General features: G+C 44.9%; 2 protein-coding genes across 17 annotated transcripts; one reads left to right on the top strand and one right to left on the bottom strand.

Moving 5' to 3' along the window:
• Positions 1–6,892: 6,892 nt before the first annotated feature.
• On the top strand, positions 6,893–107,269 carry MAPK8 (mitogen-activated protein kinase 8). 9 transcript variants are annotated; one of them, XM_032837997.1, is made up of 14 exons: positions 6,893–7,042; positions 8,409–8,531; positions 9,688–9,785; positions 68,309–68,479; positions 72,418–72,547; positions 78,545–78,603; positions 78,693–78,831; positions 90,561–90,726; positions 94,614–94,685; positions 95,995–96,177; positions 96,509–96,633; positions 97,153–97,216; positions 100,356–100,433; positions 104,737–107,269. In XM_032837997.1, exons 4-14 carry the CDS (start codon positions 68,358–68,360, stop codon positions 104,880–104,882), a joined length of 1,284 nt encoding a protein of 427 aa, XP_032693888.1. In that variant the 5' UTR covers positions 6,893–7,042; positions 8,409–8,531; positions 9,688–9,785; positions 68,309–68,357; the 3' UTR covers positions 104,883–107,269. The 9 variants fall into 9 exon arrangements, with proteins under 9 accessions (XP_032693888.1, XP_032693904.1, XP_032693880.1 ...); XM_032838013.1 differs by lacking the exon at positions 9,688–9,785; XM_032838004.1 differs by lacking the exons at positions 6,893–7,042; positions 8,409–8,531; positions 9,688–9,785 and adding exons at positions 21,831–21,877; positions 22,929–23,007.
• Positions 107,270–116,872: 9,603 nt separating this feature from the next.
• On the bottom strand, positions 116,873–282,123 carry ARHGAP22 (Rho GTPase activating protein 22). 8 transcript variants are annotated; one of them, XM_032837913.1, is made up of 11 exons: positions 282,076–282,123; positions 278,521–278,685; positions 226,965–227,164; positions 202,705–202,792; positions 143,149–143,325; positions 128,614–128,821; positions 125,668–125,800; positions 124,697–124,770; positions 123,957–124,078; positions 121,208–122,117; positions 116,873–117,445 (listed from the first exon to the last, which is right to left on the bottom strand). In XM_032837913.1, exons 2-11 carry the CDS (start codon positions 278,570–278,572, stop codon positions 117,217–117,219), a joined length of 2,193 nt encoding a protein of 730 aa, XP_032693804.1. In that variant the 5' UTR covers positions 278,573–278,685; positions 282,076–282,123; the 3' UTR covers positions 116,873–117,216. The 8 variants fall into 8 exon arrangements, with proteins under 8 accessions (XP_032693804.1, XP_032693807.1, XP_032693828.1 ...); XM_032837916.1 differs by lacking the exon at positions 282,076–282,123 and adding an exon at positions 279,138–279,226; XM_032837937.1 differs by lacking the exon at positions 282,076–282,123 and having other exon boundaries at positions 143,197–143,325; positions 278,521–278,763.
• Positions 282,124–288,358: the final 6,235 nt, after the last annotated feature.

Here is a 288,358-nt window from a genome sequence, read left to right as displayed (position 1 = left end):
GCCAGTCTGGTGCAGGGAACTCTGACCATTGTGTGGGATTTGGAATGACTGACCTCAGTTAGTATTGCTACTATTCACTGAGATAAAATTTGGGCATTGCTTTTCTGCAAATCATAATTGAAAAGAAGGTGCATACTTCAATAAGATTTGCATGGCAAAGTTCTGCAGTCCAACTCTGTAAGTTACTGAAGATACCAAGCTCCCGTGTCCTTTCTTTCCATGGCAACATATTCCAGCTGCTGGCAAGATGCTAGGAAGAGACATAAACCTCTTGCGTGCCCAACTGAGAAAGGAATCACAAAATTCAGAAAAGGGGCCCATTCTTTGATGGTTTCTCTCCCACTAAGAAGGTGAGCTTGGCCAGGGCAGATCCTTTGTCATTTCTCCTTCTGCATCACAGGCAGACTCCATGGATTTGCTCTGTAATAAAGGGGCCAGGCACACTATGTTCTCACCACTTCTTGCCCAAAAGTTTTCCTTGATGAATGAGGCAGGCTTCATGCATAAAGTGCCCATACTGGCTTTGGCTCATACTCACTCATGATGGAAGTGCTGCTGTTGGGCCTTAAGATGGGAAGGTGGTACTTTATAACTTTGTCCTGCTGCCCCTGCACTCAGCTGAAGTCACAGCTATGCACCCCCATGCTGTGCTCCTTCCCACTCCCTCAACAGTCCACCCATCTGGGGAAGAGAGGTCTGCCTCTCCAGGTCTTCCCCCGGCTCCTGAGGCCAGGCTTGGAAAAGCATAAGAACAATGAAGCTTCTCCATCCTTCCATCTCTCACTCATTCATCAATCCCACCACTTGGTGACCATGGGAATTTGGATGAATTACTTTACCTCTCTGTTAAAATAGAATGATTGTGAGAATTAAATGAGCACAGACACAGATACAAGTTAATCATCATCATTTACTGAAATCAATCCTGCGGCAGGCACACTTCACAGCCTGCAAAAGAGAATGGTAAATGAGGTCTGTGTATAAACAGCTTAGTACTGGGGAGGCCTGCAACACTGCCACTCTGTGCCCCTATAGTCTATTATCTGTAGAAAAAAAAATATTTTTAAATAAAACAGTTCTTTTAGAAATCTAGGAATTCTTTATATTCTCTTGGGTCATGAGCTCAATGTTAATATGATTTTTTCCCATGGACTGAAGCGTTCATCCAAATGTTGGAAGGTGTTCATAAAGTAAGAAGGACTGGTATGCATTGTTCGGGATGTTTTTCTTTGCTCTTGTCAAGTTGCTGAAAAGAAAGGCTTTCAAAGAACAATGACAGAATAGTCCTATGTCCAACAACGCAGACTCAGCACACTGCAAGTGACCAGTGACCACGACACCTGCTGGCCACCTCTGGAACCACAGCCAATCTCCTAGATCAGGAAAAGCCAGGGTTCTTTGTCAGGATGACCTTGAGGATCCCTGGGTGAGCAGCACTGCCTAATCAAGGCAACCATTCCTTCAAAATTAAAGAAGAAACAACACATTCCTTGAGAGGCAGCAGTGGCAGGGACTAGAGCCAGCTCTGAGTTTTCAAACTCCAGACACTGCAGGTGAGGACCTTGACGACATTAGGCAAATGACCTAGCCTCTCTAAACTGATTTCCTTATCTGAACAAAAGTCTTGATACTACTTCTCATAGCGTCATATAAGGATGATATGAAATTCTGGACTTCAATTCACCTCCAAGGGGAACTTTGGCCTTGTACCAGATCATCTTCTCCAGGCACAAGGTCAAGATCCAGGGGCACAGTGTGAGTGGTTCTAAGACAATTAGGATATGCATCATTGGTACCAACACACCCAAACTGGGACAAAAACCTTTCTCAGAGGCTGTATACTTCCATAGGCCTGCTAACTTTATTCCAATGTTCTCTTTCTGATCCGTGCTCCTAAGATCCAAAAGGATTCCAAGCCTGGAAGAAGGGAGAACAGTACATCCTAGACAGGTATGGAAGACTGACCACCTCCAGCTGCTGAAGCGTAGTTCAGTCCACCAGCGGGAAGACGGAAGTGACTAGCTCAGCCACTCATCCAAACTATCTCTCACTCCACTTTCCTGGGATACCTTTCTCATGCTTTCTCCATCTCTTGACTCTGTAATAAGCCTGGAGAAGAGAGAGTTTAGCTATCCCAAAGCTGAATACTTAGCATGAAAGTCCTCTATCCATAACCATGACTTTAGAAGCTGGACTGTGGGTAGCTTCTGTCCTTGTGTTCAGGCTGAAGAGTTCCTATTTATGAAGATGCCCAAGGGAGGGTCTTTGGAGACCCATGGGAAGATGTCTCTTCCTGGAGTCTTAGCATGGCCCTCGTGTAACTCCCCTCCCCTGTCCTGGGTCGCGGGCACCACTGCTGGCTTCTATTACTGCCACTGCTGATAAATGCAATCATTTAAACCTGGGTACATTTGAAAGTTTGGGAAACACTATTAATCATTACACAGACGCAAAAGATATAATGTAGGCCCATCCTAGACAAACTGGGACATCTGGTCATCTACCTACCAAACACAAAAAGCTCACAGTTTCGCTATTACTTAGTTTGAGAGATCTGTACTTCTGCTTCAGACCAAGCATTCACAGTTATAAACATGCCTAGGGGCTGCTCCACATTGAAAACTTAAACTGCGTAGCTCATCCAAGTCCTATCGACCTCCCTCTTGCACTCCCTTATACACACTGACAACCATTCTCAGTCCTAAAGAACAGAAGCCCCTTGTTCCTTATGTGAATTTGGCCCCAATCCATGTGTCCTCTACAGACCTCACCAATCCCCCTGCTCAGCCTGGGTTCCAGGGTCCTTATTTGGACCTCCTTGCCCTTCCTCTTTCCATTCAACAAGCCCAGGACCGCCCCCCACCCCCCACCAGCTGCTGGATACACCTCATCAAGGGCTGTCTCTGTTTCTCCACCCAGGGTGACAAGGATTCTAGAGAAATGTCCACAGTTACATCATTTTGAATCCCTGGCTTTTGATCCCTATTGAGTACTATTCAAAACTCCTTGACTTCACGGTTTACTCAGCACTCTCAAGAATCTTCTCTCTGATCTATAAGCTGTAGGACCTGTTGGAGTAGGAGGAAATCTAGTGTGTTGGCTAGGCTTTTGGGGGGATTTCTTTTCTGTGTGTCTGTGTAGTTTTGTTTTGTTTTTATGATCACGATCTCTGCCCCTGAGACCAGCTCTTTGTATTGGTTTTCTCTTTGGCTTGCCTCTTTCGGTCCTGTCTGATCTCCCTCCTGGGGCTGTTGACCTCTGAAACAGTGGGAAAATTCTGCCTTCTGAAATCCCAACCTGCTGTGAGGGCAGACTGAACCAAGTACTTGAATCTGATGTCCTTTTGTGTGATTCTGTCTTCTCCAAGTACATGGGTATGTGTCCTCACAAGGTAATCCAAACAGCATGGTCCCTGTCTCTATACAGACATTCCTTCACATGGTAGACCTTGCTTGATTGCTTGGTGGTAGACAGAACCACATCACATGCCAAGGTCATACCTTTGAGAAGAAGGTATTAGTGACATCCCATTTTTCCTGCTGATTCCGAGGGAAGTCCTGTTCTCTGCTTGGCATAGGCTGACAGTTACCAACCACACCTTGACTCTACAAGGAAATAGAATACTGTGGGTGGTGTTGGGGGGTGGTGAGTAAGTTGGGGTCTGGGTTTGAGACCTTATCCAGTCATCATGACTTGGCATCCCCAGAAATAAATTTCTCCACTATTTACCTTGGACTGCTCATCCCTCAAGCATCAGTCAGAGCACAGACTGACTCAGATTCAGGAGAAATGCTTGCTTTCTCCTTTACGTAGCTGGTGTTCATTTCAAACCTCATACCTTAAAGGGTTATGGCCCCAGCCCCTGCCTTTTCTCCAGAGTAGAATCTCCCCTCTCCTCTGCCTTCTTAGTCCCACAACGAGCTCAGAGCTGGCCAGCCTGATACAGCTATGTTAACCCACAGCTGAGAGTTAATCTTGCTGGTTTTGACACAAGGAGCCCTGGAACCTACCCTCAGATACAAAATGGCAAAATTCCACCAGCTTAGAAGAAATTCTAGGCTAAATAATTGTAAATAAAGAAGAGCATCTTTGTCCAGAGGTCTAGTGGAAAGCCTTCTTCCTAAATATATGCTTATTTAAAATAACAAGGATTTTATTAGTTATAGGACTTCAACAATATATTCTTTTCCTCTCATTCATTTCCCTTTCTCTCTTTCTCCAGGGAATAAGTACTCAGTATCTTCAATATCTGGATGTGGACGGAAAGAGGAAAATATAGCAGAGGTACATCTAAGTTGTGGGAGATGGGTGGCAGAACATTTGAAAAAAGAGCCAATAATGAAAGTAAAGATTAAGAGAAAAATTGAAACACAAGCTAATGGAGAGGACAGGTTGTCCTGAGATTTTTAAAAAATATTTTTACTTATTTACTTGACAGAGAAAGAGTACAAGCAGGGGGAGCAACAGGTAAAGGGAGAAACAGGCTCCCCTCTGAGCCCTGGACCCAGGATCCTGGGACCATGACCTGAGCTGAAGCAGAGGCCCAACTGACTGAGCCACCCAGCTGCCCCTGCTCTGAGATCTTAAAGAACAGAAAATACGTTAAATTAAAGCACTCGGTCTCAATCTTGGCTGCATATCAAAATTATCGAGAAGTGAGTTGGGGGAAATCAGAGGGGGAGACTACCTGCTCTCACAGTCTTTCCATTCAAATTTCATTTTCTGCTAGGACAGCCATCTCAGTGAACCAGTATCTACCTTCGGCCACAAGCCAGAAACCTATGAGTTTTTCTTGTTGACTCCCTTTCCTTCGTTACACACCTAACTCATCACCAAAATATGTGCTTTGGATCTCCTAAATGGTCCTCAGATCCTTCCCCTAACTTGTTTCCGTTACCATCACCCTAGACCAAGCTTCTATCATCTAATATCTAGACTACTGCTATATCTACCTGGCCTCCTTGCAATAACAGATCTTTTTAAGATGCCATTCTGCCCATGCCACCCCTTTTGCTGAAGCATGTCAGGGTTTCCCATTGAACTTAGGATAAAGACATGGGTAGTATGATTGCAATATATCAGTTGTCTTCCCTACTTCATCTCATAGCTCCTTCTTGTTCTTCCAGCAGTGCCGACCTTTCCTCAATTTCTCCAACTCACTCTGCTCCTTCTCCTCACAGGACCCTTGCACACCAAGTTACCTCCATCTGAAACATTTTCTGCCTGGTTAAATCTATTCTTAGCTTAAGAGGCAGTTCCTCCAGGAAGACTTTCCTAGCCTTACTAACTTTATCAGTAAGTTTCATAATATTTTGTTTCCGTATCAGTTTGCATTATAATGCAGTAATCATTTTGCATTTCTTTACCATTATTAATTCCACATTATGTTGATTACATCTGTAAGCTCCATTATATTACCAGGGCTACCACAGTCCTGGCACAGAGTGGGCATGAAATAGATATTTATTGGAGAAATGAAGGAAGGAAGGAAATAAAGAAGCTTGAGAGGGAGAAAGGAAATGGGGAGAGAATGTATACATGATTGCTCATATATATATTTCATTTCAGAATCACTGGGAACAGGCCAGCCCAACAGGACATGGGGAGATAGTGTACCTGAATTTACTCATTTATTCCACAAATATTTATGTATTCATTATTTAAAGTAATGTACTTTTTTCTGATTATGAACATAATTGTTTCATTTAGAAACCATGGGAAAAAAATCCCCAAATATAGAAGAGAACCAATTTGCCTTTCATTCCAGAGTCCAATAATGAAGTACTGTTAAAATAACTTGGCAAATTTCTTTTCAGTTTTTTTTTTCCATGTATACATAATATGTAGGTAGGGTCATTATATACAGACCTGCTTCTTTCTCTTAATGATATACTGTCAGCATTTTCCTGTATTGTTAAGAATTCCTTGGGGCACCTGGGTGGCTCAGTGGGTTAAGCCTCTGCCTTCCGCTCAAGTCATGATCTCAGGGTCCTGGGATGGAGACCCACATTGGGCTCTCTGCTCAGCAGGGAGCCTGCTACCCCCGCCCCGCCAACACCCCCGCCTGCCTCTCTGCCTACTTGTGATCTCTCTCTGTCAAATAAATAAATAAAATCTTAAAAAAATTCCCTGAACACATGACATTTAAATTGCTAAGACATATTCTATTGCATGGATGCATGTAATTTAGACACCCATTGTTGGATATTTAAGGGCTCGCCAATTTGTCACTTCTATAATAAATACATGCTTTGTGGGGCTCAGAGATAAACAAGGTAATACATTCAATCTGGCACGAGGTGGGTTTTGGGAAAAGAGGAGACGGCTTTTTCCAGGTGGCTGAAAAGAAAAATTACTTGCTGTAGGTTGCTGGGCTCTGGACAGGTGTCCTCAGAATGTAATGTGTTATCGGTCAAGGTAAGGAGCATTTTGTCTCTCCGCTGTGTGCTCAGAGAGCATTTTGTTTCTCCGCTGTCTGCTCCCCGGGAGGGGGTGGGGAGGGTCTGGCCTAAGTGCACCTCACTTTCAAACCCGGAGGCGAGGAGCCCCTGAGGCTTTGGCTCCCACTAGTGGAATGCCCCCGAGCAAAAGCTTGGGAGTTCTGGCCACACGCCGCCACGTGCCTGGAACAGGGCCCCGCCCCGCCCCGCCCCGCCCCGCCCGGCTCCCTGACACGCCCCTCACACTTGGCTATCAGAAACTCTCCCAGCAGTTCCGCCTCCAGGCGACCTCCGCCAGTCCTCCCTGCACCTAGAGTAGCCCCGCCCCCAGACTGCGGGCCCCGCCCCCGCAATCCGGGCCCCGAGGCTGCCCCGCCCCGCGGACCATTTCCGAGGCGCGGGGGCGGGGCCCTGCGCGATGACGTGGGCGGGCGTGCGTGGTGACGGCCCGCGTCCCTGTTACTCAGCGGAGCGGCGGAGGCCGGACGACGCGGCCGGGAGCGGGGAACCGCGAGCAGCCCTGGGGTAACGGCCGTGGCGACCGCCCGGACGGCGCCAGTCCCGCCGGCGGGCTTTCCTGTCGCCGTTCTCTGCGTTGTGGGGTGAGTGCGGCGGGCGTCGCAGGGCTGGGGCGGCCGGCGGCCCCGCCGTGTTTATGTTATTGTGCCGCCGCCACCACCGCCGCCGCCGCCGCCTTCTCCTCAGCCGTGACCCCCTCCCGGGAGTGGGGGCGGGAGCGCGCGGCGGCGGGGGCGGCGCGGGAACAATAGAGGCCGGGGAGGCGGGGGCCGGTCAGGGGGCGTGGGGCTGCGGGACCCTGGTGCTCCCCGTCCGTCAGCCCCCGGCCCGCCGCCCATCTCCACCCGTCTGTCCTCGCGCGCCCTTCTCACGGGGGTCTCGCATCCTCGTCCAGAGGGGAAAATGGAGCGGAGGGTGGGTGGCAAGTTCTGAAACACTTCGGGGAAGGTCCGGACAGAGGCGCCTGAGCGGCCCGCCGCGCCCTGGCTGCCTCTCCCGGCAATGGGGAGTCGAGAGCGCTCCTCCGGTCGCCGGGTCCCGACGCCGACCGGCGCCCACGGGGTCTGTGTTTTGTTTCTCGGTGGTTTCTTTGTGCTAAGGTTCTGGCGAATGCAGGCAGCGGCGCCGAAAAGGGCTGTGGTGGCCTTCAGCTCTGGGCTGCGAGGGGGAGCCTGGGCCCTTGACTTGGCGCGGAAGGTGTCCATCAAGCTGGGAGCGAGCTTTAGTGGTCATCGGGCTTTTCTCTTGAGGGTCACTCGGTGGTGACCTTTTGACTTTTTCACCCCACCCTCTCCTCTCTTTGTCTTGCACTTCTGTTCCCAATCCTTAGATGGTAGAACCAAGTCCATTTTAGAGTATTGTGATGAACGCTTTTCATTTTAATTTCTGAGAGCTCGCCATCAGATGTTTACTGTGAACTTAATAACATGTTGACTGCATGGTATCAATGTTCAGTGGTTACTATTTTTACCTCTGAAATTCAGTAGTCTTTTCAATAGAATTCTGGTCTGTCAGTCCATTGTGTTTTGAGATAAGCACCCAGCAAATATCTTTGGCAATTAGAACATCTGTTTATTTCATTCATTGATTTAGCAACTGTTCAGTACTGTATTTAGATGGAGAGTTTGAAGGTAAAGAGAAGTATCTTTTAATGAAGGAGGATGCTTTGACGGAACTATGATAGATGTCCCTTTAAATGAGACAATTATGTAAGTGGTGTGTGTTAAAAAAGGGATAGTTGTACTCTGGGTCATTTTACTGTTGTGTTTTCGTTTTCGTTTTAGTACAATCTGGAACTTACAGTGTATTGGGAAGTTGATTAGGAGATTGGTCTAAATGTACAACGGCTTTCTTTATTTACAAATTTAACTTTTAAGTTTTAATAGCCTTACAATCTTATAGTCATTGGTAATGTTTATCTTAGATTACCCTGCTGTGGGTTAAACCTAGGTGGTCATATGCTGTCCGTGAACATGTTTAATGCTGTGCCTGACAAAAGCAAGCAATCAAAATGGGACTTCCTTGAGGACAGGCCTGTCTTGCATCTGTCTCCCACACCTAGCCTGAAATAGAGTAAGTGTTCAAAAAGAGTCAGATTGATGAAAAGCTCTTTACAATTAATAGTGTTTAAAATCCAGGCTTAAATACAGTCTTTGCAGGTCTCTGTAAAGCCTCTTGCAGACTGTCACTTTCAGATGTCTAAATGATTGGTTCATATGTATTATGTGGCACCACAGTAGGGGCTCTTGAATATTTTATTTATTTATTTATTTTTAAATATTTTATTTATTTGAGAGAGACAGCTTATAGGTGAGGGGCAGGGAGGAGCAGAGGGAGAGGGAGAAGTAGGCTCTGCACTGAACAGGGAGCCCGACACATCTATGATCATGACCTGAGCAGAAGGCAGACGCTTAACTGACTGAGCCACCCAGGCACCCCTGAATATTTTCTTACCTTTTTTACCCCGTCACTTCTAATTTGTTATCTTACAACAAAACCTTGTCTAAAAGTCTGTGTATCACACACAGGTGTAATGTTATTGCAATAGGGGTCCAAAATGACTGAGTTTGTGTTTTTGCAAATATTGCTTGAAAAATTTCTGATGACATTTATAAGTGGAAAAGCTAGACTATAGGAAATAAGCTACATAAAAAGTTTTATTAGAGATGTTTAATTTCTAATTGCATTTTTAGAAATGTTTAATTTAAAATTCTACCTTGGTGAAGCATTTGGGCCTAACTTAAGTTAATATTCTACTATTGGTGAAGCATATGTGCCTAAAAACCCAAATAATACTTATTTATCCAAGTTCTATCTTTTTTCCACTCATTACTTAATAAATTTTAGCATTTGTTTTGGATATGAGAGAATTTGAGGTGAGCTCATTATTGCCTGATGTAGAATACAAGTGAAAAGGAAATGATACTTTGTTAAGATAAGGAATGAAAATCTTGAGATACCAAACTTTTAGTACTTTACCTAGTTACAGTATGTCAAATTTCAGGAAGGGTTACTAATACAAATCCTTTGGCAGTAGCTCACTGTCAGGCTACATGTTAAACCAGTTTTTTGTTTTGTTTTGTTTTTTAATTTCTTTTGGTTTAAAAAAAATTAACAGCTTTATTGAGATATAATTCACATATCATAAAATTTACTCTTTTAGAGTGTGCATCAGTGGTTTTTAATATATTCACAAAGTTCTACATTGATCGTTACTATCTAATTCTAGAACATTTTCATCACCCAAGAAAAACTCTACCCATGAGCAGTTATTCCCTTTTCCACTCTAAATTATGTTTAAAGGAAGAGATAGCACTGATTCTTTCGGTGAGTATATTCCATTAATAAGTTTGAAATGGGCTTTTTGTCCTGGCAGAGTGGGAAACTATATCCCTGTACTCCTTTAGGTCCTCAGAGAAAAGCCACTTGGCGAGGAAATTAATTTAATAATAAATTCTACCCAAATTAATGAGGTTAGAATCTTAACTCAATGCCTAATGTTATGGAAATGACCTTGTGAAGATACTCAGTGCTCAGTGAAGCAACTGGAAATAATTTAAGTGACCAGTCAGTCACAAACTATCCTAGAGACAGTCGAGGAAGTTATTGAATAAAAGTCTGATTCAAGTTAGTCTGCTTTGTCTGTGAATTGAGTTTGGACATACTCGAGTCATCTAGATAGTTCAGCCACTGTGTGGCACATGTAGAAGTATGAAATAATATCTGACATTAAGATGCCAGCTCTATAGAGGTCTCTGGTCAAATCAGTGGTATGGAGAATAAGTCGTTTGGATTCATGTAGTGCAAGGAAGACATTGTAGCCACATAGTTCTAGATATGAATCATTTGCTTATTTCAGAGCTGTGATGCTTATTGTCTTAGTCATGAGCTCTTTACATGAACATTTAGAAAATTAGTTTTCTTACTCTAATGCAGATTAACTTGAACTTTGATTTCAAAAATGAGTTCTGAGTCAACAGACTTTATTACCTAAAAAGAGACAGGAGTACTGAAAGAAGAGCTGTCCTATCAGGGCAATAGGTGAAACTAGACCTGTCCAGTAATCAGACCTAGGTTCACTTTTCAGTTCTGTCTTCTAGACTTTGTCATCAACAAGTTCCTGAGCCATAGAAAAGTTGCTTAACCTTTTTGAATTTAGAATTGTAAGCTGAGGCTGTTGGAACTATTTTTTATAGAAACGTTCTTGGGATAGGTTTTTCTTCAGAAAACATACTGGGACAAAAAGTTTTTGGGTGATAATCAGAATCCTGGGTCAAGAACAGCAATGAAACTTAGACTTTTGTAATTTTCAGAAGCAGAAAAAATTAAGTATTTTGTGTAATCCATTCTTATAAGACAAATGAAAATTTCACTGTAAGCTTGAGTTTTTTGAATGATAGATTTTATTCATTCCACAGCACCATGCTTTACTAATGAGACTCTACTCTCAGAGAGTTGATGGAAGATGTGAAAATGAAGAGTTGCCTTAAGAAGCTTCTGATCAAGGATTGGAATAAAGGCATATCTAAACAGTGAATTTATATTCTCTTAAAAGATTTATGAGAGGGCTTCCCCCAAACAAACAAAAGCCTGCCCCCAAATATCTGGGCAGGCTAAATTTCATTGAAATCCGTTTTTTAAATTACATGTGAATATGTGTGTGTATAAGGTCTTTTAGAACACATATTAGCTGCCATTCTTCTTCAGAGTGGTGGGTTATATCAGAGATACAGCTAATACAGTACACTTATATGTCTGTCTCCTGTTACCCTTTGGAAGTATGTCAGTTTTGGTTAAAATCTGCCAGTCCTTTAGGAAGTTAAGGAGCCCAAATGTAATAGTGGTTGTTGCCATAAGTTTTAAGGTCAGCTCTGAGTTCAAATTCATGATCCAAATCTAACTAACTATATGGCCGGGTTGGTTAGTTCAGGTTATATACTGTCTTTGGGCCTGTTTTATTATTTGTCAAGTGAGAATAATAATAGCACATAATCTCATAGGGCTGTAAGGTTTAAGTAAGGTATTGCATGTAAAGTGCTTGGCACTAATACAGTATGTGGACCCCTAGATGTAAGTATTCAGGAAATTTTAGCTGTTATTATCACTTATTATTTTTAACTTGGAACAAATGGAAGATTCCAGGTAAATTAAAAACAAATTTCATGTATACATCTGAGTTCTCCAGAAAATGCCAGTTGTTTCCCTTTGCATCTTTGGGGGTTTATTTAAAATTGGATTGTCTCATCTAATCTGAATTGACTGGAATGATTTAACATTTGGACCAGTAATCCTCTCTGCTTTAAATTTAATTTAAAAGCAAATAATGAAAAAAAAAATTTTTGCCACATTTTCTGATACAAAGTTATTTTGCCGTGTTTACCTTTCCCACTGCAGAGAATTGTCTAAGCTTTCCTAGGTTGATTTTGACAGATTTCTAAAAGAATGATAATCTAGGAGCTGGGAGTAGCTGTATCCTATTTCTGTATTTGAAGAAAATGGAATGCTTTTCCATCTTTAGTCTTACTGGAATTTGTGACTTTGTGAAGATTGCAAACTTGTCAGAGACTAGGTAACCACAACAGTTCATTAAGCATTTTCTAGAGGCCTCTAGAAAAATGAGGGAAGTTATTTATAAGTAGTATCCGGAAATATTTTTCCTGTGTTTTTCTGAGTTTTCTGTGTAGTGTTTCTGTGGTTACATTGGTACATCACTCCTTGAGGACAGGAACTAAGAAATGACACTGGCTTATATATGTGGTGTTCATTAAGTGATGTGGGGGCAACAGGAAGTAGAAATTAGTCTCTACTTTTCATGAGTATAACCTGATGGGAAATAAGGACAAATGTAAATGCATTTATGTCCTGTTGCAAGAAACCAGATATTGATAGGCATTTTATTGGGAATTTCTTTAATCTTGAAACCTGAGTGCTGGATGTTGGAGCATTTGGGGACTTCAAAACCCTACATCTGTCACATTACCTTTTAAAATGTACTCACTAGATAAACCACAAAAAGGAAGATGTCTTCTTTCCTAATTTCTGGTTAAAGTTGAGAGTGTGGTACAGATAAGTCAAAATCTGTATGCTAAATAAAGATAAACCTTTTATCCTCAAATCCATTTTGGAACACAATAAAGTATTAAAGGAAGTATATGAAAAGCAGATAGAAAAGATGCTACTCAGATACTAATCAGAGTCCTCAAACTCCTGTATTGAAGCTTTGATGACTTACAGCTAGATTTATGGTAGGAGCATTTCTTAAGTTTTTCTAATATTGAGAAGTATGGGCTTCAGTGCTTCCTGTTGCTGAGGGTCCCAAGCCCCCCCAGCATATTTTTGGTGTCACTGGAAAAGAAAAACCTTTGGTTGGCATGAAGCTTCAAAACTTCAGCTAAAAGCTGTTACGAGGGATGGATACTCACCCTTCCCTGACTTGGTCCTTAGAGGATGACTCTCTGACTCTCAGCTGCCATATGGGTCAACCAAAAATGAAATAAAGGAAAGCCATCACAGATTTCTCTGTGACTCAAGAAACGGTTACTTTCTAGTCAAATGAAAACCAAAGCATATAGCTGAGAATTGAAAAGTTTTAGTAATTTTATTTACATCTTAGGTAATGTATTTACTTGATTCAGAATTTCAAAGATTTTAAAAGATGTACAGTATAGTCTCCTTCCCATTCTGCACAGCCACACAGTTCCTCCACATGGAAACACTGTTAAGTTTCCTGTGAATCCCTTCAAAAATAGTTTATGTATGTGTAAGTAAATAGAGATATATAATACCTTGTCCAAAAACCCTTGATCCAGTTGTATTTCAGAATTAAGTTTTGTTTGTGGGGGGGGTGCTGTGGAAAGGTAATATAGTGCATTTACTGCATTATTCAAAATCACTATTTGGAGGGGAATGTTGTAGCATCTTGTAATTAAATACATTAGTATTTCTGCAACAAAAGCATAAATAGTACAATAAAGGTAAAAATTATAAAGCCTCATGGAAATTATTGTCAGATTTTGACACCAAATAGGTTTGTACTAAACTTATAAGGAAATATTTTTTCAGAACTTTAAAGATTTTAGAATGGCCAGTGATGGATTGTATGTCTTGTATGTGTAATTTATGTTCTCTGCCTTCATCTTTTTCATTTAAGTTGTTGCATACTATGCACAGTATCCTTTAGCTTTTTTTTTTAACTTAACAGTATAGCTTAGGATGGTTTCCTGTTAGTCATATCAGGACATAAATATCATGCTTATTCTTTTTTTTTTTTTTTTTTTTTTTAAACACACTTCACTAAGACTATTTGTCTTAGTCAGCTTGGGCTGCTATAGCAAAATACCATAGACTGGGTGGTTTAAACAATAAACACTCCAGTTTTGGAGGCTGGGAAGTACAAGATCAAGGTGCTCAGAGATTGGTTCCTGTGAGGACTCTTCCTGGCTTGACATGTCCCCTCACATGTCCTCACATGGAGAGAGGGAGTATCTGCTCTCTCTTCTTCTTTTTATGACACTAAACCCATCATGGGATTCCATCTTCATGAGTTCCTATAGTCCTAATTACCTCCAGAATTCCCAAAGGGGACACACAAGTTCAGTCCGTAACACCATTATACAGGTATAGTATTGATTTAAGTACCCCCTTTTTGATGTACATTTAGATGGTTTTCAGCCTTTTGCTATGAAAAGATACGGTACAGTGGATTCCTTATATATACATTTTTTTAACACTTGTGTAGAAACGTGTAGTATACATATCCAGGAGTGGAATTCCTAGAATGTATGTGCTTTCTAAGTTTGATAGATATTGCCAAAATAACATTTGAAGAAACTGTTCCAACTTACATTCCATCAGCCCTGCTATTATGAGTAACATTAAACATCTTTTGTCTTTTAAGGGCTATTTATAGTTTCTTCATTGTGAACTGTCCATATTCTTTCCTATTTTTATGTCACTTTGTTACTTCTCAGATTTGTAGAATTTATTTTTATATTAGGAAATTTATTTTTATATTAGGAAAAATAGCTGTATGCTATTTTTTGGAAGTATTTTTCCTAATTTGTTCTTTACTTTTTAGTTTGTTTATGGTGGTTTTATCACGCTGAATTTTTTCCCCCAGCAGTTAAAGTGCTTACCAATCTTTACTGACTTCTAAATTGTATGTCATTGTTTGAAAATCTTTCCCTGACTCAGCATTATCCAGCAATTATCAAATGTTATCTTTCTAGTACTCTTATGGTTTTTTTGTTCATCTCTCTCTGCTTTTTGGTATTTTTAATTTTTTTACCTATTTGGAGTTTATTCTGGGGTAAGCTATTAATGTATAGGTTCAACCTTATTTTTGTCACCACTTGACCCTCCACTTGTCCCAACATCATTTATTAAATAATCCATTTTTGTCTTACAGATTTGAAATGCTACCTTAATAATTTACTGGATTGCTAAGTGTATTTGGGACCATTTCTGGCCCACTGATCTGTCTGCCTACTTGAGAATCAAACCGTCATGTTTTTATATTGTGTTTTCTCTTAGGACTAATTACGTCTCATTTCTTTTCCAGAATTTCTTCTGGCTTTCATCTTGTTTATTTTTCATTTTTAATTTTTTAAGAATTTATTTGAGAGAGAGCGCATGCATGTTCCATCAAGCATAAGCAGGGAGGAGGGGCAGAGGGACAGGGAGAGAGAAGCAGATGCCCTGCTAATAAGCAGGGAGTCAAATATGGGACTTGATCACAGGACCCCAAGATCTTAACTTGAGTTGAAGGCAGATGCTTAACCAACAGAGCCACTCAGGTGCTCTGCATCTTGTTTATTTTATATGAAATTTTACAGTCAATCCATTTAGTCTAGTTTCCATTTCTGTTGGGATAACTTAATTATTTATTTTATGGAGGTAAAGTTTGCATATAGTAAGATGCACAGCCTAATGAATTTTGCCTGTATATTACTTGTGCAATACCCAGATCAAAATATAGACCATTACCATTACCCAGAAAATTTACTCATGCCCTTTCCAAGTTAATATGTCCTTCTTTCCACCACATTTCCCACCCTGATTAACTTCTATCACATAGATTTAGTTTGTGTTTAGGATTTTTTTTTTTTGTATTTATTGGCAGTTTTATGGTGTTCTTTTTATCCAAGAATATGGGAAAACTTAACCTTTTCATTTTTTTCAAGTCCCTTTTTGAATTCCTAATAGCATTTTTAGGTTTTGCGCTATTCTTTCTTTTGCTGTTAGAAATGGCATCTTTTCTTCCATTTCAGCTACCTGGTTATATATAAGAAAACTGTTTTTTTTTGCTTATTGACTAGTTATATTAAATAATTTCCTTTTTAGAAATTCTGTTACTATTTGTAATAATTCTGTAGTTGAGTTTTTCTTTTTTTTTTTTTTTTAAGATTTTATTTATCTGAGAGAGACAGATTGTGACAGAGAGCACAGGCAGTGTGGGAAGGGAGAAACAGGTTCCCTGCTGAGCAGGTAGCCAGAGATGGGGCTCTGTCCCAGGATGCTGGGATCATGACCTGAGCCAGAGGCACTCAACTGACTGAGCCACCCAGGCACCCCAAATTTTTTATTTTCAAGTATAAATCATACATCCTTTTTTTACTTCCTCCAATTTTTTATCTCCCCTCTCCCAACTTTTATACTCCTAGTTTTTTCTTTTATTGCATTGGTAGCAATGATTTTTAAAACATAGTTTTCCTCCACAATGTATAAAATAAGGATCAAAATACCTGTACTTGCTGTATATTTAAAGGATATGAATAGTAATTGAAGTTGAGGGATTATGAGAGTAATTAAAGCAATGTGAAGTTTTTCAACATTAATATAAGAAAACTTGAATTGTAGTTTTTAAAATGTGAAAAAGACAAGGTAGTGATTATATGACAGTGAATGCAGAGTTGGTAATTAACTTTTTTGTCTGTTATTTGATAATACAAATAGATTGTTTTCTATGTGCATGGCACCCAGAGGCAATTTCCAGTAGTGTAACTTAGTCTGCTGGAAATTGCCTCTGGGTGCTTGCACATAGAAAACAATCTATTATCTAGATTCTTCTAGATAATAGATTATATAACTTCTATATAGCTTGACCCTTTAGAAGTGAGCAGTGAATGAGTGTGGACAGGAAGGATTTAGGCTTAGAAAAATGATACTGGCAAAAATCTGCAAGTCTAGAAAGCATGAAGGTAGAGGAGGGAGTTGAGGGAGTGACTTTGATTTGACTGTTGGGTTTGGGGTACCTATGTTGTAGGTGAAGATACTTGGCTGAAATTCAGTAGGGATCTAATTGTTTAATGGATATTTCGTAGTTTATTTTGTATCTTGCCACTTCTCCATCAATTCGGAGGTGGTTTACTCCTCCAGGACGCACACACTGTTGAATAAGCTAGAAATAAAAAATCAAAACCAAGGGAAAAGAAGAATCCAGAATATTCTAATAATGTTATAGCTGATAGGTATTTAGTACGTACCATTTATCATGCACTATTTTGAGACTTTACCTGTGTTAAAGTGTTTAAACATAACATAGCACCTCTATGAGATAGTCTCTGATTACTGTTATTCCTATATTATGGATGAGGAAGCAGGCAGAGAGAGATTACTGGGTAATTGTGATGTTGATGGATTTTATTAAAATGAAGAGAAAGAAAACAAATTGAAGTCACTTAAAAGACACTGAGTGAAGATTTTTTTGAATAAATGAGAAATGAACAAATGCAGGTAAGGTGTATGTAGACAACTTTTTAAAGATTAGCCATGAAGTGAAACAGAGATGGTAGATAAAGGAAAATGTAGGGCTTAGCGATGAAAAGGAGAATACTCAGGGAAGGGGGAAATGTGTGTTCTCATGGAGTAGTGCTCCCCATCACCACAGCCTACTTTTTAGAACATAGTTGTCACTCTAAAAATTCCATACCTATTAGCAGTCACTCTCCCCATTCCTGTGCAACCCCCCACTTTTCCCCAGCGCCAAGCAACCACTTATCTTCTACTTTTTGTCTCTGTAGATTTATTTTAGGCATTGTATGTAAATATAATCATGTAGCATATGGTCTTGTGGCTGGTTTATTTTACTTAGCATAATGTTTTCATGGTTCATCTTGTAGCACGTATCAGTACTTCATTCCTTTTTATGGCCTAGTAATAGTCTATTCTACAGGGGCACCACATTTTATTTATCCACTCTTTAGTTGGTGGACATTTAGCTGGCTGTAAGTCATGCTGTCATAGACATTTATGTACAAGTTTCTGTGTGACAGGTTTTCGGTTCCTTTGGATATATAACCACATTGGATTGGAATTGCTGGTCGTATGGATAATTCCATATTTAACATTTTGAAGAACTGCCATACTGGCTTTTCAAAGTGGCTGCACCATTTTACATTACCACCAGCAAGGTACAAAGGTTTCAGTTTCTCTGTGTCTTGTCAATGCCTGTGACTGTCTTTTGATATAGCCTTCCTAATGGATGGGAAGTGCTATTTCATTGTGTTTTTGATTTGCACTTCTCTGATGGCTAATGATGTTGATCATCTTTACATATGCTTATTGGTCATTTGTCTATCTTGGGAGAAATGTTTAGATTCTATGCCTGTTTTTAAGTTGGGTTACCTTTTTATTACTAAGCTGGGTTTTTTAGGTAATGTAGATACAATTCTTCATCAGACATGTGATTTGCAGATATTTTCTCCTGTTTTCAGTTTCTTCATAGTATTGTTTCAAGCACAAAAGATTTAGTTTTAATGAAATCCAGTTTCTGTTTCTTTTGTTGTTGCTTGTGCTTTTGGTGTTTTATGTATGAAACCATCACCCAGCTCAAGGTTATGAAGATAACTCTTGTGCTTTCTTCTAAAAGTTTTATAGTTTGAGCTCTTACATTTAGTCCTGTGATCTATTTTGAGTAAAATTTTTTGTGTATGGTGTGCAGAAGGGATTTGACTCCATTCTTTGGCATATGGACATGCAATTGTCCTACCACTATTTGTTGCAAATACTGTGCTTTCTTATCGAACTATCTTATCATCCTTGTTTTAAAAAAATTTTTTTTCCTGGACTATCAGTTCTATTTTATTAATCTATAATCTGCCAGTCATTATATCAGCCACCTGGTCTTGATTATTTTAGCTAAGAATGGTTTTTTTTGAAATTTGTGTTTCAATTAAGTTGAGTGTGCTTATATACAGATACACCTGGAGGTTGTCTATAATGCGTTATGATGTAAAATGCTTGGAAATCTCCGATTTGAGCTGTGTTGGTTCTCTATAACAGTTCATGCTCTTATGGCAAATGGATGGACTATATTCCCTCTCAAGGACTGGACCAATAAGGCAGGTTAAAGGGCCTTTTTGTGTAGAATTCCTTGTACTGAATGACACATTTTTCTTTAGTAGATACTTTTTTGGGGGGTGTGTGGACCTGAATAAGGAAGGTTTAGAACAGCTGTGGGAATTTTTAATCAGATATGAATCTAAGGAATAGGAAATGAGGTATGGTTTGAAATTTCAAAGTTAGCAAACTTTTGTCCTGGGCCAGTTTTTCATGACTCTCTTGTTATTTTTTGTCTTTTTAAAGTTTTTGCTTATTTGAGAGAGAGAAAGAGAGTGAGAAGGAGCTGGGCAGTACGGGGCCAGGGGGCTGGGGGTGGGGGGTGGGCGGCAGGTGCAGAGGGGGAGGGGAAGCACACTCCCTGCTGAGCAGGGTGCCCAACTCCGGGCTGGATCCCAGGCCCCTGAGATCATGACCTGAACCAAAGGCAGACCTTTAACCAACTGAGCCACCCAGGTACCTTCTCAGTTTAAAAAAAAAAAAAAAAATCTTTTGACAATGTTAAGCATGTCTGTGTAGGGTAACTTTATTATTTTGATCCTTTGTAGGTATTTTCCTGTAGGCTTTTGTATTATTCAATTTTTCATCATGCTGTCTTCGTCTTTTCTACCTGGATGTTTCTTATTAAGGCATTACACATGCAAAAACCTAGAGATAGTTTGAGGTTTAGGGATGATGTTACCTCCTTCCATGAAAGACTTGTGTTTGCTTTCAGTAGGAGACTATCTAGTGGAACTAGATAGGATAGTGAACTATCCTATATCATCTTAATCCAGTCAGAGACTAAAATGTTTCAAAGATGGGCTCCACACTTTGCAAAGACTGGCCTATTTTGTTTTGTTTGCTTTTAGGATATGATTCTTTGGGGTCCTAACATAAAACCACGGGTGTTATAAGTCTCCCCCAACCCCCATTTCCCTACTCCCATACTGCATTGGGCCCTTACCTCCCATATTTAACTCCTCCAGCCTTGTAGATCTGTGAAGCTTTCTCAGTTACCTTATGGAATTGACAGATGTAACCTAGGAAAAATAGCCCCAGATGCTTGGCCCACCTCTGAGAATTTCCTTACTGTCTCAAATCTTAGCCTCCTTACCTTTTTTACTGTTAGAATTCTGATACCTTCAAAGAGGTGTGGGGGTTTTTGTTTGTTTTTCTGATTTTACCTGGGGGAAGGAGGTATCCAGTTTTTCTTGTTCTCAGTAGGAGATTGGTTTGAATTACCTGGTTCACCAAAGTAATTTGTTAGCTTGATGAAGGTCTATATCTTAAGATTTCCAGTATATATAGTTTTAGTTTTTCTCTAGGTGAGATTTTGGGTACTAGTGTTATTATATATGTATTATGTATTATGTAGCCATATTATATATATTATAGCAATTATTAGAAAAGGGAAAAACAGGATTAGAAAAGGGAGGAAGCAAATGGCAGAGAGAATATTTTTGCAAAGTTTGGGAAAGATAAAGCTAAGGTAACATTTTCATGTCTATTAGGACTATCAGAGGACAGTTATGTGTAAAAGGAGCTGACATTTATTAGCATGAGATTGTTATAGTTGTGTGGCTGTAGAATCTCAGCTGTAGTGGAACAGGCACAGGGAAGTATTTATTCCGTTATCTTAAATAAAATTTTTAAATTTGTTCCACAAATTTAATTTTAATTTGTTCTAAGTCATTAAGGAGGGTTTGACTTTGGGGCCAATGGTTATGCTTTGTAGCAGTATGTATCTACAGCACAGCCTCTATTAAGGGATTAAGAAGAACTTACTTCTGTGAAATCCATTATTAATATAAGATATAGGAAATCATATAGCTTTTAATTTTAGTTAACTTATGCTCTTCTTGAGTTCATTTATATTCTTTCTTTCTTTCTTTTTCTTTTTTTTTTTTTTTTAAGATTTTTGTTTATTTACTTGACAGACAGGGATCACAAGCAGGCAGAGAGGCAGGCAGAGAGAGGAGGAAGCAGGTTCCCTGATAAGCAGAGAGCCCGATGCGGGGCTCGATCCCAGGACACTGGGACCATGACCCAAGCCGAAGGCAGAGGCTTTAACCCACTGAGCCACCCTGGCGCCCAAGTTCATTTATATTCTTGAGCCTCCAACTCATTTCCTGTATTACTGAAATTTCTAAGTTATAAAATTTTCTGTTACTCTTCAACTATTGTAATTGAACAATGAAAATGATACCTCTTTTGTAGTCACCTTTCTTCTGAGAAAATGAGAGACATTGGAGGTGTCCTGTCTGGGGTGATTTTATCAGCAGTGTTTTGGTTGATATTTTAAACTTTCGGAAGGTGGGAAGTGTTTCTTAAACTGATTCCCTCCATGCTCCACCTTCCTAATGTTTATGCAGTGTATGTGTTATAGGATGCTAGTTTAAAATGTGAAAGTTTGTTACATTTGTTTATAGAATCTGCTATTACTATATTTTGGTGCTTTACAGTTCATTCGGGCAGCCTTTTTTTTTTTTCCCCCATTCCCCCTCACCACCCCCAAACTACTTTAAGAATATTCAGGGGTGCCGGGGTGGCTCAGTTGGTTAAGCGTCTGTCTTTGACTCAGGTCCATGATCTCAGGGTCCTAGATCAAGCCCTCTGTTGGGCTCCCTACTCAGTGGGGAGTCTGCTTGTCCTTCTGCCCCTCCCTTGTTGATGCATGTGCTCCCATTTCTCTCTCTCCCTCTCAAATAAATAAAATCTTTAAAAAAATGTTCAAACATGCAAATTTAAAGAATTGTACAATGAGCACCCCAGACTACCATTTGGATATGGTTGTTAACATTTTGTCGTATTTGTTTACGTTTCTCTCAGTAGAGACTTCTTGTGTATGCACTTGACCCCTAAATGCTGCAGTGCATCTCCAAAAATTAAACACATTTTCCTACAGATGTCATTCTTTTAAAAAGAAGCTGTAAGTTTTAGTCTATATTCGGGTTTCTTTGGTTGTCCATTTGGTTTTCTCAAACTAGGGTTCAATCAGAGTTCATGCATAATATTTGTTATTGCTTTAGACACTTAATATGCCTCCCCATCTGTGGAATATACGTTCCAGGACCCCCAGTGGATGCCTGAAACTGCAGGTACCAAACCCTGTTTTTTTTTCCAATATATGTATGTTTATAATAGAGTTTATTTTCTAAATTAGGCAGAATAAGAGATTAATAAGGATATAAGATGATCATAATTATATAAAAGCTATGTGAATGTGGTCTATAAATATCTTATTGTACTGTACTTCTACCTTTTTTTGTGATGATGTGAGGTAATAAAATGCTTAAGTGATGAGATGAAGTGAGATAAATGACATAGGTATTGTGAATAGCATTAGGCTAGTATTAACATGCTGATGGTAGATCAGAAGGAGCTTCATCTGCTTTGTGAAAAGATAAGGGGAGATTGCTGTACTACAAGTCTCCCTACCTCCACTCCCCTTCCCCCCCACCACCAATATTGCCTTTTTTTTTTTTTTTAAGATTTTATTTATTTATTTGACAGACAGAGATCACAAGTAGGCAGAGAGGCAGGCAGAGAGAGAGAGGGGGAAGCAAGCTCCCCGCTGAGCAGAGAGCTTGATGTGGGGCTCAATCCCAGGACCCTGGGATCACAACCTGAGCCGAAGGCAGAAGCTTTAACCCACTGAGCCACCCAAGTGCCCCTCAATATTGCCTTCTTAAGATAAGACCCGTTGTCTGGCAGAACTTTCCACATTCTGTATTTGTATGATTGTTTCCTTGTGGTATTTAACTTGTATCTACAGCTACTGTGTTTCCTAAAAATAGAAAGTTTGGTCTAGAGGCTGGATTATATTTAGGTTTTTGGGCTTAGATGCTCCTGTGTACAATATATTCATTCATAACTCAAGACATATAACACCAGGTTGTCTGCCCAAATTATAGTCATTTGGTTAGGTAGTATTCATTAGATCTATCCATTATAAAGATGGGATTTTTTTCCCCTCCTTCTTTGTAATTAGCACCTGATCAGTGAGGCAATGATTTGGTTCCCTGAGAATATTCTGTTTCCCAGCAGCCTTTGCCTAATGTTTCTTAGCCTTTATTGATGAGCCTTGTCTAAACCAGTTATTTCACTTGAGCTCACGAAATGTTCTTTTCTAACCCTGTCATCCTTCAGGATCTATTAGCCAACTATCGACCATTAAAAAGACCTTTCCCTTGTCAAGTAGGATTGAACTATAGTTTTTCCTAAAAAGGTGAGGTAAATGCTTATTTTCTTTTGCTAAATCAACTTTTTTAAAAAAGATTTTATTTATTTATTTGACAGACAGAAATCACAAGTAGGCAAAGAGGCAGGCGGGGGTGGGGGATGCAGGCTCCCCACTGAGCAGAGAGCCTGAAGCGGGGCTTGATCCCAGGACCCTGGGATCATGACCTGAGCTGAAGGCAGAGGCTTTTAACCCACTGAGCCACCCAGGTGCCCCTGCTAACTCAACTTTTTAACTCTGAAAACTGAATTCTGAAACTCTGAACGTGATGTCTAACTCTGAAAATTAGTTAGCAGTCATCTCCAATGGTGGCAAACAACTTTATTTCTCTCTTCTCTCTCTTTCAGTATGACAGAAATTTGCGGGGTTTTTTTAGTGTTTTTATAATCATTCCAGTCATTATTCCTTTTTGTTTTTTAATTAAAATTCCATTAGCCATCACTAGTTTCAGATGTGGTGTTAAGTAATTCATCAGTTGCATATAACACCCAGTGTTCATCTCATCACATGCCTTCGTTAATGTCCATTACACAGTTACCCCATCCCCCGCCCCCAGCACCTCTCCTCCAGCAACCCTCAATTTGTTTTCTATAATTAAGAGTCTCTCATGGCTTTTTCTCCCTTTTTGATGACTTCCCATTCAGTTTTCTGTCCCTTCACCTATGGTCCTCTGCTGTTTCTTATATTCCACATATGAGTGAAGCCATATGATAATTGCCTTTCTCTGATTGACTTACTTCACTCAGCATAATACTCTCCAGCACCCATGTCAGTGTAAATGGTATTATTTCATTCTTTCTGATGGCTGAGTAATATTCCATTGGGTATTTCTACCTCATCTTTATCCATTCATCTGGTTGTGGACATCTGGGCCCTTTCCAGAGTTTGTCTATTGTGGACATTGCTGCTATGAGCATTGGGGTGCAGGTGCCCTTTCAGATCAGTACATTTGTACCTTTGGAGTAAGTAGTAGTACAGTTTCTGGGTCAAAGGGTAGCTCTATTTTTAACTTCTTGAGGACCCTCCATACTGTTTTCCAGAGTGGCTGTACCAGCTTGCATTCCCACCAACAGTATAAGAGGGTTCCCCTTTCTCCACATCTTCACCATTTGTTGTTTCCTCTCTTGTTAATTTTAGCCATTCCGACTGGTATGAGGTAATATCTCCTTATGGTTTTGTTGTATTTCCCTGATGCCCAGTGATGTGGATCATTTTTTTCATGTGTCTCTTGGTCATTTGAATATCTTCTTTGAAGAAATGTCTGTTCATGTCCTCTGCCCATTTCTTGGCTGGATTATTTGTTTTTGGGGTATTGAGTTTGATAAGTTCTTTACAGATCTTGGATACTAGCCCTTTATCTGATATGTCATTTGCAAATATCTTTCCCATTCTGTAGATTGCCTTTTCGTTTTGTTGACTGTTTCCTTTGCTGTGTGAAAGCTTTTTACCTTGATGAAGTCCTTAACAGTCCATTTTTGCTTTTGTTTCCCTTGCCTTTGGAGGTATGTCTAACAAGAAGTTACTGCAGCCAAGGTCAAAGAGGTTGCTGTCTGTGTTCTTAAATCTAGAGGTGACTTTAGGCCTAAAATGAGTCTCTTGTAAACAGCATCTATGGATGTGTCTTGCTTTTTTTTTTTAATGCAATCTGATATCCTGTGTGTTTTGATTGGAGCACTTAGCCCATTTACATTCAAGTAACTATTGAAAGATATGAATTTAGTGCCATTGTATTACCTCTAAAGTCCTTGTTTTTGAAGATTGCCTCTGTTTGTTTCTGGTCTGTTACTTTTGGGCTCTCTTTGCTTACAGGATTCCCTTTAATGTTTCTTGCAGGCTGGTTTAGTGATCACAAATTCTTTTAGTTTCTGTTTGTCCTGGACACCTTTTATCTCTCCTTCCATTCTGAATGACAGCCTGGCTGGATATTCTTGGCTTCATGTTTTTCTCATTTAGTACCCTGAATATATCATGCCAGCCTTTTCTGGCCTGCCAGGTCTCTGGATAGGTCTGCTTGCCAGTGTAATGTTCCTACCCCTGTAGGTTAAGGACTTCTTATCTTGAGCTGCTTTCAGGATTTTCTCTTTATCTCTGAAATTTGCAGGCTTCACTATTGTATGCTAGTGTGTTGATCTAGTTTTACTGATTTTGGGGGGGGCGGGGCAATCTCTGCCTGCTGGACTTGAATGTCTGTTTCCTTTGCCACGTTAGGGAAGTTCTAAGCTATGATTTGCTCAAATATACCTTTTGCTCCTCTCTCTCTTTCTTCTTCCTCTAGGATCCTAATAATTCTAATACTGTTCTTGCTTTATGGTGTCACTAATTTCTCAAAGCCTCCTCTCATGATCCATTCGTTTTTCTCTCTTTTCCTTAGCTTCCTTCCTCTCATCTTGTTTTCTGTGTCAACTCTTCTGCCTCATTTACCCTAGATGTTAGAGCATTCATTTTAGACTGCATCTCAGTTAAAACATTTTTTATTTCGGCCTGATTAGATTTTATTTTTGCACTGAGATTCTCTAGTGTCTTTAATGTTTTTTTCCAAGCCCAGCTAGTAACTTTATATTCACTATCCTGAATTCCAGCTCTGACATTTTGCTGACATCCATATAGATTAGGCCTGTGACAGTATTACCCCAGTTCTTTCCTTTGTTGTAAATTCCTCCTTCTAGTTATTTTGCCTAGAGGAGAACGGGTGAACAGGAGAACAAAATAAAAAATATTAACCATGACCCAAGCAAAATACACACTAGACAAATCCAAAGAGGTTGGAAACTTAAAAAAAAAAAAAGAGAGAGAGAGAGAGAGAGACAGAGACAGAGACAGAGAGAGAAAAGGGGAGGGGGGATATAATATAATCTTCCCAAGTGGACAAAACAGGGTGATCCACTTGGTCCTAGCTGTTTTTTGGTCTATTTGTTAGAAGACATTAAATCCCAAAATTGTAAAAGAAGCAAAACTTGCATATGTACAAAAATAAAGTTGAATACAGTGAAAAGTAAAAAATGAAGAATATATTTACAAAGTATAAATGTAAAAATAAAGGTTAAAAAAAGACATAAAAGTCGTTGATAAAATAAGAAACTCGTTGAAAAGGGAAAAATGGAAAAAAAAGAAAAGGAAAATTTGAAACTGAAATATAAAAGAATCATGAGAAAAAAAAAATCTCAAATTCTATATACTGTTTTCCCTGATGCTGGAGTTTTGCATTTCTGTGTGCTCAGTAAACTTAGTGTTTTCCTGATTTTTCCAGCTGGGCTTCTGGGGGAGGGTGCTGCTGAACTGATTCTCTGATGTCTTTGCCTGGGCAGAGTTGCACTGCCCCTTGCCTGGGACTGGGCTCAGTGTAAGCTGCTTGGGGTGATTCTGTGTGGCTTTTTGTTCCCTGAAGGTTTTCTGCAGCTATATCACTTTCCAGTAGCCAGCTTATGGAGTTTCCCCCTCCCACACACACACCGTTTATATTCTGATATATCCCCTCAGATTCACTTCTCCACACCCCCTACCTTGCAAAAAGTGGTCGGTTTTCTATTTGTGGAATTCCAGCAATTCTTTTTTTACATCTCAGATTGAATTTATAGGTGCTCAGAATGATTTGATAGTTACATAGCTAAATTCAAGGGACCAGATGAAATAAAGTCCCCTACTTTAATGCCATCTTGCCTCCTTCCCTTCCTTCCCCTCACTATTCCTTTTTTTAGTAGGCTTTTTTAGAAATTCTGGCTTTTCAGAAAAAATGAGAACATATTACAGAGATTTCCTTTATACCCTCACCCAGATTCTCTTATTATCAACAGCTTCCTATATTAGTCTTGTACATTTATGACAATTAGTAGACTAATATCAATACATACTTTTTTTAAAAGATTGTATTTGAGAGAGAGAGAGAGAGTGTGTGTGTGTGTGTGTGTGTGCGCGCACACAAGTGGAGGGGAGGGGCAGAGGGAGAAGGAGAAGCAGGCTCCCCACTGAGCAGGGAGCCCAGCACTGGGCTTAATCCCAGGACTGACCCACCCAGGCACCCCAATACATTATTATTAACCAAAGTACATAGTTTATTCAGTTTTCCATAGTTTTTACCTAATGTCCTTTTTCTGTTATTTTCTGTGTCAGGTATCCTATCCAGGATACCACATTATATTTAGTTGGCCTGTCTCCTTAGAATCTTCTTGTCATTGAGTTCTCAGACATTCCTTCATTGTTTTTGATGACCTTGACAGTTTTGAGGAGCACTGGTCAGGTATTTTGTAGGATTCCCCTTTGTTGGAATTTGTCTGAAGTTTTTCTAAGTTTTAGACTGAGATTATGAGTTTAGAGGACACAGATCATAGAGGTAAAGTGCCATTTTCATTACATCATATCAGAGGTACATATTGTTAACATAGTTTAGAGCTACTGATGTTGACCTTGATCACCTGGCTGAAATAGTGTTTGTCAGATTTTTCCACTATAAAGTGACTCCCTTTCTACTCCCCATTGTACCGTTTGGCAGAAGTCACTATGTGCAAGAAGTTATTATATGCAGTCACACTCAAAGAGTGAGGAGTTATGTTTGTCTCCTTAAGAGTACAGTGCATAAATTAGTGGGATCCTTCTGCAGAGAGTTTTAACTCTTCTCCCATTTATTAATTCAGTAATTTGTATCAGTTATAAGCTCATGATTATTTTATACTTTGAGTTATAACCCAGCTCTACTTTATTTTCTTGCTCAAATTATTCCAGCTTTGGCCAGTGAGAGGTCTTTCAGGTGGTACCTATGTTCCTTTAACATACCTCTATCAAAGCGGGTAATTTTTTTCTTTCTTCTTTTTTTTTTTTTTTAAAGGATTTCCTTACTTTCTGCCACTACAAAGTGTTTCCAGCCTATCTTATATATTTTCTGCCCCACTCTTAGAATCAACCACTTTTCCAAGGAACTCTATTTCCTTATATTGGAGAGTGGTACTAGAGAATTAGAAACCAAGATCTAGGTGCTAGGTGTGCTTATTGCTACTGGGATGTGGCTTTTCTTAGTCACTCTCAGCAGACAGAGCTAAGAAATGAATGTGTGTATGTATTAATAACACATATACATTTGTGTTTATACACATATCTATAAATATTTTATATAACCATCTGTGTCTATATTAAGCTAAACATGAGTGCTTACTGTCTTCAGTTCTAATCCATTACCACATGGATCTTTCTGGCATTCTCTCCTTAGTGATGGTAATTTCCTCTAACAGTGAGAAACCTGCCTCCTACCATACAGGATCCATTTACTTGTTTAATTTCAGTATGTATATGTTTAGAGCAGTATCATAATTAACTTATACCCAAAAGGAAACAACTTTATCAGCTAGGAGTTTTTTGTGTGTGAATCCTTTAGGAATTACTACATATGTAATCACATTGACAAACAAGAACAGCTTTATTTTCTTCTTTTACAATTTATATACTTCTTATTTTCTTTTGTTGTTTTACTGCAGTAGTCACAAATTTTTGTATGATACTAAATACGAGTGATGAGAGGGGACATCCTTGTCTTATTCTTGAACCTAGAGGGAAAGTATCCAGTTTCTCACCATTGAATTTATGTTAATTATAGGGTTTTGTTTTGCTAGAGAATTTCTTTATCATTGAAGAGAATGGTTTCTAGTCCTAATTTTCTGAGAGTTTTTATTATGAATGGGTGTTAGATTTTGTCAGTTGAGAAAAAAAAAAGATTTTGTCAAATGGCTTTTACTCTTCCAGTGATATGATCATATGACTTTTTTTCTTTAGCCTATGAATGTGGTGGGTTACATTAGTTTTTAGGACCAACTTTGTATACCTGGAATAAATACTCTTTGATCGTGATGTAGAATTCCTTTTATATATTTTTGGATTTTGTTGCTGATATTTTGTTGAGGATTTTTTTATCTATGTTCGTAAGAGATACTGTTCTCTAATTTTCTTTTCCTGTATTGTCTTTATCTGATTTTGGTATTAGGATAATGCTGTTGTCATTGAGTTAGAGGATGTTTCTTTTGCTTCTATTTCTGGAAGAGATTGTGGAGAATTCATAATTAATATCATTTTTTTCCTCTAAATATTTGGTAGAATTCACCAGTGAGACCAGCTGGACTTGGTGCTGACAGTTTGGGAAGGTTAATATTGATTCAGTTTCTTTAATTGATAAAGTCCTGTTCTGATTATCTGTTTCTGTTTGTGTGAACTTTGTTAGGTTTTATCTTTCTCAGAATGGGCCTATTTCATCTCAGTTAACATATTTGTGAGTATAGAATTTTTCATAATACTCTTTTACTGTCCTTCTAATGTACTTGCAATCTGTAGTGTTGACCTCCTGTTCATGTTTTATATTAGTAATTTGTCTCTCCCTCTTTTTTCTTTTTTTCTTAGTCTGGCTAGGAGTTTATCAATTTTATTTATATTTTCGAAAAACAGCTTTTGTTTTTGTTATTCTGTTTTTCTGTTTTCAGTTCCATTGATTTCTGCTCTGTTCCCCCACCCCCTTTTGCTTGTTTTATGTGTCTTTATTCTTTTTCATACTCACATGGCTCTAGATTTGGCCAGTGGGAATTTCTTGAAGTGATGGCTCTATCATTTTGATCTGACCTTGTTGGTCATTCAGTACGTCCTGGCAGAACAAGATGTCTGTGTTTCAACTTGTACTTACCCTGCTTCAGCCTAGAACACTCCATTTTTTAGGAAATTAGTTTTAGTCTCAGTTTTACATAATTATTCATTTCTTTCACTTAAACTTTGAACAGATTTGCCACAAGGGATTATGCTTTTTGCTTTTCTTCAGCAGTCTGCAGAGCAACAGAGGTATCCTGTCCATGCTTTTATTTTTTGCATCCTTCCTTATTTCAAAAACAAAATGTTTTCTTGTTCAGTATGTGTATAAAGGTATTCAAATACACTCAGATTCTTCTATTAAGTCCCCGAAGGTGACTTGAACTTTAGCAGTTTGGGCTTGTGCTGTGTTAAGAAATAATTGCATACCACATTGCATACCTTTTTAAGAAGTTAGAAAATTGAGTATGCAGTGTTCTGAATTATTTCATTTGGCTTTTTTGCATCTCTAAAATTATTTCATCATTTATATTTAAAGTGTTTGAGCTTTAAGGGTTTTGGTTTTGTTTTTTGTTTCTTGTTTTTTGAACAAATACTGTCTGCTAGCACTTAACAATTAACACATTTAGTCTTTCTGACAGTGTCCATTACTCTACTCTCTCCTCCATTTTATAGATGGGAAAACTCAGGCAGTGAAGTTAATTGCTCAGCGTGGTGGGGCCAGAATCTGAATCCAGATAATCTGCTCCAGAGTCTGAGCTTTAATCACTGCTATGTGTGGCCTCTCCTGTGATGGTTAAGTGGAAGAGTTGTATGTGATTTTGCATCAAGTTCTGCCCTTTCTTTCTTCTTAATTATGGTGCAGTGGGTGACACCATAGTCCTGTAATGCTTTGGTGTGGCATTGTAGGCATTAGTTATTTAAGCAATAGAATCTTGAGATCCCTAATTGGAAGAATTCAGAGCCTTGTATTTTATTGTTTTGCTCTATTGGCCCTTTGCTGCAATTCTTTTTCTCAAGAGACAAATATTTTCTTGAACAGTGATGATCTCCAAAAAGATCTTCTTAATAAAAACGTTCAGTAAACCAAATTAGAGAGTGAATTTTAAAGTATGATGATATAAAAGGAGAGTAAGTGAAAAGATTTCATATAAGGTACTGAGAGAGCTGAATAGTTATAACAAGTTTACTGGTGTACATAGTTATGCTGGTACTGTATAGGAAGTATTTTTATTTTAAGAGAATATTTTGCTGGAAATTCAAGATTCTTAGAATTCTAATTTCAGTGCTTTGGTATGTTAACATGGGATTTACTGCATCCTATTTCCTCGTGTAATTTTCTCTTTCTTCTCTGCCTCCCTTTGGTTATTAAGGCCTGTTGATGATTCTTTAAAGTTAGGGAACATTTCTTTTGAAAAGAATGTTATCTAGTGCTAATGAGAGGAAGAGTAGGGAAAGCTTGGAAAAATAGATTTTGCTCTAAAAGAAATGTGTCCTTAGTGAAGTAAGAAGTTTTGTAAAGTAAAGATTTGCAGTGTTGGTCTCCGTATCTCAGTCCGCTAAGGTTTGTTAACATCTCTAATCTTTAACAGTAGAAAATATAGGAAGGGGTTTCAAGGGTTCCATGAAGTCAGACTGTTTTTATAGCAATACTTAGTTGTTATTTGCCCTTTCTGTGCTTGTTCTCAAGTTTTCCAGAGGCCACATGACCTGACCTGTGATGTGGCAACAGAGCTCAGAAGGACATAAGAGAATCCAGCTGTCTGAAATTAAGCCAACAGGGAAAGGAATATGTAAAAATGTAAAACAGTGGCACTCTTCTCAAAAGTGTTTTAAAAAAAGTGTTTTCTACCAAAATACTAGTTATAGTAACATGTAATAGGTTTGTTATTATTGTATTTTAAGTATAACTGAAGTTTTAAACATTCAGTTTTTACTGTCTAACATAGTACATATTGATAGATACAATCAGTATAAATTATAAGTAAAAGTTCTTTGGGATCCTCAATAATTTTAAAGAGTATATGGGAGGGGCACCTGGGTGGCTCTGTCATTAAGCGTCTGCCTTTGGCTCAGGGTCATGATCTCAGGGTCCTGGGATCAAGCAGGGCTTCTCTTCCACTCCCCCTGCTTATGTTCCCTCTCTCGTTGTGTCCCTCTCTGTCAAATAAATAAATAAAACGTTTTTTGTTTTTTTTTTAAAGAATATATGGGATCCTGAGACCCAGAAATTTAGAGCGGCTGCATTATAGGATATCAAGAAATTATTTGTTCATATCACTGCTTATCTTATTAGAAATATCTTAGGAAGCTGCCAGGATTCACAAGGACAGGTTTAAATATTCCAGAATTTTAATTTTCACTTAAAAGTTTGAATTTTATCCTTAGTGTAAACTTTGTCATTTGTTTCCCTTGACCTAATAGGCTTAACTTTGTTCATTTTCAAGAAAATATCTTTCAGATACCCTACTCCAAATTAATAGTTTGTGTGTCATTCATTCTTTCAAATAAAAATGGTATTCCATGAAAAAGTAGCTCACAACTCTATTAGTTGCATAGGTGCCTTACATTTGAGACAACCATTATTTTTCAGTATACAGTTGCAGTGCTAATGTGAGCTTCCCATTTCATCATACAGATTATTTTAATATTCCTCTTTTATACTACATTAAAATTTGACAATATAACAGCCATGTGAAATCTGAAATTATATAAATAATTTTTTCATATTCAATTATATTAAAATCCATTGGTCTGTCTGGCATTTAAATGAATCCCATGCCAGTGCATTGATCATTTGGAAAATAGTGGTTTAGTGAGGTCTGCAGATCTTCTGAATGTTGAAATATTTCATTATATCATTATTGACATAGTATCTTATGAGGACTCACAGGGCCATCACCAAAAACCCTGTCTGGGTGAAGTACTTGAGGGCCAAGATTTATACAGTTAATAATTTCTGAGAAAAAAATTACCAAAATTGATATCTGAAGCCAGACTGGTTAGTTTAAGAAAAGAGAGTCCCCAAATTACCAATACCTAGAGTAAAAAAGGAATGTGGCAACATATCCTGCAGATGAAGGGAAATTTATAGACAAGTATATACTAATAACTAAACAACTTAGATGGAATGGAAAAACTCTTTTTAAAGATATGCATTACTCAGATTGACACCATAAGAAAGCTTTGTATTAGAAAAGTTGATTTTGTAATGAAAAAGTTTAGCATAGGCTCTTTGGCACCACAAGGGAATGACCAGTAATGTGATTCGCCCACTGCTTCTAAAGCTATGATTCCCACATTTTTTAGTCTTGAAATATTTTTATGTTGTTAAAAATAAGTGAGGATTTCAAAGGCATTTTCTTTATATGGGCTATAGCTCTCAAAATTTACCTTATTAGAAACTAAAATTAAGAACTTTAAGAAATACCAGTTTTTGTAAAATAATAAGCCAATTACAAGTTAACATGGATAACTTTTTTTCTTAACATGAACAACTTTTTTTGTGAAAAATAGCTTTTCAGAAAGAAAAAGTAATATCTGTTACGAAATAACAGATCTCTTAGGCTCTAGAAAGTTCTTGTACATTTGTGAATGAGAATGAAAAAAGCAAATGGTATGTATTTCTGGATTGACATTTTGTTTTTCAGTACTTTAAAGTTGTAGTTTCCTTGTCTGAAGTATGGTTATTTTTATGTTGTTTCTGAATGAGTTCTGGAAATTGTTCATCTTTGTAGCTCCCTGGCAGTTGTCCTGTTCCTCAGTCCTGGGGAATTTTGCCTTACTTTGTGTAGATTAGTATTCAGCCAAAGGTACAAGAGGACCCTGTGCTGATTTCTGGAGCTCTTTCTCCTCTGAGCAGCTCTCTTCTCTCTCTCCTCTGCCCTCAAGATTCCAGACACCTTTGTCTTCCTGATACGGCTTCTCAACTCTTTGAAGCTGCCATGCTGTTAAGTGTGGCAGTGTTCTCCACAGTGGTCTGGAGAGGGCCCCCAGGCAGAACTGCAGGGCAGTTACAGAGTTTACCTACTTTGTTTTCCTTTTTTCAGAGGTTGCAGACCTAATCTCTCTGTTGTCCAGTGTCTGATAATAGTGTTGAGTTTTCTCCGCTTTCTAGTTACTAAAAGAGGGTAAATCTGATCCTTGTCCTCCAACATGCCAGACAGAAAAATCAGCTTTATTAATTTTTATTTTTAGAGATGCTTCAAGAACTAGTCTTTTGAAGGAACTGAACCATATTTAATATATAATGGATAACATGGACAATGGATTTTTTTTTTTTTTAACTTTAGGAAAATCTTAATGTCTGGATTAGGGTTAAAACATATTACAGGTCCACTTTCCCCCATCTGAAAGTAGAGCATTCCTGTGATACCTTTGTATGCTAAAATGGCATAAAGCAAAGAAGCAGTCACCATTAATATATTTAAAAAGTTTTTGAGCATTCCCAGACCTAAAATAACCTTAGGCTTTTCTGATACCTCAGAACACACTTTGCTAACAAATGCACAAAATAAATTGAGATAATGCACAGATGCTCACAGACACAGTTCAAAGCTATTGTCGTTTGATGCTTAGATGCTGAGTGTAGTTGCTGGGAAGGAGCTTGGTGGTATATTGTTGTTGCTTGGGGTGTGTCCTGCCTTTAAATGCTAACTGCTATTTTTATTCTTTGCCTTTTTTTTTTTTAATAAAAATAGAAATTCTCTTTGAATTTCTTTTGATTAGCGAAAACAGCTACTTATACAAGTCTTTCCTAAAAGTGAATTGGCATAATGTAAACTTTTAAAAAGCAGTAGGTAACGTAATAACCCCAGTAATTAAATGTAAAGGGTATAGGTGACTTCCACTCATATCTAAAGCAATATATTTCAGTTTTCATTTGTTTACTTATCAAATATTATTTGGTGTTTCCCATATGCCAGGCAATATGCTTAGGCTTTCAGGATATAGAGTGAAGAAAGCATTCCCTGCCATCTTGGAGTTTATGGTTTATTGGAGAAGAGAATTAATCACAAAAATATGCGAGCAGTTAGAACTCTGGTAAATGATCTGAAGGAGAACTTGGTATCATGAAGGTGTATGAGGACACTCAATTTAGATTGCAGAGTGAGGGAGAGCTTTCCTGAGAAGTTGTCAGCTGAGCTGAAATTAGAGATTGAAAGAATGAGCAGGAGCTCCACAATAGTAAGGAGAGGACGTAGGTTGAGTAGAACTTGGAGAGAGTAATCTAGGCTGAGAGAATGCATATGCAGAAGCTATCAGGAGAGAGTCTTAACATATTCCAAGGACTGAGGGAAGGTTAATATGGTGACTGGAGGGCAGAATACCATTTGCTAAGACAAGGAACACTGGAAGAAGGACCAGGTTTGGTTTTTAGAGGTGTTGAATTAGAGGTGCTTTTGAAACATCTAAATGGAATAATCAAGTAGGCAAGTTGAGTTTGAAATCAGAGGAGAAGTCAGAGTTGAAAATACACATTTGGATATGTTCTGTTGGTGGTAACTGCTGTGGATGTGGGTGAAATGAATCAGTAAGGGAATAGAAGTCATAGCCTTTGAAGAATTTTTTCTTTCTTTTTTTTTTTTTTTTTCCAGTGTCTAGGTGGAGAATGATTAATTATTAAAAGCCCAAGAAGAACTGATTTCAGCATACTGGGACAGTATATAAAGAAGCCCCAGGGTATTGGTTTTCTCTGGCTGCTTTAACAAATTATCACAAATTTAGTGCCTTGAACCAATAGAAATTTATATTCTGTCATAGTTCTGGAGGTAACAAGTCTGAAATCAGTAATATTGGGTCAAAATCAAAGTGTTGGCATGGCCAGCTCCCTCTTGAGAGTCTTTCAGCTTCTGGTGGCTGCCAGTATTCCTTGAATTGTGGCCCCACCACTCCACTCACTGCCTCTGTGGTCACATAGCTTCCCCTTTTCTGTCTAATCATTCTCTGCCTTGTAAGGATATTTATGATGGCATTCAGGGTCCATCTGGATAATCTTATCTCAAGATCCTTAATGTAATCATATCTGCCAAAGCTTTACCCTGAGCTGTTTTTAGCTACACAGCACTTCTGACACCAAATGTCTGGGTTTTTTTCTCATAGCGACCAACTCTCCAATTTTCTGGACACTAGATGGGTGTTCTGCAATTCAGGACTGACACTATTAAAAGACCCCACAGGTGAAAGGCCTAATACCACAAGATTGCCCCAACTTCAGATGTCAGTTGTAAGTCTGGCTTCTCCTCACTAAATGGCTGTAAAGTCAAGGTTTGGGGAGTCCCACAACCCCTCACCTCAGTTTGATAATATGCAAGAAATGACTCACAGAGGCCAGAGAAGCACTTTTACCTATTATTGCTAGTTTATTGTAAAGGGTACAACTCAGGAATTGCCAGATGGAAGAAAAATCCATAGGACAAGGCATGGGGGAGGAATTTGAAGAGTTTCATGCCCTTTCTAAGCATGCCACTGTTCTAGCACCTTGAGGTGTATACCAGCCTGGAAGCTCTCCAAACCCCACTCTTTAGGAGTTTTTATAAAGAGTTTTACTGTGTAAGCAAGATTGACTAAATCAGGGGTGTCTAGGTGGTTCATTCAGGCTCAGTCGGTTAGGCCCAGTCTGTTAAAGGTCTGCCTTTGGCTCAGGTCATAATCCAGGGTTCTGGGATTGAGCCCCACATTCCTCCCTCTCCCTCTGCCTTCTGCTCCCCCTCCTTGTGCTGTCTCTCTCTCTCTCTCTCTCTCTCTCTCTGTGTGTGTCAAATAAATAAATACAATCTTAAAAAAAAAAAGATTGAGTAAATCACCAGTGTCTAGTGATGTAATCAATTTTCAGCCATTCTGCCCTCCTTGGAGGTCAGAGGATAGGGCTGGAGGTGCCAACCCTCTAATAATGCTTTGGACTAGTACATATCCTGAAGCTACTTATGGCCCCCAGCCCCCAGCCATCTAATTAGCATACAAAAGACACTCTCACCACTGCAGAAATTACAAAGATTTTCTCTTAGGAGCTGTGTGGCAAGACGCAGGGACTAAATCACATATACATTTCTTAGGACCTACTATTTTTGGGGAAGCATTTTTCAACTTAATAACACAAGGGAAGAGAATGCTTCAAAGATACAATTGCTCAGCTATCTCAGGTACTTTTGAAAGATCAGGTTAAATGTGGATTGACAAAGTATTTCATTGGTAATCTTCGAGACCTCTGATGGAAGCAGAAGCCAGATTAGAGGGTGTTAACAATGTATATAGGCTGCTTAGTAGCCAGAAGTTGCAAGACTTCTTGTTTGAGAGCTGCTCTTCTGTAAAGAGAAAGAAATGATGGGAATTGGGAGTTTGAAGAGATGGGAGAAATTTTTAAATAAATTTTGTAGAGAATGGAAAGTAATTTTAACAGAGAAAAGACATTATTGTGCACTCATTGAGGTTGGTCATGAAGTGAAAGTTGTATCTGTCCTTTTGTGTTACTTTTTCTACCTCCACTTGGGCGTGAGCATCACAAAAGCAGGTATCTTGAGTTCATCTGGACTTGGGATTTTGCAAAACAGGAATTTAAGGAGTTTAAGATATTCCTAAGAGTATTTTTAACAGGATGAACATGGAATTTAAATTGGCCAAAAAAAAAAAATTTAAAAAAAATATATATAGTAAAAGGAAGATAGATAGGGAGAAGGTAGAAAGTTCAGATACTAGAAGACTATCTGAGTTCAAAGAATGTTTATTGTGAGGGTGGTTATACGTAGGCTACCTGGAGAAGAGATTGTAGTTAGAATGGCATACCTGAACTGTTTTCTGTAAGTGGGTCAGTTTCAAATGATGACTCAATCCCAGATAGTGGGCAGGGGAAGAGGTAGCTAGGGTTAGATGGAGAGGTAGACTTATTGTAGATGAGGATGTCAAAAACTGAAAGATTATAGTTTTAGACAATTTGATCTCAAGGATGTTGATAATGTCTGCGGATGATAGGGTTTAGGGTAAAGGGGAAGACTTTAACTAAGCAGGAAAGTCCTTAGTGAATGAGGGAGGTAACAGGGAGACCTGTAGATCATAGCAGCAAAGAGGGGCATGAGTGTTATAGCTAAATAACATGAGCTTTAAAGGAGCAAGTTTTTGTGTATGTGTCTCATTAGAGAGTATGGGAATAATAGTAGTAATGGGGAGTAAGCAAGATACGTATACCACCATTTGAGGAGGCAGCATAAGTGGTGTTTTGAGATGACAAGGTTTTATTCAAAGCAAAGAAGCAAAGCAAATGTTTGGAAAAAAAGATTGAGAATATAGGGGAATTGGGAGCCGCAGATTTAGTGGCTCTATGTAAAGATAGGGAAGGTTGAGGAAGCCTTGGTCGCAGGTCAGAGAGGAATAGAATTCCATGGGGATGATGATGGGCATTTGGTTGGGCATTAAAAGTAATGTTTTTGATGAAATGATAGCCATTATGAATTGTATCACCCTTTTCTCTGAGGTGGTAGGTGCTAGGCCCAGTTCTCAAAATAATTGACTTCAGTTGACCTAACTGAAGGCTTCAGTTGATTGCAGTCTTGCTTCACAAGGCAAGCGCTGCAGCTTTTGTAGGTTTTTATTACTACTCTTTTCTTTCTTTTTTTTTTTTTAAGATTTTATTTATTTATTCAAGAGAGAAGGAGAGAGACAGAGCACTCACACACAAGCTGGGGGAGAGGCAGAAAGAGAGGGAAAAGCAGGCTCCCTGCTGAGCAGACAGCCGGACATGGGGCTCAATCCCAGGACCCTGAGATCATGACCTGAGCCAAAGGCAGGCACCTAACGGACGGAGCCACTCAGGTGCCCTATTTCTACTGTTTTCAAAAGAAGGCAGTAGAGGTCAGGGAGCCAGAAGTGATGGAGACAAAGAAAAGAAGGTGGTGACATACGTAAAAAAAAAAATATGGAAATACATGCTATAAACTTATTAGTTATAAACCTGCATTATTTGATATGTGGGTTTCTAGTATTTTAATTCTAGACAGATTACCCATTGAACATAGCATGTATGTATGTGCTGGTATGCCTCCAGTCTCTCTCATTTAGCCAGGATACATTTAAGGGAATGCAAGTTGAGTAGTTGGTAAAATAGAATAGAATCAGGGTAAACAAAGACCAGATGATATTTTGACTCTAATTATGGGTTTCCTCAGTGACCATAGATAATTTAAAGTCACCTATGGTTTGTCGTCTTTGAAAATTATTATAAGGGAGTATGGTCCAGATGAATTATAGAAAGTTTAGGGTAACAGATTTGCTTCTCTATATTCATTTTTTTATACTGCACAGATTTTTGTGAGCCACTTTTGTGTTTACAGATTCTGGTTCTATTTATAACTTCCTCTTCATCTTCATTCCTAAAGACCTACCCCCATTTAATGTTGTTGCCAGATTGGCCATCTGCTGTTGTTTCCCAGTAGTCATTAGTTTTTCATCATGTACTTAACCAAAGCAGTTCTTCTGTGCATTCCTGCTTTGGGGAGTTTCACATCAGGCCACTGTATAGAAGGTGACAGAGTATCTTGTTTGTGGCTATCCTCAGCATACATATCTAAACTGGCAGACTGCTTATTAGGATCCCATTATTGATAGATTTTTCTAGCATCTTAGTGCTATAAGACTAATCTTCCTGTCTAATATAAATTCAAAATATATCTTTTAAATATCTTATATAAATAAGGCAACGTGTTACATACTTCGGGAAATTATTTAAAAAGTAATAAAAAATTTTTTATCCTCCAAATGCCTCTGGTCCATGCAGAGATAGTAGGTATGTAAATATGACCAAATCGTATAGTTAAAATTGCTATGGGACAAAGTTAAAATGCTGCAGAAAGTCAGGAATTTTAGGTGATTTTAATATGATTGTGCATATTTCTCATTCTTTTTTCCTCTCTGCCCACTGAAATCCTGGTAGAGTCAGAAAAAAGGTAGGTAGATGCTTTCTAAAAGAAAATCATTTGAAAACCAAGTGATTCAGGATGGTTAAATGTTAAAAATAAATTCATGAACTTCTTTTAAAAAAAGATTATGAAAAGGATACTAAGAATACTACTAATATCAGATGTGTTGGAATTAAAGGGATAAAACATTAACAGAACAGAAAGTGTCTTTTTTATTGATAAATAATAGTGGGAGATTTTAACATTTTACTCTGAAATTAAAGTATGCAGAGAATAAATAAGACCATAGGAAATATTAAAGATTTAGACAAACTTATCAAGAATTCCCAGTTTTAGGACTTGATCCAATATTCCTGTGAATTCTCCACTTTATTCCCCACTTTATTTCCTTGTGGTTGACTTAACTCCCTTCACTACTCAGTCTGGCTTCTGAATCATCAAGTATATAAGCCTTGGGTTCTTTTGTTTTCTGCTAGAAAGCCAATTCTAAATATTTTGTAATAAGTAAAATTGCCAGGTATTTGTATGGCACAGGGAGGGGTATGAATGAAATAGGACCATCTCTTTGAGTCAAAGATCTGATTTTTTTAACACACATATACACCCCACACTCTCGCATACACACACACACACACAGCCTACCCCTCTTAACCAATCTGAACACTGAAGAAAATATAAATGTAAACTTTAAAGTGAAGCTTCCAAAGAGATGGCATAGATATACTTTCCCCTATTTCTCAAGTATAGCTAAAAACCCTGGACATTGTGGATAAAACAAATATAAGGGTCTGAAAAGTGGAGAAAAGGTAGGTTTGCTTGGGACCTTAGGACTCAACATGATGGTAAATCCTGGGTTTTCTTGTTGCTTCATATATTGGAGAGTGGGTGTGGAGAAGTTGGCAACCCTGAAATGTTGGGCTTAGATAAAATTCTGTGAAAATCTATCCTCTTTTTAGCCAAGGACCAAGAAGGGAATAGCCTAGTGGGAGAGAAAACTTTTAGGCAACAACCACTCTGCTCCAGCCAAATACATAGAAAAAATCACCTTGATTAGCAAAGGCTGTGTAGGGACCCAGACTTCCACTCTCCTAAGGCATGACAAGGCAACCCTTCCCCACATGGTGTCAGTGGAGGTGATGTGGGGAGTAGTCACTAGTACTATTTTCAGCCAGAGCAGTACTGATGAGGATCCTGAACTCCCACCTTAACCAAGAATAGCAGAGAGCTCCAACTTCTCTCCCAGCCCACTGTGGTCAACAAAAACCTGGGGAAGAATCTGTACTACCACCCATGCTAGGCAGTAATGAAGCTGTATACTTTCCTCACCAGAGCAAGGAAGCCTGCTATAACAGAATATTTAAATAAGATGCTGGGTCTTATAATACCTCAAATATCCAGGTTTCAATTGAAAATATATCAAGAACCAGAAGTGTCTCAACTAAAATTAGAAAAGACAGTTAATACATGCCAGCATCAAGATAACACATATGTCATAGTTAACTGACAGGATTTTTAAGCAGTATCAAGAAAATGTTTCAAACAAGCGATTGCAAACATAATTGAAATAAAGGAAAAAATAGAAATTCTCAACAAAGAACAAGTCTCAGCTGCTTTGATGAACCGATTTCTCAGAAAGCACAAGCTGCCACAACTCACACAGTATGATTTAATTTGAATAGCTCTGTAACTATTAAGAAAATAAAATTTGTAATTTTAGAATGAAAACTAAACCCAGATGGTTTCACTGGAGAATTCTACCAAATGCTTGCAGAATTCACACTTTTTCTACATAATCTCTGCCAGGAAGTACAAGATGAAGGAACCCTTCCTAATTCATTTTATGAAACTAGTATTAACCATGTCACAAAATCAGACAAAGACATTACAAAAAAAGAAAGCTACAGACCAGTTTTATCCCTCTTATAAATATAGATGCAAAAATTTTTTAACAAAATATAAACAAATATAATTTAGCAATATATAATAAAATATACACTGTGGCCAGGTGGACATTATTCCACGGATGCAAGGTTGGTTCAATATTTGAAAATCAGCCAGTGTAATCACCCATGTTAACAGAAAAATTTCATGGTCATATAAATTAGTGTAGAAAAAGCATTTGACAAAGTTGAACACTATTCATGACTAAAGCTTTCAGAAAACTAAGAATAGAGGGGAACTTTTTCAACTTGATAAAGATCATGTACAGAAAACATACAGTTAATGTTATACTTGATGAAAGAATGAATATTTTACCTTTATGATTGGGAACAAGGTGTCAAGGATGTCCATTTTCACTACTCTTATACAGCATAGTGTTGAAAGTCCCAGCCAGCACAAGAGGGGAAAAAAGGGCATACGTACAGATTGGAAAAGGAGAAATGAGACTGTTCCTGTTTTCCTAAGATATGATCATATGTGTAGAAAATTCCAGATAATCTACAAAAAAAGTGTAGAACTAACAAGTGAGTTCATCAAGATCACAAGATACAAGACCAACATACAAAAAGCAGTTTCTTATACTATAGCAATGAACATGTAGAAACTCCAATTAAAAATACCAGTACCATTTGTAATTGCTTTAAAAAAATGAGATACTTAGATATGAAACTAGAAAAGCATGTGTAGGACTTGTGAAAAATATAAGATGCTGAGGAAAGAAATCTAAGATCTGAATAAGTGGAGAGAAATATTTTGTTCATAGGTTCTAAGGCTCAATGAAGTGCAGAAGTCTTTTCCCAAAATGGATAAACAAGTTTAACAAAATCCCTATCAGAATCTCAGCAAGATATTTTTGTAGGTATAGACAAAATCATCCTAAAATTTATGTGAAAAGACAAAGGAAGTAATAGAATAGCTAAAATAATTTTGAAAAAGGAAGAAAAAGTGGGAAGAATTGCTCTACATGATTTCAAGGCTTATTATGTAACTAAAATAATTGTGACTGTATGTTACTGGTAGACAGACCTGTAGGTCACTGGGACAGATTAGAAACCCAGAAATGACTCCACATAAGTAAGGCCAGTTTATTTTTGGTAGAGGTGCAAAAGAGAATGGAGGAAGGATATGGTCTTTACAACAGATGATGCTGGCATAATGGGGTATATATAGACAGTCAAATGAACTGCAACCTAAACCTCATACATTACACAAAAATTAATTCAAAATAGATCATTGATTTCAGTGTAAATCATACAACCATAAAACTTAAAAGGAAACACAGGGGGAAAATCTCTGAGATTTAGGACTTGGTGAAGAGTTCCTAGACATGACCCAGAAGCACAATTCATGTAAGGAAAAAAAAAAAAAAATCAAATTGTCCTTCACCAAAACTAAAAACATTTGCTCCATTAAAGACCTATTAATAGGATGAAAAGACAAACTACATACTGGGAGAAAATGTTAGCAAACCGTATATCTGACAGAGCAGTCATAACTGAAATATGTAAAGAATTCTTAAAACCTAATTGTAGTAAAGCAGTCCAATTACAAAATGGGCAAAAGATGTGAAGAAACGTTTTACTGAAGAGGGTATAGGGATGACAAACATATAAAAAGTTGCTCAGTATCATCAGCCATCAGGGAAGTGCAAATTAAGATTATGAGATATATCTACCCAAGTATCAGAACCATTAAAGTAAAAAAGTGCCAATACCAAATGCTAGTAAGGATGGCAGAGAAACTGGGTCTCTCATACATTGCTGGTAAGAATGTAAAATGGTACAGCTACTCTGGAAAATAATTTGGTAGTCTTTTAAAGACTAGACATAGGCTTACCGTATGGCCCAGCAATCGCACTCCTAGGCATTTATCCCAGAAAAAGGAAAATTGTCCATACAAAAACCTGTATTTGATTTTTCATAGCAGCTTTATTTGTAACAGCCAGCAACAGTTAACTAAAATGTCCTACCATAGGTGAATGATTTCTCTGTGGTGTATCCATGCTGTAGAATGCTGTCTAGCAATAAAAAAGGAAAGTGATATATGCAACAACCTGAATAGATCTTAAAGACATTTCTGCAAGTGAAAAAAGTCAATCTCGAAGAATAGCTAATATGATTCCATTTATATAACACTCTTGAAATGACAAAACTATAGAAATGGAGAAGAGGTAAGAGGTTAGTTGCTGCCAGACATTAGGGAGAGGAGGGTGAGGAAAGAGAGAGAGGTGGATAGGACTATAAAGTCTTTGTGATGATAGAATAGTTCTGTATTCTGATTGTGTTGGTGGTAGTTACACAGATCTACAAATGTGATAAGATGATGTAGAACTATACGCACATGTTATACCAATGTCCATTCCTAGTTTTGATTTTATATGGTAGTCCAATAAGATACAACCTTTGGGAAAACTGGATGCAGGGTACATGGACCTCTTTGTACTACCTTTGCAACTTTCTATGAATCTATAGTTACTTCAAAATAAAAAGTTAAGAATTCTAGCTAAACCATCAAAAATTAACAGAAAAAAAATAGGTGAAGGCATGGGATCTATGAAAAGTTATGTGGCACTTAAACTGATTTTCATTCAGAGGGCATTTGTGATACTTTGTAAAATTGAATTTCCTCAGCCCCAGGAGGCATTGAGGAATTTGAAGAAATAATAAGGTCTTTGAGGTGTGGAGTCTACTAACTCATCCTTTTCCCCTTAAAGCTGAGTCTCAGTGGGCTAAACTGGAAACCTCCACCAACCCCATCAGCCGTCAAGACTGCAAGGAAAATTGATTTTCTCTGTGCTTCTCAGTTTTTAATATATATCAGAATCACCTGGAGGGCTTATTCAAACACATATTGCTAGGTGATATTGCCAGAGTTTATGATTCAGTAGATACGTGATAAGGCCTGAGAATTTACATTTCTAGTAAGTTTCCAGGTGATGCTGACTTTGCTGGTTGGGGATCACACTCTGAGAACCATTAATCTAGGTATGTTGGGGCAAGATTATTGCTAAGAATTTTGAGTAACCCAGCTGATGTTCATGTGATTCATGATTTGAATTTAACACCACCTAAGTAGTCTAAAAAACATTTTCCTAAGATAATTTGATTTGGAGTTATTACCAGATTGCAGTGTTCAAGCAGTGGCTGTGAGTATCTCTAGGCTCTTCGTAGAAGCAAATACAAATTCTCACTGGAGAAACTCATCTCTATCCCAGGGTGAAAGTTTTCCCAGAAATAAAATTCCAAATAAGTAGAACAACTGACAGTCAAAATAAAAACATAAAGAAGCTAAAAACTATAAACAGGAGTCAGCAGCAGACCTGCTGGAAAACAGGAATGGTCAGACACAGAATATAAAATAACTGATTAATAAGTAAAAGATGTTGAAAATATATTCCAAGGTTAAGATACTTTTTCTTTTTTAAGATTTTATTTAATTTGTTAGAGGGAGAGAGCACAAGCAAGGGGAGCAGCAGGCAGAGCAGGCAGAGAGAGAAGCAGGCTCCCCACAAAGGAAGGAGCCTGATGTGGAACTTGATCCTAGGACCGTGGGATCATGACCTGAGCCAAAGGCAGATGCTTAACTGACTGAGCCACCCAGGCATCTCAAGGTTAAGATACTTTAAAGAATATCCAAAAAGATTTTTTTTTCCCGAACCAGCTAGAATTTATAGAATTGAAAATTTTGCTAATTTAAATTCATTAAAAGCATCCTTAGCCAATGGATTTTGCCACAGGTTATTTAAACTTGGAAGAAGGAAATAATGAACTGAAAGATACCTCTGAGGAAACATCCAGCATATATTCAAAAGAAACAGATGAAAACTATATGTTTGTTGGGGGTAGGGGGCAGAGGGAAAAGGAGAGAGAGAATCCCAAGCAGGCTCCATGCTCAGCACCGTTGGGCTAGAGATCATGACTTGAACCAAAACCAAGACTCGGACACTCAACCAACTGAGCCACCCAGGCACCCCAGAAACAGATGAAAACTGTGAAAGAGCAGTTAGGAGACCTAAGGATGTCTAAACATTGACTTAAGTGGCCTTCCAGAAGGAAGAATAGACTGCAGTTGGAAAGATAATGGTTATGAATTTTCTACGGCTTATGAACACCTCTAACCTATGCATTCAACAATCATAGGAACCTAAGATGGTTAAATAAAAGGAAATCCTCACTTAGCTTCGTTACAGTCAAACAGCAGAACACCAAAGACAAAGAAAAGGTCTTAAAATTACCTCAAAAGGGAATGATTCCACAAACTTAAGGATAAATCGTTACCTCTTGGCGATGATAGAGCGTTGGAAGGGAATTTCAAGGGACTGGCAATAGGTGATAATCCACTGATGTTCGTTTCATTCTTTAAGTATGTATATATGTAAGACACTTTTGATATATGCAAAGTTTCACAAGATGAATTCTTTCTACATTTATGCACCAGTAAATCTATAATATTGATGAAATGGTTGATTTTTTTTCAAGAACATATAAATAACCAAAATAGGATCAAAAGAAGTGAAAGACTTGAATTGATCAATATTATGAAAATGATATTGGCTAGCTGCTCTTATGTGTGAAGTGGGAACCTGACCTACTTTTTAGAGCTCTGCTTTTGTATTTCCATAACTCTCAGACACCACCACCTGATCACATTACTAAGATCAAAATTGTCATTTCTAAAAACAGTTTTTTATCTTTCTGCTTTTCTAGTGTTCCCAGTCTCATTATTTATTCTGATTGACTCCCCTTTTTGACTTCTGATCACCACTGCACTTAATTTATAATGGCTTCATTTTCTTCATGTTCCTGGGTTCTCCTCCTCTACCTCCTATCTATTCTTATGCTCCCTGGAATCTTATGTTGTTTTCAGTGCCAAAACAGAAGCCACTGAACGTGAATCCTTTCAGCTTACCTTTCCTAGGCTTAAATGTTTCCATATCACATATGGAATAATGCTTACCCTTTTCAAAAAAGAAATGTATTATAGGTTTCACCACTTCCCTTTTTATCTCCTTTTCAGTTTTCAAGCCATTCCACACTATTGTCATTGCTCTCTCTTAAAATATACTTCTCTACGTATTCCCTCTTACACTGAGTGCTGTTGTCATTTTTTTTTCTTACTCCTTTCCACTTTCCCATTCTCTTACTTTCTTCCTTAACTTTTTCTTAAAAACAAAAACAAAAACAAACAGCAACAACCAACAACTTAAATATAGGTCTTTCTTAAGGTGTACTCCTTAGCATTCACCTTTAGCTTATCAGTTCATACATAAAATGATAATTTACATGGCATAATTGTGTTTTCTACTTGGGTTAATAACACCCCTACATTTCCTGGCACACACATTAGATTGCCTTCAATTCTAGTAGCTTCTTCCTTATTGCCTATATATTCAGCTGGTTAGCATATCCTGTTGATTCTCTTTCTAGTACTTTCAAGTCTTCCCTCATTTCCATTCATCTGGCCAGGTTCATTTGCCTTGCTTAGAGTTCTCAGGTGGTTCCGTGTGGTCTACAGTGCAAAAATAAATTCATCCCACCTTCCTACTCTTATTTCCAGCTATATAGATCCTTTATGAGGCTTGTATGCCCAACAAAATGGGCTATTTTTTACTCTTTCTTGACAGTTGCTAGTTTTGCCTCCTTTTAAGGGTAGGGCAGTTTGTGTCTTTCTTTCTGCCATTTATTCTTTTCACCCATATACCCATCCCTTCCACCTCCTTTCCCCTCCGTAAGTAAATCTCAGAAAGAATGATACATACTGATATTTAAGCAAAAGTTGGCTTTTTTTTTTCAGGCTAAATTCTTAGCTTCAAAGATTTCTGTAGTATTGTATTTGAATCTTTAGACCCTTGTTTTTCTGTCTTGCATATTAATACGAACTTGAGTTAGTGTCCTATTTCTGCTCACTGGTGTTTCTGCATTTTAGGGTCAGTAAGTCATCTTTATTTCCTCTTTGGAGGGGTGCCTGAGTGGCTCAGTGGGTTAAGCCTCTCCCTTTGGCCCAGGTCATGATCTCAAGGTTCTGAGATCGAGCCCTGCATCGGGGCTTTCTGCTCAGCGGGGAGCCTGCTCCCCCCCACCCCGCCTGCCTCTCTCTGTCAAATAAATAAATGGAATCTTATTTCCTCTTTGGAGCTTGAGACACAGTTTCTATTGATAATATGAGTTGATGAGAAAAAATTCAAACCAAAAAACCACATTTTCTTTTAGTTAACTTCTTTATTGGGGGAGGGTACTAAAAACCATTAAATTTTAGAATTAAAAGTGATCTTGCCTCTTATTTATTCCAAGACCATAATTCTACGGATAAGAAAAAAGTGCCCCCCCCCCAGATTTAAGCAAATTGCCCATATCACACTGTTTAATTAATTTGTGGCTTCTGAAGCTTTTAAATTTCATATTTGACTTTGAGAAGCAGTGCTGTTGATTTGAGTACCTGGAAGAGTACTCATCCTTCTTGGGGTCTGGAGTTTAAATCTTCTCCATTTTCCTAAGGCTTCCTGCTCTGTCGGAAGTTATGGGGGAGTTTTGGAGAAAAGGACGATATCCTAAGTGAGCTAGGGTCCTCTTAACCCTAATAGCATGGGAGTCCTCAGGCAGAAAGATGTCATCATCTATCACTCTATTCCCAGTTCCCTTTTCTTCTTTTTATCCAGAGGCTGCCACCTTGTTTCTACTGCCTGTAGCCCTTCCTCAGACCTTTGCCTCTGGAGGAAATCTTCCTTATTTTCTGTAATGTCTTTTACATAGTTACATGTATTTTGGTTATATGGTTTTAAGAAAAATGTAAAAACAAGTATTTGTATTATTCATCTTTAATTATCCGTAAAATCTGAATTCCATCCAGATAAATTTGTCACCACTTTAATCTTCATTTTTCCCCAATACCTGTTCTTAGTTCTCTACTATCTTTTGTAGATTATAATTTACTATTACCCAAAACATACACACTTTTTTCACAGAACACAATTGGGACAATAGGCATTTTCTTACAGAATTAAACTTTTTTCCTCATATCCACTAGATGGCTCAGGTGTACCACTTCAGCAGCACTTACTGCTATTTGCCTGCTATGAATGTGATTTTTGTTTCCTGAGTACTGCTTGCTTTTAAGGTGTCTGGATGAGCTCTTATCTGGACCACTTATTCCAGTGCCTTTATGTATTTGTGAATGCAAATCCCCCACATTTTCTGATTATTTACAAACATCTGAAAAGTAGCTGAAGTATTCTTCATATAAAAATAAAGAAGATAAAGTGTATTACAATGCTTAGAAGACTTTGTATTTTGCTTGTAAGAGCTGTTTTGAGCCTGGGTTCAGTTGCCAATAATCTATATATAGATTCCCTCAAACTGGGCACAAGGTTAATAACTCATCCTTTTCTTCCTGACTCATAGTCTCTTGAGTCATTTTGCAGAATGTGGTACTTTATGAGTTTTTGAGGCACATCAGGACTGTTTGCTGCAGTTCGGTAGTAATATTTATTGAGTGTTCATGTATTTGGCATTGTACTAAGCAGTGGGGAAAAACACCAGAAGAATAAACAGGACATGTTTATCAGTAAGGAGCCCACTCTATTAATTTTTTTCCTTGAGTTTTTGAAGCCAAGTGATAGGTAGAATGGAATGACTGATGGAGTTTAGATTTGTAATCAATCATGTGTATATCATGAGGAGAGTTTTATCTTGTTTTGACATTGTCCCTGTTGATATTGTATGAAAATAAGATTCTTTACAGCTGTATTTTTTAGGGTGCCTGGGTGGCTCAGTTGGTTAAGCGACTGCCTTCAGCTCAGTTCATGAGTCCTGTGATCGAGTTCTGCATCAGGCTCTCTGCTCTGCAGGGAGTCTGCTTCTCCCACTAACCTCTCTCCTCTCATGCTCTGTCTCTCTTATTCTCTTTCTCTCTCAAATAAATAAATAAAAATTTTTTTAAAGCTGTACTTTTTAGAAATATTTTATGTTATGGTTAGTTCTGAGTTTTTTAAGTGGAAAGGAAAGGGAAATAAGATTGGTTGAATGCTTGATCATGTTCCATTTTCTTAAGTGATGTACAGTATTTAATTGATTCTCCTAGGATCCTGAAAGATAAATAAAGGTATCTCCGTTTTACAGATGTAGAAACTGAGGAATCAATTGGGCTAAGTAAATTGCCCAGAATCAAACAGCTAGTAAGTGGAGAAGCAAAATTTGGATCCATGGTAAGACCTGCTTCAAGGCTTTTATTCTTTCTAGGCATCAGTGTTGTCTCCTGGGAAGATGGTCCTTGTGCCTCCAAAAAGGGAAAAAGGGATATCCTCTGGGATATCAAGGGTTGCTTTTATTGTTTTGACCAAGAGGAAATAATTATTTTCTGAAGCGTCTGAACCATTTTAAATGTTTATTTTAACTGTTTGAATGCTTCCGTGTTTTGGCAGAAAAGTCATATAATCCAAACAGTGAATTGATTGCCTCTGATAACTGATCTTTCAAACAGCTTTGATATTATAAAGAAGTTTTAGGAAACTAGAGTAGTCAGTCATACTGTCTTTGACATAACTTTAGAATGATAGTAATCTTTGTGTAAAAGTTGATTTATCCAGAGAAATTGTACCTAATCTTATTTTTTAAAGTATTGTATATGTATGTATTTAGTACCCATGGTGATGAAGACTAATTACTTCCATCAGTTTGACAATGTATTATATGGTTTAAAGTAAAAAGACAAGTCATTGACATAAAAATATACAAAATATTAACGGTATTATACTAGATAACAACAATTTATTTCTTTTCATAAAACTCCCTTTATTCATTATTGTTTAAGGATCATGTAGCTAAACTGTGTAAAACAGAATATGCACTTGTTATCCAAGGTTCTTAAGTAAACAAGACTGATACAAAGGAAAACAAATGTGTGTGTGTATTTATATATATATATATATATATTTATACAAATATAAATATATTTATATATCAGGTATTTAATTTCTCTATGGTTATAGTATCATTTTTCTTGGCTCTGTAGTCTTCTTCCTTTTTAAAGAGTCTTTAGGTACATAGCCTTCAAGGTTTTCAAAGTTGTTATTGTACCTTCACAACTGTGAAAACAAAAATAATCAGTACTGCTGACTTGAGCACATGGATGTCATTTTGTGTCATCAAATTGCAGTTAAACAATGTCATCTTCCCATGACCATGCATGAGTAATTTATACCTCTCCTGTCACCTTATAAATTATCCTACGTACTGCCTGGATGTACTGAGATTTTTATTCCTTTTTATGTATTATTGGGCACTGACACTATTATTACCATATTCATAAAATGTTACATTGTATGGAAAATCCAAAGCTTTGCCAACTCTTGATAACCTAGATAATGATAAACTAGGGAGATTCTTTTTCCATCTTTTGAGGGAAATGTAAAATTATCTGTCTATAAAGAAACTTTGGCAAAGGTGTTTTAAAAAGTATGTGGGGCGGGGTGCCTGGGTGGCTCAGTTGTTTGAGCGTTTGACTCTTGGTCTCAGTTCGGGTTTGATCTCAGAGTTGAGTTCAGACCCCACCCAAAAAAAAAAAAAAAAAGTATATGGTATTCCTAGCCATTTGTTATTGAAATGCTGTGTATCTGAATGATTTTTTTAAACAGAGGGAAAGAACTCTTAAGTGGTCAAGAAATGAGCATGTTCAGTAAATTACAATGGCAGTATGACAATTGAATACCAATTGTATCTTGCTGAATCAACTTAATCTAAATCTTAATTGCATATTTTATTGTTTAGTCACTTCCTGATTCAAGGAGATGTCACAATAAATAATAATTTAATAACTAGCACATTCTACTTCATAGCTTGTAGAATGTTCTTGGCAAGTGAAGTCCGTACAAAATAAAAAATAAATGAGAATTTGTATAGAATATAATTTATTTAATCTGTTTTCCATAATTTGAAGCAGTTATGAACGAATGCCCTATGTAATAAGAGAACCCTAGGTATATTCATATATTTAACCCACTGTAACTTACTGTTAGTTGGAAATGGAGGTTTTTTTAAAAAATGAATATTTCTTTAAATGAATATTTTTAATATATATTTTATGCCCCTGTGTCTTATAAATAAGATTTTATTTTATTTAATTGATGTGCATGAGCAGGGTTTGGGGAAGGGCCAGTAACAAACCAATGATAGTTACAAGACACACGGGCAAAAAGATTTTATTTATTTGAGAGCATGTGCATGAGCAGGGTTTGGGGGAGGGGCAGAGGGAGAGAATCTCAAGCAGACTCTGCACTGAACATGGAGCCAGAGGTGGGGCTCAATCTCACGACCCCAAGATCATGACCTGAATCAAAATCAAGAGTTGGACATTAACCGACTAGACCACCCACACACCCGTATTTTGACTTTTATGATTGTGGTCCATAACAAATATCTGGTCTACAAAAACATCACAAAAATACTGTTCTACAGTACACACTGTGTGTGTGTGAAAGTAAAAGTTTCACAAATACTTATTAACACATGAGCTGCTCTCTTTGATCTTCTTTATTCTTTTCTGTTTCATTAAAAAAATTTCTAATCCACTGAATTGAGTTCATGATCTGTCAGTGGGTTGGGATCATAGTTTGGAAAATGTGCCATATAGGATTGAAAACTGTTCACACTAAATACTGGCAACCATCTATTCTGAAGCAGTTGGATATTTGGAAAGATTTATTATTACACTTTAATAGCTGCCTTCAAAAAAAAAATCTTGCTTTCTTGAATCTTCTCTGCAGTGTAATCACAAACGTTATTTCACTTTGTCTTTTGGACTTGAATATTTAACTGAACAATTAGAAGGTGTTAAACCAAGAGCCATCTCAGATACAAAGACCACAAATGAAAATTTTAATATTCATTGAGATACGTTGGTTATTTCTTCACTTTTACAATTAAGACATTTTAGTTAATACAAAGTAAGTTTCAAGTTAATTGTTTAGGAATGCCGTTAACCAGCACAAAGCCAGCAACCCTTGGTAATAAAAACATTCTAAATATGAGCAGTCTGTGTTGTAGACAAATGCAGTTTTATTACTGTAATATAGTAGTCTTGATTATTACCATGTTTGGGGACATTTATAACTCAGTTACATCATTTACATTGAATTGTGTTATATGTTTTGTCTTTGCATAAAGAAGAAACTTGGCATATTTTGGTTGACATAAAATTTTACATTTAGATATATAGGTAACTTTTAGTACAGTATAAAAAATACTAAGTTTTTATAAATAGTATAGATAAAATTCAGATGAAAAGTACCATTTTCTGGCGTAATATGATGGCTTATATTTGAACACTTGGAAGAGATGGAGAGGGGCATTTCACAGAAGAGAACAGAGACTTAAAGGCAGAAAAGTTTGATATGTGTCAAGAAATAAAGGTAGTTCACTTGGATGGGCTTTATGCTCGAGTCAGTTTTTAAGCAGAGGAGAAACTTAACATCTCTTTTAGCATCTGCTTGTTAGAGGAAATAGGATGGATTTGAATGGGTTGAAATTAGGCAGAGAGATTAGTTACAAATTCTTTAAAAGAATTTAGGTAAGAAGAAATTAGATTGAATAGGATAGTGTCTATAGAAATTTATCAAGATCAGAGTGAAATCAACACAGTTTGGCAACTGATTCTATTCATTCATAAATATTTGGGTGTTTGCTGTGCATTTCTATGAGCACAACTGTGAACAAAACAATCACTGTTGGCCATAACAGAGTTTTTACTAGTCCAATGAGAAATTCAGACGTTTACAATTAGGGTAATGCATATGCTGCCATAGAGGAAAGCTAGTGTGCCATGGGAGTGACTGCACAGACCACTAAACTCAAAGCCTTGCTGATGAGTAGATCTTAACTAAGGAAAGGGAGTGGGGAGAAGTATGTTGCAGATAAAAAGAAACTGTCACCTTGGAGGTGAGAGAGATTGTGGTTGTAACCTGGATGAAGAGGAGGCCAGGGACAAGTCATCCATAGACCTGGAAACACTGATGAAATATTTGGGCTTTGTCCTACGAGCCAAAGGGTACCATGGTATGATTTTAAGCAAGGGAGAGTCAGGATCAAATTTGCATGTTAGAAGGATTATTTTTGTTAAGGATCTTTTAGTTTTAAGTAAGAAACTAAAGCAAAACACAATGAAAGTGATCCAAAGAAGTTCAGCATATGCAAGGATAGGAAGTGCAGCTGTACCTCACAAGGGTCTGGGACCAAAAATGGGTCCTGAATTAGTATCAAGACTCTCTCTGTCTCCGTATTCCTCACCTTCCCCACAAGGTATCTTGTCTCTAGCTTCTACTTCATTGTTTTTTCTCTACTGGCTTCTCTGTTTCCTTTGACTGCAAAGCTAACCCACAGCCTCTTAGTTTTTCTCCCAATTACACATCCCCTGGAGAAAGTCTAAGTGACTCATTAAGTCAGTCATCTCCCCTAAGTCTAATCAGCCCCTGGCCAGGAGAGCATATAGCAGAAACAATGGCTTCAGAGCCCACCCCTCTCATAATTAAGGGGGTGCAGTGAGTTGTGGGCTGGGTAAATTTCTGAGAATTAATCAGTTTCAGAACATCAGTCTGACATCAGAGTGAAGAATTGAGGGCAGGGGACTAGAGGCCTTTATAGGACAATACAGTGATTGAGGCAATAAATAATGTTGGTCAGAGTTAGAGTGGTGAATTAGAGAATGAGTTTGTGATAGATTAAAAATAGGATCTCCAGAATTGTATGGTAAATTGGATATGGAGGGATAGAGAATCAAGGATAATGTCTGTTTCTGGCTTGAATAACTGAGTTCATGATGATAGTACCCAGAGCTGAAAAGAACATAGAAGAAGGTTCAGTGGGCATTAGAAGACATGGAATGAATTCTTCATTTTTACACATGCAGAGTTTGAGGTAGCTTTGAGACATTTAAATGGAGATGCCTAATAGACCATTGAATGTATGCATCTAGGGCAGAGGAAAAAGCTCAAGAGTAGATAAATGTTCAAAAGCTAGTTTTAAGTGGTAACTGAAGTCATGAGAGTGGTAAGATGGCCCTGGAAGAGATAACAAGAGAAGAGCCAGGAGAGCCCTGGAGACAGTGCTGTTTGAGGGCTGGGAGGCAGGGAAAAGAAGCCTGCAGAGGAAGACTAAGAAAAAATGGAAGGTGAGAAAAATCAGAACATGCAATGCTTTTGGGAGCTCAGAGAAGGAGAATGTGGTGAACAGGGCCAGATTCTGCTGATCAGTGATAAGAAGTACAGTTCTGTTGACTTTCAGAGCAAGGCATTTGTTGAGCACCTTGGCAAATGAGTTTAATGGAAGTGAAAATTGAAGCAGAGGATTGAGGACTCTGTGAGGGGTAAAGAGGTCGGAATAACATGAGAATTTGAGAGGAAGGAGAGAGAGGGGCCTATGGTTAGAGATTGCTGTTGATAGTGAAATAGGGTTTTTAAGTGTGTATATGTATTTTTTTTTTTTTTTTGATAGCAGAGCTTTAGTCATTTTTGAGTGCTAGGAGAAAGAATGATGATTATTTGAGCAACAGGAGAGTTATCCAGAGCACTGTTACAGTATAATAGTGAAGCAAAAATAAATATATGGATATTGGTTTGGCAAGAGAAACTGAAGTATTTCCTGACTTTGGTTTTCTCTAGGAAGGGATCGCTTTTATCTCTAAGTAAGGTAGGGTTGAGATTTAAGAAACAGGGTGACTATTTGAGATAGATTCAGTTGAGCCTTGAACAATGCTGGGGTAGGGGCACCAGGCCTTGCACAGTGGAAAATCTGCATCTAACGTTTGATTTCCCCAAACTTCACTACTTATAGCCCTCTGTTCATTATAACCCTTACTGATAATATAGTTGATTAACTATATCATATATATATATATCATATATATATAATGTCATTATATATATGTATTATATACTGTATACTTAAAGTAAGCTAGGGAAAAGAAAATGTTACCTAGAAAATCATAAGGAAGAGAAAATATATTTATAGTAGTGTATTTATTGAAAAAAAATTCATGTATGCAATGACCTGCACAGTTCAAATCCTGTGCCATTCCTTGGTCAACTGTATTGTAGAAATTAAGGAAGATAGCTGACTAGGGAAATCTAGGGTTTTCTAGATTCAAGAGCAGGCCCGGATTTGGGAACTTGTAAGTGGCTCTTCAGAGGATTCAAGAGATAGTGGAGCATGAAGGGTGATTGTAAGGATTTGAGGAGTAATTGTGACTTTTGTTAACATGTTTACTGCCAGTTTATGATGTGTATTATGTGTGATTTTTGTCTCCCTATATACTAACATTTAAAAAATAATAGGCTTAGACTATGGGCCTTGAAAAGCAATACCAGTATGCACCATTGTGTTTTTTGTTCAGCAGCTTCTGTGTAGGCTCAAGAGGAGGAGCAGCCAGTTTGGTCCATACTGTGCTATTTCAGGTTGGTATATGAAGGAAAGAGCAGGGATGTTGGTAAAACAGACATCCCTGGAAAGATGTTGGAAAGAATAGAGCAGGGATGTTGGCTTAGTGGTGGTCTAACTAATACCACTGGAATGTAAGATGCAGGAAAAAAGTAAAAGCATGAGAGGACTAATGGGAAGGTAGAGTTGTTAAAAGCCTGGAGGTCCTTTTCTGCACAGAATAAATGAGAGTGACTCTAAAGGAAAATGAACGAGTAGTTTCTTTAGAGATTTCCAACCTTTGTTACTAGAAGAATGGTACTGCTGACAAAGGAAATAGATACGGAAGTAAGAACAAGTTTTAGAAAAAAGGTTTGATTTTATCTAGAGTTTGAATACCTATGGAACATACTCACATGACCAAGAGACCGTTGAATATATAGGAGAGAGGTCTGGGCCAGAAACAAAATTCAGAGATCATAATTGAAGTCGTGAATTTACCAAGGAAGAGGAATATATAGAAAGGTACAGTCTTCTTAGGTATGGTATGCATTTAAGGAGTGAGAAAAAGAAGTAGAGAAGAGTTGCTTGCAAGGTTTGAGCAGTTTGCAGAGTGGTTCGGGAGGAGTTGTTTGAGCAGGCCTGGATTTAGGAACTTGTAAGTGGCTCTTCAGAGGATTCAGGAGATAGTGGAGCATGAAGGGTGGTTGTAAGGATTTGAGGAGTAATTGTGACTTTTTGTAACATGTTTACTGCCAATTTATGATGTATATTATGTGTGATTTTTGTCTCCCTATATACTAACATTTAAAAAATAAAACTTTGATTAGCTTCTTTGTAAAAATTTATGAACCAGGTTCTGGCTTTCTGAAATGGAGTACACTGGTCATTTAATTTCTTAATGCCTCAGGAGTATCATAATTATTGATTATTCAGGGTTTTAGTCCTGCTGGGGCTTTTTGATCCTAAGATCACTTATTCTTGTACTTAGTCAGTCTAGCATACTTTGCTTTTCTAGGCTTTCTTCCTGTGTGCCTTTTGTTGCATCATATCATTAGACATTATTATTCAAGGATCTTTTTCCTTCAAAGTACTTCATTGTTTTATAGGTTAAAATTGTTAGTGTCCCCTTTAAGAACAAGTAAATACGGTAAGTTGGTTAGCACTGTTGTCTTTCATGAATCAAAAAATCCAAACCAAGGAAAAAGCCATTTTATCACTTCTGCCATTTAACATGTGGGACACCCATGTTATGTTTAAATTGCCTTCTCAGTGATTTCATGAGCTTTTTCCATATCTAGGTTATTGAATTATAACAGCAAGTCATAAATCTTCTTGGGAAGTGTGAGGGGAGGAGGATTAGAGGAGAAATATTTAGTATCTGCTATAAATTTATGCAGGAAAAAAATCTATGTTTTTAGTCTCTAGCTTTTGTTGCTGTTATTGTGTTGGTAGTGAAAAAAGAGATTTTTATGGTACAAGGTATAGGTCTTACTCAGTGAAGAGCACCCTGAAGTTGAGTTAGAGGTTAAAATTAAAGGTATTTTTGAGTTATTGATTATAGGTTTGTAACTAGACAATTAAACCTTTTTATTAATCTTGTAAATCTTCAGCTTAGATTTGTTATATCTGGTTATCACAGTTAGATGGAAATGCTGGTTTTCTTCCCCATCTTTCTGAGCTTTCAGATTTTGAAACAAAGTGTGATTTACTCTGAAATTCAGTGATTATTTTTTTCTCCTGGGAGCAGCATATTTAATTACAGAAAGTTCTTTGTAATGGAATCACTTTCTTCCAACACCTACCTAGCACTTTTTTTCAAAATTCTGATCATAATTACACTGCTGGCAAGATAAACTAGTGGTAATTATATGTGGAATTAACTAATATGAATAAAATTCCCTGTAAAATGCATCTGGGACACTTCTCATTTGCTATTCCTAATTTGTGGTTTTACGAAGTGTCTCTTGTGGTTAAATGTGATCGACATTTTCTTCTCTTGTGAGCCTGAGAATCTTATTACTAGAAGACTTGGCAAAAGTTATAATTAGAAAACGTCAGGCATTTGAATCTTTCTCAAGGAATGAGTTCTTTTGTATGATCAGTTTTTCCAATAGCAGAAGAGTTAACCCAAGGTACCATAGTGTGTAAAAATGCCTTAAAGCTATAGGTATTCTTTCTTGCCTAAGAACTCAAAAAAATGTTACAGGAATCTACAAGTATACATTTTTCTTAGCTTTAAAATGGAAGTATCTTTTGAGTACCTTGAGATATAGTATATTCTTACAAATTAGGTTACTTTTTTTTTTTTTTAAGGTTTTTATTTGCCAGAGAGAGAGAAAGCAAGCAAGCAGAGGGAGAAGCAGGCTCTCCACTGAGCAATGAGCCTGATGCAGGAATCGATCCCAGGATCATGGGATCATGACCTGAGCTGAATGCAGACACTTAACCGACTGAGCCACGTAGGCGTCCCTAGGTTACTTATTTTTATTAAATTGAATGTCACTGAGAAAATTCCCATTGCGTTTTAACCTCTAACATTAACAATCTAGATATAATTGAGCAGCCCAAAGCTAGCTTTCTAATATTTTGAGATTTTTGCCATTTTCAGGACAAAGTAATTTTAGAATCTTGGATACCAGCTAAGAAAAACGTGAATGGTAATAGAATATACATATTGGGTTGTTACTTTTGTTTCAAAAGTAGTCAGAAGCATGCCACTTACTGCCGAGGACATTGCTATAAAGTCCCGAGATCTTTAATAAATAATTTGAATGTCTAAAGTCTTAGAAACTGGTTCTGAAGCTTAGGGATTTCATGTGGCTGCTGCTATTTTAATTAAAGGGATCCACCTCAAAATACAGAAATTGTGAAGGGACACTGGTGTTAGCATTATTTTGTGGTTGTGATATAATAAACCTATTCAGGTAAGCTCAATTAAGAGATAAATCTATTTTATAAATAGATCTTATAAAAACCAGTTGCTGAAGTACAAACTGGGCCTTACTTCCTCCACTCCCTTTGTGGTGGGGGTTGAATTCTCCTAGAAAAGAGGGCATACTAGATATGATTGCTGCATAGTAGAAAGAATTGGTAGTGGCCCAGGTACCAGGTTATCTTTTGGCAGGAATACTTTCTCTCTGCACTCAGTGGATAACTAAAGAAGCATACTAATTATTCTAATGTTTAAAGGATTTGCCCTCTACCTTTTTTTTTTTTTTACAGAGGATCTGTGGGAATAGGTTCTAACCTCCTCTTTGTGAGTGAGTAGTGCAGAAAAGAAGGAGAATAAGGAAGAGTCTCAAATTTAGAGGGGCATTATTTCAGCCCTCATATAGGTCCATTTAGCTTCTTACTTTCATAAAGTCAGAATTTGGTGAATTAATTCTTCTAAGATTCTGACCTCTTCCTAGAAGCTTCATTATTTTAATGCTTCTGGTAGTGACATTTCATCTTACATGAGTTTAACTATAAATATCCAGCCATGCCTATCTTAATGGACACATAAAATTAAAGAAGTGACAGGAATCTGCTTGTGCCCTTCATATAGGAATCTGCTGTTCTGTTTTAATTAGTTCCTGTGTTTCCCATTGGGTGAAAATCTCATATTTAGTGTGGCCTTGAGAAGTTATTGTATATGATGATTTAAATAATTTTTAGGGTTGATTTTGACTGTGCAAGTTTTATGGATTATTTAGATTTGACTCTTATACACTGGAGTTAGAGTCTAAAGTCAGTATATAAAGCCAAAGTCAGAACCACTCTTGAAAGTTCACTAATTCATAAAAGACAACATAAAATTCTTTTGTGTACACACACACATTCCTGAAAATTAATTTTTATGAACACTTAAATTGGAAAAATCACTAAGCTAGAATGTAAAATATACTCTAGGAAAAAGAAACGTATAGTAGTGTCTGTATGTTCACATCATTGAGCTTTAGAGATGGTGGACACGTAGAGAATTCTGTTTCTTTTTTGTTGGTTTTACTTCATTCTGTTTTAATAATAAGCTTCTTAAGTCTTAATATTTACTTAAGTCTTAATAGCTTACTTGTTGCAAGGATTATAGGAGCTTGTTGAGTTTCACTTTTCTGTAGGGTAACTTCTGAAGTTAGTTGGCTAAATTCTAAGCTTAGCCATTAAATATATTTGTGATGCAACCCAAGTTATTTTCTATTGTCTGTAAGGCCTTTTAGTGTGCCTGCATTGAACTCACTCTTTTTTCCCCTAAATACTTTTAATATTACTGTTTTATTTAACTTGTTTGTCTCCACATTCAGGCTTACCAGACCAGCCATTTTATAGGTGGGCCAACCTGATAGTGGTGGAGTTTTGTTCCTTGTGTAGACATCACGGAAATAAACCTTGAGTCATAAAAAACTAATTCAATCTTTTTTTTCCTTCTAATGAAGGAAAACACTGATGAAAATAGAACAATTTATTACGTAATTTGTGACTTTAAAAAGATTTATATTCTTGGCGAACTTCTTTAAGCAGTTAGTATTAAATTATAACTGTTACAAAGAGCTGATATGTTGGAAATCTGAAGATGTAGAGAACAGTCCTTACCCTCAAAAAGATTACAGGCTGGGGATGCCTGGGTGGCTCAGTCGGTTAAGTGTCTGACTCTTGGTTGCAGCTCACGTCATGATCTCTGGGTTGTTGGATTGAGCCCTGCCTCGAATCCTTGTGGGCTCTGAGCTCAGCATGGAGTCTGCTTGGGATTTCTCTCTCTCCCCCTCTCCTTGCATGCTCTCTCTCTCTCTCTCTCTCAAATAAAGTCTTTAAAAAAGAGAGAGAGAGATATTGCTGTCTGATAGTAAAATCTGCATATTTAAATATGCAGAGTAGTTTGAATGAGAAATTAGGTTCATGCTGGTTTGAGTAGAAAAAGCTTCATGAGTATCATACTTATGCTAGTCTTGAGTAGATAGAATTGGGATAGGAAAAAAAAACGGTGAAAATATTTCACAAAAAGGAAAGAGAAATGAGGAAATTTTAGGTGCATGAGAGTTTTGGGGGATGATAATTTAGCCATGTTGACATTGAGTTTAGTGTTTTTGCTAGAGAACTAATAAGAGGTGAAATTTGAAGACTAGAGCTGAACCTCAACATTTCCACATTTGATTGTATGTTAGCCTTTTTGAGACTCAGTTTAGTCATCTGTTGAATAGGATAATAATGCTTATCTTTTCTCTTATTGCTATGAGCCCCCTAACCAGTCACATCTAAATTCTACAACTATAGTTCCTTTGTTTTTAATCCAAGAAGAGACCTTCCTGAATAGGGGCCATGAGAGTCATCAGTGACCAATACCATTTATTCCTCACATTCTTTGCTGTTCCGGTATCATCATGGAGAGAACAGGAGAACAAATGCATCCTCCGTAATGTCACTAGTATCCTTCATGTCCTCATCTTGGAAGTTGATCCTTCCATCTCAGTCTTGATGGTATTTTCTGGTGGCACAGCTACATCAATATCTCCATATGTATGGCCATGCATGTGTTCTGGATCCCATTCCTTTCTGCCTTTTCAGAGAGATGGTGCTATCTGAAACTTCATTTTTCTTTTTCATTCCCTATTCTCACTCTCTCTCTATATTGGATTCTTACTATAGTAGGTAAATATATTTATGTTGTCTTTGTGTTGTATATGCTATGCTATACTATGATATGTATTTATATAATTATTCTCCCTTGACCATTTACTTTCCTCTATCAGTTTCCTCTCTTTTTTGCTAAATGTCTCTTAAGAAATACTGATACCGCTTAACCTGTTTCTGAAATCATATCCTACCTATACCTCAGCTCATTCCAATCTAGCTTCTATGAACCCCATTACTCTACTCGTGGTTTCTTTGATATTTCTGCAGCATTCACTGCTATTGGCCACTGTTCTTTAAAACACCTCCTTTGGCTTCTCCAGTGTGTTCTCTCATTTTCTGTGTCTAGCTGTCTCTTCTCTGACTTCTTTGTTGGCTTATCATTTTTTTTAAAGATTTCATTTATTTATTTGACAGAGATCACAAGTAGGCAGAGAGGCAGGCAGAGAGAGAGGAGGAAACAGGCTTCCCACCTAGCAGAGAGCCCGATGTGGGACTCGATTCCTGGACCCTGAGATCATGACCTGAGCCGAAGGTAGAGGTTTTAACCCACTGAGCCACCCAGGCTCCCCCGTTGGCTTATCTTTTTTTAATTGCTCATTAAATGTGACTGTTCACAAAGCTGAATTTTGGGTCTCTCTCCCTTCTTCCTTCACTCTTCTTGAGTAACATCATTCTTATTGGTTCAACAACAACTCTTAAGTTCGTATCTTTTACCCACATTCCCCTCTGAGGTCCAGTTCTGTATCTGGCTATAGATACTTGATATGTACATCTGGATGTCTTAGAGATATCTCAGACTCAAAGTATTTATAACTGTTCCTCTCCCTTCAAACCCTTTTTCACCACGAAGAATTTTTTTAAAATTTTGGACTCAATATTAGTGTGTTGGTGAAGGACTCAAATCTTCACTCTGCCCCTTACTAATTCTGTAACCATAAGCAATTAACCTTTCTAAGACTTAATTTCATCATGTGAAAGATAGAAAAAGAGCAATTCCAATCTTAACATAAGGAAACATCACATAAAATGAGTACTTGGGATTTATGCTGCTAGCCAAGTAGTAGTAACAAGAACCGAATTTACCCTTTAGCCATAAACAACTGGAAAACCTTCATAGGCCTTTGTGAGGGTTAAAGAAAATTTATAAGGCACTTGAAATAAGAAAGACCTGGCATAAAGTAAAGCCTATATAAGTGTTTGTATTTATTTTATTATATGGATATGATAACAAATTGTGGGAAGGAGCTAAAATGATGAGTAAATTTTAGTATTAAATGGTTATATTAAAAAGTTTTCCAGCCAACACTTAAGCTTCCATTTTAAAAAAATAGAAGAGAATAGCAATCCCAAAACAAGCAAAAAGAAGGAAATTAAGACAAGAGCAGGAACCAGAGAAACAGAAAAGTGCAAAACAATAGAGAAAGTCAGAAATAAAATTTAACTTTTTAAAATGCTCAAAAATAGTGCTAAAGTTCTAGCCAGACTGATCAGGAAAAAAAAAAAAAAAAGGAAGAAAAGACAGGTTACAGTATAGGTTTGAAAGAGGATACACGATTAAAGATCCTAGATATTATATTGGACAACGTATATGGAATTAGCAAATTCCTTGAAAAACACAAAACTGCTAAACCTTATTTAAGAAGAAATAGATAACCTGAATAGTCCTATGTATATATATGTATATATAAAATTTTGATTTGCAGTGAAGACCTTACCTCAAAAAGACACTTATCCTAGAAGTTTTCATGGAGACAGACATTCAAGATGAAGTAATAGCACTTCTACACAAAGTCTTCCAGAAAATAAAGGAGGGAACACTTCCCAATTCATTTTATGAGGTTAGCATTATGCTACCGTGAAAGAAAACTGCAGACCAGCATTCCCCATAAAAATAAATGGAAAAGCCTTCAACAGAATTTTAGCCAAATGAATCAGTAATATAAAAAGGATACTTTTGACCAAGTGGGATTCATTACAGGAATACAAGGGTGGTTCAACATTTGAAAATCAGGGTACTTCATATGAACCAACTAAGAAAACAAAATTATATGATTGTCTTAGTAGATTCAGAAAAATCATTTGACAAAATTCATTGCTTATTAATACAAAAAACTGTTAGTGAAATAGGACTTAAAGGGAACTTTCTCATCTTGTTAATGTCCATTTAGTAAATGTTTGTTAAATGTTGTTTAACAATGTTTTACAGAAAATTGTTAAAGGCCATTTAGTAAAATCCTGTCATTTATATACTTAGTGGTGAAAGACTGAATGGCTTTCACCTCAGATCAGGAACCAAGGGAATGATGTTTGCTCTTACCACTTCTATTCAGGATTGTATGGAAATGGTAGTTAGTACAGTTGGGCAAGAAAAGTAATGCAGAGGCATCCAAGTTGAAAATGAAGAAATGAAACTGATTGTATATGTGGAAAATCCTCAAAGAATCCACAAAAAAAGGCTACTAAGACTTATAAATGAGCTTAGTACAAAGTTATTATGCAAAAAACTTTTTTTTATATAGACTAGCAATAAGTTAACATTAAGACATTTACAGTAGTACCCAGAATATCAATACTAAGGAGAAATTGAACAAAATTTTGCAAGGCCTATATATTGGAAACTGTGAAGGGTTACATATTATGTGATTTCACTTACATAACATTATTTAAATGAAAAAAAATTGTAGTGGTGGAAGCATCCTAGTTGTCAGGGGTAGGGTTGGCAAGAGTGTGTAATTATATAAAGGGCTAGCACAAAGGATTTTCTTTGATGAGATGAAATACTTCTGTATCCTGATTGTTATTACACTAATAGATGTATGTGATAAATTTACATACAAAGTACATGTAAAAACTGGTAAAATCTGAATAAAGTCTGTAGTTTGTTTAATAGTATTGTACCAGTGTCGGGTTTTCTTTTTCTTTCTTTCTTTCTTTTTTTTTTTTTTAAGATTTTATTTATTTGACAGAGATCACAAGTAGGCAGAGAGGCACGCAGAGAGAGAGGGAAGCAGGCTCCCTGCTGAGCAGAGAGCCCGATGTGGGGGCTCGATTCCAGGACCCCGGGACCATAACCTGAGCCGAAAGCAGAGGCTTTAACCCACTGAGCCACCCAGGTGCCCCCAGGTTTTCTTTTTCTAATAGTATGTAACAACGTCAACTTTCTCATTTTGATAATTGTGCTGTGGTTATGTCAGATGCTCTTATTTGAGTAAAGCTGGGTGAAGATAGCTAGGATCTTTGTACTATTTTTGTAACTTCTGTGTGGTTCTAAAATTATTTCAAAGTAAAATGTTAAAAAAAAAAGACACTTAAGAAAATGGAAATGGAAAGGCAGGCCACAGACTGGGGAAAAATACTTGCACAACATCTGATAAAGGATGTATCTCCAGAATATATAAGTAAGTATTAAAACAATTCTATTTAAATGGGCAAAAGTGTTAATTAGCTACTTCACCAAAAAATTGCATATAAGCCTATGAAAAAATGCTCAACACCATTAATCATTAGGAAACATAAATGTAAACTGCAGTGGAATTCCACTGTATACCACTAGCATACTTAAAGTTAAATGGCAATCTAAGAATGTGGAGCAGGTAAAAACTCTTATTTTGCTGCTGGGAATGAAGAATGGTATGGCCACTTTGGAAGACTGGCAGTTTCTTATAAAAGTTGAACATAGGACTCAGAATTCTACCCCTAAATATTTACCCAAGATGAATGGCAAAAAAAAAAAAAAAAAAAGTGTGAATGTTTCTACTAGCATTGTTTGTAAACCTCCAGACTGGCAACAATCCATATGTCCCAGTGGTATATCCACATGATGAAATAGCATTTGGTAGTAAAAAGGGAAGCAGCACAGGTGAATAGTAAATGCATTAGGGCAGGGGCACCTGGCTGGCTCTTTCGGTGGAACATGGAACTCCTGATCTTGGGTTTGTGAGTTTGAGCCCCATGTTGGATGTGGAGATAACTTTAAAACATAAAATCTTTAAAAAAAAAAAAAATTATGTCACGTTAAAGAGCCAGACACACAAATTACATAATGCTGTGTGATTTAACTTATATGAAGATCTAGGAAAGATACAACTAAGCAGTTCATCAGTTGCCAGAGGTTTGTGGGAAATAGAGGGCAGGGATTGACTCACACAGGGAACATTTTCTAGTAATGGAAATAATTTATATCATGGTTTGGGTTGTGGTTATAGGATTGTATACATTCATCAAACCTTGCATGTGCTGTTTGTTCTGCCTAGAAAGCTCCCTTCTCTCCATGCCTGGTTAGCTCATATTCAGTGTTCAGATCTTGCTCAAACATCACAGCATCAAGAGAATTTTTTCCTGACCCCAGACTAGTATAGTTTTGCTTTTGTTAGCATCCTGTCCTTTCCCTTCATACTGTCTTTGGAGCTATATTGATACACAGGCAGATACTAAGCAACATAAGGTCTATTTGTCTTAACTGCAAGCTCCATTAAGGGATAGACAGTTGCTGATTACTGTTGTGTTTACTGTACCCAGCATAGAATTTGACTCAGGTATTAAATATTGTGCAACTGAGAGCATAAGTGAGTAGTTTCCTATTTCTCGTTTGTGGGAATGGTAGCTATGGCATTTGTGGAGGGTACTACTGACTGGCCTACCTACTTAACCTGGGGTACTCTGCTGTGCCTGTTCCTGGGGAGTTGTATTACCTGTCATTGCTCAGCTGCTGCCATAGCTTAGTCTAGACTTCTGTTTATGTACCATGGGTACCCCTGCTTCCAGGCCATTCTGTTCTGGAAATAGAGAGAAGCCTTTCCTTGCTATTATGGAGGTTCTGTACTCCACCTCTGACCATATGTGCACATTACCAAAGACCATTATTACGGTCTCCGGGCCCTGGGCAGACCGAGTTTCCAGGATCAATATGTAGAATATTTGATGAGGGGCCTTACACCCCACATTTCCCTCTCTTCCCAAGTCTTTTCACTTTTCTTTCTCCCTATTTCCCTACGGTGGTAGACAGGAGGGAATTCAGGTTACATTAGGAAATTGGTCTGGGTACCTAATACCTGTATTTGATCATCCTATGAGCATATCTAAATGTTTAGATCATTACCAAACATTTTCTGTAAGCTTCTGGTCTTTCTTCTTAGGCACAATTAATGACATTTGTCATTTCAGGCACTTCTCTCTGTAGTGTTACATAACTAGTTTAGTTACTGATTTTGGAAATAGTTCTCTGGCCCCTCTTCAATGTGTCCAAATCATTTATCTGACTTCTCCATTGCTTTCAATTTACTTACCTTCTCTTTTAAAGCCACACTGTTTGGACTTTTTTGTTTAGTTTCATCACATCTGAGAATCCTCATTAATTTTAATTTTATCTCTTATCTGGATTAGTACAATATCCAGATGAGTACAGTAGTTTACTAATTTTTCCTCTTCCAGCTTTTGTTCCCCTCCTCTTGCAATATAATCTCCTAGCAGCAGCTAGGATGCTGGTCAAGGTGCTCTCACTCTTCACTTCCCAGTGCCTTCCATCCTGCTCTAAGAATTCAGTTGTGTTAAAATCCAGTTCATGAGCTTCTATGTAATCTGGCCTTAGGGCCCAATATAGTGTCTGGCACAGGTTAGGCATTTAGTATTTGTTAAATTGATTCTTTGCATTATAAATCTTATCAGGATTTTGTTTTTGTTAGCATTGTCTTAAAACCATACAAATACACACAACACACAAACACAGTAATACTTTAGACCTAATTGGTTTATTATGGGATGTGCGGAGCATTTTGGAATAGAGCACTTTCATCTAATAAGAATGGATAATCGGTTTGTAAATAAATGCAACTCAAATAGATGGAAAAAGACTTCCTTGGCTTGTAGTTGGGCATGTGGTAAAGAGCTGTGGTCAGAACTTAGGTCATGCTTTTGAGGCCCCACACAATTCAAAACAGTATTATTTTATTTCACATCCTAATAAACTAAATGCTTTTCTTTATATATTTTTCTTATATTTTCTTATTTTTAACTTTATTTTATATCTTCTTATTTTATCTTATATTTTCTGCCCTTCTTCTCATCCTTTCAACCATTATAACCTGCATGACACTTAATTGTTGGAAATCAGGGGGTTTGTTATGGTGACAGCACTATATTGCTCTGTATTTGTTATGTAGGGATCATACATGCTAACCAGCTTACTAGCCTACAGTTGGTTGTTTCTTCCATGTCACACTAAATGAGATTGTGAATTATTTTTGAATGGAAGTTTATCAGTTTCTCACAAAAATTAAGGTTTCCATATTTTATTATAAATATATAAAAAGGACTGGTTTTAAATTTTAAGCTATGGAAGTGACCTTAAAAGCATGTTTAGTTTAATTATTTGTTTTTTTTCATTTTACAGTTTTCCAATAAATTAAGACACATATGCATATTAATACTAGTGACCTATAGTAGAGAAGCTGTTAACCCTTGTAAACATTTTGTTGTAACTATCAATCATCTCCTTAAGTATAACAGAGGCTAACCAAGCTCTGTGGTATTTTTTTCTAATTGTGGTTTTTTTTTTTTAACCATTATTTCTCTGTGTGTGTGTGTGTATGTTTATGTTATGTTAGTCAGTCACCATGAAGTACATCGATTTTGATGTAGTGTTCCATGATTCATTGTTTGCATATAATATCTAGTGCTCCTTGCTATACTTGCCCTCCTTAATACCAATCACCTCCCATCCTCCACTCCCCTCCCCTCTAAAACCTTCAGTTTGTTTTAATGAAGCAGCTCTTTTAATATGGTATAGCAGTCTGTGTTACTATCAGTGAAGAGGGTGAGGACTTGAATTTTAAGATTAAATAAATTCGTTTTGTTAACATCACATTTTGTTCCATTTTGCAGCTTCTCGGTGAATATTTGGATGAAGCCATTAAATTAATTGTTTGCCATCATGAGCAGAAGCAAGCGTGACAGCAATTTTTATAGTGTAGAGATTGGAGATTCTACATTTACAGTCTTGAAACGATATCAGAATTTAAAACCTATAGGCTCAGGAGCTCAAGGAATAGTATGGTAAGTTTTTACTTTCAAAAATTAGGCAAAGAATCACTAACTGCCATCTTTTCTTATATATACCTTGGTAAATATTTAACTTGCCTCAAAAAATTAAAATAAAACTATGAAGTTTAAATTAAAGCTGTAACATGGCAAACTTTTTTATTCTTGGGTTGGTGGTCTTTATTATTCATTAAATGCAACTTTATAAATCAGCACTGCCATCTTTTAAGTATAAAGTATGATTACATACTTGGTCAAAAGCCATGTAAAGACAAATACCCATATCAGGAAACAATAAGTGGCATGCTTGTCAATTCCATATATACATCTATTCCCATAGCTAGTTGTTTAATAAGAAGCTTCACTTAATCTTCACTTTCATACTATAATGAAACTCTGGAATTTCAAAAATCTTACTTTTCACTGGGGAATGAAGTGAATTAATATCATCTCATTGTATGTGTTTCAAAACTCATATGTATCTTTAAAATTGATTTATTGGCTAATTTCTATGAAAGGCCTTGGGTTTATAGAGCACCATGATTTTTTTTTTTTTAGATTTGTTTATTTGTTTTAGAGAAAGAGCACTCATGGGGGTGGGGAGCAGGGGCTCGCAGAGGGATAGAATCTCAAGCCCACTTACAGATGAGCGCAAGCCCAATGCAGCCTGATTTCATGACCCGAGCTTAAACCAAAGTCAGACGCTCAACTGACTAAGCCACCCAGGTGCTGCCCGAACATAATTCTTTATAAAATGAAGGGTAGAACACTTTTTGGGACAGTTCTGCTAATGATTTTAGGTCACTAAGTTAGCATAATAAGCTAATGTTTGGGGGAATTCTAAGCCTCACTCCATTGTAATTGTGTATTACCTCTTTCTGAACCAGATTCATTTCAGAGTATTAAAAAAAAATCAGAAGTTTTTATGACCCTGCAGGTCTCCCAGGTTCTAGAAAAACTCTTGCACATGTACATAAAGAGACATACATAGGTTTGTTCTTTGCAACACCATTTATAATAGCAAAAATTTGTAACAGCAGCAAGTCTATCCATGAGAATAAAAAATTGTGATACGTCATATAGTGAAATACTATACAACATTTAAAATGAACTAGGTTTCAACAGGGACAATCTCAGAAATGAAGTGTTGAGTTTAAAAGGAAAATGCTGAATATATACGCATTATTGTACCATTTATAGTTTTAAAATATGCAAAATAGGACCATAAATTTATGGATGCATACATAGGTAGGAAAGTATAAAAATCATTAGTAAACACCAAAGTCAGAATAATGCTTACCTCTGAAAATAGAGACAAGGGAGGGGACTTTACCTGTGATAATATATTACTTTTTTAAAAATTCAGCCCTTGGGGCATCTGGGTGGCTCAGTCAGTTAAGTGTCCAATTCTTGATCTCATCCCAGGTCTTGATCTCAGGGTCCTGAGTTTGAGTCCCATGTTGGGCTCCATGCTGGGTATAGAGCCTACTTTAAAAAAAAAAAAATAGGAATTATGGTAAAATACTAAAATCGAACAGATTTCTCTAATGGGAACAGTAGCATTTACTCTCTTTCTTTACTCTTGAAGTAATTTATAATACCAGAAATTTCAGAATTTGGGTAATTTTATAAACTATTATTGGCTGGTTGGTTGTCATTTTAACCAACCACATTTAACAAACCACAAATTAAATTTAAAGAAAATAGTGTGCTGCAGTCAGTACAGGGAGGATTCTGAAAGCCAGCTCATGGTTCAGATTCTAGCTTTATGATGTATTTGTGACTCATAGCAAATTAACACTTCTAAGCCAGTTTTCTCACCAAATTTACATGGTTGTTGTAAGGAATGTAGTAGTGTTTATAAGCTTCTTAATAGTGTTTAAAATGTTTTTTGTTGGGTCCCTGGGTGGCTCAGTTGGTTAAGCCTCTACCTTCAGCTCAGATTGTGATTTTAGGATCTTAGCTATTGGGCTCCCTGCTCAGTGGGGAGTCTGCTTCACCCTCTCCTTCTGCCCCTCCCCATGCTCGTGCACATACACGCACACGCTCTCTCTCAAATAAATTTAAAAAATAAATAAAAATATGTTTCCTGGGGGCACTTGGGTGGCACAGTGGTTAAGTATCTGACTCTGTTTCAGCTCAGGTTGTGATCTCCAGGTCATAAATTCGAGCCCCACATGGGGTTCCACAACTCTATGTGGAGTCAGCTTAAATTTCTCTTTCCCTCTGCCCCTCCCCACTCTGTGCTTTCTCTCTTTCTCTCTTTCTCTCTCTCTCTCTCTTTCTCACTCTCTCTCTAAAATAAGTAAATAAATCTTTAAAAAAAATTTTTTTTAAACTCACTCTGTTACCATCAGAATCAATTGAAGAACTTAATTTTTTTTTTTTAAAGGTATTATTTTGGACCCATTGATAGATAGTAAGATTCATAGGGGCCTGGTTGGGATCTCTAGTTTGTGCACATTTAAGTATTAACTATTAGAAATCTAACTCTAAATCTAAATACAAAGTGATGCAGCCTACTCAGATACTTAAGAGTTGGAAATATTACTTTGATTTAACAGAATAAAATGTTAATAGGAATGAATTCAGTGCTTACAAATAAAACATACTTGATCTGAAACAGTCAAAACTTCTATTTTTTTATGACCCCTAATGTTTGCTTGTTTTTAAATTGGGGAGAACATATCTGTAAATATGACATTTTCTAACTTAAGGTTATAATATTTATGTCTGTTTTGCTATGTGTATCTGTTTTGTATATGCCATGTGTGTATGTATGTATATATATATGTATATATACATACACACACACACACTATAGTTAAGGCATATATATTATGTGTAGATGTGTCCATTTATGCCAGAGTACCAATGTCTTAATACATATTTCTTCACTACGTTTGATAGAGTGAGATAGAGAACAAACTCAAGTTTTCAGTTAGATGAGAGAATAATTTTAATTAGCAGTGTGTAAACTTTCCAAATATCACATAAACAGAAGTCCTACAGTATTTTAGGTAGTCCAGTATGAAAAGTAATAACCTCATGTCTTCATCTTTTGGTCTCAGCTTTGCTTTTAACTTTCTGATTAAACCTTGGGCAATTTAACCTCTAGATGTGGTGAATTCAAATGATTTTTAAAGTCTCTTTCAATCATAATATTCTATAATTTTAAGATAGTTCTCCTTATTTGTGCTTTACTTTCTCTGCTCTGTCATTTGCAAAACATGCTTTTTAGTCAGCATCACATGGTAGGAGATAGGAAGAGTAATGAGGATGGTGTTATGTCACAGAATTATAGGTGTTTCATTAACAGTTACAAAGCAGCTTCCAATGTCCTGAGATCCGGCATTTATATTTGTAAACTTGATTTTTTAATTCTTCCTTTAAAACAAATCTCAAGTACTTTTTATATTGTAAAATAACCTTTTATATACCTTTATATGTGTATTCTTTTCTCTTTCTGCATTCATTTTGTTGTGTCCATGGAAGATGTAAGTGATCTACTTATGTAGAATTCTTCAGCAAGTATTTGGGTAGAACTTATGACCATATGTATTCTTTAATCCTGTCTTTCCTTGATGTTGGTACAGGGTGAAGGATTCCCTTAGGCTTGAAGCTATGTATTGGACCTGAATACTCATTAAAAATTTGTGCATTGAGTGCCCATTGTATGCTAGGTGGATCTTGGAGGACACCCAATGAACAAGCACTGTGTCTGTCTTCACAGTCCATTGAATATATTAGCATTTTAAGAAACAGTTAACAATGCTATACATTGTTGGAATATGCTGTAATAGGTATAGAAGAAACATGTTGAATATCAAAGATTGGAAATTGATACAGTTGCATTTTATCTTTGGAGAAAGTAAGGAATCTGCATGAATGTTTCATAAATTCAGTTTTGTACATTTTAAAGGTTTCTGTTGGTTTTGAATTTCTTGTTACAGTGCAGCTTATGATGCCATTCTTGAAAGAAATGTTGCAATCAAGAAGCTAAGCCGGCCATTTCAGAACCAGACTCATGCTAAACGGGCCTACAGAGAGCTAGTTCTTATGAAATGTGTTAATCACAAAAATGTAAGTGAACATTTTAGAAAATTTCTTAAGTATAGATGAAATCAAGATTTGTTCATGAATACATAACAAAAACTTTAAAAAATATATTAGGTGCTTTAAATTCTTCTGGATTGAAACATTATTTAAAAGGGATGTATATCTACACTGTAAAATTTTTCTCAAATTATATCAAAAGAAGACAGCTTCTGAAATTTAGATTGTATAGTTTTCTGACATTTAATTTGCAAAGGGGGTTTTAAAAGAAGTAGGTGTTTTAGCAGAACTTTATTTAGGCTTGATCTCATTTTCTACTTTTTGTTTTCTGTCAGGTTGACATTTCAGAAAACTCCAGCCTTAGCACAGAGATGAAATTGTTCCCATTTTACTTTGACAGTGGAATTTTATTCAATAATATAAGATACAAAATTCAAATCATTTCTCCCTACCCTACTCACACTTTTTAAAGTGATACTGATACTCACTGGTCACTTTAGGTTGAAGATAGTCTGTGATTTTATAAAGCAGTTTAGCAGAAACTTGAAAAAATATTTAAATGAAATTAGGGAAATATCCTTAATTCCTTTTCCTTAATGATTATAATGACTTAAACATACAACTTTTATTTTGAGAAGACATAGTTACACTTTTTTAAACTTAATTAAGCATGCTTTTATGATTATTTTAATGGACTGATCTCTCTCAGCCCAGAGGAAATAAACTAGGAGTGAATTATACAAGGGAGAGTTTTATGAAGCACTAAACCAAAAGCATCTGACTGGAGAGGTCTTGTGGTATTTGTCCAAAGGAGTTTGTAAAATAAAATAAGCTCAGTGCTTTCTGATTGCAGATAACACAGTTTACAACATTTTGAGAGCTAACTTTGCAAGCCTCTATGTGCTGGAGTTACTAGACTAGTCACTGAGGGGGGAAATTCATGGAAGTTAAGGATGAGGCTTCTTATTTGGGATAACGTATAGTGTTACTTTGAAGAGGCTTCTTATTTGGGATAACGTATAGTGTTACTTTGAAGACAAATACATAATGAAATATCAAATATTATAAAGCAGTGGAAGTTTGTCAAATTGTGGTAGATGGAAAATAAGTGCTGAGATTTCAGGAGAGAGAAGATTGCATGAGCTTTCATGAAATGGGAAAGCTTTGAGAAAACATGGCTTTAGACTAATTCTTTAAAATGGGGTAAAAATTGGATTGTTGAAGGAAAAGGGCCTCCCAGAGAGAAAGAACAGCATTTAAAAAGAGGTATAGATTAAAGTCAGTGATAGAGAACAAGTCGTGTTAGCCATTCTTGTTCTAGATGGGAGCCAGCCATGTTGCTTGTCAGAGTTTTGCTGATGGCCTCCTGCCCTCAGATAGAGCTAGCTGCTCATGCCCCCTTGTAGTCTGTTTCATGGCAATGATGGTGGTGATATTGCTTAGTTTTGCATTGGGTACATGGCCAATGACTTCTATTTCCTGAGCCTCGGTGACTGCAAAACAACTTGGTTCCATCGACTAGATGGAGGGCATGGAAAGCCTGTTTCACATAGTTAACCCTCTGATGGGGATGGCAGGGTCCATGCAAGCAGTACCCTTGGCACCTACAAGAGTACTGATATAGAGTAGATGTTCAAAATATATTTGTTCAGAGAATGAATATAAAACTAAATATAGTTGACCCGTGAACAATGTGGGAGTTAGGAATGTCAACCCCATGTGCAGTTGAAATCTGCATATAACTTTTGACAACCCCAAACTTAACAACTGATAGCTTACTATTGACTGGAAGCCTTACTGATAACATAAGTAGTTAATTAACACATATTTTGTGTATTATATGTGTTCTTAAAGTAAGCTAGACGAAAAATGTTAACTAAAATCATAAGGAAAATTCTCGCACAGTACTGTACTATATTTACCCAAAAAAGTCCATGTATAAGTGTACCTACACAGTTTGAACCCATGTTGTTCAAGGGTCAGCAATATAGAGAAACCAGAAATAACAATGGAATTTTTATACTCCTAATGGATAGACGTTTTTGTAATGTTTTGCCTTTTCAGCAGTTTCATGTTTCACACAGATAATCTCTTCGCTGGTCTAAACATCTCTGTTTTTTCCCACCTCTTTTTTTTTTTTTTAATTGTGATAAAATAATATAAATATTTTATATAATATATATAATATTTATATATATATAATATAAAATTCACTATTCTTAGCCATTTTAAGCATATACTTCAGTGATACTAGATACATTCAAATCGTTGTGCATTTCCTACTGTTTTCATGGATGCTTTTGAGTTTGTTTTTCAACTTGGTCACTTATCTCCAGACATACTTTAGTATGTCACCTAGCACACAGTACTTCATGTCTGATTGAATTCTCCAAGATAACTGAGGCATGTTATCTCCTCTTAACCATGGACATTATAATCCTATTTAGAAATCAGGTCACCATTTGATTCACATTGTCTTAGCAAGTTATTCTTTGTCACAGGCCTGCTAATAGATCACATCTTTCCCGTCTTTTACTAAGATTTTATTTTTAAATAAGCTCCACGCCTGACTTGGGGCTTGAACTTATAACCTCAAAATCAGGAGTCACATGCTGTACTGACTGAGCAAGCCAGGTGCCCCCCATCTTTTACTTTTTGTCTTTTGGTTTTGGAAGTTAAGTATAGTACTTCCTGTTCCTCCCTCGAATTCCACATGTGAAATCTGGTTTCTCTGCCCAGACTGTTGGGGGTTGCTTTTTCCTTTGTTCTGACTTTTCACTTGCTAGTTTCGCATCCTAGTTCTGCTCAGGACGCCTTCGTAATTGCTGCATTAGTTCATTAGTGACCCTTGGGTATACCACAAAAACGACATGTGTAACTATAAAAATTACCCATCTCGCCTGAATTCTTCGTCTTATTCACATGGATATTATGATGCCTTGTTGAGATCCTCATATTTTCATGTTTCTGGTCTACTGCTGCTATTCTTTGTTGTCATCGTCGTTTTATTCACAGAAGGAAGTACAGTTTGTCAGTGGATTTTTACCTGCTCCTAGTAAGTGTTACTTCTCTCAGAGTACTTATATATCGACCACTTAATCAGTCCTTGACTTTTGTTTGACTGTCCAGTCTTTGACTGATATAATTTCCTTTACTTTCCTTTTTGAAAAGTAAGACAGGTGTCTTCATTTTTTATTTTATAACTACTTTATTGAGGTGCAATTCACATACTGTACAGTTTATTCATTTAATGTGTACAATTCAATGGTTTAGTATATTCACTGGTATATGTGACTTTCCATAGTTCTGGAACATTTTCATCACCTCAGAAAGACTCCATATTGTTTAGCTCTCATTTTCCTATCTCCCACCCCTCTTGGCTCTAAGCAACCACTAATCTCTTGTCTTTATACGCTCTTCCTCTTTTTTTTTTTTTTTTTTTTTAAAGATTTTATTTATTTATTTGACAGGCAGAGATCACAAGTAGGCAGAGAGGCAGGCAGAGAGAGGAAGGGAAGCAGGCTCCCCGCTGTGCAGAGAGCCCGATGCGGGGCTCGATCCCAGGACCCTGGGATCATGACCTGAGCTGAAGGCAGCGGCCTAACCCACTGAGCCACCCAGGCGCCCCATATACGCTCTTCCTCTTTAATACTTCTCTTCTACTATAGGATTTCTCAGATATGAAGAGTTTTACTATTTCTCTGAGTCTCTAGATGTGCATTCATCTATCTAGGAGTCAGGAATTAATTCATTTAGAGCAGCTAGATGCATTTTTATTATCACTTTCCCTATCTTAAACAAATTTGTTTGACCTTTTCTGATCTGGAAATTATTTTTCTGATTTTATTCACTGAAGAAATATTTGATTGCCTTCTGTAAGCAAAGCTTTATGCTTAGACGAATGACATAGATTATGTCCCATGAAGTTGGTCTAGAAAAACTTTCCTCTCCCTAATTGTCAACAAATGTTTTAAAAATGTGGGTCAGGTACCTCCCTATGGTGCCAGGGCTGAAAAAGTGAATAATTCTTTCTAACAAAGATCTTGGTGTGATAGGGATGAGGCTTGAAAACGAGACTACATGACACTGTGTTAAATGCCTTGATAACATGTAAGATATTGTGGGGACTAAGTAAAGAAAATATTCAGCAACCTGTCAAGGACTAGAGGTTGTCAGGCTGCATAATCAATTTTGAAGGTAACTGGATTCATTAGATAAATGTGACAAGGACAGGGAGGAGTATGTTTAAAGGCAATTGAAAATTTTTAAAAGATAACATTGTTTAAACTTATTTAGGATGGCTAAAGTGTCAAGTTTAATAGAGAGTTTAACAGGAGATGAACTGGGTTGATGTTCTGTCCTGGAAGGAAGGCTTTGAATGTATTGCAAGGGAGTTTTGGAATTTTTTTTTTTTTTTTTTCTGGCATTAAGTTTTTGAAGAGGTCAGTAATATGATCTGGTTTTTTTTTTTTTTTTTTTTTTTTTTTTACACCATATTGTAAGCAATACAATGGAAACCATTGTTTAGGGAACCTTAATGTTAGAAGTAATTATAGCATGAACAATCTAGATGAGATGTTAAAATCCTCTATCTATATAGTAGCACAGGGAATGGGAAGAAGAGGTTAAAGTTCAGCTGACAGAAGAATGGGATAGTATTCTTTTCAACATTTATTATGGTGCAAATACTGAAAAAGTAAAAAATCACTGTGAGCCTTCTCTTTTACTGAACCTTCTCTTATAAAAGAGGAGGCACTCTGGAAAAGTAAAGGGTTTGGATAGGAATGATAATGAGTTCAATTTTATATTTTTGAGATTTTCATGTGAAGTGGCAATATATAGGCAATATATATTTGAGACTTACAAACTAAGCAAGGACTTTTTTTTTTTAATAAAGATTTTTATTTATCTACCTGACAGAGAGAGATCACAAGTAGGCAGAGAGGCAGGCAGAGAGAGAGGAAGGGAAGCAGGCTCCCTGCTGAGCAGAGAGCTCGATGCGGGGCTCGATCCCAGGACCCCAGGATCATGACCCGAGCCGAAGGCAGAGGCCTAACCCACTGAGCCACCCAGGAGCCCCTGAGCAAGGACTTTTAATGTACATTTGGAAATTATCCACATAGAGATGTTTAAACAAAAAAAAAAAAAAAAAAAAAACCCAACAACAACATATATTGCCTGTGTAATATAGGTAATAAGGTACAGGTAGAGAAAAGAAAAGGATTAGAAAGACAGAATGCTGGGAAAGAGGGCATGTCTCTGGATGAACCAGTGAATAGTTTGGGAATGAAGAAAACTGGGTAAGTTCAGTACTATGAAAACTGAGGATGTTACAGGGAGGGTTGAGATTATATACAGGTATTAAATTAGATAAGAGCTGATAGAAGATATTTAAAATTTGCTTACAAATTTTATAGAGAATTGTATAATATAGATCCTTGATAATTGAGTATTCATAAATGGAATGGGTATGTGGAGCTCTTCTGTTGATAGGGTTTATTTATTTATTTATTTATTTATTTATTTATTTTAAGAGCATTTTTAGCTTCACAGCAAAAAGGAGAGGAAGGTGTAGAGATCTCCCATATACCCCCTGCCCCCTCACATGCATAGCCTCCCTCATTACTGTACCCCCCCACCAGACTGGTACATTCGTTATAATCACTCAATGCATCCTTATTATTCAGAGTCAATAGTTTATATTAGGGTTCACTCTTGATGTTATACATTCTTTGGGTGTGGACCTATGTGTAATGACATAATATCTACTATTATAGTACCATACAGAATATTTTCACCTCCCTAAAGATCCTGTGTGCTTTGGTTCCCTCCCTACCCCCAATCCCTGGATGTAAAGTTTTAATATGTAAAATAAGAGAGAGTACTTGGTCTTAGAACATAAGATTTCAAAATTTTTATACTGACGATGGATTTTTTTTTAACCCATGTATTTGTTGTTCCTAAATGAAAGTATTATTAGTAGTAGTGCTGTCTAATTTTTCTGTCTCTTTGCTTTTGCCACAGATAATTGGCCTTTTGAATGTTTTCACACCACAGAAATCCCTAGAAGAATTTCAAGATGTGTAAGTGTGATAATTAAAATTTTGTGTTTATACATTATTCTTAGACTGTTGCTGTACACTTTAGCTGTCATCTTTTTTCACCCATGAAGTTACATAGTCATGGAGCTCATGGATGCAAATCTTTGCCAAGTGATTCAGATGGAACTAGATCATGAGAGAATGTCCTACCTTCTCTATCAGATGCTGTGTGGAATCAAGCACCTTCACTCTGCTGGAATTATTCATCGGGTTAGTAGAAAAAACAATCATCATATTCTTTTTTTAAATTATTGAGGTGAAATTCACCTAACATAAAATTAACCATCTTAAAGGGTTCAATTCATTGACATTTACTATATCCACAACATTGCTCATCTACCACTGATACAAAATTTCAAAATATTTTCATTGCCCCCAGAATCCTCATACCCATTAAGCAATCAGTCCCCATCTCTCTCTCCCTAGCCCTTGGCCTCATCCCAGTTGGCTTTCTGTGACTGTGGATTTATCTCTTCTGGATATTTCATATAAATGGAATCATATGTAACCTTTTGTGTTTAGTTTCTTTAACTTAGCATAATGTTGCCAGTCTCATTCATGTTGTAGCATGTATCAATAGTTCATTCCTTTTTATGACTGAATGATATAATAATGTATATACGTACTGCATTTTGTTTATCCATTCATCCACTGATAGACGTTTGCATTATTTCTACCTTTTAGCTTTTGTGGATAGTGCTGCTGTAACATTCATATACAAGTATTTGTCTGAGTTCCTGTTTTCAATTCTTTTGAGTATCTTCCCAGGATTGGGGCCTATGGTAATTATATATTTAACTTTTAGAACAACTACCAAACTGTACTCAACAGTGGCTATACCGTTTTGCATTCCCCATAGCAATGTGTGAAGGTTCTGATTTCTCCAAATCTTTGCCAATACTTGCTGGCTTTTATTCTAACCATCCTAGTGAGTACAAAGTGGTATCTCCTTGTGATTTGCATTTCCCTAATGACTAAGGATGTTGAATGTTTTCATATGCTCGTTGGTCATTTGTATTTGTTTTTGGGAGAAGTGTCTGTTCAAGACCTTTGGCCATTTTTTTAAATTGGGTTGTTTTGTCTTCTCATTGTTGAGTTATAGAAGTTCTTTATATATTATATATGTAAGTTCTTTATATACTATATATATACATATATATAAGTTGAATTATAGAAACTCTTTATATATTATATAAGTATAATATATATAAGATACTAGACCCTGATCAGATATGTGATTTGTAAATATTTTCTCTCATTTTGTATATTGTCTTTTCACTTTCTTGATATCCTTTGTTGCACAAAAGTTTTTAGTTTTCATGAAATTCAAGTATCAGAATTATGTGGAACTGCTGTAAGGACACAGACATAGACTGGTTGAATAGAGAACTTCTAAGAGTCCAGAAATAAAATCACCTACCTATGGAATTTTCAACAAGGGTGTCAAAGACCATTCAGTTGGGAAAAAATAAGTATCTTTAATATGTGGGGCTAGGACAATTGGATTTTCACAAGCAAAGGAATGAATTTGGATCCTTACTTCACACCATACACAAAAATTAACTTAGAATGGGTCAGTGACCTAAACATAAAAGCTAAAGCTATAAAACTCTTAAAAGAAAATATAAGGGTAAACCTTAATGACTTGACAGTAAATTCTTACAAATGGTACCAAAAGCACAATCAGTGAAAGAAAAAAAATAGATAAAGTGATACTGTAGCCATCTAGTAAGTTTTGAAAAATGGGAAAGTATGAACCCTCCAACTTTATTCTTCTTTTTGAACATTGTTTTGACTATTCAGGGCTCCTTGTGACTCATGTGGATTTGAATATCAGCTTTTCCATTTCTGCAGAAAGGCCACTGGAATTTTAATAAAGATTTCATTTATTGACTCGGTAGATTGCTTGGGTTGTTTTGTCTTCTTAACCTATATTTAGTATTCCAATTCACGGACACCCATGAGTGTCTTCCTATTTACTTACGTTGTATTAGTTTTCTTGAGCCACCATAACAAAATAACACAGACTTATTAGCAGCTCATAACACAGCTATGAAATTGTCCTCTGAGCTTGCTTTTTCTGTATTCCCTTAATTTTTGTGTGTTGTGTTTTCATTTTCATTCATCTCAAAGTATTTTCTCATTTTCCTTATGAATTGTTCTTTGTCCTTTTGGTTGTTTGAGAGTATGTTGTTTAATTTCCACAAATTTGTGAATTTTCCAGTATTCCTTATTTCTTGATTTATAGCTTCATTCCATTGTGGTCAGAAAAGATACATTGTATAATTTCCATCTTTTAAAATTTGTTGAGACTTGTTAAGTCACCTAACATGTGGTCTGTTCTGGAGAATATTCCATGTGTGCTTAGAAAATACATATTCTCCTATCTTTGGAGGGAGTATTTCTTAAAAGCTACCATTGGGATTGTGATTAGTCTCTTTAACTTATAACAATTTATTTTGAATTATTACCACTTTATCGTCACAAAAACTCTACTCCCATATACAATCTGTTCTTCCCCCATTGTGTTGTAGCTTACATATTTATACACTGTGTGCCCAATAAGATAGAAATGTAATTATTGTTTAATGCATTTGTCTTTTAAATCATATTGGAAAAATATAGGAGTTAGAAGCCCTAAACATAGTAATACTGACCTTTGTGTATACCTATGTAATTACCTTTACTAGTATTTTTTATTTCTTCTTACAGCTTCAGTTTACTGTTTGTTGAGTGTCCTTTTGAAGGAGATATAGAATTTTTGTTTGGCATTGTTTTTCTTTCAGCAGTTTAGATGTATCTTTTCACTGCCTTTTGACCTGTATGATTTCTTCTGAGAAATCACTTGTTAATTTCATTGAGGATCTCTTACAAGTAACAAGTTGCTTCTCTTGATTCTTAAGATTTTCTTTTTGTGTTTGATTTTCAGCAGTTTAAAATGTGTCTCAGTGCATATCTCTTTTGCTTTTATCCTTGGAGTTCACTGAATAGCTTGAATGTGTAGATTTATGTCTTTCATAAATTTGTAAGTTTTCAGTCATTTTTTTCTGGGTTTTTTTTTTTTTTTTTTTTTTGCCTCTTATTTGGGACTTCCATTATGCATATTTTGCACACTTGATGGTATGCCATGTCATGTTTTCTTCAACTTTAATGTTTTGTCACAGGCATAATGGGTTATTTATTTGCCTCACAGTGTTTTTGAGAAACGCCCTCTGTCTAGCCCAATCTAGAGTCCCACAGTGAGAATGCAGGCTGCTTTCTTCAAGACCCTCCCACCCAACCAGGAAGATGGGTGGGACAAGGGCTAGTGAAAACACCACACATCTTTCCTCCTTTTTTTTTTTTTTAAAGATTTTTATTTATTTATTTGAGAGAGAGAGCATGAGAGGGGAGAAGGTCAGAGGGATAAGCAGACTCCCCATGGAGCTGGGAGCCCGATGCGGGACTTGATCCCGGGACTCCGGGATCATGACCTGAGCCGAAGGCAGTTGCTTAACCAACTGAGCCACCCAGGCGCCCCTTTCCTCTTGTTTTTAAGTTGCCTTTTTCTTGATTCTGCATTTACTTGGTTGTTGTGAACATTTGACTGTTTTCCAGATTTCTGAAAAAGTTTTTTCTGGTCCATTTTGCTCTTTTTGGTGTTTCTGTGGAGCAGTCTACTCTTCCATTTTCCATTTTCCTTTAATTGTATTTGGGAAAGTTGTATTTCACTGATTTATGTGAAGTGGTATAAACTTAGTTTTGCTCTGAAATGAAGTAGTATATAAAATATCCTACTGTCATTACCAATTACATAGAATTGAGTATCAGAGTTGTATTTATCATATATACAGAAACAGTTTATATTTTTGTAATCTGTGTTTTAACTGCTTTATTGACATGTAATTCACATACCATATAGTTCATAAAGTGTGCAATTATATTCAAAGGTTGTACAACTGTCACCACAATATAATTTTAGAGCATTTTCACCAATCTTAAAGAAATCATGTACTTGTTAGCCTTCAGTTCCTGTTACTCCCTTCACCCCTGGCCCTACACAACTACTAACCTACTTTCTATCTCCATATATTTGCCAATTCTGGATATTTCATATAAATGGAATTATTTATACATAATGTGGTCTTTTGTGTCTGGCTTCTTTTCCCTAGCATAGTGTTCTCAAGGTTCGTCCATCTATTTATCATGTATCAGTACTTCATTTCTTTTTATTGTCAAATAATAGTTTGCTTTATGGATGTATACCACATTTTGTATATCCATTCATTTGAGAGACATTTGGCTTGCTAACCATTTTTTGGCTATCATGAGCAATGCTGACATGAACGTGTGTGTGCAGGTTTTTGTGTGGACATGTATTTTTGTATTTTAGTTTTAGTTCTAGCTTATTCTTTGAAAAGAATAGCATCTAATTTGAGAGGAATTTCTTGAAAAATATGTAATTCAGTGAATTATATCTTTGAGCTATCTTGTGTCAAATAACCTAACTCAAAATGAATACAGAGATTTGTGCTCAAGTTATCTATTTTATAACAATTATGTATGTGAGATATTTAGGCTTATTCTTTTTTTTTAAGATTTTATTTATTTATTTGACAGAGATCACAAGTAGGCAGAGAAGCAGGCAGAGAGAGAGAGAGGAGGAAGCAGGATCCCTGCTGAGCAGAGATCCCGATGCGGGGCTCGATCCCAGGACCCTGAGATCATCCCCTGAGCCGAAGGCAGAGGCTTTAACCCACTGAGCCACCCAGGCGCCCCTATTTAGGCTTATTCTTAGTTATCATTCTAACTGAATTGCTGTATAGCCTATGCAACTGCTATAATGTTATGTTTAATGCCATCTTTAGGCAACATAAGAGAAATATATATATTCTCTTTACATGGAGAAGTATATTATCTTCCTCATCCCATTATATATTGTATGAAGCTAATGAGTTTCTTTTGCCCTGTGGGCCAGGACAGTAATCTGCTTCCATGGAAGTTAATTTGATTTTAGTAAGTAAAACCTTCCAAATAGAAAATTTTCAGATTAATGGGGCTAGCAGGTGGGTAAAACAGAAATCACAGACTACATGATAGAAGAGGAAACAAAAGAAATAGAAAGAAACTTAAAAAGGAAACATTAAATTACAGAAGACCAGTATATAACATAATGGGTAAGGGGGATTAACCCCTTAAGGAACAGAGTTCAAATTTGACACACAATACCAACAACAACTGTGCTTCTGTAATGCAAACAATTGTAGCTAGCTTCCAAAGACTGAAAGCAAAGTTATTGGCAAAGATGTACTGGGAAAATAAAACAAGAGAACAAGGATGATTCTATTTAATCAACTGCACTGAATATGGTGGGGCCAGAGACAAAGCATTTTTCAGTGACTTTATGAGGAAAAAGGATGTAATCTACTATGTGGATAAGTAACTGTCAAGAACATTATATATGCAGTGGAGTTGTAATACACAAACCTTAAACTGTGGAAAATAGAAGAATTATACAAACATGATACAATTGGGATATTTTAACATATTGCCTTAGTGTAGATGGATAAAGTGGTTAAAATACAGTACAACTATAGAAAACTTACATAATAAATTTGAGCTAGTAAGATATGCGAGGATTTGTTACCTATGAAGAGGAATGTGCCTTTATCTTAGGTCAGGATATCTGGGAAACAATCTCTAGGATGGAGAAGATATACACATAAGAAGTTTGTTGGGGAGTCCCCTCAGCATCGACATCTTTTAAGGGAGTAAAGGAAGTAATACTGGACAGAGGGAAAAATTGAATTAGATACAGTCATTCCAGAGTCCTCAGCTGGTGACTCAGTTGGACTTTGAGGAGCAGCATGACCTTGGAAAAGGTGGCTCTCTGTATCTGAAGACAATTCCAGGAGAGAGATTTGCTGAAAACTCAGCAACCAATACTGCTAGCAGCTGGAAGGGATCCTGAACCAAGGATCAGAACAGGCACCTCAGGACTCACTATAGGACATCTCTGGTGTCACTTGTTCCTATTTCCTTCATACAGTAAATTCTGGAGACTGCTCCTCCAGGGTTTTATTTGATGTTTGTTCCTTAAGTAACTTACAAGAAGTTTAATGGGTCACACCCACTCCTATAGGTGTCTTGAGGCCACAACTGATACTCATCTCTCTGGTCTACTGCTAAGTCTAAATACCCTTCACCCTAGCCTAATACCTCTGTGGTCTAAGATGGTTTGCCTGGTAAAATATCCCTTAGGGTTTTAGTACAAGTCAGGACTGGAATGGGGTTCCACACAGTAACTCAGAGACCCAGTCTCCACCATGTGCATAGTTCCTGGTCATTGTTTCAGGGGAGGAGAAAGCCAAGTGTATTGCCAATTCTGTGCTTTGGCCTGGAAGTGACACACATCACTTCTGCTCTGAGCCCATTGGCAGAACACGAGGACCTGCCTAATTATAAGGGACAGGAAAATGTGAAAGGCAGACTTCAGAGTGGTGGTGAGCATTAGTCTCTGTCACAGTCTTCCCTTCTGGTCATCAAACATTTCTTTGCTCCCTTGATTCTACACATAGTACACTCACCCCCTGGTTAGGGGAGATAACCCTAAATCCTAGTCTGTCAAGGTATTTATTTCCAAAGCGATGGAGCGTAATCTCTACTTCAGATCCAGTAAACAGTCCCATTTGGGAAATTGAAAAGTTTAGTCACTGGTCATTTGTAATTTGAATTTTGTTGGGCAGAGGTCCCTGGGTGGTACAGTCAGGTAAGCATCTGACTCCTGGTTTTGGCTCAGGTCATGATCTCAGCATCATGGGATTAAGCCCTGTATTGGGATCCGTGCTTGACCTAGACTCTCTGTCCCACCACACACGTTTTCTCTCAAATAAATACATCTTTAAAATTATTTTTAAAAAGACACTCTGTTGGGAAGACACTGTGTCATTTCCTTTGGGGAAAGTGGGGGTGAGGGTTGGTTAGTCCCTAAATCTCATTTCTGCAAGGAATGCTCTGTCCACTGTTCTCGTATAGTACCTGGCTCCACTCTGTGAAGAGTCTTTCTTTTCTACTGTCTTTTTGAGTATATCTAAAGTGGTTATTGGAAAATGTGTTCTCCTTGGGGTCTGCTCAGCTTTCTTAGCTTACTATCTGTACAAGATTGGGGGCCCAAGTGTCCTTTTAAGGCAGTCCTTTTCAGTCTTGACACTGTTGATGATTTGAATGAAGAGTTGTTTCTTTTGAGGAGCTATCCTGTGTACTGTAGAATGTTTAGCACATTCCTGGCCTCTACTCACTAGATGCCACCAGTACTCCCCAATTGTGACAAACAAAAATGTCTCCAGACCCTGCGAACTATCCCCTGGGGGCAGAATTGCCCTGAATTGAAAACCATTGTTTTCAGGCTAGAAAAGTCACAGCCTAATGGAGTTTTTGATAGTACAGCTCTCTCAGAAACTTAGAAACCTTCTTTTTAATTCAGTTATTTTCATAGCATATTTGTTAGTCCCTGGCTGTTTATCTTTGACTTCATGTCTGCCTTTAAACGTTCAGGCTTTTCTGTTGGCAAATCTGAGACATTTTCATCAACTGAAAGAATGCAGTTCTTTTTCCCTCAAGGGTTTTCAGATTTATTATGTGCAAATAATGCATGAAAAACAAATCCAAAGTATTGGTGGCTTGACATAACATTGCTTGCTCAGGGCTCTGCAGGTTGGTTGTGTGGCACTGCTCCAGATCATGGGGTCAGACAGGGTTTGTCCTTGTTCAGCTTTCAGCATCCAAGCTGAAGGAGTGGCTGGCTCCCTGAGGCACATGATTTTCTCATGGTGAAAGATAGCAGAGGAGAAACCAAGCTAAATCAAGTGTATTTAATCAATTCAAGTATATTTTTTAGATTTGGTGAACATCATATTCCCTCACATTTGATTGCCTCAACAATCTCTCAAGGCTCATTAATAAAATGGAAGAGTACAGGTGGTCATTTATGGTGGTTCAACCTAATTTTTTTACTTTACAATGGTGTGAAAAGTGATATGCATTTCATACTTTGAATTTTGATTTTTTTTTTCCCTGGGTTAGCAGTATGTAGTACACTAATCTCTCTTGATGCTGGGCAGCAACAGTGAGCCACAGCTCCCAGTTAGCTACACCTACAAGTATTCTGTATCCATAGAGTCATTCTGATTTTCACTTTCAGTACACTGCTCAATAAATTACATGAGATATTCCAATACTTTGTTATAAAATAGGGTTTGCATTAGATGATTTTGCCCAACATAGGCTAAGATAAGTGTTCAAAGCATGTTTAAGGTAGACTAGCCTAAGCTATGATGTTTGATAGGTTAGGTGTATTAAATGCATTTTTAACTTATGATATTTTCAACTTACAAGGGTTTATTGGGACATAACCCCATTATGAAGTCAAGGAATATCTATATCTTGAGTTTGGTGGGTAAGAGATTTACTGTACAATCTGCCCTTTTTTTTAAGGGTTTAGTAACATTTAATTTTTCTAGAATGGCAAGGTCCTAAAATTCTAGATTCTGATTCCCTTTCATTTCTGTTTTTAAACTGGCCAATTCTTTCAAATGCTGCCAGTAGCCACCAACACACTACTAAAGTTTTGCTTTCCAATCTCTTCTAGAGCAGGGATCAGCTACCTTTTTCTATAAAGTCTTGATAGTAAATATTTTGGGCTTTGCAGGTCATAGAGTCTCACAGCTATTCAACTCCTGCCATTGTAGCACAGAAGCAGCTGTATACAGTATGTGGTTAAATGGGCAGGACTGTGTTATAAAATTTTCTTCACAAAAACAGACAGGCCTTAATTTGTCAACCCTTGTTCTAGAGTTTCAGGTTAATTATGCAAGTGCTGTGCTTTCCAAGTTATTGCAAGGGGCAGTATCATGAAATGTATTGCTATTACATAACCTGAATCGCATGTCCAACCTCTGGTATTAGTTTCCCTGCTGCCTGCTGCTAAAGCTGCTAAGCTATGATCCTGTGTTCATAATAGTAACACCCCATTTCTGACACTAATTTCAGTGTTGGAATAGACAGGTTTTTTTTTTTTTATAATTTTATTTTTTTTAAACATATATATATATATATTTTTCCCCCAGGGGTACAGGTCTGTGAATCTCCACGTTTACAAACTTCACAGCACTCACCATAGCACATACCCTACCCAATGTCCATAACCCCCCCCCTCCCAGCCCCCCTCTGCCCAGCAACCCTCAGTTTGTTTTGTGAGATTAAGAGTCACTTATGGTTGGAATAGACAGGTTTAAAGGAGAAACATTTCTAGGTGTCTCCTTTACTCTTATATTATTACTTCTAATACCAAATGTGTGGTAGTTTTTCCCGCACAAGCAAGTCCAGGTTCTCTGGACACAAGCTGGGTGTCTTGTATTTTAACTCAATCCTGATATTACCTACCTGGAAATAGCATCAGATCCAACAGGTTAAGGGATCAGTCCTACAAGTGCTGGCTGTTCAGATGCCAATCTCAATCCCAGGTTGTTACCTGTGGTTCTGACCTACTGGCTGGAATTCAGAGGTTTGCAAAAACCCCCCCTCCTCAGGCTCAATTAATTTACTAGAGTGGTTCACAGAAATCAGGAAAACATTTTACTTACTAGATTACCAGTTTATTACAAAGGACATAACTCAAAAACAGCCAGATGGAGAGAGGTATTGGACAAGGTAAATGGGAAGGGGAACTGCTTCCATGCCCTCTCTGGGTGTACCTGTCTCCCAGCACTTTACATGTTCAGCAACCTACAAGTTCTCCTTACCAGTCCTTTTGTTTTTTTATGGAGACTTCATTACCTGGCATGATTGATTAAATCATTGGCCTTTGATGATGGAACTCAGGCTTTAGCCCTCTTTCTCCTTGGAGGTGTGGGCTAAGAAATGCTAGAAGTTCCAACCCTTTAATTAGTTTGTTGTCTTCCCCACCCCCCAACCCCACCCCCACCGCCCCCGCAACCAGCCCCCATCCTTTGGAACTTTCCAAAAGACCTCATATCATAAACTCCTGTATGGTCAAAAGGGACTTTTTTTTTTTTTTTTTTTTTTTTAAAGAGCAGGAGTACAGGGATGAGAGAGGGAGTGATGCAGAGGGAGAGGAAGTGAGAGAGAATCTTTTGGAGCCAGACATGTGGGGCTCAGTCTCACAACTCTGAGATCATCCATGACCTGAGCCAAAATCAAGAGTCCTAAAAAAAAAAAAAAAAAAAAGAGTCCTGTGTTCAACTGACTGAGCCACCCAGGTGCCTGGAAAGGGACTTCTTATGAATAACAAAAGGCCCTCCTTTCATCTGTTTTGCTCTTACCTTTTAGATAATTCTAAGGGTTTTAGGAGCTCTGTGTCAGTAGTTGGGACAAAGACCAAATATGTATTTCTTATTATAAATTACAGTGTTACCACTAGGCTATGCCAAGGTGACAAACCCTAAATTTACAGTAGCTTAACACAACTAAGGTTTATTTTCCATACTCTGTGTCCAGGGCAGATCATGGTGGGGAAAGGATTCTGCCTTACTTAGGTGCTCAACAACCTCAGCTGACGGAATGGTCCACCTGGTCCACCTGGAATGGCACTAATCAATAAAGCAGAGGAAGAGATGACAGGATGTTGTGCATGGCCCTTCTATTCTTTGCTCCCACTCCATCCTTTTGACTAGAACTAATCACGGTTAGGCCTTGCATGTAAAGGAAGCTGTATGTATGTATGTATGTATGGGGGAGAAGTTGGAATATTAAGTTAGTTCTATTTCCTCTGCCACAGATTTATACAAATTAACTTATTCTTCTCATATATAATTAGCAATGTTAGTAACATCTGTAGAAAGGTATAGATTGTTATACAAAGATGAATTTCAGGCAATATTTTTGAAGCATTTTTTTAACTGTTTTTTCTTGATAAAAATTATTTCTTAAAAAAATTGTATTGTGCTCTTAACCTTTCCAAAATAAAGTATTTAAGGTTGGAATCTTATTTCTAGGCTAGAATGCAGTAGTATAAAGAGCCATCAGTCTTTACCCATCACAGTCGACACTGAAGTGGTATCAAAGCTTGCCATATGTAATTCTTGAACAGGCTGTGTTACTTTGCTGAGATAATGTATTTTGTAAAAAATCTCATTTTTTAAAAGATTTTATTTATTTATTTGAGAGAGAACACACTAGCAGAGGGAAGGGCAGAGGGAGAGGGAGAATCTCAAGCAGACTCCCTGCTCGGTGCAGAGCCCGCAGGCTGGAACCCATGACCCTGAGATCATGACCTGAGCTGAAATTAATGAGTTGGGCACTCAACCAATTGAGCCACCTGGGCTGCCCTAAAAATGAGATTTTTTAAAAATCTGGTAATTTAGTACACAAGTGAGCATAAATGCTAGCTTAACGATTCTCTTTTTACTATAATAACTTCGAAATGCCTTACAAATTGCTTTTATTGCACTTCATTGATAATTTCTAGCTAATCACAATTTCTAGAAAAATAAAACATTACAAATTCTCTAATGTGTATGTATGTATTCATAAGTGAAAAATGCCATGAAGCTAGTTTTTCAGAATTGCCTGTTATGATGAATCTGAGTAGTAATGTTGATTATAATGAGAGAAATTATAGTAGTTATCAGGAATTGTTTTACAAGTGATCTAATAGTGGGACACCTGGGTGACTCAGTGGGTTAAGCGTCCAAGTCTTGATTTCAGTTCAGGTCATGATCTCAGGGTCATGATATGGAGCCCCATGTCAGGCTCCCCGCTCAGTAAGAAGTCTCCTTGAGATTTTCTCTCTCTCTCTGGCCCGTCCCATGCTCACTCACTCACTCCCTGTCTGTCAAATAAATAAATAAAATCTTTTTTTTGAAAAGTGATCTAATAACTTGTGAACTGTAAAATGTTTGTATATATCATAGCAGTCACTTTCTGTCTTTAATATTTTGAAGGACTTAAAGCCCAGTAATATCGTGGTAAAATCAGACTGCACTTTGAAGATTCTTGATTTTGGACTGGCCAGGACTGCAGGAACTAGTTTTATGATGACACCTTACGTAGTGACTCGCTACTACAGAGCACCTGAGGTCATCCTAGGGATGGGCTACAAAGAAAACGGTCAGCAAACACTATTTACTTGAAATACCGTTTTTTGCTTTTGTTTATCAGATTTCTTGTGTAAATATTTAAGCTGAAGTGCATAGAAGTTAAATGTATCACTGAAATGTTTATCAAAAGTTTGAAAGTAACTATAAATTTTGTTATAAATGTTTGGAAAAAGTTGGGGCCCCTGTTTATTTAAATATAAGTACATAACTATCAACACTACAACTGGATAAAGGATTTATTGCTATGGCTCCTAAAACATATATGCCGTTCACTTGCCTATAACTTGAAAATGAGTATTTCTAACAGGGGCTCAAGGAAGTATATGGTGTACTGACAGTTTATCTTTAGTATAATCCTACTTTGCATTAGTGATAATTTGAACATACTTCCAACCTTACGAAACTAAAGTTATAACACTTAGTATAAACTTTAAGAGCTACAGTGAGGCCAATCTGCAGAGCTGATGAGATAATTAATTAAGGTGATCTTTCAGAAGAAACAGTATTTCATCAAAGCCTTGTGTCCCACCTTACAAAGATGGCATTATTTTATGTGGGTATATTCAATTAAATATTTCAGCATTAGAATCAAGGTTGAAGAAAATTATCAGGCATGTATTCACGTATTTTTTAAAATGTTCTATATATGTGTGTACATACATGTAATTTAAGGAGTTTTGTTGAATCTCAGATATTTAGGATGTAAATAAACTGCACAGGATTATTATGGACTTAAACTATAACTTTTGAAATCTGGTAATTTCATCCAAAATACTCCCTAGAATAGGACCTTAGGTGTGTTTTTTAGCAAGGAATCTGAAACAGCGGTTCACTTTGAATCAAGAAACTATTACTTCAGTCTTCAAGATGTGTTTTTTATTTTTTTTATTTTTTTTAAAATTTTATTTATTTATTTGACAGACAGAAATCACAAGTAGGCAGAGAGGCAGGCAGAGAAAGAGAGGAGGAAGCAGGCTCCCCGCTGAGCAGAGAGCCCGATGTGGGGCTAGATCCCAGGACCCTGGGATCATGACCCAAGCCGAAAGGCAGAGGCTTTAACCCACTGAGCCACCCAGGCGCCCCTTCAAGATGTGTTTTTTAAAAGACAACATTGAACTGAGGATTTTAGCTTAATTTCCTTTGCTTTTCTGAATTAATTAAAAATAAATACTTTAAGTATTTATGATTATTCTTTTCTTTAACATGCTGTTATATTTTCTTACTTTCTAAAATTGTTTTATACCTTAGAATTCAGTGAGTCGGATTTAGTATTGGACTCTTTTCTTTTGAGAAATGAGACTTCCAGTCACAATCATGAAGATTGCTTTTGCATTTGCTATAAAGCTATCAATTTTCACAGATACTGTGTCACTCAGTGTCCTATAAATGTGATCTTGGAGATAGCTTCCTACCAGAAATTAGCACCAAGACAAACTATCGTATAAAGAAGTGACATGCTTTCCTGTCTTAGATGGGAATTGTATAGACCACTTAATTGCCCTTTTTTGCCTCAGGAAACAAAATCAAATATAATGCTTAATCATGATAGCATTAGCAGTAAGGTTAAACATTAGAACTTCCTTCTTTCAGTAACATCCCACCCCCACTTGTTTTAACAACTTTGTTTTGTCTTTTATTGCAAGCTACCATAAAGCTTTTTGCAAACTGTAATACAATGGAATATATTTAAACTAATAGAGTAAGCAGCTAGGCCATTTAAAGCTAGCTTTGTGTTTGAATCAGTTATACCATATTTTGAGAAAGTTTTCACTAACCCAGACAATATCTTCTCATGCTTGCAGCTTTTGAAATTTGTTTAAAAAAATGTTTTTCTTAAGGTTACCTACATAAATTTTGTCCTGGATATTTAAAGTTTGTCGTTCTCTGAAATCTATAGGGAAAATTTACTGTGGTAGATTTATTCCAAAAATCAAAACCCTGGAAGAGAATTGTTCTCTGAACTGGTTTATGAGTATTACCTTTTCCTCTAAAATTTTATTCTTAAAAGTTGAATCATGTAGATTCATATGAATTTTAATAAGAAATTTTAAAGAAACTTTAGTTCTACAGGATTTCCAAAATTTATTCCCACCTTTGTTACTAAAATTGTTTAATGGGCTGGCAGTCTCTGTATGCTAACTTTATTAGAAAATACAGACTTCTGATTTCATAAGTCCACCAGCATGGGCACCTCTCCCTAACACTTACTTCTTCCCCTTTCTTCTTTTGCTCTTAAAAAGGATCTTGAAACTTCAAAAACAAATGGAAGTTTCTAAGGCTTTCTTTTTAAATTGCTTATTCTTCCCCTCTTCTATTAAACTGCAACCACCTACTCTTTTTTTAAAATTGAAGTATATAATAAGCGTATAATGTTATTGTTAGTTTCAAGTGTACATCATAGTGATTCAAGTTATCATATACATTATGAAGTGATCACCACAATGAATCTAGCTACCTCCTCCTCTTTTTTTTAACCAAATTTTCAAACCAGAGATATAAAATGTCAGGGTGTATTAATGAACCAAGTGGAGATCTCCAAATTGCCTTTTTTTTTTTTTTTTTGGTCTAGCAGATTCTTTTCAGCATTGATTAGAGCTCCCATTAAAAGTTAATGAGGGTTAGTAGGTCAACGAGGAGACCTTTTTAGGTAATAAATCTGTGGAAAATATTAAATCCAATGAAAACTAACTTCTTAAACCAAAACAGTTTGGTTTTATGGGTTTAAAAACCTTTAGGTGGAAAACATAAAATATACTTTTTTACAAAGTTTTCTTCATTGATTATTTGTTCATTCTTTATGCACTTGTTCCTTTTGGGATAATAGGGTAAAAGTAGCATGACATTGCCAAGAAAACAATAACTTTTAATTCAGAATAAACATAGGACTTTTCAAATAAAATTATCCAGTTTGAAATCCAGTTTGAAAATTTCTGAAGAGCTTTTAATTAACTTTTTAACTATAATGACTCATAGAAACACATTTTTCTGTTAAATATTTTAATATACTAGATTATTTCTGCTCATGCTTTTTTTTAATTTGACTTAAAGAGAGAGTATAATGCACAGTTGAACTTCAAAATAGTATTTAAATAACTTTAAATTTTGCTGCCTCATGTTCATTTTCAGCCTTATTTGCAAAGATGTATTCAGTTGTTTCATATTTTATAAACAATTTTTAGAGACAGAATGTATAGATTTATCAATTATGTGATTTCTGTGCATAGCTCTCACTTTAAAATTAGATATGTAGTTAAAAGGCTATATACTTCACATTTGCTTTTGTGAGTCAAAGCCTTTTGAAAAATATTTTGTGTTTTAAATTATTCCATTAGCTAAAATTAAAATCACTTTTTTCTTTTTGTGATGTTTTGCAGTTTTTATATATGTAGTCATATTATGCTTCTTTGATTTTAACGACGTTTTGCTTTGCTTTTCCTTCTTTTGTGCTGCAAACATATAGTGGATTTATGGTCTGTGGGGTGCATTATGGGAGAAATGGTTTGCCACAAAATCCTCTTTCCAGGAAGGGACTGTATCCTTGTGCTGCTGCAGCAGTTAAATTAGTTAGGTGATAAACTTCTTTATGTTTTCTAATGAAAATAAATATAGTACATTCATACATACGGGTTTCTTTAAACAAATATAAAGTTTGTGGCTGTTATAGTTCAAAAATTGTTGAGACAAGAAGCCGAACTATCTGTAGGCTGCATCTGGCAGTAGGACATACAGTCTCTGCTGGTAGTTAGAGCACATTCTCTGTCATTCATTTTTATTTTATACTGCTTTCTATAATTTTAAAGTATACATGGTGTATGTGATTTTTTTTAATGTTTAAATTTTTTTTTTTTTAATTTTAACCAAAATCTTTATGTTAATGTCATTGCATTTTGTTTTCAGTTGACATTTGGTCAGTTGGGTGCATCATGGGAGAAATGATCAAAGGTGGTGTTTTGTTCCCAGGTACAGATCGTATCCTTATCTTTGGCCTAAAATGTAGTTTCTAAAGGTCAAATGTATGATAGCACTTCATCTTGGTCAGGTATAGTGTTTTGTCGCTCCCTAATAATAAAATATTGTTAAATTACTCTTTCAAAATACCACCTGCTATTTGACATAGACTTTCCTTTCCCTCATTTATTGTTTTATATGTTAATTCTGACAACTGCTCAAGTTAATTATCCACAATTACTTGCTGGCTTTGAGTTGTTTAACCTAAATCAAAAATCATGGCTTGCATTAAAATTTCTAATAATTATACACTTGAGTAAGTCTAGAAGTACTTAGGATTTAATATGAATTTTAGACTTGTCTTTTGCTTCTGTTCATCCTTTTGTTCCCCCAGCCACCTCCTCTTTTGTTAATGTCCTGTGTGTTTTGTGGCTTTTGGTTGTTGTCTCATTGCTCAACATAACATACTGATTTTTTTCATCTGAGAATTTTAGCAGTAATAGTTTTATATTGTGGTGAGTAGATTTGGAACCATTCTTTTTGTTCATCAGACTAGTTTTAGTATTTCTATTAACAGTGATCTGTTATGTGTTTATCAGTTAGTAACACTTAGAATTGTTGTAGGAGGAGGAATGGGAAAAGCCATACTTACTGGGTTATAATAAGAAAGTTTGAGTTAGTCTGCACGAAGGACTTGGACTATAAAGACTAGGATGAAAAAGACCAGAGAATCTTAACCTCACGACTTACCAAAATGCAGTCTCATTGTCTTAAATTTAGAGCTTTAAAAACATTTTAATTAACATAAGCTAAACAAAGAATGGTAAAAGAAAATGCCACTTTTGTTAAAGCCATCATTTTTATTGCTACTGGTTATTTTCTGTTAGTGCAGAAAACAAAAAAATGTAGGACAGATTATAATTTCTTATCCTCCAGGAAATGCATTCACATTTTCTGATAATCTGGAAAAAAAGATAGATTTGGTATTCTAGAATTGTGTACAGTTTAAATTTAGAGTCCTGTGGGTAGTAATTATCTTTATTCCTTGAGTCACTTATCATTTGTATTTAGAATTTGTGGGTTTAAGCTTCTCTTTTAATGGAAATCAGTATTAGTAGTTACACACATACAGTAAGGTTAACAAAGCTTATTAATTGATCCTATCTACAGTCATTGCCTTTTACAAAGTGGCTATAAGACAGAAGATTTATAACTGCCACATTCTTTCTTAGGATTTTTTAAATTGCCATTTTCTTGTTATTTTAATATAGCTATGGCTAATGTGTTGAACATTAGATACAGAATATTTTTCTTAGCTACTTGATATTAGATATTGATCAGTGGAATAAAGTTATTGAACAGCTTGGAACACCATGCCCTGAATTCATGAAGAAACTACAGCCAACAGTAAGGACTTATGTTGAAAACAGACCTAAGTATGCTGGATATAGCTTTGAGAAACTCTTCCCCGATGTACTTTTCCCAGCTGACTCGGAACACAACAAACTTAAAGGTACTTTTTATAAACATGTATATTTAGTCCCATTTGAGGTGTGTGTGTTTGTCGTGTGTGTGTGTGTGTGTGTGTGTGTGTGTATGTGTATGTATTTATGTTCTTAAGGGATATAACCCAGTGCTCTCTCTGGGTGGGGGAACAAAGTGGAAGGTTTTAGTTCATTTTTTCTGTTATTTTATTTTTATTTTTTTGATCATATGCACGATTTTGTAGTAAAATCTATTCTTTTTAAAACATACACTTTTTGATAAATGATAGTTTCAAGTTTCTAAAATTTATTTAAAAACTTTTATGAAAAACATGTACATTAACATCATTATTTTTACAGCCAGTCAGGCAAGGGATTTGTTATCCAAAATGCTGGTAATTGATGCATCTAAAAGGATTTCTGTAGATGAAGCTCTCCAGCACCCATATATCAATGTCTGGTATGATCCTTCTGAAGCAGAAGCTGTAAGTTCTTTTCTTAATGTTTGAAGAATATATTGAATTAAAGATAGGTTTGGAGGAGACTTTTTAATTTTAAAAATATACATAAATGGTTGTGGTGTTTTTCTGATTTTGCATGAATAGCATCTTAAGTTAATGAGCATTTCCAAGCACCCTACACACAAAGTTAGATCCCACTGTTTTTTGCCTTTTTGCTTTAGTACGTGATGCGCTAGAATGTTGAGCACTTTGGGAAAACTAGTTACAAAACGAACTTTTGTGTCCAAAGCATAACATGATTCTGTGATATAAACGTGACAATTTCAAAAACTAGAAGAAAAGAAAAAGACATTTAAAGATCTTTTTTCCTGCCATGAAATGTCCTCTAAAACTAGCTTTGTAAGAAGATTGTTGATGATTGGTCAGTGTTGGTCTAATGATGTATTTTTTAAAGTCTCTGTCTGGCTAATAATTCAAATAATTATAAAGAATTTATATACTCCTAATAAACTGACTCAGTTATCGTTGCCTTGTGTTTTTCAGCCACCACCAAAGATACCTGACAAGCAGTTAGATGAAAGGGAACATACAATAGAAGAATGGAAAGGTAACATTCACCAGATTCTCAGAGATGAAACTGAAAGAGCTTATGGATCTTTATATTGATTTATTCATGTTAAGGAAATTAAAAATACTTTCTATTATTCATAACTGATACTTGGTAAAAAGATTGTTAACATTTTTACAGAAGTAGAAAGTCTCCTCTGTCCCTGACTTAATCTGAATCTCTCAGGTTTCCCACCACGGCACATTTGATGCTTTCTAGAATATTTACATTCTTCCATAGTGTACAGATATACAAACTTGTGTTTGGTTTCTCCCTCTTTTCCTCTCCCACCCTGTGTTAATCACAAATGGCTGTATACTGTGCACACTTACTGTGTTGATATAATCATTTATCTTTGAGATTATTCCGTCTTGCCCCACATATCTGGCTCATTTGGTCTAATAGCTGGTTAGTATTCTGTTGATGGCTGTGTCATAATTTCTGTATTCACTCCCTCTTGAAGAGCTTTAAGTTCTGTCCAGTCTATTGTTGTTACAGACAACTCTGCAGTCTTCTTGTGCACATGTAATAAATAACATGCCTGTAAGAAAAATCCTACAAAGAGATTTGCTAAGCCAAAGGATTTTTTTCAAGTATTTTCAGATTACTCTCCAAAGAAATTATAGCAGTTTGTATTTCTGTCAGCATTGTGTAGGAATGTCTGTTTTACTCCCACCCTCACCAACAGAATGAGTTAATTTTTAATCTTTGTGGATCTAATATAGTAGTTCTACTTTGAGAATGTGGGTAAACATTAATAATGCACTGTTATAGAAATGTTAAAATATTTCTTTCTTTAGAAGATTCACTGGATCATTGAGGCAGACAATTTTTAGATCCTGTTTACTTTCTTTTGATTTGTTGTCATTTAGTAATTTGACCACTTTTAGCTATGTGACTTTGGACAGGTCGCTTGGTCCCTTCTTTACCTGATCTTAAAATGGAGACATGTTATTAAGAGCTTAAGTACCTAAATAGTTGGAAAGGCTAATGGTCGTGGGGAGGTATAAACCTGAACAAGTGTTCCATCTGTGAATCTGTTTGGGAAGAAGGATTTTGATCCTTTTTTCTTAGGAATAACCAAGATTAGTTTTCTCTGAGTTAACTTTTGGGAAACATATAGTTAGACTCTATAGACTTCACCAGAATGATAGAATTGAGTAGAACCTAGTACATCTGTATATGTAATAAGTAATGTACAAGGATATAATTGTGGACCAAAGTATATATTAAAGTATCTTACCTGATATTTTTATACATCATTATATTTACAATTGACATTTATGTGTTTCTTGTACTCTTAATAGGCCACCAGTCGTGAAACACATAATTATACCTCTAAAAGAAAACACTGGCAGTTGCACTGCATCATTGATTATAAGATACAACTCCATTTCATAGCTATTAAACTAGAAAAAGTGCATCTTAAAATTAGTGAAGCATAGTACAGTTGGCCCATCAACACAGGGGTTGGGGTGCTGACTCACACACAGTTGAAAAATCACATACAACTTTTGACTACCCCAAAACAACTGCTAATCTGCTGTTTTCTGGAAGCTTTATTAATAACATAGTTGATTAACACATATTTTTTACATTATTTATATTATATACTGCATTCTTATAATAAAGTAAGCTAGGGAAAAAAATTAAGAAAGTCAGAAGACAAAATACATTTACAGTACTGTATGTGTATTCATTGAAAAAAGAATCCACGTATCAGTGGACCCATGCATTTCAAACCTGTGTTGCTCAGCAGTCAGCTGTATTTTTGTGTGTAAAGATGTATCTGTGATTTTTGATTACTCTAAACATGTTTACCTTTATTTTCTATCTTTTTCTCCTAGTCCAAGTGAAGTTCAATTACCCACAAACTGCCTTTTAAGATCTGCTTAAGAGTTTTAGCATTATAACAAAAAGAAAAGCCCATTGCCAGAACCATTAACTTATGCTTTGCCTAGTTAGTACTCCTGATTAGCTTTGGTTCCTATGCCCTAATACCTTTTCACAAACAGGTGTTGTTTTCTCTTTAAAAAAAAAAAAAAAAAAATCCTCCTATTTGAAATACTTATCATTCCTTTTTGTTTCTTTCAAGAAAAGCATCTTCCATTCTTTCCTCTATCCAGACTTCCTATTTTTCTCCTTCTAAGACCAAAAAGATTACCATAGCAAATAAACTTAGCTGTCTTTAGCTCCTTTTCATACCTATATGTCCACTTATTTTACTTTATAATTAGATTCTTTATAAGTTTAATTTAAGAAGTTAAATGCCTTCAAATTCTTTGAACATGTTCTGCTTGTACATTTTTCTTAGAAGAGGGTTCATTGCTCTTACGCACTTCTCACAGGATTCCATGACCCAAAGAAGATGAATAATGGTGATGTAACATCCACTAGAAGGTTCTTCTGAAGTAGACATTCAGACTCACAAGGTGCATCATACTTGACATAGAAGAACACAGGGCAGGAGGCACATACGGCCTCAGGACAGCATCTGCTGTCTCTTCACTTGGAGCAGTAAGAAGTACAGAAGTCTAGTTTTAAAAAAAAAACAAGATTTCCATGGAGAAATCTTCTTGACTGTGATAGCATGTCATGCTTCAAATCAAAAGGATTTGGAGGGTAGCTACCTGCTTTTTTAAAAAATAAAATGTATTTATATTCCATTCTGATTGAAGAAACTTCAGTACATGCTCACATTTAAACCTTTTAACAGATATCTGGATAAGCACCTAATGTACTATGCCACAGCTCAGGAAATAGATGTGAATAAGACAAACATGATTCAAGGCCTCACTGAGACAGAATTGAGCATTTGTAGTATGATGTGTAGGATGATATGGTTTAGTACAAAATGCTGGTGGAGTAAAAAAAGATAAGGCTTCTCACTCCAGCGCTATCCTTAATCCAACTTTAGAAACATTAGTTATAGCAGAGATTTTGTTTCTTTTAGTATAGTTCATAGTTCTGGATCAGGAAATTATTACTAATACCTTTGAATCTTACACTGACACTTAAGGGACTCTTTGCCACTGAAAGAACACTGTTATAGTTAATGTGTGTAAAAATGTTTTACTTAAAACATAGGTATCTGAGGTTGGTGCTCAGACTTTGAAAAGTTTGTTCACTTCTTTTTCAGAGTTGATATACAAAGAAGTTATGGACTTGGAGGAGAGAACCAAGAATGGAGTTATAAGGGGACAGCCCTCTCCTTTAGGTTGGTTACAATATAAGCTTGGTTAAGGTTGCAGTTTACTACTTCTGTTGTAATCTTTAGTTGCATGAATCCTTCAGTTTTTCCCCATTTTTACCACTGTTCTTGTTCAAACTTTAAGAAGTAGAGGGAATACAATTTGGGTAGTTAAATTTGAAAGCACTGGTACTTAATACCAAGCACTGGTATATTATACCAATACATCATACTAACATATTGGTAACTGATTTCATAAAATGTACATCTTTTTCTATAATACTGACATTCCACTAAAGAAGAGAAATTTAAAACCTTTTTCTATTGGCATTGTTCTCTTTAAAGAAGAATTTTTTCACAATTCAGTATACTTACCAGGATTTTAATAGTCTTTACTTTGGATGAACTAAGGTTTCATTGAAGAATCTGGTACATGTGATACTAAGTTACCATCTTTCTCATTTTGGTATTTGTGATTTGCTAAATTAAGGCAGTAACAGTAAAACTGCCATTAGAAATCATTCCATAGGGTGCCTTGGTGGCTCAGTTGGTAAAGCAACTGCCTGTGGCTCAGATCGTGATCCTGGAATCCCAGGTGGAGTACCCTGCTGTTGGCTCCCAGCTCAGCAGGGAGTCTGCTTCTCCCTCTGACGTTCCCTCTTTGATGCTCTCTCTCTCTCAAATAAAATCTTGAAAAAAAAAAAAAAAGAAATCGTTCCATATCTAAGAAGAAAACGGGTTTGCAGGAGTTAAATATTCTCTTTTATCATAAGCTGTCTTATTTTAGCACTTATGAAAGCATAAAGCATTGGGGGAAAGTTAAATGGCAGGTAATTTGTATATATTAAGTGCATACTACACAACAGGCGCTGGTGGTTTCTATACTTTATTTCATTCAAACCTTACCTAAGGCCTCAGGGAAGAGATTATTGTGCACATTTTACAGATGAGGAAACTAAAGTTCAAAAGAAGTAAATGAATATAAAATTACCAATATGTAAAAAAGCTACTACTTGAAGCCATGTTTACCAGTAACTTCAGAAGGCATGGTTTTTCCAGCATCTCATACGGTCTTTGGTTGACAGCAGACCCTTGGCTACAGATGTTAGGGAAGCTTCAGAAAGAGATGAAATTTGAATTGAACCTTGAAGGCCAAGTAGTATTTGACAGATAGGTCTTGAATTTGAGTAAAACAATAACATTTTAATCATCCCTCTAAAACTCTTCTACATTAAAAAAAAAAAAAGGAGATCCTGGGGGTACAGTTTTTAACCATAGTTTCAAATGCCCATTCTTAACTTAAACATACTTAAACATATATTTAAATAATTTCTGTGGCTTTTTATAACATTTTTTGTTTTATTTATGGGTTTTTTAGTTATTTTTTAAGATCCTTGATCAGGAATGAGTTTTCCAAATTATAATAAAGATTCTATTGAAAATATAAATTGATTTTGACAGCTTTTACCTACAATATAGTTGTAACAAAAGCTATGTTATAAATGCTTTAATAGCAAAATTAATTGGCATTGTATTGATGTATAGTAGTAGCATAAGTAAATTATTCATGTTGGAGATTCAAGTGGGATTTGCAAAGTCCATTATTTGGAGACTTTTATACTTCAGAATCCTATCCCAATGAGTGGTATATCTGAAGTGTTGAATGTTTGAATAAACTTAATTTCATGAGTTAGAGCAGTTGTATCTGTTCTTAATTTATTTAAAGAAATTGGTTCTTAAAGGACACTTGATTGTGGTTATAAAATAAGTGGAAAAGACAGGACTATAGGTTTGGACAGGACTATAGGTTTCTAGACATTTTCTGTATTCTCAGTTACAGGGTGCAGAGAAAACTGTTAGTGAATCAATCTGTAATAAAAATATTCAGTTGATTATATGTAAAAACAGAAGAAAGTGTTCGATAAATTAGAATATCAAAGAATCACAATACCATTTCAACTTGATTTTTAAAAATGAGCAGTGCCTGGGTGGCTCAGTGGTTAAATGTCTGCCTTTGGCACGGGTCAGGATCCCAGGGTCCTGCCTGCGTCGGGCTCCCTGCTCATCAGGAAGCCTACTTCTCCCTCTCCCACTCCCCCTGCTTTTGATCCCTGTCTTGCTGTCTCTCTCTCTGTCAAATAAATAAAATCTTTAAAAATCAAATAAATAAATAAAATGAAATACATTATTTTTCCCACTTTACTGTTTTTATTTTGATTTGGGTAATATTACAGTGAGTTTGCTTGCCTTTGAGGGTGTAGAGACTTACTTGAGAGGGAAATGACCCAGCTATCTGAAATTAACCATTTTTCCTACTATTGCCATTCACATATTTAAGAATTTTACTTGATGGCTTTAAAGTTCGGGAAAAAAAAAAAACAAGTACTTTTCATAGGTATTTGATTTTCAGATTAAAAATTAACTACTTGGGGCGCCTGGGTGGCTCAGTGGGTTAAGCCGCTGCCTTCGGCTCAGGTCATGATCTCAGGGTCCTGGGATCGAGCCCCGCATTGGGCTCTCTGCTCAGCAGGGAGCCTGCTTCCTCCTCTCTCTCTGCCTGCTTGTGATCTCTCTCTGTCAAATAAATAAATTAAATCTTTTTAAAAAAAAAATAACTACTTAATGCATTTAGAAGTTAGTTTTTGGGGTGCCTAGCTGGCTCACTTTGGTAGGGCATGCGTCGTTTGATCTCAGGGTTGTAAATTTAAGCCCCACATTGGGGTTAGAGATTACTTTAAAAATAATTTTAAAAATAAAATAAATAAAAGTTAATTTTTATCAGATTAAGAAGTTTGAATAAAATGGAATTTGGATTAAAAATAGAGGCATGAAAATGTATATTTGGTGGAACTTTTTTACGATTTGAATATTTCACTACCAGTCTTTGAAGCTAGCCGTTGTATTGTGTACTCTTCAGTCAGAACAGGCATATTCTATAGTGTCCTATGGATGGAATTTGAAGTAGAGGGTCACGCCTGAAGTGTACTCAAGTGTGCTTTTTAGTTCATTTTACCTTGTGTCACCTGCTCTGTCCCTAATGTTTCCATTTTCTGTTTCCCAGCCTCCTCCCCAGCATCCTAAAGATTTGCCTATTCCTAAGCCCCTGTTTCCTTGTTGCATTTGAAGACAAGCTCTCAGAGAACCTTTTGTATTCTAAAGTATTCTGTTGTTCATCATTAAAATAGTAGTATAATTTCAAACACTGAAATGCTGGGTTCTGGAGCAGTGGTTTTCCACTGGCTTTGTTTTTAGCATCTTTGAGTTCCTCAAATGCAGCCCTAGAAATTCTTACTTCTCAATTTGGAAACCATTGCTTTTATTCCATAAACATGTTCTTAAGAACTACTGTATAACTTTCGTTATTTAATAAACTCGAATTTGCACTGACCCTTATTTAGTGATCCCATAGTTCAGAAGTACTTACCAAAAAAAAAAAAAAAAAAGTACTCACTTAGAACATAAATCGCTTTTAACATATTCCCCCCACCCCACATTCCCTCCTATTCCTAACCCAGCCCCCTTGAAAGGATATCTCTATTGGTTATATATGCGTGTTACTTTTTTTTTTATTTTTCTAATTCAGGAGATGCTTGTTAGCTATACTTTCAGTAAAGGAAACAGTCTTCTCCTACTTTATCTGTTTAAAAAATCCATATTTGCTTTTGTCAAGTACGTATTGGAGTAAAAGTAACAAGACTTGAGTTTACCTAAGGCATTTTAGTGATCCTGCCAAGTCATGTAACCTCACAGAAAATGGGACAGTTAAACTAAGGGGCCCTTTCTTTTAAAATGATTTTAGCCTTTGTCTTGACTTTTGCTTTAAAACAAGATGACCAGGGGGCACCTGGTTGATTCAGTAGGATTAGTGTCTTGACTTTTACTTCAGCTTGGGTTTTGACCTCAGGGTCCTGGGATGGAGCCCCAAGTTGGGCTCCCTGCTCAGCAGGGAGTCTACTTGTTCCTCTCCCTCTGGCCCCTCTCCCTCTCATGCTCTCTCTTACTTTCTCTCTCAAATAAATAAAACTTAAAAAAAAAAAAAAGTAACAGAATACTGTTTGAAGTTTACAATGAGAAGATAACATAAGTCATTTTTATTAGGGCACTAGTTTTTAACTTTTTGGGTCATGTATCTCTTTGAGATCTCTCTGACAAAATGCAGTACAGACACTTTTGCATGTATTATCAGTATTATTCACGCACAACCTGATGAGCCTTTTCAAAGCCAAGAGAAAAAAAGGTATTGACCACTAGAGGTAGCCAGTACAGTATAGGTAGCTTGGTGTACAACTCTGTCTGCAACTGATTTGCTGTTTTGTTTCTCATAGCACAGGTGCAGCAGTGATCAATGGCTCTCAGCATCCATCGTCATCATCGTCTGTCAATGATGTGTCTTCAATGTCAACAGATCCGACTTTGGCTTCAGATACAGACAGCAGTCTAGAAGCATCAGCTGGACCTCTGGGCTGCTGTAGATGACTACTTGGGCCTTTGGGGGGTGGGGGGATGGGGAGTCATTTAGTCATTGATAGAACTACTTTGAAAACAATTCAGTGGTCTTATTTTTGAGTGATTTTTTCAAAAATGTCGAATTCATTTTGTAGTAAAGTAGTTTATTTTTTTTAATTTCAAGTGATGTAATTTAAAACTTAAGTTGTGTTTTAAAACAGCAACAAAACTGTATTGTATTTTTGCTGTAATTAACTGTATAATGTAAACCTAATTATTTTATCATGGTTTAAAATTTTTGCATTTTTGCTTTATCTTATGCTGCTGATTTTTTTTTATTGAATTTGTAAAATTTTGTTTATCAAAACAACTATTATGTGGTGACTTGCCTATATCATGAATTATTTAAGATTTTTATAGGTTTTTTTATTAGAATTTTATTTCAAATGTTTTGTTCATGATGCTATCCTTCAGGGTTATGTGCTTATCAATGAAATAACCCCAGAGGAGTGAGGGAAAATAACCTGTAGCCAGTTGTATTCAGGAATAACTACTGTAAATGATGAACGCGTTAAAAAACCTCCAATATTTGCTACTTGCCAATCCTAATTTAATTACAACAATTGGTAGGTACCCTACATTGTTTTTTGGCAAAGGCCCCATCATCTAAATGGCAGTATAACTCAGAGCATGTCTTCGAAGATGCTGGGCGTCTGCTACCACCGTCTTATTCCCCAACCCCACACAACAAAAGTAAATTTAAAAGAATATGGTATTTTCTGCAAATTTGTGGCATGCTCAAAGCTTATGATCACATAAAGTCAAGAGGATACTTCATGAATAATACATTTCAATGCAAATAAACAGATGGTTCACTTCTACTAGCTATGAGCCTGTTTTTGTATACACTGAGTTAATCTACTCAGGCTGTAGGTCCCAGCAGTGGTCTAGAGTCTGGTCTTTCCCTTTCCTGCAGCCTCAGGCCCTCAGACCTTGGACCTTTCTGGTTTCCTATCACAGTGTCAGTCAGTTGACCACCAGTTCTCAAGGTGTTTTCTGGCCATTTGATTCTACCTGTAGCATAATCATATTTATACTAACTGTTGGGAGGTTCCAAAGCCTACTTCAATTCTGTAGGTGATGTATCAAATGAGCAATATACCTACCGTTCATCTGAAAATAGTAGCACACAGCCATATATAGGATATCATTTTCTAAGGACTGTTTCTTCACATTGAGCAGAGCAGGCATAAATGGTGGTTATTTAGTCTGAGTCTTTGTTTTTTTATACCTGATTTTCAATAAAACATGCAATGTGGATGTTGAGTAGTGTAAGAATGGCGCTGCTCCTGACAAGTGTATGTTAACTGTTTACATTTTATACCTGCAGAATTCTTTCTCCACAACTGAATTTTTCTTAAGGAAATGTCACTGAAGTTTCATTATCTCTGAAATACAAGTTCTCTGTATTGCCCCCAGGTACCTTTCGTTATTTTTGAAACAAGAAGGATTTCACATAATGAACTGGGAAATGGATACTTAAGTAAGTGTCAAGGTTCTAGGCAGAAAGCCCGTGGGAATTCATGACCAACAGGAGCCAGAACTGGCGCATCTCAATATGCAGTGTCTGAAAGTTCGCTTGGCATGTTGTTCATATATGTAGTGCAAGATTCCTTTTGAGTTAGGTATTTTAGGTTATTGTTAATGTGCAATATTTAGGATTAAAATACATGAGCCTTTTTCTATGCTTTGAAATAACAGGTTTGTTTTTGACAGTTTCAAGTCATGGTTTCTAGCTTCTTGAAGTTGTCAGCCTTTTTATCAATCCCTTTTCTACTCATACAACATGGTGCATTAATTTTATTAAGCAAATTAGAATTTTGAGACTATAACACCTCTTGAATTATAGAAACAGAATTGGATTTACGATTTTAGCAGAAATTTGAGCATGAGTGTGTTCTTAGTTTGTATTTGGCAGTTAATCAGCTTTATTTTCCCTAGGATAGATTATTTCACTGTTGCACTTTAACAATGGACATGCTTTCAGAAGTTTCCCATATTTTCTGTTTGATAGTAGTAAGCCATCTCTATTGTTAGAGAACTTGATTAAGAAAGGAAAACCAGGTGTTCTTGTAACATTTGTTGTAAATGCCAGCTCCTCCTTGCCAACCAGCATGTTTCAGTTGATTCAGAGAAAAGGAATTCTTAATGTAGAATTAATTCTTAATGTAAACTAAAATACTTAACAAATTCTATCCTGAAAGGAAAGTCTGTTTGTTAAGTGTTGCGTGCCCTAGGTTTTTAAAATGCAGTATCTAAATGCAACTTTCCCTTGTTTCTTAAATCTGTTAAGCTAAAGATGTACTGGTTCTTTTTATTTCACAAGCTTTTTGAACCTTTAAAACATCTTAAACATTTGTGTGTGATTTTTTTAAGAGAAATTATAAGTAAGATTTCTGTCAAGCAGTACTTATGTAAAGCCACCTTGCTTCTCTTACAACTTTGGTTTTTCAATTTTATATGTTATACCCATCATCTTACTGTCAGAAAATTATTTTGACTAAGATTTATTATTCAACTTTATATTATTTTATTATTCAGCTTTGTAGGAAAGAGACACTAATTCCTTCTACACAGTTCTTCCTGGTTACTACTCTGTTACTCTTTAATGTATACTGATCATTTGTAAAATGATTGTGTTGTTGGGATTGCTTAATTATAATATGCATAAATGGAGCATCTCAACTCTTTTCATACTGTTTGCTAAACAGTTCTCATTTTGTCACACACCCTTGGCTGCTGATTGTTCCTGGTATGCACTCTTCCAGGTTGGTTCAAGGCACAGTGCTTTACACCAGACTTGCTAAGAGAAATGCCAGCCTTTCAAATGAGGGGGCTACCACACAGCCCCCTTCATAGTACAGAGAAGCTTGATGATATGCAAAGCAGCAAACTTTCCTGTAAACCCTTTCATTATTCTCTTCCATGTTAATCCTGCTGTTTTGTCTAAAAAGATGAGGCTGAAGAGGACATCAGTGTCTAATAGATCAGCAGTGGGCAAATGAAACTGTTTTGGGGTTACAGATAAGACTTGGTTTATACTGTGGGCCAGTATGTGCTACATATGAAGACATACCTGTTCAGTGTTGCCTAGGCACAAGCCTGCACAACATTTTGAGGTAAAGACATAGTCTATTTTCAAAAATACTGTTGTAGTTTGTTTGTGAGTGTTCATTAGTCACACATTAGCTGTAGAGTGAATGCATGAAGCCCCATGACCCCAGTAAACTTCTCTTCTCAGTAGAAAAACCAAACACCACTGTTCTGTCATTAGCAGCCCTCTGAAATGTTGCCTCCAAATCCTTTACATGTTAGTGTACATTGTGTTTCTATGATCTCTCTTAGGTTTTTCCTGAATCAGAGGAAACTGATTTTTCCTTAATAGCAAGAAAGATGAAGAGGTAAAGGGCATTGAAGCAGAAATGTATAGTTTGGGGTACTATTAGAAAACTCACAAGGAAAACAAAAGTCCTAATTAATTTCAGACTAACTGCTCTTAGTTAAGTGCTCCTAAGGAGAGTCTTGTAAGAGTAGCAATTTCTGGTCATTTCTAGTTTAGATTCTCTTCGTTCCTGAAACTTCTGAGAAATATTACCTGTGGATTAGTTTTGCACAATGTTCTATTCTCACAATAACTTACAAATTAAACTAGGTTTTTATTGAACTACCTCACACTAATTTTCTATGCTTTCCCAAGTAAGCTATTGCCCTTATTGTAAGCTCTTTACTGAGTGTGAATTATAAATGTGTGTTAAATACTTTATAGCCAATGTCGACACAATACCAGTAAGTGTGTAAAATATATACCTTGCATCAGTAAGAGAGACTCACGTAGAAAATCTTTCACTGTATATCTTGGAAAATTGTGTTAGATGTGTTCGTTCGTTACTGTCTGTTTTTATAAGTAGAAACCTGCTCGTGATACCAGTCCATTCTTTACATTTTACAAAAAGAATAAATCTTAGTAAATTTTACGAAGAAATAAATTACTTTTGTAGGCCCGATATTTGGTATATTTTTGAGAAGCTCTTAATCTTTTAGCTGAATGATGAAGTTAAACTGAACTTAGCTGTCTACCTGGACTGTGACATCTATTTTCTCATTACAGTTTATCCTGTTCAACGGGTTTTAAAACCTGGAAACCTACATATGATAATTGACATTTGCTTTTCTCCCTCTAGGACACCATTCCTTCCTCATTCCTGTTCCTTCCCTGTGTTCCATTCCCTCTCCTTCTCCTCTAGACAAAACAAAATGGGGCACTTTGTAGGGAATGCTGAGATAATTATTGTGGTTTTTAATCATTCATGCCCTAGTCATTAAACATGCACCACTGGAATGTAAACATTGTTACCTAGTATGTTAATTGGTTATAATATTTTAAATAAAAAAGAAAAAAGTGGTATGAAAAATATGAAATTAAGAGTTTTTTCATTGAAAACAAAATTAAAATTCTGGGTAATTTTCAAGATTTTCTGTGGATTGGGATCAAGAGGTAGTAGTACTAAGGCTCCTTAGATTTGGATTTATATAGAATGGAAGAGCCTAAAATATCACCCTGGTTTTCTGGTTTGTCTGGTCTTGGTTTTCTTTGTGTTTAAAATCTCCAGAGAAACTTCACCTAAAAGGAATTTTGTTCAGTGCCCTTAACCTACTAGTTCTTGGTAACCATGTGGGAGAACAGTCATCATGGCCACTTGGTCAAAATAAGTTTAAAGAGGGTCTATTTCAAAATAAACTGGGATTTCAGCTTTGAGTGTGTTTTCACCTTTGCCAAGCGTGTATTCTCTTTGCTTGTGCTGGCCACACTGCTCTGTGAGTATCAAGATCACTCATTATATACATCTAGGATGTCTCTACAGGACTACACCCCTTTATCTTGCTCCGCATGCTCCAGAAAACCATCTTATACATGCTGTCCCCACCCTCACCTGCACTCAGACTCCCCTGCTCTGAGGAAAGGACAGGACCGGAGGTAGGTCTTTACCTGATCACTGCTTCTCCATCAGCTGATGTGGTTGCCAGCCTCGTGCGTGCATTCACTGTGTTTTATCACAGTCATCGGAGAGGCCTCCAGGGAGAGACTGGGTGGCAAAAGCAGACATCGAAATGTTGCGGCAATATCCACCCAGTTGTAATACCCTAGTGACGCTAAATAAGATGGGAGTAGTTTATCCTTTCCAGGCTAGGTACTCCATTTATTTTAGTATTGTACCTTCAAAAGTCCATTGACTTCATGTAAATAATCAATTTGTACTGATTTTAGGGTTTAAAAATTTTTTTAGCTTTACCCTTAATGCACCAGGATGTCTTTGAACTTTGAAATTAAAACACTTCAGATATGCTTTGTTAATGTTAGAATTCTAACATTTAATTTTGTCAGTTGATGAATGCATAAATATCTAAGTTCCTCTGTTGGAAGCTGGGTTACGGTAATGAAAGAAAAATGGATGAGAGTTTGGTCAGCCTGATTGAAATAGTGTTGTGTGGAGGAACAAGAACCATGCTGAAGGAACACAGGGAGAGATTGGTCAGAGGAAATGAGGGTTTTACAGAGGAGGCATTTTTTGAGCCTTAGTATAAGGAAGGGTATTCCCAAGTTAAGGGAGAAGGAAGGAGGTTTAAAAGTGGATTCATGGGCAAGGAATGTGGAATAGCCAGCATGAATGAAAAGAATACATTGAGAGAGAAGTCTGAGAAGTTGGGGATCAGAAATGAAACATTTGGAGAAATTGTCTTCATTTTAAAGGCAGTAGGAACTTGTAGTTTGTGAGAAAGAGTAATGTGACCAGACCTTTGTTTTAGGAGAGACGTGTCATGGGAGCAAGCTGGTTAGACTGGAGGTGTGGTGACTGGTGACTGGGAGGCCAAAGATAGTCAGCTGAGGGAGCTGAGGTCCTTTTTGCACAATGAGAAGAGAGAGGACTCAGGTTGCCATTAGCTACGTGAAATGGCAAAGATTAGCATTCGGGGCTGAACTGTAAGGATTTGGCAGCGCACAAGATGTGCAGGGAAAGTAACAGCCAATAGTGTATTTTCCAGTTTGTACATCATAGTTTGAAGAGACCATGATGGAACACACATCAGCTTGCCACTTAAATGTTTCAGAGTGGGAAAAAAGGAATATCTCCCTTATTGAATATCTCTCCAGTCTCTTCCATTGTGAGGTCTGTGTCATCTGCTTGTATGGCTCATAAACCATTTCCGTTAGTGTTATTTTGTGGACAGAAGGAAAAAGGGAATTCCTGTCGGGTATAACATATGTAAGGCTTAGGGTTACCTGGCTAGGTGGGGACATAGATCTGATTGCTAAACACTGAGTGGTGAAGCAGCAGTAAAGAGGACTCTTGTAAAGATGGCAGGAAATAGAATCATGACACATGTTGAGAAAAATAGACTGAGGAGCCAGAACAGATCAAAAAGGAGGAGCTAAAAGCACATGTGTCTTGAAGAGACAGGGTCCCAGGGACCCCCAGAGAAGGTGGGACCTACTGAATCCTGTGAATCCAGGTTAGCCTGAGCTCCAGATGGAGAGTTTGGGCCATCTTGGACAAGTCTCCGTTTTGTTGAGCCTGGTGCTGCCTCATTTGTCACATGAGGATGGGAGATGGTCTCACATGGCTACTATAATGATGACTTTGTGTACTTTTATAAAAAATAATTAGGGGTGCCTGGGTGGCTCAGTGGGTTAAGCCTCTGCCTTCAGCTCAGGTCATGATCTCAGGGTCCTGGGATCAAGCCCCACATCGGGTTCTGCTCGGCAGGGAGCCTGCTTCCCCCTCTGTCTCTGCCTGCCTCTCTGCCTGCTTATGTTCTCTCTCTCTCTGTCAAATAAATAAAATCTTAAAAAAAAATAATTAGCATAAGCAAGTGCAATTGCTGACTTTAATCTTGGAAAGGAATAGAAATGGTTTAATGTAAAATCTTTTTAAAAAATGGTTTAATGTAGAGAAATGTCGAAGAGCAAAGGAGAACTTTTGTACACTCGGACCTTCAAGTCATTTTTCCATCCCAAGTAGTCCCAGTCTTTGTGTGGTTGGTAAGAATAATTCCCGAGAGAAATGCTTCAAAATCGATAGGTTTTTTGGTTTTGGTTTTTGTTTTTAGAATTCGAACAGCTAAGCATTTTGTTTTGGTTCTATCTCACGTGCCATTACCGTTCACTGCGTTCCAGCTGAGCCCCTCTGTGGCATACGTCGTATATCCTCTGTGCACAGGCTTTTGCTTACTCCTGTATTTGCCTATTTTAGATCCTCATTGCTTAAGATTTAGCTCAGATAATTCTCTGACGAACCTTCCCTGCCATGACACTTTCTTTCACGTACCCGGTGCATGCTTGTTAACTCATTTATTCATTTGTTCACTCCTTCCCCAACTTTTTCCACAGGATGTAAGACAGCAATATATTGTGGGCCTTTTAATGTTGTGTGTGGGCACCCTGTGTGCTGCTCTTCCAGATGCTTCACTCTGGAAGTCCTTGGATGGAAGAACCTGTCTTGACTCCTTGATAATGCTTGCGAGGTAGGCGTTCAATAAATGTGGGGCTGGGTAAGCCAATGACTAGGACCTCTTGTCATCTATGCTATTTCGGTCCTGAAATGCAACTATCTCACTCCCTTTCACTCTGTTACCCTATTTTTCTGCTCCTGTTTACATCAGGACTAATACAAAGATTAATCTGGACACAGTGTCTTCCCTTCATGCTTCATTCAGTCTTCAGACCATTCCTGTCTGGTTGCTGGCCTGTCACTCTACTACATTTGGCCTGGACCACACTTCCTGGGCTAGCTTCCCTGCAGCCACTCCCTCTCACCTCCAAATTTATCCACTACCCACCAGTGGCCAAAAGAACCTTGTTGGAATACAAGCCAATTCACATCCATTGATTCAAAGCCTTCAAGTGCTTTTCTGTGTCCCTTAAAATAGTTCTACCTTGGGTGACAAGGCCCTACAGAGTCTGGCCTTGCCTGGCTCCTGCCCCTTCTATCACCCACCATGTTGACAGTGGTGCCAGCACTCGTGCAAACTTCTACAACTCTTTTTCTTCTACTTACACCTGTCTAGTTGCATGGCGGCCCTGTCTGTCGTTCAGTCTCTGTTCAAATTCACCGCCTCAGAGAGGACTTCCAGGCCAATTTATCTCAAATATGCCACTGGGATCACCTTTTTCAGAGCAGTTATCAAAATCTGAATGTATCTTATGTACTTCTATGAAAAAACACAATTTGAGTAAATTTAGATCTTAATGGTTTTATTCAAATGATTCATAAAAATTGGGCAGTATCCAGCCTAAAAGAGAGGATCTCTGAGGAGCTATACAAAATGAAAAACTTTGACAGGCAGAGGGAGCAGGAAATTACACTACACAAAAAAGCAGGTTAGTTATTGTGAGGTTGCTTTCTTGCAGGGTTGGTTGAGGTCTGTCCGGCAGATGACCTAACTAGTACTGACCAGATGATTACTGATAGACTGATTTAAGATTCCATTTCTGGAAAAGCCCAAACTGTAAGTCCTTGCTCCATGATGATGTGGCTGAGTGTAAGTGACTCCATTTGGGACCTGTTGTCTTCTTTTAGTACTTCTTGATGGCCTATCTTACCCCACTAGAATGTAAGCTCTGTGAAAGCCATGACATAGGTCTTGTTCCCTATCCCCACAATAATGAAAAGCCTTTTGGATTTCTGTAGTGGATATAAATGCAGTGGGGAAATCCTCTCCTAAAGCATGAAGTCTGAGAGGCTATCCCACCCTCTGTGACCAGATCCTTGCCTCCTCTAGCCCTGCATCCTCCCCTGCTCCTCTCCTTTCTGTCTGTGTCTGTCTCTCTCACACACTCACCCCTTTTGCTCTGGGTACACACATCAGCATACAAAACAGTGGAGGTGTCCCATCTGTCAGGAGTACTCCCTGCCCTCTGCCCTCTGTCTGACTTAGAGGCACTACTTTTGCATCCTGTGTGCAGACCTCCTTAAAACATGATAGGGGTGAGGTAAAACTATCAAACCAGCATCTTTTCAGTTTGGATGCATAATTAAGAAGACAGTCTCTTAATTAAGATTCCCTGGGATGGAAGCCTGACTCCTTCACTGACTTGTGTATGATTGTGGTCCTTCCTTAACCTCCCTGTGCTTCCAAAGCACTCAGCTCTAAAGTACAGAAAACACCGCCTAATCACATGGGAGACGCTTAGGCCTGTGGGTGCAGCCACAACTCTCTGAGGTTATCCTCATTGTAGACAGGAGGGAACAGAGACTCTCAGAGCTTAACTTCCCCAAGGTCTTCCAGCTGCGCAGAACCAGCCCAAGCCCTTTGCTCTATGCAGAAAGCTTTCTGTAGCTGTATCTCTCCTTTCTCACCAACCACCACACGGTTTGGGCACCTCATAGGTCCACCTCTCACAGGGCTTGGTGGAGCATGGAAGTAGTAGCCATGGGCTTGATAGGAAGGGTAGTGATTTCTGGCAAAGGTTGGGGCTCTTGGCGGAGACAAGGGTATAAGAGGCAGCAGCGTTGTCTTATCTACCTAGCTGTGGGCTCGTGTAAATGAGAAAACGTCCCTTTGTGACAAAACCAGAGGATATTGGGAGAACTCTCCAGAGGGCTGGGGCCCTGCATCAAATGTAGGGGAATCTATGAAACATGTTATTACTCCATTTACTGCCCACAAGCCTGGGATCATGGATACATGACTGCATTCCGAAGCCCTTTTACAGTGTGGCGTGTACAGTGGTCATGACTGGTCCGTTATTCAACAGCCAGGTAAAACAAGGAGTCTTTTGCTCCCCCGCCCCCCCCACACATACATGCCCTAAAAACTGTACTTTCTTTTTTTAATGGACATTTTTCAGCCAATTCCTTTTTTTTTTAGTATGAGACTTATCATTTCCAGTTTTTCCTTTAAAGTCAAACACAAATTTTAAAGCACTTTTGAAGTAATCTAAGAGCAGAATCCCTAGATTTTTGCCAATATTATTCTATTGCATGGTTGATGTATTCGCAATTTAACAATTTTTTAGCAACTTGCCCTTGCTCTTTCTAAAGTATTCCAAAAATTCAAGGGTCTTCCAAACATTAATTTCCCATGTTTTCACATTCATAATTCATCGGTTTACTTAATTTGTAATGTCATTACACTAATAGGTACAACTTGAATCCACAGTTTGGGAATAGGTTGTTGAAATGCACCTCAATTGGGGAAAACCTAAGTGGATTAGAGACAGGCTACTAGGCCAAAGCCCATTGGCTCTGGTACTGAGTGTGCTTTATAGGCAAAAGTCCGTATGTTTTACAGATAGAATGGAAAGTGCTGATTAAATGGAAACTGGAGGACAGAATTTTTACTGAATATTGCAGACTGATTTTCGGAGAAAAATTGCATTTGCAGATCCTAGTTTTGCCAGCAGGTGGCAGATGTGGTTCACGAGCTGGTTTTGGCCAGGCCTTGGCTGGAAGCTGAGCCTTTGCTACTATGAATGGCTAAGAGAAGACAGACAGCTTTCCTTCTCATCTTGTGAAACCCTTTTTGTCTTTCCTGCTCCTTTGATAGCCTGGTGGCATCTTCTCGCTGAGTTAAAGTTGGCAGAATTCCAGGACTGCAGTAAGAGAACCTAGGACCATAAGAATACATTGGTGTTCCCACCTATCTTCTCCTAGCCAAAGTTTCTCCTCTGAGCATGGGACCAGTTCCTATCTTGTTGAAGAATCGGCCGCTTCAATTACTTTTCTCTTTCTCCTTGAATAAAGGGGAGAGCAATATTTTACCTCCTGGGGAAGCTGGTCAACCAGATCATCTGCTGTAGATTGCCTGAGAGTAGATCTGCGTGTTGCTCTCCACTGACACCCTCCCTCACAATTCCCCAAGAGAACTCTTGACTGCTGATGCTGCTGGGTGGCCTTGGCAGGCATCTGGCTTCCTGGTTGGTAAGACCATGGGTGGTCCAGCAGACGGCCCGTGGTCAGCCTGCCTCACCACTGTGGGAGTTAACAGCCAGCTTGGGCCTGTGGGCTTGTACCTCATGGTATGAAGCCAGCTCTTCTTGGGAGCACCGAGACACTGGCATTTAAACCTCAGTGCGGTAGTTTATATCGAACTCCAGTTGGATGGGTGGTTGGGCCTGAGGGACTTTTCCAGAGATAGTGATCAGAAATTGGGGCACTTTGGTGCTCAGGATAGCAAGGGGTGGTATGTAAGGACACTGAGCAGGAGCAAGTGAAATGATACCAGTGCTCTCCGCTTAGAGGCCACTTGTTTGTTGCTCCTTAAGTCCCATCCCTAAGAGCTCTGACCCAGGCCTCCACGTTTGTGGTAGTGGCCAGCCACACGCTTTCTTGAAAGCTTTGCCCTGCTGGAGCTTTGAGGATGAACTGGAGAAGGACGGTAAAATGGGCACGGAAGGGAGAGGGACTAGCACTAGGTTGAGGGAAATCTGCAGGGAAACAGGGCGTGTAGCCTGAGGCACACCTGGAAGACCGAGGAAGGGCACTTCCCATCACTGTGGCTCTCTTTTCCTTTAAACACAGGCCCTATGCCACCCCACCCCCCCCACACACACACCCTGGGTGTAGAAGTGCGGTGTAGAGTGCTCATGCTAAGCTCTGACTCATAGGCTCTGGCCCTGGAGATCTGGGGCTAAGCAAAAGCAAGCAGGTTATGGTGGAAGGCTTGAGAGGAATTCCAGGACAAACGCCAGCTGCAGAGGCCCTGGTGGCTCAGAGGGGGAAGGAAGGACTGGGGAAAATCGTCTTGCCTTGCGCACAGAGAACATGGAGCAAAACATAGATTTGCATAAATCCAGCTTCGGTGACTGTGACAACACTGGGTGTTCCTCAGGGAGGTTCATAACCCACTTCTGAACCCCAGGCCATTCCACCCATCCGACACCTTGGGGCCTTCCAAACCTGCGAACAATTTGGTAACCTTCATTCTACATGACCATAAAGGAGGAATCAGGAATCCAGACATCATGCTATGTCAGCAAATTTAATAAAGAATGCAAAAAAAGTAACCCAGTGGGCTACTCAGATCCCAGGAGTCATCTGTTTTAATGGTCACGGGACTGTCCCCTCTGACAGCTGCCAGGCCCTACATGGTCAGAGCAGCATCCAGATCCCACATGGCGCTTAGGCTGCTCCCAAGAGTCCCTCCTGAGGGTGTCGGGACCCCTCCCTCTGGCTAGCTCCAGAGCTCCTGGCTCCACAGAAGCCCAGGTCCAAGCTGCAGGGCCTTGTGGCTCCTCATGAGGCAGATGGCCATCTCTGCTCAGAGGCGGGTGAGCCCGTTGTTAACGGGAGTTCTTTCTACTCCTTCACTTTGGGGCTTTGTCACCTCTTGCTCCTATAGTCAGGCTTCCGAGGGTTGAAAAAAACTCCTCCATTTCCTTCTGCAGCAGCTGGTTCCTCTTCTCTGCGTCTTCCCGTGCCCGCTCTGAGTTCCTCAGCTTTATTTCCAGCATTGTGTACTTTTTCTTTTCCTGGTCTAGTTCTTCTTCTAGCCGTGACATTCGTTTCCTCAGGTTGGCACTACCTTCTTCAAGTCTTTAAAATCAAGAAGAAAGACACCGTTTTAGCTTTTGGCCAGCTGGGTTTCAGCAAACTCGTGCCTACGTGCACGCCTTCCAAAGGAGCTGGACAGACGGCCCGCAGAGGGGAAGGACGCATGCAGGCTCAGACCTGGCTCTGGGACAGGCCTCACAGGCCTCTCAGGTCCTCGCCAGACCTGGGCACTCATCCCCAGGGCATCTCCCCTTGGCCTGTGATCCAGAAACGCCAGCATCAGCATTTGGCCCTTGGGCACTCGAGGCCAGGGGCCTCCCTGAGTCCTCACTAAAATATAAAGTCCACTGAGGAAGGGACCGCTGGCTGGCAGAAAATAGGCCTGGTTCCCAAATGGAGAGGGAAGTAAGAACCTGTCCCCTTGCCTTTGTTCGTCTGTGAGGCCCCTCATACTCCAGCCTCCCTCTGGCTACCCCACCTCCCACAGCTCCCAGGACCCCAGCCAGACACTACGCGACTTGGGGAAACCCCATTTGCGTTGTCACCTCCACTAATCCTTATCCTTCACGCCCCAGCTCAAACGTCTCACCCTCCATGATACTTCTCTGGATACCCCCCCACCCCCAGACATGATTCTCTGGATGTTGACGCCACACTCTACAAAGGCCAGCATGTCCGTCTTCTCGCTACTAACTCACTTCTGACTACTTCCTAGAAGGCCTCTGGGGTATGCTGAGCCCAGCCCCTGGGAACCAACACGCTAGAGTTTGAGCCCCAGCCTGGCTGTTTATGAAGCAACACAAACGGTTCTGAGTCCTGGTATCCTTTCTGAAAAAAAATGCAGGGGCCAGCCCTTTCCCCCAAGAGCTACGGCTACAATGGACAAAGACGACCACGTACAGTGCACCACCTGTCATGTGGCATACTGGAGTAAGTTTCCATTCCTCATCCTGTCCGGGATGAGGCCCAGGCCTCCACCCTGTCACTGAACACTAAGCATGAAGGAGGCAGGAAAGCTGCCTGCGCCTCAGCCCTCCATCTGGGGAGCACGGGACATGCTGTGACACAGAAGAACCGCCAAGGTGAGTGGCAGCAGGGACCCCACAGACCCCCCCATTGCTTCTCCTCGGGCTCCAGCCCCCTCCTTGCTGCTCCTTCTCTGTCCTGGCCCTCTCAAGCTCAGGCCTGGGCCCCTTGTCTTCCTCTCTCTGTGGTTCTTCGTGTGACATCATCCAGTCTCCAGACCCAAAGCATCATCTCCGCGCTGACAACCCCTCAGCCTCTATCTCCCTCAACTCCACTCAGAAACTCCCTAAGCATTGCACCTTAACGGGCCCACAGATGGCTCCTGACCCTACCTCTCCAAACCACTACAGCAGCCCTGGTGTCCCACTCAGTGAACTCCTTCTTCCAGTTACTCCAAAACAAAAAGTTCTCTTAAGTCGGTTTTCTTTCACCCCCATGTCTGGCCAATTAGCAACACCCTCCAAATATGTTCAGAATCTGGCTCTTCTCTCTACCTTGACTGCTGCCTCTGAGGTTGATGCTACTCACATGTCTGGCCTGGAGCTCCACACTCTGCCCTCCACCCCCCTTTCTCACACTCCCCTCATCCCCACTTTCTTCCACGTGCCTCTCTCACCACAGCCCCTGGGCTTCTGCCCCAGCCTTCCTTCTGGCTCAGCCCAGCCTTCCAACCCTCTCCCCACCATGGTCCCCTTCCCTTCACCCTGCTTTGTTCTCCTTTATCGAACCTTCTCACATAACACAGATTTTTAAAATCTGTCTCATTTCTGGTTTCTCTCCGCCTCCAACCCCCAAACACCACCAAATAAGAATGAGAGTAAAAGTTTTGATCAGCTTTGGTTTTGGCTGTGTCCCTAGCATCTTAAACAGTGTCTGCACATCATAGACACTCAGTGCATTCTCTTTTAGGAATACAGGAATTGGCACAGGGGAGGGGTTCTGAGTCCTGGGAGGCAGGGCAGAAAGCTGGTTTCCCCCAACCCCCCAGACCAGACCCAGTGCTGACTGACTGCTGTGTGCAGTTGTATCCCCCAAAGACCCACTGGATGGGGCTTTATTCTTTCTTGTGTTCCGACAGACCCTTCTCTCCTTAGACCACCCTGCCAGTGAGGGGACTACAGGGGCTGACACCGCTGTCCCTTTGCTTCTGTGAGCTTTGTCTTACCTCCAGCCCCCCAAGCAAGATGCAGTGTGAGCAGTGAAAGTTTCCTGAGCACTCTGGATGCACCGGGCCCTGCGCTCAGCACTGCCACCCACTGTGGCACTCAATCCTCAGGACAGATGGGAGCGGTCCCCCGAGCCCAGAGAGCCTGCCCACACAGACATTCGGCCAGTACACACTGGAATCAGGGAGCCTGCCTGGGATGCTCAGCCAGTGCACAGGGGTCAGGGACTCGAACCCAGGCAGTCTTATCCAGAGCCCCCATGGAATAACACTGCATTTTCCCCTGAGAGACCAAGCTTCTGAGAAGATGAGAGAACTAGAAGCTCAAGTTGGCTCCACAAACAGCTAAAGAAGTGAGAAGCTGGTTCTGACCTCTTCTGAGGCTGTGTGAGGACAGCCTTCGCCTGGTAATACCTCTCACATATTCTGTAGTTTTTGTCTGTGAGCTCATCTTCAGCTGTAATCATCTTTCTCTGTATCTGCAGGGTGTTCCACTGTTCCTCTGGCTGGTAAATTCCAACCCAGTGCTCACATTTGTGGGGTTTCCCCCCAGTTGTGTACCTCATAGTTTTACTCATGCTGCGTCCTTTCTTCTTCTTGCTCAGTCCAATTCTATTGGTCCTTCAGCTCCTGGCTTAGACATCGCCTGCCGTGACCCTCCCTGACCTCCTGCAGAGCAAAAGGGCCAAACACTGCCCCTCCAGCTCCCTGTAGAAATCCCAGTCTCCGAGTGAGAAGCAGGAACCCCCTCCACCTCCACTATCTCTGATGAGGAAAGGAGGATGTCAGAGCCCACAAACACCTTCTGCTAGTGGGCGGGGCCTGATATATAGGTCAGACAGCTGGGGCCAGGGGCTGAGAAGCCTGAGAAGCTGGTAGAAGCACTGCACACTGGCCATTCAGGCGCTGCTGGTGACCTTGGTTGGAGAACCTGGTGCCTCAGAGCTGGAAAACACCCTCCTCCCAGGGAGGCTGGAAGGATCAAACCAGGACCATCTGTGAGCAAAAATGATATGGCATAAGGCATCCTCCTGTGACCAGGGAAGGCAGGATGGCAGGGCTCAGCACAGCCAGCTCCTTCCTCCTAGGAAATAGGATTACAATCGTGGAAGAAGTCCTTGTTCCTTTATCAGGCCCAACCATGGTCCACCAGCCAGGCTGGCCTGGGGTCTGCACTGCACGTGGGCACTTCCTCAGGTTTCTGCACACTTCAGGGAGCCTGTCTCCTCCCTGAGGGCCACACACGGACCTCCATGCTGAGCCCCTCCATTAAAGGTGCTCAGAGCAGCACAGGCTGGGATTCTCACTCACTCACTCAGCAGGCATTTATGGAGCTCCGACAGCATGCCAGGCCCTGTACCTCCCGAGCTTTTCCAGACAGAGGACCCCCACCCCTCCCTTCCCAGCCCTGTTCTGGGGGCACTATCCCAGAAAAGTGGCTTCCTGGGACTGGCTGCTCTGAGCCTGGCCTCAGAGAGGCTTTCTATCAGAGCCAGAGGCCATGACCAGAGGCAGACTACCAGGGCCAGTGTCCCGTGAGCTGCTGGCCACAAGGGCTCTGCCCGGCCCCAGGGGTGCCAGCCTCACACTTGCCCGTGGCTGCAGCCCTTTACCTTTTTACACTGGTCTCGTACTCAGTCCTCTGCCGGCACAGCTCCGCCCTGAGCTCCGTGACCAGGCCCTGGAGAGCCTCGGAGCAGCGGGCATAGTCCTGGGTGGGGCTGCCTGGGTCGCTGGGCTCGCTGCTGCAGGTGCCCACCTCGTCCAGGCCGTGGCCCAGGTCCGGGGATCTGCGATCCTCGCTGCTACTGGGGAAAGGGGAAGGCTCAAGGGCCCCCTCGGTGTGCAGGGAGCTGCAGGCCGACGAGTCGCTGGCCCGGCAGGCTGTGCAGCTGCTGACTGAGCCCCTGGCCGATGCCTCGCAAGAGGAGGCACCTGACCACACTATGCTGACCACGCTGGGGGTGCTGGGGAAGAGGCCACTGGGTGGGGGCACGTTGTCATAAGTGGAGAGTCTCTGCGCAGAGCCTGAGTCCTTGAGCCGTTCTCCCGAGGAGGCCCGGCGGTGGCCGCGCAGGGAAGACAGTCCATTCATGAGCCAGTTCCCTCCGGAGGAGATGATGGGCACCTCCAGGGATGAGCTGCCCGCCTTTGGGCTCCCTGAACGGGACCCTGACTGCCAGAAGGAAGACTTCCAGTTGGGCAGAGTCTGCACTTTCTTCCCAGGGCTGGGGGCAGCATGGCCGCCTCGGGTACCCAGGCCCGTGGGGGAGGTTCTAGACAGCGCTGCCACAGTGGCCCCATCCAGAGACGAGGTCCTGTGTGATGGCAGGCCAGGACTGCTAGGGCTGCTGGGGCTGCTGGGTTCCGGCTGGCCGTCCCTCGGGCCCTCCTCAGAGCCCCATCCCACGGTGCACGGTGGGCCCCCACGCGGGGAGGTCGGCTCTTCCTCGGCCCTCGAAGTGAAGAGTTGGCTGTGTTTGCGGATCAGGACGGTCATCAGGTGCTGGACCAGAGAAGTGCCTGCCAAGAAGACCAAGTGAGAAAGCCTGGCTGTGAATGTTTCCAGCCCAGGCTCTCTAGACCAGACCCAACCCAGGGTGGCCGCAGTCTGGAACCAGGCTGCACCTCAGGAGAGAACTTAGCCAGAGCTTGACATCTGCCTCCAAAGGAACGGACAGCCACCACACCTTCCAAATCTAGTGCAGACAAAAAAATCCCACATCCCCTTCCTTGGACACAGAGGGGACACTGTGCCTGCAGCCCGCTGTATCCCACTGGGTGTAGGGAAGAAGCAGGCACTATGCCCACAGGGGACGCAGAGCGAGCCAGTAGCAGTCTGGCCCTGGAAACCTGGACCTAGACGTCACAGCCTTCTCAGCTGCCCCACGTCACTTCCCTGTACTGCCAAAGGGGGCTGTGTGTGACTGTCCACACATGGGCAGCACAAGGCTCTGGGTCAGGGACAGAGATGGCTTACGGGTGCAAGTGGACACACACACACACACACACTCCCACATACATGTGTTCACAACACACGAATGTATGCAGTCCCCCACATGTACAACCCACTCTCCCCTGACCCTACTCTCTCTCACGTGTACACACACACACACACACACACACACACACACAACCTCTTTTCCAGGCCGCGGCACCCTGAGATGCAGCCTGTGGTGCCTGTGGTTCCTGCCCGAGGGGGCTGGGGGTCAGCAATGAAAGGGGGGGTCAATACAATGGGAGCACAGTACCTATCCGCTTGCCTTTTTCCCTCCTGCTACCCTCCACCAAAGACCAGAGCCTGGAAAGTTTTCCAGGGGATAAGGAAGGAGGGGTAGCTGGGTGGACCCTCCCACTGGAGGTAACTAAGAATCCTGGAAAAAATAAGGAATCCTTAGCCAGAAAACTGGGTGAAGCGGGAACTCAGTGTTTGCTGTTGGGCGTTTGTTCAACCTGGCAGGCTGAGAACCTGGGGGGCCTGGGATGAGACCGAGCTAGGCAGGCCAAGGGGGGGATCTGAAGGAGAGTGCCACCCCAAGAGCCACACCCTAGGCAGACACAGAGCTCCATAGCCCACCCCCACACTCCTCTCTTCCAGGTCATGCTCAGCAAGGAACGGCAACTCCGGCCTCAGCTCGCCGGGCAGCAGCTCCGTGCTGTGTGAGTGCCCGCCAGCCTCCTCATACCTCAGCTGGTGCTGGCTGCGGGGCTCCCATCCGTGGCAGCAGGACTCCCCGACGAACCACGCCAGGACAGTCTTCCACAGGCCCTCTGAACGCGGCCTCTAGCTTCTGGGCCAGCCTGGACCACTGGCCTTTGATAAACCTGGCTGAGTCACCTTACCTCTCCTGACCTCAGTTTCCCCATCTGCGGAGTAGGTGTAATAACCTCATCATGAGCCCGTGAAGCTGACAGTGAGGTGATGCAGGGAAGGCCCTCCTACAGGCCCTCGCCTATCACACGCAGCTGCTCCTGCTGTGTATTATCATTATTTATACATCAGGGTACAGCTCTGACATCCAGGAGACTGTGACAACTACTTAACATTTACTTAAGGAAAGCAAAAACATCAGTGTGTATTCAAGGGCAAGGGCACTGACCTCTTCCATCCCCCAGCCTTTCCCACCATTCTAATTGCTCTCAGTGACCCCATCCACAGGGCAAAGTTCCTTTTCTTTTCATGCTGGACCCCATGGGGTTGGTGCGGGGGGGAAGGGAGGGCCCCCTGGAACAGAGCCCCTTCCCACCAGCCCGGCCCTTGGACGGACTGATGCAGGGTGATGCTTCTGAGGACCCTTCCAGGACCAAGGGGAGGCCAGACTGGGCAGCACCCAGCACTGCCATGCACCCCTCCACCATTACCTTCCATGATGGTTACCGGGTCTTCTATCTGCGGCCGAAGTATGTTGGGTCCAAAAACGGTTGCTAGGTTCTGGACACTCATCTTGTTGACATTTGAGTGCGACTGGACTTCATCCAGAAACCTGTACAGTAAGGAAGAAGCAGCTGGCGGAAAAGCAAAAGCTGAAGCCAGATCTGCTGCAAGCTGCCTGGCCTTCATGCCCAGCCATGTCCACATGTGTCCACGGCTGCTGGGCATAGCCAGCTGCCTGTAGCAAACTCAGAAGAGGGCAGAGCTAACCCCTCTGAGGGCTAGGAGACGGCCATCAGAAGCAGAGGCCAGTGGGACAAGGACCTATTGTCAGTGTGGCAACAGGACACACAGCTCTCACCTGTAGTGGGGACAGAAGCCCAAGAAGGCCAAGATGCCTCAGACGTGGGGCAAGGTGAGGGCTACACTGCAGGTCCTCTCCTGGATGTTCCAGGCACCTGGGTCGAGGCCACTGTGCTCGGGACACAGACCCCTGGGGGATGGGACAGCGAGAGGTACCCAGAGAAGGCTGAAGGGACACACGGTATGTCCCTTCTCTTCAGGAATATACACTAGGGACTATAACACTGCCTGCTCCCATGGGGACCGTAAGCCCCAGGAGTGCTTTCATGCTCTTCGCTGGCTCCATCAACACAGGGAGAGGAGTGTGGGGTGGGAGAATGACGGAGAATCCCTCTGGGAAGGGAAGCTCCCACCCCTAGTCACTTACTTGCAGATATATCTGAGCAGGTTGTAATTGGCCAGGGGAAGGCTGCTCACTTGCTTAGCCAACTCCAGTGTCCCCTTGGGATTGAAAGAGAAAAACAGCATTTCAAGGGCCAGCAGTGAGACTCCAGGCCCTTCTGCTGGAGGGAGGACTGGAAGCGGGGACAGGAAATCTGAGTCCAGACCTCTAGCCAAGGCCCCTGCCGCCAGGCCCCAGGTGGCCAGAAGGTGCCACCACCTCTACCTCCCTCTGAGGAGCGGCGACACCAGCCTTGGGAAAGCAGATTTACTTTTGGGAAACTAATGTTTCCCAGAGGGTATGCCTCTGCAGGGTCAAGGAGGAATGTCAGGGCCACAGCTCAGCACACTTACAGGGGCACAAATATTTGCCAGGTAAGGACCCTCGTCTCCCACAAGGCCGAAGGTCGGCAAAGAGTCCTTCTCTAGCCAAAGCTGGCTTAGGGCTGCAGGCAGGCACCTACAGGAGAGGGTGAGGGTAGGCATGGGAGCCCTCTGTCCTGGAAGCAGTCTCAAATTCTTTTGGGAGGAGGCAGAATATAAATAGATGAAAGGTCTGGTGGTTTCTGAACCCTGTGGCTTGCCTGGGTAGCTTGAGGTTGAGCTGGGTAGTTTAGCAGGAGTCCCTACTATGTGGGGGCCCACACCTGGGCCCAGGCCCCCAACCACGACTGGAACTTGGCCTGTTTTAGGAGGTAGCTGCTCCTCCCAGGGACTGAGGTCTCCACACAGAGCAGACCATACACAGACAGGGGACGTTCCAGGCACCCACCCATATACAGAGCAGTCTGCTCCAGGCCCCCTTCAGAGCGGGAGGGTCAAGGTCTCCCATCTTACAGAGCAGGCTATAGGCCAGGATCTATGGGCCATGAAAGTCACTAAACGTCTGTACCCTGCTCCATGCACCCACCTCCCAGTAGGCCCGTTTCCCAGGATGGGTCCCCAGGAGGCACTAACCTCCCCCTCGTCCTTGGTGAGCAGCTGGGCACAGTTGAGGAAGTCCTCATACCTGGCGAAGGGGACCACAGGCTCGGGGAGCTCCCGCAGGTAGAGCTTCAACAGAGAGGCCACCGTGTGCACGTCTGTTGTGCTGTGGGCAGGGGGATGTGCATGAGGCCTGGGACACCAGAAGTGGCCAGCACCTTGTGCCCCTCCCCCAGGGGCAGCCTCCGCACTCATGTCCACGTGTGTGCTCAACGTGTCCAGTTAGCTAGGGAGCTGGATGAGTGAAGGGTCCCCTTCTGCTGGCCTGGTGGTTGCCCTGGTGCAGGACAACATGAGAAGAGCTCTGCTCCCAGCAGAGGCGGATGATGGGGAGACCGAGCTTACTCCCCCCCACCCCCAGAATGGCTCACCAATGGCAGGTGTGGGGCCATGTCAAAGGAACCTTCCATGCTGGCCTGCTGAGCTCCTGGAAAGAGCGGGCATCACTGGGCACTGGCCACTGAGGGCCAGGCAGGTCAGAGGTCAGGCCCCTTCCCTCAGCCTCCAGGTTCCTACTTACATTATAGACGCCTGGGCTTCTATGTTCATCACACTATTTCTAGTGCCCCAGTGCCCTGCGTGTCCCCTCGGAGGCCTCAGTCTCCTGTGCCCCAGCTTGGAGCTGCCCAGGCTGGTTTGCCCCCAGTGGAGGGCAGCAACCCTGGGCCTCCTGGTCTCTGGGTCCAGATACTAGACTGCAGTCTTGGCACCTCCTCTAAGCTCACCTTCCTGGATCAGCCTGGGTCCCGGGTATTTCATCTGCTTTCCTAGGGCCCTGGATTTAGACCCTGAGACTGCATCTCCCTCACAGCAGGCGCTCAGGAAAGGTGAGCCTGGGGCCAGGAGAACGTGGCCCTGCTGTCCACAGCTGGTCTGAGTTAAGCCCTAGGGTCTCTTCTGGCTACAGCATTTCGGATTCTGTGGATCAATACACCATATATACTTCAGACCACATACCTAGGTCCCCTCCCTGCCTCAGGTCTGGTGGCTCTCAGTCTGGCCTGGCCACATGGCCCCTGGCTCTGTTCCTTCTAACCTTCTCCAGCCAGCCATGCTGCTGCCCATGCCCTCCACTGCCTTCCCCCAGGCCTCCTCACCTCCTTCACCAACACCCCCCACTTCCTGGGTGCTCACAGCCCCTGGGGGTGCCCAGGGTTGAACCCAGTCTCCATCCCCCACCCACCGCTGGAACACTGTGGGTTCAGTGCTGGCCACTGCCGGAGCTAGAGCCCCAGTAGGTTGGAGGAAAGGACAGGAAGCAGGGAGGATCTGTAGGCTTGTGCCCGGGGAAGACAAGGGCAGTGAGAGAAGTGTGGCCTAGGCCCTACTGATAAGTCTCCCTTCGGCAGGGAGGTGAAAGCTTTTCCGTCCTGGGCAAGTGGACTCAGAGCAGCCCTCCCACCCTTCCATTCTGCCAGCCTCACTGGCTGGAGCACCACCGTGGCTCCTCCAGGCCCTCAGCTTTCGGTGCTCCTGGCCCCTACCCTGTGCAGTAGCCCCAGTTCATAGCCCCCTGGCCCACAGGTCCCTGCAGCCAGTCATATCCAGATCTTCTGCCCCACCCTGGTTTAGGGAGCCTGGCCCGGCACCCTGACTGCCTTGCCTTCTTTCCTCCCTGCCTAGAAACCCACTTCCTCAACCTCTCCTTCCTTCCCTACTCACTGCAGAGCCTCTCCCTTTAAATGGTGGTTTAAGGCTTTCTTGGTGGTACTTGAACCCTACCCCCGCCCCATACACACTTATCCTAAATCCAGGCACCCTACCCTGGCACCTAAGGAAAACGCTCTGCAGCCCACAGCTCTGTGATGCCCACCAGCTTGTAAGCCCCTCTAGGGCAGGTGCCATCACCTGTCCCACTCCTTCCCCCAGGATCAGGCTCAGTGCATGTGGTGAAAGGAGACAGGATGCACAGGCAAGGAGGGCAGCCCAGGGGCCCAAATCAGCTTCTGCCCTTACTGTAGGTGTGACTTGGAGAGACGTGGCTCACCCGAGAGTCCCAGTTTCTCTGCCTGCAAGGTAACGCTTCCATTCCTTAATAGCTCTTCTTTCCTAAGGGTGGACCTCCCCTGGGAATGGGGTCAGTCCCAGGCTCCACATCTACCGACAGACCCTCCAAGCTACAGTGATGGGTCCTGGCAGAAGCTGGAGGCACAAGGGTGCTCTGCACCAAAAGAAGAGCTGGGAAGTCTGGGGCTGCCAGCAGGAGCCCCTGGGTTTATCCTGGGGGCAGAGGAGGGCGTTGACTGTGAAGGCAGATCTGAGAAGAAAGGGTAGCTCCATGGAGGCCAAGGTGGCCTTGACGCAGGAAGAACTTCCTATGAAGCCTGCTTTAATGGGCGAGGTCCCACCAGGGAGAAGAGCCCCCGAGTAGCCCCCCCTCCAGGGTCATGGTCCTTGGGCTCTTCAGTGAAGGGGACTCTACCCACACAGTGAAGCCTGGACCTGGGAAGCCCACGATAGGTTAGGATGGGCACTGGGCCAGGACAGGTGGAGGAGACTGGGGAGCTGCTGCTCCATGCTGCCACTGAAGGGACCCGGGGATGGGTCACCCCAAGGAGGCAGAGCCAAGAGGGAGGCCCTGCAGGAGGCCAAGAGTCCCAAAGGTTTACACACATCCCCTGGGGCAACAGCCTACGTGGACATGGGTGCGCCTTGCCAGTGACAGGGTCCAACCCTGAGAGGAGGCCCCGGGCTGCTGCCAAGATTCCATGTCCCGTGCTCTGACCATGGGGACTAGGGGCGGGGGGAGCGGACTGAGCACGTGTGCTGCTGTGGGGAGCCATGCCACCCACCATCCTGCCGCCAGGCTTCCTGGATGCCAGCCCACCTCTGCTGCCTGGAGATTGAGTCCTGGGATGAGTCCCCGCAGCGGGGTACGGATGGGGATCCCATCTCTGCCTCTCTCCCCTGGGAGCTCACCTGTCAAACAGTGGCTTCTCCCCACAGTCAAAGGAATCCTGCAGGTCCCTCACCAGGTTGGCCTGGCCGGGCATGCGGAACAGGCCCTCCTCGGTGAGCCCGCGCTCCCGGATGAAGTCCACGCACTGCTCCACCAGCAGGGGGGCCAGACGGGGGCCATACTTCCGCTCATGGTGGACGGTGTCCTCCAGGCGCTGCCCAAAGATCCCTGGGCACAGAGGGGAGCTGGTCAGGCCCTCAGCGAGCCAGCTCAGCAGTGGGGGGAAGGGCACCTGGGACAATGGGGGACAGAGGGCGTGGTCAGGGCCCAAAGTGGCTCTTTCCCGAGGGAGCGAATCAGAATCTGGGAGGGCACACACCAGACAGCTGGACCCTGGGCCACCTGCGACAGGGAACCTGAGGGCCTGTCCTGTGCTACAGAATTTAAGTCTGAGGAACTTTTACCGGCCATGAGGAAACAGGAATTATGCATTTTATTGGTTGGGTTGTTTATGCAACACTAACCTCCAAAGAGGAGCGGCTTACATTTAAAAACCCAGGACCATGTCCCCCAGAAGGTGCACCCTAGAATGTTCTTAGCAGCACTCTTCGCAATCCCTCCAAATGGGGAACGAGCGCTAATGCTCCTCAGCAGCAGAATGAGTGGGTGTGCCACGGTCTACTCCTACTGTGCAGAACCCGACAGTGGTAAGAACAGATTGCGGCGCGCAGCTCACACAACCAGACAGATGACACGCCGATGGGAAAACATGGCTCAGCACCCTGGATGGTTAGGACAATGCAAGGCAAGCCACGGTGAGGCACCAACTTGCACCCCGTTAGGATGGCTGCTATCTGGGGCACCTGGGTGGCTCAGTGGGTTAAAGCCTCTGCCTTCGGCTCAGGTCATGATCCCAGGGTCCTGGGATGGAGCCCCGCTTCAGGCTCTCTGCTCAGCAGGGAGCCTACTTCCTCCTCTCTCTCTGCCTGCCTCTCTGCCTACTTGTCATCTCTGTCAAATAAACAAATTAAAAAAATCTTAAAAAAGGATGGCTGCTATCAAAAAAAGCAAAAACAAGTATTGGCGAGGATGTGGAAAGACTGGAACCCTTGTGCGGTGTTGAAGGGAATGAAAATGGTGCAGTCACTATGGAAAACAGGCACATGCCTTCAAAAATGTAAAACAGAATTACCCTACGACCCAGCAATTCCACGTCCTGGTACAGAACCAAAGGAACGCGACGCAAAGACTTGAACAGACGTTTGTACGTCCATGTTCACAGTAACTATGGATTATATTCAAAAGGTAGGGAACACCTGGCTGGCTCAGTTGGTAGGACAAGTGACTCCTTTTCTCAGGGTCGTGAGTTCAAAGCCCCATGTTGGGCATAGGGCTTGCTATAAAAAAGCAAAGCAAAACAAAATCCAAAGACAGAAACAACCCAAGTGTCCATCAGCAGATACATGGATAAACAAAACATGGTACCTAAGTGCAATGGAATATTCTTCAGCCTTAAAAACAAAAAGGAAATGGATACTCTACACTGGATAAACCTCAAAGACATGTGACAGTGAAATAAGCTAGCCACAAAAACACAACTACTGTATCATTTCACTTATGTGAGGTACTTAGAATAACAAATTCCTAAAGACAGGAAGGAGAATGGTGGTTGCCAGGGGCTGGAGGATGGGGCCGGAGTTTCAGTTATACAAGATGAAGGAGTTCTGGAGCTGGATGGTGGGACAGCGAATGTACTTCATGCCACTGAGCTGTACACTTAAAAATGGCTAAGATGGTCAACATTATCTTAGTTCTATTTTACCAACAATTTTTCAAAAGTTTTTTAAAAAAAGTTAAGCATCTGACTTTTGGTTTCAGCGAGCCCTGGTGTCCGGCACCGTCCTCAGTGGGGAGTCTGCCTCAGATTCTCTCTCCCTCTCCCTCTGCCCCTCCCACTCTTGTGCGCACACCCTCTCTCAAATAATAATAATTCTTTTTTAAAAAGTTAAAAAAAAATAACTGAACAGAAGCCAGACCTAGAGTACCTACCACATGACTCTAACCATGTAACGTGCAACACAAGAGCAGGACACGGTCACCCCGAGGGTCAGTGACTAAAAGGGGCACTGGATGTGCTGTTTCTGGACCTGGGCACTGCTTACCTAGCTATGTTCACTTTGAGAGAAATCATTAAACTGTACACTTGTGATTTATACACTTTCCTGTATGCTGCATTTCAAAACGTTTGCAAAAAAAAAAAAAAAAATCAGGAAGCAAGAGATCCAAAGCATTTACTATAGGACCGGAAAGCAAATGAGGGTTGGAGGGAGAGAGGAAGAAGTAGAGGCACTCTGGACTGACAAGGCCTACAACAACTAAATATTCAGCCAGCTGAGAGGTTCCTGGCAGTCCAGGCAAAAAGCAGAAGCCTCTGAGATCCATAAAGCAAGCGTGCGCGCACTCTCCCCGCCCCCCTCGGTGACGGTCACAGGATAAACATACTTCTCCCAGCCCTAAGCTCTATGAGGACTTTCAACTGCCCAACACCTTCCATAGGCATGGGTGATGCAGAGACCTTCCCCACAGGGTGGCTTTGGGGGTAGGCCAGGGGCATGATGCCAGAACCCCACTCTGTCCAGGCATGTGGCTACCGAGCCCGGGATGGGGAACCAGTCAGGTGAGGGTTCAATCCCTCCCTTGCCACCGAGCACTGGCAGGACTCTGGGCACCTGCTCAGCTCCCCACACAGTGGCTAGCTTGAAATAAAATCCATCCGTCCCTAATGCAGGGCCTGGCATAGAGCAGGACTCAGTCAAGGTTCCTTCTCCTCCTGCCTGACCCAAGGACAAAGCATACAGACTCTGGGGGTGAGACTTCTTCCTTCTAGAAGACATGCCTGTGTGGAGTGCACTCAGGGATGCCATCAACGCTATAGGGAGCCGTGTGTGCATGTGTGTGCCTGTAGGTGGACTGGGGCATGCACAGCCGTGCATGTGCGTGCGTGCGGAGAGGACACTGACACAGCTAACAGGGAAACTCACAGTGCCAGGTGCTGCCCTAAGCGCCTCCCCATTTTTCAGACGGACACCTGGGAGGCGGACGACTTTAAGAGCACACCCAGAGTCACTCAGCATGTGACAGGGTCAAGGTTAAAACCCACACAGGCTGCCTCCAGGCCTAGAGAATGTTCTAGGCCACATTGCTGCTCCCCACCCACGCTGGTGCCTGGATACTACCCCCTACCAGTCCTGCGTCCTGTTCCCCCAGTCTTGACCAGCATTCCCAAGGATATGGTTACTGGGCAGCAGGCAGAGGTAAGGAGAGACTACAATAGGACACAGGAGGACAAGCTGTCTGCCTCCTGGGACTGGGGGCGGGAGGGGGGGCAGTGACCCTGGCCACAGGCGTGAGGCCTGATGGGCCAGTCAACAGCGCTGAGTGCAGGGGCTGAAGCTGCCATCAGACTGGCTTGTGGGCTCCCTGGGGCAGCTCGGGGAAGCCTCTCTGAGGCCACCCCAGGTCCCGTCACTAACAGCGTCCTGGCCTCTCTGCCCAGCCTGAGAGTGGCCTGAGCTGGTGCAGGGACACAGAGTCACTGTTCCCTCTCCCTACACTCAGGGCTCAACCACCTACATACACTCAACAGGCCGCACGGGTCCAAATGCTCTTATTCAGCTACAGAGATGTGTGCACCATTTTAATAGTAGTTATTTAAAATCAGATTAACAATGAATCTTGGAACACTGCATCAACAACTAATGATATATTTTATGGTGACTAACATAACATGATAAAAATGTTTTAATATTAAAAAATAAAATAAAATCAAGAGATCTCACATGAAAATCTGGATTTCCAGCTTCTCTTGAAAAAATTCCAAAGATCTGGAGGCACTAGGCCTGAATTCTAAAACACCAACATTGGCGGAGTCCAGTGGCATCTGTGCCCATGATTGTCCAGCACCCGCCACCTCTCCCCAGTCCTCACCGTGCCCTGCTGCCTTACACCTAGCCTAAACTTTACCCATGGGGCTCTGACAGGTGTTCACCCCTTTTGCTTTGACCTGCATGGCACAGACACCCTCCAAGGATACTGTGGTATGGATGAAGTAGGAGAGGGGTCCTGATTCACAGGAATTAGAAATGGGAAACCAACATGGAGGACATAGGGAAGATAGAGAGGAGAAGGGAGTTGAGGGAAATTGGAGGGGGAGGTGAACCATGAGAGACTGTGTGGACTCTGAAAAACAATCTGAGGGTTTTGAACAGGCAGGGGGTGGGAGGTTGGGGGATCCAGGTGGTGGGTATTGAGGAGGGCACGGATTGCATGGAGCACTGGGTGTGGTGCAAAAACAATGAATTCTGTTATGCTGAAAAGAAAAAAAAATTATATATATAGAAATAAAAGAAATGTGGAACCATGCCTGTCATGACCAGAGGTATTTGCTAGGACCTCAAATGAGTAAGCAGCAGACATACAGGGGGAACTGCCCAGGAGCGGGGGTGGGGAGGGGGACGCTGGCTGCCATTGCACACTCATTGCCTGCCTCCCTCCCCACTTACACACCTGCCCCTTTCTTGTCAGCTCTACCCACTACTCAAGCGCCCTCAATGTGTCTGCTGTCCTGCTGCCCGGCCGGTGCACAGACTTCTGCCTGGATGTCTTCCTCTTCAGTCTGTGCAAATTTCCTATAAGCCCTTGCCAACAGCTTAGATGTTCTCTCCTATGTGAGCTGTGAGTGCGGGAACACTCACCTCTGCCCACATCCTCGCCGGGAGCCACCCATGGTCCTGAACTAGTGCTGGCCTGGGAGCAGAGGTCAAAGGAGCACCGAGTGAAGCCGGGTGACTGATCTAGGGCTCCTGCACTCAGCTCCCCATGCTGGCTCACAGGTGACTGAAGGCCACAGTCAGGAAGAGAGACACAAAGGAGAGGAATTCTAAAACTCCCTCCAGAGATCCACAAAACGGGTAAACCCATCCAGCCTCCTCTAGGCTCTAGCCCTTCCTGCTCTCCCAGGTCCTGTCCCCTGACATCCTTCTATCCGTCCATCTGTCCAACCACCCTTCACCCCCTTGCACTCACGCCTTACCCTGCTCCCCCTAGGGCTGGAAATGAGCACATCCTACCAGGGTCTACTCAGCTAAACACTCCTAGCTGCCTCCCTCCTCCCCACCCAGGAGCGAATGCAACAGAGCTGGGAGGCCATGTCCTGCTCCACCTTCCTCTAGGGTGCAGACCTGGGCCAGACAGATAACAGCTACTTCAGGGCTGGCCCCCATCTCTGAGAGCCCCCTCCCAAACTCAGAACAGATAGGGCCTCCCTGTGAACCCCTCCTCACCACTCACCTGCCCTCCTAGATGGGGCTGGGAGCCAGCAAAGGGAAATCTGTAGGGCCCCGGGGCACTTCCAAATAGATAGAGGGGATTTGTGGGGAGGAGGGGACACGGACACTGGGATGCAAGGATGAGCAGGAGATAAGCAGGCAGGCTGGAGTCAGGCATGGGAGCAGAGGCCCCAGGGCAGATCTTTGTGGGAGTCTGATGTGGACCACAAGGCTTGGAGGATGGCCTTGAGGGAGTATAGTTGAAGAGCCAAGGACTGGCCGCTGTGGTGGGCGCTGACCTCCCATGTTGCTCAGGGGCTTTGGGAAATGGCAACACTGCCCCACAGGGTCTCCGAGTGCTGAGCCTGGTGACAGAACTGGGCTGGGGTGGGGGTGGAGACACAGGGTCTCCGAGTGCTGAGCCTGGTGACAGGACTGGGCGGGGGTGGGGGTGGAGACACAGGCAGCAGGCGACAGTCCCCACTGAAGGCCATGAAGACCAAGATTCTGAGCCTACATGCGCACTGGTCTGGGCGTACGTCCCACCTGAGCTACTGAGGAGAGGAATGGCCTCCTTTCCTGGGCCTCAGTTTCTCCATCTAGAAAATGGGATGACCGTATGGTCTCTAAGAGACTGCCCCCTGAGGCCCTGCCCTAGGCACCAGCAGGCCTCGGACCGGAGCCCCTATCCCCAGCATGGCCGTGGGGAGCCCTGCAGGAGACTTTGTGCAGCCTTCAGGTACAAGCTGCCCCTTCACGTCCCTCCGGGAGAGAGGATCTGTGGAGCACCGAGGGAAAGCTCACTCCAGCTCAGCGTCCTTGGGCTGCCTTCCCAGCTGTCCACCTCCTGGAGGCCACCTGCACTCAGGCTACAGAGCCTGGCCTCCTTCTGCCAGGGGGCCTTGCCCACCCCTCCCCTGGCAGGGGTCCCTCTGGCAGAGCCTGGTAGGGCTGGGAGCAGCCGCCCTGAACTCCCTTAGCCCTCCTGGCACGTCTCGGAAGGGAGCCATGCCAAGAACCAGTTCCAGTATGTTTGGCAGATCCCTGGAAACCCAGTGTGCCGGTTCCTCGAGGTCCCAGCCCACGCTCTTCACAAAGCTCCGGTGTTGCCACCAGAGAGGAAACTGGCAGAGGCGGCCTTTCCTGTGGATGAACCTGCTGATGGGCTCAGAGCTGGGCCTTCTCTCCTGCCAGCTCTCCCCTGGCAAACCCCCGCTCTCACTCCTCTTGCCCCAGAAGCCCACACCAGAGCAGGAAGTCGCAGGCCACAGGCAGGGCAGCCTGCTGGCGCAGATCCCTGTCCCCGAGGGCCTTGGGCACAGTCCTCAGTCTCTCTGCCACTTCATGGGGCTTCGAGCAGCCATGGGAGAGCACACCACCGCAGGCACACAGAAGCAGGTGGGTGGTACAGGTGGCCTTCTTCCTGACCCAGGAGGGCCGGCCTGGGGCCATGGCTCTGTGGGCTCCCAAGGGCCCAGCAGGAAAGGGAGGCAGGTGGCATTCCCTCTCAGGCAGATTCCTGAGCAGGGACTTAAGGCCTCTCCCACCATGCTCCGGCTCTATTTGGGGGACTGCAGGACAGGGCCGGGGGGCGGGGCGGGGGGGCGGGCAGGCCACATCAGGGAAAAGACACATGGAGGAAAAACATTCTTAAACTCTCCAGACCTGCAGACTTTGGGAAGCCCCTTCCTGCTCTCAGTTTCCCTGCCAACGTTTGTCAACCCACCATTCCTGCACGGTGTCTGTCCAGGCGCCTGGCCCTGTTCCAGGAAAACAACACACGAGGCTGTGACCCCGCCTCACCCACCGACAGGCTGACACCAGCCAGAAGGGAGTAGTATAGCGAGAGGCAAACCTCACCTCGCCGCTGTCACCGGGTCCTGGCCAGGGCGGGCCTGCCCCGGGGCGGAGAATCCCTCTCCGACTGGTGGTAGCCAGCCCCGCGCCCCACCACAGTGGCCCCCCTGAGGCCCGGGGGGCGGGGGGACAAACGTGGGACGAGCACTGGGCTTGGAGTCCGGAGCCCGGGGCTCCCAACCCGCTCGGTCCCCGCTCCGGTCCTCCGGGCCGCCACCCTGGACCCCAGATAGGAGGAGCGGGCGGCCTCCGCCTCTCTCGCCGCGAACACGCACGCGCCCGGGGCACCCCAACCCTCGCGCGCTCCCCGCCGCGCCCCCGCGAGACGCATGCGCCGCGCCCTCCTCGCCCGCGGCCCCGCTCCCGGTCCCGCGCTACCTGGGGCGGCGGGCGCGCAGCAGGCGGGCAGGCGGCAGGGCGGCCGCGGGCAGGCGCAGCACCGGGAGAAGGCCCGCGCGGCCGGCATCAGGCCCATGGCGCGCCCGGTGCGGCGGCGCAGGAATGCCCGGCACGCGCGCAGGTAGCGTCTTGCCCGCCCGCCCCGGGCCCCCGGACCCTGCAGGGAGGGCGGGAGGGAGGGCCTGCGCTGGCGAGTTCCCGAGATGCCACGCCTGGAGTTGGCCCTCGGGAGAGCTCCTCGTTCAGACGTCTCACCCCCTTTTCCCGAATGCTTGATGGGACCAGGCTCTGCAGGAATGAATGCCGGCAGCAGCTCCCAACGAGGGTCCCTTCCTCCCGGGGCGCCGAGGACTCGCTCTAGCAGCTCCCATTCCTTACAGGCTGGGAGGCAGGTGTTCCCGGTGGAGCAGCGGAGGCCCAGGAAGGTCAGGTAATTCGTCCGGCCCACCCAGCCTGTGGAGTGCCGAGCTCGGATCTAAAGCTGGACTCCTGCCTTTGGAGCTGGGGCTTGGGACTTAAAAGTCGGGTATCTTGAGCAGCCCTGAGAGCTAGTATTAATGTTCCCATTTTACAGACATAGCGGCTAAAGCCTAGAGAGGTTGTGTAATTTTCCTAAGGTCACACAGCTAGTAATTGGAGACCTTCTGTCCAAACCTAAAATACCCTTCTCCAGAGATGCGTTCTGTCAAAGGCAAGATGGTGTCCCAGGGAAATGAGCCCACAGCCCTGTACTTCCAAAGTTTGAAGAGTGGACAGATAGCTGGCCTCAGGGATATATATACCAGGAGGGCAAATGTACCAGCAAAGCTGTTAAAAAGCTTGCAACACCAGGCAGGAGGAACAGAGTTCCACAGGGGTCTGTGGGCAGAATTCTGTAAGGGGGGCTTGGGGGAACCCTGGGGCTAGAAGAGGTGGTGGCTGTAAGAGGAGTGTGTGGGGCAGGGCCCCCTCTTCTTGCTCTACCAAGCGGGGCTGGGGTTAGGATGAGGCAATATAAGGCACTCAGCACAGGCGCAGAATTTAAGGCATTCACCACATTCTAAAACACAGGTTCACAGAACATGGGCCCCAGACCAGCAGCACTAGCCGCACCTTCGAGCCTGCTGGAAATACAAATTCCAGGGCAACAAAGTGAGCAGGAAGCCTGTGGGTGGAGCCAGTAGCCTACTTTCTCAGGCCTTCCTCTGGGTGACCCTGATTCTGGCCAACACTTGAGAACGCTGCTGTGTGCCTCCAGATTTACTTTCCTGGTTAGCAGCCATCTGTGGAGTGGGATAGAAGCCCCCTCTCATCTCTCTTTTGCCCTGCCACGTGCCCTGCCTGCAGAGGGCAGATGTGCTGTGTTTGCTGATGCGTCAGGGCTACCTACTACTGCAAGCGCACTTGGGAGGCTCAGTCCCTTAAGCATCTGCCTTGGGCTCAGGTCATGATCTCAGGGTCCTGGAATGGAGCCCTGCATCAGGCTCCCTGCTCAGTGGGGAGCCTGCTTCCCCCTCTCTCTCTGCCTGCCGCTCCCCTTGCATGTGCACTCTCTCTCTCTTTCTGTCAAATAAAGATATAAAATCTTAGAAAAGAAATCCACTGTTATTAAAAAAGAGAGAGAGAGAGTGCTAAGTACTTTGCATCGATCTTTTCTCCTGATTCCCCTGACAATCCTGCAAAGAAGACACTCTTATTCCCATTTTGCAGAAAAAGACAGAGAGGGTAACTGGCATACCCAGGGTCACACAAGTGAAGGGCAGAGCCAGATCACATGAGACCACAGCCCAGTGCTGAAATCTGTGCTCACTCTGCCTCCTCTCAGGCATCAGTGCAACATCAGACCCCCCCTGAGGGCTTGCAGTCCTCTCCAAATACCCAGGCAAATGCCCACCAGATAGATGCCAGGCAGCCCTGGCTACTCTGTGGGTCCCTCCTCTCCTGTCACAGTGAGCTGGCTAGGAGGCACTGCCCCTGTTCCCAGAGCTGGGCACAGAAGTCCAGACATCCACAGGAGAGTGCTGCCCTCTTCACAAGAGCAAGTCTTCTGATCCATGAACATGGGATGTCTTCCTGTTTACTTCGGTATGTTTCAGTTTTTTTCAACAATCTTTTATCACTTTCAGAGCAGTAAGTTTTATACTTCTTTTGTTACATTGATTCCTAACTATTCTCTTCTTTGGGATGCTACTGTAAACAAAGTTGTCTTAATTTCATTTTCAGTTTGCTCTTTGCCCCTGAACAGAAATACAACTGATTTGTGTATGCTGACCTTATATCCTGCAGTCTTGCTGTGTTTTTTTGTGACGTCTAATTGTTTTCTAATGGATTTCTTAAGATTTTCTGTACATGAGATCATGTTATCTGCAAATAAGAGATAGATTTACTTCTTTCTTCCTTTCTAATCCGGAGGTATTATATGTCATTTTCTTGCCTAACTGCTCTGGCTAGAACCTCCAGAACAGTGCTGATTAAAGTAAGAAAAATGAGAATGCACGTCTTCTTCCTGATCTCAGAGAAGGTTCCAGTCTTCTTCCGTAAGTATGACGTTGCCTGTGAGTTTTTTGTAGATACCCTTTGTCAAGTTGAGGAAATTCCTTTCTATCCCTATCCCTAGACCCTGGCAAGTTTTTAATCACGGGAGGGTACCAGACTCTATTAAGTGCATTTTCTGAGTCTACTGAGATGATCATGTGGTTTTTGTCTTTTCTTCTCTTGATGTATTATACTTATTTCTTTTCAGGTGTTAAACCACCCTTGCATTCCTGGGGTAAATCTCATTCGGTCACAGTGTACTGTCCTTTCATATATTGCTGGATTCAGTTTGTAGGCATTTTGTTGAGGATCTTTATATCCATGAGAGCTGTTGGTGCCCTAGCCCTTCTTCTCTCCCTCTGCTGTACCATCAGCCTTTCGAATTCCTGTTTTATCTCCCAACTCAAACAAAACAAAACAATCCTCTCTTTACCTGACTTTGCCTCCAGCTACTGTCCCATTCTGGAAACACTTGGTTATTCTCACACTCTAATTCCCCTCCTGTTGTCCTTTCTCATGGACCCCCTGTTCTCAGGCTTTATCTCCACCACTCCACTAGAACCATAGGTGCCCAAGGCAGCAGGGAGCTGAGCTCAAACCTAGTCCTCTGCTGTCCCTACACTTTGCTCCAAGGGGTCTCGCCCAGCCTCATGGCTTCAAACCCCTTCTATGTGTCAACAGCCCCCAAATACTTTCTCCAACCCAGTCCTCTCTCCAAGTCTCTAGACTTAAATGTTTAATTGCTTGCTGGACATTTAAACTTAAGTGTCTAACAGGTATCTCAGACTAAGCTCCAGTGTGATCTCTCTATCTGCATTGCAAACACTGCACTTCCTCTGGTCTTTCTCATTTCGGTTAATGACTAATCCATCTCTCCAGCTGCCTGGACCAAAACATCTTGGGATTACCCTTGACTTTACTCATTCCCATATACCTTTCTTCCATTCCAACAGGGAAGTACTACTGCCTTTATCTTAAAATATATCAAGAATTCGATTACTTCTCATCACCAGTACCATCTGGGACCAAGGTGTCATCATCTCTCACTGGCATTATTGAATAATGAGCCCCTAACTGATCTCCCTGTTTCTGTCCTTGCCGTCTTTGATCCAGTCTCAACACGTGGCCAAAGGGATCCTGTCAGAACCCAAGTCAGGCTCTGCCATTCTTTGTTCAAAACCCGCCCATGGCACCAAGGTGCTCAGGAAAAGCAAGAGTCACCATGACCGCAAGGCCCCCCCAATTTACATCCCCACTGCCTCTCTGACCTGTTTCCTGCTCTCTCTCTCTCTTCGCAGACTCTGCTCCAGGCACACTGGCTTTCTTGCTGCTCTTCCCACGTGGACACTGCTGCCTCTGCCTCCAGAATTATCTGTCCAGATATATGTGTAATTCACCCTTTCATCTCCTTTACTCAAAGGTCATGAAACTCTGACGCCATCATTCTTGCTTGCTCTCCTCACCTCATCTTTCCCCACTGAACTCATCTTCATCTAAACTGCAATGGGTTTCCTTATCTGACTCGTTCCCTGGTTTCTCCACAATGAGGGCAGGGACCTTGTCTGTCCTGCTCACTGCTGTATCTCCAGCCCCTAGAACACATTCCCAAGTGAACGAATGACTGGTGGAATGAATGAATGAATGCCCAGACAAGAGGTACCACAGTCAGGGCCACCTGTGAGCAGACCATCTGTGGTAACAGGCTCCACTGACCCCGTGTGTCTGCCCCCCCACCCGCCCTGCTTGCTCTGTGGGGACAGCCGGGCACTCCCCTGACTGCAGCAGGCACCCTGCCCATTCCCGCCTGTCAGATGAGGCCCGCTCTGCGCCAGAGCAAACACGCTTGAAAGGGCTCACAGACTCCATGATTAACAGCGAAAGAAGGACTGATCCTCTAAGCCTCCTTTCTAGGGGAACCCAGGCTAATAACAGCTTTGCCAGGAAAGTGGCAGAGACTGACTGCACCCACCTGGGAGTGCCCACGGCTTGCCCAGACATGTTGGCCATCGCTAAGCCCTGGGATTTCTGCGTTTCCTCCATGCTTCGGGTAGAAAGGAGATAAGCGCCTTTGATGGCGGTTCCTGTTTTCTTACATGCTCTTCAGCTCACAGCTTGAGGAATTTGATAAAGGCTGAGGGCCAGAGGGAGGGATGCATCTGGACCGTTAACCACTCGTACCCAGCAGGCGCTCCCTAGGGCACAGATTTCCACCAGGGACATGCGTAGAAATGGAGCTGCTGGGGCCTGGGCCTGGGAGTGCATGGCGTCTGCTGTCACAGATGCCGCAGGCTTCCCCAGCGAGACACACAGGTGCCTGGAGCACTCAGTCCTGGTCACCACTTGGAACCACCCAGTTTCCCTTTAGCCCTTCTGGAGGGTGGAGCGCTTTTCCACGCACCTACCTGCTCACCAGCGCAGTCGAGCGCCACTGCCTGGGTTCGCTGGTCCCGAGCAGTTCTATTTTGGTGAAGGACCTGTTCGAGTCTCCTGCCCAGGCTTCTGCCATCTTGCCAGTCTTTGCAGGAGTTTGAGGAATAAATTGTCCCATGGCTGCATGTGCAGTAGACACCTCCCACCCTGTAAGCTTGTCTTTTCATTTTCTTTATCTGCCTTTTGAGAACAGACATCCTTCATTCTGTGGAGGACAACTGATCACATTTTTCCTACGAGACTGAGGACTTTTTGAATCTCTCCCTACCCCAAGGTCACGATGACATTCAGGATGACATTCTCCTTTCTCTGGTTCCAAGCTGGCACTGTCATAATCAAAGTCCAGGTGCAGGGAGGTCTGCCTCTGGGCTCTACTTCATTCCGCGGGTTCAATTTCAACCATCCTGCACTGAAGGAAGTCTGGGAAGGCTGCAGAAATCCCTGAGTGGGCTTGGGTCTGGGGTCAAAGTCGCTGCAGACTTCAGGGGCAGGGAGGCCAAGGCTAACGGTGTGAGGCCATTTATGCCGCACACAGAGCACCTGACCTTGATATTCTATCAACTCTCCTCCATGAGGATTCATGGCTCTAGGAAAGGCGGTCGGGGAGGCTGCAGCCAGCAACAGCAGAGGGCAAGGGGAGGCGTGAGGAAGGGGCTCAGCCTATAGCGCACCCAGGGTCTGGAGATGGGCTCCGAGCCCCACAGGCGAGCTTCAGCCCCTGCCTGACTCTCCACCATGCAGAGACTGTGTGGGGGAGAGAGGACGTCCACAGCTCGAACGGTCACAGGCCAGCAGCCCCCGGTCTCCACATCAGCAGGGAGTGGAGCCCCAGCCCAGGCACCATGGCGACCCCTTCTGAAAGCTCTTTCATGATGACTGTGGAGGGACACCAACCTATAGAAACAGCAGCGGCACAACAGGGGCCACACTTCCTTGCTCTCGCACCTCACGTCCCTCAGCAAAGCTCAGCAGCAACTTCAGAACACACCTGTGGCTGACTTCTCCTCACTGTCTCCTCCACTCCCACGCCAGCCTGGGTCCCTGTCATCTGGGTCTGAGGGCTGTTTCAGCATGCTACATCCTCTCTTGTCTCTCGATCATCATGAGGGTGATGCTCCACCCTCATGCGGTGGCCAGGCAGCCCTTTATAAATCTGAGTAAGGGCATATCTATCTCTACTCAGAGCCCTCCTGGTGCCCCATCAATTTAGAACAAAATCTGAGATCCCCAGCATGTCCCCAAGGCCTCGGTGACCTCACCTGCCCTCTACCATTCTCCCATCCTCACTCCCTCAGACCCACTAGCCTTCCTGAGATTCCCTGTGCTCACATCACTCATGACCACCTCAGGGCCTTTGCACTTGCTGACTGCTCTGCCTGAATACTCCACCCAGCATTCCGCTGGCTCTCCTGGCTACTTCGTTGAGATGGCTGAGCAACAGCGTCTAACAGCATCCCCTCTCATCCTACTGAGCTTTACTTCATTATGCTTCTCGCTACCAAACATCATGTGACACCTTTACTTGAGAGGATGGAGAGGGCGGAGGAATTCTCTGTTGTTTATCACTGAATTCCTAGCACCTGGGATAAGTCCAGGTACACTTCAGGCATCCAATAAGTGCTCTTAATCAAGGCGGAAGGGAGTAGATGGCAGCCACTGATGTCAAATGGGGACCCGGGAGCAGGCTGTGTGGGCAGCCCTACGTGGCTGCAGGGAGCAGGCAGGGGGCAGGGCCCCAGGCCTAGTGCACACCACCACATGAACACCTGCTGTCCAGCAGGGCCCTGGGCGCAGGGAGGCATGTACGTACCTGCCACAGTATTCTCGCTGGAGGAGGGCATGTTTTGAAACGTTGCCCTGTTGTCCCCTGCTGCTGCCCCCCGGGTACACGGGAGGTGTGACTCCCGTGTACCCGGGAAGACCAGATTGGCCTGCCTGCTGGAGGCTGCTCGGGACACAGCCAGCAAGCCCTGGGCAAGAGGTGTCTTTGCAGGCTTGGTGCAGAACTGGGGAGGGGGGCAAGATTACCTGAAGGCAAGGGTTCTAGAGGGTGAGCATGCGATCTACGGGCAGTACCTCCGCCAAGTGGGGCCCAGATGACCCGGCGGATGGCCTGCACCCAGTCCTCCATGTCACGCTGGGAGCTGGCCATGAGCAGGAGCGCCTCGGGGTTGGCCGGCACCTTCTCCCGCTCCCCGGCACCACCTGAAAGACAGGAGACACAGGCTTACTACAAGGACTCCTGCACAACCGTGACACTGGGGTGCAGGCTCCCACCATACCCCGGGGTGCAGGCTCCCACCACACCCTCCACCCCCCGGGCGGGGTGGGATAAGGCCGCCTCTCCCAGACCTGCTCAAGCTTTCTGGTTCCAATTTGTCAGCCCCCGCGTCCCACTCCGCCTACCCCTTTCACACTTTTTGAAGCCTTTCCAGGTTTCAGTGTTCCCCTTTGGTCTTTGTTACATTTCTACATCAAAACGAAAATCATGAGAGCACCCTGGGCACTGTTAGGGAAAAAGCGCTCCGATCTGAGGCCAGCTGGGAGAAGTGCAGAACCCAGAGGGCCCTGGCTATATATTTTGTTTTGTGATCGCTTTCCGCCTCCTAGTCCGCAGGGCAACACCGCTCTGTGTTTTTTGTTTGTGTGTGTGTTTGTTTTTTAAGATTTTATTTATTTGACAGAGAGAGAACACAAGCATGGGGAGTGGGAGAGGGAGAAGCAGGCTTCCCACTGAGCAGGGAGCCCGATGCAGGGCTCGATCCCAGCACCTCAGGATCATGACCTAGCCGTAGGCAGACAGTTAACGACTGAGCCTTAACTTAGGCTCTGACATCGCAGCGGCCCTCCTTCCCCAGCCTGACGGAGACCTGACTCTCCAGAAGTAACATTGCAGAGGCTCGATATTAAACTAGCGTGGAGCAAAATGCTCCAGCATCCTCCACCTATCCCCCCTACTCACAGCTAGACACTGGGTCGTTTAATCTAAAGGCAGAGGGTGGCAAAGCTCTGACAGATGTTCATTAGGTGAATTTGTCCCTAATTGTTGCTCCTGTGGTTCTTAAATTTTCATGTGTAAATGACCTAATCTTTGGGATGTACCCACAACCCAGTTATACTGAACTTTATAGGTGACTTAAGGGATGTTCTAGAATAATCTTGTTTTTGTTCATCCCCAACATCCCGCAATATGTAACTCCCCCATGTACTGGCTTGTGGTCCCAGAGCCTCGGACCCTAAACAGACTGTCTGCGGGGGTCGGCGGGGGGAATGTGAATCCCAGAGACCTGGGTTCTTGAGGGACTGAGACAGCAGTTAGGGAGAACAGTGAGACCCAGGACACCCGTTGCTAGAGCCCGCAGCCCCGGGACTGAGATCAGACAGGAGCAAGTGCTTTCTGAGTACTTGGTACCTGCTTGGGACTCTTCTAGAAGCTGCAGACACTTAAGTGGACAAAACTGAAAGACACACCAGCCCTCCTAGGATACTTTCATCTTCACAAAGACTATGGAAGGAGGTATTAATAATTTCTGCATTTTTAGACAGGGAAAGGAAGACACCGAGTGATTCCAGAACTGGCTTGACAGCCTGCAAGGGATTGTCTGACGGCGGTCACGGCAAAGACCCCAAGGACCAGTAAGCAGAGGAGAGTGCTCTGAGAGCTAGAGCACAGGCGGGGTGTGTCCTCGATGTCTGGAGAGGGCTGTGCGGCCCAAAGCTCAGGAGGGTGGCAAGCAAGGAGACAAGCTTGCCTTGCTAGGGGTCCCAGAATGCCTTCTGCACACTCAAGCCCTGTCCCTGCTGGGCAGAGGGCTGTGGAGGCGGAGGGGAGGGGAGCCAGGGACAGAGAGAGGAGAGCCTGAAGCCAGACAGGCGGTACCCAAGGCTCAGTGGGCTGCCACTGAGTTGGGGAAGGTGGGGGAGGGGAAGCCAGATGCCACCAGGAAGCTTCTCTGAACACATCTCAAGATGACTCAGAAGAAAGGGATGTAGGACTCCCAAGAATTTGTTGTAGTTACTTGCTTGTCCTCAATATGCACTTTTGTACTTCATCTTGACTTCTTGTTTTAAATTCTTTTTCTTCAAGGGAGCCACTCATGTCACATAAGCTTCATTTGAGTTCCCACCAAACTTGTCTCCGTCCTGCCCAGAGGTCAGCAGGTGCTCTCCCGCCCAGCTGGGCTCCTGCCTCGAGTCCTGCCCTCCTGCCACTCTGAGCCTGCACGTCTTCTTGAATGTTTACATATGCATATTTTTATATACCCATGTTCAGCTTTTAAGAAATGGCCACAACCGACTTCCCCAGTGAGGGCACCCTTCCGCTGCAGGCCAGCAGGGGACGAGAGCTCCAGACTTCACTGGCCGGCACCTGGGCTTGTAGGTCTTCCTACTCCTGGCCGCTCTGATGTGTGTGCAGCTGTGTTTAAATTTCCAGCTCCCAAATGACGAATGATTTTGGACACCTTTTTTTATGTACTTCACTTCCATCTGTGTCTCTCCTTCGGTGAAATCTCTGTTAAAATCATTTGTCCATTTTTTGAAATGGATTGTTTATTTTTGCCTTATTGAGTTTGGAGAGTTCTTTACATATTTCGGATACAAGTCCTTTATCCGATCTGTGCTCTGCAAATCTTTCTCCCATCTGTGCCTCTTTTTTTTTGCTCTCTTAAGAGGGTCTTTACAAGAGCAGAAGTTTTTAATTTTAGTGAAGCCCAGTGTATCCATTGTTCTTCTTTTAGTGAGTGTGCTTCTGGTGTTGTAGCTAAGAGATCTTTGCTTAACTCCACATCCTAAAGTTTTTTTTTTTTTTTTTTCCTAGAAGTTTCATGGTTTTAGCATTTACATTTAGGTCCATGAGTTCATTTTTGTATTTGGCACAAGGCACGGATTCAACTTCATTCTTTGGCATACGGATGTCTAGTTTTTCCAGCACCATTGGAAGAACAGACGGTCAGTTCTCTGTTGACTTGCCAGTGCACCCACTTGCAACTGGTACCAGGGTCATACTTGCCTCACGGAATTACCTGGTAGCTCTTCCCACCTTTTCATTTTTGGGGAAGGGTTTGTGTACAGTTGCTATTATTTTATACTTTTAATATTTGGTAGAATGAAATGGTGAAGCCACCTAGACCTCAAGTTTCTTTGTGGGAAGGTCTTTAATAACAGATCCAATTTAATACATACTTGTATTTCTTCTCAAGTGAGCTTTGGTAGCTTGTGTTTTGCAAGGAATTTCTTTCATCTAAGTTGTCAGAGGTACTGGTGGAAAGATGTCCGTAATATACCTTTTTTTTTTTTTATGCTTCGTAATATACCTTTATTATCTTTTTAATATTTGGAGAATCGGTGGTAATGTCACCTCTCTCATTTCTGATGTTGACAGTTTATATCTTCTTTTTTCCCTCCAATCAGTATTGCTAGAGGTTTACTGATTTTTTTGATCTCAAAAACCTAGCTTTCTCTTTTATAGATTTTGTTTATTGTGTTTCTGGTTAACAAACTTTTTTTTTAAAGGGCTAGATAGTAAATATTTTAGTTGTCGGGCCATATGGTCTCTGCTCGGCTCCACCTGCTCCTCGGTTAGAGCTAAAAAGCAACCGCAGACAATATGTAAACAAAAGGGCACACTTGTGTTAGTGTAAAACTTTATTTCCAAAAAGGAGGAGCCAGCCGCAGGCTGTAGTCTGCAGATGTGTACTCTATGCAGTTCACTGACTGTATCTCTGATCTTGAGGACTTCATCTGTCCCCTCTGGGTCTCATTGGGGCTCCCTTTTCTAGTTGCTTATGGTGATGAGTGCTATGCTTGTCCTAAGTACTGCTTACAGGCTCTCCCCAAATTTTGGTATGTTGTGTCGTGTTCATTTTAATTCAGCTCAAAATACTTTCAATTCAAAATAACTTCCCTTTGGATTTCTTCTTTGACCTATGAGTTATTTGGAAATGTGTCAGTCTCCATTTGGGGGAATTTGCCAGAAATCCTTCTCTTACTGATTCCTCACTTAATTCCACTTGGTCAGATAACACATGTTGTACGATTTGAATCCCTTTACCACTTGGTTTTGCCTCAGAATATGGTCTGGCCTGGTCAGTGTTCTCTGAGCACTGTTTCTCATGAGAACTTGGCTGCCACCTTCTTTTGGGCTCCTCTGCATGTAATGTGTCTGTCTTCTTTTTCAGCTTCTGAGCAATTTGATTGTGACGTGCCTCAGTATAGTTTTCTTCATGTTTTTAGTACTTAGGACTCATCGAGCTTCTCAGATTTCTTGGTTTATAGTTTTCATAAAATTTGGGAAACATGGGGCTTCAGATATACTTTTCTGTCCCCTCTCCCCATTTTAAGATTCCAAGTACATGAATATTAGCAACCAGAAAGTTATCCTACTGCTCACTGATGCTCTGTCTATTCTTATTAAATTCTCTTTTTTCTGTGTTTTATTCTTGGATAGTGTGGTAGGTAGTATGACAGTCCCCAAAGACACCTGCTTCCTAGGTCCTGGGACCTGGGACTGTGTTAGGCGACAGGGCAAAAAGGAATCAGGGTTGCAAGTGGAATTAAGGTTGCTCACTGGTTGGGCCTTAAGGTAGGCACTTGCCCCTGGATTATACAGATAAGTCCACTGTAACCACAAGCATCTGTAAAAGTAGAGGAAGGAAAGTCAGAACTATGACCACATACAGGAGACAGTGATGCAACGTGAGGGCTGGATTGGCCATTTTTAGTCACAAAGATGGAGGAAGGGGACCAGCAGCTGAGGGAGACTGGCAGTTTCTGGAAGCTGGAAAAGTCAAGAAAATGGGTTCTCCCCTAGAGCCTCCCAAAGGGAACTCAGCCCTACCAACACCATGATTTAAGCCCAAGGAGACCTGTGACCAACTTCTGATCTACAGAGCAAGAAGATAATACATTTGTGTTGTTCAAGCTATAGCGTTTGTCGTAATTTGTTATAGCAGCAACAGAGAACTAATACAATTTTGATTGCTACCTTCAATTCACCGATCTTTTTATCATCTTCTCTAACCTGCCATTAATCCTATCCAGTATATTTTTATCTCATATGTTGTAGGTTTGATCTCTAGAAGTTTGATTTGGGTTTTAAAAAAAATAGTTTTCATGTCTCTACTTTACTTTTTGAACCTGTGAAATACAGTGATAAAAACTGTTTAAATGTCTCTGTCTGCTAATTCTAAGAGTGTCATTTCTAGGTTGTTGTCAGATGGTTGATTTTTCTCATTGTGGGTCCTATTTTCTTGTTGCTTTGCAGGCCTGATATTTTTTATTCGGTGCCAGACACTGTGATTCTTAAATGGTTGAGTGCTGAACATCTGTGTATCCCTCTAAATATTCTTGAGTCCTGTTCTGGGATGAAGTTAGGTTACATGGAAAGGGTTTGATCTTACAGACTTTGCTTCTAAGGTTTCTTCGGTGGGTCTAGAACACTCAGGAGACAGTAATTATTCCCCACTGCAAAGGAAAAACCCTTTGTGTTTTCTGTGCAGCCCCATGAGTCATGAGGCTTCCCAGGAGGGCAGCTGGGACAGGCACTGTTCCCTGCCCTGCGTGACAGGCACTCTGCTGCCTGGAATCCCTTCTAGTGGCTCTTTCCTCAGGCTCAAGTCATTTCCTCACATGTACATGGTGATGAGTTCTCGAGCAGTTTTCTCTCTGTGAGCTTTTTTCCCCCTCTTTTTCAGTATTCCATCCTGAAAACTCTAGATGCTTTGGTCTCTCTCTCTCTAAGCTCTGGGTCCTTTATACATGGAATCTAATGGGCTCCACCTGGATTTCCCCTTTCTGCATCACAGCCTGGAACTTTCTCAAGGCAGTGAGCTGGGACATGTGTAGGCTCACGTTTGCTTCCCATCTTTTGGGGATCACAGCCCTTCACTGCCTAATGTTTAGAATCTTAAAAATGGTTTCATATGACTGGTCCTTTGTGGGGGGGGAGGGTTGTTTTAGGTGAGAAAACAAATTGGTCCCTCTTGCTCCTTCCTATCGAGAAGTGAAAGTCCTGCTACCACATTTAAAGACCTATGACAGGGGTGCCTGGGTGACTCAGTGGGTTAAGCCTCTGCCTTCGGCTCGGGCCGTGATCTCAGGGTCCTGGGATCGAGCCCCACATCGGGCTCTCTGCTCAACAGGGAGCCTGCTTCCTCCTCTCTCTCTGCCTGTCTCTCTGCCTATTTGTGATCTCTCTCTCTGTGTCAAATAAATAAAATCTTTAGAAAAATAAAGACCTATGACATGTAAAACACTATACAAGCTGCTTAATACAAATGGCCACACTTAGTCCTCATGAACTCCGTAGGAAGGAGTATTACTGACCCCATTTTACAGATGAATAAACCGAGGCTCTGAGAAGTTACACATTTAGCTCACAAGCAAACCAGTGGAAGGGCCAGGATTTAAACCTAGGTTTGGTCACCTACACACTCATTCTCCTCTGGCAGTGGAAGGCAATGCACGGAAGAGAAAACAGGTCATTAAGGCAAACTCTGTTTTTTGTTTTTTGGTTTATTTTTAACAGCCTTCGATTATTTATGTAAACTTTTTTCTCTGCTGCTTAGGAAAGACGTGTATTAGCTTTAAAGAAAAAAAGTCTTAATAGCCAATTATTTCAGGAAGAAGTGCATCATGAAAGGGGAGGATCTCTTGCTACTATTTTGGTTTTCCCCCCATCCTTTCCTAAACCAGTCTGTGTGGCCACTGTGTTTCCAGCCCAACCCGACAGGTGTGTGGGCCTCTGAGCCCAGCCTGGGGCCCACCCTCGATTCCACCAGGGACAGCACGGGAACTTTGCATCCCCAAGTGTCAGTCACACACACCCCACACCCCGGAGGATGAAGGAAATGTAGGTTGGCTGCTACCTTTTTGGGGGAATAAAAGGAGATACTCCTCTCACTTAGCACCTGGCCTCTAACAAGCACTCTTTCAATGCGAGCTTTTACTGTCACATTCAATTAACGAGGACAGAGAGCAGAATTTTCCCACCTCAGCACTACTGATATTTTCCTCCTGGGTTCGCAGCCGGTGGTCTCGTGCGCAGGAGAACGTTTAGCAGCATCAGCCTCTTCCTGCTAGACGCCCCTAGCAGCCTGTCCCTCTCTCCCAGGCTGGCCACCAACGCAGTCCCCATATGTTGCCCAGTGTCCCTTGGGGGGCAAAATTGCCCCTGGTGCGCATCCGATAGACGGCAACCAAAGGCATGCTTCCTCCAAATCTAAATGTCTCTTACAATTCTACAGTGTGTGACGTCCCACAGGCACAGCTGGTCTGATAATCGCCATGACTTGTCTCACGCCAGCCTCCTCTTATGTTCCCACCTCAGTGCCAGGCAATCAGGTACCTCCGGTAGAAAGTTGGGGTCACCCGGCCTTTTCCCTCTCCTTGTCCCCACGTTGACCCACACTGTCCTCTGGTGGGCTCACACAGTCTCGGGACTTTCTGTGATGACCCTGCCATCCCCACGGTGATAGTTTCCAAGTTCACTGTCCCCTCCCTGCCCTCCAGACCCACTACATACTGCCCGGGATGTCTCCAGCCACCTCCCACCCGCCAAGTATGAAATCCACTCTGGATCTGCCCCACCCTCCCGTTTGGCCCGAGCGACTCCCTCATCTAGCTACTCAAATGGAAACCAGACGCATCCTCAGCTCTGCTCTCTCACCTTTCATATCCATTTCTACCAATAAGTTCCATTCGTTCCTCCATCAAAAGATATTCAAAATCTGACCTCTTTTCACTGTGCTACCTGGTTCTGGCCACCTCCTTTCACAACCGGATCACTGGTGTAATCTCCAGGCCCTCCTTTCCCAATAAGGCGGCCACAGTGGCCCAGTAAGACCCAAACCAGCTCACAGGCCTCTGTTCAAAGCCAAAAGTGCCCCTCGCAGCAGGGGTCCCTCCAATGATCTTCCAGACCTCTCCCTCCCATCCCCACCGCTGCCCTGCCCCAGCCCCCCTAGCCCTCCTACTGCTCCTCTGACTCCATGGGGGCTCTCTCCTTAGCTCTCATTAGTCCCAATATTTAAATCACTGGGCACGTCCTTGCCTGAAGGTATCTACTCCTGCCCTTGCCGTTGCTGTTGCCCCTGCCCTTACTGTTGCCCCTGGAAGCTGTTCTCCCAAAAACAACCTTGCCTCTTTCAGGTCTGTCCTCAAATGTCATCTTCTTGGGGCATCTGTCCTGATCACCCTATTTAAACGTCTTCACCCACTGTAACCCATGCCCCTTCCTGGCCTTGATTTTCCATAGCACTTGGCACAATCCAGTACACATTAAGTTCATGTGTTCACATGATATGCTTATGTATACTGTTTAATTTTGGCCTACCCCCACTCTATCTCAGCAGCAACGCCAGCACACCAAGCAGTGCCTGGCTGGGGAGGGCCGGCAGAGAGTCTGTGATGAATGGAAGGTTAATTGCAGCAGAACCAAGGTGAAGGCACACAAAGCACTTGCTTGAAGGTGGGTGTGATGTCAACGAGTGGGTGAGCATCCCATTTGAACACTCACAAAGGAAGCAGTGCCATTATCCCCATCTTACAGGAAAGGAAACTGAGGCCCAGAGATGTTTAGAAGCATGTCCAAGCTGTGACATCAGTGAACTAGGACCCTGGACAGACTGGTTCCTGATCCTGTCCCCACTCTGTTCAAGGGACCCACCCCAGGTGACCCCTCCAGCACCTCAGCCCTGCTTTTCTTGTTCCCAGCCGGCCTTTGTTCCCCTCTGAGCTCCTCAATTTAAGAAACTCCTTTTGTGCTTGAGTTCTCTCTTTCCACCCATGCAAGGGGCTTTGGGGGACAGGGGGTGACTTCAAAATGCAGAAGATCCTGGCAGGGTTCCAGGACAGGAACCCCCATATCTCAACTTTTCCATTTATAATTGAAAGAAAAAAGAGTAAATGATATTTACAAAAGCATTTTTTAAAACCACCGTAGCGTAGGGGACACATTTTATGACATTCAGGTGAAAACAATAGTCATGCTGATGTAATTAATCAAACACTATCTATATTAGGCCAGGAGTTATGGAAAATTATTTAAAAAATAAATCACTATTTAAAGGTGACAGTAATTGCAACAGATGACCTGCCACTGGGCCCTCCGTCTCTCTACTGGGAGCCTAGGAGAGTGGAGAGCCCCAGGGAAGGCCCCGCTGATGGACTCCGAGGGGCGAAGGGCAAGTGTGGGAACACAGCTGTCTGAGGTGGTGTGGGCCAGTGGAAACATAATGCAAGCTGCATGTAATTTTTTAAATGTTTTCGAAGCTACATTTAAAAAGTATAAAGAGACAGGTGAAATTATTTTGAATAATGTATTTATCCCAACACATCTAAAATGGTACCATTCATTTCAACCTGTAATCGACAATTTTAATCCCTTTTTTATATGAGCTCTTCAAAATCTAGCGTGTATTTTGTATGAACAGCACACCCTGACTAGCCACATTTCAAGTGTTTGGTAGCCATATGGGCTGGTGGCTCCAGACAGCCTCAAAGCTGGGGTTGCAGGGCAGGGGAGAACCTCCACCCTCAGACTTGCTGAGACTGTGTGTGGGCAGGGTGAGGGTTGCAGCTCAGAGCAAAGCCTTGGAGCCAGCTGGGCTTGTCTGCAGTGTCCAGGGCTGCCTCACGGCCCATCCCTGCCGGCCCATACCAGGCTGACCCCAACCTGGGTCCAAGCCGCCCCTCGGGTTCCTGTCCTCTGTCTCCACTCTTTCTTTTGATCTGACTGGAGTCACCCAACACCACTTGCCCTTCAAGGGTTAATCACCCCTGGCCTCATGTCCCCGGAGCCTGCTCTCCACTGGGCTGCCCACTTACCCCTGGGCTGATGCTTGCTCCTCCTCAGATGCCTGGCGGGGCAGAAGGGCATGGTGTAGCCACTGGGGGCTGTGGCCACAGGAGCAACCGCTGGGCACAGCCGAGCCAGGGACCAAGGCCAGGTGTGCGGTCAGGCGGGGGCCAGGCTGCCGGGGCTGTGGCCGCCTGTGCGCTCGGCTCTGCCGAGGGCACTGGGCCAAGACCTTTTTGTCTCCTTTGGGGAACTTCTGCACTTCTCAGCGCCCCAGAGCTGGGACTGTCTGGGGCGGGGCCTGGGTGAGGAGGCAAGGCCAGCTGGATCCTCTGCACCCCCTACTGGGGGCCCTCCCACTGCTGCAGGGTCCACAGGGTTTCACACTGCTGAAATCCCTAGGCAGGTGCCCTGTGCCAGCCTCCTTGCACTCCCTCCCATGTTCCTGCCCAGAGCTCAGCAAGGGCCTCTGCCAGCAGGCCTGCCACTGAGTCTATCTAGTCCTCCCAGCGAGCTAAGGCCCGAGAGCACAGGGCCGGACCCCCAGCCCCACGAGCTCTGTGCTTCAGGGTCCTCTCCAACTGGAGACTCGGAGAGCCCACCTCGGTGGGTTGGTGGGAACTCAATGAATACACACGGAATAAGCCTGAGAAATTTCAGTGCTTACTGGCCACAGAATCTTTTGGTTTCTGTTTCTTCATCGGGAAAATGAGGCCCCTAACCGGATCTCCCTGGTGAGGTTCTGGTGGGGACTGAATGAGACAAGGAAGCTGTGAGCTGGGCATGCCACCTGCACAGGCTTTGTAAGCCACCACCATCCCTGCTGAGACAGGAAAGCCGGGGCCCCGGGGGCTTCCAGTGGCCCAGGGCCACCGGGCTGACCTTGTCAGGACTTGAATTTAGCGGTCTGGGACTCTTTCCATGAAATCAGCTGCCATCCCTATGGTGTCTCTACCATCCTGGAGACAAACAGAGTTGGAGACAGCCCCCTTGTCCAGCCTGGCTGTCTCTCCTGTATCACTCATTCCTTCCAGGACATGGTATCAGAACCTGGACCATGGGAAGCTCTGAAGTTATTTCCTAAAGGGCTGGGGTAGGCAGCACACACGGAACTCTGGTGAGGCCATGCTGGTGTTGATGCCACCTGTCCATGTGCCCATTCCCCCCATTTGTCCATCTGTCTGTCCATCTGTCCGCCCACCCATCCACCCATCCATCTGTCCAACCAGGGTGAACACCCATCCATCCCTTCAACAAAAAAAGCAGCCAATTAAGCACAAAACACATCTGCCTAAAACTCTTCAGAACGCCTACTGTTCTTAGAATAAAATCCAACTCTCCTGTGACCTTGGGGGTCCAGGTTCCCTGACCACATGTCCCCCCACTTGTCCACCTTTACTGCCATCAGCCATTTGGACTCTCTCTTCCTCAGACTCCCTGTGGGGCCAGCTCCCTTGCACCTTCACACCCCAGCTCAGATGTCATTGCAGAAACCCTCCCCTTCCCTGGGTGAGAACCTCTGTCAAGTAACTGTCCATCCTGCCCAATTACTCTCACATTCTTTTCTCTGTAGAGCTTATCACACTGGGAAATTAGCTTATTTCTCTGTCTACTTGTTTATTGTGTCTCTGTGAGAGGAAGCAAGTTTCATGGGAGCGGATCATGCCTCCCTTGGTCTGGCCGGTATCTCCAGGGACTGGTCCCGTGTCTGGAAAAGGGTGGGAGCACACTGAATGGCAGTGGTCACTGTGGGGACACATGGAAAGTTCTGTGGAAATGACAGGCAATCTCACTTCAGACAACATCCAATTTTATTGGGTCTATACAATACTCTGGGCATGGTTTCTGTTTACAAACTGCATATTTTAGCTCAGTATTTTAGCTTCACAATGACCCTATAAGGTGCTACAGCAATGATAGCTACTTTGCAGATGAGAAAAAAGGGGCTGAGTAAGTTGTCTGAGGTCATATGCCTGAGTGCATCTTGCAGTGGCCCTGGTCAGCAAGGGGAAACTGCACCCCAACTGGTCCCCTGAAGTGTTAGCCACTCACACCCCACTCTTGCAGGCTGAGGACCTGTCCTCCTGCTTCCATCCCTGTGGTGGGCAGCGTTTGAGAGAGCCCCCAGTGAACCCTACTTCTTGTCATGACACCCTCTGTAATGTGGGCTGAACCTAGTAACTTGCTTTCAATGACTAGAAATGGCAAAAGGTGACAGATGTCACCTATGAGATTAGGTTCCAAAGAGTCAGTCTTGTGTCTTGTGTGCCCTCAGTGGCAGCAGCCCTCAGCCAGGGGATGAGAAATGACTAACAACCCACCTCCGCCTTCCTAGAAAGCCCTTTCATGGTCATAAACGTGAGAGAAAAAGGAGACTGGGGAGGTAGAGGGCAGAACCTCAGAGATGCCCCAGTGACTGGAGGAAAGACTGAGGTCCCCGTGGTACCTTTTGGCCTCTCTTAAATCTGTTTCTCCAAGAAAAAACCTTAGAAGGCTCTTGACAACGTTTAACATCCATTTTGATGGAAATTTTACATTAAATAAAAACAAATGGACCCTTCTTCAACATGGATATAGCAAAGCCAGCCCTGTGTTGCATGGAGAGACACCAGCAGCGTTGCCATCAAGGCCAGACACAATAGGAGCATGCCCACCATTGTCACTGTCACTTCACATTTTCCTGGAAGTCTTCAGCAGAACAATCAGATTGGATTAAGAGCATCAAACAATAAAAGCTGGGGGGAAGGTACAGTGTTATTATTATCATTGCTATTGTTATCTAAAATCAAGGACCTGAAAGCGAATGCAAGCAGTAAGAGAATGCAGCAAGGTGTCCAGACACAGAATTAATATACAGAGACCACAGGCTATTTATAAATTAGAAGAAACAGAAATTCCATCACATAAGTAGGAAAACCCACATAACAGAATACCGATTCACCCTGATTTCATCTATACAGCAACTTGTTTAATTTAAAAGGAAATGCTACGAGTGTTTTCTTGCGTTGGCAAGAAAACACTCGTAGCATTTCCTTTTAAACAAGTTGATTCTAAAAGTTCATAACAAAAACAGCAAATGCATTTTGGAAGAAAAAAAAAAGAAGTGAGACCAGTTTATTAAAATGGAGTCTAGGATCCACTTACGGTAGTAAAACCAGCCAGGTCCCTCAGTACGTGAACACAGACAGGTTCAGATATGCACTGGAGTTTGGAAACAAGAGTTATTTCAAGTGGGCAAGGCCAAGACATTATTTAATAAAGGGAAGCGCGACAAAGGGATAACCACCTGGGGAAAAATGACCCAGTAGGATCCTTATATCTCACCTTATAACAAAATAAATATCCACCATGGACCAAAGGTTTAAAGATGAAAAATGAAACCACAGAAGCATGATGATCGATGACAGTGGGAGGACTTTCCTATGTTCTCCAAATTGGGGAAGGCCTTTCTACATATGACACAAACCACCAGTAACCACAAAAGAAAATTTTATTCCACAGAAGTTAAAAATATTTGCATGGTGAAGAAAAGAAAGTGAAAAGACAAATGACCAAGGTGAGAGGGATAGACAGTCCCCAGATGTGATGCTCTGTGGGGGTTAAAAACCATGAGGCTGTGCTTAATGCCCAGATTTAGAATGTTCTTCGCTTGATACTGTCAGGTGAGAAACACGGTATGTGACCATTTTTGCACAGAAAGGGAGGGAAGAATAGAAGAGATAATTGTTTGTTTGAGTATGTGCAAAATATCTCTGGGAGATACTGGAAGACTCTGTTGGGAGTAGTGGCTTTTCCTGGGAGGGAAGTGGGGGGCACAGGGAGACCGCTTTCTGCCCTTTGAAATATGATCCATGTTATCTATTTTAAAAACTAAATGACCTGGGCGCCTGGGCGGATCAGTTGGTTGGGCGTCTGCCTTCTGCTCAGGTCATGATCCTAGAGTCCTGGGATGGAGCCCTATGTCCCCATGTTGGGCTCCCTGCTCAGCTAAGAGCCTGCTTCTCCCCTCCCTCTGCGTACCACTCTGCCTACTGCTCTCTGTCAAATAAATTAATAAAAATCTTTAACAAAGGCAAAACGAAACGACAACACAATTTATTTAACCTCTTTTTAAATGACAATAGAATTTACTATAAAGTGACAGGAGAAAGAGGCCTCACATCACCTGCCAGCCACGGGGGCAATGAGGGGTGGGCCGCAGGCTGTGCACTCAGCAGGGGATGGCCTGAGAGGGCTACTGGCAGCTGGGCATCACTGGGGTGGGAGGGGCGTGCACCCGGAAGCACCAAGCCGAGGGGGCCCCTTATCATGTTGGTAGGAGCAGAATTTTGCATCTCTTTGGGGAACAGTTTGACAACAACTATCAAAATTTTAAATGGCCAGCAATCTCTTCCTTCAAGGAAATTTTCTCTGTGGGTAAATTCACTCGTGTGTGGAAGAGGGCTCCAAGAATAAGCTGGGACAACTTAACAGTCTATCAGGTCACATAAATAATGCACTGATTAAATAAGTTATGTATCCCCCCCACACACACAAAAAAAGAAGGTGGCAGGAGAGGTGATAGGGGATGATCCATTATTATGGAGAAAGCACAAAACAGTGTAAGCAGTAGGCTGCCCTTTGTCAGAGTCACAGGAACACAGGGGTATGGTTGTGCGAGCTCATGTCTGCAAGGACCAGCAGCATGGGGCACATGGGCCTGGGCTTGATTCAGGACAGGAGGCAAGGGGCTCAGGAGCAGAGAGGTTTAGTCCTCCCTAAGGACACTTCCAAGTGTGTGTGTGTGTGTGTGTGTGTGTGTGTTATGGGCACAGATTACTTTCTTGAATAAAGATTTTTTTCTTACTGTTAAGCGAGGTGGTAGTTCCTAGTCTTGGAAAAGTTAGACCTGCCTGTTCTTTGAGTACTTTTTTTTTTTTTAAGATTGTATCTTGAACTCATCTCTACACCCAACGTGGGGCTCGAACCCACAACCCCAAGATCAAGAGCCACATGTTCTACCGACTGAGCCAGCCAGGGGCCCCTCGAGTACTTTTAATTTAGGAAAATGTCCCGGATAGCCTCCAAATGGTCTGAGTGCCAAATTCCCCTCTTGCTAACCCATCGCACAGCGAAGTTTCATTTCTCAAAACCAGCGTCTCCCTGGGAAATCTTCTGTGGTTCTGGGGATGCTGGGGTTTTTAGGGAATCCATACGGACCTTGCCCCAGGCAGTGCCCGTGGGAGAACAGGACTGTGATTTTTTCCCACGGGGACAATTGCAGAAGTGAAGGAAGAGTGTGGGGCTGGCTGGGAAATGCCTGGCCAGAGGGTCCTTTCTGAAACTCAGGTCAGGCCTCTCCCTTCCCTGATAAGAGCTCCACACCCTGGCCTCCCTCCTCTGCCTTCAGGCTGTGTCCCAGGTTCCCATTGGGGCTCTTCTGTAATCAGCTGAGCGAAATTTTTCAGGTCAGCCAGCTACTCCCCCCAACTCAGCAGCCACTCCAGTCACTCCGCCCCACTTCTTGTTCCTGGGATACACCATGCACTTCATGCCTCGCTGTCTTTGCACATGCTGTTCCCTTTTCTTGGGACACCTTTCCACTTTCACATTCAGTAAACTCCTATTCATTCATCAAGACCCAGCTCAAATAGCCCCACTTCTCCATCACCTTCCTTAACGGCTTCCCCCTCACCCACTCCCAGTTGTCCTTATTCCATTCTCCCTTCCACAAATAGTACTGAAGGTCCACCATGTGCCAAGCATGGTGCCATGTGCTGGGGACACAACAGTGACAAAACCAAGAGTCTCTGCCTCTTGGAGAATGCAGCCTGGTGGGGAGGGCTGGCCTGAACCATTATCACAAATATACACAAAACCGCCATCACAAGCTTAGGAAGAGTTCCAGAGGTCTTGGGAGGTGGGAGCCAAGACCTGTAGTTTGAGAACTGTGTCCAGAGGGCCACCTGCCACCAACACCTTGAGCTCACCTGGATCTGGTCTCCTGAGCACCCTTGGGGAGCCAGGCCTGTGGGGGAAGCCTGCATGGCCGGGACCGGAAAACACTGCTGACGGTAAGGCCAGGGCCTGCTGCCCCCTCCCCTCCTTTAAAAATAACTTATGTGGAGAGAGGGGGAAGAAGAAACCCGAGTGAACACTAGCACCGTATTCCAACGCAGCAGCTGGCTGTCAGAGGAAGAGCCGGCTCTGCGCTGCTGGGGGTGGGGCGCCTGACACTTAGAATGGGAAAAATGCGATTTATGCTGAGTGACCTGAAGGAAATAATGGTGTAATTCATTATTCTAGGGATGGATACGGGAATTAACATTTATGAAGCGCCTATTCGGTACTACCTTCCTTACAAACCCTGGGATCCAAGCTCTCCAAGGTCTGCGTGCAGGGTGAGGGGGGGCTCCCAGTCCCTACTGCCCACCCCCGCAACCCCTCACCCCACTGCTAATGCCGGCACTGGTTTGTACCCCTCCCAACAAGAGTGTGCAGGAGAAGCCCAGGCCAGTGCTCAAGGCTCCCACACCCTGGGATCTAGTGAGTGGTGGAAACTTGCTGGACATCCAGGACACCTCCTCAGTCCACACCCACCCCGTCCCCTCCCAGCCCCAGGATCCCACCCTCCCCAGGCTCCCTTCTAGGCCTCCTTGGGCACAAGCTGCCTCCAGGACCTCTCCTACACCTGACGGAACATTTTGCTCCGGTGAGGGCATCAGCACATCTGTCAAATCAGTGAGCAAAGAGCTGTGGGCTGATGGGAGCTGTTATTTAAGGCAGAAACTGGAAATTTTGCTACTTCCTCTTGCTACTGAGTGCCCTCCCCCACTAACTCCACTCTCAGCCTGGGATCCTCAAAACCAAAGCCTGAGACAAGGGCTCTGGTGCTGGTGGGCTTGGGAAGCTACCTGGGGAGAGGTGCAGGGTGGGGAGGGAACCGGAGAAGTGGACAGACCCCAGAAGGATGTGGGATGGAGCAGGGGGCTGCCCTGGGGGCCCATGGGCTCCATCCTGCCACCTCACGCGCTCCAAGCCCAGGGAGGAAAGGGGAACAGCTACCCACTGGCTCTATTTACCCACTGGTCAAGGGTGGTCCCGGGAGATTTCGCTTCCCTCCCCTCCTTCCCCCACCTGCTCTGAAGGACCCGACCTGTGCAGCACTGGTAGGGAGGCTCTTCCTTTCAAAGGGGCAACAGATACTCGGGGAGACCCTACTGTGCCAGTTCTATGCCTGGCACAGGGGTAGTGGCCGGGCAGGCGGTACATGGGTGAACAGGACAGGCAAGGCCCCACCCTCCTGGATCTTATTCCTGGAGGAAGGGACAAAGGACAAGGAAGGAGACAAGCTCAAGGTGGGTGACTAAGGCAAGATGGAGTGGGGTTGCTACTTAAGCAGGGGATCAATCAGTAAAGGCCCTCTTGAGGAAGGAGCCCCTGAGTAGAGCACTAAGTGACGAGAGGGGATGGTTTCCCTGCACTGATCTGGTCTGGGCACAGAGGGCTGAAGGTGGGTGGCAATTGCAAAGGCCCTGGGGTAGGAAAAGTACTGAGGTCCTTTGTGGGGCTCAATGCACCCAGGAGGGTGTGAGTCAGTGGAGAGGTATGTAGGAGGTGGGGGCAGGTATCCACGGTGGAGATGCAATGATGCAGGCGGGGCAGGGAGGGGTACAGGAGCTCAGTGCCTGGGTTCAGGATCTGTCCTGGTGTTGGTAGTGATCCAGAGGAAGTGCAAAATAAGGTTGAAGGATCAACCTTCAGGCACTGGGCCCAATGCCAGAGAAAGGAGAGGGTATCCCATGTCCTACCACACCCTGCTCACTGTCTCCAGAAACTGTACCCTTTAGACAAAATCTAATAAATAAAAGTCACTTTGTAATTATAAGCACCAATTTTCAAAATGCTGGTGGCTTCCCTTCTCATCCCCTTCCTTCTGAACCCCACCTGGGCTCAAGCCCCACTGCTTGAAAAGCACAGACTCAGGGGGGGATCTCTGCCCTTCTCTTGGCACTTAGCTCCCCACACCCAGGCCCCCTGGACTGGCATCACAGGGCAGGGACTAGGATAGAGGGCAGGGGCTGACTGCTGCTCAAGGGCCCGGTCTGGATTCCCACCACTGATACCAAGAGGAGGCGGCCAGCCCACAGCTACATCCCATTTCTCCTTTCACCAGGAGAAGTTCTTGTTTGTTTCCAGATGCTGGTTACAGCCCCTCAGAACAGGTGTTTGAGACCCACCCGCCATGCAGGATGCTCTGGGCTCTTACCACCACACACCTGAATCCTGCCAGGTGTCATGCTAGGAACTGGGGGAAACAGAAATTAAGACCGGGTCCTCAGGGAGCCAAGGGCAAGCGAGTCAGCCACAGATTGGGAAGCAACCCAAGAAGACAAATTAGCAACAACAAAGACATCTGCTCTCTACTCCAGAATCTGGAAGGAGATGGATTTGAGGGATGGTTGCTCCTCCCCTGCCCCTCCACTCCTTATCACCAGCCCCTTCTCTTGTTCTGCATCACAAAACCTCTACCTCACAGGTACTGGTTACTCTCCCTGGTGGGGGTGGGGGTGGGGGGCAGGGAGTTGGCCTGTGGACAGCTCTGTTCCCTCCAGCAGCCTGGAGGAGTAGGGGAAGCAGTATTCCCAGGATAACAATTTCTATTCTCTCAAACAAGCTGGGCTCCTTGGCCAAGGCCAGGTGGGCACAGAGGGGCAGGTCTGGAGGACTCCCTGGAGGTGGCCCACAGCAAATACAGCCAAAGGCCTATAAATAGTTCTGCCAGCTGGAGAGAAGGGCTGAGTGCAGAGGTAGGCTTAGGGAAAGGGACCTGTCAAATGGCACAGAAGTGCCCGGGGCCTTTGGGGCTCCACATTTATGTTCTACTCACCTAATTCTGCACACTCACCCCAACCTCCCAGTTCCTTTCTGCCTGCTCTATCTGCTCAAGTGGACATTTGTTGAGCCACAGAGTCTGTTGGGCACAGGAGAAATTCCCTTAATTTAGTGTGGACACCGTGGATCTCCCACTGGCGCTCTTCTCCTTTGCCGGGGTACTCTGGTGAGGCCCAGCCAGACGTGGGCCCACCACCAGCAGGTGTGTGGGAGCTCAGGGCTTCAGCTAATGTTCTCCCTCCACCTTTTACACCCAAATTCTTCCAGTTCTTAAAAAAAAAAAAAATACACTTTTTATAAGCTACGTGTCTCCTGGAGGCCAGTTATAAACAACCAGACAAGTCAGAAGTCTTGCAACGATGGAAGCTAAATGTGTTCTCTGCCAACCAGCAGCACTTCCTAGTCCAGCTCCTAAAGGCTGCCATTCACAGGGTAGTCTAAGAGCATGGAACCCTCTGAAGGCAGCCATTCATTCTCTCATTATTTTAAATGAATGTCATCCCAGAGAATGACATTCACATCATCATCATCATCATCATCATCATTATTATTTTTATTCACATAGTCCAAGTGCATACCCTCACCCCCCTCCAGGCAGCCACTCTCATTGTAGTCTAAATGAATGGCGCCCTCTGGTGGCACCAATTCACATTATAGTTTATGTGAATCTTAGCCATCTCCCTCCCTCCCAGGTCCTGGAGTCGCACAACACCGTGGCCTCCATGTTCTCCCAGGCAGAGAGCCAGAGCTGGGATTTTGTGCCTTGTTTATCTGGTGTCCAGTCCTTCCCCCTCGGGAGAGCTGGAAGGACTGAGGAGCAAAGCCTCCACTACTACAGCCTCTCAGGGCTTCCTGCCCTGCTTCACCCCACAGCAAGCCCCATACGAGGCCTTACAGATCCCATTTTCCTGATAGGGAAACTGAGGTACAGAAATGCCAAGCTCATTGCCTAAATGGCTGCAGGCAGTGGATGACGGAGGCCTGTCCGTCTCAGAGGGAGGGCCCCCCTCTCCAGGGCATCCTGCCTTCTCCCAGGACGGTAAGGTTCCAGTTCAACCCACCTGGGCTCTAGCCCTGGTCTGGCCACCATCCACACCAGGGGGGCTGCTGTTCTTTACGTGGTGGTGCTTCATGAGAATTCCCAAACCATCCTGGGCATCAGTCTGTCACCCTGTCCTCACCCCAGCTTGGCACCACAGGGCCCTTGTCAAGAGTCCCACTTGGTGCTGCAATTGTGTGTCATGACCCCATCACTGGTCAGAGAGTGGCCCAGTGTCCTGCATGACCAACTGTTATTAGGGACTTGTCCAGGAACCTCCAAGGACATTTAAAAACCCATCATGGGAGCCTGGACATCAGTCCTGCCTGGCACAGCTGCCCAGAGAGGGAGTTATGGGGTCCTGACCTGCCAGGTCTTTCTGGGCAGTGAGGGGGTCCCTCCAGCAACCAGCAGACACACAGCAGTTCCACTGTGGGCTCTAGGCCTCAGGCACAGCTGGGATAGCTAAGCACCTCTTTTTGGAGGAAGGTCTGATTTTTCTATGCAACACATGGTTAGGTGCCCATGGAGAAAGACAAACATTGAGACAAGCCCCTTGACCAGATGGGGTTCCTGCCATACCCACGTCCTGAAGTGGACACGGGAAGGTCTGGCTGGAACATCTCTGGGCAGGGGCCAGCCCTGTCAGAGAGGGCCTAGAGGTTCAATGTTTGGAAACAGCTGCCCAGCACACGGTCATTGGCAAGGCTGCAGGGGGGTCCAACTGCAGAGAAAACACTTCTCACTCAGCTCCTGGCCTGCTAATAGGAGCCCAGCTAACATGTTCCTGAGAACACACTGGGTTTTGCTGAGGTCGGGGGCAAGAAGCAGCTGAGGAGGTCCCTGCTGTGGATGGGGAGGACACGAGCCCCCACAAATGCCAGAACACCAGGGCCTTGATTCTAGACAAAAGCCTTACCTCTTGGGTCCCTCCCTGATGAGCCCCAGTCCTTCACTCTCATCAGTCCACCTAACTGTACCTGAGCGAACCTGCGTGTGGCCTGATGACAGGGCTGGCCAGACCTGGGCTGCTGGGGGGTGGTGGCCGCTGGGACGGGCACACGGTCATTTACGGGGAGCTGAACGCCATCCAGTATTCCCTTGGGTGGCCAGCCTGGCCCGGGACCCGCTCCGGACCAGAGCGGTAGACCAGAGTCCGTCCTGGACCCCAGGGGCCTTGCCTGGGGGCCCCCAGGACAGGGAGAGCCCCAGCACCCCCATCAGTGGGGCAGAGGGGTGCCTCCGGCAGGGCCCAGACGGGATGCCGAGCACAGCAGAGCTTTGTTCCAGCCTCCGCCATCGATGGCCATGCAGACGCTCTGTGAATGGCACTGTTGTGGTATTTTAAGAAGATTCTACAAATAGCACTAACTCAGAATGGGCCTCAGAGCCAGCTCCTGAATGCGGCAGCAGCGAGGGCGGGCCAGCCTGGGAGCTTGGGGAGGACAATAGGGCCTCACAGGGGAGGGAGGGCAGGATGTTGGGTGACCCTGGCCTTTTCCAGGGCTCCATGGCCTCATTTCCCCCAGACGTACCCAGGCCCTGCCCCCATTACCCAATTCTGATGGGCGGCTTCCTGGGAATTTATTGGGAAGGAGCAGCTCCCCAGCCTTTGCAAATGAATAAAAGGAGGGGATGGGACATCCTTCTGGCGCTGCTCCTCCCGATCTCTAAGCTCTGATGCTGTCCTCAGGGTCACAGGGGAGGGGGACACAGGAAGGAAGGATGGCCTGAGGTTTTCATCACAAATCACTTTATTAGGTAGCCAGAGAGACCCCCAGAGATTCCTAGTCCTGGCAGCCAAGGACTATTAACTGGGATCTTTCCGGAAAAGTCCATTCTTGAGACTTGAAAGACCGCTAAAGAAAGAGAAAAAGAACAGGGATCTGGGGGTCATTTGGAGCGAAGCTCAAACTTCATGTGACCAGTGACATGATCACATGTCACACATTATTTAATGGCTGAGAGCACTCTACATGTAAGATGTTTCTGAACTTCGGCAGAGAAACCTGGCAGGCCTAAAGGGAAGCCTCTTGACCCTGCGAATCCACAAAGACATCAGGGGCCGTGGAGTCGATGCAAATGAGCAGGGCAGGACAGCAGAGAGTGCCAGGGCCTGTGGCAAAGCAGACAGGCTCAGCTCGAAGCCCCATTGGTCCCATCTGGTCCTTGGGACATGCTGACATGACAGAGGATAGATCCCTGACACAGCTGTCCCGACTGCCCGGAACATTCTGAGCAGGGCCCAAGGCCAAGGGGGTGACTATGCACCCGGTCATCAGCGGTGGCAATAAAGGGCAGCTGCCCCACACCTATCAGCCCTCCACCATGCCTTGAATAACTCTTGTCTGTCCTGCCCCTTCCCTCCATCATCCCTAATACAGAAGGGCCATCCTGGCTCTGGCATGGCCCAGCCCTGTTCTGTGCACAGAACTTGCCCTCCGTCCATAGGGACTAACTTAGAATGAAGTTAGGAAGCCTCATCCAGAGCCAAGAGCACAGGGGACCCCTAACTCAAGGGACTGCGGATGGGAGTCTCAAATGGGCCACTGACAGCCTGGGCGGCCTCGTGAGCAAGTCACTTCCTCTACTTCGGGCCTTTTAAAAAACTCATCTAGAAAATGAGAAGGTTTGGCTAGGTGATCTCTGAGGACCTCTCAGCTCGCCCCCTCAAGAGTCCAAATGTTCTATCTGTAAGGACTGATGATCTGATCATTGGTACTGAAGGGTGGATGTTTTCCTTAACCATCCCCTGGGAGGCCTTCCCTGGGAAAGAGCTTGCTTATTCTCCACACCGAACTGAGACAAGGTAGGTTGTGGCTTGTTCACAGGCAGGCGGCCCAGGACACGGCCCTGTGACCTCGCCAAGTTAGAAGGTGCTGGTGTCTCCACAGAGCCCCAGCTGTCGGGGGAAGGCCGCATTTGGTGCTGGTGGGCACTCATCCTACACAGGTCCTTTTCCTGCCCAACCTCCCTGCATCGGGCAGGGGTTGCGGACGAGGGGGGCTCTCCCCACCAGGGGACTGAGGCCGGGAGCCCAGGCGCATGCCCAGAGACACAGAGATCAATGTGGGAGAGTGGTGATACCAGGGTGTCTTGACTCTAAGACCGTTCCTGCCGTCCCCCTACTTTGCACCCCCCAACCTATAAGGGGCACACACTGTCTCAACGAGCCATGGGCCCTGTTAGAGTGATAAAGACCTCTCTCCATTTGACTCTCCTAATGTAAGTGAAGGAAACGATCTCATTCCAAAGACCTTTCGCTGCTCCTCATCAGTTCAGGGGCTCTCTTCTCCGGAAGTTGGTGATGCACGCTGACTGGGTGGGGTCCAAAATCTGGAGTGGAGGGACCAGGGCCCATCAGAACAGGCAGAGCCTTAAGCCCATCCGCAGGCCTCGGAGGTCCTGCTGGGCCAGGCCTGAAGTTTCAGATACCAGATAACGGGGAGGCTGGGGGCAGCGACGATTTACTAACTGGCCTGGAAGAACTGCTGCGGTTGACGAGCCTCCTAGCCTTTCTGGTGAGCGCCCTCTGAGTCCTGGCCAAGGCTGCAGGCCTCCTGAGCAGGAAGGAATGTGAGAGCCTGCCAGGTGAGGGCCCTCCTCAGGGAGCTCAGGGAGAAAGGCTGGGGAACAGGTATAGAGGGCCTCCCACGGCTCCTGACCTAGACCTTGTGCTCTGTTCTCCGACAGACAGTCACGCGACAGGTGACAGGCGGGCAGCGGCCACTGTGACATCACTGGCCGGGAAGGGCCCATCTGAGTCTGAAAATGTGGAACTGACCCTGGAGCAGGGGGAGCCTGGCCCTGCAAAGCCTCAGTGAGTAGCAGAGAGCGCCAGGTGACTGAACACCCCTGCCGGTTGCTGGGGCGCCCATCCCCACAAGGAGCTCTGAGGGCGGCTGGAGGGGGCGGCAGTCCTGCCTGTGACTGAGCCTCAGAGAGGAAACAAGCTCAGCTGAAAGCAGAAGCGGTTGGTGTGCGACTGGCCTTCGGCTCTTCTCAAGCTGAGGTGACTGGGGGTGTCCCGCTTTCTGTTCCAGGTTTCGGGGACACGGGGCCTGTACTGCTTTCTGTTTGACTCCGTGTGTGCTCCCTGCTGCTGGGGGTCAGAGTGAGCACCTGGCTCTAGGTCATGGGCTAGTAAGTGAAATAAATGCACAGCTCGGGCTGGGAGCGTAGCCTTGCGTGCCAGGCAGCCTTGGGGGGCTCCCAGCCCGGGGTGGGGGGCGGGTTCCCAGCCCGGGGCGGCCTCAGGCCTGGACCTCAGTGCCCAGCTCCCCATCTCTGAAACAGAATCCCCCTGAAGGCTACTGCGCGGGTTCCACGCAGCCCTGTCTGGGGAGCGCTGAGGCTGGGGCTTGGCGTGCGGTGAGGGGCATGTGCACTGGAAGAGCTTCCGTGTCAACCCGGCGACACTGGCCCCATCAGTTTCAGACTCTTCCCCTAAGCCTCCAGTGAAGGAATCATCCTTCCTGTTAGGGGCAATTTCTCGTGTGCCAGCTGCCTTCCGGACAGAGGCCAAGTTCATTCTCCCCTCAGCACAGCATGCCCAGGGGTTGATATTCCAGTCTGCAGACAAAGGTATCCCTCTTTGGCTTGGGACAAGGGACCTGTCCCCAAGGCCGCACAGACATCAGGCAGCACAGCCAAAACCCAGAACCAGATCTGCCCCACACAGCTCCACGAGCTTCCTTCCGACATTTCACACTGCCTTCTTGCAGCCGAGCCTTCAAGCACTTAACTCTCCTCCAACTCCCCTCTTCACATCAGGTCCTTTAGGCGAGAGACACAAAGCATAGACTAGAGAAGACCTAAGAACAGCTCACATACCTCCCTCAGTCTGACTTAGCATCTTCCGAAGCCCCCTCCCCAGAGCACTGCAGCCACTTGATCTGTCTGGCAGATCCCCCACCCCCACCCCCAAAAAGCCCCATTTACATAGCACTGTCATCCCACCTGACTCACTCTGGGGAAAAGCCCTCTCTCCAGGGCATTTGTCAAAAACAACCAGTGGTAATTCTTTATCATTACAGCTGTCTAAAGCCGGGATACTAATCTTGGCAAACAAGGCTGGCCAAAAAGAAGATCTGGGAACGGAGAAGTCCACCAGACCTGACCTATTTCTGGAGATCTAGAAGCCCGTGTAGAGCTGTGCTGAGGAGCGGGAGGGACCTGAGAGGTCCCCAGTCTCACCCTTCTGGCCAGCTACGCACAAGCAGGGAGAGAAGACCAAGAAGTCATAAACCACCTGAGCTCTGAAGGTGCACTACAGAAATTCTAGAGGGAGTCCTTCAGGCAAAACAAAAACAACATTAGATGGTCACTCAAATCTACACAAAGAAAGAAAGAGCACCAAGAAAGTAACTATATCGGTTAAGGTAAAAGGCAGTATAAATGTATTTTCTGTGACTTTTTTTCCTTGTATCTGATTTAAAAGACAACTGTTTAAACTAATACAAAACTGCTGATGGGCTTATAATGCATAAAAGGTGTAATTAGTCTGATAAGAATGGCACAAGGGGAGGCAGAGAGCAGGCTGTAATCCCTAGAACAATCATTAACTTCAAAAATATGGTAAAGAAAACAAAAGGAGAGGCACCTGGGTGGCTCAGTCGATTGAGTGCCTAAGGCACAGGTCACGATCTCAGGGTCCTGGGGTGAGCCCCATGTCTGTCCAGGCTCCCTGCTCAACAGGGAAACTGCCTGACTCACTCCCTCTGCCCCTACTCCCACTTGTGTGCTCGCATGCAGATGTGTGCTCATGTGCTCTCTCTCTCTCAAATAAATAAAAAAAGGTTTTTAAAGATTTTATTTATTTATTTGAGAGAGAGAGAAAGAGTACAATCAGAGGGAGTGGCAGGCAGAGGGAGAGGGAGAAATAGGTGTGATCCCAGGACCCCGGAATCATGACTTGAGCTGAAGGCAGATGGTTAACTAATTGAGCCATCGAGACGCCCCTCAAATAAAGAAAACTTTGAAAAACCTTTAAAACAAAAGGAAATTAAAATGAAACAACAGAAAAATATCTATTTATTATAAAAAGAAGGCAGGAATAAAACAAAGACACGGCACACATAGCAAACAAATAGCAAAATGGCTGACATAAAGCCATGTTATCGGTAATCATGTTAAATGTAAATGGATTTAAAAAACAAACTATAGGGGCGCCTGGGTGGCTCAGTGGTTTGAGCCTCTGCCTTCAGCTCGGGTCATGATCTCAGGGTCCTGGGATTGAGCCCCGCATCAGGCTCTCTGCTCGGCGGGGAGCCTGCTTCCCCCTCTCTCTCTGCCTGCCTCTCTGCCTACTTGTGATCTCTGTCTGTCAAATAAATAAATAAAAATCTTTAAATAATTAATTAATTAAATAAAAAAATAAAAAGCAAACTATATGTTGCCTATAGGAGACGTATTTAGATTTAAAAACAAACAGGTTGAAAGGGAAATGATAGAAAAAGATGTACCATGTAAACAACACACCGAAAAGAGAGTCAGGGTGGCCATACAAGTATGGGACAGAATACACTTGAAGGTAAAAATGTTACTGGAGACAATGATGAACATTTTATAATGAAAAAAGGGTCAACAGTTAGAAACATATGTCCCCCTAACAGCAGAGCTCCATAATTATGAAGCAAAAATGGACAGAATTGAAGTGGGATTCCGCAATATTTGGAGACTTTAGTACTCCAGTTTCAATAATGGATAGAACGAGGTGGAAAATCAGTAAGAAAACAAAAGACTTGAACAACACAAGGAACCAAGTAGCCCTAAAAATTACCTGTAGAACACCCCATCCAACAAGAATAGATGCACCTTCATCTCAAGAGCACAGGGAAGGTTTTTCCAGATAGACCATATGCTAGATCCTAAAGCGAGTCTTAAACATCTCCATGGACTGAATAAAACAAAATATGAATGTGTACTCACCAGCTATAGAGCAATAAAATTAGAACTCGGTAAGGAAAGGAAATGTGGAGAATTTACAAATAATGTGAAAATTAACTCACTCCTAAATAACCAAAGAAGAAATCATGAAAGAAGTTTTTTTTTTTTTAAGATTTTATTCATTTATTTGACAGACAGAGATTACAAGTAGGCAGAGAGGCAGGCAGAGAGAGAGAGAGGAGGAAGCAGGCTCCCCATTGAGCAGAGAGCCCGATGCGGGGCTCGATCCCAAGACCCTGAGATCATGCGTGACCTGAGCTGAAGGCAGAGGCTTTAACCCCCTGAGCCACCCAGGCGCCCCGACCATGAAAGAGGTTTTAAAAACAATCTGAGTTGAACTAAAATGGAAACACGATGTGCTTAGCATGAAACTTGCTATAAATTGCTATAAATGCCCACATTATAAAAGAAGAGAGATCTCACACCAATAATGTTGATAGAAGAGCAATCTCAAATCAGTAACAAGGCTTATACTATTGGAAACTAGAGAAAAACCAAACCAAACCCAAATCAAACAGATGGAAGGACATAATTATGATTAGACTGGAAATTGTTTAAGTAAAAATAAAGACTGGAAAATGATAGAGAAAATCAAAAGAAAAAAACACCAAGTTGGTTCACAGGAAAGATAACCACATTTGACAAGCTTTAGCTGGATTAGCCAAGAAAAAAGCAACAGAAGATTCAATTTGCTAAAATTGAGAATAAAACAGGAGACATCACTGTCGGCTTTACAGAAATAAAAGGGATTATAAGGGAATAATATGAACTGTAGTGCCAACACATGAAGTAACTCAGATGAAACAGATTCCTGGAAAGACATAAACTATCAGAACCGACACAAGAAGAAAGACAAAATCTAAATAAACCTTTATTTAATAGAAGACTCAATGAAGGGGCGCCTGCGTGGCTCAGTGGGTTGAGCCTCTGCCTTCGGCTCAGGTCATGATTCCAGGGTCCGGGGATCGAGCCCCTGGGATTGGGCTCTCTGCTCAGCGGGGAGCCTGCTTCCCCTCCTCTCTCTCTCTCTCTCTCTCTCTGCCTGCCTTTCTGCCTACTTGTGATCTCTGCCTGTCAAATAAATAAATAACATCTTAAAAAATAAAAATAAAAAGAAGACTCAGTGAATAACCTAAATGTTTCACTGATGAATTCTACCAGTCATGTAAAGAAGAATTAATATGAGTTTTATGACTGAATTCCATGAAATGTTTAACGTATTAAAGCCAATTGTTCACAACATTTTCCGAGAAATAGAAGCGACAAGAGCATAGTTCCCAGCTCCCGTGAGGCCAGGATTCCTCTGAAAACAAAAAGAAAGACACTACACGAAAACTACAGACCAGCATTCCTTATGAATACACACACAAACATCCCCAAAGACTAGCAGAACACAACCCAAATGGTCACCAGCTGATGAGCAGATAAAGAAAAGGTGTCATATGCATAGCAGGGCCTATATTTAGCCACAAAAAGTAATGAGGTAGTGACTCACGCCACAACAGGGATGAACCGTGAAAACATGACGCTAAGTTAAGCCATTCACAAACGGCCAATATATTGTATAAAAGTAATTTAGCGGTTGCCTACGGCTGCAGGAAAAGCAGGGAGGGTTGTCTTGGGAATGGGAAGTGACTACTAATGGATATAGGGTTCCTTTTTGGGGTAGTGAAAATGTTCTAAAATTGGATTATGGTGATGATTGCATAACTGAGTATACTAAAATCTACTGAGCTGTGTCGTCAAAAATGATGAATTTGATATGTGAAACATATCTCATTAAAGCTGTTCTAAAGAGTGCACTGATGGGACATTTTGGGGGAAGAGCTCAGGAGCTGTAATTCAGGCAAGGGCGGGCACCAGTGACCTAGCTGCGTCAGAGCAGGTAGATAAGGAAAACTGTTTCAGGGATTTGCATCATTGGGATGCCCTGGGTTTTGGTCCCAGCATTCCTGAAGTAGAGCCACCTTACAGGGGCAAGGGCCCACAGGCTAGCGAGACCAGAAAACACAGGACCAGGCATTTTCTTCCCTTCTCCCTTCAGGAGTTAGGACTCGAGCTCTCAGGGAGATTTCTGCCCTGATGGCCAAGGTCAGGGCCTTCTGACTCCCCCAGGACTGGCTCCTTGCTGGTGCCAACACCGTCAACCACGGGTTTGTGTTGGTTAAACAGACCTGCTCATGAACTTCATCCAAGGGGTAACAAATCCCTGTCCCTCTCCCTGAGCGAGATGACCACTAGCGGAGGCCCTTTCTGCACAGATAGGAAGAGGCACTTGGCCTTCTTAATGCCTCGCCGTTAGAAACCCAGAGCAGCTCTGAGTTTCCTCAGGGGACAGTGTGTGGTTTAAGCTGACACAACCTTAGGTTCATCTAGTCTTGCCGATTTCCCTCTTTACAGAAGAGGAAACTGAGGTCCCCAGTGGTAGCCCAGCTAAAAGGGGTGGAACTAGAACTACCAACAGGCCTCTTTGAGGTTAGCATGCCTGTCCCCATTCACAGGTGGGGATGTAGAGGTCAGGAGTGGCCTGGGGTCCCCCAGACAGAAAATGAAACCAAATCCTCTAAGGCTGGTTCCCTTTTTGAAAAGCCCACAGGTCTGCTGCCCAGGACACTTGAATGGGGAAGAGGTAACAAAGAGGGACACTCAGAAACAGAGTGGGACCCACGCAGACTTTGAGCTACAGACCAAAGGCCTTAGGGCTCTGGGCCATGAGCTCAGCCCCTGCAACAGAAGGCTCTAACCTTCTGACATGTCATTCTGGCCTCCTGTCTGTCTCGTCAAATCTCTACTGTCTTCAAGGTCGGGTCAGACATCAGTGCTCACACAGAGCCTGATTCTGCTAGCCTTCTGAGAAGCAAGCAAAAGACAGAGCCTGCCTCGCCCTCAGGGAACGTCCAGCTCATTGGAGAGAGGACAGATTCTATATATGGATGCATATATATTTACGTACTGTGACATGTTTTCAAGTTCAAGTGTAGGATAGCAAGTGAGCAAATAAGAGGTATCAGGCTCTCAGGAAAGACAGGCACTTAGGCCCAGCCAAATGTTGGGGTGTCCAGGTCAAGAGCAGGGGCAAGGTCAGTGCAGGCAGGGAAGAGGTGCTCCACTCAGAGGTGGAGAGGATATGCGGGCCGAGACTGTGAAAGCAGGCTGGGTGTGAGTGCAGCCTGGGGAACAGGGAGGCTGCCGACCGCACTGTGGCTGCGAATGGCGAGGAGAGCTCTGTGTGAATGCCCCTGGAATCCCAGAGTGTCTGTGAGGAGGGACCGATGAGATCCCGAGGCAACCTGAGCAGGCACTGCCTGCTGCTGGAGCATGTGCTGCAGCGGGGACCACTCACCTGGGGAGACCCATTGGGAGGCCACTGTCGTAGCCAGGGTAGTGTACGTGCAGGTGGCTGGGACCTGGGTGCTGGCCTGCGATGGAGACAAGTGGAGGGACTCAGGTGTATTTTGGAAACAGCACTGGCAGGAGTTGGTGACAAAAAAAATCTCGAGTTTAGGTTTAGCCTGAATAGCTTTGGCCACTGTCCAGTCCAGGAGAACCCAGCGGCGGTGGCAAGCAGGTCTGATGCTCTGAGCTCCAGCCTGGGCTGGAAAAATGGTGACTCTGAAGGGTTTGCCAGCAAGACGGCGGAGTGTGTGGGGACAGAAGTGAATGGAGGAGTGTCTACAAGGGAGCTCAGGGACAGGCAGGAGCCCCTGCGTGACCCCAAACTCTCGGCCCTGGGACACCTCCGCAGGCCTACACAGTCCTTCCCTATTCCCTCTGTTCTTCCTCTTATAGGACTCAGCTCGGGCACCCGCTGCTCTGGGCATTCTAAGGGCGACAGACCCAAACCAACCAGGCACTGGAAAGTGTGGGCCGGGGCTCAGAGGCAGCTCCAGGTGCTGTGACCCAGGAAACCAAGAGAAGGCGCCGGTGAGTGCACAGCACTCCAGTGGAGTGCTGAAATTTCAGGCTGGAGATGGACACTGCAGGAGTGGGGGGCAAAGGATTTAGGGGGCTGTTTGCTTAAAAGTGAGCACAAGTACAAGGGCACTGGGTGAGATTTTCAGGGGAGAGTTATAGACAGAGCTCAGAAGATGAAACAGAATTCTCAGCTGAACTTGGTGCATCAAAGGGGGGCAGGGCCAAGAGGAGATAGAAGGGCGAGGCAGGGGCAGCCTCTATGGGCCCGGAGGAGGGCAGAGACCGGGAACAGAGCAGGCTCCCAGGTACTCAGAGCACCAAGACTGTTCACTGGGTCCAGCATGCTGGGGGTTGGGGGGGTATGCAGGGAGTCATCCGGAGGAGAAGGGGGAGGCAGGGAGGCTGACAGCTCCTGGGGCACTGGTGTTGGATAGGAGAGGAGACAAGGGCAGGACTTGTGATGCCCACAGGGGTGAGAAGCTGGCTTTTAAAAAAAAAAATGTTCTGATGAGTGACTTGGGGCAGGTTTCTGTGCTGACAAGGAGCCAGTAGAAAGGAAGATGAGGGTGCTGGGGACAGAGGGGACATGGCAGGGGATAAATCCTGGAAAACAGAGGAGGGCTCCCAGTGCTGAGACCAGCTAGAAGGGTGAATTTGGGGATGAAGAGGCAGCAGGGGGCCAGTGGACCTTAAAGGTCTTAGGGGCCCATGGGTCTGCTCACATCCCCCCACCCCAGCCTTGAACAAAAGCTACTTCAAGGCTGCGTTCCTGGACCACTTCTTCTGAGTCTCAGCCTTGGACCACAAGGCAAAGTAGAAGAAAATGAAACTTGCTATTACACAGACCCACCATAGACCTCTACAAGGCGGAAAGCCCTGGAGACATTGCCTAGAAACAATGAAATCAAAGTGCTCTCAGAGTTCAGATCAAGCCCATCTGCCCTCTGCTTTGAGGAGGGGTAATCCTCCTCCACACATCAGATCCTGCGCACTGACCTTTCGGCTTCTGCCGGAGCACCCGGGGTCCAGGATTGCCCCATTCGCCATGATCTGTCTTCTGTGTGATAGGAAGTGTGATTAGGATCACTGTGTATCATGGCCCGAAAGCATTTGCAGCAATCCCTCCCCAGATCCACGCTGCCCAGCCACAGCTCCTCAACTAGCGGGTGAGCAGGTGTCTCCCGGAGGGCCTGCCAGGCTTTGGATACAAAAGCACGATGACAAGATTGGCCGTGGTGACGCTGGCACGCGATGGATATCTGCGGCTCTCTTCCTGGGATTTAATATTTAAGCTTTTCTGCCATATCCAGTACACTTCCACACAGGGATAACGCAGTCAGATATTCTGTTGTAGAAGTTTCGTTTCAGAAACTTCCAACAATGAAATCTATTCACGACACCTATTGTCTTGGGAAATTTTAGATTACACCAGTGATGAACGGACTCTCTTCCGATCTTTTCTTCAATGGTATACCTATGTATGTTTCTAGTGGGGAAAGTCAGAAATCTCCTTACCCAGGTAGTTGCAGCAGCTAAACACACAACACATCCCCTGGAAACACATCACTGCGACGACCACTGAGTCGGTTTACTGCCTGGAGCAACATTTTTCAAGCTGTGTCCAAAGATATGGGTTCTGAGGTGCTCCATGGAACGCGGGTTCCCAGGCTGAAGGTTTGGAGACTGTATCTACAAGCTGCTCGACTTGGAGAGGCACAATGGTACCAATGTGTTAAAAGCACTGAGAAGTCTCACATTGAAAAACCCTCCAAATTTTAATAACTCATGATTTTTAAGATTATTTGACTAAGGAACCACTCCTCCCCTTCTGGGTTTATGGCAGAACTCATTTTGCACAAAGGTCCAAACTGTTCTGGCCTAGCCAGATGGACGAAATTTATTAAATGATGCAACAACATTTAAACATTTGGAGATATAGATATAGATATAGATATAGATATAGATATATAGATATAGATATCTATATATATATGCTTTCCCTGAACCATAGAAAATCCTTCTTGCCTGGCAGTGGCTGGCTGGCTGCCCACTCTGGACAGGGCGGGCACATTCTAGCATCATAGTGTTCCCGACCCCATCTAGCTCCAGACTTGGCCAGCTTTGTTGATTTACATGGGCTGCAGGACAAATCAGGCCCTCTCAGACTGGGTCCCTAACCCCAGGCTGGTGTGGCTAGTTGTGCCTTGGGATGGTGGGCTCAGGGGCAGCAAGCTGGGAAACATTCCTACTCCACACCAGTGTCCTCACCTGGATGGGTACAGCCTGGGCATCCACAGCCTACAAAGACAAGGCTAGCAGGAGATGACCCAGGCACCTTCCAGGGCTGCTAACTGAGTATGTACCCTCCCTAAGCAATGCTCTGAAAACCTGCCCTGGCTTCTGGGACCCAGGCTCCACCCCTTGCCCTGTTTACTGAGTAGGGTCAGGCCAAGGAGACCAAAGTAGCTTGTCCAGCCAGCCCCCAGAGAAATCCTCCCAGTGGTGCTCTCCCTCCAACCTGCCCTCAGCCAGCATGCAGCAAAACCCTGGCCTCTGGGTCCTACTGCTCCCCTGGCTCCCGCAACAGTCTAGGCTCACTAAGCCTCAGTCCCCTCCCAGCAAACAAGATGCCCAGTGGGAAAAATTCCTTTTCTTTCTTTATAAAATCAAATTTGTAATCAATTTTGTTGCTTTTGGCAATGGGAACCATGCAACTAGTCCCATTTCCTATTTGGTTTTGGCTGGAGAAAGTGTCAACCACCGACATTAGCTTATGGTCAGATTAACTGGGCTCTTTTCTCTCTTTGCTCAATGAGTTCTGTTTAAATGTAGGATCGGGTTTAGCTTTTACAATGTGTTTATTTGTTACACACGTTATAAGCTACCTCCAACCCTTGGTGAAACAAACCTGTACATTTGTGGCATCATCGCCTGGACAAGGGTCCTTCAAGCCGCTTGACACAGTCACACCTTCATCTGGGGAATCAGGACCTGAGGCCCATTCCGGAAGAGCCTACACTGTGACCTTAGGGTTTACATACAAGGCTTCCCAACTCACGGGTCATGGCAGTCACTTGGGGGAAGTCCTTAAACACACGCCTTAAACGCAAGCTCCCGCCGGGAGCTTCGTAAGGCCTTCCCCAGGACCTATCCAGCAGGTCAGGGTGGCTGCGGAGCTGCTTGTTTCATGGGGGGGTGGGGGAAGGGTGTTAAGTGAGTTGTAGGATCAGGTGAGTTTGGGAAGCCCTGCAGTAAAGCGAAGCACTAAGTTTCTGACAATCAACAGGGATCGGTTCAGTCAGTCAAGGGTTAAAAACTGGAAAGGTCACTGCCCGAAGGAGGCTGGACCTCATGCTGCCGCCCCTGGATTCTTAGCCCATTCCGACTTGGAGACCTCTCCAAGTCTGCCTCATTCCACAAGCAGCTCCCTTCGCACGTTCTGCCGCGACTTTTGAAAGACCCAGGGTCCCTGGGTCCAAGTTTGTGACACAGATGGGCAAGGAGAATGGATGTCCCGCTCCCGGCGGTTAAGCCGCAAAGGACCTGTGGGCGGGGCCGGGCCCCAGGAGCTCCTCCGCCCCAGGCGTGGACTTGGCTGACCTAGAGGGCTGGCGCCCCCGCTCCACTCGGCTCTCCTCCCGCCCTGCGGCCCCGACCCCAGCCCCCAGCGGGTCTCCGCGCGGCGAGAACAGCACCTGGACGCACGCTCCGAAGTTCGGAGACGCTCGGGGAGTTGCAGCCACACCTGAAGCCCCTCCAGGGTTGAGGCAGGTGGCGGGCGTCCCTGGAGAAGTGGCGGACAAGCCCCGAGGCGGGTCTGGCATCCCCCAGCAGGTGCTGTAGGGAGCCGGCGGCGCGCTTTCCGCTCCCGGGAGCTGAAGTCCCCAGCCCGCGGCGCACGTGCGCGCCCCAGAGTTACCTTTGGGCGCCGGCAGGTGTCCCCTCCAGTCCTTGCAGCAGCACAGCCCCATGGCAGCCGCCCGCGCTCGCCGCTCTGCTCCGCTACCCGTCACGCCGCCTGCTGCCTGCCCAGCTCCCGGTCCCGGCGGCCGAGGTCCGGCCGGTGGGCTGTGCCCAGCCGGGCGCGGGGCTGCGCGCGGGGCCGCGGAGCCGGCGGCTCCCTGGCTCTCACGCTCCGTTCCGGCCCCGCGCCGCGGGCATCCCGGCCTCCGGGCAGACCCTGCTAATCAATAGGAGAACGCGCAGATTGCGCCGGACGCGCCGCCTGCCCGCTTTTATCTCTGCGCGCCGGGGCGGCCCCGCGCCGGCTCCCTGCCCTCTCGGGCGCCCTCCCCGCGGCCCGTTACTCTCCCGGGGAACCGGGCTGCACGCTCGCGAGAGGCCGCCAGGGGGCGCGGTACGAGCTCCAGAGGTCCCCGGCTCCTTCCACCCCGCGCGGGGAGCCAACCGAGCGGTCGGAGGCGGGGGATGGCGACACCCACCTGACTTCTGGGCGGGGCGGGCGGGAGAGACGGGTGCCTCGCTGTGTGCTGTAAGAGGGCGGCGCCTCCCTCCCCCGGCGTCCCCCTCCCCCGGCGTCCTCTAAGCCGTCACCTCCTGGGTTACTGGGGGTTGGGGGTAATATTCTGCCAGCTCGCCTGAACTCTACAACTGCAGTAGCGGTAAGCGTGTTCGCCCAAGCGACCCGCAAACCTGGCTGCGCTACCTATGGACTAGGTGACTTCGTAAGTCACTTCCCTTCTGAGACTGTTTCTCCACCTGAAAAGTCAAGGAAATGACAGCGTTTCAGATGTTGTTTAGCGCAAATTAAAGGTTTGATGGTACCCAGTCATATAAACATTTGTACTGCTTTCCTGCCTATGAAACAGAGAGAATAATAGAACCGCTCCGGTGACTTTCTGAGGATTAAATGAGTTGCTGTAATAGATCTATTCAGAGATCTATAGCTATTTACTCTAAATATATAAAGAACACAGCCAGCGGGTCACTAAGTGCCTTGTGTGACCGGTCATTGTCAAGCGTTGGTGAGGATTTGGTGAAATGGGTACTTACGGTGCCATGACTTTGGAAGGTAACGTGTGAGCCGCTCATTTTAAACGAGAAATGCTAACATCCTGGGCTGGCCAGTTCCATTTCTCAGCACCCACCCCACAGAAATGCTTGCCCACGTGCCCAAGGAAACCCGTACAGGGCCATTCATCCCAGCCTTGTTTGTAATCGCAAAAAAAATTGAAATCAACAAAATATTCACTGGTGAAGGGATTATCAAATACATGGGCATTTTCATGAACTGAACTACGGTATCGAAGGAGCTGGAGCTAACTGAGATCTATGGATTCATAGTGCTTACACGAACACACATCTACAAAATAGTACTAGAGCAGTCACTCTGTGCCCGGCACTGCTCTCCGGGCCCCAGGGCCTAGATAAACCACTTTGGAGAGGGTGAGTGACAAGGACAGATTGAAAGATGATGTCAAGAGACTTCAGCATGTTGATAGTGGCCTAATTTCTTAAAAGAAAGGCGTATTTACATAGTGTGTAATTAAATATCAGGTTCTTTCTCAGTCCATCAGGTCCCAGGGGTCTTGTTCCCTAAGGAGCTTGACCCTAAGGCACTGCGGTGAGCCTCGGATGGCCTTGGCTTGCCCGGGATTTGGGGATTTTCTTCCTTCCACCCTACCCCCATCCCCTCTTGGAAAAACAGAGGTGGTCCAGAAGAAGAGCAGAAGAGTTACTTGGGATGGGGGGTGGGGAGGTTGGGGGTGGGGAGGGGAGGAAAGAAGGGCTTGGAACTGAGAAGAGGTTTTCCCAGGAGTTAAGTCTTATTCAAAGGAGAGATTATCAAAGAGGCAGATTTCTGCCTCCCTCTCCTTAATCTCCAGAAAGAGGAGGATGAGGCTTTTTCAGGGAGAGAGAAGGGTTGTCCTGCACTGGCTCGGGGAAGAAAGATGTTTTCACTTCATGACATGTAGGCGGGGGTTACAGAGAGGGAACTGAGAAAAAACGGAGACCTGACTTATGGTTGCTGCCAAGTCATTTTAAACAGTTTCAGCACCAGGCAAGATCACTTAGTCACAGCGGGCTTAATGAGGCCCCAGGAATTCCAAGCTAGAGCTCCCTGCATTCAGGGAGAGCATGTGTGGGGAGTGAGCCCCCGGGTGATTGTCCAACAGCCAAGTCCTACATTTGGAAAGCAAGATTTAAAAGAAAACATCACAGCGGCCATTGTGGGCTGCTTGTTTATCTTTCTAAGAGGAAGTAGCAAAGCAGGATCATTTCAAATGAGCCTATTATAAAGGGTCAGCATCCCCATTGAACCGTTCAAATATATTTTGGATACTCGACTTTTCAAAGTAGCTTTAAATATCAACTCCCAGGGCAGTTTAGGAGGTAGAAAGCAAGGCAAGAACTTCTAGTATTATTGCCTTTGGTTTCACACACTTTAATTCCTGATTATTCATCGTCTTTTTATAGTATTCTAGTTATGTGTCTATTCCTTAAAAGGGAAGAAAAAATAGCATTCACTATGTGCTTCCTACCAGGTGCCAGGCAATTCACAAGTGCTACTTCACAGTTTACCATAGGACAATTCTATGAAGTAGATGACATTAGATTCAACTTACAGAAGAAGAAACAGAAGTTCAGGGAGGTGAAGAAGCTTGCCCAAGACCAATGAAGTGGTAAGTGATAGAGCCAAGATGGGCGGATGGATGGATGGATGGATGGATGGGTGGATGGATGGATGGATCAGTGGAGAGATAGGTGGATGGATGGATAGATGGATAGGCGAATAGATGAATGGGTGGGTGGATGGATGAATGGATGGACAGATAGATGGATGGGTAGGTAGGTGGGTGGGTGGGTAAGTGGGTGGGTAGATGGATGGGTGGGTAGGTGGGTGGACAGATGGGTGGATGGATAGATGACATTCCCTCATAAGGCATAGAGTCAAGGGCTGCAACTGGAAAAGCATATACTGAGCATGGAATTTGCCTGAAAAACCAAGCTCCTTGAATATAGCTCTGCCCCCTGAATTGATCATGACCCCAAACCATCTTGAATTAAGCCAAAACATCAGGATCACTCAGTGCAGCAAGGCTCCAGATGAGCTCAAGCTGCCCCACTCCAGAAGAGTAGTCGGGGCAAGAGGGGCTCTGAGATCTCTTTCTGAGCCGAGAGGCCAACATCCTGCACACTACAGGGAAGCAGAACCAGAATACGGGGATGGATTTCCAGTGAGTGCAGCGGGTTCTGGGAGGAAGGTCGGATACCAGATTTGGCGGACAAAGGCTCTGGGGCTGGGACTACCCCCACCCAGGGCTCTGCCTTCTGCTGTTTTATTCCATTTCAAAGTGAGGATATGGGACTCTTTCTAGGAAGGCTGCTGCTGCTAGGATCCTGGCTTTATGCATGAGCCTGAGCTCCTGGTTCCCAAAATGCCCTAGGCCATTCAGGAATTTGCTTGGGAGACTCAGGATCTGGCCCTTTTACCTCTCTGTAGGGGTAGAGGGGCATACTGAGGCACCCTCATGGTACCATCTCAAGGTGTCAGTCCAGCCTTAGGCAGCTCAGGGGCATGGTAGGAATGGGGTCATAGCATCTTAGTCACAGGTATAGCTTTGGGGGCTATGATGCTCATTCATTCATTCATTCATTCATCTATGTACCAAACAATGAATGGACCCAACTGAACATCTGAGAAAGCCCAAGGCCTGAGTTCTGTGGAGTCCAAGAGGACACCCTGAGAGCTCTGGGGAGGGCGGGGTGTACAATGACCCAGTGCTGGAGGAGGGCAGGAAGGGCTCTACAGAGCAGAGGTTTTTGAGATCAGCATGGAGACCTGAGGAGGGACCAGCTCCTCAGAGAATGGCATAAGAATGGTCCTCTGCTGGGTGGTGCTGTGCTCTTGCTGAGGAGCTAGGTTCCGGGGTGGGGAGGTGCAGCAGGGCATCTAGGGTAGGGGAAAATGAGGCAGCCTGTGATTCTTACTCATCAGCCTGACAAGAGACTGAAGGAAGGACCTGAAAGGGGCGACCGGGAGCAGGGAGAAGCTAAGAAACAAAAGACAGCCCCCCGAGCGCGGCAGGGCCTGCACGTAGCAGGAGGAAGAGAGGGAGCCCAGGTGGGATGTGTGTCAGCAGGGTGGCCCTGGTGACCCACACCTCCCAGTCCTCCCACCTTGTGTGTGCCCGTCCCCTCGAATCTGGGCTGCCCGATGACCTCCATTAACCAACAAGTGACAGCAGGGACTCTGGACCAGGTCCCTAAAAAGGCCTGGCAGATCCTGCTGGTATCTTACCCCTTGTGAGCCTGGGGACTGCCCTGAGCCCGCCACGGTCCAGGAAGCCCAACCTAGCAGCACAGAGAGACACAGGGAGAACCAAGGCCACAGCCAGCAACTTCTCCTTCCAGCCCCATGAGTGAGGCCGCCCTGGATGGGATCCTCCAGCCGACATAGGTAGAGGGAAGACGAGCTGGGCCTGCCGAGCCCTGCCCATACTGTAGAATAGTGAGCGAATAAGATGCTGTAAGTCACTAACTATGCAGTAACACCACGGGAACTGGGAGTATTACATAATACTCATTGCCCGCATTGTCAGCTGGGCCGGTGTGCCAGGCCAAGAGCTTGGCACTCCATCCAAATTCAGAGCAGTTCTATGTGTTAGGGATCGTCATTATTTCTACTTTAAGGTGGAGGACCCCGAGGCACAGAGACATAAAGTAATTTGCACTAGGTCACATAGCTAAGTAGTGTCTGAGTTCGGATTGGAACACGGCCTATCTTACTCTGGGGCCTGAGCTCTTAATGACTCTTTGGGAGATGTTCTGGAGGGAAAAGGGATAATACTTGATGTCAAATTCAGTGCCCCATGGGTCTAAGGCATATCTGTAGGTGAGACATGGGATAGAAAAGACAACCCCTGTGCAGGGCTGGACCATGCCTGGAAGGAAAGCCGTGGGAGGCTCATTGCTCTGTTAAATTTTCAGTGTCAGGGCCCCTTCCTGGCAGCCTTGGCACTGGTAGAAGGGGTTTCTTGAAGACAAAGTCACTTTGTAGACTGTGTGTCACAGCCTCTCGCTCATACTGGTGCTAGCACCTCCTTTCCTGTCCACAGCATCCTGGTGATGGGGAGATGTCAGCATGCTCCTGTTACAGGAGAGGCTGTGGACACCTGCTCGGGCTACATGAGCTCCCGACGTCACACAGCTGCTTGGTGGGAGAGCTCACCTGCAGTCTGGGCAGTGTGACCATCATAGGTCACCTTCCTAATGAACAGACTCCTGCCTCCTGTCCCTGAGAGGTAAGGTTCTCCCTCTGGGCTGCCTCCCCTTCTCTTCTTCTCCCATCATAGTTCTGATCTGTGTTAGGATTTTGGCCAAAATCCAGGGTGCCCACACCACATGTACACCACCAAGACACACAGATGTTCTAGAATTGAAAAGACTTAATGGTTTAGTACAACTTCCTCACTTTTCATGGGAAATCCACGGCCCAAAGAGGCTAGATCCACCCGACATCAAGCATTTCCTGAGGGCCTGCTTTGTGCCAGGCCCTGAAAGGTAAGTCAGTGACAAGTGGGGGCCACCTCCACTTGGTTTCGATTTTTGCTCTGAAGCAAACAGACCTGCAGAAACTATAAGAAAAGGGAGTTGGGGGCGCCTGGGTGGCTCAGTGGGTTAAAGCCTCTGCCTTCGGCTCAGGTCATGATCCCAGGGTCCTGGGATCGAGCCCCATATCGGGATCTCTGCTCGGCAGGGAGCCTGCTTCCTCCTCTCTCTCTCTGCCTGCCTCTCTGCCTACTTGTGATCTCTGACAAATAAATAAATAAAATCTTTAAAGAAAAAAAAAGAAAAGAAAAGGGAGGTTGCTCTCCTGGTACCTCAAAATATATTCTGTGCACTTTTGCCACAGTGCACGGAAGCCAAATGGTTTGAATTTCAATGTCTGATTAAGTGTGTTCACTAGCACGCATCTTCCCATGTTATCTGTCATCAGCAGCATTGCCATTGCTATTCATTTTACACACTCATTGTTCTGGTTTCTTTTTTCCTTTTTAAAGATTTTATTTATTTATTTGACAGACAGAGATCATAAGTAGGCAGAGAGGCAGGCAGAGAGAGAGGAGGGGAAGCAGGCTCCCTGCTGAGCAGAGAGCCTGATGTGGGGCTCGATCCCAGGACCCTGGGATCAGGACCTGAGCTGAAGGCAGAGCCTTTAGCCCACTGAGCCACCCAGGCACCCTCTTTTATTTTATTTTTTTGTTTTTTAATTTTTTAATTTTTTTTAAAGATTTTATTTATTTATTTGATAGAGAGAGAGATCACAAGTAGGCAGAGAGGCAGGCAGAGAGAGAGAGGGAAGCAGGCTCCCTGCTGAGCAGAGAGCCTGATGCGGGACTCGATCCCAGGACCCTGAGATCATGACCTGAGCCGAAGGCAGCGGCTTAACCCACTGAGCCACCCAGGCACCCCTATTTTATTTTTTTTAACAAAGGATGTGACTCTGGGGAAGGTAGAGTCTATTTGAAGCAGGCCTACACTGCTTTGTGCTAGAAAAGGCTGTGGATTCCATAAGGACTGGTCTGCTTTTTGTTTCCCTTAATGAAACTTAACTATCTTTCTCTTTTTCCCTTTGGCTGCCAGGAAGCTCAAGGAAAATTTAAAGTTTGGCTGTAGCAAGTATGAAGGCCCTAAGGTAGGCCATCACATCCCTACTTTTGGGTCCCCATTTTGCTTTTCTATTTTTTTTTTTTTAAAGCAAACTCTATCCCCAACATGGGGTTCAAACTCATGACCCCAAGGTCAAGAGTTGCATACTCTACAGACTGAGCCAGCCAAAGTGCCCTGCTTTTCTACTTTTATTTGCATTTTCCTTGGTCCTTAATTTTTTTTTTAAATTATGACTACTGTGTTACCTTCATTTTATTCTAAGTGCCCTCATTAGAAGCCATCTCATACAAGTATAAGGAAATAAGTCCTGTAATATAGTCTACTTTAAACCAAGAGTCAGTAAACTTTTTCTAAAGGGTATATCATAAACATGTTTAAACTTTGCAGGCATTTGGTCTCCATTACAGCTACCCAACTCTGCCCTTACAGCATGCAATCAGCCATTCATTTATATACATAAATGAATGGGTGTGGCTGTGTTTCAATAAAACTTTATTTACAAAAGCAGGTGGTAAGCCATATTTGGTCTGTAGGTTTATGTAGTTTGCAGCCCTCTGTTTTAAGAGAATTTTAGAGCATTGGGAAATTGTTTCCTAATAAGTTGGGAAGTACTTGGCTTAGAAAAAAGTGAATTCCCTTCTCTAAGAGGTGGGAATTCTGTCCAAGATGGCTCGTTTCCACTTCTGGGTGACAGATTAGGGAAAAGCAGCTGCACAAGCTGTCCAGACAGTTGGCTCTTGAGAGGTGTGTGCAGTGCTGGGGAGAAGCAGAGGGGGCTCTGAAGTCTGCCAGCGAGAGCCCATTTCCCTGCACATTTGCCATACCCACTCCTCAGGGCGGGAGTTGGGGGGCACTGGGGGTGGGTCCCCAGAGGTGCCTGGCCAGCCGGGCTCCCCAGCTCTGGCCAATGGGTCTTCTGCTGCTGTGGACGTTGTTCATGGAAGGAATGTGTCTGCAGCTCCAAATTCCCACAGAGAAAGACAAGGGGAATCGTTGGGGAGAAATTCCTGGGCCACATTTTTCTTGCTGTTCATGTGGCCTGCAGCCATTGAACTTGGCCAGACTGCCCAGAGAGGGATTTTACAAAGCCCATTGTCTTTTCCTGGAGTCTCACCCCCATCCCTGCCCCCACCTGCTCTTTCTGCCTTTCTTTCTTTCCTCTCCCGCCCCCAGGAGAAATGCAGCATGGGAAAGAGCGGGAGGCTGGTCAGCCGGCTGTGAGAGCTTTTGCCCCCAGCCTGGGGCCTGGACGGCTGCAGCTGTACCTCCTGCAGGGAGACTGTGGCCTCAGGCTTTTCCGCATTCGGTGCTGAAGATGGTCTCAGCTGCCTGACCAGGAGTTACCAAATGGGATACCTGCTTCGGTAGGAAGAGCAACACGTATTGGGCACCTGCTGAATGCCAAGCACTGCTCTGAGCATCCTACATATATTAACTCAGTCTCCACAAGAATCCTGTACCTCTGCATTTTACTGATGGGGAAACTCAGGCACTGAGAGGCTAAGTGACTTACCTGGGGTCCCACAGCTAGTAAGGGGAAGAGACAGGCAGCATGACTCTCACCTGTCACTTTAGGTGCGTATGATCCCCTTAGCTCAGCATCCCTTCTACAGGTCCTCTCTGATGGTGTGTCTCTGAAGTTAGAGGGAACTTCCAGGAGATGAATGAAGCCTTTGCATAGAGAGGACCTGTGTATCCTTGAGAGCTCATAGCATCCACACGTGCCACGGGAGAAGAGACCCTCCACCGTGAGCTGGCCCACCAGCTGTCTGGTCCAGCTAGCTAGAGGCATGGCACTGTCAGCTAGGGGTTAACGAGCCCTTGTTGCTGCTGTCATCATTATTGCTGGACTGCTGACAGTGCGGGGGAGGGACCTCAGTCGGGGGCGGGGGGGGGGCCTTTGAGGGTTTGTTCTGTGCCAGCCCCTAGGTTTGGCGATTTACATACAACGTACATCACTGACACAGCGACTCTGACTGATAACCCCAAGTTGCAGATAAGAAACCAAGCTCATTAATCAGGTAATTAATGCTTGCTACAGTAACAAACAACAGCAAAAACATCAGTGGCTTAACGCTATAAACACTCTCCCTTGCTCCAGTCACCATCTTGTGTAGAGCAGCATGACAGGAAGAGGGGGGAGGGGTCTCTGCTCCATGTGGTCACTTGGGGACCCAGGCTCCTCCTAGGACTTTGGTCTCATCCTCTGGATCCTCTCCGTCTGTTTGTCAGAGGACGGAATGGGGGCAGGGAGACCCCAGGATTTTAGGGGCTGAGAGCAGCCTATATCGGCACTCCTGCCCACATTCTATTGTCCAGAGCTCAGTCATGTCTTACTGGATGGAGAGACTGGGGAAGTCTGTGTGCATGGCCATAGGAAAAGGAAACAGGTTTGGCTGAAACAGGGGGCTGAGGTGCTATGAGAGGCTGTCAGGGGATTTGATACCCAGGCCTGCATTTTTTAAAAAAAGATTTATTTATTTATTTGACAGAGATAGAGATCCCAAGTAGGCAGAGAGGCAGGCAAAGAGGGGGAGGGGGAAGCAGGCTTCCTGCTGAGCAGAGAGCTGGATGTGGGGCTCTATCCCAGGACCCTGAGATCATGACCTGAGCCGAAGGCAGAGGCTTAACCCACTGAACCACCCAGGCACCCCTCAGGCTTGCATTTTGCCACCATACTGAAACAGAGGCCAAAGCTGTCTGAATTGAATTCCAACTTGCAACATCTTGGAAGACCCTCAGTCCTTCAGTGGGGGCAATGAGGGGGGCTGCAGGTCCTGAAGGGCTGTGAGGATTAACTGGGACGCTAAGAAAAGAGCTGGACACATATTCAGTGCCCAAGTGCCTTCCCTTTCTTGGCGGATGGGGTGCTGGGCAGGTGGAGGGGCTGTACTAGGAGAATTCTACCCCTGAGGAGGGAGATGGGGATGCAGAGTCCTTATGAAGGGTAATAGAGTACTTGTGTTTGCTGCCGCCACCTAGTTGTGGAAGGAGAAAATGCAGGACAGCTCGGCTTCCCATTTCTCCGTTCTGGTGGACCAATGTCCAGGCCACTTCTGTCCAATCCCGGTGGCCATCAGGCTGCTGAACAGAAGCTGGCATTGGCCATGCATCCAAAGCATAGATGCTGGGGTGGGTAGAGTGCCTATCCCCCCGGGTTTTGCATATCTGGGGGGCCACTGATGGGCCACTTTCAGCAACTCCTCCAGGCTGTTCCATACAGGCCTGGGCATCCTGCTCAGTCAGGAGGAATCCCTGACAGGTAATGCAGAGCCTCTGGGTATGACTGTGGATTCCCTCACCTGGTCACTCCCACAGAGTGCTGGGCTGGCCCGGGATGACGGGCGCGGGGCGGTCCCCTCCCAAGCTGGCTGTGGTGGGGGCCACAAGATTACAGCTGTGTGGGGCTGGGCTGCTGGATGTCACAGAAATGCCCCCATGGGGGAGGGAGAGGGCTGCCAAGTCTCTCCAGAGACACACAGGACCTGTGGCACATGCCTTCCTGCTTGGGAAGACATCCACCAGCTTCTACAGACCTCCTCTGTGGGATCTTTCTTCCTCTCTCTCTCTCTTTCTCTCTCTCTCTCTCTCTCTCTCACGCGCGCGCGCACGTGCACACACACACACACACACACACACACTACACAATTTCCAGGGGACGTGTAGGTCTCAGATAGCTGGGTCAGAGGGGTTCTAGTATCTGCTAAGCCCCCAGGACCGCTGTTCCTCACCACCCTAGTTCCTCAGTCCTGGGTGGGCTCACTACCCTCAAGGCTTCTCCTTCCCCTGCCTCAGAGCCCTTCCTGCACCCAGAAAGGTCCACCCAACACCTCTCCTGAACTCCAAAACCAAGAAGCATTTTTCAGAGTATGGCTCAACCTATTAGGGGGTCATGAAATCAACTCAGTGGGTCTTGACCAGTAATTTAACAAAATGAGATAGCATCACATAAAACTAAAAATATCACTGGACACTGCATATGGGAATAAAACTCTTTTGTGAAACCTTTGCTTCCATGTGTGCCGGGCCTGCAATGTTCATTTCTTGTTGTGAAAAGAGTGTGAAAACACTTTGTGGGTGTAGCCATCTCATTTCTTCCAGAACCCCTGGGCTCTTGGTGCAGACCAGTCCACAGAGCTCTCCTCCCCCAACTGTCAGGGGCAACACCCCCCCCCCCCACCCCCCGTCTGCTGCAGGCCAGAGAAAAGCACGATCTTTGCCAAGCCTCTCAAAAAATAAAAAAAATAAAACCCACAGCCACAAAAGGTCCTGTTACAAACTGATCCCAGGACACTTGTCAGGCATTTGCATATCTAAAAGGGCCACTTAAGGGACCCTTCACCGAACAAAGAAGATCAGCTTCTCTCAACTTAAAGAAATCTCTGTGCAGCACATTCCTTGGAGCAGGCCCTTGCCGGGTGGGCTGGCCTGCCGGCCCTTTGGCCCATCTGCTGGGCGGCTCTTTCCTGCAGCAGCCTTCGTCCTTTGACACGAATTTGTGGGGTCCCACTCTGTGCCAGACACAGGCAACCAGACGGGAGCCTCCCACAACGCACACCCCTTCTCAGCCCGGGGTCTGTGTATCTGTGATGAGGACCGGTGTCTCCCACGTCCCTCGCAGGCCTCTTGCTCCCAGAGGCAGGAGCCGCCCCTGAGGGTGTGTTCTGGCCCATTTCCACCTGGTCCAGTCCTGCTCCAAGCCCGTCAGGAGAACCCTGGCTCTCCAGAATGCTGGGATTCCCAACTCGTCCGACCCTGGGAGGGAGGGAGGTTCTCACATGTAGAAAGCACCTGCTCTGTGCCACGCCCGGCTGTATCCCACGGGCGTTATTGTCACCATCCAAGGATGCTCTGGGAGACAAGGTGACTTCCCAAGGCAGGGCTCACAGCTAGGAAATGCCAGTTCTTTCCTGGGTCTCTTGGACGCCTGCACTCTCTGTTCTTTCCATGGGATTGTAGACAGCACGTGGAAGTCACGGGCTGCGGGCCCGGGGATGGAGACGCAGTGGTTGGAGTAGCTTGCAGCCTGCGTGCAAGAGCTGGGCAGAGAAGGGGCGCGGGGAGATGGGCCACCCACTGTGGCAGGAAAGGAGAAGAGAAGCCAAGTCTTCCGGGTTTTGGATCCTAAGAGTGTGGCTTGGATGGCCAAGGTCAGCGAAAGCAGGTCCTGCTGAGAAGGGCCAGATGCTCTGGCAGCTTCCCTTCTGACTCCACGACTGTATTGGCCCTAGGGCTGCCGTGACGAACGGCCACCGCCCGGGTGGCCTAACACGACAGAAACGTGTTCTCTCCGAGCTCTGAGGGCAGGAAGCTGAAATCAGGGTCTAGGCAGGGCTGGGCTCCCTCTGAAGGCTCTAGGAGAGCCTCTGTTCCAGGGCTCTGCACTAGCTGCTGGGGTCACTCGGAAATCCGTGGCGCTCCTTGGTCTGTGGTGGCGTCAATTCAGCATCTGCCTCCGCCCTCAAGGCTCTTCTGCCTCATGTGTCTGAGGAGTCCGATCTCCCTCTCCGTGTAAGGGAGATCACTGGACCTGGCCACTGGACTTGGCACCTCTACTACTCAGGACCTCATCTTAACTGACTGCACAGGCAAAGGACCAATTTCCAAGTAAAGTCACATTCCGAGGTTTCGGGCAGACATGGGTGAGGGGGAGACAGAAATAACCTCCCTCCTTTCCAAGCCTTGGCCCCCCCCAGCTCTGTTTCCTTGCGCTCAGTAAAGCATCAAGGCTAGCTGTGCCCTGGCAACCCAGAGCAGTGTTACTGACCTTCAGAAGAACTTCCAAATCTAGAGTCTTTTAACTGATTGTAACCCCAGCTTTTAACATTCTGGTATTCTAGAATAATGTGCTTTTATTTATTACTTTTCCTTTCCTTTTCTTTCTTTCTTTCTTTCTTTCTTTCTTTCTTTTTTCTTTCTTTCTTTCGAGAGACAGTGCATGTGCTCACGTGAGCATGGCGGGGGAAGGGCAGAGGGAGAGAGAGAAACCCAAGCAGGATCTTCACTGAGCACGGAGCTCCATGTGGGGCTCTGTTTCTCAACCCTGATATCATGACCTGAGCTGAAATCAAGAGTCAGATGCTTAACTAACTGGGCCACCCAGGCACCCCCAGAATAATGTGCTTTTAAAAAGTTGGGCGCCTGGGTGGCTCAGTGGGTTTAGGCCGCTGCCTTTGGCTCGGGTCGCGATCTCGGGGTCCTGGGATCGAGTCCCGCGTCGGGCTCTCTGCTCAGCAGGGAGCCTGCTTCCCTTCCTCTCTCTCTGCCTGCCTCTCTGCCTACTTGTGATCTCTCTCTGTCAACTAAATAAATAAAATCTTAAAAAAAAATAAATAAATAAATAAATAAAACGTGCTGAACCGGGCACCTGGGTGGCTCAGTGGGTTGTGTCTGCCTTTGGCTCAGGTTATGATCCCAGGGTCCTGGGATCAAGTCCCACAGCGCACTCCCCGCTCCACAGGGAGTCTGCTCCTTTCTCTGTCCCGCCCCCACTCATTCTCTCTCTCTCTCTCTCTCTCTCTCAAATAACAAATAAATAAAAGCTTTAAAAAAATGAAATAAAAAGTGCTAAACTATGGGCATTTTTGTGATATATATTTTTTTAATTGCAATCGTTTACCCACGGGGATATGCTACGGTAGAAATTTCGATCCAGGAAAAGCAAACTTGTGTAGAAAGTGGGTTTCTATTTCTCCATAATCCAAAGGGGAGGAAGAAACCACAAATCCTTGTTCTGGGTCGAAGACCTCCCAACCCGTGGCAGTCAAACACAACAGCCTGGAGACTGCTCTGCCCGACCCACTGGGATCTCCACCAACTCAGGAGAACACTGGAGTTCCGGAAACTATTTTTTTGAAATAAAACCAGAGCTACTAATCAATTAAAAGATGTAGTCACTGCTAGGAACAACAAAAAATGGGGACAAAAATAAAATCTCTAAAGTATCAAGTGAGAAATGGATTATTTGAAGAGGAAGAATTCAAAGGATAATATTTGGAGTTAGCCTCAAATTTAGCTTGGACCACTCTCCTCACCAGCGCCGAGTGAAAAACTTTGTGACAGCTGGGGGAAAAAATGCGCACAAAATAGGCTCACAATTCAAGAGTAACATCAAATAGTATTTCATTTCAAGTGTTCATGATTATTAAAATTTTGTTGATTTTATGGGGTTTGGTCTGCTATGTTGGGCTATTTTATTAATTTAATCTGCTAAGAATTTTTATGAGAAGGGTAATATCTTTAATGCTTCTATTTCGTAGGCTCGTGTTTTTATTTCGTGCTTTTTTAAAAAAGATTTTATTTCTTTATTTGACAGACAGAGATCACAAGCAGGCAGAGAAGCAGGCAGACAGAGGAGGAAACAGGCTCCCTGCTGAGCAGAGAGCCTGATGCGGGGCTCAATCCCAGGACTCTGGGATCATGACCTGAGCTGAAGGCAGAGGCTTTAACCCACTGAGCCACCCAGGCGCCCCTATTTCATGCTTTTGATATGTATACACGTTCAAGTGTCTAAAATATTTAGCCACACTGAATTTTAAACATTTATGAAAGAGGGCCACCTTTAAACAGAAACTATCAATAATTAACATAATCACTAATGAGTAATAATTGACATCACTCGTGCAGAAATGTTAGCAATGCGGGGAATAGATGCCTGTCTGTATTCCTGTGTGTCATGTTGCTCTGGCAGCTGCAGGGACTAATGTCTTACAAATTAGATCTGGCTAACCACGTGCCAGGCTGGGGGCATCACCCCTGCTTCTAGGGGGGACATCATACCAATGGAGAGCTCGAAGCACGAGGGCTTAGGTGACTGCCTCAGGACCCCAGACCCGGGAAGAGTCCGAGACAGTCCTGAATCTCAGACAGCGTGAGTGAACACCTCGCCCTTACCCACAACCCCACATGAGGAGTACCTGGAAATGTCCAATGATTCAGCCAATGTGCGATTGTCATTTTCTAGCCTTCTCAGATTTGAGCATATGATCAGCAGCACTAGGGTTCTCGGACTCGAACCTTTTTTTTTTTTAAGATTTTATTTATTTATTTGACAGACAGATCATAAGTAGGCAGAGAGGCAGGCAGAGAGAGAGAGGGAAGCAGGCTCCCTGCTGAGCAGAGATCCTGACGTGGGGCTTGATCCCAGGACCCTGAGATCACGACCCGAGCCAAAGGCAGAGGCTTTAACCCACTGAGCCACCCAGGCGCCCCTCAGACTTCGAACCTTTATATAGAGATTGGGCTCAGACAATGAATGGAGGAAGAAGGTGGGGTACATTAGGGAGTGGTGGGGATTCTAGCCAAATGGAGAGCCATCAAGCCCTGTCTCAGAGAGACCCGTCCTTGAGCCGCTGTACACTGTTCATATGGAGGAAAAAAAACCCACATTTACTTTAGAGAAATCAATATTTCCCATAAGTAAAACTTTGTGCTTTGAAAAATAGTTCATGAGCCAAACAAAATACTTCCTGCCAGAGTCTGCTCCTGGGTCACTGGCCCTGGTTTGCCCCTCCCTTTGTAGCTGTCGCTCCCAGGTGATGGTGAGGCAGCAGGCCAGTGGACCACACCTGGTGTAGGAATGACCTACACTAAAGATCAGCCTTTGGTGTAAGAAAGTTCCTAAGCCAAAGGCTCCCCACTGGAGAAGCTTCTGCACCTGGGCTTGGCTTTTCGGAGGTGACCTGGGCCCTCTAACCACACCCCCACCCCCACCCCCACTAATCCCCGCCACATTCCTCCCCTCATCTTAATTTATCTGGAGATTTAGTCTGGCTGAGATCACTTGCAAAGAATTTTATCTACATCTTTGTTCCAAGCTGGCACTGAGCGTGCCTCCCCCCGCACGTTGCCCCTTCGCTATCAGACGCAGTATCTCCAGCTGAGGAATTTCTGTCTGTGCCCCTCCACGTCTCAGAGCCTTGGTACCCAGCACCTGCCTGCGCAAGGGTGAGACCCTGCAGCAGCGCAGAGCCTGGACTCCACTTTGTACTAGTTGGGTGACCTTGGACAAGTGGCCCCTCTGGGCCAGCTTCCACATCTGTAAGATGGGCATAACGTCCACGCGCCAGGGTGTTAGGAAAATTAGGCCAATACGTGCTAGGGTACCTTTCTCACTTCCCTGTCTAAAAAGAAACTCAACAAATTACCTTAAGAATCTCATGTTGTGGGTTCCTGGGAGCCTCAGCTGCTTGAGCATCTGACTCTTGGTTTCAACTCAGGTCATGATCTGAGTCGTGAGATTGAGCCCTGTGCTGGGCTCTGTTCTCAGCACAGAGTCTGCTTGTCCCTCTCCCTCTGCTCATTCCTTTCCCACCCCAACTCTCTTCTCTCTCTCTCAAATAAATAAAATCTTACAAAAAAAAAAAAAAAAAAAAAAAGAATCTCATGTTGTTTGTGTCCTGCAGAAGAATATTAACATAAGGACCTAATTGCTGCTCCAGGAACAGGATCAGTTACATTTGGAGGAATGAGCAGGTTTTCCTTGATGAGTGGCCTTTCACTCAGTCAGTCGGCAAACACGTTTGGGACCAGACGTGCAAGGGGCGAACCACACAGAAGGTGGGCAGACTGGTGAGGTGAGGGAGAGTCACACGCAGGTGTCTACAAAGTCAGGAAACGTGAACGTGAACTGCTTAATAGCATGAGGGGCAGAGTTCAAATAATAATTGAACGCCTTGTCAGGGGAAACACTTGTAAGGAACACTGTCCATTGACAAACACACCACCGAGTGTCTAAAAAGTTATAAAATCCAGAGAAAGTACCGTATTGTCACACGTTTTAAGAGATGAACAAGCAGACCCGCTGCTTTAAATTCAGAGGCATTTTATCTGAAAAGGTGTCTGGTGGTTGAAGAAAAGCACCCTGAATTGACTCTTTGGAAAGGTCACCAACATCCGTCTTAAAAATCAGTTTATCTTCTGTGTCTCGATTTTGCGGACACCCTGTTATGCTACTTGCTGAACTTCATGGAACACTCAACACAGGTATTACCCGAAGCTGTAGGTACACAATGTTACAGCAGCACTGTGGAGCGGGTAGGCATTTTTAAAGCCCTTTTTATTTAGAAATAATTCTAGATTCACAGGAAGTTGCAAAGAAATGTAAGTGGGCCCCTAGGTGCTGAGGACCCTCCCCCAGCCTCCCCCAGGGAAACAACCTACGTACCTACGCACCTATGTACCTACGTAACTACAGCACAATATCCAAACCAGACAACGGACTGGTTTTGGTATGATTTGGTATGATTCACACAGCCCGTTCAGATTCCATCAGTTACACCCGGACACGTGTGTGTGTGTGTGTGTGTGTGTGTGTGTGTGTATCCTCAGTCTCCCTCTGATTCCTAACCCAAGCAGAAGATACTTTAATTATCCATATTTTGTGCATAAGGAAACTGAGCCACGGAGAAATCAGCAACTTGCCAAAGGTCACGTAGCTAGGAAGTGCTGGGTCTGGCTTTTGAACTCTATCATTAAAAAAGGTTATTGTGGAAAGGGGATTTGTGGGGGGACCTCAGAGCTGCAGATAAGTGTGGTGGCCTCCAGCCCCCACCCGTGTTGGAGATAGCCTGTTTGAGTCAGTCGGTCAGTCCTAGCACAATGCCGTATTGGCCCCAGGCCCAGATAGCACCCTCTTGATTCCAGACTCATCTCTGTAAACATAGCCTCTGGGCTACCTTACCCCTGCACTTGCTCTTCCACTGTCCTCCAGACTGGCTGCAAAATTAGTGGGGCCCAGTGCAAAATACAGATGCAGGGCTCGGTCTTCAACAATTGGAAAATGGCACCATTAGAAAAGGTACTCAAGAGAAAGTGTATTCCTTTCTTTTGTGAGCTCTGTTTTGACCTGTCCAGGGGTGGTTCCTGGACCAGCATCATCTGGGGGAGATGGCTGTAAATGCAGATTCTCAGTCCCCACCCCAGAATTCTGGAAGCAGTAAGTCTAGGGATGAGCCCAGCAGTCTGGTTTTAACAAGCCCTCTAGGGGATCTGGCACGCAGGGACGTCTGAGAATAACTGCTGGAAAGCTAAGATTCCTGTTTTTTAAACAATAGACAAAAGAAATTTGAAATCTTATTTGACGCTTGCTTATATATTGCAGATAAAAGAGGAGTTGAAAAGAAAGAAAGGAAGGAAGAAAGGAGAAAGAAAGAAGGGGAGGAAGGAAGGGAGGGAGAGAGAACAGGTAGCAGAAGGTGGAGGGAGTGTCCCCTGCTCCTCCGTATATCTTAGTTCACTTGATGGTCCCAGCTATCTTGCCAAGTTTATTTCTATTATCTCATAATGAAAAGAAGACTCGAGAATTAAAATGATTAGTCCAAGTCCTCCAAATTAGTGAGCGGCAGAGCTGAAATGTGGACCTGGGTCTGTTTGACTCCAAAGCCCAGGCTTTTCCCCCAGTTACTCTTCCTCCCTCTTCGCTTTCATTTTAAGGGCGCTCCTTGAGCACCTGTTCTACTAGCATTGCACTGAGTCACCTCTTCTTTGAAGCTCCCCAGGCACTCGGTTCATCAGACACAGGTGGAATGTGGCCGGTGTCACTGAGCAACGCAATGGTTCATCTCACGACAAACATGGTTTGCATCAGGTTTCTATAGAACAGAGCTTTTCTGGAGCCTGATTCTGGCCAAAAGAATGAACTGCACATTCCTCTTCAAGGGCATCTATTTCCAGGGACCCCGGGGGGGAGCTTCTCACACCTGTTTCTGGAGGGCCAGACCGCAAAGTCGGGAAGTCCAAGCTACCACTCTGGGACTAGCTGATTCCCTCCTCCCGGGGGTGAGGAGCGGGTGGACTTCGAGTCTGATTCCTAGTCATTACCCATCGTCTGGCGCTCGGCAGGCAGACTCAGTGGGGCCGCGTGAGGTCAGGCCGATAGGCAGGCTGGCTGGTACCAGGTGCCGAGATAGGCCGGGCTCGGCACCCGCTCGGGAGGCCGCTAATGAGATGAGCCATGCTCTGTGGAGGTCAGGAGTGCGGTATCAGTCTACTTCTCTGCGGGTAATCTGTGCACGCTGGCTTTGTTTCAAGGTCAGGCCTCAGAGATAGCGGGTGGCAGTACTCCTGATTGCTCTGAGCTGCCGGCGGGATAAGGACAGGCAGCTGCAAGCTCAGGGCCCAGAGTGGCTTCAAAGACCCCGTGCAGCCGTTAGAAACTGCTAGAACCCATTTTTTCTGGGTGGCACCTGGGAGGTCATCTGGAAGAGCAAAGCCTTCCCTAACCACCCAGGCAAGTCACCCTTCCTCCTAGCTTTGGGCTTTCAGCCCTGGGGATGCCTCTGTCAGAGCACTAGTCTGTACTGGGATGTTTATTTGCAGGTATCAGCTAAGCAGTGACTGTGCTGTTATGATTAATAATAATGGGGGCACCTGGGTGGCTCAGTGGGTTAAAGCCTCTGCCTTTGGCTTGGGTCATGATCCCACGGTCCTGGGATCGAGCCCCGCATCAGGCTCTCTGCTCTGCTGAGAGCCTGCTTCCTCCTCTCTCTGCCTGCCTCTCTGCCTACTTGTGATCTCCGTCTGTCAAATAAATAAATAAAATATTTAAAAAAATAATAATAATGGTAAACGGGGCACCTGTGTGGCTCAGTGGGGTAAAGCCTCTGCCTTTGGCTCAGATCATGATCCCAGGGTCTTGGGATGAGTCTTGCGTCGGGCTCTCTGCTCAGCAGGGAGTCTGTTTCCTTCTCTTTCTCTCTGCCTGCCTCTCTGCCTACTTGTGATCTCTCTCTCTATCAAATAAATAAATAAATAAAATCTTTAAAAAGAATAATAATGGTAAATGGAGAGACAGCAGGGAGGAGGGAAGGATGTAAAACTAGCAGGTACCTCCTAGGAGCTGGGCTCAGGGATCTCACTGTACCTTCCCCAAACCCGAGGCCTTAAGCTCTGTTCCTACACCCCGTACACAAGTGACGAAACACAGGCACAGGGATATTCAGTGACTTGTCTGGACCCCTGGTGAGATGGGCACTCTGGAACACATGTTACCACCAGGCCCCTCTGGGACAGTGCAGCAAGCAGGTGTGAAGGGAGCTGCTGCTTGGGCTCGGCCTCCTGACTCTCTCCCTGGGACTCTCTTTTCCGCACGCAGACACCAGCCTGCTTCTGGGTCGGCACCCCTGCCATGTTGGGACCCAATGGACATCTCCCTGGATTTCCACGTGGTGCCAGCGCTCGCTTTGCCTATAACTTCAACCCCGCAACCCTGGTTAGAGCCGAGCACCCAGGATGTCAGAGGCACCCGCACCCAGGGCTGACGGCCCACAGGGTGTTTGGGGGTTTAGGGGGAGGCAGTCTGGGAGCTCCATGGGATAGTGAGGGGCCTGCCAGAGCTCTGAGCTGGGTGGCCTCCATCAGAGTCTCCAGCACTTTATCTTGAGAAAGATAGTCTGCGGGCCCAAAGCAGACAGACTTTCAGGCATGGGAACAGGGCCCAGACTTCAGAGCAGCCATTATTATATCCTCTTTGCCTTCCTGCTCAAGAAGACCGCACCTTCTTCTGCCCCCTCAGATTCAGGGCAGCAGCCCTTCATGTCCCACAAAGGTTTATCCTCAGCCCCCTTGCTGAGGTCCTTGCACCCTGGGGGAGGAAATGCACCTGGAAAGGCATCCCGTCATGGGGCCTGGTGTGGTTGTGCAGAGAGGCCAAGGCCAATGATGCGACCCCTGGCCCTTGAGAAAACAGAACCATGGACTGTGTCTGGTGCAATAATGTTTACTGGAGACAGTCTCCTCCCCTCCCTTCCCAAAGGGACCAGGATCCCTTTAGGGGCTCCTTGCTGTCTCTGTGTGAAGTCTTGGTGGGCGGGTCTGTCCAGATGCTGGAGTAGACAGACCTTTCCTTACTACCCCAAGGTCACCAGGTGCAGGCCTATGGCCAAAACACAAACACAAGAGTCCGGACTTAAGCAAGTGACACCAGGACTGAGGAGTCCGCTGGAATTCAACCCTTCTCGCACACAGCACCGACCTGCTCTCCGTTCCGGCCTCCAGGACCACTGAGTAGCCCTGCTGCCTGCCCCTTCCACAGTCAGCAACCCAGCTTCCTGATGATTCTGTGTGGCCCCATGACCTCTGGCCAATTCTCCCTTTGCCTGAGTTAGCCTGAGTGGGCTTCTCCTGCAATCAGGGCTCTTGCAAGACATACCAGTGAGGGAAGAGATATGGCAGTCATGCGGTTACTCACCAGAATGACTTGGGGCTCCCATCTAAATCCCTGTAGGCAGCTGCCCTGCCTCTGTTTGGTAACACTGGGCTAATACCGAAGAAGAAAATTTGAGACAAGTTGCCTTTGCTTTATCGATTACCTAATTTGTTCCATTAGACACAAGTGTCTTGTGGATTTAGCAACTCTTTCTGTCCACCAAGCCAAAGCAGGCATCTCCACTCCTCACTCCGTTCCCGTGTATATAGAGGGAGGACTAAACCTGGCCTGGGGTGGATGCCTGCTTTGCCAGAATAGGGAACCCAGCAAGATCAAGTCTGCAGGAGGCAGACAGCTTTCAAAGGGCCGGGAGGCAGTGGGGCTTGCCAGGTAAAATTCTGACCACTAATTATAGCGTATGTGGGTTTTTCCCCACATTATCCAGCCATTCCCCGACACCAGCTGGGCATCCTACAACTTACTCTATTTTCACACTAACCTGGAGAAAATGTCAGATCCCACAGGCAAAGGGTTCAGTCCTACAAGACAGCTCCCCTCCCCCTGCCTTCAGATGCCAATGGCAAGGTCACATTGTGCTTCTGACCAATGGGCCAGAGATCTGAGATTCCAACAATCCCCTCCTTGGGTTTGACTAATTTACTAGAGTGGCTTACAGAACTCAAGGAAACATTTTCATTTCTAGATCACTCATTGATTATACAAGGATATAACTCAGGAACAGCCAGATGGAAAGAGCTGCTTAAGGCAAGGGATGTGGGAAGGCACGCGGACCTTCCTTGCCCTCCTTGTGTGCTCCATCCTCCCCAGATCTCCATGTGCTCATCAATCTGGAAGGTCTCCAAACCCTCTCTTTTTTGTTTTTTTTAATAGGAGCTTTATTACATAGGTATGACTGATTAAATCACTGGCCATTGGTGACTGAACTCAATATTCAGCCTCTCTCCCTACCCGGAGGTCTACCTAAAAGCTCCTATCTTCTAAACACCTGCTTGGTTCCCCTGACAACCAGTGTCCACCCTTAGATGACCTGGGGGACACGCCAAAAGTCCTCTCATTAACATAACAAAAGACAGCTTTACCACTCTCTTTACTTAGGAAGTTCTGAGGGTTTTAGGAGCTATGTGTCCAGAACTAGGGTTAACACCAAACATCTATATCTATCTATATCTATATCCTTATCTGTCTTAATCCAAATCAAAAGATCTTACCAGGCAACTAACTGTCTGGGCAGAAGCCATCAGGTGAGAAGACCTAAGGTCCTTGAATCCCAGCCCCTTTCTGGGGCCTGGTTCCTTCTGCCTGACTCAGGACTCTGGTTTAGACTCTGGTTTGGAGGTGGCTCAAGCTTCAGTTCCACCACTTAGTTTCTGTGGTAGCCCAGTCCCAATCATGGTGTGGCCTGGTTGAAATGGTGATGTGGGGCATGGGATGGTGGGGGTGGGGGGTGGGGGGGACGGGATAGGTAGAAGAGCTTGTAATGTCTGTTATGTAATTGGCAGATATCTCCACTAGAGGGCGCACACAGTATTTTTTTTTCCTCTTCTATTTCCTCTTAATTCTATCCTGATGAAACTTGTGATTTTTTAAAAGTACAGTTGAAGAACAAAAACAGAACTATAACTTAAAATTCATGTAACTGATCTCATGCATTATCCTACTTGGGTTCTGCCACATTTCCTGGTTGTCGTTAAGTGCTCCCCTCTGGGGAATTGGGTGTGGTAATACCCAAGCCCCACCTGGCCTTTTGCAGTCACAGTGATGCGCCCAGGGAGATGACTGAGTCTTTCCTGCTCAGTGTTCCACAAAGGCTGACCAGACCCCTCTCTGCTCACCACTGACCCGCTTTTCCTGAGTGGCTTCACAGCTGCCTTCATTCCCACCCCACCCCTACCTGGCCCCCAAGTCTTCGGGAGGGTTACATGTCCAAAGGCAGGAGGGTAGTGCTGGGTTCTCTTGGGGCTGGCATGAATGGGGTGCTTACAGCACTGCTGGGCTTGGGATAGAGGGCTGGGGGGAACTTTCCTTCCTATAACTACATCCCCAGACCTCCTTCGCCCTGCTGGGAAACCCTCTAGGTCCCGAACCAGCGGTCTGGTCTGGTGAGTGGCTTTTTCCCTAGATACCACCCTGACCCTCTGCTACCATCTCGGTGTGCATCCTTGGGCAAGCTGCTTATCCTTTCTAACCCCCAGGATTTTTAAAAATATAATAGTCATAAAAGGACTCTCCCTTAGAAGGATGTTTCAAACATGGTGCTAGGCAGAATAATGGTCTCACAGAGGTGTCCACATCTTAATCCCCGGGACCTGTGAATGCTGCCTTGTATGAACAAATGGGTCCTCTTCACACCCTCCCTTGCCATTTGCAAAGAAATCCTTGCAAATAGTTCTGAACCAAATCAAAAGCCGGCACCCTGCTGGTTTCTCCTATCTGGTTCTTAGGGCACAAACTCAGGGCCTTGCTGAATTCATGGTGAGTGAGTGCTGACCTCTACCTTTCAGTTCCAGCTTCCCTGCCTTCCTCCTCTTTGATTGCCAAGCCCAGGGGCCCTGGCCCATCCCCCAGCCTCCCTTCCCTGGTCTGCTCCCCCTCCTGCAGATGGCCCGGCCCTGTCCACCTCACTGTCCTCTCCATTTCTTCCCTATCTTCTTTGCAGAAGCCTTCGCCCCTGTTCCGCAGTCAACCAAGCTTCTCTTTTCCACGCCACACTTGGGGCCTCTCTGCTGCCCCCTTCCAATATGCAGTATTAGTACCAAGGGTTTTTCAGTGGATTAAATACCCACTTAGGACAACCCAAATGAAACCCTGGGTCCTCATATTTTGTATACAGAGGACATGAAATCAGGGAAGGGCTCCCTGCATGGCACGTTCTGCCTGTGTCTTCTGTAATTCCCAGTGTGGACAGAGCAGAGGTGAACAAGTCCCTGTCCCAGGATTGGCTGCACTCACTGCAGCTCCCCAGGGGCTGCCGCCGGCTGGCCTGAGCCTGGCCCGATCCCTCCCTTGGTCAGGCTGCTGGTTGGATCACCCCCTCAGACTGTCTGGAAACTGTAAACCAGTTGGCTCATAGAGCCCTGTGAGACTCTGGCACGCTTGGTTCACAGGCACCACTTCCCAGAAGGAAGTCTACATGTGGACAGCACGCTGGTGGCATGGAATAACTAGTCGCCCATCACCCATGCCCTGGCCAGAGCCCCAGGGCTTGCTGTTCCCATCCTCGAGGGTGGCTTCCTCACTCCACCTCCTGTGATGAGCTCAAGCCTTCTCTGTCTGTAGAGAGCTCAGCTGTGCCTCAGGCAGGCCAGAGGTGCCAAGTTAGCTCCCAGGAAGCAGCTGGTGGAATTAACAGTGGGAAGGTGGAAGCAGGTGGGTGACCCCCAGCCTCCTCGATCCATGGGCCGGACCCTCTGCAGCCTGCTCCCATAGTCTCCAACACCACTGCTGGAATCGAACCCCCGTTCCCAGCAACAGTCAGCTCACTAGCACACCCCACATGGCTTTCCTCCCTCCCTGCTCCTTTCCCCCTACTTTTTTTGGGAATCCCCTCTGAATAAATGGCTCAGAGCCTTGTCTCAGACTCTGCATCTGGGGGAAGCCTAGGTAGGAAAACAGCACCTGTGGAAGCAGCCCTTCTAGAAGCAGACTGACTCATCTTCAAGACACATCTGTTTAGTTCCACAACAATCACATTTTAAAAAGTGGGGATTTTTAAAAGATGGGTTTGTAACTGCTAATACGACACAGTTCCTTGGGTTAAAATATTTCCCTTCCTCCCACCATGTTGCCGTTCTCGGTTTTGAGATGCACCAAAGAGCTCACTTGAACGCTCTGCCCCTGGGCTGGTGGGTTTTCCCTGGACTTCTCTGCCTGTGATCCAGATGCTGTGTTTGGACCTTTGCCCTAAGAAGTCCTAAGGGCTTCTAAGGGACTGGTTTCCCTCATGTTGCTTGTGAACTTTAAAATCCACATTTTCCTCTCACCCAAAAGCTAATTACTTAGTTGGCTGGATTTTCTAATACTCGCCCAAATTTGCAATAGTCCCTAGATTTGGCCCAAATTTCTGAGTCGTCCTTGGAGACAGTGCTGATGTTCCTACAGGGGAACATCCTGAAGGAGGTCTGCCCTTCTGGGCCAGGGGCACAGTGACGCCCCCCATTGGGATCACCACCACCAGCCCCCTGCACAGAGCCGAAAGATACTCAGGCCTACCTGGGCTGATCTCAAAGAGGTGCTTCCCTGCGTCCTCAGGGCCAGGAAGAAGTTCGGTCACCCGGGTCCCTTGTAGAGAAATAAATCCCTAAAATGAAGAGACAGACACAAACACAGGAGGCATGAGATGGTGAGGAAAGGGCTTCTGGAGAGAGAGGGCAGGGCCACAGGGTTCGGGGCGTGGCCCTCCAGGCCCTGTCTAGGCAGACTGGGTACCTAGAGGAGCCCATCTGGGGCACCTGGTGGAGTCGGGTGGGCACTATGGTTTACACACACGGTGGTAAGAGCTCTGCCCACAGGCAGGGCCGGGACTGCCTGGAAACGTTACTCCCTGGTTAAGGCACAGAAATGCAAGTCTGGAGCAGGGAAGACGGCCCCCATCATCCACACCATCTCACTGTCCGTTCCAGTGCACCCCTCTGTAGCCTTCCTGGGGCCTGAGTTTTAGGCTGTTGAGGGTCAGGGACAGGAAGGCAGGCTTCTTGTAGGGAACTGGCCCCCAGCTGGCACAGGAGGATCAACAGATCAACAGATCAGAGTCCAGCTCTGCCCACTCCTGGTGGGTGGGATTTCATTTCTTGTCCAGTGGGAGTCAGCTACCACACAGGAGGTACCCAGCACCAATCATGCCCTGTGCCTGGGGTACCTGTGTATGTACGTGACACAGGGTGGGGGGCCCACCCCACTCTCTGACGCTGGAATCGGGCAGTCAGGCTAAGAGATGCAGGGAAAGAGCATGGGCTGTAGGTTTGAGTCTCAGCTCTACACTTCCAGGCTGTGTGACCTCAGGCACACCACTTAATTTCTCTGAACCTCAGCTTCCATGTCGGGACAATGGCACAGTAACTGCCACTTCTCGGGGGCATCGAGACACCAGATTCCTGTTCAGGGGGTTCTGCTGTAGCTGGAGTGCTGTCACAACCAACTTTATGTCAGCCCTTGGCCAACCCACCGGGCCAGGCAGGACCCCCCTTTCTCTCTGAAGGACTGATGGCTGCAGAGGCTTTTCTTTATTTTGTACATGTTCAAATTTGCTTATTTAAGACCACAGATGGTTCTGACTATACATTTTTGGCTCCCTCCATGAGAAGCCTGTTTTAAACTCCGTTCCTACAGCCTAACTGTCCAGGTTCAAATCCTGGCTCAGAACTTAATCACTGTGTGACCTTAGACAAATTGCTTAAGCCCTCTATGCAACCTCACAATTCTGTTATTCATGAAGTAGGAATGATCATAATACTTTAGGGGGCTGTTGTGGGCACTGGATGAATGAATACCTTGGAAGTCCTTAGAGTAGAGCCTGGGACATAGCAAAACATTGTTATCTCTGCATTTGCCCAGGAAAGGGGCCCGATCATGTCACCACCCCCAGCTCCCAGCTCCTGCCTGTGCTCACGGAGCACTCATCTCCTCACACCATCTTTTCCAGGCAGTTCCTGGGTTTAACCAGCCTTTCCATGGCCGCTGGGGTCTGGCACTGCTGGGACCAACGGACACACCTTTTCTCACAGAAGCAACGTAAAGGCAGGACTGCATCTTCACTGCGCGGACAGACTTGCTTTAGAGAAATTACAGCAGTAAACCAGAGAAGCAGCTGGTAATTGTTGTAACTGAATTATCGTTTCTTTCTTGCTAGGGAATCTGGAGCTACTGGGAATAAATGAGGAGTGCCACCCCGGGATGGGGAGCCATGCTCTTGCAGGGTGTGGACAAGATCCATCGCTGGCTAAGGGGGAGGCCTCTGGTGTTTATTGTTTCTGTAAGTGTGTGATTCTGGGCCTTGTGCTTTCTTCCTCTGTGTCTAGAAATCTGACATTCATAAAATGGGAATAACACTGTTGACATGGACATTACTTTCTACTCTAGCTACATAGAAAAGCAGAAATAGCACTGTTTATGCAATCGTTCTAGAATCCCGGATCTTGGTTGAAATGCTTGGATTTCATCTCTCTGGAGGCCCCCTGGGGCAGGCACTACTATTGGCCTCTTCCTGGAGGAGCAGAGGGAGGTTGGCAAGGTGGAGCCAGCAGCTCCTGGTCCCAAGGCTAGCAAGGGCAAGCCCGGGGTGCCCCAGCCATGTCCGATTCGGGAGAGCTTTGCCTCTCATCTGTGGCAGCAGCTGAGGGCTGACTATGTGCAAGAAGCTGTTGTGGGGAGCCAGCCTGTGACTTTGGGACCCGCCATTCTCCTCTCACCCAGAGAATCTCTGTGTGGCTCCCACCACAGCAAGGGGACTTCAGATCTGTCTTTGGGCCACCCATCTCCCTCCTGCTCGCACACATCCAGAGCATGGCTTTGATCCTGGCGCTGTGCTCAGGCACTGGGTGGGAGTGGGGGCAGGGAGAGGGACAGGGGAGCAGGAGCAGTGTGCTTTCCCATTCCTCTTGTGACAGAAAGTAGTAGAACGTGGAAGGGGTCCACCGGATGCTTCCTGTGGGGGCATTCGGGGGCAGATATCAGAATCACCTTGGAGCTTGTCAAAACACAGAGCACTGGGTCTAGGGGGCAGGGGGTGGTACATTGCTGGCAAATGTTTAGCCACAGGCTCTCTGAGGAAAATAAGGCCACCAAATTTGTAGTGTTTGTCAACTTCTGTGATAGAAACCCCCCACACCATGGCTGATTTTATACACTGATAGAACACAGAGGGGTGCCTGGGTGGCTCAGTGGGCTAAAGCCTCTGCCTTTGGCTCAGGTCATGATCCCAGGGTCCTGGGATTAAGCCCCACATCAGGCTCTCTGATCAGCAGGGATCCTGCTTCCTACTTTCTCTCTCTCTGCCAACTTGTGATCTCTGCCTGTCAAATAAATAAATAAAATCTTTAAAAAAAAAAAAGAACACAGAGACAAGATATCAGTAAGGATGTAGATGGTCTGAAAGAACACCATCAGCTCACTTGACCTAATGGCTGCCGCCTGCCAAAACAGAATGGACATTCTTTTCAAAGGCACAAGAAACTTTATTATGATGGCCGTAAGCAGGTGTCCGTAAAGGGAAAAGAATTAAATACAACCCATGTCCTCTGATCACAGGGGAATGAAGTTAGAAATCAATAACAGAAAGATTTCCGGAAAGTCCCCAGATATTTGGAAATCCCATTAACATAGTTGTAAATAATCCATAGGTCAAAAAAGAAATAAAAGAAGTAAACAGTACATTGTATGGATGAAAATGAAAACACAACATACAAAAATTTGTAAAATACCTTTGAAGAAGTACTTGAAGGGGGGCACCTGGGTGGCTCAGTGGGTTAAAGCCTCTGCCTTCGGCTCAGGTCATGATCCCAGGGTCCTGGGATCGAGCCCCACATCGGGCTCTCTGCTCAGTAGGGAGCCTGCTTCCTCCTCTCTCTCTGCCTGCCTCTCTGCCTACTTGTGATCTCTGTCAAATAAATAAATAAAATCTTAAAAAAAAAAAAGAAGTAGTTGAAGGGGGAACCTGGGTGACTCATCTTGTTAAGCATCTGACCCTTCATCTCAGGGTCTTGATCTCAGGGTCATGAGTTCAAGCCCCAGGGTTGGGCTTCACACTGGGTGTGGAGCAAAAGACGTGTTTAAGGGATAAGTTATAGTATTCAATACTGATATTTGACAGGAAGAAAGACCACTTAGGCCTCCACCTTAAGAAAGTACATAAAGAAAAACAAGTTAATACCCAAAGTAAAAGAAAGAAAAAATAAAGAGCAGAGTGGCTACAAATAAAATGGAAAATAGAAAAATAATAGAGAAAATCAATGAAACCCAAAGCTGGTTTTTTGAGGAGATCAATACAATCGACAAGCTTTTAGTTAGACTAATCAGGAAAAAAAAGAGAGTACTAATATCAGGAATGAGAGAAATGACATCACTTAAAGTCTTCAGATATTAAAAGGATAAGCTAATATCAAGAACAATATTATGCTAGTAATTTGACAACTTAGATAAAATGGACCAAAAAGACAGAAACTACTGTAGCTTAGTCAGGAAGAAATAGCTAAATAGACCCTATCTTGTACAGAAATGGAATCTGCCCACAAAGAAAACTCCAAGCTCAGACAGCTTCCTTAGTGAATTCTATCAACTATTTAAAGAAGAAGTAATACCAATACTACCCAAAATTTTCTCAAAAATTGAGAAAGAATGCCTACTTTCCAATGCTTTTCATGAGGCCAGCTTTATCTTTATACATAACCAACGAAAGGCATTACAAGAAAAGGACACTACGGATTAATAGCCCCTGAGAACATAGATGCAAAATTTCTCAGCAAGATTTTAGCAGATCAGATTGAACAATATATGAAAAAGGAAGATACATAACGAGCAACTGGAGTTTGTCCTGAGTATGCAAAGTTGGTCTAACATTCCAAAACCCATCAATGTAATTCACCATATTAATAGAGTAGAGAAAAGATATGATCGTCTCAAAAGATGCAGAAATAGTATTTGAAAAAATTGAACATCCATTCCTGATTAAAAATCTCAACAAGTTAGGGATTAAAAACAATTTCCTCAACCTGATAAGGGTATCTTTGAAAAACTAAAAGCTCATACCCCACTACAAGTTCTTCCCCTAAGACCAGGATCAAGACAATGATGCTTAAATTCTTACCACTTCTTTGAAGTATTGTACTGGAGTCCTGGCTACTGTAATAATGCAAGAAAAAGAGAAGTTGTCCAGATTGGAAAGGAAGAAGTAAAAGTGCTTTCACAGCCAACGTAATTTGTCCTTGTAGAAAATCTGGTCAAAACCTACAGAAAAAGCCACTAGAACTGAAAAATGATTTGGCAAGATGGCAGGGTACAGGAGAAACGCACAAAACTGAATCATATCTCTAGATACTAGCAACAAACAACTGGAAATTGAAACTCAAATCCATTTTTTAATTGCACCAACAAATAGAAAATCCTTAGATAATATAGATAATATATAAATATGGCAAATATGATAATAGATAAATATGGCAAAAGGTGTTCAAGATCTATACACTGAAATCTGTAAATCATTTATGGGAGAAATGAAAGAGGCCATAAATAAATGGAGAGATACATGGTGTTCATGGGTGATTGTTCAGCTGTCAACTCCCCCCAGATCGGCCTCTAGATTTAATGCAAGAACCAGTCAAAATCCCAGTGGAATTTTGTAGAAATTGACCAGCTGATTCTAAAATTCATACGGAAATATAAAAGGACATACAGAAGCCAGACAATTTTGAAACAACAAAGTTGGAGGTCTAATACTGCCAGATTTCAAGACTTACTATAAAGTTATAGTAATCAAAACACTGTGATATTGGTGTTAAGACAGAAAAGTAGATTAATGAAACAATAAGAGGGGTATGTGTGTGTGTATGTGTGTGTGTGTGTGTATACACATAACTGATTTTTGACAAAGGCACAAAGGCAATCCAGTGGAGAAAGGATACTGTCTTCAGGAAACAATGGTGGAACAAATCCATATTCGTGTGCAAAAATAATGAACTTTGATCCACGGCTCACATCATGTCACATATGTTCAGATGAATCACAGGACTACATGTAAAATCTAAGACTGAAACTTCGGGTAGATGACATTTATGACTTTGGATTAGGCAGAGGGTTCTGAGATATAACATCAGAAGCACAATTCATAGAACAACTCGTTGGTAACGTGACTTGTTTCAATAAAAACCTGGCTCCTTAGAAGTTACTAAGAGAATGAAAATATGAATTATGAAAGAAACGAAATGAAAATGAGAAAATAAGGGAACGAGAAAGTATTTGAAAATCACGCGTCTGATAAAGGACTTGTGCCCAGAATATATAAAGCATTCTTGAAACTTCATAATGAGGAAATAACCCAATTTAAAAATAGGCAAAGAGTTGAACTGGTACTTTACCATAGAAGATAGGGTGGCGGATTAGCTTATGAAAAGATCCTCCACATCCCTGGGCATTCTCATACACTTTTGATCGGATACTGATTTGATAAAGCCTTTTTGAAAACAATATCGCAATTTCTAAAATAATGGTAAAATAAGAACACCCCTTCAACCTAGTGTTGAATTTTGAGGATCTGTTCCAAGGAAAGATAAATGCATAAAGATACATGTATGATGTCCATGGTAGCATTATTTTCCTAACAGAAAAAGTGGAAAACAACTTACTTGTCCATCAATGAGGGAGTGGTTCAATTATTTTGGGTACAGCCAGAATGAGGTAAATACAAAAGGCTTCTAAGTGGAATATTTAAGCAAAAAAGAAAAAAAAAAAAAAAGAGTGCTAGAAAATAACTGTAGTAGGTTTCCTTCCCAACTGCTGTTACTCGCCTTTCTCCAGAGCCCACAAAGTACTGAACATACAGAGGGGGCCCTGACAGCTTGCACTTTGGGACAGAGCGGTGAGGCTTCTCTATGGTTTGCCCGGAAGCATCGGCATCAAAATAAGGAAATTTAATAATAATTTTAAAAAAGCAGATCATTCACAGGGCACTGCCCACACCCCATGGTTTATTGCCATCTTCCCAGTGGCACTCCCTGACAGAAGGCCTCTCCACTTAACATGTCAAGGGTCGGGCCAGGATGCCCAGCATGACCTCAGCAGGAATGTTCACCTGTCATTCTCAGGAAAAGGACAGTGATCTTCCCTTCCTCGTCCTTTCTGCAAACATTAGAGCAGCAGGTCTCTCAACTTTCGTTGGACTCAAATCTGGTGGCGGCTACTCTCCAAGCCCTCTGAGGGTGAGTGCACCAGCCTCTGTCCAAACTCCCCATCCTCCCCAACCCCTCCCTGCCCCCAGGCTGCTGCAGCTCTCTGGGCAAAATGAGCATCAGGGCAACAGCTCCCAGGGTACCTGATGGTCTGGCGGCCTGAGCTTGTTCTGGGGGACAGTAAGGGAAACAGTAGCAACCGTGACCAAGATTTCTGTCTCTCTCCATTTAGCTGTCTCACCCTCAGGATGTGCCCACATAGTAAAAAGGCAAGCAATGATGACATTTTCAGTTTGGGGAGGGGTGGGAGAGTCAAGGACACCGCGCAGGTATGTGCTGCAGAGAGATCTGGTTTCAGTCCTGATCCCGCTGCTAATCAACAGGAAGCCTGTAAACAAGTTTGCCTCACCCAGCCTCAGTTTCCCTCTCTGTTCAATGGGGTTCTCGGGGAACCAAATGGGACAGAGTGAACAGAGGTCCTGGAGTGGGGTGGGCTGAGGCAGACAGCCAGGACGGCAGCATGGTAGAGGCATCTTAGCGAGAGCTTAATGACTAGGGCTCTGGCACAGACAGGCGAGCCTCAGTTTCCTCCTCTGTGATGGGCTGTATTTTAAAGATTTCACTAGCTAACGTCTGGACTGCTCTGAGTTCAGAGCCTGTCCAAAGTAAGTGCTGTTGTGATTTGTGAATTATTTCATAGCCAAGGAGTAGAGTCTGCTTATGACCATTTTTCAGGAGTTAGAATATATATAAACACTTAAAAATAATTTTAGGGGTTTATAATTATTGTGACATCGTCACTTCAGTGGACCTTGTGCCACTCCTGGGCTGAGCCCTGGGTTTCTCACCTGTAAAAATGAGGGTATTAACCTCTGTCCTTTGCTGCCTGAGCTAGTGCTTTGTAAGCACTTAAGGCTGAATGAACAGGCATATTGTCATGATTATTATTGTAAAGACTATTTTTGGCCATTATACCGTTTTTTTCTGGGAACAACCCTTCCCGCGATAATAACCATTGCTTATGCCCCCCAAATAAGGTCTGATGTAGATTCAGGAGTTCCAGGATGGTGCCAGCGAGTTCCTCCTTCACAGTTTGTGATGACAGCCCCGTGGGGACCTCCTGCAGGGTCTGGGATGCCTGCACTCCTCCCACTGGCCTGAGTTTTGGGGTTTGTGGTAGTCCTGAGAACTTCATACACTAATTGAGCTCTCTCTCCAGCCTGATCAAAGGCTGGCTCTCTGGAAAGTCTTCATTTTTCACCCTGTCTAGAGAGAGACTATCTGAAGAACCAACTTCTGAAATGCTCCTTAGCAAGGATGTGATAAGATTTTCCACCGGCAGCGTCTTGGAAAATGGTAGACACATTTCAAAAAGCAATCACTCAAGGTTCCTTATCTCCTGTAATTCTGATTGTAGCCTCAGATCAATCTTAAAAAGCCTTAGCCTCTGACACTCAACCAGGAACTGAACCACTCCGAATTTTAAACAACAGAGATCAGAACAAAGTTCAGTGCCAAGCAGGGAACATCCTCCCTTTCCTTATCACACAAGCCTGTAACCATGGCTATTACTGTCCAAAATGCAGATATTAAGAAATGCAACCTAAAGTTGGAGACAGATTGCTTCTTGGCTGGGGCACTTTCCCTCCCTAGGGGTTAGAGATGAGTCACTAGCTTAGCGGATGTCTTTGCTAAGGACTTGCTCCTGAAGCTTCCCCCAGCAGATTCCAGAGTGTTGCTGCATTTGGTGGGCTCCACCTGCCCCCACACCCTGCTTTAGCCAGTCTCCCGGGGGAGCCTGTCAGTAAGTGTACCCTGAGGGACAGCACTGCATCCTCCAGCTGGAGGAAGGTGCTTGGGGGCTGAGCACCGGCTCCCTGCACCTTCCTAGCTGACCGCAGTCCCTGAATCCCTTACCTGTGGGGCTGCCCAGCCCAAGGCCTAAGCCCATGAAGATGGATCCAGATTGGATCTAAGGGTGAGCCTTGTGCCTGGGGCAGACTTGCAGCTCTAAGCATGGGGTCTGGGCGGAAACCCTAGGAATGCTTTGGCCTCATAGCTAACAGCAATCCCAACCCCCAAGGAAGTGTCCTTTGTGTGTGGGGGTCAGGGGCGGTGGGGGGTGGTGGGTCCTCTTCCTGAGGTCCTGGTTTTCCCACTGTTAGTTAGTTCTGTGCCACTCCAGGTTCCTGGTCTACACTCCAGCCCAGATCATGTATCCCTGACCTGCACTGAGTCATTTCTGGGGCTATCCTTTTAGATGCCCCCATCTCCCTGGATCCCTAAGTCTTGTAGCAGGTAGTGGGGTTGAGGCTGTGCCCCAGATCCTCAGCTAACACCTTGCTCCACCCAGGGCCCTTGTCATCACTGTGGGGATCCTAAAGCCCATGACCTAGTTCCTGGGAATGAAATGCGATGCCATGTTGGAAGGTGTCTGTGCAAAGCCAGTGCTCACAAGATTCAGCATCCTGGCCTTGCTGGGTCAGACCCACAGTGCCTGTGGATGTTGAGTAGTCTTTTAGGGATACGAGAGAATTAATGTTTGTGACCAGTGGACTAGAATGCTTATACAGGGGCTTTCCAGAACCTTCTAGTGGTGACGAAGCTCTGGTCAGTGGGACTGGGCGGGAGTGACCTCCAGCTTTCTCTCTTTCCCGCCCTGCTAGGTGAGCCTTGGAGGTCTTGAGAGACAGACGAGTTTGCCACCTGGTCCACAGCGAAAGAAAAATGTTTTATTGTGTTTAGGTGCTGGGATTTCAGGACCAATGAGCATTGTTTATTGTAACTAATTAGAAGTTATTTTGAGAAATTAAATTTAGGTAATTTTATGCCAAAGTGCTCACTTGGTCACACACACAAAAAGGTTTAGAAGCATGGTACTATTTAAAAAGTGTATTTTTATGAAAGTAAAGCTGTTTAATTCATAAAGATTATTCTCCTGCTCCTCTGATTGGATGTTGGGAGGGAAAGGTAATGAGAGGTGCAGCCCATCTACTTGTGATGTGGTCTCAGGAAGTGTGGGGGAGCTGCCTCACTCTGGTGCTCAGAAGCACTGGGTGGGGCCTGGAAGAAGGTCTGGGTTCTGGCCTTGAGCTGTGATGGCCATGTAGTAGCCCCTTCCTGCCTGACTTGTTTGGACTGGAGCACTGGCAGGAAGCAGCAAGCAGCAAGGCTGTAGACCCCTGTGAGTGGGGGAGGGGGTCATGTCCCCACCCCACCCCTCCTGCTGCCCAGTTCCTGGCAAATGCCCAGCCTGTGTAGGATCTCCCCTGGATAGAACATGAAAATTACCCCTCTTCCTCCCTGGCTCACTGGACCCCATGGTAGGCCTGGTTTTCCAGGTGGAGGGGTTAAGGGAGAAACAGAGAAGTCTGATCTGTCGGGAGCCCAGGGCACTTGCTGTCACAGTAGAGGGCCAAGGCATTCATACAGGAATCAGCCACCGGCTGCACGAGCTCTGAGCTTCCTAAGGGGAGGGAGGGGGGGTCTCCACTGGTCACCCATCCAGTGTTTTGTCCGACCCAGGACTTGGGTGGATGTTGGTGTAGGTTTCTGTCCCACCTCAGTGCTCACCCTGCTCTTAGCTCTTTGGAGCCTGCCTGGCAGGTTTGAAAAAGCCTCCGCTGTTCCCTCAGAACTGGAAGCCTGGGGGTTGGAGGGGTGGGGACACAGGGCCTCTCTACAGCCCGGGTCTACGGCATTGAACCCTAAGCATGCTCTTCCATGCAGCTGTCCCTGCCAGGTTTCCAGCCTTCCATCCCCATGATAAACAGGCTGTCCCAGAGGCTGACCCTGCCTGCTCAGCCTGGCCCATGCTTCAAAGCACGCTTCCTCAGGAGTTTGTTTCTGCTGTGAAAAGGCACTATTTATGAGTGCTGAGGCTCAATCCAGGGGCCCGTCTTGAATGCGAGGGCCACTCCCTTCGCTGGACACAGTTTGGTTCTGTCTAACTGCTCTCGAGGCCCTGCAGCTAGTGCTGTGCTCAGGGGGACATGGTGTCTCTGCGAGCAGCCACTGTCCTGTGCACTTGGAAGCAGCTTAGTCTGAGAAACATGGCAGAGATTCCTGTGCACGGACTTGTGCCTGGCAGCCCTGAGGAGGTGACCACCGCCAAAGGGTCCAGGCCGTGTTTGCTGAAAAAGACATACCTCGTCCTGATCTTCTCAAAAGCTACTGTTCAGAATGTCATTCTCAATGGGGAAAACCCTAGAGATTTCCCCCTATGGTCAGGAGCACGACAGGGATGTCCTCTCTCCCCACTGTTGTTCAACATAGTGCTAGAAGTCCCAGCCTCAGCAATCAGACAATAAAAACAAATAAAGGGCATTCAAATTGGCAAAGAAGTCAAACTCTCCCTCTCACAGATGACATGATACTTTATGTGGAAAGCCCAAAAGGATCCACCCCAAAATTGCTAGAACTCATACAGGAATTCAGCAACATGGCAGGATACAAATTTAAATGCACAGAAATCAGTTGCATTTCTAAACATTAACAATGAGACAGAAGAAAGAGAAATTAAGGAACTGATCCCATTTACAATTGCACCAAAACCATGAGATACTGAGGATTAAACCTAACCAAAGAGGTAAAGGATCTGTACTCTGAAAACTACAGAACACTCATGAAAGAAAGTGAGGAAGACAGAAATGGGAAAACATTCCAAGCTCATAGACTGGAAGAACAACTAGTGTTAATGCTACCCAGTGTTATGCTTCTCAGAGCAATCTACACATTCAATGCAATTCCTATCAAAATACCACCAACTTTTTTCACAGAGCTGGAACAAATAATCCTAAAATTTATATGGAAACAGAAAAGATACTGAATAGGCAAAGGAATGTTGAAAAAGAAAACCAAAGCTGGTGGCATCACAATTCTGGACTTTAAGCTCTATTACAAAGCTGTCATCATCAAGACAGTATGGTACTGGTACAAAAACAGACACATAGATCAATGGAACAGAATGGAGAACCCAGAAGTGGACCCTCAATTCTATGGTCAACTAATCTTTGACAAAGCAGGTAAGAATGTCCAATGGAAAAAGCAGAGTTTCTTTAACAAATGGTGTTGGGAAAATTGGACAGCCACCTGCAGAAGAATGAAACTGGACCATTCTTACACCATATACAAAGATAAACTCAAAAGTGTTGAAAGACCTAAATGTGAGACAGGAAACCATCAAAATCCTAGAGGAGAACACAGGCAGCAACCTCTGTGGTTTCGGCTGCAGCAACTTCTCTCTAGACACGTCTCCAGTGGCAAGGGAAACAAGAGCAAAAATCGAGCTATTGGGGCTTCATCAAGATAAAAATCTTTTATACAGCAAAGGAAACAGTCACCAAAACCAAAAGGCAACCTACAGAACAGGAGAAGATATTTACAAATGTCTAATCTGATAAAGGGCTAGTATTTAAGATCTATAAAGAACTTATCAAACTCAACACCCAAAAACCAAAAAAATTCCAGTCCAGAAATGGGCAGAAGACATGAACAGACATTTCTCCAAAGAAGACATCCAAATGGACAATGGATACATGAAAAAATATGCCACATCAGTTGACATCAGGGAAATACAAATCAATGAAATACCACCTCACGCCCATCAGAATAGCTAAAATTAACAAGTCAGGAAACAACAGATGTTGGTGAGGATGCAGAGAAAGGGGAACCCTCTTACACTGTTGGTAGGAATGAAAGCTGGTGCAGCCACTCTGGAAAACAGCATGGAGGCTCCTTAAGAAGCTAAAAATAAAACTAACCTATGACCCAGCAATTGCACTACTATGATACAGATGTAGTGATCTGAAGAAGCACCTGAACCCCAATGTTTATAGCAACAATGTCCACAAGAGCCAAACTATGGAAAGAGCCCAGATGTCCATTGATGGATGAATGGAAAATTAGATGTGGTATATATATACAATGGAATACTACTCAGCCATCAGAAAGGATGAAATCTTACATTGATGTGGATGGAACTGGAGGGTTTTATGCTGAGCAGAATAAGTCAATCAGAGAATAGCAATTATCTTATGGCTTCATTTGTATGAGGAGCATAAGAAACAGTGAAGAGGATCATAAGGGAAGGGAGGGAAAGATGGAATGGGAAGAAATTAGAGAGGGAGACAAACCATGAGAGACTCTTAACTATGGGAAAGAAACTGAAGGTTGCTGGAGGGGAGGGGATGAGAAGATGGAGTAACTGGGTGATGAGCATTAAGAAGGGCACGTTATGTGATGAGCACTGGGTGTTATATGCAACTGATGAGTTACTGAACGCTACATCTGAAAATGAATGGTGTACTTTATGTTGGCTAATTGAATTTAAATAAAAAAGAAAAGAAAAGGAAAAGAAAAGCTGCTGGTCATTCTGGGAATGCTCCCTTCATCCTCAGGGACCCCCAGCAAGGAAGCAGTCCTACACAGACCCTCCCAATCTACCCCATTTTTCTCAGCAGTCTACTAAAGTATTAAGAAGCTAGAATGCCCCAAGTATAATTAAAACTAAGTTATTCTGGTCTAAACAATGAAAAAAATATATTTTTGATGCTGCCTCAATGTTGTTTGATTTGTTTTTCTGCCTAGCAATAGACAAAACTAGCAATTTACCAATCAGTCTTGCAGCTATTACTGAAAATTAACCGGGTTCAATTGAAAGCCAAAGGATTGATGATAAGTGGGAGACACTTAAGTCCTGGAGGCTAATATCCATGGTGACTTAAATGAGCAGACCCTGAGAGAAGCTCATTACATTTGCATCAACAATCAGGCCACATCCAAGGAAACACAGACGTCATCTGGAGAAGGCGAAGATCTGTTTTGCAGGCAGGGACACTCTGGGTGCAAAAGAATTTGGAGGCAGCCAAAACAGTCTCTTGCTGTTTATGTATCTTTGGGTGTGTCCTCAGGCCTCTTAGTATCTTGGTTTTCTTTTCCCAGAACAGTGGCAAATATATATAACCCTATAATGATTAGTAGTAGGCACCCACAGGGTTCGCTGGTCTCCTTATTCTGGGGGCCCGCTTCAAAAACCACTGCTGTTACAGGGCAAGATATGCTTTAAAACAGACATTTTGGGATGATTCCTTCAATCTTATATTTTTCCTTCCCATGACAGATGCAGAAAAAAAAGTGTTTGAACTAAATATTGTTTAAAAACAAGTTAGCTGCTGTTACCAATTTGAATTTACGAAATACGTTTCTAGTTGATTTAAAATAACTGACTAGAATTTTCCTTCTGATCTGTTTAACAGTGGGGAGTTATATTTCTCAAACAGCTTCAAAAATACAGACTCCTTTTTTAAAAAAGCCACAAATTCTGATGTTTGACCCTAAGTAAATGACTTTCTCTTTCTATAAGACTCCAGTGAGTAATTCTTTGTGAAAGAAGCATTCCAAGTTGTCCCTAAGGACATTTGACCCAAGAAAACATTTATTGTTTAGTTCTTCTTCTCCAGCACTAAATGGGAATGTTACCATCAGTCCCCAGTTAGCTCACGGCAGCCTTGAACGCCCCATGGACACCTACTCAGGAGCCCTAGTGTTAACCTGAGGCAGCGAACTAGACTTTCATGGCATTTCAGTGCCTTTCCATCACACTCGTGGGTTCCTTCTGAGCGTGGCGAGATCACTGGGATTCACTGTGGCAAGATCTATGGTAGCATAGGGAAGTCATTAGTCACTTGCTCTTCTGTGCACAGAGATTTGCAGGTGGAAGGTAGGAAGCAGGAAAAGAAGTGAGGCTCTCTGGAAGTTCTCGGGAAGTCAGCAGCAAGTTCACTGAGCCAAAGGTGACCAGTTGGAGACACCAGCTGCAAAGGTCCCATGGGATCAAGGTCTGTATCCATCAGCACTCTTGCCGCCAACCGTGTCTCCATGAAGACCTTGGCCAGGACCACAGTTAGAGTCCTTTACCAAATGGCCACCCAAGACCAAGAGTGGTGCCAACAGCAGGAACTCTGGGTCAGACACTTGGAGCTTGGCTGCTTCTTCAGCCTTGTGTTCTACTCATCCAGGATGGAACTTCTGCAAACCACTATGGTTTGGCTGACTTTCACTGTTGTGCCTCCATTCCTCTTTGCCTCTGACCTTTTGGCTTTGAGAGTTGAAAGGGCACTTGGAGATCATCTCTGGCCAACTTCCCACTCATTGACCAACCCTCTTCAAAGCCAAGTGGTGGTCTGGCCTCAGCTTGCACAGCACCAGGGACCAGAGCTCAGCCCTGACCAGCAGACCACTCCACTAGCAGAGGGATCTTTCCATATGGGGGGTACACGGTGGTCTTTGTCCTGGCTACGGCTTTTGGAGGTTCACCGAATATAGTCTTTTTCACATGAGGTGCCTGGCCCGAACTAGTGTTCTTCCCAGGATTTGTCTTCTCCAGATGATTTATTCAGATTATCCCTCATGTGGAGGGTCATTCAGATCCCTCCCCATCCTGGCTGTCCTGCTGCGCTGAAAGTGTGGTGCCTTGAGGGGCTGTCATGTGGCATTTGTGACCTGGTCTGCCCATGGCAGAGCTTAATGGGTTTTCCCGCTCCTTGTTCTAATTTCCGTGCCTCTCAATACAACCCATGGTTCCCAGTTCTTCTGGCAACCATAGCTCACTGTTAGGCTGTACTGAGCTTCAAAGGTAATTTAAACTCTTAACTCTGCCTCATGCAGCCTGTTCTTAATCTAGGTCTCTCTAATCTGAGAAATCAAGTGATCTTTTGAACCAAAGGGAGGACTTTACATTTTATCTTAACAATTTCCCATGAAACCAGCCCGACAAAGTTATCTTGCATCTCAGTGCTGTTTTCCACCATTGTGGCGCCTCCCACCTCTGCAAACTCAAGGGGTATGTCTTTGGTTTGTCAGTGTCATCAAAAACACGCCTCAGCATAATGACGAAGACAGTGGATTCTGCAGTCAGATTGTGTGGTTTAGATCTTGGTGCTGTGCTGTCTAGCTTTATGCGATCTTAGGCAAGTCACTTCACTTCTCCGTGTCTCAGTTTCCTTCTCTGGGAAGTGGGGATAAGGATCATTCCTCATTGTTTCAGTCAATTATTGCTACAGAGCAAACCATCCCCAAAATTAAGGGGCTTAAAAAACTGACATTTTTAAAAAAAAATTATTATTTCTCATGATTCTGTGGCCTGGAATGCTTTGTAGTGGCCTGGCAGTCTGGCTCCCTGGCACAGTCCACAGCCACTCCCTCAGCTACCTGCAGTTGGTGGCTGGGATGGGCTGGAAGGTTCCACAGAGGCCTGACTGGTCTGTCTGAGCCATGGGGTTTCCATCCTCCGCGCATTTCCTCACCATTGTGTGGCCCACTCAAGCAGCTTCACAGCTTCCCAGAGCAAAAGCAGAAACTGCCTGGAGCCTTGGGGGCCAAACCTGGAATTTGCCCAGCATTACTCAGTCTCATTAGGGATGGAGGGGGGCGAAGCAGATTCCAGTTCCTGCTGGGAGATGCAGTGGCTCTCAGGGAGCATGGGAATGGGTGGTGGCCCTCTTTGGAGTCGATCTCATCACATACCTTGTACAGTTGCTATGAGCATGACAGCAAGGAAGCTCTTAGAACCATACCTGGCTCATAAGGCATATAAATGTTTGCTTTTATATAGATTCAAAACCAGAAGGTAAGAGTCAAGATCAGGGCTGTGGGCCAAGCCACGGGACTCTTCTTCCTTGACTGAGCTGGGTGGCTTGCTAAGTCTTCACTGGGTACGGGTCCACCCAGAAGAGAAGACCACTGCTGGGGGTCGCGTACAGTTTGAATCTCAGTCTCGGGGCAGCCCTATAAGGTAGGCATGGCTATTCTCATCTCACACCGAGGAATGAGGAACAGAGGCTCAGAGAGGGAAATCTCTTCTTTGGTTACTCACTAGAAAGCCGTGAAGCCAAACTCCAAAAATCTGTCCTTTTGCATCATGTGGGATTCTGTAAAATGGTTTGCTGGGGTCCAGACACCAGGTACCCATCGCAGTCCTGACACCCACTGGTCTGGACTCCTAATTGAAGAAGGCAGTGTGGGCCATGGGCAAGCTTGCTGTGGGGGGCGCTTGCTGATTCGGGTGGTTCTCACTCTCTGAATCTGTCCACGGCTTTTCACACTTCATTTTAGAAGACTTCTCAACGCTTCTTGGAGCTCTTCTGTTTTAGATCCCACTTGAAGGACTGGAAAAATCTCGTCTCTCAGAGGTTGAGCAGCACTGACACCACAGTTTCATTGTCCGACCCTTAGTGCAGCCAGGACCCAGAACACCACACCAAAAGTGGGAGCGAGGATGGCCTCAGTCATCTCCCCACATCTGCGGCTAGTGGATGGTATAAATGGGATTTCAACCCAGGCTCTCTGATTCCCAACATGGAAAGTTATAGTACGCAAGCTTCCACTAGACTGTTCAGAGCATCATTTTCTCCATCTGTATGATGCAAATGAATTGTACCCGCCCTGGTAAGGTTGCTGAGAGGCTTGAAGGAAATCATGAATGTTTATTCAACAAGTGTTTACTGAGCTTCTACTTTGTGTCAGGCACTCTTTTGGACACCGAGGACCAGATCAAAACAAAACAAACGCTATCCTGTCCTTGATGAGCTTACGTTCTAATAGGGGAAGGCAGTCCTATAAGCTCCTTGCCAACTGTCAGGCATTTTCCAAAAACAATGAAATATTTTCCTACTGAGGATCCAACAGAAGGCTGGTACAGAATTCACCCATTCATTCAATTCAATCCTTCCTTCCTCCCTCCCTCCCTCCCTCCCTCCCTCCCTCCCTCCCTCCCTTCCTCCCTTCTTTTATTCATTTAAGCATCACATATTACTGAGCATCCATTATGTGCTTGGACCTGGGCTGGATGGTGGGAAAAGAGAAGGATGAGATCAACAGAGGCCTCACCCCCCACCCTGAATGAAGTTGCCAGTTCAGAATGGAGAACAGACATTCAGCTGAGCAAGTGTCATATAACAGCGGCAATGCAACCACAGCAATCATCCTCATCCCCATCTTTGGCTGAGCTGAGAACAGCTGACAACATATGAAGGATGCTCCGTTAGTGTGCACCAAACCAACTCCAGCTGAGTCGGATTTACAAGGTCTAGACGTGAAGGAGTGTTTGACGCACGGGCTGCCCCGTGACTTGCTGTGACCATAGGATGGGCTGTGACCAGCCTGACAGCACTTTGATTATGACCCCAGACAGGGCTGTGATAAGGGCCATGGTGGGTAGAGTCTGACATAGGCAATGCTGAGAGGTTCTTCGGGCAGACATTAAGCAGCCCGGCAAAGAGCTGCTCCCTAGCCGACCCGTTGTGCATTTGTGACTTAGGCGCTACGGTAGCCTACCCGTTAACCTAGGCTGATGCCAGCCCCCTACTTGCCTCATCTGAAAAATCCAGGGACCTTCTCAAGGGGCAAAAGGACCCCAGGGACCGGCTCATGACGGTGCCGCTTTCCCTGGGATGTACATGTTTGATACACAGTGGCAGAGGGTAGGGATGACCGGATGCAGGCGGGCACATTCTCTGTGACCTTCAGGCTCTAGGGTCAGATGGCTTCTTCTTGCTCCCCAGAGGTTTCTTCTTTAAGATTTCTGGCTTCTGACTGTCCTGGGTTAATGTTCCCTCCTAGAAGTACATCTGCTTTCCCATCCATTTTGTCTTTCCTTCTCCCAATTCCAAGCTTTTATTTGAAATTAAATCAAACTTTAAATCAATCTCCTCTCCCAAGGCTGAGCTTCCCATCACTTGCGCTTCTGGGGAAAAACAAAACAAAACAAAACCCAGACTGTTCTCCAGGTGATTTTTAAAAAGCCTGCAGCTACATCAGCTGTCCAGGGCACAGATCGGAAACTCTTCCACCAGATGCTGTGGGCGCCACCTGCCACGCTTTCTCCTTGCAGCCGCCAAGCCTCCATACCCCCTTGCTCTAGGCACCATGGTTTTCTGGGCCACGCTGGAGGTCAGGATGAGAGCTGCCTCTAAATGGTCTTTCTGCCTCTAGCTTGGTCCCCTCCCAACCTTGCCTGTGCAGGGTTGGATGACTTCCTCTCAGAGCTCTGAGGACCAAATCTGAGCCCCCAAACCTTCAGAGCCCCCTAACGCCATTGACAGAATAAGGACCCAGGCTCCTGGACGTGGCACTCAAGCCCCTCCACATCCAGCTTCTGGTATCCTGTCCATGGCTTTTGTTCCTGTCAATACAATGAGCCTCACACTTGGTCTTCACAGACTCTGGGCTCCCTCCTTGGGCATGAGCTGCCAGACACAGAGGACCCCCAGGTTCACTTTAAATGCATTTTCTGAGCACCTCCAATGTGCCAGGGCCAGCTCTGTGAGGCCAGCTGGGTTCGGCAGCTCTGTCTAAAAGAGGGAGCCCTTTGGCCCCTTGGCTTATCCCCCTTCTGGGGCTGTGTCCTTGTCACATTCCCTCTCTGGCTTGGGTTTTTCGATTTTTTCTTTTCTTGTTTAAATTAAAAATATCTTAAGATATGGATTTATTTTATTTATTTTTTTAAAGATCTTATTTGTTTGTTTATTTAACAGAGAGAGACACAGCGAGAGAGGGAACACAAGCAGGGGGAGTGGGAGAGGGAGAAGCAGGCTTCCCCCTGAACAGGGAGCCCCATAGGGGGCTCCATCCTAGGATCCTGGGATCATGATCTGAGCCGAATGCAGACACTTAATGGCTGAGCCAGGTGTCCACCCAGGTGCCCCTAAGATATGGATTTAAATGAATATAGTCTCACTGTAAGAAATGAAAAGAATAAAGATAAGTCCCAGGTGTCTAGGTCACCACCTCACTCTCCATGACCTCCCTGTAGCTCGTATTCTGAAAACTCCCCAAATAAATTATTTCAGTTTTATTTCACTTGCTTTTCCAGTTAAGGTCATATCTCAGCACAACTGAACAATCACACAGTGCCACAAGGCCGGGTGGATGACAGTAATTCTTTCTCCTTCTACAGGGTCTGGATCTCAGCCACAGAGATGGAGGGCAGACAGGCTTGACATGAGGTTGTTCAGGAGATCACTGATCTTGTTGCTTTTTAAGCCAAACTTCCACCACTTCTCCTGTTTTTGGCTCCTGTTTTGCCCTCATTTCCGGAGATAACTGGTCTTGCCAATTCCTGAGCCTGTGGTGGGAGGTGTGCTGCTTTGCGAACCAGACAGATTTTTGTGCTTTCCTAGTGCTGGCTTGGAATTGAGCTCTCTGGGGTCTGCTGAGTCAGCTACCTCTTGCCCATCTGTTTTCTAGCCTCCAGAATGCTGTGGCGGTGGCTGTCTCTTGTCCCTTCCCCCTAGCCCTATTCACAACTGCCAGCGCTCTTTACCAGAGTTGTGGGATTTTAAAAAGTCATCTTTAACTAGAAGTTTGCATTCAACTTTTGATTTCTTAATTAATTTTGGAGGTATTATGAAGTGTGTGTTTTTAAAAATTTATTTCAGAGAGGGAGAGAAAACATGTGCACACATGGGTGTGTGGGAGCACCAGTGGGGTGGGGTAGGGAGGGGCAGAGAGAGGGAGAGAGAGAATCTCAAGCAGACTCCCCTCTGAGCACAGAGCCCGAAGCAGGGCTCGATCTCATGACCCTGAGATCATGACTTGAGTCAAAATCAAGAGTTGGATGCTTAACCATCTGAGCCACCCAGGCACCCCATGAGGTATATATTTTATTTCCACATGTCTAGAACTTCTCTCTCTCACACACACACCCTCATCACTATCATTTTGCTCTTAATTTAGAAATCTTTCTTTCGCACTATAGTCAGTGAATATGTCTCTATAATTTCACTTTTTGAAAAAAATGGAAAACAATGAGTATTTTTTATATGTATGTTTATATATCCTTCAAAGCTAAGAGCATGAATGTTTGCAGCTGCTCTATTTTCTTGTTATTGTGTTATTGTGTTATTATGTTATTGTGTTATTATGAAATATTTCTCTTTGTTCCCTTTTGTTCTTATCACCTTGAATTCTGTTATTTCTGATATTGATGTTGCTAAATCTGTTCTCTTCTTGCTTGCATTTACTGGCTTATTCTTTCTCCATTGTTTTGTTTTTTAACCTTTATGTTTTTTGTTCTTTTTTAAAGCCAATCTTCCACCGTGTTTTAAGATGCATATTTAAGATGCATATTTATTTAAATATGCATTTTAAGATGCATATTTAAGGTGCATATGACCAAGTCCCACATGTTATGATGACAGCAATGGTAGTACCTATTCCCTGCTATCACATTTGCTTACTTTTCTCTTTTCTACTTACCTTTCCTTCTTGTTATTTTTCTTCCTCCCATTTTCTGTCCACTTGTTGAACTGGCCACATTTAATTTGTTGCATTCTTTTTCCATCTTATGTTTTGATGGTATACTTTTCATTTCTATCTATTCCATTTCTGTTCTAAGCCAAGAGACCCACAAGTGCAGGATGCAGATGTCAGATCGCTAGACTAAAAGGGAGTCCTCAAACTGCAGAAATGCACCAGGCTGCTCAACAAAGAGTGTGGCTGGAGGTTCCATGGCTTAAGAAACATTTCCAGCCAAAGCGAAAACCACTAAGATGCAAAAACCTGGAATCTTATCTTAGGGAAACCATAGGTCTGTCTGCTGACAGGCACTGGGAGAAGCAGTAGGGACAGGGGCACACTTCTAGGTTCTGTTCCAAAATGTCTGACCTTGTATGGCTGCTTTGCTTCCATCTCTAATTTTCCCATCTCCACACTTGTATGTCTTTGGCTGGCCCTCCTGCTAGTGAGAAGGGGAGAGGGGAAGTGATAGGGTTTTGAGAGAGAATAAGAATATCCAAGAGTTATCCTCAGGTGTTACGTGCTCTGGGCAGCATCAAGGGGAGCTGGACGCCCCTGCTCTCCATAATTCCATCTGCTAGACAGATGACAGGCTGTCTGTCAGGAGGGCGCTTACTGCCTGGGCCTTTCTGTCACTGTAAACAGTGAACAGGGCACATTTTTCCAGGAACCAGATATTGAGAATTAGTCCATTACATGTCGTTCATGCAATTAAGGGGAAATGTGTGGGCTATTTTGCCAGCAGCCATGTGGGTTTCAGATCATACTGTAGAAGCTAAATGAGTCCAATTTAACCAATGGTCTCCTTGAGATGGGGAATTGTGCAACAGGGCTGCCCTCAGGCTTTGTGGGGGAGGGGGAATTATGGGAAGGACTCATGTCCCAGGAGGATTTGGGAGTGTCAGCCAGGCCCAGAGAGACTAAAACAGGGGTGCTGGGCATGACACTGGCATCTTTTGGGAGACACTTTTGGAAATGAAGAGCTCCTTGGCAATGAATGCTCTGGTTTAGTTTGGATTGGGCCCCATGCTCCTTCTGTGCCCAGGCTGATGACTGGGGATATGGATGCCACCATTTTGTTAGCTGTCTCCACCAGAAGCCACTGAAGACTGGAAAAGATGGCAGGTGAGGGAGAGGAGTGTCCAGCTTAGGAAATCCGGGAGACACAGCTTCCTCATGGAGCTGTAGCTGATGGGCGAGGGCCACCTTAGGCTCGCCATGAGGAATGTGCAGGGAAGCCTGGGGCAGGGGTCCACACGTGGCCTGGGCCACCTCCGTGTGTTCCTTTTGTCCACTGGGCTTGTCCAGCGTCAACACACAGTTCTCCCAGGAGATGGTGCCATGGGCTGGGCCAGGACAGGATGACAGTAGGGGCCACAAACAGGGCCCCAAGAGAGTTGGGGACCCTGGCAACTCTCCCAGTCATCAGAGTAACAGGTCACTAACAGGTCAGCCAGGAAAGCTAGGAGATCATTGAAGGGCCAAGGCTGGTCTTCAACATAAGAATTAAAGGCCAGAAGGAAAATGGTGGTGGGCAATCCAGAAGTATGGTGCCCAATCTGGGGAGTGGGCTCAGCGGTAGGGCTGGGGAGGTGGGGAGAAAGGCAAAGGCAGGGCTGAGGAAGCATGAGGGCACATACTCATGTACTAGGTCTTGCAATCAGATATGTATATGTTCTACAATTTGACCCTTAGCACATTTCTGTGACGTAGGGAATAATGTGGGAATAATGTCTCCATTTAGCAGGGATAAAACCAAAAATAAAACAAAAGTAAGCAACTTGTCGGAAGTCATAAAGCTATCGTGCCAGACCTAATTCAGATCAAATGCAGACCTGCCCGACTCCAAAGTTTCTATTTCTTCTACTTGACCTCTCTGGGGTCACTGCCCTTCTTTAGGAAACCGGGGAGACTGGACAAGATCAGGGATTCCTAAGATTTAGTTCAGATCCAGCTTCATGATTTGTGTCCTACCCACTTCTCCTCTGTACTAGTGTTCATGGAAAAGTTTCCCTTAACCAAGATCACACTTGTTATTTATTTATTTTTGATCGTGGTTAAAATTTACATAACATAGAACTTACTGTTTTAGCCCTTTTTAAGTGTATAATCCAGGGGCACTAAGTATCATCACATTGCTGTGCAAAACTTTCTGATTTTTTAAAATTAATTAATTAATTAATTTTAGAGAGCAAGAGGCAGAGAGCTTGCAAGCATTGGGGGGGGGCAGAAGGAGAGAAAGAATCTTGAAGCAGATTCCCTGCTGAGCGTGAAGCCTGACATGGGGCTTGATCCCATGGCCTTGAGATCATGACCTGACCTGAAATCAAGAGCCGGACGCTTACCCGGCTGAGCTACCCAGGTACCCCAACGCTTTTTGATTTTAGCTTAGATATATTTTACAAGGGAAAACGTGATATCGCTGTCATGGACCAGTAGCACTTTCCACAAACAGAAGTTAACCGTTAGAATAATAGTGAAGACAGAACATTATGCACTATTGCCCTTGAAGGTTTGGAAGCAAGGCCCATTCCCTCCCACCCGTGTCTCCAGTTTTTAAGGGAGGATCTCAAACGCCGGAGACGGTTAAATAGATCCTAGCATCCAAATGATGCTTCCCCTTGATATACTCAGAGAAACTGAAAGAGGGGTGGGAAGTCATCTATCTTCCTACTGTGATGGCCACGTGATCCCAGACTGTGCCAGATCCCTCCTCCCACTTGCCCATCACTGAGCACCCTCTCTGGCCCCCAGACCCCAGCTCCACACTGCGAGGCCTGCCAAGAAGTGCACAGGTTCCCACCCACCTGACCCCAGACCAGGTGAACCTCCCAGTAGTCGGCAGAACACAGAAGCAGCCATGGAGGGGCAGAGGCATGGGGCACAGGGGTTCCACTATGAACCAGATTTCAGCTAGAGGTTGGATTTGTCTTGGGTACCCATGTCCTTGGACAGTGGGAGTAGCAGGAATGTTACCAAGAGGCTGAAAAGAACCCAGGGAGGACTAGTTTCCCTCAGCTGCAGAGATGCGGGCTATGAGCATGCTAAGGAGACGTGTTCGTTACTGAAGCTGTGGCTTCGCTTTAGTAAAACGAGCTAGGAAGCCCGGAACATGGGGGCCGGGAATCAAAACCGCGCTGGAAACCCGGGGGAGGGGCCACCGTTTGTGAAGTCAGTGGGCCGGGGGCTTGAGGAGCGGAGGTCCAGATGGGAGGGTCTCCCTGCCTTCCGCCCTCTCCTGGGCATGGTTAACCTGGGCCCCTCCACGGTGCGCCGGGACACGAGGCGCAGGCTCCTCACCTGGGGCTTGGTCTCGTCTTTGTCCTTGTAGTAGAAAAGCTGATCCCCACGCAGCACGAACCAGCGCTGCTGCCAGTTCTTCATGATGCTCCTCTGCCTCTTCAGCCAGCCCTCCTTGAGCACGGGGCCCCGTCTGCGGGGGCAGGGCAGCCGCCCTGGGCTGCGGCTCTGTTCCCCCATCACCAGGCTTTTGGAGCGGGCTGGAAGCCAAGATACACACAGTGAGCGTGAAGGACACGTGCCTGTGGCCAGTCCCTGCCCCCGTCCTGGCATCCCCGCGCCCCTGTGACCAGGGCATGGGAACCTATGCTGGCCGGACAGGACCACGCTTGGCATACCCCCCGTCGGTTCAAAGGGGCACGGGCTAGAAGAGCGCACAGCAGCACAGCCTAGGCTTATCCACCGGGGCGAGGGGCACAGCCTGCCTGCCTAGGTGGCTTCTGCTATGTCTCTAGCTCCCGAGGTTCTTTACTGCCCAGGTTTGTTCAACCATCCATGCACCGTGCACGCGCGCCCGCCTCCATCCCCCACCCTCTGATGCACGCATCTATCCAGGACTCCGCCCCATCCACCCAGCCATCCTCTTCCCGTGCGTTCAATGGTTCATCCGTGTAATCATTCAGCAGCAATTTCCTGAGTACGTGTATGTGTTAGCACCGTCCTAGGTGCGAGGGATGAAGCAGTAAAATAAGGAACAGGTGGAAATCTGGGTCCTCCTGGAGCTCACATTCCGCCAGGGCTTCTGTCACTCAGACCCTGAGGGAGCTGGCCCCATCAGCCCCCCTCCCTAGTTTCTGCATGGCACCCCTTCTCTGGAGGCATCGGATTTGAACACCATTGCCCAGAACCCCCCAAAGCTACCCTGTTGTTTTGCTGGGATCATCTTGGCAGAGTGGGCCTAGACAGCGAGGCCTCTGATTCAGTAGTTGGTTCTAACGTGTTAGTGGCTCCCTGGCCGGGCAGAGGGGTGTGTCTCTGACCTCAGCATCTCAGAGTGCCCACGAGCCCTCCGGCCCGGCAGGCTTCTTCGGCTCCCAGCTCGACACCACTGACCGGCACTCTGCTGGGACTGGTACTGCCCTTCACAGTGATGACTGGGCTCCTACCGACCCACCTCTGCCCCATCACCTTCCCCTCTCTCCTCTGTCTCAGGAATGGCTCCTCTCCCCTCTCCACCCAGTATCAAGCGTATTGTGGCAGCGGTCTCCAGGAGAGGCCATCCTGCACTTACAAAGGACAGTTTTTCTAAATGTAATTTCACTTGTTCTTAGACCACGGATCCTAACTTCTGGCTGGAATGCACGTTTCCTGAGACTCACAGTTCTGGCATTGTACCTGTGATTCTGTGTGTGTGTGCATGTGCATAAAGTCCTCCCATCACACTAGTGGCCACAGCTCCTTAAGGCTGGCCTACTGCCCGTGCTGTCCCACTAACCTGTCTGTGCTATCCCACTAACCTGAACTTTTCTTCCATGCTTTCTCGCTCAACTCTTAGCTTTGGATGCTTAATGAGCTCCTACACATCCTTCAAGCTCCAGCTCAGACACTTCTTCTGCAGAACCTGCCTTCTGAATCTTCTCGGATAGCCCTCCCCTCCCCTACCAGGACACATGACCCATGGCTGGTCATGATCTGGGGCTGCCTTTCTTCCCCAGCAGACCGGGATGCAGGAGAGAAAGACAGGATGTCTTACCAGTTCTATGTGTGTGGCCTTCCCCACATGCTGCTCAGGGAGTGATGTAAGTCATGCTTGTCAAACACGACTGGCTACGTAGGCCCGCCTGATCAGACGGTATGTCTGTGTCTTATCATGCCATTAAATGTGATGTAACAGTCGGCTGCTCTCTGAGGAGATCATATAGTTTGGTTGTCCCCAGCTTTGCCTCCAGTGACATATGGCCTAAGATACAATCCTAAATCGACCCCTTTTACAGGAGCGAAAAATAAGGAGGTCATCCTGCAGCCCCTGCTCTAGACAGGGTCAGCTCCCTGACAGCTGGGGGATCCGGGGGGCACATCATCTTCTCTGCCACCCTGCGCAGCTGTGATAGCTCAGACTACGTCCGTCCCTGCCTTCTCCACCTTGCGTCTCTGTTGCCATGCCCTTAGCTGCGGTCAGGCCAGTGCTGAACGTTCCAGACTTGTCTTGGCTGTGCTTTGGCCCAGAGAGCAAGCAGCCTGTCTCCAGGTTCAGCCCAATGCACAGAAGGGGGACTGTTGATCCCTGAGGACAGAGGGTCTTTCTCAGAGACTGAGGAGGAGTCAGGAGGCTCCTCATTCCGGGACAGCAGCCCACCTCTGAAGCCCTGCGGCAAGGGCTGAGCTCCACTTGCTCTCACGGGTTGCTCCCTGCATTTGCTCCCCACCTTTCTGTGGGTCCCGGTGCCCATACGTACAGAGGTGTACTAGACTGAAGTCGACTTTCCTCCTTTATTTCTGTGGCTGTTTACTATCCCTGTGAGTTATCTAAACCTTCCCTCATCCCTGGGTATTTGGAGTCCTTCCAATGGTAGTGATTTAATTAAAGAGACAATGGGGTCCAGTTGAAGAAACACAGGGTCGTGGCCAGCTCTGTGAATTTTCTGCACCTCATTCTGCTGATGGGCAAGCAGGGTGCATGGGGGATGGGGAGACCTGACCCTGCAGAGCGAGCTGGGGGAGGAGAGATGGCCATGTCTGTCAGAGAACTTGGCATGGACATGGTGCCCCTTCATGGGTTACCATGGCAGTGAGGATCCAGTTCATGGAAATGGTGAGTGGATGTCTCCATGCGGAACTGTTTTCTGGAAAGGGGTTCCCAGGAGGAATCACGGGACAGAAGGCATGGAATTTCCTACAACTTTTAGCTGGTTAGGTGCCATTACACCCTTCCTTCTAAGAATGGCATCTGGATATATTACAACACACAAAATTATACTCCTGTACCACTTGCTTCACAGCCATCGATATGAAATATCATAATTTGAATATTCTTACCCCATAATTTAATAAGCATAAAAAGACAGTTACTGTCTTAGCTCACCCTGTTTTTGGGTTACTTATTGGGGGACATCTTTTTTTTAATTTTTTTAAATTTTTTATAAATATATAATGTATTATTAGCCCCAGAGGTACGCATCTGTGAATTGCCAGGTTTACACACTTCACAGCGCTCACCATAGCACATACCCTCCTTGGGGGACATCTTTGCATGGACTCGTACTCCCAGAATAAAGCTTCTGCCCACTCCCTTTGCCCACTCAACTGACTGCCCCTGGAGGGAAGAGCTGGCTGGGGGTGGGGGAGCAGCTGGAGTCCTTGTAGGTCTCCTAGTCACTTGGACCCACTTCCCCTCTTGAATGAGCCTTAGTAATTCTCTAGAAGTCCCTGTAGCGCTAGAAAAGCTGCCTTTCCATTTCCAGGTGCCCACAACACCATGCCTGGGGTCTGTGCTGAATCCCAGCTCTGCTCTGCACTTTAGCTGTTTTGCAGGAAGAAGCACTTGGGCTGAGCTGCTGGCAGGTCGGGGCGGGGGGGGGAGGACCCTTCTGCTCCCAGGACAGTTACCTGCCCCTCCATCTCCTCTCCGGTCTCAAGCTGTGCAGGGCCTGGAGCAGGGCTGGGTTCATCGGATGCTGACCGATTCTCTTCCAGGGCGCAGGGCTGTATGGGGCCCTGGGGCTTGGGCACTAGAGTTACTACAACCCCAGTATTCTGGTGGAGTCTGACAGAGGACTGAGGTGGGAGAGGGGACAGGTGTGTCCCCTGGCTACTGAGTTCTCTTACCCGGGTCTCAGTTTTTTCATCTCTAAAATGCCTTTCATGGGTGGAGAGTCGGTGGTAAAATGAAGTCAGCCGTGCCTAGGCTTTTGTGCTGGAATGACTTGAGCTTTCTAACATGAGCCTTGATGGAAGCTGGGCCCCTGTGGGTGAAGAATTTCTAGAGGGGGTGGCTTGGCTCAGGCCTCCTTTGTCTGTTTGCACATTCTCCTCCTCTTCTTAGGGAATCTGTAAGGGCTGTGTAGGACCTTCCACCCTTCTGAAGATCCTCTGGGGCCTTTAATGAGGGCTCTGGCTTTATAGAATGTTCTAGTGCCACATCTCTGGTTCTATTGTCTTCTATCACAATAGTGCCTGAAACGGTCTCATTTGACAAGAGCATAGCCCTAATGGGAAGCCAGAATACACCTGCCCTTCCTTCCATATCCCCATAACATCTTGAGCAGGGCCTTTACACAGTAGGAGCTCAATAAAAATTCAGTGACTCATCAGCGCACCCCAACACTGAGGAATGCGGTGGAGCCCCCGGCCGGGCGCTGGGCCATGTCTCCAGAGACACTCTCTATGCAGGCATGTCTGCCCAGGAAGGCTGAGCTCTCAGAGCACAGAAGGCTGGACACTGAGCCTGGTGGACAGCAGGTGCCCAGCAAGAAATAAATGACTACCACGTGAGTGATCTGCTGTTCCCTTCGTGTTTTCAGCCCTGATCCCCAGGCCCTGGGCACTACCCTCGCGAGGGCTGCAGGCATAGAGGAGGCGGGCAGGGGGCCGGGGGGCTTGTTTCCTGGGGCAATGGGGCTGGGTCTGCCCTGCACTGGTCTCTGAGCGGTTGCAGGCATCCCTGCCTGCCCACCCAGGCTTGCTCAGGAGAACCAGCTCCCGCAGCCTCGTTCACCAGGGAGCCACTGTTGGCAGATGGTACTTAGCTGCCTGACCCACCCAGGCTTTTCCCCAGCTGATCAATCACAGGGATACTACCTCTTAGAAGGCCGACTGAGTGTCTTGAAAGGAAAATAATCATTGTTATGATTTATTAATAACCACTGTTCCTGTCCTCAGCATTTCCTTGAGTCAACTCATTCAGCACTTTAAATACTTAGGCGAAGCTTTCAAGTCAAGCAGCCTGGACATTCTGAGGCTCAAGAGCAGAGGTGAGTTTCCTGGGAGGGCCCAGGAGTGGGCCCAGAGCAAGCTCGTGACTGGGGGTGGGGAGGAGGGAGCCTCCACCCTCCACCAGGCAGGGCTCTTCTGTTCACATCACAACCATTCACTGATTCATTCGTTCGTTCGTTCATTCATTCATTCATTCATGCCTTCCAAATCTACAGAACTCCTCCAGGTACAACACAGTACCGTGAGTTTTTGGCGTTTCCCGGGAGCCCCCATATGGACTTGCAAACACACTCATGCATGCGCACACTAACACTCTCATACACTCATGCACGCACACACTCTTACACATAAACACACACTGCCAAACACCCACAGACTCATGCACACAGAGCTCCCCAGGAGGGAGCAGTGTCTCCTATGTCTTCACAGTCCTTATTCCCGGGGAGATGTCAAAACTCTGGGTGGAGGAAATGGAAATCAAGTGCCCCTAGGTTCATTCGTTATTAGAGAAGGGCAAAGCAAGCTTAGCAACAAGGCATTGCTAGGACAAAATGAGAGGCAGGGCCAGCCCACCAGGCCCTGATTCATGCCCGTGCCTACCAAGGAAGCGAGGGGCTTTCATTTCTCAGAGCTGGAGAAATCAAAGACATGAACAGGTGGTGTACAGAAGAGGAAATACCAATGGCCAATCAAGACGTGCAGAGATGCTGAGTTTCAGGAGTAAATCAGCGAAGTGCAAACTGGGCCAGAAGATAACATAGCACAGTGTACCTTTAGACAGGTAAATTTACAAAGTCTGGTAATGTCATGTGTTGGCTGGGTTGTCAATAATTGTAAGCCAGTACACAGAGGGTAATTGGGCTGTCTTTGTTAAAGTTAAAAACATGCACAGTCTACAACCCAGCAATCCTGTCATCCACATCCTCCAAAAAGGAACCATGAGTGCCCAGGCAGTCACCCACAGGGATGTCCTTGGAGCTCTCTGTGTGATCCCTAAAAATGGGGAAAACCCAAACAGCCAACAACTGGAAGATGGCCAAACTTAGACTGCTGTATTCATGTTGTAAGACGCTTTGCACAAGTTAAGCAGAACGAGGTGAATGTATGTGAGCTAACGTGTTTAGCTCCCCCTTTATATCAGAAGAGATGTCTTTAGTCCCTTTTCTTTTTCAGGAAAATACATACGACATGGAATTTACTGTGTTAGCCATTTTGAAGCGTACAGTTCAAGGGCATTCATTCCGTTTACATTGCTGTGTAATCATCACCACTGTCCAGCTCTAGAACTTCCTCATCATCCTAACTGCTCCCTGTTCTTCTTGGACCCTATTCAGTCAGCTTTCCCCTACTCCGCCCCACTCAGATGGCTCTTCTCAAGACTGCAGTGACCTTCACGTGGCTCAATCGGAGGGTCAAGTCAGTCCTCCCTTTCCTTGACCCCTGGTGGTACTGGATCCAGTTGGTGACCTCCTTCCTGCAGGGCCACTTCTATCCTGGGGCTCCAAGACCATTCTCCTTGTCCCTCCCCTCCTTCACTGGCCACCCCACTGTTTCATCTTCCCACCTCTGAGTCTAGAGCCCAGGGCTTGCCCTTAGACTCCATTTCTTTTTTTTCTTTTTTAAAATTTTATTTATTTGACAAAGAGAGACACAGCAAGAGAGGGAATAGAAGCAGGGGGAGTGGGAAAGGGAGAAGCAGGCTTTCCGCAGAGCAGGGAGCCTGATGCGGGGCTCAATCCCAGGAACCTGGGATCATGACCTGAGCCGAAGGTAGATGCTTAATGACTGAGCCACCCTGGGGTCCCTGGACTCCATTTCTATGCACAATCATTGTCTCAGGGATCTGCTCCTGTCTCATGCATGGGCACAAGGCACCTGTGCAGAGACCCACCCATCTGTCACAGCTTCCCAGCCTCCCAACTCCCCTTTCCTGCTTTATTTTAACATTTACTTAAATTCTCTTATAGTGAAGGAGGAAAGCAAGTTACAGCACAACATACAAAATGTAAACCTCTATAAAATGGGAAGAAAAACCACAACCCCCAAACAAAAGACATCACATTATATTTGTGGTGGCTACGTGCATTTGCATAGGAAACACGCCACAGATCTAACAGTGACTGTGGAGAGAAGACAGAGCTGTGGCGGTGTGCATTTTGCACAGGGAAGGAAGGCATGCGTTGCATTACTGAAAGTAAATGAAAATAACTGCAAAATGAAAGAGCTCTTTTGTAATGGAAGGGGATCTCCTTAGGGGATCTAAGATAACAAGTAAAGTATCACTAGTGTGACAAATGTCTACAAATATTTATCTGCGACAATCATCACACGAGGCTGTGGACCTCAACACAGATGAGAGAGGAGCTCACGGGCCAAACAGATGATGCTTCCTGGAAGGCGGACGCAGGCCCATCTGTGGCCCTTCCAGGGTACCAGGTCAGGGGTCCCTCTCTGTGAGTCCCTCTGGTGGGCCTGGCTCCAATCCAGCCTATCTGCTCCCATTCCATGGAAGGAGGGGCTCGGTGAGGGTGTGCGGGTTACTCACCCACCCACTGGTGCAGCTATCCAGGCTTCCCAGGAAGCTTACGACTTGCTGAGAACACATCAAAGATATCTTAGCTTGTGGATCATGTTGATGCTTTGCCCAAATTCCCTTGGATCCCTTTCTCTGTTTTATGTGCCCACCAGCGCCCCCGCCCCACCCCCGTCAACTGCTTTAACTCTACTGCTTTACTTCCAGCAGCTTACCCTGGGGTGGGTTTCAGGGCTGCAGGCCTGTGTTGGAAGGCTGACCAGGGGCTCATGGAGACGCTTTTGCCCAGGTGCTAGGAGAACCGGAAGTGCCTGGGAATTTACATGCCCCAGCCCCCAGGCCTTGGCCTGAGCCTCCTGAGTGTAGGAGCTTGAAAACTCCTGCAGCCTGGTTTCTGGCTGGAAGCCACTCAGAGGGGTAAAGAGGTGTCATTCACAGTTCCGGTGTCATTCAAAGTTCCAGAAGGTTCAGGCTGACACCTCCCTGGATTGAGCTTCTGCCAAGCTTGGCTCTCTTCCCTGTCCTGCTGCCCCACCCTCTCACTGGGGTTTCCTGGCGGCACCTCTTTGATAAATGATTTCATGACAATCCTCATCTCAGGGTCTGCTTAGGAGAACCCCACCTAACACAGCCAGTGGCTTTCCAGGCCTTCCGAATAGGCCTGTGGCAGCAGCATCGGCCTCGGGCGGCTGCTCGAGTGTCTGGCCAGAGCCGTGCTCACCCCCATAGGGTTGGGCGCCCTGCAGCCTGGCCAGGGATGACTTTCCATCTGCAGCTCTGTAAATGCAACCCCAGGAGCGTGGAGGCGTGGCTGCCCAGGAGCTAAAACATAATTGCTTTATGCAAGTCGATGGGATTTTAAAGCCAGGCTGGAAAACCAGCAAGATGGCTCTCCGAGTGGAATTGATTTAAGGGTAAGTATTGAGGCTGAAAGATTGATTGAACAGAGAGGTGAGGTAATGGAAGGGGTAATCTGGAGGGCCAGAGAAGTCGGTTTCATAATGTTAATGCAATCTGCAGCTGACGGTGATGGGGCCTCGTCAGGTGCCTAGGCTGTCCTGGGGATACAGAGGGCTTGAGCCCCAGGTGATTTATTACACCAGGGTTCCTGAGTGTCCCTGACTTTTCTTTTTTTTTTTTTCCCCACTTGTTACCTAGCATTCTTTCTGGACTCCATTTGGTCATCTGTTCTCTGCTAGGTCCCCCAACTAAAGGGCCTAGAGAAGCAGCCATGCTCTCCTAACGGATCTCACTTCAGGGCCTGGAGTATGAAAGACAGCAAGGGGCACAACCTACTCCCCCACACATGAGAAGTACACATTCTAAGATAGTGCTGAAGTTGTCTAGAAAGTTGGGATTTTTTCATAATGGTTACTCTAATTATTTAAAAAAATCAATATAAAAGATCACTTTTTTTTTTAATTTGTCAGAGAGAGAGAGAGAGAGAGAGAGAGAGTGTGAGGGAGCGCACAAGCAGGGGAAGCGGCAGGCAGAGGGAGAAGCAGGCTCCCTGCCAAGCAAGGAGTCTGATGTGGGACTCGATCCCAGGACCCTGGGATCATGACCTGAGCGAAAGGCAGCCACTTAACCAACTGAGCCTCCCAGGAGTCCCTAAAAGATCACATTCTTAAAAGTTATACTTGTTGGCTCTTCCTGGGTCTGCTTCTCAGCTCTGCTGGTGCTGGTCTCTGGCAAGGGGGAGCTGAAGGCAGAGAGACACCCAAACAGCTTGGTCTGTGCTTCCCTACAGCACACCCCCGAAGATTCAGCTGGATCTGGCATTCATTGATCCATTCACGTGGTCCTCCTGGGTAACCATTCTGTGCTAATCTCTGGGAGATGAAAGGCATGTGCCCTCACAGAGGTAAAGGGGGAGCAGAGACATCCAAACGCAAGGTCTCACGGTCATGATGGCACATGTAAGGGGGAAATGGGAACATGAAGACAGCAGGAGGAAGGCTGGGAGGCTGGAAGGCCAGTGGGGAGGCTGAAGCTGGGTGAAAGAATGGCATGAATACTGGAGGGGATCAGGTTATGTCCACCCCCGCAAAATACCACTGTTGATGGCAACACAGCTATGTGGCACATTGATTATTTTGAGTTGTAGGCAATTGAGAAATAGCAAGTGCTGAAGGAACTCTCTCTCTCCCCTCTTTCTGCCTAAAAGAAGGGTATGAATTTCCTGTATAGGTGCCTTTCCTACTCCCGTGTAAGGAAGAGGAGAGTGAGACTCTGATTATAGTCTGAATAACAAACCTTACTAAACAGCCTTATCTATCATACGCTTCCTAATCACCACCCCATAGTACTTCCCCTGGGGTTTAACTGCCTTTCCTCCTGTTACTCTGTCTTCTGCCAGTTTAATTAACAGGTCCCAGGTTCAGAACCTAAGAGGATAGAGGAAAACTTTTGCATCCCCTACAGTACAGAAGGCTGGGGAAGCAGGGGTGTGGCCAGCAGGCGGCACTGTGAAGTCAGACCTGGGAATTCTGGCTCCCCAGCTCTTAACACCAACTCTCACAGGACCCACATCTCTCCCTTCAAACAGATTATACCCTAACCCCTCCTGCTCAAGACTAATGAAAAAACTCTTCCTCTGAGAAAGACGAGCTTGATGGACCTCCATCCCTTTCTATCTACAAGCTGGACCTCCAACATCATCACACAGTGACGTCCCTCTTGCTGGGCCTCCTGTGCCTGAGCCATCACTGACATGGGTATGAAGTAGAGATGAGAAGAAGGCCTCTGTGAGCTGAGCCAGTGCTCTGTGAGATCTGCAGCTTCACCTCCCACTCACACCACATACGTCACTCTTTCCACACCAATGCCTGGCTCCCTCATGGGCCGTTTGATGCCACATCTCTGTATTTCTGTGCTTGCCAGCCTGATGAGTCCTGACTCACTCTTGAGGCATCAGTGTAACTGTTTCCTACCATGTGAAGACTCCCTCAGGAGCTTCTCAAAGCAGAGGGGTCAACTTCTATCCATTATGCCACCGCCATGACTGGCACATACATCTGGCCATACATCTCTGTGCCATATTGATTTGTGAGCTCCTTATGGCCAGGGAAGGTGTCCTCCCCACGCCTGGATCCCCACACCGTAGCACAGAACCTCTCAATAAAATGCTGGCTGGGTGAATGAACGATCATGAGACAGGAATCCTCAGGTTCAAAGAACACGGGAAAGATCAAGTCCAAGAGAACTGGTACCTCCCTAGACGATCTTCTTGGTTTGGAAGAGATCTACCAACAGGATTTCTCTTACCCTCAGCCTGTTTTCAACCAATTAAAAAGGTAAAGGGCACGAGATCATTGATTCCATTCCCGTAAACAGAGAAGTGACAAGCAAGGAGATAAAGCTCAGAGCCAAACCAGCGTTTTCCTACTTTTCCTAGTTTGGCATTTGGTCCAGAGTGGCTGCGTGAGGTCACAGAAGGGCATAGAATTTGGAGACCTGAGGCCCTCTGGCCTCTTGGAGTCACAGATTTCCATATAAAATGGGAGCAAACGACAAATCCTATCCACCTCTTAGACTTTGGTGAGGATGAAATGAAGGGTATTTTGAAAGTGCTTTAGAAAAGGGAGGACATGGAGTGTTTGGTGGTTAGTACTGTTTTTTATTCCCACTGGCTGAGCGCCTTGAAGCTTCTTTCCTCTCTCCGCACCTTGTCCCAGACAGAGCAGCTTGCCCCAGCCTCGCCACCTCCAATTCTGTTAAGATCAGCAGGCCATTCACCAGGAGCCCGAGATTGGTAGAGTCAATGTAATTCAGTATCGATTATAAATTTCATTTCTGTCTGCCTACAAGCCATTAGCTTAGATCAATATATTCTATACCCTTGGTTAAGTAATCATTGAGGCTGTTGATTTCAGCAGAGTCAGGGCATGTTCCTGCCTGTTGTAGTGGGGGGTGAGGCAGTCTTCTAGCCCAGGCCTACCTAACCCAATGCAGGCCTGTCTTGCAAATAAATCCTTCATTCCCACCTTCAAACTGTAAGGACCTGGCCAGCTTTCTAGTTCTCTGGGGCCAGAAGTCCAATTTGGAACAACTCCAGCCCTGGACATCTGGTAGAGTCCTGTGTCCTAAGAGTGCTGGTATTATGAACTTTGGGCATCTTCTAAAGGTAAAGACCTGAGTTTTCCTATCAGCTGGGACCTGGGAGGAGAGGCAGGAGAAAGGAGGCCTGGATCTACAATGCATCTCTCCAGGACACATTCTGGGGGCTGGAACAGCATCCGGAAGCAGGGGAACCGAGCTGGGAACAGCTGGGTACTCTGAGTAGACATGCTCTGTCCCCTCACCCCCTCTACAACTGGCAGGTAGGAGATGCCATTGCTCCCTGAGCCTGTATTGGATACTGGCTCTCTCTCTGCCCTCAGCCTCTACCCACAGACACACTGCCCACACTGCAGTGAGTATCAGTGCCTAATGCTCCATCCAGCCACGTCACTCCCTTATTTAAGCCCTACCTGGATATGGGATGGGTCTCTTCCTTGGGATGTATCACCATTTTCACCCTGCCCTCTTGCACTGCCATCATAGCTGGGGGCTCACAGCTTGCCCAGCACATGCGCCCTTGGTCTTGACACATGAGGCTTTCTCTGCCTCAGAAGGCTTTCCTTTCCTGCTGCCTGGAGAGGGCCCTGTGACATAAATAAGGAAGTGTACAATGTCATTCACGAGACTTTGGGTTTTGAATCCCAGCACTGCCACTCCTGGCTGCAAGTTCTTTTAGCTCTCTGGAACTCAGTTTCCTCATCTGACAAATGGGGCAATGGTGGTCTCTCTTCAAAAGACTAGGGGTCTTTTGAAGATGAAAGGAGATTTCATACATGGTAGTTGTCACAGGACATAGAGATGGAAACTCCAGCCAGGCAACGAGACTTGAGAGATATGATCTCCTAAACGAGGACCAGACCAAGCGGCACACTTTCAAAGAGGTCGGCAAAAATCAGCTCTGTAGCCCTGGGAAGGATGTGGAAATATTGAAGTGGTCTTGCATTTTGCAAACGAAAGTGACTCTAGGGCAAGTCATCACCCAAGAGTGGCCAGATTGTCACGGGGCCTTACCCAGGCAGGGACAGGGGCAGGCCTGCCCCCCACCCCCCACCCCAGGATGGTGGCGGGCACAAAGAAGGTCGCTTCATGAGTTGTGCTTGTTCTAATGCATGGTTACATGAGGTCAATAGACACGAGTGATGGTTATTGCTATTATTAAATACTGGTCAGCACACAAAGTTGAATCTATGTGTGACTCCTTGAGCAAGCAGGGAGGTGAAGGCATCTGAGTCTGCGGTATTCCAGCTGGCTAATTGGTCAGAAATATGGAGAGCTGAAATAAAATAGCAGCCAAGGCTGGGATTCCTCAGCACCAGCAGGCATGGAGGGGGCCAGGCCTGCCGGGACCCACCACACACCTTTGTACCCACGGCCTGCCCTGCTGCTTCCACTCGTGAAGGCACTTCCACGGGATACCCACTCTCTTCTTCACGAATCCAGAGTCCTTCCCCTTTTCTACCAGCCTGCTGCTCAGCCAGGATGCTTTCCAGCTGAACAAATCTGAGACATACCAGGACAAAGTGGATGGCATGACCCCGTCTTTTGTTTTTGTCCCCACACCTGGTGATGGCACTGTGAATACCATGGAAACAGGTGCTTCCCAGGGATCACACAGCCTATCATCTCTGGGGTCCACGCAACTCGGTGACACCACCCAGTCCCCACCTTTGGACAGGCCAATATGGCGGGAAGGAAGCTTCTTGAGCCTCAGAGTTCTGTGGTTAAGCTGATTTTGATTTTATTAGTGGGGTGATTTTGAGCATTTTACTTAAATTATCTTGCTTCCGTTTTCTCCCTTCACTCACAGGGCTGGTGTAAGGCACATGCTGAATGCTTGGCAGACGTTTTCTGACTTTCCTGCCTTCCTTCCCTGGAGAAGAAAGTGCAAAGGCTCTCTGGGGCCTTTGATGTGTTGGTAATGAGAGAGTCATATCCTATGATTCCATTTATATGAAATTTAAGGATAGGCAAAACCACTATACTATGATTTCTATCCATGGTGATGGAAATCAGAAGAGTGTCTGGTTGGCTAGCTGTGAGGGGAGCGAGGAAGGATGGGGAAAGAGGAGGGAACTTTCTGGAGTTAAAGGAAAGGCTCTGTGTCTTGACCTGGGTGGTGGTCAGAGCTATACACTACAGATCTGGACATTTTACTATATGTGAATTATGCTTCGATTTAAAAAAATTAGGAAAATATTAGAAACGAATCATGAAAATCCTACAATAAGCAGGATTCACAAAATCAGGCTGCAATGTACTTTGAGGCCATTATTGTCTAAAGATTCTCAAATTGGGAATTTTATTTCCTCCGACCAGGTCCTAGAGCCTGGTCCTAGATTTTTGGTCCATCTGAGGGCCTTTGTAGCTTCATTTCATTTCATTCTTTAAAAGATTTTATTTATTTATTTGAGAGAGAAAGAGAGAGAGAAGCAGAGAGAGAGAGAGAGAGAGAGAACACAAGCAGGGGGAGGGGCAGGCAACGGAAGCAGGGTCCCCGCTGAGCAGGGATCCTGAAAAGGGACTCCCAAGCTTGGGATCATGACCTGAGCTGAAGGCAGATGCTTAACTGATGGAGCCACCCAGGTGCCCCCTTCATTTTATTTCTGAGCAAACTTCTGGGAGGAGAGATAGGAGAGAGGTCAGTCTTCCTGGTGGGGGTAGAAGGCCCAGGCAGTGGTAGAGAAAATGTAGGCTTGGGCACTTGAACCACTGGGGATGGTGACAGCCTTGAGTAGTGGGGTACTGGAGCCTGGCCTAGAATAAGGAGACCACTGTGCAAGTCTGACATGGCCTTCCTTCTGCAGCAAAAGCTGCTGTCTGCATCCTTAGTCCCTACCTGTCCTCTGGCCCAGACCCCAGTTCTATTATCCATAAACTGTTCTCCTAGACCACATCTCTGACCCCCGTCACAGCCCTAGATCCTCTCTCTGAGTCTCAGGAAAAGCCAGATACTATGTCACTTAAGTAGGCTACTGTCTCTTTGCCATCCAACTCTTAGGGCCATGGAAGTGCTCTGTCTTAGGGAGCCATCAGTGGACAAGCTTGGGCCAGGGAGCAGGATGGAGTCACCATGGGCATATCCTGGAAGGCCACACTATTCAGAACCAAGAAATCAGAGAAGGTCTGGGAACCTCATGGTCATCCCTTCAGAGCAATCCTCTAGCCTGAATTGATATGAGGTTATGTGATCTCTGGGCTATCACTCCTCAACCAACCATCTCAAGCAGTCCTACAAGCCTTGGTATGAAACCTGGCAGTCTCCTGTTCTTCTACCACCTTCCATTCCCCAACCCCAGGAGGCAGTCACTTTCATCCTTTTTAGTTTGGCCCTTTTGGTATTTACCTCTACATTTCTAACAGTATTCATTCATTGCCATTTTTTCCCCTTGACTCACCCATCTAGTTGATGAACCCAACCATCACATCATATATTTCTTTCTTTTGTGTGGGGGAGTACACGCCAGTTCTACTCTGCTAGCCAATTTCGATTACACCATAAAGTGTCACCAACTATGACACTGTGTTTTACATCAGATCCTCAGACCTTCTTTGTCTTATAGCAGAAAGTTTGCACCCTTTTACTAAACTCTCCCTACTCACCCCTCCACCATGTCCCCTCCCCCCCATCCCTGGCAACCACTTATCTACTCTCTGTTTCTATAAGTTTGCCTTTTTTAGTTTCCTCATATAAGTGACACTATGTCGTATCTTTCTCTGACCTCACTTAGCACAATGCTCTCAAGGTCAGTCCATGTTGTCACAAATGGCAGGATTTCTTTCTCATGGCTGAGTAATAATCCACTGTATCTTTCTGCACACCACATCTTCTTTGTCCATTAATCCTTTGGTGGACACTTAGGTTGCTTCCATATCTTGGCTGTTGTGACTAACACTGCAGTGAACACAGGAGGGCAGAGATGCCTCTGATATCCCATTTTCATTTCCTTTCCATATAGGCCCAGAAGTGGGGTTGCTGGATCCTGTGGTAGTTCTCTACTTAATTTTTGGAGGATCCTCCATGCTGTTTCCCATATGGGCTGTACTAACTTACATTCCCAACAACAGTGTGCCACCGTTCCCTTTTCCCCACACCTTCCCTGAAGACAACATATCCTCGCTATCTCTTGGGTTCTGTTCGTTTATTTTACCATAGCCATTCAAACAGGTCTGAGGCAGTATCTCTTGTGGTTTCGATCTGCGTTTCCCTGACATTAGTTCTGCCAGTTGGCAATCAGACATACCATTGGTGATTGTATGTCTTAAAAATGTCTGTATTTAGTTCCTCTGCCCATTTTTAAGTAGAATTGCTTGGATTTTATTTTTTTGCTATTAAATTGTGTGAGCTCTTTATATATACTGGATACTGAGCCCTTATTAGATACATGATTTGCAAATAGTGTCTCCCATTTTCATTTTGTTGATGGTTTCTTTTGCTGTGCAGAAGCTTTTAAGTTTGATGTGGTCCCGCATTTATTTTTGGTTTTGTTTTTTGTTACCTCTGCTTTTGGTGTCAAATTAAAAAAAAAAAAATCATCACCAAAACCAACATCAAGGAGCTCATCACCTATGTTTTCATCTAGGAGTTTTATGGCTCCAGGTCTTAGTCTTTGATCCATTTCAAGATGATTTTTCTATATGGTATAGGATAATAGTCTAGTTTTGTTCTTTTGCATGTGACTGTCCAGTTTTCCCCACACCATTTACTGAAGAGACTTTCCTTTCCCCATCCTATATTCTTGGTTTCTTTGTCATAAATTAATAGGCCATACATGCTTGGGTGTATTTCTGGGCTCTCTATCCTGTTGCATTGACTTAAGTGTTTGTTTTTATGCCAACTCACTTCTTGATTTTTCTTTTTTAAGTATTATTTGTTGACCTATCACGATGGAAAGTGAGGATTTTATTTCTTTGACTCCCCTGGCCCAATCACACACAAGTACCCACTCCATCCTCCCACCATAGTTATATTGTAATTTTGGTTTGCTCAACATGCCAAATTTGCATTATTAATTTTCACTATGTAACTGCTATTCCCAGTTGAGCTATGTAGTATATTGTAGTAATTTTTCCTTTTATGCATTGCTGGCTTTCCCTGGAGTTCATAATATCTTGCTTCTTTTCATTTGCAGAGTTTTCTACTACATATTAATAATTCAACCTTAAATATTCCAATAGTTGTCTAAATTTAATCTCCATGTGTTCATATGCAGTGAGCATCTTCTTAAAAATATCACCACAATACCAAAAAAGCAAATAACCTAATTACAAATGGCAGAAGGCATGAATATTTTTTCAAAGACATCCAGATGGCCAACAGACACATGAAAAGATGCTCAACAGCACTGATCACCAGGGAAATGCAAATCAAAACCTCAATGGGCTATCCCCTCACACCTGTCAGAAGGGATAAAATCAAAAACACAAGAAACAAGTGTTGGTAAGGATGTGGAGAAAAAGGAACCCTCGTGTACTGTTGCTAGGAATGCAAACTTGTGTAGCCACAGTGGAAAACAGTCTGGAGTTTCCTCAAAAAATTAAAAATAGAGTTACCATATGATCCAGTAATTTTACTACTGGATATTTCTCCATAGAAAGTAAAAACACTAATTTGAAAAGATATGTGCCCCCCATGCTTATTGCAACATTATTCACAATTGCCAAGATATGCAAGCAACCCAAGTGTCCATGAATAGACGAATGGATAAAGAAGATGTGTATACGTATATATACACAGGTACACACATACAGATACACACACACACACACACACACACACACACACTGGAATATTATTCAGCCATAAAAAAGAATGAAATGTTATCATTTGCAACAACATTGATGCATCTAAAAGGTATAATCCTAAGTGAAATAAGTCAGAGAAGAACAAATAACATGATTTCAATCATATGTGGAACTTAAGAAACAAAACAAGTGAACAAAGAAAAAAGAGACAAAAAACCAGACTCTTAAGTAGAGAGAGCAAACTGGTGGTTGCCAGAGGGGAGGTGGGAAGGAAGACGACTGAAATAGGTGAAGGGGATTAAGAGGACACTTAGAGCGATGAGCACTGAGTAATGTATAGAATTGTTGAATCACTATATTATACACCTAAAACTAGTATAATACTATATGTTAGTTTAACACACTTTAAAAATTAAAAATTAAATAAAAATAAATGACTGCATCTTATGACTTGAAGGATCTATACTCCCACCCTACCATCCCACCCTGGGACATGCAGGGCTACTGACCATGGTCTTTGGCTGGTGTGGATCCCTGCATTGGGTCAAGGAGAGAGGTCAGAAGCCTTGGCATCGGACAGACAGGAGTACAAATGCCACCACTTGTTGGCAGGGCCCCTATGATGTTCTTTCCATATCTGCTAACATGGGAGCACTGATGCCCATTCATAGTGTAGTTATGAGAATTCATGAAGTACAGTAGAGATTCCTCGAGCATGGAGGACACATAGTAAATGATGGTTTACTTTCCTATGGGGAAAATCAAGAACAATGAGTCCACTCAAAGTACTTTGTCTTCTGGAGCTTTCTTTGTCCATCGCCAAAGGACTGACCAGGCTCTGCCCATTCATCAAGGTTTCCAAGACACCGATAATCCTGCTAGGAAAGATGGCTAAAGCTGCTGTAACATGGCCCATTAGTTCCGTGATTTCTGCTAAAAGAAGGAGCCTCCTTCATAGCAACATCAATTTTATTTTGAAATATTCTAAACAAAGGCAGAAACCCTGACAGAAAATATTGATAGGATAGTGACATAAAAATTAAAAACTGATGTACATCTGTGGGAAAAAAAAAACCCTGATAAAAAAAGTAAAAGGCACGTAACATATAGGGAAAATATTTGCAACATATAAGTCAGTTGGGGGAGGGGGCTGACTTTCCTAAGGACCTGGATCAGTTAGGGCAGACAGTGCTTCCGCCTCCCAGGCTAATGCTTTCCCTACCATCCATCCATCCATCCATCCTCCATTCAAGATATATGTACTGAGTTCCTTCAGGTGTCTGATATTGAAGTATAATGATATTTAAAACCAGAAATGGTTCCTGCCCTCGTGGAACTCAGTCCAGTGAGGTGACAAATATCCATCAGATCATTCCATCTGGGAGTGTACAACTCTAATCCAAGGTAAATGCTGTAAAGAAAGGAGAGCTTGCCGCAGAAGACCTAGCTTAGATTGCAGTAATGGGAGGACTTCCCTGGATGGCAACACTTGAACTGAGAACTGGAAGGTGAGTTGGAGTCAAGGAATGTCTGTGTGTAGGGTGAGGGAAGAAAGGGAAAGAAAGAGGGAGAGACAGAGAAAGAGAGAGACAGCGAGAGAGACAGAGAGAAGGGAGAGGCATTCCAGGAAGGGAAAAAGGTATGCTAAGGCCCTGTGGTAGGAGGCCCATGGAACAGTTGAAGAACAGGAAGAAGGCCCATGTGGCTGGAGCCTGGAGAGTGAGAGGAGGCTGGAGAGGTGGCCACTGGCTAGACTGTAAGAGGGGTCTTGTGGGCCATGGTAAGGGTTTGGACTTTAACCCAAGGAGCAATGGGGAAGCCACTGAAGGATTCTACATTGGGGAAGAGGCTGGAGGTGAATGTATGCCTAGAATTACACATGAAAACATAGCCCTGGCTTTGGAGTGGAGAATGGATGAGGGTAGGTAGGAGTGAGGCAGTCTTACTGCCAAAGTCCAGGTGAGAGATGATGATGGCTGAGGGTGGGTTATGGCATGAGGATAAGTGAGACAGGCAGAGTCAAGAGCGCTTTGGATAAAGCAACAGGGCTGCCCCACATTCCTCATCCTTGTGGACTAGGGCAAGGCCAGAGGAATAAGCTTCACTCAAGACTGACGGAACATACCAGTCTCTGAAGACCTAAGTCTGATTACAGTGGAATTTCAGAAAGGGGAACCAACCAGGCCAGCTGGGGCTGCATCAGGGTCAAGTATTTTGGGGCTCTGTTCTGACTATGGCTGGAAAGATGGGGAATCAGGTCTGGTTCTAACCAGGTGCTCCCAGGGACTCTGTGAGCAGAGGAGGGAGTGGGGAAGGCCTAGGATGTGCAGAACATGGTAGTGGGCCCGAGGAATGACATGAGGCTCTGATGCTCTTCCTCTCTTATTCCCAGAAGAGAAGGTACCGGCTCTACATTTTTATTTTCTATCTTGAAAAAGAAATCGCAACTTTCACCATGTCATAAAGCACACAGACTTGTGACTTGCTCCATTGTATATGTAATACATTCAAAGAGTTTTAGTGAATTTATCTTATTTTTCTTCTGGGAAAACTGGTAAAGGCAGGGGTAAACTGTCTCTTCTAGTTCTACTCTGGGAATATGGAAATGGGACTCAGTAGAGGAGGAGCTTGCTGGGGCAAAGCAATAAGAAAGTGTCTCTGGAAGGGACCTCTGGACCCAGGGGTAAAGCAGGGAAACACATCTGGCTCCTAACAGCCTGGACCCGATAGGCCATGACTAGCTAGGATGAGTGTGAACTGGTCCTAAGCAAACAATGGTGAGTTAAAATCATTTATTGTATTAATGGCCAGTGCACGCTGATTTGAGGGAATCTGGACCACCTTCCTGACATCAGTCTGAATTTCATGCTGCACTTAAATGCAAGCACACTATTTGAATTCACCCATCTGTTCTGAGCCACTTCCAGCTAGTTTGGGTGCCTGTCTGTTTTTTGAATTGCCTTCTCCATGTGTGTGTGTCTATATACTGACACCTGCCTCTTTAGCCTCTAACTTGTTAGAAACTGAGCTTGGTCGGGGCATGACAATTGAACGAACTTAGTTCTATGTACTGGTAAAGGACAATAGGGTTTTCCTTGGGAGGGTCTTGATCTTGACATCTCCCCCTCCTTAGAAAGGAGAACTGAGGACAGCTGCCAGGGTGTTAGCAGGCCTCTGCGCGCTCACTCGGGGTTGGCCTGATGGGGGCCTGCCAGGAATTTAACAGCCAACATGCCGCTGAAGAAGGGTCCCTGGGAAGCCCCTATCTGCCGAGCAGCATTTGGGCCAGACCCCAGAGGCTTTTGAGCTGGCTGAGGCTGATTTTATGAACTATCTCAGAAAGCCACCCCAGTCTTTTTCATGCAACCCATCGTATCCACGTCGCGATATTGCCTGGAGGTCTATCTGGAATATGGAAGATCGGGACAAGGCGGTATCTGGATACCAAGGGCTGTGATCTGCGTACTCTGCCTCGCTGTGTTTATGACATGTATCCTGCCCTGCTCCTAAAATGTTCAATGAGAGGGGGTTGAATTTTGAGGTGAGCTCTTCTTTCTACCACTTCTACCACAGTCCAATTACTTAATGGTCTCACACACACACACACACACACACACACACACAAACTTGGTCTGTATTACTCCAGAAATGTCCCCAGGGAGAACTATTCCTTAACAAGCTGCAAGCCTGACCTTGCATGAGCCAATTCCAGACCTGGTCCCAGCCCTGTGCTGTGCCTGCTGCCCCTCCCCGCCCCCAGCTCCCACCTCCTACTCCCATGCACCCGCCCCTCCCAAGGCACCCACACATGCCTTGCCCTGCCTGCACGTGGCCTCGTTCTTCCACCATTCTTTGCCTAGTTAGCTCCCTGTCACTTCCCAGCTCACAGCCCAAGGATCTCACACTTCCTCTGGATGCTACATTTGTAGTAGATGCTCCTAGAATGCTTCTTATCATAGTTTATGATCCTACATTTTTGTGGGTAAGTGGTGAGCTGACTCACGGCACCGTAAACGTCATCTTTTACTGTATCTTACCAGATAATATCATCAAGTAGAACGTTCCTCAACCTTAGGGCCATAGACATTTGGGGCCAGATAATTCTTATTGCCGGGCTTGTCCTCTGCTTTGTAGGATGTTTAGTTTTGTCCCTGTTCTCTACCCACTAGAAGCCAGTAGCCCTTCAGTTGGAACTACCAAAAATGTCTCCAGACAATGCCAAAGGTCCCCTGGGGAGGGGGCAAGATCACACCTGGCTGAGAACCACTGACCTAGGACAACTGCTTGTAAGAAGTTTGGGATTTCAAAGGCTGGCTTCCTGAGAGCCCCTTTGCTGAAGCCTCTTTCTAGACAAGCACTACACAATAGGCGTATAATATGAGTCACATGTGTAACTATTTATCAATAGTTTATAAATACAATACAGTTTATAATACAGCAGTTCTAGTAGCTGCTTTAAAAATAGGTGAAATTAAACTTAATAACATATTTTATTTAACTCAACATATCCACATATTGTCATTTCAGCCTGTACGCAATAGAATTATCAGTAAGATATTTTACATTCTTTTTTTTCTGCCAAGTCATCAAAATCTAGTGTGTATGTTTCTCAGTTTGGACTAGCCATATATCAAGGGCTCAACAGCCACATCTGGCTGTTAATACATTCAACAGGGCTGGGACAGTGGACTTCAGTTTTCTCAAAAGGCATGTAGGGCCTGTCCCACCCCTTTAGGTGGTCACTAAATTGCACTCCTACCCCTCAGCAGAGCCATGCATAGCCCTCTTTTGCCCACTGGGGTCCACAGGCTATGATCCATTTGGAGCAACCCACAGAGGGGTCCCGGCAGTGGTGATCATGCTCTGGAGAGCCAGCCCACCTCGTAGTCACCTGTGAATAGCTAATGCGATGGGTATGTTGCCTGTGATCCACAGGAGGCTGAAGGGTTCCTGTCACACACATACCAGGTGAGACACGCCGTTTCCAAGCTCCCCAGGCAGATGTTCCACCCACCCCCAAACCACCTGTCCTCATACTCATTGCTCCAAAGGGAAGCTCAGCCCTCCGTAAACACTGGCTACCTACAAAGACGCATTTTATTTTCTTAAAGGACAGATGTTCTTATCTAAAATGACACTGGCCAAGAAGTTGCTGTCCCTAGGGTGATGCTGTCCCTAGGCCAGGGACTTGTCCTGGGTCTCCAGGCCACTCTGCAGGGACTCAGGCTGGCTGGTGGGCACTAGCCCAGTCCCACAAGATCATCCAGCAAGGTTCTCCAGACTCCCACCTCGGACTTATTTCTAGATGCATACCCTTGGCACTCTCATCTCCAGGCGGTGCAGCCTCCTGGGAGTTCTCCCCATGGGGGCGCATGCCTGCCTCTGGCCTGCCCGAGGAATTGTTTTCTGCAGTCCAGACCTGGGCAGCTCCCGAAGGCTCTACCCAGCACCCTTCCAGGCCACAGGAGTGAGGACTCCCCCTTGGACCTGGCCGTCTGCAGAAGCCAGGGCATGGCCCTCCCTAGTGAGGGCCACTTCTGCTTGGCTGCTGGGGCAAATCACGAGCATTGAGCATTTCCTTTTTAGTAAAGGAACAGTTTTCCCGAAGTTGTCACCCGGTCACTTTGAGCAACTCAGGAACTCGGCGAAACACAGACCATGGGGTGAGGGTTGCACACAGACCAGAGCATTAAAATGGCCATTGGGCATCAGCAGCTCTGGTCTGACGCCCACAGACCCTGGGAGCCTCACTGGGCAGGCAATGAGGAGGATGCCTCTGGAATGCCTGCCTCATCTCACCCCCGGTGTGGCAGCGTCTCAGTGTCTGCACGTGGTAGCCAAGAGACACACACTATGCCCAGATCCGCCCCAGGAAGTTGGACTTACCCCTCCTGGCTTGCCTGACCTTTGGGCTCAGCATATTCCAGAAGCCGCCAGGCTGGAGTCCTTGTGCCGATCATGCTGTCATCCACTTCCCTTTTCTCTTCCTCTGGCCCAACTGCCCCTCCTGCTGCCCCACTCCAGCCCCCATGGTTGCTGGCTTTACAGGAGAGTCTCCCTCTCCTTGCTGCTGACCAATGGCTTGCCTTGGACTACACAAACCTCAATGCATTATTTATCCATCCCAGAATTAATTCCCATTCCAGCGAACCAGTAAAAGGCTCGGTAAGGGCTGCTGATCAATCACTGGGCCAGGGCGGGGCAGACTGGCTGCCCCTCTGCCCCGGGGTGCCTGCCTCACTACCCATCCGGGAGCCCCGCGAGTGGGGCTCTGCTCCCTGCGGGGCGGGCGGTGGCGGGCAGACGGGCGGGTCGGCGAGGAGGGTTCCCAGCCGCGCGGGCGGGTTGGAAGGCCGAGCGGATCCGCCCACTGCGCGGGGAGGGCCCGTCCGGCGAGCTGCAGGCAAAGGAAAGCTGCTGGAAATCCACACCGCTGCCCTGTCCTTCTGTCCTGCCAAGCAAACCCCTTCCCATCCAGTGCTCTTGGGAGAGGGGAGACCCCGCCCGTCTGCTCTGCCCGATGTCCCCAGCCAGGGGCGGCGGGGGTGGGGGTGGGAGTTGGCTAGGAGGCGGTTTCTGAGCTCACTGTTCAACTGTGAAAGAGAGGTGTGTCTTAACAAGGAGCTGGCGAGCTGGTGGCCTGGGTGGTGTTCCCATCCTCCAGGGATGGGCCCAGCAACCAGCAAGCAGAGGGATGCCCCTGAGGGATGTTTCTGCTGCCTTAACACGATGACAGCAATCAGAATGCACATGAAGCACTTAGTTTGGGGCCCACACACAGTAGGGTCTCAGAAACTATACACGGAGTAGTGAATCTGCAAATTGTCATGTTTCCATTTAATACTAGCATAACTCTAAAGAGTGCATAGTAGGGCTTTGGGGGAGTTCCGCCTCAAGGCCTAAAAATTGCCTAAGAAATGCAATTGCAGTAATAGCTATCATTTATTAGGTGCCTGCTATGTGTCTGGCATTAAGGCTAGTACTTCATATTCCGTATCTCATTTAATTCTCCAATTCTCTGAGGCAGGTGCTAATGTCATGGCTTTACAGATAAAGAAAATAAGGCACAGAAATGTTAAATAACTTGCCCAAAGTCACACAATACTGTCAGGACAGGAATCGGAACCCCGGGCAGTGTCTACAGCTGATGATTTTCTGTGATGCCAGTCTCTCTAAATCCCCAAATTCCAACCACCTCCTGGGAGCAGTTTTTGGCTTGAGAGTCCTCAGCGAACTTGCTGGATGGTGAGGATCGTCTTTGTGCCCCTGAAATGACCCCACGTGCTGTGTTAGGCATTTGTGTCTGGGGCTGGGTTGTTTCAAGTCTGAGTGCTGTGTGGTCCTCTCCATTGAAGACGAGGGGCGTGAAAGATGACCACTCTGTTTGAATGGCCTTGCTTCCTCCCTGATCCCCAGAGTGCCCCCATGCCCATTGATCCCCAGATGAAGCATTAATGTGGGATCAAATCCCGTAGCTGGATGTCCAGAAGCTCTGGAGGCTAGCGGTCTAGCCTCTGCAGCAATCCATGTTAGGGAGGACAGAGTCTGGCATATAGAGAGGAGGGGAGAATTGGAGATGTCAAGGACTCACCGGGATGTGGGGGTCCAATGGCCAGGTGGCCCGGAGAAAGCAGAGTCCATGGAGACAAAGTTGTTTTACTCAGCATCCAGTCCCTTTCTCCGGCCCTCAGCCACCCCTCAGAAGAGAGGAATCAGTTTGAGATAATATTCAAGGCCTTTCGTGGTACAGTCCCTGCCTTCCTCCGTGACCTATCTCCTGCTGATGCTACGTGATCGTGCAGCTCCTGTGTGCCCCCGTGCCTTCGCACCATCGGTTCCCTCTTCTAGGAGTGTCCTTTCCCACAGTTCCAGTTGCATAAGCCTGATCATTCTGGGCAAGTCCCTGTGAAACTCTCCTGATTCTACCACCAGAAGGAGACATTAAGCACTTCCCCAGGGCTCTTAGCTGTATCTCACCCCTCCTGTACTCCCAGTCCTGAGCCTCAGGCTGGACTGAGGCCATGAGCCCTGTGAGGAATACTGGCTTGAGGGACAGCTCCAAGAAACACTACTGAATGACCAAATTGCCCTCCTTTTCCTTTCAGGCCAGGTAGAGGCCGGGTCAGGCTGGGACACAGGCCACCAGGGAGGACTAGGGAGGCTACAGATCTGGAAAATCTCATGTTGACATCAGGGTCACAGGGTGAGGTCCCGTGGCTAGTGACAATGTCTTGAGCAATCGTGAAGCCCTGTGAGTAATGCAGCCTGGACCACGTCCTCCAAACCAGGGGTAGGAAAATGTCCTGAAGACTTAGTTTGGGTCCACTCACACTTGTTTTGGTTAAGAAACCACCCCCGGGTGCTTTTCCTGTGCAGCTGTTTCCCCCAATGACATTAAGTCGCTGCACTCACCCGCCTGCTTTTCCTGGGATCAGTGTTGGACTCAGAAAAAAAACTCGGAGGCTCTGGGCTCAAACCCAGAAGTAAAGCTGGGAACAGGGCAAGAGCTAGTCTGGACCCTGCACCTGAGAAAGATGGGTCCAGCTGGAAGGGACATTAGCGCCCCCTCCTTCCTGAAGTTTACAAAGGGAAAATACAGGCCTCACACAGAAGTAGAGGCAGAAAGGCAGCACTCTCCCCATGGCCTTGCCTCTGCCCACATGGCACTGCCTCCCCAGCAGTGGTCCCGGTCTCCCCCAGTTTCCAGCCTGGCATTTTCCGAGGCCACTGTGGGCCAGACTTGGCCAGGCGCTGAAGGGTGAGTAGGAGTATTACAAGGGCAGAACTCTCCAAAGGCGGATGCTGGAAGGCACACCTCTTAGACGGGTGGTCACCCACCAATATCACTGGCCACCTCCAGCTCTGCTTCAGGTCAGTAGTTCTCAACCTTGGCTGCACATTGGGGAGTTTTGACAACTAATTTCTGTGTCCCATCTGCCATCGGGTCCTGTTTAGTCTGGCATGTGTGCTGGCCATTGGGTCCTGTTTAGTCTGGCATGTACGCTGGTCACTGGGAGTTGTAAAAGCTCCTCGGGTGATCCAGCATGTGGCCAGGGTTGAGAACCACTACTTTAGAAGATAATTGCATATCCTTGAGCCTGGGGACATCAGAGACAGTCACTGCCTGCTGTCACCCCAAGGGAGTCTTCTTCCTAGACAGGGGCACATGATGCCAGTCTCCCAGTCAGAAAGTGGAAAAGGGTCCCCCCCTCCCAAGTCTCAACGGGAGACTGCTCCATTCACATGGAGCCACAGGTATGGTTGTACAGCCTGTTCACTGTACAAAGGTGTCCAGTAGAGGGGGGAGTAGGGCTGGGACCCTAACGCTGACAAAGCTGTGTGTTCTTGCACTGTTAGAGGGATCTGCTGCCGCCAGGAGGGCGAGCCTTCCTCTGTTTTTTACCAAGATGTCATCTAGATAGCAGGACCCGGCTTCCCTATTCCAGAACCCACAGAGAGGACAGGAGGTGCTCTTCCGGAGGCAGAGGAAGAAAACAGTGCTCCCCTGGGTCTGAGATGCCTGTGCAGCGCTCACCAGCACCAGTGTCCCCTGACTTCCTGCTTTGACTGCTCTCTGTCCCTGTTGCCAAAAGGCTGAGGTTCCATTTCTCTGGTGTGTCACTCCTGCCCATCCCTGTGGTGTGCTGGAACAGCTGGCCAGAACAAAAGCCAAAGAGAGCTGATTGCTAAGTTTTCAGGAATTTTGTGATTTTAACGCAGGCATCATTGGAGATTACATTACATAAACTTACAGTGAACTGAATCAGATTAAAAACAAAGGGAATGCCTACCCAACTCACATCACTTACTAATTATTTTACTACATTTTAGTATTTTCTACGTTCTTAAGGTCATTTGCACCTATTGTATCGCGTGGTGAAAATACTATTGTGAGGGTTGACTTTGTATGTCATCCTAACTGGGTCATGGGGCACCCAGCCAGACATTTAGTCAAGCATTATTCTCAGTGTCAATGTGAAGGTGTTTCTGGATGAAATTGGCATTTGAATTAGTAGACTAAATAAAGCATGTTGCCCTTCCTGGTGTGGGTGGGTCGTACCCAATCAGTTGAGGGCCTGAAAAGAACGAAAAAACTCACCTTCCCATGCATAGCAGGGAACGCTCCTGCCTGACTGCCTTCAGCCAGGACATTGGGTTTGTTTGTTTGTTTTTTTCCTGTCTTTGGGCTAGAACTGAAAATTGGCTTTTCCTGGGTCTTGAGCCTGCTGGCCTTTGAACTAGAACTACACAACCTTCGTTAGTGTCCAGCTTGTCAACTGTAGATCTTGGGACTTTTCAGCTTCAATAACATACGGTACCTACGTATGCATAAATATGTATATGTTCTTATACTCTTGAGAGATCTATAGATCTGTCCTGTGTGTCCTGTTTCTCTCCAGAACCCTAATTCATCTGTTTGTTGGGTTCTAGTCGCAGCTCCTCATTCAGGGATCAAGCTGGTAGTTCGAAATGGGCAGTGGTGGGAGTATTTACATCAAGGAAACACATTATCAATTCAGACTTAAATTTTTTTGCCTTCCAGAGGGCCAGTCATGAGGTGTTTGCCAGCCCGCCCTGTCCATGCCCTACCCTGTCGACCTTGTATGCCCCCCAACGGTCAACTCCTTGCTGAAGACAGAGGAGGCAAGCTCTGCACCAGCTCTGTCCTTGTCTCCCTCCTGGACATGCCCAGATGCCCTGTCTTTCTCAGGCTCCTTGCAGTTCCGTGTGACTGTCCTAGACATTGTTTCTGAACAGACACGATGTGACTGCTTCTAGGCCTGGCCTCCAGGACTCCTCCCTCCAACACTCCTCCAGGCTTGTCTCCCTTTTCTGGGGCCACCTGGAAGGCCCAGGCAGGAGGAGGTAGAGGTCCTGTGGTCTGAGACCCTGAATGACTGAGTGAGGCCAAGCCTCAATATCAACCTAGAAACATCTCAGATGGCCAGAAGAAGGAGAGCCATGACCCAGCTGGTCCTCTTCATGACTCCAGCTGACCTTCCACCACATATATCTTCCGCCTGCCCCTCTTTGCCTACCAGACGTCGATGCTTCCCTTTGGACCCTGTTTCAGTGTCCCCTCCCCGCTCAGTGACCACAGTCAGGGTCCAGCACCTTTACTATCTCCTCATCCCTCATGCCTGAGGCCACAGGAACCTTCTAAAAGGCCTCTTGCCAGGGCTGATGAAGACCTGACCCATAATTTAAATATATAAAATTTAAATTACCCATAATTATTACCCATAATCAACCCATAATTTAAAAATTAACCCGTAATTTAAATATGATAACCCATAATTTAAATATAAACTATAAACAAAACTTAAGAGTATGCTGAATTTAAAGTATTCTTTCTAGAGTTTTTAATTGCACGATTGTGTGGGATTCATCAAAGGTGAACTTTTCTGCCGCTTTGGTGGCCTGGCCTTGCTAGTGCTCTGAGTATATCCTTGGTTTTGCCTGAGGGCACTTGGGTGCTGCAAGCTACTCTGCCCCAGAGAGCGGGGCCTCTCTCCCTGCCCGCGCTCCCACAGTCCTGTGGCCTTAGGTCTAATGTCTGCCTCTGCCGTTGGCCCAATGCCTCCTTCAGATGCTTCACCTGGCTTCTCATTTCAGTCTCGTGCACACGCTTCAGTGTAGGGTACAGCCTCGCGTACACAGCCCAGGTCCCCAGAATGGGTCTAGAGCCTGGTCCCCTAGTTTTCTGGGTCTTTGGTGTCCTAGGCTCCTGGCCAGAGAGTCAGAAGGACAACGATGAAGAATCCAGGAGTGGGCATTGCAAAACCACCCAGACAAGAGGGTAGAGACCAGAACTCGGAGACTTTGCTTAGAAAGCCCCTCGGTTGTGACTTGAAGCCTCTGGGCATGGTTTCTAGAGTTCTGCAGCCCTGAAGTCAGGGTAGAGGGGGGCTGGGTTACCAAGTGGGTTCAGAAAACACAGCCTTCTGTTCCAACTTCCACTGTCGCACTTGTCACACCTCGCCTTCAACTTAGGACAGGCTAATGTCCAGGCAGCTGATGTCCGGGGCAGGGGTGCGTGCTGTGTGTGATGGATGAGTGACAGGTGTGCTGCCTGGGTTCTCTAGGGTGGATGCTGAGATGAGAGTTTTACTGGGAATTAACACCTGTTCAGGAGTGGGGTGGGAGGGGAGTATGGGAGCACAAGCAAACCAGAGGGCATCTCTGCCAACATTCTGGGGAGTTCCAAAGCAGAGAGCCAGGGTGCCTGGGTGGCTCAGTGGGTTAAGCCTCTGCCTTTGGCTCAGGTCATGGTCTCAGGGTCCTGGGATCGAGCCCCACATTGGGCTCCCTGCTCAGTGGGGAGCCTGTTCCCCCACTCTCCACCCTGCCTTTCTCTCTACCTACTTGTGATCTCTGTCAAATAAATAAAATCTAAAAAAAAAACAAAAAAAAACATAGGGCCTAGTAGAGGATTTGACTTGGGTTGAGGGGGTCAGGCCTGTGTACCGCTGCCTTTTGCAGTCATTGGCTGGGGGCATCCTCAAGAAGAACATGACCTTGACCATCATTGTGCCCCCCTCCAAGATCAGCACGGAGTTGGCTTGAAAGTTGAGGTTGACCCTAAAAGAGCTAATAGCCAGGGCCTGTCGATTGATCCCACTCCCTGCAGCTGACCAGTGAGTCCTTTCTCGAAGGGAGCTTTGGCAGTTACCACACAGGGGTTTATAGAACTCAAAGGCCTCATTTTTAAGTCTCTGTAAATGTTGGGCTCAGACAAATACTACTCACTTAAAAATGTACTTGGCCAAGTGTCTGAGCTCCCCGTTTAATCAGGCAGCTTTCAAATAAAGATTTTATCCAGCTGCAAGTTCTCACTGTGAGATTCTTGGAAGGGAAAACTTCTATTAGGGAGTGTGTGGAACTGACAGTGGGACAGCCTTGCTATGAGTAGGTGGGGTCCCCCGAGGTACTAGGGGAGGGATAAAAAGGACCCCAGCCCACAGGTCTGACACCCTGGGCCAGGCGGGATTGCTTGTTGAGCTCCTGCTTTTGGCAGAGCCTGAGGGGAAAGAGGGAAATGCGCCTTCACTAATAGGGTTCTGAGTCTTGGAAATACAATGTACTGAGGTTCCAAGGAGCTGTCACCATTTCCCTGAAGCAGGGGCAGGGGACCCAGTGGTGAGGCTATTGCCTGCCCAAGCTCAAATGGCAAAACCTGTCCTCACTTGGATGCCACGAGGAAGCAGGTCTGAAATGTTTTCCACTCCCTAAAGAGTCAGATTTTAGAAAGTGATGACTCACCAATTTGGTCAGTTTTGCATTATTGGAAAACAAGTCTTCTCCCTCGTGAAAACACCTGCTTGTTGTGGAAAGCCAGGGTTTGGGACAGATGGAAAGAAAGGAAGTTTCCCAGATGCCTTCTCTCTCAACTCACACCTCTCCCCAAAGTCAGGATTCCTCCCCTGCACAACCAGCCCCGCCCCTTGTGCGTCTCCTCTGGGCTGACCGCCCCCTCCCCCTGGCACATAACCTCCCTCTGCTCTTCTAGACATTTCTCCTCCTTTTGCATCTTTAATCTCTCCCTCCCTCACTGGCTCTTCTCTCCAAGTTGATAAAACCACTCGAGAGTCCTCTGCTTTTAAAATGATACTTTTTCTTTCCTTCATTTGTTATGGTAGAAGGGAACTTATTCAGGCGCTACACAATATGTAGCCCCTTCCTAATGTGGGGCAATCTCCTGCCATCTCCCTCTTTGGAAACCCTAAGGAATAGATCTGCTTTGTCCCTGCAGGCAGTCAGATGAGGTCAGGTGACAGAGGCTCAGCACACCAGATGCCCCTGCCTGGTTTTTATTCTAATCTTGAACATCATGAAAAGTCTGAGAGAGGGTTTGAATGTACTTCCTAGCACTGGCCGCAGTGACAATGTCTGCTGTGACAGGGGTCCCTTCCAGTATGGGGGAGGTATCCAGCAAGGGTGTCTCGGCCATGCTGTCCCATAAGAAAAGAATCCTTGTGCTTCTTGCTTTTTGGCCCTCTAGAGCCACCGTCACTCTTGTCCATCTTACAAGCCTAGATCTTCAGGTCTCAAAAGATGTTATAAACCTCCAATATACCTCTGATAAATTCCCCTTTCTGGCTGCAGCGGTTTGGGTTGCCTTCCAGTGACTGGCAGCTCACAGACTTCTAGCTGGAGCCCACATCATGCTTCTCAGCCTATGCTTCCATATTCTTCCTCTCTCTCACTTCCTGATCCTCCTGACTCAGCACAGATGGCCCATCTCCCATGTGTCTGTTCTCTCACAGATGGTTATTTCCTTCCTTATTTCCCCAATTATGCCACCAAGCTAACCATCGCTCGTCTCAGACTGGAAACCACAGACTCTCCTTCCTAGCTATGGCTGCAGTCTTCCACAGCCCGTTGTCATGGTCCCCGGGCAGAGGCTCTTGTGGGTTATGACTGACAGCTCACCCAGAAGGGGCAGCTGGATGGGGTCTTCCCACTCTGACAGACGCTTCTCTCCTTCCAGACTCTTTCATCCTCATCTGTTCGAAACCCAGCTCCTGTCTGGGTGCCCTTTGTTGAGTATCTGGTACACACACACTACCTTCCTTTAACCTGCAGTGGGTGACACATTTAGCTTTCGGGGCTGAAAAAAAATCCTGTCAACCAACAGTTCGATATCTGATGAAATTATTCTTCCAAAATGAAAGAGCGATTAACACATTCCCAAATAAACAAAACTTGAGACAGCTAATCACAAGCGGACCTGCCCATGAAGAAATATTAAAGGGAGCCCTTCAGGCTGAAATGAAAGGACACTAAATAGTAACTCAAATCCACATGAGGAAATAAAGAATAGCAGTAAACTATATAGGTAAATACGTAAGGCAGGATTAATGTATTTTTCTTTGTAACTTCTCTTTTTTTCTTATTTAAAAGATAACTACATAAAACAGTAATGGTAAGTTTATGGTGAGGAGCACCCAGTGTATAAAGCCCACAGTGTGTGAAGATGTAACATACACAGTATGTCTGTGAGGATAGAGATATCTAGGAAAAGGTTTTGTATAGTTAGTATTAATCCAAAGTAGATTGCTATAAATTAAGATGTAATCCCCGAGGCAACTGCTAAGAAAACAACCCAAACATATATAGTAAAAGAAGGAAAAACAAGGGAATTAAAAGGCTATGTCAGAAAATATCTACTCAACACAAAAGAAGTCAGTAATTAGACATCTAAGGAACACAACATGATATGTGACACAGAAAAAAGTAGCAAAGCAGCAAATGTAAATCCTTCCTTATCAGTAATTACACTAAATATCAGTAAATACACTAAATATAAATATAAATATAAACGTCCAATTAAAAGGCTGAAGTAGGGGCGCCTTGGTGGCTCAGTGGGTTAAGCCTCTGCCTTCGGCTCAGGTCATGATCTCTGGGTCCTGGGATCGAGCCCCACATGGGGCTCTCTGCTCAGCGGGGAGCCTGCTTCCTCCGCTCTCTCTGCCTGCCTCTCTGCCTACTTGTGATCTCTCTTTCTCAAATAAATAAATAAAATCTTAAAAAAATTAAAAAATAAAAGGCTGAAGTAGAAGAATGGATTAAAAAGATACCAACAATATGCTGTCTAATGAGACTTACAGTAGCCCCCTTTATCCATGGGGGATACGCTCCAAGACCCCCAGTTGATGCCTGAACTACAGGTAGTACCAAACCCTATATATATTATGTTTTTTCCTATACCTGTATACCTATGATAAAATTTAACTTATAAATTAGGCATAGTGGGAGAGTGACAACAATTCATAAATAAAGAGAACAATTATAACAATATCCTGTAATGAAAGGTATATGAATGTGATCTCTCTCAAAATATCCTATTATACTGTATTTACCTTTCTTCTTGTGCTATGAGATGACAAAATACCTATATAATGAGACGAAATGAGGTGAATGACATAGGCAATGTGAATAGAGTTAAGCTAGTATTGCCATTCTGATGACTCATCAGAAGGAGGATTATCTACTTCCAGACCATGTTCGACCACAGGTAACTCACCCTGGGGAAGTTGAAACCACAGGTAAGGAGGAACTACTGTCCTTCAGATTCAAAGACACAAATAGGTTGAAAGTAAAAGGATTGAAAAAGATACCCCACACCAAGAGTAACCAAAGGAGAGCTGGATGGGGGGGGGTACTAAATTCAGACAAAATATACTTTAAGACAAGAATTATTACAAGGGAGAAAGAAGGACAATGTAAATTAATAAAAGAGTCAGTGCACCAAGAATATGTAACAATTATAAATATATATTCACCCAACAATAGAGCACAAAAGTCCAGGAAGCAAAAATAGACTCAAGAGAGAAATAGTGCAATAATAGTAATTGGAAGCTTTAATATCCCACTTGCAATATTCAATAATGGATAGAACATCAATGAGGAAATAGAGGACTTGAAGAAAACTACAAACCACCTAGACCTAACAGACATTTATAGAATACTTTGCCCAAGAATAGCAGAATACATATTCTTCTCAAATGCACATGGAACACATTCCAGAATGGACCAAATGCTAGACCACATAACAAGTCTCAATAGATTTAAAAGGATGTCTGCTCTCACCACTTCTAGACCACATTGTACTGGAGGTTCTAGCTAAGGCGGTTAGGAAAGAAAAAGAAATAAAAGTATCCCGATTAGGAAAGAAGAAGTAAAACTATCTCTGTTCACAGATGACGTGACCTTGTATATAGAAAATGTTTTTAAAAAGATTTTATTTATTTATTTGATAGAGATCACAAGTAGGCAGATCACAAAGAGAGAGGGAGAAGCAGACTCACTGCTGAGCAGAAAGCCCGATGCGGGGCTTGATCCCAGGACCCTGAGATCATGACCTGAGCAGAAGGCAGAGGCTTTAACCCACTGAGCCACCCAGGCGCCCTGGTATATAGAAAATTTTAAGGAATCTACTAAAAAACTATTAGAATTAACAGATGAGAACAGCTAGAGTGAAGGGTAATAAGATCAATATACAAAAATCAATTGTATTTTTACACACTTGCTGTGAATAATCTGAGAATGAACTCAGAAAAGAAAATGATCCCATTCACAATAACATCGAATAGGATAAAATATACAAGGATAAATTGAATAAGACAAGTACAAAACTTGTTCTCAGAAAACTAGAAAACACTGTTAAAAGGAACTTAGCTGAAAAGAGCTAAGTAAATGGAAAAACAGAATTCTAAGTTCAATGATTGGAAGATTTAACATTAAGATGGCAATACCCGTGCCGCCTCAAATGATCTACAGATTTAACACAATCCCAGATGACATCTTGTAGAGATTGACAAGCTTGTTCTAAAATTTATATGGAATTGCATGGCACCCAGAATAGCCCAAACATGTGGCCTGGACATCAAGCCCCAGTGCAGTGGTGATTTTGGCCACAGCACAGGGAGATGAGCTTGTCATGGTTGCTGGCTTCAACACGAAAGTTGGTCCTGAATGTCTTTGTCTACGGGTAAAGGGGCGGTTCCCTGCTCTGTACCCCACCCACTTTGTTCCTTAGCTCTATGAGGGAAGCAACACTCCTTCTCTCTACCCACAGCTTCTGGGCTCATTCATCTTCCCACCCAAAAGACGGCTCATCCTACAGGATGGCTCCCAAGGGGTGCAAGGTGGCTCTTTGGTAGTACCAGAGGCTGAGAATTGAACAGGAGGATTGGGATGATCTAGGCAACGGATGACTAAGGCTCCAACTAAAGGAAACTGGAAATGATTGCTGTGGTCAGCTGAAAATAGCTCTCAAAGTGGGGCGCCGAGGGGATGAAGAGCCAGAGTACTGAGTCTGACTCTTGGCCCCACTGGCCTTGATCTGAGTTACTCTGAGCAGGTCCCTTAACTTTTCTGTGCCAGTTCTTTCATCCATCAAACAGAGATGATAACTGCTTTCCTGCCCATCCCAAATGGGCCATACTAAGGTAGGAAGGCTGAGTATGTGGAAGCTCTTTGCAAACTGAACACTATATAAGGACATGTACAAGAGTGTGTATAAGCAATGACTCTGGGGCTCACGATAAGCAAGAACCAGCTGTGCACTGACAACCCAGTAAACTCTGCAAAGAATCACTACTGGGTCATCCCTTCCTAAGATTTTGGCCCCGAGAGCTAGCTTCTCATACCAATAGGTAACGGATAGTCCCACAATATGACATATCCTCTGGAACAGCCCCGCCAGTGAATCTATCTTCTTACCGATAAAGATAACACACTTATTTGCCCCGCACATTAAAACAGTTTGCTCACTAGCTTGCGGTTTGCTTTGACGTCTTTAGCGTGGGAGTCTTGTGTTTTGGTCAATAATTTCAAGCGTCCCCAAATGTGGCTTCTCTGTTTACAGCTCTGCGTAACTCAGCAGGCAGTCTCTTGATGTAAATACAACTGGGAGCAGAAGAAGGAGGTGACTTCAGAGGAAGTGAGCTGGTGGGGACACTTGCCATGCCCACCGCTCAGGCGTGCAACTGCTACAGTTTGGCACACACCAAAAGCCAGTGCCGAGGGCTCACAGCCCCGGTCGACCCTCTGCAGACCCAGCGTTCTGATGAGTTTCTGTCATCTGATTAGATTTTTCTGTTCTTGGTTTCATTTGCCAGGTTATGGAAGGTGGGGTGATATCACGGATAGAGCCTGGGCTTTGGGATCGAAATCTGGCCCCACCGTGTACTGGCTGAGTGGCATCTTCCAGTATCTTAGTCGCCTCAGCTGCAAAATAGGGGCAACAATTGTCACCTCCCACGGTGGCAACGGAGATGAAATGAGACCAGGATTTGAAGCAAGAAGCATATGCTTGGAACATATTTGACCCTCCACAAAACGGAGATGTGTGGCTTCCTTTACGCCAGTTATGAAACAGGTAACCTGACACTAAAATCTTGTGAGGGGGGAGGCAGACATATGAAACTACTAACCCTCACACATACACTCATATGTGCACACAGCCCCCCCCACACGCACGTGCAAACACTCATATATGTGTGTGCACGCACACTCACACATACATGCCTTCTTCACAGTCTTACATATACACCTTTGTGCTCACAATCATACACGCACACTGTCCCAGGCACATGATCGGGCTCAGGTTCAGACAGAGTCACACACTTCCCCTTGAACTTGGCTTCACCACTCACACATGCAGGTATGTGTACAGACTGACACATACCCACAGGCTCCCCCTCACACAGGTGTGCTCCTGGCGTGAGGTCACATGTAATGACAGCCCTGGAGAACACTCTGGCCCTGCTAGTGAGGCCCACTCCTCTGTCACCACCTGCCACTGCCCAGTGTGGGGATCTGTGCTGACTGGGGGGTGGGCTCCTCCTCTCCAGGGGTTGGCATGACTCCCCACTCTTCCCCATGCTCAGTGTTTATTCTCAGGAAATAGTGACTCTGATCCATAGCTTCTCAGCCCCCTTTCTAAAAGCAAAAGACTCTGGTCTAGAGGTAACTATGTGCAGAATGTGTTTCTGTAGGATCCAGCAGGGACCACCTGCATGCTGACCCAGCCTGGCCACCTTGGGGAACTTCCTGGTTCTGTCTGGTCCTCCTATTATGAGTTCTGCCTTCCCCTCCTGCCTTTAACCAGCCTCCAGGGGACAGTCCCCGCCACCTCTGAGCTCAGGGGCCTTAGGAGCGCGTGCTGCTCTCGATCACCCCCAACTGGTCAACCAGTACAGGCCAAAGCAGCCTGATAGCCCCTGTGTAGCAAGGTGAAGGAAGGCTGTGTGGTGGCAGTTTTGATCTAGTTCCATGAGTATGTCTTAACTCTCCTAGGAGTTCTTCCAGAAGCCACATCATCCCTTGCACAGCTTTGCATCTCCAGGCAACTTAGTAACTATTCACTGAATGAGTGAGTGAATCATCTAGGGCAAATTTGCCATGGTGCCTTGGTGGAAGGTTGGGACTGGTTTCTGATGTGGAGAGAGGGTGTATCACTTCTGCCCCAAACACACTAAAAGAGACTGAATGACAGAAGGGAGCCTAGCAGGCTCCTTGTTGTCCAGGTCAGGGGACACCTATATCCCTGCAGAACACTTCAGAGCAAAGGAGTGACGTTGCTGCTAAAGAAATGTGGACTCATCACCAAGTTCTGGGTTCAGAGATCCAATCTCCAAGGGGGGCCCTGGGCTGACACAGAAACTGCCACAACAAGAATGTTTTGGGGCACATCCCAAAAAGAGGAACTTGGCCCGGAGGGTCACTGTGACTCATTTGCTCTGGTATTTCTCAAGAGGAAGTCAAATCAATCACAAAATACCACTTCCTGAAATGATGAGTGCTTAGAGTGTTTTTCCTTGTGAAATATGACTCCCTAATTTTGAGGAGGCTTGTATATTTTTCAGTTGCTTTTCTTGAATCAGCCTCTGTAGTCACACTTAATTTCCAATGCCAGGCTGGCCATTGACAAGAGGTTGGACCCTGGACAGATCAGTTAATCTCTCTGTGCCTTTGTTTCCTCTTCTTTAAAATGGGGACATGAGTACCATCTGGCCAGCACTGTTCAGAGGATTAAATAAGGGGACCTACACACATCTCTTTGGACAACCCAGGAAAAAAAACAGATGTTAAGCACCTGGTCTCTGGACTTGAGAACCTATCCCAGTGTTCTGAGTCCCATCCAGTCCAGATCTATTCCCTCTTCTGGAAAATGCAGGAATTGGACTGGAAAATTTCGATGGCATCTTCCAAATCTGAGAAAACATGACTGGGTCAAGAGAAAGATAGCCATTTTGAGCCAACTCTGAGAAAGGTAAGTTCTCATGTCACTGAGAGAGAAGCATTTGAACAGTGTGGTCAGGGTGAAAGGATTCTACCATATTCAAACCCTAATGGGAGGCCCTGCTCCTATTAGCAATTGTCATTTGTCATTTGTCACCTGAAAATATGTTGCTTCTTAGCCACGCACACCTAAGCCATCATGTTGAGTGAAGAGTAGATAAAATATCTACGCAAAACACTTGATGTCTTATGACCATTGTGCTCTTCTGGGATCTGGTCACCAGAGGTCTTTTGGAAGGAGTCAGTCAAGGGAGGCCTGGGGAGTCAAGGAGATTACCTAGACTTTATGTCCCACAAGACCCGAGTTCAAATCCTTCTCCCGCCTGTGGGTAACTCTGAGAACTTGGGCCAGTGGCTTGTGTTCTCTGAGCTGCTGCTCCCCCATATGTAAAACAGGGATAATGGGGCCACAGGGAAGTTAGAGGTCAGAGAGGAAGTCTCACGAATGAGTTCCTCTCCCATGATTCATCCCTTCACAGTAAGATGAATATGTTAGGATCAAATTGCATTCATGAGCACACACTGTGGGACAGTGGAATACTCAAATACTCTTGTAAATATTTGAGCTCAAACCGCTCTGAGTTAGCTGCCATCGTGGCCTCCGGTGGAGCTGAGGACTGGGGTGGCCTAATGGAAATCATGCAGGGAGTCAGGGTGGGGCTAGGATTTAAATCCAGATCCACCTGTCTCCAGGATCAACATCTGAATCATAATGCAACACTGCCACCAGGGCACGTGACAATGCATTAAAGGATTTCAGAACACACACTTGGTATTTGCAATACACCCAAGTTAAGGGTGGTTCCTTGTAAGGGTCGTGCTGTTATTTTGTATCTTCTCCCTGAAGTTTTTTCCTAACTCTCCTTCAGCTTAAAGATGGCTGAGTCTAGCAGGAATTAGACCAGATGGGGCTTACATTGCCCTTTCTTGCAAAGGAGGGCTTTCCCCCAGCATGCACACTCACACACCTACTTTGCTGGGCCTGTCTTCTGGCCGAGGCTTGGCTCAGGCTGGTGTCTCAGCACCAAGCCTCCCAGGAGGGAGGCTCTGCTCCACCACCTATCCACACTCAGCCCCTTCAGGGTCCTAGCAAAGGAGTGGGTTTATACATACACAACATGTCACCTAGAACAGAAACTTTTTCTCCAAACGCTTAGCTCGCCTCCAGGAAATCTAGCCCCATGAGAGATCCAGGAGAACAAGCATCCAATTCTTAAAAGCAGCCATGTCCCTCCTGTGGTAGAGTGATTACAAAAATCTCCCAAATCCCTCAGCCTTCTCTGCATCCATGAGACACATGGCCCCATCACCCCAGTGTTTGCCCTACCAGACAGCCAGCAGCCATCACAAAATGAGGGAGGCCATCCTTACCAGCATCCCCACTGTGGACACGCCAGAGAGCCCAGAAGACCATGTGAGCCCAGGAGAGCTTGACCCATCAGCAAGAATAATTGTTCACACTTTGAAGCTGCTGAGTTTTGTGGTCTGTTATACTGCAATAGCTAATCTCACCCACCCCCAAATTGTACTGTTATAACATGGATTCACCCAGCCAGACTTCCTTGGTTCTGAATTTCTCTTGTCCTGATTCCAGCCAGGAGACTTGACAGGGAGTTGGCAAGAAACAGGCTGGGTTTGAATCCTAACGCCCCCTACATCTTAGCCTCTCAGATCCTCCTTGGGACTAATGATATCCAGCCCTCAGGGCCATCGTGATGACCCATGAAAACACAGATGAAGCTTAACACTGAGTTGGTTTTCAGTAAATGGTAGTTTCTGGAAAGTGCTACATCGACACTTGTTAACTTATCTTCAAAACTAGCCCATCTCAAACCCATGACAACACAGTTGGGGCTTCAGAGAAGGTGGAAGACCTTTGATCCCTTCCTCTCCACATGTATTTGTTAACAACCAATGCTGCAAAGCCCAGTGCCAAACACTGTGGAAGGATCCAGCTTGGGAGAACACAGTCCTCATCTCTAGGACACGCACAGGGAGGGTGTATGTAATAGGAAATTTTTATGTGGTCTTTGTCCCTGGTTCTTAGCACATAACTCTAAAAACACTTGGAATATCCTGAGCAATGGGGAGGTCTTGGTTGCTCACATCAAGCCCCTCTCAGCCACATCTGTGTCTGTGCTACTGACAGGCCCCCAGAGACCTTCAAGATGGCGGCTGGCCTCCAGAAAGACCAAGACATGATTAGTGGACTGGAGTGCTTAGCCCCACTTCTCACTCCCACCCCCACCTCTGGGGAGAGGGGAGGGACTCGAAGTTGACTTCAGTCACAAGAACCAATGATTTGATCAACCACACCTATGTCAGAAGACCTCCCCACAAAACCCCCCAGATGACAGAGTTCACAGAGCTTCCGGCTTAGAAGCGTTGGGATGGTGGCACACCCAGGGAGGTATGGGATTCTACCTTCATCCCATACCTCAACTACACAGCTCTTCCCATTTGACTGTCCCCGAACTATATCCTTTAACATAAATCAGTAACAGTAAGCGAAGCATTTTTGTGAGTTCTGTGAGCCATTCGAGCAATTATCGAAACTGAAACAGGAATCCCAAGAATCCCTGAATTTGTAGTCAAGTTGGACAGAAGTGCTGGGCAACCCATTTGCAGCTAGTGTCTGAAGCGGGAGCAGTTTTGTGGGACTGGGTCCCTAACCTGTAGGGTCGGCACTAACTTTGAATAGCTGGCGCCAGAAGCGAATGGAATTGAATTGTTGGATACCCAGCTGGTATCAGAATCAGAGAGGGTAAGACTGTTGTCTTACAACTGTTGTTGTCCAAGGCTGTCGTCTTCCCTCTGGATGTGAACCCTCATGGCCAGAGCCTGTCACACTCCCTCCTGGGGCTATGCCCAGGGCAGGGTTTGGGAGGGAGCAAAGAACCAGGTACTGGGGACACCTGGGTGGCTCAGTCAGTTAAGTGTCTGCCTTCAGCTCAGGTCATGATCCCGGGGTCCTGGGATCGAGTCCCGCATTGGGCTCCTTGCTCGGTGGGGAGTCAACATCTCCCTCTGCCTGCCACTTCTCCTGCTTGTGCTCTCTGTCTATCTCTCTCTCTGAGAAATAAATAAATAAAATCTTAAAAAAAAAAAAAGAAAAAGAAAAAGAACCAGGGACCGTGCAGGGGCTCTGGTCTCTCCTGGGGCAGGGACATGGGGGACAGCTTGGGCCTGTGGCCATGGCTTCCTCCTCCTCTCTCCAAATTTGCTATTTTGAATATCAGTCTCTGCCAGTATCCCAAAGGATTCACAGATGATCACAAACCTATAATTTGGGGCACACTCTGTAAGAACCCTTGTGTGGGGCTGGGCATCTGGGCCCTGCTGCCAGCGTGACTAGCTGAAGAGACGCAGGGGGCTTTGTTCAGGCCACGCTCTGTGATCTGGGCCTGGGGCTGGCTCAGCCTGGAAGAGGGACACCTCTGTCATTTGCAGAAAGGTGCTGTCTAGCCTCAGGGCCCTGGTCCCATACTGTGAGTTGCCTGGAGAATCAGTCCCAAGACAAAGACTTGAACACATGACTCTGAGATTCAAAGAAAGGGACAATACCCAGAGGTGACAGCAGGGGACTGCCATCAATCCTGTTTTTCCTGCTTGCAGCGGCCATGTGAATCTAGCCTGCCCTCTCTGTTCAGGACTATGTTCAGGCTGTCTTCGCAGCCGTGCTCTCACGCAGTCTCTGAGCCAGTCCCACCAGAAAGGAGCACATCTGGCCCTGGTGGGAGCACCGCCCCTCAGGGCAGATTAGGGTAATCCCATGTCAGCAGTTACCATTTGCTGAGTGCATATCACGCGCCAAGCCCCGATACCAAGGTTCACACACACCACCCTCCAAAGGTAATCTTGTTCGTTCCCGTTCTAAGAGGAAAGTAAGGCCCACAGGTGATAAGCGACATGTGCCAGATCACTTGTGAGCAGGGGCTAAGCCGACACCTCAAGCCCAGCCTGCCGGGGTGTCTGACACCAGGTGGCTCCGTCTACTTCAGTAGCAAGGACTGGGCAGAGGTGTCCGCCAGATGGTACATGTGTGGCGGAGCTGACTGCTGGTTCCGTGGGCTTCATTCACCCACCTTGGAGGCCCCCAAGCCACCGATAGGCCCAGAAATCTGCTTTTGAGGCATTTGATTCTCCCTGGTGACGTTGTTAGCAAATTTAAAGGGTAAAGACTTTTGAAAATTACAAAAAAACCAAACAGATAAAGACTTTTGAAAGTCATCCAGTCACAGATTCAGTAATATTTGTAAAAGCATATTTATAACCAACAGGATTTCGTCATAAAATGGGCCTAAACCCCTCCTCATTCTCCATGCAGCCCCCGGGAGCTCCTTTCTTTGCTCCAGGTAAGACGTGGGGGCCACAGTCACGTGTCCCGCCGGGAAGGGACAGAGCTTGCCTTGCCGTCCCTCTACCTCGGGAGTCCGAGTGAAGAGAGGACCGCCACCCTTCACGGGCCGCTGACTCGGGGAGGAACACAGTGCTCCCCCCTGACCCGGCAGGTGGGCCCCCCAGGCTGTATCCTGCAGATGCATTATCTTGCAGACAGAAGTGCATTTACAGCCTTGTTTAGAACAGTGAAAATCTAGAGATGGCCTGTTGTGGGCTCTACTGTGTAACCCGGATGACACCGAGGCCTGACCTGTACCCCCCACCTCCGCCTCCGCCGGAGATGTCCTCACCTAAGGTACGCTTCCTTCCTCGGGGCGGCCCCACAGTCCTGGCTGGTCACTGTGGGGGTATACAGGCCTGGTCTTCTCCCCCCAACTCAGCACAGCTTCCAGCACCCACCCCAGCCTCGGCTGAGTGTGCAGGGCACTGAGGCGCTGCTTCCAACACAGTCCAGCTTCTCCCGCTGCTCAGCCCTGCTCGCTGACTCCTCACAGGTACTGGTCCCCATCAACTTCCCCTATGCTCATCCCTCATAGCCATTGTGAAGTAACTCACGGTATCGCTGGAAAGTCCGAAACACACACCTCATAGTTATTTTAAATTCTCCACCTTACAATTTGAAAATCTCTGCCACGTCTGGGTCTGGTTCTGATGCTCGGCTAGAGTTGCCTAGAGTTGGGCATCTACGTGTCTACGTTCTTTTGGTCAGTCAGGCTCTGATCAGACTCTGTCATGTGGGGCTCTGGAGAGCCAATTTCCCTCGACGTCGGGCCTTGTTAAGAACCAAGCACACTGGTCAAAAATGGTTCCTTTTCCTCTCCTCCTGCTGATGTTTACGGTGGGAACCTGGCCAAGCTCCTGGAGGTAAATCACACAGTATGGTGGGGCTCCCCTAGGACTGGGTTCCCCAGAGCCCTTAACTCTCAGAGCGGCCCATACTAAGCCCCCAGTAATCCATCAGCCACACGCATGTTTCCCTCTGTGGGCACTGGCTCCCACGGTGGCATCCACATGTGAGTCTCTGCTGTGTCTGTGACCCCTGGGTCTTGCTGGTCTGTCTCTAGTCCCAGAGGCAGTGGTTTTCCCCATGTCCTCCCTTCTGTTAGGGCTCTCAGAAGGGTGGTTGATTTTTCAATCTGTTCAGCTTGTACCTGTTCTTAGGAAGGAGTGTGGTGACTTCCAGGCACCTTCCGTGTACTCAGTTTTCCTCTTCAGGCTGTGTTTTTTGTCTTGCTGGTTAACGTGTTTTGTATTTATTGGTTGGAAGCCATCCATAACGTACTGGGTAACAGAAATTGAAGTGCGTAGCTCTTCGTCTGAGGTTTTATGTTAATCTGTCTGGGCGACATGCTGTGATTAACGTTGATGGTAACTGTAGGTGCCAGAGGCTTCCAGGCTTTCTGGTTTCCTAGTTTTTGTTTTTGCTTTTTCCTTTCTCTATGGTCTTTGAGTTTCACTAAGAACTCCTTCCAAAATAGAGCCTCTGTGGGCAGCTTCCTCAGCTGTGATGCGCTGTGACACTCGAACCCAGCTGATGCATTGGTGAGGTGCGAGGAGGGAAAGCCTGTTATAATCTTGTGGTTAATACTCAGGCTTTCTGTGGGCCTGAGTCCCTGGGCTATGACCCACAAAAGTACTAAATAGGCCACCCCCTTTTTATCTTTCCCCCCTGAGGTGAGCAGAAGTCTAGCTGACCTGGAGCTGGCCAACTATCCTCCCACCAGGTCACTTTGGCTCTGGGAAGGAGCTCTACTTGGAGGATGGGCCTTTGCTGTGGAGAACATTTTGGTCATCTTTTCCAGTGGTTGCTCTTCCTTTCCCCCGTCTGACATACACAGGGGTTTTTCTTGATTCTTTATCTTGAGAATCTGGGGAAGAAAAACCCACGAAAGTGCACCCCTCCCACTGGCTGATTCTGGGGCCCCCAGGAGTTTCTCACTGTCAAGCTAATCCACAGCCCGCTTCCAGCAGGTAGTCAAATTTAGCATTTCAGTGTTCATACCAGATCATGATTCCAGTGGCTTCTGATTCAGGTAAACTCACCTGGGCTATTATTTTCTGAATTCCCCTATGGCTCCAGATTTGAGGTGGTGGTTTGCCCTGGAACCTCAATTTTCTGATGAGTCTAAGAAGAGTCACTGATTTTAAGTTCATTTACATTTTCCCCTGTTGCATGGGTAGAAATGACAATTTCCCAGCTTTTTCCATGTCAGATTTTATAGCTGCTACAGAATGACTATTCTTTTTCAAACAACTCCTACTGTGCCTCCCACCTTCCTGTCACTGGAAGATCCTGCTTCACCTCCCAGAGGCCCAAGACCTACACGGAAGACTTTAAAGAACGGTTTCCTATAGATCCCTCCATTAGATTTTAACAGTGATGAATAAGCTCCACGAAGTGGGTGTTTTTATCAGTTTTGTTACCTGCTGCATCCCCAGTGCCTGGAACAAGTGCTTGGCACAGCCCCTGTGTGCTGAGTGACTAAATGAACGATCAACTCTGTGTTAGAGAACCCTTGAGTGAACTTCCCAGGCATGACCACCTTTGGTGGCCTCAGTAGCTTTCATCTCTATGATTTTCTCTGGGACCCTCAGTTGACTGGTATTGGGTTAGCACTCCCCAAACACTGAAGAAACAAGACAGGATGCCTGGTTCTAAGTAGATGGTCCTTGTAACCCTACACAGAGTTTCCATCAGGCACAAATTGATCATTCCACTTTCTTTAAAAAAAAAAAAAAATGCCAAAGGCAACAGCTCAGAGCCAGAGATTAATAGTAGAATCCAATGGTTTACCTGGACAGGAATTCTTAATCATTCAGGAATTAACCTGTGCCCTTCCTTGAACTCTCTGTTTTTTATGAGATGCGTAATCCTTATATAGGTTCTATGATATGACCTCTCAGGATCTCCCCTTTATAGTGAGGAGCCCAAATGGAGAGATTATATAACTTGAATAAGCTCACAGAGTAAGCGGTGGACCTAGGAGCTATATCCAGACCTGGCTTTCTCTAAAGACTAGCCTTATTTTTTCAGAATTGGGATAATGGTGTCAGCAGCAGAACCACTAACACAGTCCTACTACAAGGGGCATGTTCCAAATTCAGGTGGGGGATTTGATGGCTATGGCTAAAGGTGCGGTCGATGTCCCTAAAGGCAGAGGTGTAGCAGTGAATGAGCACTAGAGATGGGTCAGCTCAGATCTGGGTTGAGTCCTGTCTGCCATTCATTGGCTGTGTGCCCTCAGGAGTCAAAGTACTTCCCTAGTCTCAGCTTCCTTATCTAGCTGACAGGGGGAGCTGCTCTGTCCTCACGAAGCTGGGGCAGCATTATATTGAGACTGCAGGGGAGGGGAAGCTGTGAGGTACGTAAGGGCTGTGAGCCCTCTCTGTGGTTTCCTATTTTGCAATCATTCTCAGAGTCAAATCACTTCTCCCAGATGCACAGGAACAGAAATCATCGTAAAAAAAATGGCTCCCTAAGGAAATCCTCTGACTCAGCCCACACTTGGTTCAGTCACTGGGGGTGGGTAAGTGTGGGCTTCCTCTTGGCTCCCCAGTGGGCACTGTGTCTGGCAGGGCTTCTGTCTAGACGTTCACTAGGGGCTCTGCCCAGCCTCTCTCCAGGCTCTTTGTTCCTGGGGCTCATGGCTCATGGCTGCCAGCAGGGAGCCCAGGAAAAAAGAGGGATCCCTCCCATTTTTATGGGCTGTATCTGCCCCTAAAATTCATATACTAAAATCCTAATGCCCAGCACCTCACAATGTGACTGTATTCAGAGTTACGGTCTTTAAAGCGGTAATTAAGTTAAAATGAAGTGATTAGGTCCTAGTCCAATATAACTGGTTAGAAGAAGAAATTGGGACCCAGACACACACAGAGGAAGACACAGGGAGAAGATGCCATCTGCAAGCTAAGGCAGTGGGGGGGGTGGTGTTCTGAAGAAACCAATCTTGCTGATACCTTGATCTCAGACTTGTAGCCTATAGAACTAGGAGAAAATAAATTTCTGTCGTTTAAGCCACTCAGCCTGTGGCACTTGTTAAGACAGCTAGAGCAAACATACCTGCCTGTCCTTCTCACTGTGAGTCAGTGTGAGGGGTGAGGGGCAATGAGACACAGAGGCAGGGATGGATTGGTTGCCCACTCAAGGCCAGGAGGCAGTGGTAACGATTATAAAGACACACACACACACACACACACACACACACACACACACACACAAGAGAGAGAGCCTCAAAATACATGAGGCAGAAATGGACAGCAGACAATTGAATAATAAGAACTGGAGATTTCATATCCGTACCAAGAATTGTTAAAACAACTAGACAGACAATCAGCAATGACATAGAAAGTCCGAGCAACATGATCAACAAATCTGATCCAACCGCTATATATAGGACACTCCTTATAACGGGTCCAGAATATACATTATTTTCAAGCACCTATGGAATGTTCTTCAGGATAGGTCATATGCTAGACCGTAAAACAATAAACCAACGGGTGAGTGGGGAAACAAAGTGTACATCCATACAACTGAAAAAGGAACAAACCACGGATACACATAAGACCATGAATGAGCCTCCAAAACTATGCTAAGTGAAGAAATCCTGATGCAAAAGACTACATAATACATGATTCCATTTCCATAAAACATCTAGAAAAGGCAGATTTATACAGACAAAAGGCAGATCAACGGTTTCCTTGGGCTGGAGTGGGAGTATGGATTAATTGCACATGTGTACCAGGGAACTTTTTTGGGGTGAGAGAAATGTCTTAAAATTGGATTAGGGTGATGGTTGTACAATTCTACAGATATACTAAAAATCATGGAATTGTACACTTTGAATGGGTGAATTTCATCATATGTAACCTACATCTCAATAAAGCTGTTAAATACATACACATATGAGGGGTTCAGGGATAGCACAGTCGGTTAAGCATCCATCACTTGGTTTCGGCTCAGGTCGTGATCTCGGGGTTGTGAGAACAAGCCCCAGATCAGGCTCTCCCCTCAGCACAGAGTCTGCTTAAGTTTCTCTCTCCTTGTCCCTCTGCCCCTCCCCCTGCACTCTCTTTCTCTCTCTAAAATAAATAAATAAATCTTTAAAAAATAAATAAACTCATACGTACATATATGAGATGATAGTAAACGAAGTAAAGAAAAATAAGGCAGGGAAGAAGGGTAGGAATGTCAGAGTGGGCTGCCAATAGTGCGGTCATTCGTGGTGTTTGCCAAATACTTCCAATCCCCTCTTCTAATCACATGGTAGGATGGCACTTCCTGGACTCCTTAAGGGTAGGTGGACAATGAGTTGGCAATGAGGGTGACGTGTGGGACTTCCAGACTGAGGATTTTCTGTTCGTCTGAGACCTTTCTGGAGCTCGATCTCTCCTTTGACCCCCTGGCCAGGCTGCCAGCACCACGTGACATGATTATTTCATCAGCCCGGGTATTTAACTCACTGTGATGGACAGGTGACTTTTGACTCAGTTACCTCATGACCTGTGCTACTGGGACACAGACAGGTGCTCAGGGAGAGCCTCAAAAGAAGATGGTAAAAGTCCTGGGGAGGTCAATTTGTGAGCCGTGCGGATATCTGGGGGGAAGGGTACTCTGAAGAAAAGGCAGAGCATGTGCAAAGACCCGGCTCATCTGAGGAGGAGCAAGGAAGCCAGTGTTGCCGGCACTTGGCAAGCGGGGAACACAGGAGATGATGTGACAGTGATGGTGAGTCAGCTGGAGGACTGACACGGGAATCTGCTGGGATGGGCTGAGCAAGTGCCACTTCTCATAGGGTTTAGGCTTTAAGAGCCTTGTTCCAGCTGCAATATTGGAAGGAGATGGATAGGCCAGAGGCAGAATCAGGAAGACCAGTAAGAAGGTCTTTGTAAAAAGAATTTAGGTGAGAGCTGACTTCACACCCTGAAGCCACAGCATTCTTCCTATAAACAACTCTTCCCACCCCCCCCAGCTTTATTAGGATACAGTTCACACCCAGCACTCTATAAGTTGAAGGTATACAGCATATAACTTGAATTACATCTATTGTGAAATGATAACAATAATCAATTTAGTTAATATCTGCCATCTCAAGTAGGTACAAAAAAAGGAGAAAAATAAAAATGCTTTTCTTCCTTGTGATGATAACTCTTAGGATCTCCTCTCAACTTCTAAGTATATCATACAGCAGTATAATACACTGTGTCATACACTCCACTCCTCTATGGGACTTGTTTATAACTAGACATTTGTACATTTTGACCACTTTCCTCCAATTCTCCCTCACCCTGCCCCACTTCCAGTAACCACAGATTTGATCTATCTTCTTTTTTTAAAAATGGAAGTGTAGTTGACATATAATATTATAAGTTTCAGGTGTCCTATAAATCTGATCCTATCAGTCCTACATTTACAACTTTCAATAGCTCCCTACTGCCCATGAAAAAGAGTCCAAGTTTCTCAACATGGCATCAACCTACCTCTCCTGTACCACCCACCCCTTCCTTTCCTATGATTTCAGTTCTCCTGTCTCTGAGTCTCCCATTCTCCCCCACTCTCGCCTCCCCACCTGGGTCCATGTGGTTTCCTCACGTCCCTGCATCCACAGCAGGGAGGGAAGAGCTGTTCTGGAGAAAGATCAAGTGAGCAAAGCCAGAGTTGGGAGGGCACCGGGGTGGACTGTGATGGAGGAGGTTCAGTCCAAGCTGCCCTCTGGCCTTGCTCCTGGAGGTTAGCTTGTGGGCCAAGGAGCTGGGATCCTGAATGAATGACTGGACTCAGAGCTGCCTTTTCTTCCTTCTGGACTCTCTGGCCCAGTATGCACAGAGGTTACCCTCTTTCTGCCCACTATGATTCAGACCTTCAGCGGCTACTCATGGTGGGAAGGACCCAGAAGGGTCAGCTAACTGGGAGAAGCCTCCAGTCCTTGGCAGAGAACTGCGCAGGCCAGGGGGCAGCAGTGTGAGAAGCTGGTAAGCACAGAGGCTGTAGCTGGTCCGAATGGGGAGGACTGTGCCACAGGAAAATCTTACAAGTGGTGGGGCTTATGGCTGGGTGTGAGTTTTAGCCAGGTCTCCCCAAATGAAAGACCAGAGTGCTGGCTGGCCTCCGGCCTCCTGCTATCGGGCAGTTCCTCGACTCAACAAAACTCCGGGCAGAGTGAAGAAATGAGGTAATGCACAACATTTTAACCCCCAAAAATCTCCCGTTTGCTCCAATTCCCTGGAAATACCTGACAAAAGCAAGCACAAGTTCCTAATTGCTCTCCTCCAGAATCTATGGTGAGAGACGGAGAGAAGAGAAAGAGCCAGAGGGAGACAGACAGAGAGACAGAAAGAGAGAAATTGAGAAAGGGAGAGAGACAGAATGGCTGACCCAGAGAGACCGAGGATTAGGAGGAGAAACTGCTTCCCCTGTGTTGGCCGACTTTCCTATTTTCCGAAGCCTTCTGTAGAACAGCATGGCCAGTCCCTCTTTATAAAGCTGCCAAGCTGTTTGTGGTCAGATAATGATTTTTAAAATTAATTAAGTCTAAGGGAATGAAGTGCTGATGCCTGCTACCATGTGATCAATTCCCAACACATCGCTCTACGCCAAAGATGCCAGACACGGAAGGACACCTGCTATGTAGCTGCATTTATAGGAAATATCCAGAGTAGGTGAGTCCTAGAGACAGAAGGCAGATCAGTGGGTGCCAGGGCTGGGGGAGGTGGGGAACCACTGCTCAGTGGTTTTCTTTCAGGGTGGTGAACATGCTTTGGGACTGCAAAGAGGTGGTGGTCGCACACCATGGAAGTACAAATCACTGCTCAATTAACGGGTCACTTTAAAACGGTTAATTGGGTTATGTTAATTTCACCGCCTTGAAAATTTAACTCCACCTTCTTCTTTAAATTCAGGTATCCCGTGCACTTTCTCATTTGTCTTTCCCTTAAAGAATTAGCATCTGCACTCTGAAGCTGGGTGGGGGGGTAGGTGGGTGGGGATCTGCTCTACTGTGAAAATCTGGAGGCCAGAAGCGTCCACCAAAAAGAGTGACTTTTCCTTTCAAATCAGTTGGTGCCATAAACCTAACTGAGGGGAAATAATCTGGAGATTCTACAGATCCCTAAGGCATTAGAATGGAACAGAATTAAAAGCTAATTTCAGCTGCTCCCCACCCCCACTATAGAAAGGGACACTATGAGTAGTGTCCCATAGCCTGTGTCCAGCCCAGCGTTAGATCCAGGTGACTTGGCTGCGTGAACATAGAGCTCGAGGGCTCGTCCCTGCATACACCCACTCAGACCCCAGCAAGGGCTGCTGTGTGCCGTCTGAGGCCTCCCCAGCCTCGGTCCTGGGGTTCTGGGTCCTGGCCCCACAGGAGGTTCACCTGGGAACCGAAAAATATGCGGATGTCTGGAACTCACTCCAGACCAATCTCCAAGTATTTAAAAATACCTGGGGATTTTTAAAAGCTCCTTTGTGATTCTAACATAGAGCTAGGTTAAAGACCACTGCCTGCGTTTCCTCCTCTGGTATCTGGGATTACAATCATCCTCGGAAAGTGTCCAGGTACAAAGAACATGACACACCACGTCGCAACCACCTAGCCGGCATCTGTGTGACCCCCCCAACGAGCAGCTGCACGACCACCCCCACAGCCCCTGCACGTGACCCAACCCGCGGGGGGCTTCCTCTGTGCCTCAGTTCCCTGCCGGCACTTTACTGGGGGCTACTGAACCAACTGCCTGGCTGGGTCGCTTCCAAGCAGGATGTACTCCCCTCCCCATGCAGGACCTACCTCTCACCCCCCCCCCCCAGTCTCTGCACACGGTGATCCTTCCAGACTCTGAATGTCATCAGAGCCCTGAGTCACTGGACTCAAATCCCTCCAACGATCATGGTCATGTTGAAGGTTCTGTGTTACAGGCAGACACAGAACATCTCCCAAGTTCAAGGATGAGGGCTGTGGGCACCATCAGCCCATGCCCAGGCCTTGACCACAGATGATGCCCCTTGATGCTTCCAGCCCACAGGACCAAGACAGCTCCCCGAGTGACCCCGTCTCCCAGCCTCAAATGACCCCATCTCTCAATCCAGAAGCCAAGAGCAAAGGTAATCATATTCCACATAGAATAAAATAAAATTCTTACCGAAATATCTGGCTGCAAATGTTCTTCTTTTGTTGGAAGCTGTCGGCAGCATAATGAAGCTGGCAGACTATGTGCAAATTTCTTGTGTATCCTTTTTATAAAGAACCAACCACATCCTCAAGCAGACAAGCTAATTCCTGTTTTCCAGTAACAGGAGATCAGCATCTATAGAAAAGAAATATATTTAGAATGCCCTTTATCTGGTGTTTTCTTGGATTTCAAACAAGAAGCCTTGCTGTGAGGAATGAGTCCCTTAAATACAAATGTGCCCAGGGATCTTGGAATGGCTTTGGGCAAGTCATGGGACCGCTGGGTATCAGTTCCTCATCTGTAAAATGGGAACAATAATGATGACTGCCCCTCCCGGTGAGCAGAAGATCAACAAGATGAGGAAAGCAGTGAAACAGCAAAGCCCTTCACACATCAGACACTCTTGTTTGATCCTTTCCATCAGCTGACCTGGATTCAGAAGGAGCTGTGTTTCCCACACAGCCTAGAAAGTGGCTACAGACAATGACTGGCAAGCACGCAGAGATTGCCAGGATGCTGTCTGTGACTCCCATCTGGTGTGTGCCACAGTCCTGCTCATGGGGAGACCACGGACATGGTCCCCATACCTGCACGGAGAGACGAAGTCCCCACAGGACCAGGGCAGACCCTCAGCCTTGTACTCCGGCTGCTAATGGTGTGGCTTTTTGTTCCATTGCTGGAAAAGTCAGCATCATCCACGCATCATTTCCAGGTGTGGGAAATCAAAAAGAAAATCCCAATTAGGAAACAGCTAAGTGAGTTTCAGGCAGCCATCAATGTCATTGACATCGTGGTCTTGGCAATCTCGAGGAAAGGCAGTTCCCAGGGGGTGGTGCTGTCCATTAAAATACAGATGGAGTTTACAGATGCCAGGAGCAAACTCTGGGACGACAGCCCCCAGAATGTTCTTCCTACTCCCCTTCTCGTCTCCTCTGCTCTCCTGTCTCTGCCGTATTGCTTGGGTAGTGTGTTTGTGATCACAGGACCAATCCCCACCAGACAGATAAGACAAGCATGGCCAGCACTCAGTGTGGGCAGATCCCTTCCCCCCACAAGCTGTGGGGATGCAGGGACTCAGGCTGTCATAGCCATAGGAGGTGGCAGCGGGGCTGTGGGCTGCTGGGCTGGATAGCACTGTCCTAGGCTGCAGTGGGGCAGTGTCATCATGCGCCAGCCTGGGCCATCTGTGGACAGTTACAGCTGCTGGCATCTCTAAGGGGAGCATGGGACCAGAGCAGAGGAATCGCCACAGTGGTGCCTCTAGGGGGTGACCTGGGATGGCTAACAGTGAAAGAAGCCACAGCAGAGCCCCAGACCAGAGGCTGGGGTGGACTCCAGCCCAGGAGCTGGAGGAGCAGAGTGGCAAGCAGAGAACTCTAGAGTTGAGACAGACTCAGAGACCCCTAGGGACCCAGAGTAACATCTCTCTGTATTTTCCAAGCACACAGGACTAGGAGAGTGGCCGAGGGGAATGAAGAGTGACAGGAAGAAGCCCTTCCTATGACCTGGTGTAATAGGGGCTTTAGAATTAAAAACTCAGGGTCTGTCTCCAGGTTTTTCTTTTTCTAGTGGTGTGAATCTGGTCATGCTACTGAAATAGGGCTACCCAATTTAGCAAACAAAACTACGGAATGCCCAGTTACGTTTTTAGTGTAAGTGTGTTCCAAATATTGCCTGGCACATAGTATCTACTATAAAGGTATTCATTGTTGTCCTGTATTTTATCTGGCAATCTAGGGTTTATACCTTCTGAGTATCCATTTTATCTTTGGTTAAAAGAAGATAATCAGGTAAGAAACTTTCAGTTGCTGGAAACAAAAAAGACAATTAAAATTGGCTTTAAACACAAAGGGGGATTTACTGGCTCCTTTAGTGGGAAAGTACTCATAATATGGACTTCAGGCATGGCTCCATCCAGCAGTTCATAATGTCAACCAAGTCTGGTTCCCTCCCACCCTCAAGTTCCCTTGTTTGCTTCTTGGGTGTCTGTGTCATCCACACCAAGGTTTCTTAATTATTTTTAAAAAGTCTGGATGCCAGCTTCAGGAGCTAATATTTTCTCCTTCATGTCTAATAGGAAGAGAATATATCTTTTGGTGTTTCTCTCACAAGTGCTGGGAAGCTTCCTTTCCCTATCTCCCCAAATATCTCTTGCCTGGTGGCTTTGATTGGACCACCAAATCCAGCCTTGAAGCAGTCCTGATGGTTGGGGAGAGATGTATGTGTTGACTAAACCAACCTGGTATCATCCGAGGAGCTGAGTGGATTGGGCTGGTATAGGAAAGAGATAGATACTGGAATAGGTGCCAGAGCCCTGTGACCAATGTGGGGAGCCAGCTCCAAATACACTGCCCACTGAAGACTGCTGTAAGGATAAGATAAATGAAACTGACCTCAGGAGTGTGTGTGTGTGTGTGTGTGTGTGTGTGTGTGTGTGTAAAATGTTAATTCTTCCCCTTGGACATGATCGCTCTTACCTTTTTTCTCAGCCCCTACCTTTCTCCTGGCCAGATGTATGACCCATCTCAGCTCTGCTAGCACAGAGCCAAGAGGCCTCCCAGGGAACCAGTGTGCTGGGCCTCTGTCCTGGCTGTGCCATGTGCCCTGGGCTGGTCTCTGCCCCTGAAGGGCCCCCATTTACATCATGGGGGGAGAGCATGTGGGTAGGGGTGTCGGGTATGTGACTGTACCAGGAGGGCTCTGGTTAGAAGCGTGACCTCAGCTCTCAGCCTGCAGTGAGGATGACAAGGCTCGGGCGCATGGGCTTCTGTTTTAGGGAAAACAGGGGTGGAAGGGCAGACATGGTGGGCCTTGCTTTTCAGCCCCAGGGAGAGGGGAAGCAATCTCAGAGGCAGAGAAGACAGGAGAACTGTTCTCCAAGCATCCAGCCCAGCCATCCCTGTACCCTCACCCATCGTTCTTGGCAGCAGCATTCAAGGACAAGCCACAGCCCAGGTAAGCTCAGCAGAGTTGGGGCACTGCTCCCAGCACCCAGCAGCACACAGCAAGGCAGTCATGGGGAACCCAGGGATGACTCAGCCATGAGCAGCTCGACTGGCACGGCCACACAGCCAACAGGCTCCCTGTGGGAGAGAGTGCTGGGAGCCCCAGGCCGTCAGGCACTCAGGAAGTGTGCCCTGCACCGGGCATCATCCCGAGACCCACAGGCATTATTAATAATGACAAGCAGCACTCAGCAGGCCCAGCTGTGGAGCAGACACAGTCACCTGACAGCATACCGAGGTAATATTACAGTGGACTTGTGGGTCACCCCATCACAGTTTAACGAGGGGGAACATTCAGACCCACGATGCTTGGGGTTCACGGCCACCCCATCCCTCTAGCATGGCCAAGTGGCCACGTTGTCCTGCACTGGCCCCCGGCATGTGTTCACCCTGTGGCCCCTCCTTCATCCCCACGTGGGGGCTGTGCCAATGAGCGCCCACCACCCGGTGGCATCCACCCAGAGAAGGCGGACATCCAGGCATGCTGCCCGGGTGCTGCCCGCTGGGGAGTCTAGCTCACCTGGGACCTGGGGAGGACACCGCCGTCTCCGCCGCCCAGAGGCCTGGGATCCTTCCTCGGACACAGCCTGGAGGGATCGCTAGGGCTCCCTGCCCCCTCTGCTAACCCTGTGGCGGGGGCCTTGGCCCTGCCCCCGGTTCCCCATGTGACGAGTGGGCCGGGGAGGCGGGCAGGACCAGAAGGAAGCTGCCCCGGCCCAACATCATCGGTCAGATGCAGGCTCCCTGGCTCCTCGGTGCCTCTGGGGACTATGTGCTGATGGCCGTCCTTGGCCTGCTAAGAGCCTGCGGCTGCCCCGCCTGAGGAAGCCTTGCCCTGCCAGGTTAACCTCTGCCAGGAGGGGCTGCGGCAGGCCGGCTGGCGGAAGCCCGCCCGGAGTTCGAATTGGTGCAGAGCGCCCCCTGGCGGGAACCAGCAAGCACGGCCTCGCACGCCTTGGGACCGTGACCTTCCAGCCTCAGCTCAGCGGCTCCTAGCCTCCCAGTCAAGGCCTCACCTATCTTCCCCACCCTCACCTGTAGCCTCACCTTCCCTGGGGCCACATGTGGCTGGGAGGGTGTAGAGGACTCCTGAGGATTTCCAACCTGGGTCTTCTGAATTCTGCACAGCTGGCCAGTCTTGTGTCTTCAGTCTGGGCACAAAGGTGGAGCTGGAGGTCATTAGCAGGACAGGAGCCCTCAGGTTGGGGGTTGGGGTGGGGATCTGAACCACTTCCCAAAGAACCAGCATCACTTAAATCTCCCCACTTGGGAAACTGAGGTCAGAAAGGTCCGGTGAATTTCCCAAGGGGACAGATTGCAAGTGGTATTGCTGAGACTTGAAACCAAGGCCAGCAGATTAAAAATCCTTTGAAAGCCAATGCCAAGGACAGAGAGAGGAAGGTAGCCTTTATTGACCTGGCCTCCCAGTGGCTCTAGTGGGCAGGCCCTTCTCTGAGGGTGCACCGACCTCCCCCTCCCCTGGACTCAGTGTGGCCCTTTGCTCTTGCCTTCCCTGACCAAATCAGGGTGGCTGGCCATGGACTAGAAACCTCAGGAAGGCTGATTTGACATCTGGGCAGAGCTGGGGCTGGGATGGAGTCTTGGTTATTCCAGTCTCAGGGCGGTGATCATGGCAGAGGGAGGCCCGTCATCTACCCTAAGCACTGCTCTTGAAGGCCTCTGGGAGCAGGGTGGGGTGGGCTGTGGTAGAGTAGTTGCTGGCAGAGGCAAGGAGGCACCCAGCTTGTTGCAAGGCCAGAGCTCAGGGCTTGTGAGAGCAAGGTGTAGTGTATTGCTCTTGGACCTTTCCATGCCCACGGCTACCATGGGCATAATTGCAAAGCAGCACGCTAGGCCTCCTTTGGGCATGCACTGTGGAGGGTTACTACCTTGCTCCAGGCTTGCTGGGGGTGGTTTGGGAGCTGTAATGGAGTCAAGCAAGGGTGGTTTTGACTCCTGCCTGGGCACCTTTTAGCTGGGTCACTGGTAAGTTACGCTCCCTCTCTGAGTCCCGTTGCCCATCACGGCAGTGCGGATTGAGTGAGGTAAGCTGCTCAAAGAACATGGCTAAGTGCTCTGGACCTAAGTGCTCCTAATGACCATGATGTAGCTGTACTTAACAGGGACCCGGGAAGTGTTTCCTCCACTGTTAGCCGCAGCATGAGCTAGGGCAGTGCTTGGTTCTCAAACTGGGTCTCCTGGGTCTTGCATTTGAATTTACATTACACATTAAGGAATAAGCCATTTTTATAAGGTGGGATGTCTGCCTTATAATCAAACACTCTTAGGTGATGTCCCGGCCCGAGTTTTTATTTGCACTTAAAATGCGATTGGCAGCAAATGGCAGAGAAATGTACCTGTCTTTAATGTTTCTGTTGGGCTTTGGTACCCTGGGTCTCAGGAGCCAGCTGCCTCTTGGGCCTTTTTCTGGGAACTTCCAGGTGACAGAGTGGGAACCCTCAGTTCTAGCCAGAAACCTGTCACCATCAGTGGGCTGACTGGCTTCTGTGAAGCTAGAGTCCTGGGTAAGGGAAGCCGCCAGAAATCATGATAGTCACAATGATCCTCTGGAAGTTTCTTATCCATCAGCTGCTCAACCCCAGCAGTCACAAATTCAGCCAGAGCCGCACTGTAGATCATACTGCATTAACAAATCTTGGGAGACTTTTGTTTTTACATAGCTAAGTTTTGTTTTACCTAGTTGTTAGAAGTTATAAACATTGGAAGGATATATATTATTTTATAGATATAAATATTTAATTTGATGCTGGGTTCAGGGGATTGTTTCCCCCTTCTTTTGAAGAGGGCTTTCCATTACTGAATTCAGCACTGAACTAATTAATATAGGTAGAGCAAGGGGTGTCTGGGTGGTTCAGTCAGTTAAGTATCCGGCTCTTGATTTTGGCTCAGGTCATGATTTCCGGGTCAAGGAATGGAGCCCTGCCCTCGGGCTCTGCACTGGTAGTGGAAACTGCTCAAGATTCTTTCTCCCTCTCCTGCTTTTTACCCCGCCCCGGCACGTACACACTCTTTCACTCTCAAAAAAAAAAAAAAAAAAAGATAGATAGCAATCTTGACTGTAATTGGCAATTGTGGCCACACGATGGTGCTGCCAGCACATTACTTATGGGTGTGTGTGTGTGTGTGTGTGTGTGTGTGCGCGCGCGCGCGCGGGCACGTTCAGCAGCACAGGGTCATTTCTAAGGAGGGGCTCTGTAGGCCTGAGGCGGCTCAGAGGAGTGACTTGTGCAGCACCTGTGGGAAACGAATACTTCTGGGCAGTTCTAGGCTGGGGCAAGGGTGAGTCAAGGGAGGCAAGCCAGGTGCAAATTTGGAGAAGGCAACGTATTGCCTCACTTGCTTGCTAGCAGTCCAGGACCTGGTCTATTGGGCTGAGATGAAAGGCACAGGCACTGGGGAACAGCCCCCTAAGTCCTCAGGAGAGGGGAAGATGATTTGACCATGACCCTGGTCACGTAGAGCCCAGAGAGTGTGGACAAGATAATCAGATGCACATTCTGGGAGAAGATGGAGAGGACTGGGCAAGGTGCTGCTCATTGGAAGTCCTGCTCTGAGTCAGAGGCGAGTGTGAGCATGGCGGCCAGCCATAGAGAGGCCAGCGCAATGTGGAAGCTGAGCAGAGCGTCCCCCTGGAGGCTGCTGGCCTGTCCGCAGCTCAGGCTTGCCCCAGCCTTCGGCGGCTCCTGCCCACAGCAGCTCCCTCTGAGGTAGAAGAAGCCCCAGTGCACGGGCAGTCCTCCAACAGAGTTGTGGAGGTCCTGGCCCCTGTGGCAGGTGGGTCTCTGACCAGCCCCAGGTCCTCGGTGTCATTAGTGACACCGAGAGGGTCAGTGAGGGCTGCAGTGTGGCCTCTGGAAGCCGATGGCAAGAGCTGACCTGCCAAGAAGGCCTGGGGTGCCAGGTGTACAGGTAGACAAAGAAGTCAGCAGACATTGTGTCAATCTAAGCCATCATTGTCTATAAAAGAAATGAGAGTAATGAATTCAGACAGAGGTGTGAAGAACAAGGTGGAGAGGATATTGCACATGACAATGACTAATACTGAATACAAGAACATTGATGAGAAGAATGGGGGAGAATTAGAACTCCCAGACTGCTGGGTCCTTCCTTGGGGCTTGAACTCCAGAGGAAGGCATCTCATAGAGTTATAATGTGAGCCACACATGCAATTAGTAGTTTTTTAAAAGGATAAATTAATTAATTAATTAATTTGTCAGGGAGAGAGAGAATGAGAGAGAGAGAGAGAGAGCTTAAGCAGGGGAGTGGCAGGCAGAGGGAGAAACTGGTTCCCTGCTGAGCAAGGAGCCCCATGCAGGGCTCTATCCCAGGACCCTGGGATCATGACCTGAGCTGAAGACAGATACCTAACCAACTGAGCCACCCAGATGTTCTGCAACTAATATTTTTCTAATAGTCACATTGAAAAAGGGCAGAGGAAATAGTTTAATAATATATTTTATTTAATACAATATATACAAGATATTACACGGTTGGTCTTTGAATGATGTGGGGACTCAGATTGCTGACCCACTCTGCTTTTGACTCCCACAGAACTTAACTACTAACAGCCTATTGTTGATTGAAAGCCTTACTGATAAGTCGATCAGCACATATTTTGTATGCTGTATCATGTACCATATTCATATAATAAAGGAAGCTAGAGAAAGGAAATTTTTATTAAGAAAATCTTAAGCAGGGTGCCTGGGTGGCTCAGTGGGTTAAAGCCTCTGCCTTCAGCTCAGATTATGATCCCAGGGTCCTGGAATAAAGCCCCGCATCGGGCTCTCTGCTCAGCAAGGAGCCTGCTTCCTCCTCTCTCTCTGCCTGTCTCTCTGCCTACTTGTGATGTCTGTCAAATAAATAAATAAATAAATCTTTAAAAGAAAAGAAAATCTTAACCAAGAGAAAATACATTTATAATACTATACTACTGTATTTATCAAGAAAGCCATGTTGTTCAAAGGTCAACCACCATTTCAACATGAAATCAGTATAAGTACAGTCATTGAAAAATTTTATATTGTTCTTTATACTTAGCCTTCCAAATCTGGTGTGTATTTTAACATTTATACCACATCTCATTTGTGTGCTAAATGTCCATTAGAAATATTTCATCTATATTTAGATTTCACAAGATTCAGAGTCAAAAAAGACAATACACCTGCCCAAATGGTTCCCACAATATGTAAAAGCTTTCCAGCAACTGGATTGTATATCAATTTTTAAATTAAAATGAAATTAATTAGGATAAAGATTTAATTGTCCATTGATCCTATTTCAAATTTTCAATAGCCAGAGGTGGCTTGTAGCTCAGCTTTAATGCACAGTTCAGTTCTAGACTTTTAATTTAATTAATTAGTTAATTACATTTAAAGTTAGTTACATATAGTGCAATATTGGTTTCAGGAATAGAATTTAGAATTCTGTGATTTGTCACTTACATACAGCACCCCGTGTTCATCACAAATGGCCCCTTTTAATATCTATCACCCATCCAGCCCATCACCCAACCACCTCCCATCCACAATCAACTAGCTCTAGACTTTTGAAGGTCAAGTATGTGTGTTAACATTTAAGAATAACAAGTAAAGAATAGAAATAGAATATAACTTCCAAACCAGTAGAGGGAGATAAAGACCAAAACAAAAACAAAACTAAAAAATGAACCAAGAAAGACTTAATAAATTCAACAGAAGGAAAAAAGAGGAAGAAAGACTTAAAAGAAAAATCATGGTAAATAGAAACACAAAAGAAGGTAAAAAATAGATATGAATATATCAGTAATCATAGTAAATGTGAACAGATTAGCCTCATATAGTAAAAAATAGAGGTTACTAAGGTTGAATTTTTAAAAAATCAAATTATAGCTGTTTTCCAAGGGACATACCTAAAACATAAGCACACCGAAATATTGAGAATAAATGAACTGAAACTGTATTGAACCTCTAAACACCTAAAAAAAGCTTGAAAGGAAGAAAACAAGCAAACACAAAACTGTGACCTAATAAGAAGTATCTGGCCAGTTTACAATCTTAGTGAACAATTTATGATAACACTCTCAGAAACCCATAGAATAAGCAGAACTAAAAAAAAAAATCAGTAGAGAAGGAAAGATTTTATTTTATTTATTTATTGGACAGAGTGAGAGAGCACAAGCAGGGGGAGCTGAAGAAGCAGGCTCCCTGCTTCAATGTGGAACAGGGATCCCAATGTGGGACCTGATTCCAGAACCCTGGTATCATGACCTGAGCCAAAGGCAGATGCTTAATGTACTGAGCCACCCAAGCGCCTGAGAAGTAGAGATTTTGTGCAACACAAGGAGCAAGCTCCAAGTAACAGGGATTCACAGAAGCCCTCCCCGTGGAATGTTGGTAGAAACTGAGTGCATTAGCTCATCACAAAGGAAGGCAAAATAGATCAACACTGAAGGATTGGTATTATTCACAGTTCTCTGATCTCAGTGCAATAACATCAAGTATCCGTAACAAAAAAAGAGCTGAAAATAAAGGAAATACATTGAAACGCTTAAAAAAAAAATAACCTCATTGTTTATGCCTCCAAGCAGATATTGGAATGGAAATTCAAAAATAATTAGAACCTCATGCAACACAAACAGCCCGTTTTAGGACTTATTATAGGTAGCTAGCCAACATGGTTTCTTAAAGGAAATGTATGGCGTTACATGTGTATGGTTAGAGAACAAAATTTGAAAACTGAGCATGAGTTAAAGACCTGAAACAAAGGTAAAATGTGATGATAGCTGTTGTTGCTGTTCCATCCAA

The sequence above is a fragment of the Lontra canadensis genome, unplaced genomic scaffold (assembly GCF_010015895.1).
Source record: "Lontra canadensis isolate GAN:19392208 unplaced genomic scaffold, GSC_riverotter_1.0 scaffold3, whole genome shotgun sequence".
In the NCBI taxonomy this organism is placed as follows: Eukaryota; Metazoa; Chordata; class Mammalia; order Carnivora; family Mustelidae; genus Lontra; species Lontra canadensis.
This window is presented reverse-complemented; position numbering and strand designations above follow the sequence as displayed.

Excerpts from the sequence above, each read along its gene's own strand:
- MAPK8 (XM_032837989.1), top strand. The coding sequence starts at position 68,358 with ATGAGCAGAAGCAAGCGTGACAGCAATTTTTATAGTGTAGAGATTGGA. Across the intron at positions 78,604-78,692 it reads CTAGAAGAATTTCAAGATGT|TTACATAGTCATGGAGCTCA; the intron begins GTAAGTGTGATA and ends TCACCCATGAAG. Across the intron at positions 96,634-97,152 it reads ATCCTTCTGAAGCAGAAGCT|CCACCACCAAAGATACCTGA; the intron begins GTAAGTTCTTTT and ends TGTGTTTTTCAG.
- ARHGAP22 (XM_032837913.1), bottom strand. The coding sequence starts at position 278,572 with ATGCTGCCGACAGCTTCCAACAAAAGAAGAACATTTGCAGCCAGATAT. Across the intron at positions 128,822-143,148 it reads TCTAGAACCCTTGCCTTCAG|GGATCTTTGGGCAGCGCCTG; the intron begins GTAATCTTGCCC and ends CTCTGTGCCCAG. Across the intron at positions 117,446-121,207 it reads TACGAGACCAGTGTAAAAAG|ACTTGAAGAAGGTAGTGCCA; the intron begins GTAAAGGGCTGC and ends TTGATTTTAAAG.